The sequence below is a fragment of the Gopherus evgoodei genome, chromosome 7 (genome assembly GCF_007399415.2).
Source record: "Gopherus evgoodei ecotype Sinaloan lineage chromosome 7, rGopEvg1_v1.p, whole genome shotgun sequence".
Taxonomy (NCBI): domain Eukaryota; kingdom Metazoa; phylum Chordata; order Testudines; family Testudinidae; genus Gopherus; species Gopherus evgoodei.
The window spans coordinates 97,587,401-97,799,855 of record NC_044328.1 but is presented as its reverse complement, the minus strand read 5'-3'; the positions used below and the strand labels follow the sequence as shown (position 1 = coordinate 97,799,855).

The following is a 212,455-nucleotide window of genomic DNA, read 5'->3' as shown; positions in this document are numbered from 1 at the left end:
ATTGTGTCTGTGCAGAAAGATTTTGCAATTCATATAATAAATAATAATTAACTGTCAATCCTCATTGCTTCCTATTGGGGCCTGATCCTTGGGCATCACTCCATTTACTTCCCCTCAGCAAGGGGGAGAGAATGAGGGGTATGCACCCTGCTTATTCCTAACTCCAGTCACTCTGACCCAGTTTTCTACCTCCAATACACAAGAGAAGCCCTGTATGGAATACTAGCCTACTACTACAGCTGGCTAACAGAGTGACACATGTAACTTTGAGGATGGTGCCTGGAGGGAGTTGTTCAAGCTCCACTGACAGCCTGTGATGGGGAAAAGAACTCAAGCATCCAACTCAATGTCACAGATTATTGGCTGAGGGCCCCATACATCTGGGGCAGCCAGTGCCCATCAGAGCCCCAGGTCCTATCCAGGAGCCTGGGATCCTGATGAAATATGAGTGAACATCATCCCCTGTGAAACGCCCCCTGGAAACCTAGTAGGGAGACAGGTTGGACATTACCACAGCCTGGGCTAGCCTTCCAAATCCAGCCCCATGGGGACTGCTAGTGCCCAGCTAATCGGGCCCCATGCGCAGCCAGACACCCGGAAGCGCAGAGTGGTAAAGCTCAGCTCAGCTCTCCTACTCACCACCCCCACCCTCTTCTTCTCTAGCCTATTATTTGGTTAGTGAGCATTCGCGCCCCCAACACACCCCTTTAACCCTTCTTCAATTCTTATTGGGGGAGTAAAATGTCGATTAAAAAACTCAGTCCAATAGAAATGAAGGCCTAGAGAACGCGCGAGCGAACGCCCGGACCATGCGCATGCGGAGTTCACCATCCTGTATCTACCTTGGGGATCAGTTGCCCAGTTAGGGCCCTCAACTTGTGTGCGCATGCGCACCTCCAAGCTCCTCGGGGCTCGAAGAACCCGATTGAGAGGGAAGAATGGCGGAGATAAAACCTGATGCGCATGCGTGAACAAAATTCCGCGAAATCTGCTCACGCACACAGAGAAAATTTCTCATTGGGTCGGGGGGGGGAGGCGGGATAGTAGTGCGCATGCGTATAGAGGACACAATTAGTGCATGCGCAATGGTGCTTCAGCCCTCGGCAGTTTCTCAGTTGACCCAAGCACCTTAACTTCCGCTTCCTGGCTCTCTGTGTGTGTGTATTTGGGGTGGAGAAGGTGGTCAGCGCATGCGTGCTTCTCCTGCTGTTCCTGCTGCTCCCCGGGCTCCTCTTCCGGCCTCCCCAGTTTCTAGTTGGGTTGAGGTGCCGCGGCCGGGTGACCCCTCCGCTCGGGGCTACCGAACTGACCTCTGACCCCGGAAGTGAACAAGATCTTGGCCCCCCCCCCCCTTAGCATTCTCGGGCTGGCTTCTACCCTCGGGTTCCCCCGGCTGCCTGGGCCCTTCACTAGTGGGGTCCACTGCCCGTACCCCCCATCCCTGGGCCCCCCGACCCTCGGGTTCCCCCGGCTTCCTGGGCCCTTCACTAGTGGGGTCCCCTGTCCCCGTCCCCTCACCCTGGGCCCCCCGACCCTCGGGTTCCCCCAGCTGCCTGGGCACTTCACGTGTGGGGTTCCCCACTTCTGCTCCTTATCTAGGTTCCCGCTTTCTTGGGCTCCCCTGCCCCCCAACCCTCTTGCCGGGGTCCCCACTTGCTTGCCCCGTAGCCCAGCTCCCCTGCCCCCACTACACCAGCTACGCTCTCCACAGGGTTGCGCTTTCCCACCCGCGGTCCCCCCTCAGCACCGTGTGACCACTCCCTCCTGGGCCATTCACCTCACTGAGCCTCCCCTCTCCTGGGGTCCCCATCTGCTGGGCTGCTGTTCAGTGGCAACAAGGCAGGTGCCAGCCTGTTTGCCAGGGCACCCTCTCCTATGTCCCCAGTTGGTCCCATCTCTACTTAAGCTTGCAGTCCCCTCCACTGGAGAGTTAGCTCCCTGCCAGCCTACCTCCTTCCTCAGCCCCTCCACTGTTTAACTGTAATTTCCTTGTGACAGTGGAGACCACCCCTCTCCAGCAATCATAATGGCATGAACGAAGTGGGGGGTCGTGAATGCGGAGGGAGGGAGGAGGGCACCCCGGATGGCTAGTGAGACTTCACAGCAGTGGTAGCTGAGGTTCTCACGTGTGGGTGTGTGAGGTGCCCATCCCCGCTGGAGGAGTGCAGCCTAGTTTAACAGGGAGAGGGGGTGGGGTCTGTGTTTGGAGTCCCAGCCTGCGGATCATGGCCTTCAAGTTGCCTTGATGAAGGATATTACAGGTGCAAGCTTGGCAGTCACGTTCCCTGAGCAGGAGGAACGGGCGGAGGGGGAGGAGGAAGAGGCACCGCCGTGGCCATGGGCTCGCAGGTGCTGCAGATCCTGCGCCAGGGTGTCTGGGCCTCACTGACAGGTGGCTGGTTCTTCGATCCCCACCAGAGCACCTTCTCCAACTGCTTCCACCTCTATACCTGGATCTTCCTGCTCACGTTCCCTTTCCTGCTCTACATGGTGAGTCCACCTCAGGCCCCTCACTGCAGACTTGGAGTTAGGCACCTGACACTAGTGTCAGTTGTGCACATCACTCTTGATAACCTGGGGTGTGGGGTCCTGGCATTGATGTCCCAATTTGGGGTCCTGCGACACCTGCTCTTGCATTCATGCACTGGCGTGATTTAGCATATGTATTTCAGTAGGGTTTGGCACGCTGACCAGGGCCCCTGTTGTTCTGAGTGCTGAAAAGACACCCCTCACTGATGTTGCCCCCTGCCCCATTTGTGCACAGACAGGCTATGAGAGAAAATCTCTGCACTGAAGAGCTCCTAGTCTAAGTAGGCAAAGGATGGGAGGGGAAATTGAGGCACTTAGCAGTGAAGGATGTGGCCCAAGGTCATCCCACAGGTCAGTGGCAGAGCTGGGAGTAGAACTTGTATCTTTCTCACCCTGCCTCCCTGGCCCGACTTGCACTGAGCTGTTTGCTCTATAATGTAGGGGCTGATCCCCAGAGCTAACTCTCTCCTGGAGATGAGCGCCCACTGAACTTGACACAGAAATTAGCAGCAGCGTGGGGGACTCCTCAGTCCATTATTGTCACTGGCTGAGCCTTTGGTGGAGGGGATGATCAGCAAGTTGGGGTTCAGAGAGGGGTGATGGGTTTGTGTGTGAGGGGTTGAGTGGAGTGCAAGGTGACTGTGTTCAGTCTTGCCCTGCCTCGGTATCTCACTTTCTTCATCTGTAAAATGGGGAGACAATCTTACCTTTGCCTGTTGTTGTGAGCTCTCTGGGGCAGGGACCATCCGTCACTGCATCTGCACAGCTCCTAGCACAACAGAGCTGCAGCCTTCAGCTGGAGGAGGGGGATCTGTGCAGTGGTGAGGGGCTCTGGTCATGATTGCGGGGAGGGGTCCAAGCAGCACCCAGCACAATGGGGGGCCTCGGTCTCAGTGGGGAAAGGAGTCTGTACAGTGCCTGGAGCTATGGGGGGGCATAGTCTTGGTCAGGGGGTCCTTGCCCAATCTCTGCCTAGGACAGTTGAGTGGTCTGTGTGGCATGAGGGTGCCCCAATCTTGACAAAGAGCAGTAGAGGGGTCCAGGCACCTCCTGGTGTGACCAGGGTGCCCAATTTCAGTTGGAGGCTGGGGTGCTCTGAGCATACCTGGTGAGGAAGAGAAGGCTTGAGCTTGGAAGCAGTTTGTAAGCGCAACTGTAACACAAACAAATGTTGACAGGGCCTTGCTTGAGCTGCTGTTACAAGAGATGCCCGAGGCAGGGAAAACTGAGGGAACCAGAGCAGGCCTGATACCGGCCCTCCCAGTGCCATTCTCTGCCCTCTATCTGCACTGATTGAAATAGCCGAGCTGCGAAAAGGGCATTGGAAGCCCCTTTCACTCCTCTGACACAAGGCTGGGGTGGGGCAGGGTGGAGGGTATGTGGCAGATGCTGCAGGGGAATGTTTGTAACCAAAGAGAATGGGGATATTTTGTGAAACTTGCACAGTTTGTGTTGGGGACAAGATGCCCGGCCATGGCTGGTGCTCCTGGCACTGTGGTGTTATAGGTGGTAAATAAAAATCAGCTTCACTTGAGCCAGGATGCACAGTGTTGCACAGCAAGTAGGTGGGTAGTGCTGGGGATAGAACCCTGCTGTCACTCACTAGGCTGCACTGCCCTCCCAGCGCTGGCGATAAAACCCAGGAGTACTGTGCGTGAATGTCTCTTGGCAGCTGAAGACACTTAAACACTATCTCAACAAGCAGCTTAAACAGAGGTGATGGGAGAGAAAGTGACCCAAACACTGCTGCCCCGGAGCTCTGTTACCAGCTTCCCCAAGGGGCCAAGAGACTGGGTCTATAGAGCCCATGTATTACAACCAGAAGTGTTTCCCAGTGGTTGGGAGGCAGTATTCCTGGGTTCTATTTCTGCCTCTGGGAGTGGAGTGGGGTTTAGTGATTAAAGTAGGGCTGGTGATGGCTAGGGGGCCGGGTTCTTTCCCTGACTCTGAGAAGGGAGTGGGGTCTAATGGTTAGAGGGGAAGAGCAGGAGGACCTGGGAGGATTCCTGGGTTTAACCTGACAAGTCATTGTTTGTGCCTGAGTTTCTATGTAGCAGGCGAAGTAGGCTGAGGTCACTGATGGAGAGCACGGTGGCCCCCTAATGCCCTGATTGGTGCTAACCCCGTGCTGTCCTGTCTTTCTCTGCCAGGTGCTGCCACCCAGCATGCTGGTAGCTGGCATATATTGTGCAGTTATAGCTGTCTTCTTCACCACCATCAAGACCATCAATTTTCGGCTGCACACCATGTTCGACCAGGGCGAGATTGTGGAGAAGGGTGGCTCTGTGCTGACTGATGGGGCCAAGGCTGAGGAGGGTACTGCAGGGGATGACAGCAACCTGGCGAGGTGGGTCGCCAGCATCTGGGGTGCATGGAGGGGAGAGCAGTAAGGTCCAGGGCTGTTTGTAAGGGATTCTTCACCTCATGCTAAAATACAGCTGCCTCAGGTGGAGTGAGGGGGCTGTTTATACAGGGATCCTTTACCTGACATGGAGATTCAGCAGCTTCTCAGGTTGGCTCATTGGTCTTGCCTATGAGGGGGGATATCAGGTATTGGGGGCCTGTTGGTCTGATCTGGGGCAGCAGGTCTGTTCTCACTGCTCTCTGTACTTGCGTTAACTGCTCAACCATCAATGCATGTCCATGCAATGCTCCCTCCCTCTCTCTGCAGAGACCCGGGTGGGGGAGTCGAGATGACAGTGTTCCGGAAAGTCAGCTCCACGCCCCCAGTGAGATGCAGCTCCCAGCACTCAGTATTTGGTTTCAACCAAGTCATGGTGAGTACTGGGGCTATCCTCTGGGCTTCCTGTTGCCTTCCTGGCTGGGAGGTTCCCACTGGCGATCCCTCGTCCTAGGAGAGCTGGGTTTCTACCACCTTCCCCAGCCCAGGGAGTTGAGGCGTGTGTGTATGTGAGCGCTGGGCAAGGGCATATACAACCAGTCCCTCTGCCTCATCCCAGAGGTGGCTGCATGTGAGTGGTGGGTGTTGGGGGTGAGGAGGCCTCTCTGATTTATAAAGCACTTCTGCTCCTTGGGTAGCGGTGGGAGAGTTGTCTTTCCTCACCCCGGTGCAATCAGTGAGGCGCCTGGCCCTCCCACAGCCACTGCCACTCCCACATGCTTTTTGCAGCCTGAGCCTGGTGTTTGGGTCAGTTACGCTTGCATCACAGTTTGTGGTGGCTGCCCTGCAGCAGGGAGGCTAGAAAACTCCGTCCGTGCCCCGCAGGCCCCGTTGGTGCATCAGGAGGGCTGGGCATTGGGCTCTCTGCAGCGAAGGGCTCTCCTGGGCCTGCCTGGCTGCGGACATTGGCATGTAACCCCCTGACTGATTCCTCCTCATAGGAGCTGTTGCCCCACTTGGAGGACGCAGGAGCAGCGAGAGGTGAGTGGGTGGCAGGCTCCCCGCCCCCAGTAACCCAGCTGGCCCAGTGCAAATGTTTTGCCCGCCCACACCAGGGTCCCTGACCCTTTGGGGTGCCTGCCTCGTGCTGCAGCCATGGGAATTGCCCCTCTCCAGAGTGTTCCCTGATTGCCTCTTGCTGCTTAATATCCTACCTTGTCCCTCCTCTGGCAACCAGAACCACAGAGCTGGGGGTGGATATTCCATTGACTTCCCGGCCTTGGGGCCAGACTGCAGCTGGGGTCCCCTAGAGGGGAGAGGCCTTGTATCCTCTTCCCCATGCCCAGGCTGCCCCCTATCCTGGGGCTGGATCGGAGGCACCGCCCCCTAGAGGAGAAAGGCCCCATGTCACATTCCTTGAGCTACCTTGACCAAGTTTCCCAAAGAAACTCAGACTTGAAGGTACCCGGGGGGCACAGCTGGAACATCTATATATCAGAGCCGCTTTAAGGTGACTTGAGCCCCACTAATTGCTGGTTCCGTTGTGAATATTGAAGCCCCACCCCTGACCCCACTGCCTGCAAGGAGAGCCTGGCAGTGCCATAGGTGTCTTTAGCCGGTGGTGTAAGGTGCGGGGAAGGCAGCAGTGTAGGCGATTCGAGGTGGTGTGGAGTGCAAAGGGAGCAGGGAAGGCAGGTCTCCCCTTCGGATCAGCAGCCTCTGTACTCCAGTAATGCCTTCTTCCTTTTCCATTCGCCCTTCAGACATCAAGGAGCTAGTGCGGGAGCAGGGCAGCAATAACGTCATTGTCACTTCGGCGGACCGCGAGCTGCTCAAGTGTGGCTCCCAAGAGAACATCAGTAGGTGCCCTGCATGAGGGGTGAGGTGGGGCTGTACACCATGAGGGGAGCCCGGCTCCCAGGAGAACATCAGTAGGTGCCCTGCATGAGGGGTGAGGTGGGGCTGTACACCATGAGGGGAGCCCGGCTCCCAAGAGAACATCAGTAGGTGCCCTGCATGAGGGGTGAGGTGGGGCTGTACACCATGAGGGGAGCCCAGCTCCCACGAGAACATCAGTAGGTGCCCTGCCTGGGGGATGAGGTGGGGCTGTACACCATGAGGGGAGCCCGGCTCCCAGGAGAACATCAGTAGGTGCCCTGCCTGGGGGATGAGGTGGGGCTGTACGCCATGGGGGGAGCCCGGCTCCCAGGAGAACATCAGTAGGTGCCCTGCCTGGGGGATGAGGTGGGGCTGTACGCCATGAGGGGAGCCCGGCTCCCAGGAGAACATCAGGAGGTGCCCTGGGTGGGGGTGGGGCTGTACAGCCTGAGGGGAGGCTGGCTCCCAGGATTCCGGGGGACGAAATGGAACCAGGCATCTCAGCCTCCAGTGCAGTAAATAGCTTGTGAGCCGCATCCAGGAGGGACCTGGGACAGGGGCTGGAAAGGGTCTGCTGCTTGGAGTGCAGTGTCAGGATTCCTGGGGTCTGTCCCAGCTCTGGAAGGGGACTGGGTCTAGTGGGTTAGAGTAGGGGGTCTGGGTGTCAGGACTCCCAGCTCATTGGGTAAGCATGGTGCCCTCCCCGTGCCTCAGTTTCCCTGCTGTTTGTGTAACCCATGTCTCGTTCCCTTGCAGTTGGTGACTCGCAGCTGACTTCTCTCGCCCCAGGGTCCTGTGGTGAAGCCCCAATGCCCCCTCCCAAGGCAGAGCCCCATGCAGCTGGGAAGAAGCCACCCCCCTCACTGCCAGCTCAGACGTCCATCCAGAGCACAGACTCCTCCGATCAGTCCCCCCTGGGCATGGGATCCTTGTCAGGGGTGGAGCCAGCGGTGCCGGGGGCTGGGGCACCACATGCCAGCGAATCAGAGAGTGCGGGCGACACCCCCCTCAGCCCCCTGATCAAGAGCAGCTTGAGCGAGGAGCTGAGCCAGAGCTTCCTGAGCCTGGCGCTGCCTGAGCGCACCATCCTGCGCACCAGCAGCCGCAAGGAGAAGTGCCGCTCGGGCACTGACTACAGGCCCCTGGAGGGGCGGGGTGAGCCCACCGAGGAGCGCCCCCGCAAGGCTGGTTCCTCCGACAGCTGCTTCAGTGGCACCGACAAGGAGACACCCAGCACTCTCAGCAGCTACCGCAGTGAGAAGACCAACTCCACTCATCTGGACAGCCCCTCGCTGGGGCCAGCCCTGGACGCTGGGGTCCTGCCGGACGGCAGCGACACAGACGCGCAGTCGGACAGCGAGCTGCTGCGCTCGCCCGAGCAGGGCCTGCTGGGGGAGCTAAGCTTCGCCAGCCACATGGATGATACCCAGAACACCCTGGCCTCGCTGGAGACGGTGCGGGGTGACGGGGAGCCCTGGGAGGGTCCAGCTGAGCAGGTGGTGCGGCCCAAAGACCTGGCCCTGCTGCGCCCGGGGCACAAGCCAGGGCGCCGGCGCCCCTCCCGCAAGCACGGCGGGGGCAGCAGCAGCTTTGACAGTGGGTACCCGCGGGACTATGCCCCCGTGCGCGCCATCCTGGACAGCAAGGCCTACAGTGAGACGTTCTTCGAGGATGAGGACTCAAGCGATGGCAGCGACCTGAGCCGTGCCTCCAGCCTGCCCTCCCAGCACAACTACAGCTCCGACACCTCCTCCAGCACCTCCTGCTACTCCCCGGAGGCCGCGCCTCAGCGCCCACGGCGCACCCCCAAGGCCGAGCCAGCCCCCGAGGTCACTGAGCCTCCCAAGCACCCGCACTACGCCCAGCGCAGCGCTAGCACGGCCAGCGCCAAGACCCACGCCCGTGTGCTCAGCATGGATGGGGGCAGCGGGGACAGCAAGGCCGCTCCGGTGCTCACTGTCTCCAAGTCAGACCTAGAGGCCCGAACGGGGCAGCCGGAGCACTTTTCCCCGTGCCAGCTGGAGTTGGGGGGCAGCACCCGCAGCCAGTCGGCGAACCAGCCTGGTTGGAGGGGGGAGCTGCTGGAGGAGGGGGCCGTTGGGGGAGGTGAGCAGCCACAGAGGGCCCTGGCTTTGGCAGCCCTGGGAGTCAGGGTGGGGAGTGATGTGCCCCTTCCCCTCCCACACACATGCACACTGCCCCACCTCAGCCTTCAGCCCCAGGATCCTATGTGTGAGCCCACAACTGGCATGAAGACCCCCCAGCCCAGGGACAGAGTGGGATTTAGCCTTTGTGGCCTGTTCAGCCTCTAGCCATCCTGCTGAAGGGCTGGGGTTGGTGTGATGGGGACCCCCGGCCCATTAGGAACCAGGCTGAGACCTGGCACACTCGTCTCACAGATGGGGCTGACTTGTAATCGTTATTGACCTAGAGCTGGATCAGAGCCAGTGCCCCCTGGAAGAGGTCCCCATTGGGTGGGGTTCTCTCAGTCCGGGGTTCCTGACAGCTCTCTCTCTCCGTTGCAGCCGCCACAGGTGAGGAGGGGAACAAGCGAGATCGGGTGAGCAATGTCAAACGCACCCAGGCCATGAGGCGGCGGCACAACGCAGGCAGCAACCCCACACCCCCGTCCTCGGTGATGGGGTCCCCACCCAGGTGACACTTCTCCCCACATGAAATACTAACACACCAGTCCATGCAGACATTCGCTCAGTCCCACCCCAGACAGCCCAGAGTCTGCCAACAGCATAGCCAGGCCCCATGCCCCAGCCTGGCCTGAGCACCCTGATCTTGACCTATAGCCAGTGGTGAGCTGGAGCTGGTTCGCACTGGTTCACAAGAACTGGTTGTTTGATTTAGAAGCCGGTGTAGAACCGCTTGCTAAAGGTGTGGCCTGGCTTCCCCAGGGGGCAATTTAAAGGGCCCTGCACCCCGCTAGAGGCTAGGAGCTGGGATTTCTGTGATTAGCCGGTGTCAGGGTCTGGATCTCACAGGAGAGCAATTCAAAAGGGCTGGAGCCCTGGGGTAGGGCTGCGGGGCTCTGGCAGCTATTTAAAGCACCGGGGCGGTAGAAGCAGGGGAGCTCCAGCCCTTTAAATAGCCCCTGCAGCCCCCGCGCTATCCCAGGGCTCTGGAGGTTAAAGGGCCAGGGTTCCAGCTGCCTCTGCTGCCCCGGTCCTTTAAATAGCTGCCAGAGCCCTGCCGCTTCCCCAGGGCTCTGGCAGCTATTTAAAGGGCTGGGGTGGTAGAAGAAGGGGAGCCCTGGGCCCTTTAAATAGCCCCCGGAGCCCCAGCTGCTGCTGCTACCCCAGTGGGGGAGGAGAAACTTGTGGGTTCTGAGGGGGGCAGTTGGGGGCAGGTCATGGGTTGGGGTAAGATGTGTGTGGGGGGAGGGGAGGAGACAGGCACGTGAGGCTTGTACTGTACTCACCGTGCAGTTCCCTACTGGGTCTTCGGCGGTGGGAGTGGTGAGGTCTTCACTCACTCTGGATGAAGGACCTGCCGCCGAAATGCCCCTGAAAACCCTGAGCGAGTGAACACGCACGCATCCACCCACCTGCCACCAAAGTGCCGCTGAGGACCTGGTAGGGAACCCGTTCTTAGGATTTTGGGAGCTCATCACTGCTGTCCCAGCCCTGGGCTGCCCCCAACCCTGCCATTGCCACTCTGTCCTGACCCGCAACCCCCGGCTATCCTAGCCTTGCCCCTCCATCTTGCTAACACTACCTCCCACACTCTGCTCATGGCTGAACCTTGGCTGGTGCAGCCTGACACCTCGTCCCCCTCTCTCTGCAGCCTGCAAGACTTGCAGCGGGGCCGTGCCTCCTCCCACTCGCGGGCGCTCACACTGCCCTCAGCCCTGCAGTTTGCCAGCTCCCTGCTGCTCCCGCGTGGCGCCATCCACGAGGCCTGCAACTTCGATGACACCTCCGAGGGTGCCGTGCACTACTTCTATGACGAGAGTGGTGAGTGCAGGTGGGCAGGGGGATTGCCCCGCCTCTTCAGGGGCCTTGGGGCTTGCGGAGAGGTTACAAAGTATGGCAATCTAATAGTGCCACTGATTCCCCCTGCCCTGCCAGTGCCTCCAATCCCTGTCCACAGCCCCCTGCAACTGCAGCCCTGGCCTCCCCACATACAGCTCTGCGGTGCCCCTCAATCCTGACCTGCAGCCCCCTGCTATCTCACCTCTGGGTTCCTTCCCAGTTCTGCCCGTGCCCCCAATCCCTATCCAAGCCCCCTGCTATCCCAGCCCTGGGCTGCGGCTTTTATAAATATACTGCAGCGAGGGGGGGAACTGCCCATTCCCTTGGGCACCCCCCGCCTGAGTTAGAGTCAGGGGGCGTTCCCTTGCAGAGAGGGGCCTGTAATTTCCCAGGGCTCCCGTGGCTGACGTGACTGTAGCCAGGGACTGGTCCCATCGTGGGGCTATTTCTTCCAGCCCCATGACTGTGGGGTCTCCCCTCCTCACCTGCTATGTGTCCCCCAGTCTAGCTGACTCCCTGCCTCCCCCTGCAGGTGTGCGGCGCTCCTACACCTTTGGCCTGGCAGGAGGCGGCTACGAGAACCCGGTGGGGCAGCAGGTCAGTGTGGATCATGTGACCAACAGCGCCTGGTGAGTGACATCCCCTTCCCTTCCGCTTGTCCTGGCATATTGCTCCCTGTCCCCAGCACTAGGGAGTGCCCGGGGAGGAGCAGGGTTTGGGGGAAATCACTGACAGGGTCTGTGTTGCCCTCTGCTAAGCTGGGAGGGGCAGGTCAGCAGCCAGGAAACTCTGGGAGCTGCAGGGAGTGGGGCAGGGGCCCAGCAGGTGGCATTCTTACAGGCAGTTCTGGCCCCAGCATGGCCCGAAGGGATGCTGTGCTGCAGGGTTGGGGGAGCCAGCAGGGACACTCTCCCCTCACAGGCAGTGCTGGCCCTAGGGGGTGCCATGCTATGGGGTGAGAGGCCAGCAGAGGGCACTGCCCCTTCACAGGCAGTACTGGCCCCAGTGTCACCCTGGGGGGAGCTGTGCTACTCATTATGCAGTGGGGGAGCCATGAGTCCAGGATCTGGAGCTGTGGTGGGGAGGGAGCTGCTTCCTTCACTCTCTCTCCCCTCACGTGCCTGCCCCCTGCTGCCCTTTCAGGGACCGGCATTCGCACTCCTCTAGCTTCAACTCCACTGATGTGCCCGAGGGGATGCCCGCCCTATCACTGCTGCAGCCACGCCCCGTGGTGCTGCAGGGCATGCAGGTGCGCAGGGTACCCCTGGAAATCCCTGAGGTAAGGGGGGGGTCAGTGCCCTGGGAGTTGTGCTATGAAGGGGGCTCTATTAGCAGATGGGGGGAGGTTTTGGGGGGGAGATCTGATGCAGGGGGCTGAGTTTTGGGGCCTGGTCTCTGTGATGGAGCAGGGGCTCTGCGGTGGGGGGAACCCCATTCAGTGTGAGTGGGTTATCCATGAGAGGGGTGGGATCTCTGTTGGAAGGGGGCTCTTTGGGGGGGGTTGCTGCATGGGGTGTGGTTTGCTGGAGGGTTCTGTGCTGTCTGGAGGGGGCATCGTAGCTTGGCTTGGCTGTTGGTGGTCTATGGGCAGGCTGCCCGCACCCCACTGAGCCTGATCTCCCCACAGTTTGACCTGCTGGATCAGGAGTCCCTGCACGAGTCCCAGGAGAACACGCTGATGATCGAGGACAAGTCCAAACCGCGGCAGTACTACAAGTATTGGGTGCTGCCTGGGCACTGGATGCGGGTGCGCTACGACCGGCTGGCGCTGCTGGCACTTCTCGACCGGTCAGTTGCCCCCCTCACACCCCTGGGCCCGTCCAGCCTGATTACTGCCCCCTCACCTCCACAATCAGCTCCATGGGCCCATCCGCACACACCTACACACTGATCAGTCAATTTCCCCACCACACACACTGATCAGCCCCATAGGCCCATGCAGCTTGGTTTATCCCCTCACTGGAACCAGCCCCGTGAGCCCATCCAGCAGGCTGCCCAAGTTATGGCTGTAGAGACTGGGGCCCTGGCAGCACTGGGTATCTGGGGGAACCTGCTGGCAACTGCCCAGTGGCTGACGCTGTCTTGTGCTCTGGGCCCCCCAGGAACCGGCGGGTGATGGAGAACATCTTCGTGGTGTCTCTGGGGTCCTTAGTGGCCTTTCTGGGCTACCTGCTGCTGCTGCAGGGCTTCTTCCGCGACATCTGGGTCTTCCAGTTCTGCCTGGTCATCGCCAGCTGCCAGTACTCACTGCTCAAGGTGAGAGCCCGCCTGTGTGGCCATGCCCTCTGGGCATTGCACAGTTTTGCCTTTGCCCTGCAGTCCTCACCCGAAGTCCCTTGCTATCTCAGCCCTGGGCGCTCTCATGCTGCCCCAGCTCTGCTGGGATCGCTTAACCCTGACCTTCAGCCCTTCTGTGACCGTTCTTGGGGCACCCAGCATAGTGAGCCGCACTGGTACCCCAGCCTCCAGAGTGAGGGAGTCTTGCCTGTGCCTGTCTGCTGTCTGTGCCCAGACAGCCCCGGCCTTTCAGCCACTCACGCACTCTCCTCTGGTAGTGCCAGCACTCTCTTCCCTGGCAGGCTAACAACAGGGGCACCCCAGCCCTTTTGAATTGCTCCCCTGTGAGATCCTGCCCCTGACACCGGCTAATCACAGAAATCCCAGCTCCTCGCATCCAGCGGGGTGCAGGGCCCGTTTTACTTCCTAGCCCCACTCCAGTGAGTGCTTGCTGGGGAAACAGGCGTCACTAAGATCACCTTGATTCTGTTTTTCAGAGCGTCCAGCCTGATGCTGCTTCCCCCATGCATGTAAGTGAACTTCCTAGGGGTTTGCAGGGCCAGGAGGGGACATTCTCCCCTTGCAGTCAGTGCTGGCCCCCGTGCCCCAGTGCTGTGCTACAGGGAGCGGGATATTACAGCTCCGGGTGAACCGTTCCTCTCTAACCAGCTGTGCGCCCCACCCCAGAGGCAGCTGCATCTCAGCACCGAGCACTGGATCTCTGTATAAAGGGGCCATGGAGTCCTCAGTGTAGGTTGGTGCCCAGCGCTGCAGCCTCTGAGGCTCCTCGGAGCTGGGGATTTCTGGGAGTTGGGTGCGGGCCCCTTGGCCTGTGCAGTGCCCGGTCTGTCGGCTGTGGCTGGCTGCATGGGGGTTCCCTAGTGCCAGCTGGGAGCTAGGCTACCCCCCACCCCTGAGATGTGGGGAGGGCCAGCCCCTTGGCTGCCCCCATACCCCTCACCCCACACTATCTTGCAGGGGCACAACTGGATCATTGCCTACAGCCGGCCTGTCTACTTCTGCGTGGCCTGTGTGCTGATTTGGGTGCTGGACTTGTGTGCCTGGGCTGTGCCTGTCCCACCCATCACCTTCTATGGACTCACCCTCTTCTCAACAGACTTCTTCTATGGTGCCCGGGATGTCACCACTGGTGAGTGTGGGGCACCATCCCCCTGTGCTCTGCTGCAGCCCTCCCCAGCCGGGGGTAGGGGGCACCACCTCCCTGGGCCCCGCTGCAGCCCTCCTTCCCCTCACCTTCTCAGATGGTTGTAGGGGTTGCCACCTCCCTGTGCCCTGCTGCAGCCCTCCCCAGCCGGGGGTAGGCGGTGCCGCCTCCCCGTGCCCTGCTGCAGCCCCCCCAGCTGGGGGTAAGGGGCTCTGTGATTCTGCAGTCCCCCAGTGAGGAGTTAGGGGGTGCTATGCAGGTTTCTCTGTGGACCTCATTCACCAGTGGGAGGGGGGCTCTCTCTCTAGGTAGGAGTAGGGGCAGTCCTGCTCTGCAGTGGGAATTAGGGGTGGGAGATCACTGATTTAATGCCTCCTATTTGTGGTGTCCTTCACAGTCTTCACCCTTTGCTTCCCTGCCATCTTCCTCTTCGGGCTCCTGCCCCAGGTCAACACCTGCCTCATGTACCTGCTGGAGCAGGTGGATATGCACATCTTTGGCGGCACAGGTACTGCCCAGATGCCTGGGTTCTGTCCCAACTCCGCTGGGGGAATGGGATCTAGTAGTGAGAGCAGAGTGGGGCTGGGAGCCAGGACTCCTGGGTTCTGTCCCAGCTCTAGGAAGGGAGAGGGGTCTGGTGGGTTAGATTGGGGGGCTGGGAACCAGGACTCCTGGGTTCTCTAGCTTGGCTGATGTGTTGCTGTTGCTGCCCCGTGTGAGTGCCATTCTGGGTAGTAGGTGGTGCTGCAACCTTGGTGTGTGCACAGGGCCTGGACGGGGCAATTGGGGGATATTCCTGTTCGACACTGACCCTGCCCCCTTTCTATTTCCCAGCCGCCACCAGCCCCCTCACTGCCCTCTTCAGTCTCCTGCGCAGTCTCCTGGTCGCTGTCCTCCTCTATGGCTTCTGCCTTGGAGCTATTAAGGTACCTGGGTGTGTGGAGGAGGGGGACTCTAGGGGGCGCTGGCTCCGATCCAACCCTAGGATGGGGGACTGGCTGCCTCAGGGATGGGGTATGGCGCCTTTGCCCTCTAGGGGGCACCAGCTCCCATCTGGCCCTGTGGTGGTGGGACAGGGGTAGCAAATGGGGTATGAGGCCTTTCCCCTCTAGGCAGCCCTGATTTCAGTCCAACCCCAGGGTGGAGGACTGGCGGAAGTCCCAGACTCTGATTCTGTGTGGGCTGGGCTGTGGTTTAAGGCACAGTGCGATGTGTGAGTGCTGGGGGTTCTGATGCTGGGGGGGGCCTCCCTGCACTGGGACTCATGCTTTCTCCTCTCCAGGCCCCGTGGGGTGACCAGCACGTCCCGGTCCTCTTCTCTGTGTTCTGCGGCCTCCTGGTCGCCCTGTCCTACCACCTGAGTCGCCAGAGCAGCGACCCCACTGTGCTGTGGTGTGTATCCCAGGGCTGGGGGGGGGCCAGGCCAGGCCATCTTCCACTGCGGGGACTGGGAGCTAGAGCCCCTGGCTGCTATTCCAGCTTTGCTGGGGTAGAGTGGGGGCGGGGCTGGGAGTCAGGACTCGGGGTTCAAGCCCTAGTTCCAGGAGGACAAAGGTTTGTCCTCTGCCCATGGATGGCAAATCTGTCCTGGGGAGTGCAGCAGGGGGACACTCTGTCACAGGGATGCGAGGCTGGGCCCCTTGGAGAGGGGCTGAGGTGTCAGGGGCCCACTCTTGATGCTGCTTCTGTGAGGAGGGAACGAACTCCTATAACCGCCCTGCCTCCTAGGTCCCTGATCCGGACCAAGCTCTTCTCCGAGTTTGAGAACCGAAATGTGGAGAATGCACCAGCCGAGATCCAGGACCCGTTGCCTGAGAAACTGCGCAACTCCCTGGTGAGTGGGGGCAGGGTAGATGGCTGGGGTTATGGGGGGATGGGGCTGGATGGGGGAAGGGGGCACGGGGCTGAGGTTATGGGGGGATGGGACCGGATGGGGGGGGCATGGCTGGGATTACGGGCAGGGAGGGGTCAGGCATGGGGGGAGGGTGATGGAGGAGGATAGGGACCAGGTGCGGCGGAGGACATGTGACTGGGGTTACGAGGGGGAGGGGCCGGGTGCAAGGGCAAGGGGGCGTGTGGCTGGGTGTCAGGGGAGGGGGCACGTGGCTGAGGTTACGGGGGGAGGGGGCAGGATAGGGGCTGGATGGGTAGATATGGATATGTGGAGGCAGGGCACATGGCTGGGAAGATTGGGGCGGGGGTAGGGGATTGCAGCCTGCCCGGGCGGGATTGGGGAGAATGGAAGCAGCTGGTGCCTGGATTAATGTGGTCAGTGGGGGGCATGGATGGCTGAGGGGTTGCATAGGGGGAGGGAATTAGGATTAGGCATGGCTGGAGGTAGGTGGTGGGGGCCCATGGCTGGGCAGGGGTAGGCCCATGTGTGGCTCTGTGTGGAGGAGTGCATATGGCTGGTGGCTCCAGCCGCTCCCTCTGTCACACACACACACCCTCACCCCCCCCCCAGCGGGAGATCCTGCACTCGGACCTGGTGATGTGCGTGGTCATCGCGGTGCTCACCTTCGCCATCAGTGCCAGCACCGTCTTCATCGCCCTCAAGGTACCGCCTGGGTTGAGAGGGAGGGGCACCACCAGTGATGGGGCTTCTCAGGCTCATGGCGGCAGTGGGTGCCGGAGGGGCAGGTAGAGGGCATGGTAGCTTGGTGCAGTCAGAGACTAGACTGTGTCGGGGCCCCTTGTTGGTAGTCTATGGTGAAGTTAACAGCTGAGTAGGCAGAACGAGGAACCCAGGAGTCCTGGTGCCCAGTCTCCCACTGGTCTAACTCACTGTACTCCATTCCCCTGGCAGAGATGCTGACTCCCAGCATCTCCTGTCCTGACCCACCAAACCCCAGTGCCCTGGCAGCGCAGGGGTAGAACCCAGGAGTCCTGACCATCACGCCAGCCTACTCCTCTGAGTGGACCATAGAGGGAGCGGGGTTGCTGTGAGTGTGGTGGGTGGCAGCTGGGTAGGTGGAGCGGTAGGGGGTGTGTGTTTGGGAGAGGGAGGCTCTGGGGACTTCTGTGTGGGGTGGGCTGTTTGGGGGCACACAGGGGTCTCATCAGATGCCCTAATCCTGCTGGGCGCTCAGTCTGTTCTAGGTTATGTGCTGTATGCCCTGGCTGGGCTGGTCGGGCTGCTCACCCATTACCTGCTGCCCCAGCTCCGCAAGCAGCTGCCTTGGTTCTGCTTCTCGCTACCTGTGCTGAAGCCACGCGAGTACAGCCAGTTCGAAGTGCGCAGTAAGTGCTCCTGGGTGTGCCGAGCAGGAGGTGCTTTCCCCTCCCCATCAGCGCTGGCCCTGGTGCCCCAGGATGATGCTAGTGGGTGCTGTGCTGCAGGCAGCAGGGTAGAGGGGCTCCTGGCCCCAGTGTCCTAGTGCAGTGCTAGTAAGGTGACCTGTTCTTTCACATGACAGAAAACATCCCCCTGCAGGCGAGGGATCCCTCTATAAACTGCCCTGCGCCCCACCCCAGATGCAGCTGCATCTCAGCGCAGGCGAGGGATCCCTCTATAAACCACCCTGCACCCCACCCCAGAGGCAGCTGCATCTCAGCGAGGGATCCCTATACAAACAGCCCCGCACCCCACCTCAGTGCTGATCCCTATGCCACACCCCAGAGGTAGCTGCATCTCAGCATGAGCAAGGGATCCCTCCTGTTGGGAGTGGGGTTCATTTGGACTATCTGTGCATTAGAACCACGAGCTGTCCCTGTGCTGCTGCCTTCTGGTGGGTATGGGGAGTAACCGCGTGTGCCCCACAGGCGCAGCCCAGTTAATGTGGTTTGAGAAGCTGTATGCCTGGCTGCAGTGCGTGGAGAAGTACTTCATCTACCCGGCCGTGGTGCTCAACGCCCTGACGGTGGATGCCCACTCAGTCAGTGCCCCCCACCAGGAAAAGATCTGCATCTAGTAGGTACCTGCAGCCCCCTCTCGGGGCTCCACCCCCTGCGACACCGGCCAAGCCTCCCTGGCTACAGCTCCCCCCCATGCAGCTTCTCAGGGGATTCTTCTTTTCCCAAGGAGCAGATCCCTACAGGGTCCCTCTGCCTCCCACACTCCCTGGGGCTGAGTCGGCAACACACATCCCAACCCCACCTAGCTTCCCTTGCGAATGGGGGTGCTGTTCAGACGCAGCATGAAAAGCAATTGGGAGCGAGAACTGGATATAGCACAGGAAGGCGAGGCCTGGGACAGGAGTAATAAGCAGTGAGCTGGACAGGCCATCACAGAGGGAGAGTTTCTAATCTTCCCCTTTGCGCAGATAGGTTGGGAAGTAGAAACTCACAATAGAAAAGGGAGGGGGTCTGGAAACTGCTTCTTGGTTAGTTTTTAGCATTCTTCTCTGGTCTAGCTAACCGATCTAGGAAGGGGGCAGGGCTGAGGGTTGCATGCTCCAGTGCCCCCTCACATTCTCTCTCTTACCCCCAGCTGCCGCGCACTCCTCATCACCATGGCTGGCATGAAGCTGCTGCGCTGCTCCTTCTGCTGCCCGCCCCAGCAGTACGTGGCGCTAGGTTTCACCGTCCTCTTCTTCCACTTCGATTATCAGCGCTACTCGGAGGGCTTCCTCATCGACTACTTCGTCATGTCCATCCTCTTCAGCAAGGTGCCCATGCGCCCCTCGGCTTCACCGCCGCCCCAGGCCCCATGTACCTAGAGTGACTTTGCCCCCTGCTCTGCGTCATGGACCCACAATCCCCTGCTTCCCCTACTCAGCAATATTCTGCCTCCCACACTCCCTGGCACTCGCTCCTACTGGGGCTTCCGCTGATGCCGTGCAATAGGTACCAGAACTGCCCCGCCCAGCAGATCCTGCTGTCTGAGGATCCCTCAGCATTTGAGTCTCTCAGGGAGCCTGAGGATAGAACCCCGGCGTTCTGGCTCCCAGTCCCCCCACTCTAATCCACTACACCCCAGACCCTTTCCTCCCTAGGTGGGATAGAACCCAGTGGTCCTGGCTCCCTGTCGCTGAGCTGGGCTCTGTGTTGTGTGACATATTTCTCTCTCTCTCTCCCCCACTCCACCCCAGCTATGGGACCTGCTCTACAAGCTGCGCTTCGTGCTCACCTATATCGCCCCCTGGCAGATCACGTGGGGCTCGGCCTTCCATGCCTTTGCCCAGCCCTTCGCCGTGCCCCGTATCCTTGGGGAGCTGCCTGTGGGTCCCTCAAGCTGGGGGCAGGGCAAGGGTAGCATGAGAGTTGTTGGGAATGTGCATGGGCGAAACTACTGGGGGCAGGTGTGAGCTAAGGAGTATTGGGTGGAGGGGAATTACTCAGGGAGCTTATGGGCTAGTGAGGGAGTCTGAGGAGTGGGCTATGGGATAACAGGGTGCTAGTGGGATAATAGTGAGCAGTGGTTGGGCAGTGATGGGGTGTGGCACCAGGGCAGTTGAATGGTGGCTGGACAGGGTGCCATGGCTTTATGGTGGTTGGGCGGCGGTGGGACTGGGCACTGGGGAGGTTGGGTGGCGGTGGGACGGGGGGAGGTTGGGCAGGGCACCAAGGGGTTGGGCAGTGGTGAGATGGGGCACTTGGGAGGCTGGGTGGCAGTAGGGCAGTTGGGAGGTCGGCATGGCGGGGCAGTTGGGCAGGTCCCTGGGGCAGTTGGGCGGTGGCAGGATGGGGATGCCATGGCTTTGTGGCGGCTGGGCAGTGGCAGGACGAGGCTTGGCAGTAGGGAGGTCAGCATGGCAGTGCAGTGGTGGGACGCTGTAGCGGTTGTGCAGCGGAGGGGTGAGGCCCTGGGGTGGTTGGGCGGCGGCAGCAGCAGCATGGGGTGCCATGGCTCTGTGGCGGTTGGGCGACAGTGGGATGGGGCACTGCAGCTCCACAGGGGTTGTTGCCTTGACGCTCCCAGATTCAGCCATGCTGTTCGTACAGGCCGTGCTGTCGGCCTTGTTCTCCACCCCACTCAACCCATTGCTGGGCAGCGCTGTGTTCATCATGTCGTACGCCCGCCCCGTCAAGTTCTGGGAGCGTGACTACAAGTGAGTGAGAGACACCCTCTCCCTGCCAGCAGGGCCCCCTGCATCCCCACCACACACCCTCACTGCAGGGCCCCTCACATCCCCACCCCACCTAGCCAGCTTCCCTCCCCTTCATGCCCCCCCATTGGGTCAGCTGGCCCCTCCCCACTCACACACATGCTAGCCCAGTCTTCCCTGTCCAGGCTGGCCCCCTCCTGGCTTAACCAATAACGCAGGGGGCCACCGTGGGTGGGAAACCTGTGCAGGGGTCCAGTGGTGCACTGCTAACCTGGCTCTCCTCCTTCCCCAGCACAAAGAGGGTCGACCATTCCAACACCCGCTTGGCCACCCAGCTCGACCGCAACCCAGGTGCGTACCCAGTGTGCCCGCGGAGCCCCTAGGTCTGCCGTGTCCCCGGGGCCAAGGGGACTTGGCTCCCCAGCCCAGAAAGTGGTGACTGCAAAGGGAGAGCACACCCCACTGAACGCTCTGCTGCATCCTGCTCTCTGCAGCACGACACCTAGGACCAGCAGTGAGTGCAAGAGGAGAGCACGCCCTGCTGAGCCCTCTGCTCTGTGCAGTGCAGCTCCCCCTAGTGAAATACTGGGGCTTTGGGGCCAGCACTGACAGTGAAGGGAGAGCTCTGGCTACTGAGCCCCCCACTCCCTGCGGCACAGCGCCACCTAGTGCTGTGTTGGCTCAGCGCAGACTGCTGGGGGAGAGTGCCCCCCTGCAACACAGTGCCCCCTAGTGCTGTGTTGGGTCAGAACGGACTGTGAGGGGAGAGCGCCCTCTGCTGAGCCCCCACAGCCTCCGATCCCTTTTCTATGTCAGGCGCTGATGACAACAACCTGAACTCGATCTTCTACGAGCACCTGACGCGCTCCCTACAGCACACGCTGTGTGGGGACCTGCTGCTGGGCCGCTGGGGCAACTATGCCACTGGTGACTGCTTCATCCTGGCCTCGGACTACCTGAACGCGCTCGTGCACCTCATTGAGCTCGGCAACGGCCTCGTCACCTTCCAGCTGCGCGGCCTTGAGTTCCGGGGTGAGGACCAGGCCCTGGCTGAGCAGAGTGGGGAGCCTTGCAGTTCTGGCCTGGATAGGGCCCTTCTCGCAGACCCCATTAGCCCCTAGCCATCTAGTAACCTCACTCATACTTTCATAGCATGTGCCAGGCCGCCATCAGCCCACCCAGCCTGGTACCCCCCAATCCCCGCAGATCAGATCCATGGGCCCACCCAGCATGGTATCATGCCCACTCCCTGCCTCTGTGTCAGCCCAGCAGGCCCAACCAGTCCAGTGTCCTGTCTGCCTGTTCTCATCCCGTCCCGAGGTGGTGGGTTGACCTGAGGGAGTCCCTGGCAGCTCCGCTCATGCCCCACCCCCACAGGTACGTACTGCCAGCAGCGTGAGGTGGAGGCCATCACAGAGGGTGTGGAGGAGGACGAGGGTTGCTGCTGCTGTGAGCCGGGCCATGTGCCCCATATGCTGTCATTCAATGCGGCCTTTGGGCAGCGCTGGCTGGCCTGGGAGGTGGCGGCCACCAAGTATGTGCTGGAGGGGTACAGCATCAGCGACAACAATGCCGCCTCCATGCTACAGGTCTTCGACCTGCGCAAGATCCTCATCACGTACTACGTCAAGGTGAGGCGGGCCAGCGCTGGAGGTGGCGCCTGGGGCAGGGAATGGGGGTAGGGCCTTGAGGATGAGGCCAGGAACCCCAAGGCAGAGGGCAGATGGGGTGGGGGATGGGGCTTGGGGCCAGGAGGGTGCAGCTGAAGGGTGGAGGGGGTGGGAAAACCCATGGGAGTTGGGGGCAGGAACAGGTTAGAGAAGATGGGTTGAGGGCTCAGCAAGAAGGGCTAGAGGAGATGGGGTGGGAGGCAGGGAAAGCTGCAGTGCGGGGTGGGAGAGGCCAGGAAATGGGTCTTGGGGCCTTCCCTCTCTAGTGGGTGCTGGCCCTGATCCGTCTTCAGGGCAGGGGACTGGCTGGCTCATGGAAGTCAGTGCCGAAGTTTGTGCCCGGGGTGGCGCTCACTGTGTGCCTATGCTCTGGATGTCTAACTCTGTGTGCCCCGGCAGAGCATCATCTACTATGTGACATGCTCATCCAAGCTGGAGGAGTGGCTGGGAAACACAGTGATCCAGGAGGCACTGCGCCCCTGCATGACCCCCAGCTACGCCGACAGTGATCCCACCTTCAACCTGAACATCGATGAGGACTATGACCCCCGCATGGCTGGCGTCACCCTGTCCTCCTTCTGCAACGTCTACCTGGACTGGATCCAGTACTGTGCTGGCCGCAGGGACAAGGTGGGCACCTGGATGCCAGGGCCCGCACCCAAGAGCAAGGGGAGCTGAGAGCCAGAAGACCTGGGATCTGGCTCAGCTCTGGGTGGGGAGTGGGGTCTAGTGGGTTAGAGCAGGGGGGCTGGGAGCAAGGACTCCTGGGTTCTATCCCAGCTGGAGGCGGGGGTGGTCTGGGAGCCAGGATACCTCAGTTCTGTCCCCATGGGGCAAGTCCTACATAGGAAGTTGCGGGTCTGTTAGAAGCAGGGGGTGTTGCGTTCCATGGTGGGTGGGGTGTCTGTCCTCTCCTCCCTCCCCCTCACAGCTGCCTCTCTCTCCCTGCAGCCCATGGACAAGGAGTGGGACTCCCCATTGGTCACCCTCTGCTTTGGGCTGTGCATCCTGGGACGCCGAGCACTCGGCACTGCCTCCCATAGCCTGTCTGCCAGGTGAGACATCCTCCCTCATTGCCCCCGCCCACAGCATGTCTACCAGGCAAGAGAGCCCCTTCCATGCCAGCGAGGCCCACCCCCAGCCTGTCTGCCAGGCAAAATAATGGGAAAGCAGATATGGGGTTCGTTTAATAACAAATGGAAGGCAGGGAGTATAATTAATGCTAGTCAAGTAGGTCTTGTCAAAGAAACGTAGTTTTGTTCGGTGATGAGATGCTGTGCAGATGTAATAGACTATTGTACAGTCTTCTGATAACATATGAGCGCTGTGTGGTATCAGTAAAGCCCACGTTCAATGGCTGAATCTCTGGCTGACTGACAGTTCTCAGAAAGTCATCGCAGAGACTGCGCACCCAGTGCTGGTGGTTCTGTGGGGATCAGTTTGAGGCCACACACGAGTCAATGTTGTTCATCACTGATTCATAGCTTCCCAGGCCAGCCGGAACCATTGTGATGATTTGGTCTGACCATCTGTATCGCACAGGTCAGAGGACTTCCCAAAATACTTGCTAGAGCAGCGTTTTTAGAGGAAACATCCTGTTTGATTTTAAAAAAGGCCAGTGATGAAGAATCCACCATGACGCTGGGTAAATTGTTCCAGTGACCCTCACTGTTGAAAACGTATGCCTCATTTCCACTCTGACTGTGTCTAGCTTCAATGTCTGGCCACCCAATCGGGTCAGACATTTCTCCGCTAGATTGAAGAGCCTGTGATCAGTACTTGGTCTCCCTGTAGTTACCTACAGACTGTGATCAAGTCACCCTCCTCTTGGATCAGGAAATAAACATAAAATCACTGCTCATAAAATCTGTGCGTAGCACAAAGATGGGTGGAGTGATGACAGGGCAGCCCTGCAGAACTATCAGGATCACTTACTAAACTGGGCCTATTCAAACAAACGGTTTTAATACAGCCCAGTGCAGAGGTTTACACCCAGGGGCGAGGAGTGTAGGTCAAACCCTGCAGAATGGGGGACAGCATCCCGGCAGAGCCGTGAGGGACCCACAACTCAACACCGTGGCCAAAAGCGCCAGTGCAGCCCTTGTGTGGATGAACAGAGGAGTAGTGAGTAGGAGCAGGGAGGGGTTTTACTTCTGGCTACAGCATTAGTGAGAGTAGGTCTAGGGGGCTGCATCTTAAGTGAGAAGCTGGGGCCAGTACAGAGAAGAGCCACAGCAGTGGTTGGAGGACTGGAGAAAACCCCTGCGGGGAGAGAGTGGACGAGCCGGCTGTTTAGTTGATCAGACAGCCGATGGAGAGTTGACTTGATCACTGTATAAACATCCCCCTGGGTGAACCCGCAGGTGCCAGAGGGCTTTTAAGCTAGTGGAGGAAAAGCAGGACAAGAACCAGTGGCTGGAAGCCGACCAGATGCTCTCCATGAGAAACAAGACCCATGTTTGCCAGGGTGGGCGATTGAGCATTGGAACAAACACCTCAGGGCAGGGGTGGAGTCTCCATCTCCAGTGCAGGCAGCACAGGGTGTCTTGCCTGGGCTGTACAGCAGGGCAGACTAGGCGATCCAGTGGTCTCTTCTGGCCTGGCATGCCATGAATTTGTGAGACACCCCGCCCCACTAGCAGGACCCTCCTGCAGCCTGGCGACCAGATCCCCGACCCCCCACTGAGCCGTGCTATCCCCACAGCCTGGAGCCCTTCCTGTATGGCCTGCACGCCCTCTTCAAGGGCGACTTCCGCATCACCTCTCCCCGCGATGAGTGGGTCTTCGCCGACATGGACCTGCTGCACCGCGTGGTGGCACCCGGCATCCGCATGTCGCTCAAACTGCACCAGGTACCCCCCTGCCTGCAGGCCCCTCCCCTAGGGCAGATGGGCACTGGGTTCCCTTCCTCCATGCCTTAAGGGGTGTGCCCGGGGGAGGGGAGAAGGCTTGTCCTGTCACCTGCCTGCATGCTAGGGAATAGGGGGAGAGGGAAGGGCCTGGGGGTGGGGGTGGCTGGCTGCGGGAGAAGGGAGGATGAGGAGTGGGCTGGCCTGCTGGCAGGGAGAGGGTTGGACCACTGGGAAGGAGGGGAGGGGTAACCCTGTTAGCTTGTTGAGGGAGGGGAGATGATCCTGCCCTGTGCTGGAGAGGAAGGGTCTGGAGGTCAGAGAGTCGTGACCACCCCCCCCTTCCCACCCAGGACCATTTCACGTCACCAGATGAGTACGAGGACCTGGCTGTGCTGTATGATGCCATCACTACCAATGAGGAGAAGATGGTGATCTCGCACGAGGGTGACCCAGCCTGGCGCAGCGCCATCCTCGCCAACACACCTGCCCTGCTGGCGCTGCGCCATGTCATGGATGACGCCAGCGACGAGTACAAGATCATCATGCTCAACAAGCGCTACCTGAGCTTCCGCGTCATCAAGGTGAGACCCGCCCCCACCCCCTTCCCCTACCAGAACTGGGATGGAACCCAGGAGTCCTGGCTCCTAGTCTCCTGCTCTAACCACTGGACCCCACTCCCCTCGCAGAGCTGGGGCTAGAACCTGACCACCCTTCACCCCGTTTCCTCTCCTTGGCCAGGTGAACCGGGAGTGCGTGCGAGGGCTCTGGGCCGGGCAGCAGCAGGAGCTGGTGTTCCTGCGGAACCGCAACCCAGAGCGAGGCAGCATCCAGAACGCCAAGCAGGCTTTGCGCAACATGATCAACTCGTCATGTGACCAGCCCATCGGCTACCCCATCTACGTGTCGCCCCTCACCACCTCCTACGCTGGCAGCCATCCCCAGCTGCGCTCCCTCTGGGGTGGCCCCATCAGCCTGCACAACATCTCCACCTGGCTCATCAGCAGCTGGGAGAGGTGAGCACTCCAGAGCTCCTGCCTCGCTTTCCACAGCGCTCCCTGCTGGGAGAGGCCGGGGCTGGAGTAGTCATTAACTCGGTCCTGGGATAGGGGGTGTTATAAAATTGGATGGGTGGGGTTCTGTGGCCTGCCTTGTGCAGGAGGTCAGACTAGATGATCAGATTGGTCCCTTCTGACCTATGAGTCTATGAGCTCCCCCAACTAGTGCTCCTGTCCTGCTCCCTGCTGGGAGAGGCCAGGGCTGGAGTAGTCATGAGCTCCCCCCACTAGTGTTCCTGTCCTGCTCCCTGCAGCATACCCTGCTGGGAGAGGCCAGGTCTGGGGTAACCTGGAGCTCCCCCCACAGCAGCGCTCCTGCCCCGCTCCCTACAGTGTCCCCTGCTGGCTAGCCGGGATGCAGTGCTCTCCATGAACTGTTGCCCCTGTGCCTCATCATACAGGCTACAGAAGGGCTGTGGTGCTGGCTGCAACAGCGGTGGGAACATTGAGGACTCGGACTGTGGTGGAGGTTCCTCATCCATCAGCAACAACCCTGCCGGGCATGGGCAGCAGGGGAGCAGTGCCCCAGGTGGGCCAAGCATGGGCATGGCCACCCCGAGGGCTTCAAACCCCCAGGAGCCACCAGTCACCACTGCCCAGCCTCAGCCAGGTATGGAGACCACCAGCAGCAAACCTCCCTGCTCTGGAAGGGGTGGGGTGTAGGGGGTCTGGGAGTCCTGGGTTCCCTCCCCAGCTCAGCCGGGAGATGAGGGGAGTTTAATGGGTTAGAGCAGGTTTGGGGGAGTCCTAGGAGTTGGGACTCCTGGGTTCTGTTCCCCTCTCTGCCCTGACCCCTTGCCTAAGTGTCCTCTCCCTGCATAAGAGCCATCTGGTTGCAGGCACAGGTAGGGTCCATCTGTGCAGTGCTTGGGGATGTTTTGGAGGCCTGGTGGGATGAGCTGAGTGGTGCCAGGCTGTCTCGCAGTGGTGGGGGTGGGGCTAACTCGCTGAGGACTGGGAGCTGTAGCAGGGGGTTAGGGTGGGTGCCAGTGCCATGGGTGGGCTCAGGGTGCTGTATCTGGGCCATGCTAGCTCTAACCTTCCCATCTCCCCACAGGGTCAGAGCAGAGCCTTCCACTGGGCCAGAACTGGCTAGTGCGGCCGGTGCCAGGGAGCCAGGTGGAGAGCCGGCGCGAAGCCCCCCCTGCTGCCCCCTGGGTGCCCGCCCATCGCCTCTCCGGCAGCCAGCTCTCCTGCACCAGCTCGCTGGCCTCCATGGCCTCTCAAGTTGAGGGCGGAGGGCCAGGCCGGGGCCCCCTGCCGCTCCCGCTACCCCTACGGCCTGCGTTGGGCACCTCAGCCACCTTTGCCTACGAAGGGCTGTGTGGAAAGTGGAGCCTGCCTGGCCGCAAGGGGCTCAATGGGCTGGGGGGGAGCGAGGGAGATGCCTCCCCAGGGACCCCAGCCAGCACCGGCACCACCCAGGACACACCTCCCCGTGGGACGAGTGCCAGAGCACAGGTGAGAAATGGCCCCCCCACCCTGAACCTCAGGGAAACCCCAGCCCATGCCTGCCTCCAAGGGGAGACCCTGCCTCCCTCCTCCACACCATGTGGCCTGTGGGGGCTACCTTTCATTCCCCTCACTCCCACACCCAGGACACCATGGCTGGCTGCCCCCTCCCTTAGAGGCTGTGTCCCCTTCATATCAGACACAGCCGTTTCATTGTGTGTGGGAGGGATCAGCCCTGGACACGCTTTGGTGCTGCCCCCCCCCACCCCGTCCCATGCCACCAAGCAGGTGGCTCAGGCCAGCTCTGGCAGATCAGCTTAGTGCTAATGGAAAGCCCTTAAGCTGGCTTAGGGCACCCATGGGCCGCCTCCACCCCTGCGAGAAGCCGTTTGAAGGGCACCTGGGATTAGTTGCAGCTTGGATGTCCCCTGCCTCTGCCAACCTGTTCTGTCCTGCATAGGGGCCCCATCCCAATCAGCCCAGCCTGGCCCCAGCCTGGCCTGTCCCCCATCCCCTCCGTCTAGCCTGTAACTCATCTGTTTCTTTGCCCACAGCCCTCTGTGCCCCCGGACCCAGGCCCTCTTGCTGACACCATGGAGGTCAACTCCTCCCAGCAGTGCTCCCCACTGGCAGAGCCAGAGCAGCAGCCACCCGGCCCCGGTGCCCCACCACCAGAGTGGGGCCGGCAGCGGGAGAAGGAGAGCCCCGCCGCCCAGCCACTCCTGGAGCACCAGTACTGAGGGGGGGCAGTGGGAGCACCCATTGTCTTCCCCATCCCCTGCATTGATACCAATGGGCTGGTCCCACCACACAGTGCCCCCCTCTCGCCTTCAGGACCCTGGACAGCAATAAGGGGGCTAATGGCTCCTCCACCTGCCCCTGCCTCTCCCCACCGGACTCCAGAGAGGACCCTATGGACAACAGTACTATCTCCCCTGTAGTGGGGCAGGCAGGGGTCCCCTCCACCAGAGACTCAGCTGCTCCTCGGTCTCAGTACTGCTCCCCCAGTGCTGTATTTAAGGGGGGCTGGGACTCAAGCGAATAACACTATTTTTGATTTTTTTTTTTGATGGTTTATTTTTCTCTGATCCTGGATTTTTGGTTGATACAAAAAATTAAAAAATACAAAAAAAGGAAAATACCCCATGCCCCAGCCATGCAACCTCCCACCAAGTCTGTGTTGGTTAGGGGAGGGACCGGACTCCGGGGTTATAGCCTAGTGCTGGGTGCAGGGAGGGTAGAGCAGGTTTAGAGGGCTCCTGGGTTCTGTGCTGGGCTGGGGCTGGGGCTCTCATGGGTTACAGCAGGAGGGGCTGCATTAGAATGTGTAGGTTCCAATCTCACCTTCCACACCTCTGCTCAGATTCCCCCTCTGTCCAAAGGAGAAAACCCTTTATCCTGCCTGGGGTCCCTTTCCTTCAAGGTGCTCAATGATGAGGGGAAAGGTCCAGCCCCTGCCCTCCCCCAGGCTCTTGCCACGGAGTTACATCCTTCCAGGACTGGCCCCTCCTGGGGGAGTTGGAGGTGCCCCCACTGTCCAGCTGCACTTCTCTGGAGAAACGGGGCAGCCCCCTCCCCTTCTTCCACATCCAACCTGCCTCCCCACGGGGGAGCCAGCCCTGCTGAGGGCTGGGGCTTCCTGCCCTCCCCCATAATTAGTGAATCTCTGGGCCCAGGAAGCACATTGTTCTTAGTGGGGGGATGCTGCAAGGTTGGTTGTTGGGTGGGCCCAAGGGGGAAAGCACAAGCACCACAGGTCTCATGAAGGAGAGGTTCTCGCCTAGTGCCAGGGATGTGCCCCAAGGCTGGTTCCTGTGTGGGTCAAAGGAGCCTCTTGCAGGTGAGAATCCTGTACTGATCTGGGCCTCCCCAAAACCTGTTGTCCTACCTAGCAGAGGGCAGTTAGTGGCAGGAGTGTGAAGTGGGGGGAGGGGGCATGTGTCAAGGAATGAATGGGGTGCAGCTTGCCTGGCTGCATCCAGTGACTGGGTTATGCTGCACCCACCCTAAATATTCACTAAGCCAACTGCTTTCCCCCATCCTTTTTGTACATGGGGATCGCTCCACGTCAAGGGGTCTGCATGCCTGGTCATGGGTCCTGGCAGCAGGGCCCCTGGCCCTGTCCTGTGTCTGCTGTCCCCCATCCCTTCCCTCACCCCTAAGTGCTCGGAGAGTCTGGCCTGCTGGGTGCTCTGTCCATCCAGCCCTACTTGCAGGTTGATAGGTCAGTCTGTCTGCCCCTTGCCCGGCCAATCTCTTCCCTCTGTGCTCAGACTCCTGGTAGCGCACCGCATGGCTCTGTCTATCCGTCCTGCCCCCCCCACCCGCCTCTGTCCGTCCTTCCCAGCCACCCCCCGCGCCTCTGTCCTTCCCCGCCCCCCCGCCTGTCTGTCCTTCCTTCCCACCACCACCCCCGCGCCTGTCTGTCGTTCACCCCACTCCCCACCCCCCCGCCTGTCTATCAGTCTCTGCTCCTCCGTCCGCAGCAGCGGAGGCGGCGCTAGGACACCGCGGGGACGGGGAAGGGGGGGGTCCTGTCAGCTGGGAGGGGAGGGAGCGGCCGGTGCGGAGGCTGGGGGGAAACGCGGGACGCCGGACCCGGAGGTAGGAGCCCCCTGCGCCCCACCACCTCACCCGATACAGCGCCCCCGCCCATCCCAGCTCCCCCATCCTCTGCGCCCCTCCTAGCGCCCCGCTCCCCCGCCCATCCCAGCTCCCCCATGCTCTGCACCCCTCACAGCGCCCCCACCCACACAACTCCCCCGCTCCCTCACTCTGCACAGCACCCACCATCTAGCACCCCCGACCCCCATCCCCCTCACCCTACACACCGTCCCCTGCCTGTCCCAGCCAATGCCCGCTGCACCCCCAAACAGCATCCCTCATCCATCCTCCAGCGACCCCTGCTCCCCACCCCCTCACCTCTCCCCCGCCCATCCCAGCTCCCCCATCCTCTTCACCCCACACAGCGCCCCCACCCCCTCACCTCTCCCCCACCCATCCCAGCCAATGCCCCCCACACACCAGCCAGCACACCCGCTCCCCACCCCCCACAGTGCCCCAGCCCATCCCAGCAAGTGCCCCCACTCCCCACCCCTCTCACCCCACATGGCCCATCCTTCCCATCCCCCTGAACCCCACCCCATCCCCCTCACCCCACACAGCATCCTTCATCCGTCCATCCCCTTAATCCCACACAACACCCCCACTCCCCACCGCCATCCCCCTTACTTAATACAGTGTCCACACCCATCCCAGACATCTCCTTGTACCCAGTGCCCACCATTCCCCATCCCCCTCACCCTACACAGCACCCCCTGCCCATCCCATCCATCCCCCGCACTCCATATAGCATCCTCACCCATCCCATTCATCCCTCTGCTCCCCCACCCATCCCCTTCCCAGCACCCTGCACTCCCTGCTTCCCCACTCATCTATCTATCCTGTAGCCCTACCCAACGCAGTGCCCCTCTCCACAGCTGTACTTCCTAGTGCCCCCCAATGCACACCCCACCCCTCAAAAGGCACTAGGTTTCCACTTTGCAGGTGAAGGGCAGACCCCAGTGTGTGGGGGGTATTGGTGTCTCTGGACTGGGGAGATTTGCTCCCACAGGGGTAATGGAAGGATTTATGTGGGGCTGCCACCCATTTATCCCTGGTTTGTTTCCACTGAGGGGAGGGAGTACTCAGCTGGGCATCATCTGGGGCTATTTATAAAAGAATGGGATAACTAGAGGGCGGGAGTTCGGGAGAGCCATGGGGCAGAAGAGGCTGAGGGTTGCGGGGCTGGAGCTTGGCGGGCTGGAAGGGAACAGTGAGGCTCATTTCTCATCCTTTAAAAAATCTTTTATTAATATTTTAAAACTTCACTGACACCCACACAACACAGCCTCCAACACAATGCCACTCCTCCCCCAACGTCCATATAACACAACCCTACAACACACCACCACCCCATCCCACAATGCCCACACAACACCCCCCAACACACCACCATCCTCCTCCCCTAGAACCCACACAACACTGCCCCTCCCCCAACTCAACACCATCCCCTCCCCCAGTATCCGCACAACACAGCCCCCGACATGCTGCCCCCTCCCCCAATGCCCACACAATACAGCCCCTGATCCAGCGCTGCCCATGCTCCAATGCCTACACAACACAGCCCCCTGCCCCAACACAACACAGACTCTCTCCGCCTATGCCCATACAACACAACCCCCATCACAACGCAGCCCCCCTTCACCAAATGCCCACACAACTCCACTCCCCAAAACAAATAACCCCTCTGCCCCAATGCAATGCAGCCCCCCTCTCTTCACACAGCACCTGCACACCATCTGGCACCATGCTCAGCACACATGCAACCCTGTGCACAATCCACAATCCCTTGCCCAGCACCCAGGCACAGCCAGTTGGGAACCACAAGCAATGGGCAATTCTGACATTTTGGATTTTGTTTTTCTTTCCAAATCAAAACCAAAAAACCAGAATCTTGGGCAAAACAAATGTCCTGAAATGGTGATTTAGGGCCTCGGCCCTGCTTGGATTTGATTAAAAAGTTACCTCATTTTGATTTTCTCATTTTGGTCCATTTCATTTTAACTTGTCCAGCGTATTGAAATAGTAAATACAATACGTTCTACAGGGGATGAGCTATTTATATATATATTAATAATATTGGAGTTAAGATTGTAAGATAGTATGTCTCCAATATTGTATATCACCATACATATATTACAATATCTACAGCTATTTTAATATGACAAATGTCCCAGCAGTGCTAATATCTTGATATTTATAGTTCATAGATTTAGTATTTTCATAAAACATAAAAGTCTAAAGGGAACTAAACAAAACAATAAAAGTCAAAACCGACCATTTTTCCTTCATTGAAATGGGGATGTCAAAACATTTAGGTTTTTTCCCATGTAAAATTTTGTTGGAATTGGCAAGTTCCCGCAAAACATTTCACATTCAAAGAACACCTGTTAGTGCAGAACTCCAGCCAAAAATTCCAAGCACAACACATAACACAATACACACAACACAGCACAACACAACTCCCTCAGTCCAGGCCCGGCGTGACCCCATCTGCACAACACAACTCCCTCATTTGATGTTCAGTGAAATCCAATATACACAATGCAACACAACCCCTTCACTCAGTGCCCAGTGCGACCCAATACACACACAACAAAGCACAACGCAACCCCCTCACCCAGTGCCTCCTATGGCCTGATATACACACCACAGCCCCACTTGCACACCACACAGTGGACACTTCCCACCATAGCACACCCACAAAATGCAGCATAACTCAGACCCAGCCCAGTGCCACCCCTTCCAGCACATTCCCCATGCACCCCACTATCTCAACACAACACCATTGGCCCATGGCACGGCATCATATCCCAACACCCCTACTGCTGCAGCCCCCCAATCCCCCACCACTCCTGTATGGCCCACACTCACATAGCCCCCTCCAGCCTACTCCCTGTCGGGCAGAAGGCAGGCTAGATGGGCACTGGCAGGGCAGAGCTGGGGGTGGAATCCCTAGGGGATGGTCTTTTAAACAGGGGGCCCCAGTGTCTTCCCCCTGCCAATCTGAATTGCCAAGATCAGGAGATGGGAGGGAGCTGATGGGATAACTATAGGGTGGAGTAGGGAACTGGGTCAGCGGGGAGGGGTGGGGCACAAGGGAGCTTATAAAAGGATGAAGATAAACTTGTAAGAAAAATGGGAACTGATGAGGGAGTATTAATGTGGGGGGGTGGATTGTTCTGAGTAACACCAGGCCAGCTTTGCAGAACCAGAGGAGGTTGAGAGGAACAGAAGAAGCTGCGGGGGGGGGGGGGCACTACCGCTGGGATTCACACTCCCTCATCCCTCAGGGATCCAAGCCCTGGGACACCTGTCCAGCTCTGATCCAACTACCAGCACCCTTCCCCCTTTGTTCTGAGTGACTGGGAAATCCCTTGGGGATGCTGGAGCCCTGAGCAGGGAAGAGCTTCGGGGGGGAAGAGGGGGGCATTGGAGAGAGAGGGGCAGGGCAGCAGTGGGAATTTTAGATGCAGTTGGACACTCAATATCCTGCCATTAAGCAAATCTGAATAGAAATATACACAGCCCCCTAATTCTGCTAGTGTCCCACAGTCTGGACTTGCAGCCCCCTGCCACCCCAGCCCTGGCCCCCTCCACCCCAGCTCTGCTGGTGCCCCTCAGTCTTGACCCGCAGCTCCCTGTCATGTCAGCCCTGCCTCCCTCCACTGCCAGTTCTGCCAGTGCCCCTCAGTCCTGACCTACAGGCCCCTGCCATTCCAGCCTGCCCCCCTTCACTGCCAGCTCATGGGTTCAGTAGCAGCTCTGAGAGGGGAGGGGAAGGGAGTTGGGTCTAGGGGAGGCTGGGAGCAGGACTCCTGGGTTCTATCCCAGCTCTGGGTTGGACCTGGAGTGCAGTGGTGGGTGAGGGGAAGCCTGAGGGGAAGAAGGGAGAGGTGGGACCAAGGCACTGACGATCTGGGCAGTGAAGGGAGGAGGGGAAGAGGGAGGGCATATCTAAAGAGGCTTCATTGTCCTGGGGCTCCAAAGCGGGTCAAATTCCACCCCCTCTAGCTAGAAGATGGTCCAGATGCCGGCTGCAGGGGAGAGTGAAGGCCTAGGAGGGGGGATGGTTGAAGTAGGCAGGGTTCCCCTGGCACTGCAGCCATGCTGGAGCCCCCCCAAGCAGTGGAGCCCTCCAGGCCCTGGAGCTCGGGGTTCTGGGGCAGGGGAGCAGCCTGGTGAATGCCCAGCATCCCTCACACACGGGTTACCATTCAGTTCAATGGCTGCCAATGTCCCCTTGTCCCACCCCCAGCTCCGCCCCGCATGTCCCTGAAAGGCCCCTTTGAGGGCAGCAGCCTCGGGGTGACGCAGCCCAAATAGCATCCACCCCCACCACCCGGTGGGGGTGGGGAACCCATTCATGGCCAGGCGAGGACGTCTGCTTGCGTAAGCTCACTTGGGACCAGGGGAAGTAACCGGGGCAGCGTTGGGGGCTGGCTCAGCACGTCCTGGTACCAGTAAGAGGGATCCTCCCAATATTCTTAGAGCTCTGCTGGTGCCTCTCAATCCTGATCCACAACCCCTGCTATCCCAGCACTGGGCTCCCTTGCCCCTCCCCCGCAGTGCCGGTACTCCTGATCCACAGCCCCCCCTTATCTCCCTGTGGGCATGAGGCACCGATTTGTGGTTTCCACTTTGAACCGGCAGGGGAAAGAGCAAAAGACCAGTTGGTTGGGTTCTAGGCTGGGCTGTGTGAAGCAGGAAGCCCAGGGCTGGGAGTGAGGGGCTCTGGCAGAGGTGAGGGGCCCAGGGCTGGGCTAGCATGGGGGTGTGGGCTGGGAGCGAGAAGCACTGGCAGTGCTGTGGGGGAGCCCAGGGCTGGGCTAGCAGAGGGCTGTGGGTCAGGATTGCGGGGCACTGGTGGAGTGAGGGGCGGGTGGCATTATTATGCCTAGCTGCATGGCCAGGAAGCTGCTCACCGGTTTGGGGGTGGGGAGTCGGCAGGTCACACTCGGGGCCTGGCTCTTTCCTGAGGATGTTGGGGGGGGGGGAACGTGGCTCAGGCTCCTGGTTGCGCCATCACTTCCCGCACAGCAGGAAGCGAGTCAGAGCGTCCGCGCCACCCAGCTCATCTGGACCCTGAGGTACTGACCCCCCAGGTACCAAGCCCTTTGCCTGGCTTGGAGGGGGCTGGAGAGTCATAGGGGGGTGGGAGTGCCAGGAGGCTGATGCAGGTGGCTCCCAGGCTGATGTGGGTTCAGAGGTACAAGTTGTCGGGGAGTCCCTGGAGCAATGAAGCTGGTCTGGGGGGCAGGTGAGGGGGGTCCAGCTTAGGCTGACCGCGGAATTTTGGGGTGGGCTGTAGGAGGGAGGAAACAGCTGGTAGGAGGAAACAGTCAAAGGCAGCACAGGGATGGGGCGGTGTATCCAACCATCCTTCCTGGGGGGCTCCCCCGCAGAGAAAGTGTTTTCCCAGGGCAAAATAAGTGCAACGGGCAGCTCAAGCAACAGGTCCCAGCAGAGCTCTGTGTCCATGGCCATGCGGCTGTGGCCATGTGTCTCTCCCTCCCCCTCCCCATCTCCTCAGTTTAACCGGATGAATTGCTGTACTTCCTGCCATTGTAGCTTCCTGAGACCTGAAATCACACCCCGAAACTAAGCACCCTCAGCCCCCTGCCTGAGCATGGGGTCCCCTCCCCCACCGGGTCCCTTCCCCCCACATCCAAAGCAGAAGGGAGGTGATGGGAGCATCTCCCACCTGCACAGACACCCCAGCCCCAGGCCCATCACTGTCCCCAAGCTGTCCCCTCCCCCCAGACAGAGCGTGAACCCCGGTGTCCAGGAAAGGGTCCCAGCGAGCTGAAGCTCCACACCTTCCTGATTCCCCCTCTGCTGATACAATAGGATGCAGGATTCTGTTTCACTTCCTGTCCTAAATCCTTGGAACTGTCAATGTGCAGCTGTTAAACAAGGCCCTAGATACAAATGACTCTCAGCACCAGGCAAGGGAGCTCTGTACAAAGAGCCCCTGTGCCCCACCCCAGAGGTGGCTGCATCTCAGCAATGGGTGAGGGATCTCCCTTCCTCCCAAGGAAATATTGAATTCTTGCTCTCTGTTTCTCCAGGTCCCTGTGACAACCCTGGGCTCAGATATCCGTCCCCCCAGCCCAGGGAGCTGGGTGAGTTGCTCTTTCCCGTGTGTGAGCAGGGGGGTGGAGACACCTCACCCTTGTGGGGGGGAAGGGGGGCGGAGGGCACTGTTCCATGGGGATAATATGGGAGCCACTAGGCATTGCTGTCACCAGCCCCACATTTGGTCCCCAATGGACCCCAAGCAACCCCCACCCCCAGGCATTCAGCTGCTATTAATCCTTTCCCTGCCAAGCCTTCCCAATAGAGACCCAGGAATTCCACCCCACTCTCTGGGAAAAAAAACACTGGTTTGTCGCAAGTCCGACCTCCAAGCTGGCAGGGAGTGTAAATGGGGTGTGTGTGTGTCCAAGGTGGGGTGCGGCTTGGTGGTTACCCCAGCACAGTGATGGGGCACAATGGAGCTGCTGGCTGGGGGGAGGAGGCTCTACGCCAGGCGGGTCCTTTGTTAACGCTCCAGCAAGCAACTAGGTTAACAAGTATCAGAGGGGTAGCCATGTTAGTCTGTATCCACAAAAACACGAGGAGTCCATGGCACCTTCAAGACTAACAGGTTTATTTGGGCATAAGCTTTTGTGAGTAAAAAAACCACTTCATCGGATGCATGGAGTGAAAATACTCCATGCATCTGAAGAAGTGGGTTTTCCCCCACAAAAGCTTATGCCCAAATAAACCTGTTAATCTTTAAGGTGCCACCAGACTGCTCCTTGTTTTTTAGGTTAAAAAAACTTGTCTGCACCAGAGACTAGGAGGTGGGACCTTTCCCTCTAGGGGGCCTAGCTCTGATCCAGCCCCAGGGCAGGGGATGGGCTAGCTCAGGGGGCAAGGAATGAGGACACGAGGCCTTTCCCCTCTAGGGGATGTCAGCTCTGATCTGGTCCCAGGTTCATAGTGAACATCATTCCTGTCTGTGAGAAAGGCCCGGGGGGGTGGCGGGGCTGAACAGGCTCTGGGGACCATGCTTTCCTCTCCATCCCCATGACACGGGAAGCGCACATGGTGGGGGGCTGTGTGTTTGGAAGGGAGCCTGCAGGTGGGAGCCTGAAGAGGAAGAGGGTATAGGGGTCTGCGGGAAGGGGAGAAGGATGTGGGGGGGCGGGGGAGGGGACCTCTCCCTGCTATCTCCACACAAGGGGGGGATGGGAACTGGGACCTCTGAGACAGCACCTCCCCCAACCATGAGCATCACTGCAGACACCCACTTCCCCCATGCGTCCTCACCTCACAGACGTGGCTCGAGTGTATTGAGAGGGGGAGGTGGAGCTCAGTGGCTCATCTGACGCTTACAGAGCCAACCACAAATGAGGAAGTGGGGGCCATCCACGCACACCCCCCCCAGAACGTCTGGTCGCTTCAGTTCCAATATAGATCAGGTCACCAGCAAAATGAGCTTGACGGGTCTTAGCCTTGGCATTGTCTGGGCTGCAGGTTGGGAGTGAGGGGCACCAACAGAGCTTGGGAGGGGAGATAGCAGAGTTCTATGGGTCGCGAATGAGGGACACCAACAGAACTGTGGCAGAAGTTGATCTGCTGGCCCCCTTCCTTGTCTCTCTCTTCTGTTCTTTCCTTTCCCTGAATCCCTCCCCAGCCTGGTATGTCAGTGTCGAAGCAGCCAGCTCCCCGCCCCCAGAGTCCTGGGGAACCAGGGACCAAGGAGGGGCTGGGAATGGGGGAGCCAGGACAGGGGCTCTTCTGCAGATGTTTGGAACCCCAGTAGTAGGGGGGAGTCCATGTGGAAGGGACAGGTTTGGGGGAGTCAGTTCCAGGTAGGCAGGATCACAGTTAGCTGGGGGGCAAGTTCAATTCTGAGGTGCAGGATGATTATTTGTCTGCCAGCTGCTCTCTTTTCCCCTTCCCCCCACTATCTCTGTGGGGTCTGACCTCTCCCCCACCAATTCCACTCTGCTGGGCTCAGCAACTGCAGAAAAAGCAGAACTGTGAATGGGGGAGCACTGGGTGGGTGCAGGGAGTCGGGGTATGGTGTAGGGTGTGTGTGTGTAGAGGGGTGTCACTTCAGGGGTCAGGGCAGCAACTCTGTTTCTGCCCCTGGGGGCCATTGCCTCCACACTGGGAGCCTCAGCCTTTTGTGCCCAGCGTCATCCTCCCCCCCCTCCCCCCGGCAGGAGGAAGCTGCTACAGAAAAAGGTACTTGTGCAAGTTCCTGTTTTTTTGGCTCTTTCTGTTGGTAGCTGGGCCCCGTATCCCACTCCCAATGTGAGGGCCCTGTTGGCCCTGTCTGTCTCCCATCCGAGCCAGCCAAGCCCCAGTTCTGGGCCCAAATTGGGGGCAGTGCCCCTTGCTATCAGGCCAGTATCTAGGTGGTTTTGCCTCAGCTATCATATGTCGCAGAGTGTACCTGTGTCAGGCAGCTGCTTGTCCCTGACCCCCTCATTCAGCACTGAGACGTTCCCTCTACGCACACAGCTGCCCCATCTGAGCAAGGGCAGGAAGTTGTGGTTAGAGGAGAGCGTATGGGGAGATTTCCTGCAGCCCTGACCACGGAGCCCTGTCCTGTCTGCAGCTGCTGCTAATGCAGTATGCCCCCACCCACCAGTCACATCAACATCCCAGAATGCACCTGCCTCCCCATCGTTCCCATCAACCTTCCACAATGCACCTGCCCCACACAATGGTCACATCGATGTCTCAGAATGCACCTGCCCACTCAACAGTCACATCAACCTCCCAGAATGCACTTGCCTTCTCCTCCCCAGACTGCCCTGGGTATGCAGCAATAGCCCTGTGTCACCCCCTCCCCCCTGCCACTCACTGTGATGGGGCAAAGCTGCCTGACATCAGGGCTCCGTTGGGCCCAGCCTGCAGTCAGGGGCATCCCCAGGGGTCAGAGGGGAGAGGGCACAGAAGAGATTCTCACTGAGCGAGGATGACAGATTTGTGTCCCAGAACAGAACCCAGGAAGCAGAGAGAAAACGTGACCCAGACATTATTGAACCTGCCCAAGAAAGTGCCTAGCTGTTAGAAAGGGAAGCACAGGGGTTTCAGAGAGGAAATGTACTCTGGGTACCAGGTAAATAAACAGCCCAGAAAAGTACCCCAGTATTAGAAGGAACGTACCCAGGTATCAGAGAGGGAATGGCTCAGTGTTTGACAGATAAAATTGCTGTAGAAATATCCTCTCCTTAAGCCCCTGGCCCCATCATCTCTCTGGTGAGCAGTCCAGGTTGGCACCTGGTGTGTTTCAGGGCGGCCCCCATCGCACCAGGGGAAGGGTGTCCAACCAGTCGCCAGAAATGCTCCTGGTGTTTTGGGGCATCTGGGGAGATGGGACCCAGCAAAAGCTGCCTCAGTTCTGGGGGGACAGGGTCCAGCATTGCAGGCTGGGCCTCTCCCAATCTTAGACGTTCCCTCAACTCCTTTCGCAGGAAAGCGGCTCCCCACCCCATACCAGGATCTGGAATTGAGCAGGCTGCTTCACCAGGAGCTGAGAGCAGAGAACCCTGCCCAGAACCCAGGCTGCACCAAGGCCCACTCTTAACCCCCCAGCATGGCATGCCAGCTGGCCACACCCTATGGCTGGATTTGACGGCTTCCAGCACAGCAGCACCTCCCCAGCGGCTCCCCATGATGCTCTCATCCAATGAGATGACGGGACACACCGACTGATGGCCAGTGGCCATAAAGGAGAAAGCTGACTGGCAAGGGGTAGAGCACATAGTTGTCCTTCCCAGCCAACTGGATTGTTCCTTTGACTCTCGCTCTCCCAAGCCTGCGTGCATGTGATCAGCGGCCGCAGCTCTCCATCCACCAGGCCGTCTCATTCCCGTTTTCCGGGGGGGGGGCGTGCTGGTGGGGGGGGAGGACCATGCAGTCAGATGACCTCTTCGTCCGCAAAATCTGGCGCCACTCTGCCCGGCCCCCTCTGGCCTCCATCTCCTTCGACGCCAAGGGACTCCCGGCCCCCCTCCTGCGACCCCCCTGGAGTGAGGTGACCCAGGGGCTCTCCAGGGGGCATGGCACCCCCCCTGGCCTGGCCCTAAGGCCTGCCAGCCACATCATGCACCGCAGCAACAGTGACGTGACCCTTGGGGAGGGAGTGGCGGGAGATGGAACACCCCCCTCCTCGTCACTGGTGGAGAGTGGGGATTGCGGGCTGCACCGGGACTATGGCAGCCTGAGCTCCGTTGAGAAAGGCCTGGGGCCCCCCCGCACCCGCGCCCACAGCCACGAGGAGCCACGGGCGGGCAGCCCAGCCGCCCGGCGCTTCTGGGACCCCCTGGTGCTGCTGGGGCTCACGAGAGATGAGGTGTGGGAGGGGGACAGCCAGGGATGTGGGACCGCCATGCCAGAGCAGGACAAGGGAGAAGAGCCCCCCAAGTTTCCCCCACAGATGTGGGTGCGCCAGCTGGCCCACTATGATGTGCAAAGCATCCTCTTTGATCCAGGTGAGGCGACCTGGTGCCAGGGCAGTGCCGGGCGCCGGGTGCGTAACATCACCACAGGGGCCTCAGCCGCCTCAGCAGGGCCTACCCCGACCCCTGTCCCTGAGGAGCCTGACCCAGGTGATGGCAAGGACGGATCTCTAGTGCTCAGTTGCCCCCACTTCCGCAATGAGATTGGAGGTGAGGAGGAGGGGGGACTGGGTCGGCGCCAGGAAGCAGGAGGGGGCGCCGGGCAGCTGCCCAATGCGGCCGTGTCGGTACTGGAGGAGCCACGAGAGAGTTACCCCACCAGGGGCAGCCGGACCACCCACTACATTGAATATGCCGACCTGGGTGCCAGCTACTATCGCAAATACTTCTATGGCAAGGGTGAGCTGGGGCAGGAGGGTAGGACACAGGGGGCAGAGTGTATGGGGGGTACAGGGTGTGGGGAGGAAGGAACAAGGGGCACAAGACATAGGGAGCATGGAGCTGGGGGCAAGGGCCAGCTGCTATGAGTGCTGCTATGCAAGGGTGAGCTGGCAGCAAAATGGTCCTGGGGGAGCAAAGGCTGGGGAGGCAAGAGCCTGGCATTCAGGGATGGGTGGAGATGAAAGTGGGGGTCCATGGGTCTGGCATTCAGGGGGGTCAGGGAATGTATGGGGAGGTTTGGGGGCAGTCATGGCCATGCCCATCTCTAACAAACACCCATCCCCTGGCACAGAGCACCAGAACTTCTTCGGGGTGGATGAGCGCCTGGGAGCAGTGGCCGTGTCACTGCGGCGTGAAGAGAAGGAGAAGGAGGGTGCCAGCCTGCAGTACAACTACCGCCTCATCCTGCGCACCAGCGAGGTGGGCACCATCAGAGGGAGCTCACAGCCTGGGGGGAGCTTACAGCACAGGGCCACTGCCAGGAGGAGCAGGATACTGTGGGTAGGGCACTGCCCTGCAGGGCCAGCTTTAAGCTGATTCCCCTGATTCCCCAGAGTCAGGCCCTGCGCTTAAGAGGGCCCCAAGCACATGCCTGAGAGGGTCCTGCGCCTTAGGCATCTTTCTGATTTTTTAATTTTTTTTTACTCACCCGGCGGCAGGGGGGTCCGCTCCGGGGTTTTGGCGGCATTTTGGCAGCGGGGCGTCCTTAGGTGCCACGGAAGACCCGGAGCGGACCCCCCACTGCTGAAGTGCTGCCGAAGACCTGAACTGCAGCCGGATATTCGAATCGGGCCCCACCATTCATAAAGCCGGCCCTTCTGCCCTGGAGAGGTGGTGCTGTGGGGATAGTCCTGGTCAGGGGGCTATGCAGGGGTACAAAAATTCCCTGACTTTCTCCCCATCCCCCACGGCTTCTCCTCTTCACAGCTGCGGACCCTGCGTGGCTCAGTGCTGGAGGATGCGCTGCCCCCCACCGCCCGTCCCCCCGCTGCCCGTGGGCTGTCCCCCAAGAAGCTGCTGGAGCATGTGCTGCCCGACCTGAACCTGCAGGGGCTGCGCCTAGCATCCAACTCACCCAAGGTGCCCGAGACGCTGCTCAAGCTGGACGAGCAGGGGGTGAGTGTGTGAGTGACGGAGCGCCACAGGGATTCTGCCATGGGTCTGCCTACTATGGGGGGTACCACGGTAGAGGTGGTGAGGGAGCTGGGGGCAAGAAGGGAAGCCAGGCTCTGTGGGAGGGGAAGTTCAGGAAGAGTTAGATCAGGGTGGTTGGGGAATGGGAGGTCCTGACGGTTTGTTCTGAGGGAGTTGGATCAAGGTCTTCTGTCAGGGGCTTGGGGCAGGGGGCTTGAGCACTTTGAGGGGATCAGCTCAGGGGGGCCCATCGGGGGTCACTGTGTTCAGAGGTCTCGGCAGTTTGTGGGGTTGGCTCAATGATCCTATCAGAGATGCTACATTGAGGGTGAGATTGGGGCAGTTTAAGGGGTTGAGTTAGGGGTCCCATCAGGGGTTGCTGAGTCGGGGGCTCAGCGTATGTTGGGAGGTTGAGTTAGGAATCCCATAGGGGTTGCTGTGGGGGGGGGGTTGGGGTATTTTGGGGGTGTAGGGGTCCCACTGGGGTTGCTGTGTTGTGGGGTCAGGGTATTTTGGGGAGTTGAGTTAGGGGTCCCATTGAGGGTTTCTGTGTTAGTGGATTGAATTGGGGCAGTTTGAGGGGTTGAGATAGGGGTCCCATTAAGGGTTGCTGTGTTGGTGGGTGAGGTATTTTGGGGGGCTGAGTCAGGGGTCCCATTGGGGGTTGCTGTGTTGGGGGTTTGAATCAGGGCAGTTTGGGGATGTTGTATCAGCTGGTCCCATGTTCCCCTCACCGTGCCGCTCTGCAGGTGAGTTTCCAGCGCAAGGTGGGAGTTCTGTACTGCCGGGCTGGGCAGGGCTCCGAGGAGGAGATGTACAACAACGAGGGGGCCGGCCCCCCTTTCCAGGAGTTCCTGGAGCTGCTGGGCCAGCACATCCAGCTGCGCGGCTTCACCAAGTACCGGGCCCAGCTTGACACAAAGAGTGAGTGTGGGGAGGGGGCACCGGGGGTGGTAACTGTTAACAGATACATGTAGGGCTTCAAAGAAAGCTGGTCATGCTCGCAGCATGGGGGACTCTGTCTCAGGAAGGAACGACTCTGAAAAGGACTGGGGCGGGGGTGTGTGGAGGGGATAACCTGCTGAACAGGAGCTCCCAGTGCCATGCTGAGGCCAAAGGGCTAACATGATCCTTGGATGGATAAACAGGGGAATCTCTAGGAGTGGGAAGGTTCTGTTACCCCTGTATCTGGCACTGCTGCGCCCACCACTGGAGGTCTGTGGCCAGTGCAGGGGCCAGCACATCAGCATCACAAAGGATGTGGATAAATTGGAGAAAGGTCAGAGAAGAGCCCCAAGAATGATTGAGGGGTTGGAAAACCTGCCTTACACTGAGAGACTCCAGGACCTCAATCTCCTCAGCTTATCAAAGAGAAGTTGAACAGGTGACCTGGTCACTGTCCCTAGACACCTACACATGGAACAGAGCTGGGGTAAAGGAGGCTCTTCAGTCCAGCTGACAAAGGTTGAACACAACCCTGTCCCTGCAAGTTGAAGCTAGACCCATTCAGACTGGAACTAAGGCACAGTCTGTTAACAGTGGAGTCAGTAACTGCTGTTACAGCTTCCCCAGAGCTGTGGTGGATTCTCCACCCTTGGACGTTTTCCAGTCTCGATGGCTGTTTTTTTAGTTCATTTTCCAGTCTCAATGGCTGATCCACGCTAGTTCAAGCAGGAATTTTTTAGGGGGAGTCCAGTGTTATGCCAGAGGTCAGACTAGAAGAGCACAATTGTCTCCTCTGGCTTTAAACTCTGTGGAAGGGAGGGTGAGACACAGGATAGGGGGCAATCGAGGGGGAGGAGCAAGGAAACATTGGGTGGCAAGGCTAGACCTTGGGGGAGGGGAACCAGGGTGGGGTTGGGCTACTGGGAAAGGGGCCAGGAGGGCTGAGGGCTGAAAGGGGACTGGACTGCACTGGCAGCTGCCCCTGCCCTTTGGCACCAGTATACACATTGGGCAGCTGTCATAGCAGGTTGCCCTCTGCCAGCCCCCAGCCCCCACCATGAGGTGGGGAAGCTGGTCTTAAAGAGTCCCTCCCTCACTCCAGGGCAGAGGGACACATTGGCAGCAGGGGGTGGGGAGGCTCTGAAGGAGGGGGCTGCATTCTCCACTCGACCCAGTCAAGGGCTTTCCCTGCTACCTCCTGCTGAGTCCCTGTCTCTCCCGGCCCCAATAACGCCCCCACTCCCCATCCCACTGACATCTCCCATTCCGTGTCTCCCCCAGCTGATTCCACAGGCACCCACTCGCTGTACACCACATACCAGGATTATGAGATCATGTTCCACGTCTCCACTATGCTTCCCTACACACCCAACAACAGCCAGCAGGTGAGGGGTGGGGGCAAGGAACTGGGATGGGGCTGGCACAGGGGAGGGGGTGCTGGTGTTCACCAGGGGTCCAGAGGGAAGGATTTCTGGGAAGGAGGCATCCAGAGGGTGCAGGAAGAGAATCTGGGAGTGGTCAAGAGTCCAGGCAGCTCAGGAAAGGGGGGCAGGGTGACCTGGAAACGGGGGTGGTGTCCCATCCTGCTTTCCATCCCCACACCGATGCCCAGCTCAGATCCTACCCTTCCCGCAGTAACACCATCTCTCTGGTTGTAGTTGCTACGGAAGCGTCACATTGGCAACGACATTGTCACAATCATCTTCCAGGAGCCGGGCGCACAGCCCTTCACACCCCGCACCATCCGCTCACACTTCCAGCATGTTTTCATCATAGTGCGCGCACATGAGCCCTGCACCAAGCACACCACCTACAGGTGAGGGATGAGCACACTGCCAACAGGGAAGAGGGGACTGCGCACTGAGAGTGCCACCTACAGGGGAGGGGGGGAGCAAGTGCTGAGTGTGCCACCTACAGTGGAGAGGGGAAGCGTGTGCTGAGTGCGCTAAATACAGGGTGGTGCATGTACCAAGGTCTTTCCCTTCGTACCTGCCTCCTTCCATGCCATCATCCCTGTCGCTGGCTGAGCGCATGGCTGCCCCCAGCTTCCCTAGACCCAGACTCCCATCTTTCTCCCCAGTGTGGCAGTGAGCCGCACCAAGGACATCCCACTCTTTGGGCCTCCCATCCCAGCTGGGCACCGCTTCCCCCGGACACCTGCCTTCCGGGACTTCTTGCTGGCCAAGGCCATCAATGCAGAGAATGCGGCTGAGCGGTCAGGCAAATTCCACGCCATGGCTACCCGCACACGCCAGGAGTACCTGCAGGATCTGGCACGCAGCCATGCGACCACCACCAGCCTGGAGGCCTCCTCTTCCCGCCTACCCCTGCTCTCCCTGGGCGCCAAGAGAAAGGAGCGGGCCAAGGGGGCCAAGGCCTGGGAGCTGCAGAGTGCAGGGGCCCTGGTATGGAGCGTGCGGGCACGGGATGGAGACCGGGCTGCCCCCGAGCTGCCCTGCCTGCTGGGTATCTCCGCCGAGTTCCTGGTGCTCATCGAGGCCAAGGGCAAGCGAGTCATCTTCAACTGCTCCTGTCGTGACATGCTGGCCTGGACCTACTCTGACTGTGGCCTGGACCTCTACTACGGCTCCGGGGATTACATCTCTGTGCAGCTTCCTGACGGCCAAGGGGATGAGGTCAAGGACATTGTGAACCGGCTGCAGGTAGGGCCTGGGCTACTGGCAGGTGGGGGGTACTGCAGGGGAGCTCCCGGCTATTCCAGCCCTGGCCTCTGCCACAGGAGGTGCTGCAGGGAGTGGGGCAGGAGCGCTGGGAGGGGTGCTCTACAGGGGGCACAGCCAGTTCCCCCAATGCTCTCTCTCCCCCCAGCTGGTGACGCGAGGCTGTGAGACGCGGGAGCTCACCCTGCTGCGGAATGGGCTGGGCCAGCTGGGTTTCCAGGTGGACAGCGAGGGCTTCGTCACCGATGTCGAGCGCTTCACCTTTGCGGAGAAGGCTGGCCTGCAGCCTGGTGCCCGGCTGGTGCGTGTGTGTGAGAGGGCACTGCCCAGCCTCAGCCACACCCAGACTACTGAGCTTCTGCGCACTGCCAAGAAAGTCACCATCACCATGGTGCCTCCTGACGAGAATGGCAAGCCACGCAGGTGAGCACAGTGCAAGCCGGGGGCGCTGTGGATGGCATGGGTTCCTGGGGTGTTGAGAGGGGAAGGTCCCCAGCAAGGGGTGCCATGGGGCAGGAGCTCCCAGCAGGGTCACTCAGGGGTATGGGTTACAGGCAGGGATGCTCAGGCATATAGGCTGGGGGTCCCCAGCAGGGGACACTAGCAGGAGGGGGCAGGAGCTTGCAGGAGAAGCTGCTGTGGGGCACAGGGTGGGAGTGTTGATGGGGAGCTCTGGTGAAGGATGCAGGAGCATTGGCTGCAAGAGTCCCCAGCAGGGGGCATGGTGGGGTGTGGGTGGTATGGAGCAGGAATCCTTGGGGAGGGGCACTGTGGGGGGACAGTCGGGATAGGTGGCAGTGGCAGGAAACTGTGTGGGGCAGAGTAGAAGGTGTGATGGGGTAGAATTGGGGACCGTGCTGAGCACTGTGGGGCAGAGAGTAGGACTCAGTTGGGGGTGCTGTGTGGCAGCATGGAGGGGTCAGCAGGGACTGAATGGGGTGGAATCACTGTGGGGGCTGCTGTGGAGCAGGATGTGGGGGGCTCAGTGGGATGGGGGTCAGTGGATTCTGGGACCCTGCCCCATCATATCTCTCTGACAGGAGTTTCTCCGAGCTCTACGTGAAGTCCCTGCAGGAGAAGCGACGCAGTGATTCCCCAGCAAGGGAGCCCCCCCGGATGGCTGGGGGCCTGGGGCCGGAGGGGGAGCTGAGACCGGCCACCCTGCAGCTGCTGCGCTCACTTTCCCTGCAGGACGGGCCCCCCCATAGCCTGGCTGAGGAGCGCACCGAGTTCCTGCGCAGCCACAGCGAGGGCACTGCTCCCCCCAACCTGCCGTGAGTACTCCCACCTCCTGCGACCCCGTCTCCATCCCACCCCGGCCCCCCACTCCGCTGTGAGTGCCCCCACCTCCTGTGACACCATCTTCATCCCACCCCGGCCCCCCACTCCACTGTGAGTGCCCCCACCTCCTGTGACACCATCTTCATCCCACCCCGGCCCCCCACTCCGCTGTGAGTGCCCCCACCTCCTGTGACACCATCTTCATCCCACCCCGGCCCCCCACTCCGCTGTGAGTGCCCCCACCTCCTGTGACACCATCTTCATCCCACCCCGGCCCCCCACTCCGCTGTGAGTGCCCCCACCTCCTGTGACACCATCTTCATCCCACCCCGGCCCCCCACTCCGCTGTGAGTGCCCCCACCTCCTGTGACACCATCTTCATCCCACCCCGGCCCCCCACTCCGCTATGAGTGCCCCCACCTCCTGTGACACCATCTTCATCCCACCCCGGCCCCCCACTCCACTGTGAGTGCCCCCACCTCCTGCGACCCCGCCTACATCCCACCCCGACCCCCCACTCCACTGTGAGTGCCCCCACCTCTTGCGACCCTGTCTACATCCCACCCCGGCCCCCCACTCCGCTGTGAGTGCCCTCACCTCCTGCGACCCCATCTCCATCCCACCCCGGCCCCCCGCTCTGCTGTGAGTGCCCCCTCCTCCTGCGACCCCGTCTCCATCCCACCCCGGTCTCCCACTCTGCTGTGAGTGCCCCCACCTCCTGCTCCTCGTCTCCATCCCACCCCGGCTCCCCACTCTGCTGTGAGTACCCCCGCCTCCTGCGACCCCGCCTCCATCCCACCCCGGCCCCCCACTCTGCTGTGAGTGCCCCCACCTCCTGCGACCCTGTCTCCATCCCACCCTGGTCCCCCACTCTACTGTGAGTGCCCCAACCTCCCGTGATCCCATCTCCATCCTATCCTGACCCCCCACTCCACTGTGAGTGCCCCCACCTCCTACCACCCCGTCTACATCCCACCCCAGCCCCCCACTCCACTGTGAGTGCCCCCACCTCCTGCGACCCCCGTCTACATCCCACCCCGGCCCCCCACTCCGCTGTGAGTGCCCTCACCTCCTGCGACCCCGTCTCCATCCCACCCCGGCCCCCCGCTCTGCTGTGAGTACCCCCGCCTCCTGCGACCCCGCCTCCATCCCACCCCGGCCCCCCACTCTGCTGTGAGTGCCCCCACCTCCTGCGACCCTGTCTCCATCCCACCCTGGTCCCCCACTCTGCTGTAGTGCCCCAACCTCCCGTGATCCCATCTCCATCCTATCCTGACCCCCCACTCCGCTGTGAGTGCCCCCACCTCCTGCGACCCCATCTCCATCCTATCCTGGCGCCCCCCAACCCAAGTGCCCCACCTCCTGCGACCCCATCTCCATCCCACCCTGCCCCCCCAACCCACCGTGAGTGCCCCCTACCACCTGGGATCCCCGTCTCCATTCCACCTCAGCCCCCTACTCCACCATGAATGCCCCAACTTCCTGCAACCCTGCCTCCATACCACCCCCGGCCTCTCTGCCCTGCCATGAGTGACCCCCACCTCCTGGGACCCCCACCTCTATCCCACCTGACGCCCTGCCCCACCATAAGTGCCCCCTCCCATCCCATCCCTGAACCCGCCCACGCTACCTCCCCAACTCCCCAACCTGCCATGAGTACCTCCTGGGACCCCCTCCTCCATCCTACCCCCCCCGGTCTCCTGACCCACCATGAGTGCCCCCTGCATCCTCAGTTCCCCACCTTCACCCCACCCCCATTAGCCCCCAACCTGCTGTGAGTACTCCTGCAGCCTCCTAGGACTCCTTCCTCCCACCTGGATCCAAATGCCACCCAACGGACTGTTTGCCACCCCCCTCCTAGGCTCCCCACATCAGCTGTTATCCCCCTCTGCATTCCCCCCCTTTTTCTCAGCTGTGTTTACCACAGGCTAATGTTCCTCTGCCTCTGCAGGTCCCAGAGTAGGGAGATCCCCATGTTACCTGACCCCACACCTGACCTCATCCTGGCAGCCACGCCCAAGGGGCCCCCTGAGCGGGAAATGGTGAGTGTGTGTGTGTCCAGGCTACCCCCTACAGGATGCAATCAGGCCGCTCGGTTATGTGCGTGCTGGAGCTCTGGAGGTTTCTGGTGCACTAATGTCATTCTTGGCGTTCTGTGATGTGCACTGTTATTTGCAGCTATTTATTTGTGAAATAAATCTGTGAACCTGTTTAACAGCCCCTGTGCCCCACCCGAGAGGTGACTGCATCTCAGTACTGGGTGAGGGTTCCCTGTATAAACAGCCTCCACATCCCCCCCAGAGATGGCTGAATCTCCAGGCATCAATCACTGTCTTGTCTTGTCCCAGGACCATCCAGGAGACCCCACATCGTTGGAGCAGGCTCCCTCCGATCATGGGGTCATGGATAGCCAGGCTCCGCCCCCTAGTGAGACGGCCCCGCCCACCTCAGACATGAGTGACACCGAGAAATTCCTACCCCGGACGCTCTCATTGAGAAACTCCATCACCAAGAGTAAGACAAGCACACACATGCGCCCCTGGTTTGATCCTGTCCCGTTAGCATCGGGGAAGCTTTGCCTTTTCCAAGCGCAGGGTCCAGCTCCAAGTGCCAGCTGGGTGCTTTGTGCTGGAATTTTTCTCCAATTAGAAAAAAAAAAAAAAGCAGGGGGATGGGAAGGAAAAAACGGAACTAAAGTGTGGAGAGGGGCCCAAAGCGGATTTTCACACATCAACCCCTGTTTGTTTCCTTTGAGATTCCTTTGTCGAGAACTCACACTTGTAACAAAATCTCAAATCAAAGGGGGCTTGCAGGGAGGGGGACTCTCAGGTCAACAGATTTTCCCCAACTCTAATTAACTCTTGAGGATGTACATTAATGAATAGCTGGGGCTGAGCTGTGGGGCTAGAACCCACTGGAGGATAACAACCTTCTAGTACAGTGGGTCTCAAACTTTTGTCCTGGTGACCCCTTTCACACAGCAAGCCTCTGAGTGTGATGCCCCCTTATGAATTAAAACCACTTTTTTTATATTTAGCACCATTATAAATGCTGGAGGCAACATGAGGTTTGGGGTGGATGCTGACAGCTCGTGAACCCCCCTGTAATAACCTCACGACCCCCTGAGGGGTCCCAACCCCCAGTTTGAGAACCCCTGTTCTAGTACTTTAGCCCAAGCTGGGGGGCCTGGGCTCTGGGTCTGAAGGGCCTTCCTTTAGACAACTGCTGGGCTCCTTGCCCTCATTCATGCCATTCTTTCTCCTGCCCCGCCTGCCCCTGCCCTCTCCAGTTCTGTCAGAAGCCGGTGAGTCCCTGGAGGAGGAGTGGGACTCCATCTCCAACCTGGCTACCACCTGCAACAGCATCCTAGAGGCGCTCTCGAAGGAAGGTGAGCAACAGATTCCCAGGCTGCATCATGGGTGGGAGTGCCCAGCTTGCATACAAGGAGACAGGGGCTGGAGTCCGAGAGTTCCAGGTGGAGGACTTGGCTGTGGTCCGGAGCAAATCCCTAGGCAAAGAGCTTTGTTCATCGGGGCTAAAGCTGGGAAATTCCTAGGCAAAGAACCTGGTTAAAGTTGCCTGGGGCCAGGAGTAGCTGCAAACCCCCAGTCTGAGGAGGAGAATCTCACTCTGTTTCCCCTCTTTTCTGCAGCAGGGCAACACGTGCTGGAGAGCAGAGAGCCCCCTGGTGGGAGTGGCCAGAGGAACCCAGGCCAGCAGCCCTCCGAGGATGAGTAAGAAGCTAAACAGAGGGGTGGGAGGAATGATGGGGGGGTTCTCCTCCACCAGCCTCCATTTCACTGTGTCCCCCCTGCTCTCATCCTCCCTTTGCGTATTCCATGATGATAATCCAGTCATAGCTGGTGAAAACCGCAACAAACCATCTCTTGCTCAGCTCACAGCCCAGCGTTGTGGGCTCGTTTACCATGAAGCCACCAGGGTCATCTGGTGGCTGAATAGTGAACCCAAGTGGCTGTGCCACAACACTCCCCCAGTGGGAGGCTGACACATTCACTGGCTGTGCACCTTTTGGGTTCTCTCTGATAACCCTGGGGAGGAGAGGATACTGAGAGGGCTGGGCTGTGGGGAGATAAGGGGTATTTGCTTCCTCTGCCACATCTGACCTTAGCCTGACTGATGTATATCATCATCCTATGAATCTCTCCATCCCTCCATCCCCACACTTCTCCATCTCTCGCTCTTTCCTTCACTCGCCCAGAGGACATCAGTCCCGGTCACTGTCGGAGAAGGTCTCTCACTTGGAGTCCATGCTAAAGAAGCTGCAGGAGGACTTGCAGCAGGTGTGTTGGGGGGCGCACAAGGGAAGGAGAAAAGAGGTTGGGGAGAAGTGTGGAGGAAATGGGGGCGAAGGTGAGGAAAAGAGGGAGGGGAGCGGAGGGCGGTGGAGGCTGCAGGAAGGAAGACGGGGGCAAGGCACTGCAGGGGAGTTACGGGGCAGGTGTGGTGCAGGCATTAGAAGGAGGTGCCGTGAGAGGGCCAGACCAGATTGGGGCAGGGGCTGTGGTGTCGGAGGGTCAATGGCGAGGGAGTGGGAGGGACTGGGTTGGGAGTGGGGGTGTACTGCCTCTCCCCACTGACCCCACCCATGTTCTCCTAGGAGCAGGCAGCCAAGGCAGCACTACAGGCTGAGGTGCAGAGTCTGCGGCAGAACAACCAGCGGCTGCAGCAGGAGCAGGAGAGTGCGGCTGCCCGGCTCAGCCAGGTCACCCGCCTGCTGTGTGGTTCCCCCAGCCAGTCCCTCTAGGGGCCCAGGGCCCCCTCCAGGCTCCCCTGCCCAGTCATCCCCCCACTGCCTCTGTCTCCTCATTGACCCCACTTCCACTCCTCCCCTCTCTGGTCAACAGGAGGCACTGTTGTTACCTCCAGGAGGGACCACAATCTGAACTGCACTCTGGGGGGCCCACTGTCCGACTGGCCATGCACAGCGGATTCTGACTACCAATGTCCGCAGAATATGGCTTCTCATCTCTCAAGACTGTTACTGCCGGAGAGTCCAGCACAGACTCACCAGCCCAAAGGCCACTGCCAGGAGCAGGTCCTGATATCGGGGTACAGGCGACACCCCCAGTTCCAGCTGACTCAGCTCACACACAGATCTCAACTCTTTGGTAAATCTGACTGTAATGGGGTGGAGGTTGTAGCCTTGTCATCTGGAGGCAGGCACAGGAGGGAGGGCTGGTGTTGCTGAGCAGGAGTAAGAAGAAGGGACTTAATGGCACGTTTGACCTCGACCCCTTCAGAAAAAATCAATTTGCAATACCCTCCCACCCCATCCTGCTGCATCAATCCAGGCCTCAGGAAAATCCTGGCATGAGAGAGAGATGATGCTACTCTCACACTCATGCACACACTCATACAAATGCTCACACACATGCTCACACATGTGACTGCACACATTCATGCACATTTACACACACGTGACTGCATACACACACACATGACTGCACACACTCACACTTGCGCACACTCTCATACATGTGCTCGCCCAGGTGCACTCCTCACACCAGCTCAGAGTGCTCCCAGTCCCACATGCCCTCACACTGATCCATGCCCGTGCAGTCTTGTGCTTGGGCAGACCATGCTCACGCTGGTGCATGCTCACACTCACGTGCTCTCACTCAAGCTCCCATGTACTGACACATGCTCCCATGCAAACACACACTCTAAGACCTTCACCCGGGTCCCCAGATCCCCCAAAGCCCCACCCCCATCCAGCACTGACCCAGCCAGCGCGGGAACGTCTTGGCCTGAAGAGGGCACTGCCCTGCCTGGTAACTGTGAAGATACTGCAAGCTGTGAGTTAATTCCCCCCCCCCCGCACCCCAACCCAGCCCAACCCAGACCAGCCTCCCACATAGCAAGAAAGACATATGGGGACATTGCTTCTGGTCACCTGCTCCCACCCAGCAGTGCCCCTCCTCTGCACAAGCCTATCCTCCCCTATCTCCCCCCCACACTCCTTGGAGGCATAGCCATGGGTACAGGGCCCGGTTCCGCATTTGGTGCTTGGGGATATTTCTGGAGAGCGTCCCCTGTGACGTAGGGGGTTGTCATATCTCCTTTTGGGTTGTAAATATTTTAGTACCAAGCAGAACACAAGTGTTTGTTTCAGGTTTATTTGTTTGTATGTTAGTTTTTTACACTGAAAATGGCCCATCTTAGATCCAGAGAATCTGTGTCTGACATGAATGTACAAATCGCAGCGTGTCTGTCCCTCTGTGCAATAAAGAGCCGATACGCAGCTCCCAGGGTCCGACACCATCCTGCCTATTGTGTGAGCTCACTCAGCCCTGGACACGTATGAATGCTGGTTCCGGGGGCTGGGAATGGGACCGGGGGGGCGGGGAGGCATTTCCATAGAAGCAAAGAAATGTGGGACTGGGAGGGACCTCAAGAGGCCATCTAGTCCAGCGCCCTGCACTGAGGCAGGACCAGGTATACATAGACCATCCCTGACTGTTTGTCTAACTAACCTATCCTTATAATTTCCAGTGGCGTGGAGTCCGCAGACTCCTAAGCTGCTCCAGAGCTGAGCTATCCTTTGAGTTAGAAAGTTTTTCTAACCTAAATTTCCCTTGCTGCAAATGAAGTCAATGATTTCTTGTTGTGTCTTTGGTGGACACAGAGAACAACCAATCACTGTCCTCTTTAGAACAGCCCTTAACATATTTGAAGACTGTAAGCAGCTCTCCTGCAGTCTTCTTTTCTCAAGAGGAAACATACCCAGTTTTTTTTAACTTTTCCTCAAAGGCAGGTTCTCTAAACTGTTTGTCATTTTTCTTGCCCTGTTCTGGACTTTCACCAAGTGTTCAGCACACAGTTGGACACAGTACTCCTGCTGAGGCCTCACCGGTGCTGAGTTGAGCAGGACACTTATCTCCTGTGTTTTACTTATGACGCTCTTCTTAATATACCCAAGAATATTAGCCTTTTTCATCACTGTATCACATTGTTGGCTCATTTTCAAGTTGTGATCCACTGTGACCCCCAGATCCTGTTCAACAGTATTGCCACCTAGCCAGTTATTCACCGTTCTGTAGTTGCACATTTGATTTTTTCCTTCCTCAGTGCAGTCCTTTATACTTGTCTTTATTGAATTTCATCTTGTTGATTTCAGACCAATTCTCCAATTTGTCAAGCTCATTTTGAATTCTAATTTTGTCTTCCAAAGGGCTTGCAACCCTTCCCAGCTTGGTGTCATCCACACATTTTACAGCCATACTCTCCACTCCATTATCCAGGTCATTAATGAAAACATTGAGTAGTACCAGACACAGAACTGACCCCATGCGGGACCCCACTAGATTCATCCTCCCAGTCTGAAAGAAAACCATGGTATTCACCTTATAGCAATTTCATCTAGACCACATTTCCCTAGTCTTCTTATGAGAATCTCACATGGGACTGTCAAAAGCCTTAATAAAATGAAGATATATCACATCTACAACTTCCTCACTATACACTCTAGGCCAGTAACTCTATCAAAGAAGGAAATTTGGTTGCTTTGGCATGATTTATCTTGACAAACCCATGCTGGCTATTCCTTATAACCCTGTTATCCTCTAGTACTTACAAACCAATTATTTAATAATTTGTTCCAGTATCTTTCCAGGTATTGAAATTAGGCTGCCTGGTCTATAATCCCTGGGTCCTCTTTGTTCCCCTTTGTAGAAATAGATACTATGCCTGCCCTTCGCCAGTCCTTTGGGACCTCACCCATCCTCCATGAGCTCTCAAAGATAAATTAGTGATTCCAAGATTGCTTCAGCTAGTGCCTTAAGTATCTGAGAGTGAATTCCATAGGTCCTGCCAACTTGAATAGATGTACTTTAGCTAAATATTTAACCTGCTCTTCCTTATTTTGGCCTGCATTCCTTTCCCCTTTTTGTTAACATTAATTGTACTGAGTATCTGGTCACCATTAACCTTTTTAGTGAAGACTGAAGCAAAACAGAGAGTAAAGACCTCAACCTTTTTTATGTCATCTGTTATTAGCTCTCCTTCCCCACTAAGTAGTAGGCCTACACTCTGCATCTTCCTTTTGCTCCCAATGTGTTTCTAGAACCTTTTCTTATTACCTTTTATGTCTAAGGCCCTGCAAAAATTGCATTGCTTGGAGGTTGTTTTTTTAAATCACAACAGGGTTATGGGTGAGTGTGAATTTCATGCAATATGCACAGCTGCCCAAGTCCCTGCATCCCCACACTGCTGTATTTCTTCCAACAGCTGGGAGGCGGAAACAGTCATATACACTTCCACCTCCCCACTGAAGCCTCAGGTGCTCATGCAGGGTTCGCAAGCTGGTCCCATTCCAGAGAGGGACATGAAGGTGGCAGGTCAGTCCAACCCTGGGAGTAGTGAGGTGGTGGCCTGTGGGGATGTCTCACCTCATGATGCTGGCAATCTGGCCTGGGCCAGGGATGGGGGAGAGGGCCCTGCCCTGCTGGGAGAATCGGGGATGTGTGAGGTGCCATGTCCTGGTGTGGGGGATCAGGGTGAGACCAGGTTCTGCTGCTTGGAGCATGATCAGTTGTGTGAAGGGGGAGGTGTCTATTCCATCCCCCAGCACTGATCCCCGTGCCAGGGCAGGGCCCCCTCACACCAAGATCCCCCTGCCAGGGGAGGACCCCCTCACACCCCTGCTTCTGCTCCAAGTGGTAGATCCCAATCTCTCCTCGCCAGCTGGTGCTGCAGTGTCTCCCCCGGAGTCTGTCAGGGGCCACTATAGGTCAGGCCAGCCAGGGCTCCACATTGGCAGTGCCACCCCCACTCTCCCTGCCGGCTGACCAGACAGGAAACAACAGTGACAGCTTGGGCTGGAGCTGAGGATGGAGCGATCCAAGCCCCAATCCTTGCCCTTACTCCCTCACGAGCAGCCAAATTAGCCCAATACCATGATTTTTTTCAACAGCCCTGCTTCTGCCTCCCCACTTCTGGAAACACCACTATCTTGGACTAATTTCACTGTTTCTGTGAATGCCTGATTTACATAAGTCCTTATTTGTGTCCCTTGCTAGGAGTAACTCATTCTGTGCCTTAGCCTTTCTGCTTTTGTCCCTGCCTGCGGGAGCCAGTCTTTTGTGCTAATTCTTAGCAATTCACCCACGTTTCCACTTTTTGTCAGATTCCCTTTTGATTTGCAGGTCATTAAAGAGCTCCTGATGGAGACAGGTTGGCCTTTCCTTCGCATCAGACTAGTTTGCTGTTGTGCCTTTACCTTTGTCTCTCTGAGAAACTCCCAGCTCTCCTGAACTCCTGTTTCCCTTCAGTTTTCTTCCCCTGGGACCTTAGCTCCCAGTTCTGAGTTTGGTGAAGTTGGCTTTTTTGAAGCCTGTTGTCCTGATTCTGCTGCTCTGACTCCTTCCTTTCCTTAGAGTCATTAAATGGTATTTCAGGATCGCTTTCACCCAGATTTGCAAGTGATCCCTCCTACTGGTCACAATCCCGTCTCCAGGGGCTGGTTACTTCCACTTTCTGAAACAGACATTATCCCCAACAGTTCCAAGAATTTATTGGCCCATTTTGTGCTTTGCTGCATTACTTTTTCACCAGATGGCTGGGCGGCTGAAGTCTCCAATATCTACCCAGGTCTCATGTCTTGGATATTGCTGGTGTTTGTTCTAGAAATGCCTCATGGAACTCCTTCTCCTTTTTCATTAGTGGTCTATAGTAGACCCCTACTATGGGGGAACATGAACTTTTCGGAGCACACGAATCCATCTCTGAAGAGTCCTGAGGTTGGAGAGTGATGGGAGTCCAGACTCCTGGATTTCATTAATTTAGCCTGTGAGCTCTGTGAGGCTGGACTGTTTCTCATTGTGTGTTTGTGCAGCACCCGGCATGACAGGAGCCTGATATTGATTGGGATCTGTGCAGTACCCACCCTGAGGGGGGCCCTGATCTTGGTTGGGGTCTGCAGCACTGGCTCAACAGGGGCCCTTGATCTTGGTTGCGGGTCTGTGCAGTGCCCCTCACAAAAGGGTGCCCTTGATCTTGGGGCAGCACCTGGCATGATGGGGCCCCAATCTTGGTCAGGATCTGTGGAGACTCCTCTGGGGCATGTTCCCCATTGTGTGGTGCCCGTGCTGGGTTGGGGCGGGAGACAACTGGGAATTGGGGAGCAGAGTTTATTTATCTTTATTGCATTTATGACATGTCACAATGTCAGGAGCAGCAGGGTGTGGGTGGTTAGTGCCAGGCCAGCTGAGGAGACTGGAAGGGAGGGCTGGTTGCATACAGAAACATGACATTATTGGGCCCATCAGATCAGAACCACAACAGCATTGCGATATGTGTCCACAGATACCCACAGACGCTAGACAACCCTCCCACAAAGTGACACAAAACACACACACACCCCCGATACATAGTTCAGACAAACTCCTCCCATGCGGACACACCCACTGCCTCGTCCCCACAATAACCTCACCCCAAACTCTTCTGTTAATAGACATGCCCTCCCCCAGGCACAGACAGAGCTGCCTTCCTAAGCAGTGCCCACTCATACCATGGCTGCGTGTAGCTCTGCTCCTGTGCCACACTGAGCCTTGGGCTTGGGTGGTGCTGGCGTGCGCCTCTGCCTGTGGAGGGCCAGGGATCCATGCAGAACAGGGTAGTTGTTGCAAATCAAAAACCTTCCCCTCAGTGCTGGATCTTCAAGGCAAATGTCTCAGTTTTTCAGAAGAGCAAAGCCACAGGGGGTCTGTCTGCTCCAGATCCACCCAGTCCGTGAGCCTGTCCAGTGCACATCTGACACCAGTGCTCAGGATCCGGGGAAGGTGGGGCCTGGGCCAGCCTGACCTGAGCAGTTTTCTTCTTTGAAAACAGTTCTTTGTTGCTCTTAGATCTTCATGATAAAATCTCTGTTACACAATAAATAGGATTGAGGGGCGCTCCTAGAGTGTGTGTGTGGTGGTGGGGGGAATGAGGGCTGGGATAGCAGGGAGCTGTGGGTTGGGATTGAGGGGCCCTGACAGAGCTGGGGCTGGGGCTGGGGGGCACGGAGCCCAGGACTGGGATAGCAGGGGGCTGTTGGTCAGGATTGAGGGCATTGGTAGAGCTGGGGGTCGGGGTTGAGTGGCACCGACAGAGCTGCTGGGGGGGAGTCCAGAGCTTCACTGGGGGGGCTGATCAGACCTCTCTTGCCCCGGGAAAGGCTGGTGGAGACAACCACCCCCAGTGGACAGGGCTGGGAGCCAACAGCTAGGCCCAGAGCCCCCTCCTTTGGCAAGCAGAGGCGGATGGGGGGGCAGTTGCCATGGAGATGTTGACTCTGGCTCAGCCCTGGCCCTGCCCGGTGTAGCTGCAGGTGTCTGTGCAGGTCGCTGCAGCGCCTGAACTGCCTGGAGCAGTGGATGCAGCCGAAGTCCGCCCGGTGAGAGTCGGGCCCAGTGCCCGGCTCAGGGCTCTGGTTCTCCTTGGCTGCCCCCTGCCCGCGGGGTTTGTGCCAGCGCCGGTGGGAGGCCAGATTGGCCGGGCAGCCGAAGGCCTTGGGGCACTGAGGGCAGCGGTACTCCACGCGGGCCAGGCCGGAGCAACCATGCCGGGCCAGCGAGGGCGGGTCGCTGTAGGCCTGGCGGCACAGCTGGCACACAATGGCTCCCCGTCTCGAGGAGGAGGGGGAGGCTGCTGGCAGCAGGGGATTCTGGGGCAGGGGGCAGGATGCTGGAGTCCAGCTTGCACCAGGGGGGCTCCCCTGGGTGGGGGGTAGTGATATGGGGCAGCCTGGAGGCCAGGGTTTGGCACCAAGAGGCTCAGCTGAGGGGGCTCGGATCCGATAGGAGGCTGGGCCTGCCTTATGGGTTCTCTTCACCAGGAAACCACGGGGCATTGTGGGTGCTGGGGGCTCTTTTGACCTGTTTGGATCTTGGTGCCAGGTCTGGGGGCTCCCTCGGTCTGTAAGAACTTCACTGTTATCAGCCCTGGGGGCTCTCACGGCCGGCCTTGCCTTTGGTTCTGGGGGCTCCCTCAGCCCATCCACACCTCCGTGCCTATTCTGGGGGCCCGCTCGGCCTGTCCGCACCTCTCTGCTGGTTCCAGGGGCTCCCTCCACCCGTCTGCACCTCAGTGCCAGTTCTGGGGGCTCCCTCAGCCCGTCCGCACCTCGGTGCCAGTTCTGGGGGCTCCCTCAGCCCGTCCGCACCTCGGTGCCGGTTCTGGGGGCTCCCTCTGCCCGTCCGCACCTCGGTGCCGGTTCCGGGGGCTCCCTCGGCCCGTCCACACTTCAGTGCCGGTTCCGGGGGCTCCCTCAGCCCGTCCGCACCTCGGTGCCGGTTCTGGGGGCTCCCTCTGCCCGTCCGCACCTCAGTGCCGGTTCTGGGGGCTCCCTCAGCCCGTCCCCACCTCAGTCCCGGTTCTGGGGGCTCCCTCAGTCCGTCCGTACCTTGGTGCCGGTTCTGGGGGCTCCCTCTGCCCGTCCGCACCTCAGTCCCAGTTCTGGGGGCTCCCTCAGCCCGTCCGTAGCTCAGTGCCGGTTCTGGGGGCTCCCTCTGCCCGTCCACACCTCAGTGCCAGTTCTGGGGGCTCCCTCAGCCCGTCTGTACCTCGGTGCCAGTTCTGGGGGCTCCCTCCGCCCGTCTGCACCTCGGTGCCGGTTCTGGGGGCTCCCTCTGCCCGTCCGCACCTCAGTGCCGGTTCTGGGGGCTCCCTCAGCCCGTCCGTACCTCAGTGCCGGTTCTGGGGGCTCCCTCAGCCCGTCTGTACCTCGGTGCCGGTTCTGGGGGCTCCCTCTGCCCGTCCGCACCTCAGTGCCGGTTCTGGGGGCTCCCTCAGCCCGTCCGTACCTCAGTGCCGGTTCTGGGGGCTCCCTCAGCCCGTCTGCACCTCGGTGCCGGTTCTGGGGGCTCCCTCCACCCGTCCACACCTCAGTGCCGGTTCTGGGGGCTCCCTCAGCCCGTCTGCACCTCGGTGCCGGTTCTGGGGTCTCTGTCAACCCGTCTGCAGCTCGGTGCCAGTTCTGGGGGCTCTGTTGGCCCGTCCGCACCTTGGTGCCGGTTCTGGGGGCTCTGTCGGCCCGTCTGCACCTCAGTGCTGATTCTAGTGGCTCCCTCGGTCTGTCCACACCTCAGTGCTGGTTCTGGGGCTCCTTTGGCCTGTCCAGCCTTTGTGCCAGTTCTGGGGTCTCCCTCGGACTGACTGGACCTCAGCACTGTCCCCACTCCCTTCAGTCTGTGCGTCCTCTGTGCCCCATATGCCCCAGCCCTGTATATAAAGTCCCTGCCCCTATTGTGCAGCCCCACAGCTCCAGATGGTCGGGCTGGGGAAGCCAATGGCCGTGGGGCTGGCAGCAAGATTAGAGGGTCCCCAGGGAGTGGGGGGCAGTGGCAGATGGCAGGTGCCCCCACACGTGATCCCTGCCTGTGCCAGACACAAAAGGACCCCCTATTATAGGCACAACTCGTGCTGGATGGAGGTCCAATGAATCATCCCCCCGGAGAGAGAATTCACACTGGAGCTGGGCTGTGGGGCAGGAGCAGGGTGGGGGTGTGGAAGGGAGGAATTAACCCTTCACTGCACCCCTGAGATGCACAGGGGAAGGAAGGAGCTCTGGTTCCATTTCTAAAGGGGATCAGGCAGGCAGGCAGGTGTGTGTGGGGGTATATATCAAGGTTGTATCAAACCCAGATTCCACCTAGCCCCCACAGCCTGCAGGGCAGGATCGCACCTTAAGATTTATTTCCTCTGCGCACTCTGAGTGCAGAATCATCCCCCTACAGTCTCCCCCACACAACCAAACGGGGTGTAGGCTTCTCCCCTGCAGTCTAGTATCTATATGTTGTCATTTATTCATCCATACAGTCAGTCATATTAGTACTGTTTGTCATCATGTTTTACATTCATAATTTATTTTTAAATGTACACTGTATGAGCTCTTTGTTAGACTTCTGAATCATTTATGGTTTCTTAACATTAAATTTGTCTTTACTGACTTTTTAAAAATGCATTCTCTCTCCACTTTAATACGTGTCTTCCTGTAGTTTGTGTCTTCTTATTATGCACTTCCTTTTTGTTGGGTTAATTTCATGTTTATTTTTTCGCATATTTTGTACTGCTTTCCCTGTTGTAGTTAATGTTTCTTTTTTATTTAATTGACTGATTTTAAAATATATCTTATTGATTTTATTCTTGTATAGATCACATTTTATTAATTATCGTGATCATTGGATTAATTATTTTTGATATTTTTATTGATTATATTGTGCATTATATTTCATTACATTTTATCATTTATCTGATTTATTATTATATGGTTTTATAATTAATTAGTTATATTTTATTAGTAATGTTTTTCTTTCATTGATTATATTTATTGATCTATTTAATTGATATAATTATTTTATTGTATTAATTGTATAGCAATAATTATACTTTTATGTTATATATTTTATAATTATTATTAAAATAGTTTTATTGTTGGCTTGTCATTTAATGTATTTTATTATGTTTTAATGTTCTATTTTATTTGTGTTTATTATATTTTAATATAATTTTGTGAATATAATGTAATTATTAATTATAATTAATAAAATAGCTTTATTTTATGCTTAACTTGATTGCAAAATAGTATCAATGTATTTCATTAATTTTATAACTAGTAATTGAGACTATAATTATTTATTTTATTAATAGTGTTTTATGTATTATTTTACTGTTATAGTCATTCTTTAATTATATTTGTTTAAATTTTTTTATGTATGATTTGTAATACGTTAATAATTTAATCATTATTTTATTAACATCTTGATTAATTATTTAATTCTGTTCATTAACAATATTGTGTGGTTATATTATATACTTCATTACAATATTCTTTCAGTTCCTTGTTACTTCATATCTGGATTCTTGAGCACAACATTCCAGGGTGGGATCATTTCCTCATTCTTAGTTCATTATTGGTTCTCAATTATCCTATTAATCTTCACCTCTTGTTTCTGCACTGCCCTGTGAGAAATCCTCCCCCGTCCCTCAAAAAACATAGAATATCAGGGTTGGAAGGGACTTCAGGATGGCATCTAGTCCAATCCGCTGCTCAAAGCAGGACCAATCCCCAAATTGCTCCCTCAACAATTGAGCTCACAACCCTGGGTTTAGCAGGCCCAGGCTCAAACCAATGAGCTATCCCATACACCTTTTGCCTGGGGGACTCATTGCAACTAGATTTCCATTCAGCCTGATTACCAAAAAAAATAAATAAATAAAAAACCCAGAGGGGAGTGAATATAGCCATCATATCCAGAGTTAGATGAGGTAAAAAATAATCAGTGGTTCCATCTAGCCTGGTCCTGTGGCAGGCTTAAACCCCCCTCAGCTATGGGATAATTTGTCCCTAGGAAAAGGTTCCTCCAGTCCTGGGGGTTGGCTGAGATGTTAGCTACAGCAATACTGAACTATACCTGTTTCCACAGTTTTAGTTGGGGTCTAAGCTTCAGCAACATTGAGCCATGCCTCAGTTTCCTGGAGTCTGGTGGAACCTTTACCTGGGGCTAAATTATCCCAGAGCTGCCAGGTTTCTGAATCCAGCAGCCATGATACCAGGCTAGATGGGCCCATTGGTCTGATACACCCCAGGCCTGGTGTGAAGCATGTGTGAATGCTACCAGCTCGGCCACACTCTTTCTGTCTGCACCAGTGGCCTCTGCGTGTGACCAGAGGTCCCTGGTGTTGGGCAAAGGCCCTGGGGGCAGGGGAGGGGCATGGCTGCTCTAGGAGACAGAATGAGATCATTGCACCCATTCATTTTGCCCCTGGAGTGCTGGTCTTCCCGTTGAACGGCTGCCCAAAGAGACCAGCTGCTTTGCCAACGATTATTGCAAACGATCCCAGCTGGGTGTGTGTGTGTGTGTTGGTTTCAATTCTATACACACACACACTTCTAGTCCCTGGGGGTGAAGGGCAGCTTCATGCCCCACTGACCCCACTCCCCAATGCCAGCCACTTTCAATAGCCTAGCAAGACACATCCTCCTGTCACCCCCGCCTCGTGCAGCTGCTGGGAGCAGATCCTCCCTCTCCTCAGTCAGTCCTTCCCACCCCCTTTGGAGTGCTCAGGGGTTAACCCTTTGTATGCTGGAGTCTCTGAGATTTGCTGGATATTTTGTGCAGAAGAACCTTGCCCGTAATGGGGTAGGGGAGAAGGGTTTTGTGGTTGGGGTGCTGCATCAGCACACCTGAGTTCACATCCCATCTCTGCTGCAGGTGCCAGGCAGGATCATGGATGTGTCCCTGCCTCTCCCCTGCACCAGTTTCCCCCATCTGCAGGGTTGCCAACTCTGACTGAAGCTATTCCGGGAGACTTCCCCCGCCTCACCTCCATGATGTAATGTCATTAACTGTACCATAACTATTAAAATCTCCTGATTGCTTTCAATAGTTACCCGGAGATTGATGCCAGTTCCGGTAGGGCTGGCAACCCTACCCATCGGTACAATAGGGAATGATCCTGTCTTTATTGAATCTGACTGGGACTGGAGCTGTTCAGGTCAGGGTCTGCCTCACCCTGTGGGTCTGTGCAGCAGCTGGCAGGGAGATTGGGGCCCCCACTGCTGCAGAGACCCACAGGGAGAAACAGGCTCTGCCCTGTACAGCTCCCAGTCTGACTAAACACAGGATGGGAGGAGAAACTGAGGCACTGGAAGAGACTTGTCCAAGGTCAGCAGCAGAGCTAGGAGTAGACCCCGGGGATCCTGGCTCTCAACCGCCTGCTCTAACCACTAGACCGCCCCCCGGGTAGAGCCCAGTTCTGGCTCCCAGCCCCGCAACCTCCCCCTGGGGTGTTTCTCCGCGTTCAGGGCTCTCCCTGCCCACGGCGGAGGGAGTCCATTCTGCTGCAGGCTCCATTCTGGGGGCTTCCGCAGAGGCCTACGGAGCCGCCCCCGGGGGAGCCGAGCTGGACTCCCGCCCCAGGCCGGCGCCGGAAGGGTTAACACGCCCAGCTCAGCAGCACCAGGAACCGGCTGCACCTGCCTGGCCCGGGGCCTAGCCGGCTCCACCCGCGGCAGGTGTGGCCCGGCCAGGAAGCAGCCGCAGCCCGGCTGGCCCCATGGAGCTGCCCGCGGTGCCCCAGCGCTGGCGCTACTGGCTGCTGCTGGGCGCCTACGGGCTCTTCCTGCTGCTGGGCGCCGCCGTCTTCGTGGGCGTCGAGGCGCCGCAGGAGGCCGGGCTCCGGGAGGCGCTGCGGGGCGCCAGGGCCGGCTTCGTGCGCCAGCACCAGGGCTGCCTGGCGGAGCCCGGCCTGGAGCGGCTGCTGCAGCGGGTGCTGGACGCCGACAGCTACGGGGTCTCCGCGCTGGGCAACGTCTCGGACGACGAGAACTGGGACTTCAGCTCGGCGCTGTTCTTCGCCGCCAGCGTCCTCACCACCACGGGTAGGGGCGGGGGGCGCCGGCAGCGGGGGCCTGCGGGCTGGGAGGGAGGGGCACCGGCAGGGCTGGGGGATGGAGGGAGCCCAGGGGTGGGAGAACAGGGGCCTGCGGGCTGAGAGTGAGGGGCACTGGCAGGGCTGGGGGGTGATGGGAGCCCAGGGCTGGGAGAGCAGGGGCTGCGGGTTGGGAGTGAGGGGCACTGGCAGGGCTGGGGGGGTGAATGGAGCCCAGGGCTGGGGGGGTGAATGGAGCCCAGGGCCGGGAGAACAGGGGCCTGCGGGCTGAGAGTGAGGGGCCCCAGCAAGGCTGGGGGGTGAATGGAGCCCAGGGCTGTGGGGTGAAGGGAGCACAGGGCCGGGAGAACAGGGGCCTGCGGGCTGAGAGTGAGGGGCACTGGCAGGGCTGGGGGGTGATGGGAGCCCAGGGCTGGGAGAGCAGGGGCTGCGGGTTGGGAGTGAGCAGCACTAGCAGGGGTGGGGGTGAAGGGAGCCCAGGGGCGGGAGGGCGGGGAAGGGAGCTGCAGGTTAAGAGTGAGTGGCGCTGGCAGAGCTAGGGTGGGGTATGTGGGGTAGAGCTGGGATAGCAGTGAGCTATGGGTTGGGAGTGAGGGGCACCACCTCCACCTCCTCCCCCTCCCCACTGACTCTCTCCCCCCAGGCTATGGCCATACGGTGCCCCTGTCGGATGGGGGGAAAGTTTTCTGCATCTTCTACACCCTACTGGGGCTCCCAGTCACCCTGCTCCTGGCCACCTGTCTCCTGCAGCAACTCATGGGTCTGCTGAGCCACCGGCCCGTTCGGTATCTTCACACCCACTGGGGCATCTCTCCGGACCATGCAGCGCTGGGACACGCAGCTGCCATGGGACTGAGTGTACTGGGGCTTTTTATCCTGCTGCCAGCCCTCTGCTTCTGGGCCCTGGAGAATGGCTGGACCTTCCTGGAGTCCGTCTACTTCTGCTTCATCTCACTCAGCACCATTGGGCTTGGGGACTACGTGCCAGGTCGCGGCAGCCCCCCCTCGCTACGCCATCTCTACAAAATCAGCATCACCTGTGAGCCATTCTCCAGGCAGTCACTAGGGGAAACTTGTGCTGCTGGGAGTGGGGGAACTGGCTCAGCAGAGGGCCTATGTTGCAGGGATGGAGGTGGGTGGCCTCAGTAGGGGGTGCTGTGCTGCAGGGAGCAGGGTGGGGGCTCTGTAGGGGGCACTGGTGCAGGGAGGGGATAGGGCTCTATGGGGATGCTGTGCTGCAGAGGAAAGGGGAGAAATCCCATCTCAGTCCCTTGATCCTCATCTCTCCCCCACAGGTTACCTTCTCCTGGGGCTCCTGGCCATGCTGCTGGCCCTGGAGACCATCTATGAGCTGCGTGAAGTCCACAGCCTTGTCCGATTCTTCGCCCCCCCCACAGGCCCCTACCTCCCCCTCCAGTGAGGACGATGACCAGCTGGAGATCCTGAGCCATGACCAGCTGGGCCTGGCTACTATCTGCGGGGCCACCCCCTCTGGGAGCCAAGCAGACAGCAAGGCAGATGGGAGAGTGGCACCCCATGATAGCCCCTCTGGGTAACCCTCCACGGACAATGTCTGTGTCCCCCCCCACCTCCTTTCATGCATCACTAAATGAAGCTGTACAGAATAAACACTGCTCATGGGGATGTGGAGTGGGGGTGCCAAGCTGGTACCAGTACCATTGTTTTGTCCTGGGACAGGGAGAATATGGGCTGGATGAGCCCATTTCCATTGGTTTCATTGGGGCAGAGGGTGGCTGATCCCATGGGTTGGATCTGGGACGGCAGAGAGGGGAAACACTGGCATGGAAGAGCCCACAGGTGTGATCCTGAGTGGCCAGGGGAAATACTGGGCTGGGTGGGGATGGGAAGACACTTGGTAGCCTCAGAGTAAATAAGCCACCCTCCTGCTTCCTATCCCCCCACCCCCAGGAATTACTCAGGAGGGGGTAAGTCTTGGACCCTGTGCCTGTCCCTGAGCCAAGCCAATGCCAGCCTCACAGCCCAGGGGAGCAGCAAAGGCCACCAGGCATCTGGGCCCTATGGTCACTCCTACCACCTGGCCACAGCAAGGTGAGAATTCCCTTCCCAGAGGGGTACAGCTCTGGAAGGGAGGGGATCTCATGGGTTAGAGGAGGGGGCGCTGGAAGCCAGGACTCCTGGGTTCTAATCCAGATAGGTAAAAAGTTCCTAATGCCAGTTACAATGTTGTGGTGGTTTGTTGTTTTAATAACTGTTGCACTGCTGTGGGGGAAGCTCACAGTGCCCGAGTCCCTGGCTGGGGGCACTGCTGTGGGAGAAGGTTGCAGTGCAGCATTCACCTTTTCTTTTCTCAGGTAAGCACTCCCACATGCGGATCCCCTCACCAGACAGTACTGCTGGGCCTGGGCCATGGGGGGGTGCAGGGTGGGGCCCTGATGGTGGCTGGCATCCCCTTTTCCTGGGTATGGGAAAACCACCGTGCCTGGCTTGCCCTGTCTGCCTTGGATGGACTCGCCTCTTCAACACGTGGATCAATACCCTCTGGAACTGCTTCTTCCTTCTCCTCTATCCTGCTGGGCACAGTTGTGCTCCCCATCCAGCTGAGACCAGAGAGTCAGGAGGGAGGGCTGGCAGCCAGGACTCCTGGGTTCTTCCCAGCTCTGAAAGGGGAGTGGAGTCTAGTGGGTTAGAGCAGGGTGACTGGGAGCCAGGATACCTGAGTTCTGTCTCTAGCTCTGGGAGGGGTGTGTATGGGGGGGGGAATTAAACTGGTCTAAATGCTCACTGTAATTTCACTAACACGCTAATGGGGGCGGGGGAGAGTTAAATTAACCAAATCCCTGACAATTCCTTGGAAGGGACATGGGGGGAGGGGAATGAGAGGGGGAGAAGCTGAGGGTCCAGGGGGAGGGACAGTCAGTGCAGGGGGTGGGGGGAGGAGGAGAGGGCATCAGGTGAGGTGGAGGGAGGCAGATGGGAGGGGAGTGAGTAGGTGGGGAGGCAAGAGGCTGTGGTAGGTGAGGGCTGAGGGTAGAAAGCAGTGGGGAGTTCAGGAGGGGAAGCACTAGTGGATGAGGGTGCAGGAAGCTGTAGCATTCCAGCTGGTCTACCCCCAGCAGTCTTGTGGACTCCCTGGAGCCCTGTCCCTCCAGGTGCTGGTACAGGGCAGGGGTGCTGACTGCTGTGTGCTCTGGGTACCTGCATCTGCGGGCATTGCCCCAGCTGAGACCCTGCAATCCCACTGCCCTGCTGGGCATCAACCCTGCTGCCAACCTTCCTACTGTCCTGGATCAGCCTGGAGATGCCTATTGCTGGCATCTGGGTGAGACACCCCACTGCTGACCACGGCCCATTCCCATTGAGAGAGAACCCAGGAATCAGGTTCTCTGTAAGCATCATCCTGTCGGTCCAGGGCACTGGGTTACGCCCGGGGCTCTGGCTGTGGGGTGTCACTGAACAGCCTTGAAAACTGGAATAATAGAAATGGAGTGAAATGTGAAACTGCAAAGTGCAAGGCTGTCCACGTAGGTACTAGCAACAAGAGCTTTTCCTATAAGCTGGGGACATCTGAGTTGGAAGCAAGAGAGGAAGAGAAAGACCTGACTATGAGCTGCCAGGGTGATGGGGCCGTGGAAAATGCTAGTGCAGTCCTAGGATGCCTGAGGTGAGGTATTTAGAGTAGAGACAGGGAAGTGTTAGGACCATTGTACAAGGCCCTGGTGAGACCACATCTGGAATATTGTGTGCAGTTCTGGTCTCCCATGTGTAAGAGGTGAATTCAAATGGGCAGATGTGCAGAGAAGGGCTACTAGGATGGTCTGAGGAATAGAAAAGAGACTCAAGGAGCTTGGCTTGTTTAGTCTAACCCAGGGATCTCAAACTCAAATCACGGCGAGGGTACATTGGCCCCAGGGCTGCATCACTGACACCTTTTCATATAAAGGTACAACCCCCTCAGCCCTGTCCCCACTTCACCCCTTCCATAAGGCCCTGCCCCTGCCCCACCTCTTCCCCCATTCCAACCCCTTCCCCAAAGTCCCCACCCCAACTCCACCCTGCCCTGCCCCTATTCCAACCCCTTCCCCAAATCCCTGGCCCTGCCTCTTTCCCGCCTCCTCCCCTGAGCACATGGCTCCCCACTCCTCCCCCTCCCTCTTGGAAAGCGCTAAGAGCAGCCAAACGGCTGTTTGGTGGTGGGAAGCCCCTGGAAGTAGACAGAGGAGTGGGGATGCGGCACGGTAGGTGAGGGGAGCTTGGTCATCGCAGGAAAAAACTCCGGGGGTGGGGCATGGGAAGCTTGGTGGACACAGGAAGGGGCGGGGGTATGTAGAGGGCTTGGTGGGCTGCAGGAAATAACCCCCTGGGCTGTGTGTTTGAGACCCCTGGTCTAACCAGGTGAAGGCTAAGGGGGGATCTGATTGCTTGCTATAAACACATCAGAGGAGGGAGAGGAATAATTCAAGTGCCAATGTGGACCCAAGAACAAATGGCTATAAACTGGCCATCAACAAGTTTGGTTACTAATTAGTTGAAGGTTTCTAACCACCAGAGGAGTGAAGTTCTGGAACAGCCTTCTGTGATGTTATGAGTGTAATATATCTCATTGAAAGGTGACACAGGGCCAGAAAGAGTTGTTTAATTCACAGACTGACATGACCCATGGCCGAACTTTAAAGACTTGTTAGGAAGATATGTAAACTTATAGAGCTTTGAAATGCAAGCCTGCATTGTTAGAGATAGAAGGGTAGATGTTTGCTCAGGTCTCGTGATGTAAGCAAACAAGTCTTGTCCATTGATATAGCTTTGATTCAAAGATCAAAAAACGAATATCAATATTTAGGAAGACACTTGAGTTAAATAGTATTATTGTCTATAAGTCTCTTTGAAGGTTGTGGTAACTTGTATCTGAACTGTTTAATGGATAAATTACCCTGTGCTAATTGCCATGATGTTTGAGAGAAGGAAAGTTAAGCTTGTTTTCTCATGACAAATAGATGTTGGAAATGTATAAAAGCCCTGAGACATGATCCTCCTTCATCTCAGATCTGCTTTGGGTTTCAAGAAGGGAAAACCCTGAGCCACAAGGGTTGAGATCCCAAGTCACTGACTGGAGTCACCCTGAATATGGACATTGGACTATAACCTATGGACTATTTCTAAAAGGACTTTAGGCAACTAAAAGCTCATCTCTGCTATGTATCTGAACCTCAAGAATTGAATTCAAGTCTGGATGTAAATTCATCTTTTAACCAACACCCTCTCTCTTTTCTTTTGTAATAAATTTTAGTTTAGTTAATGAGATTTTACTATAAGCGTGTATTTTGGGTAAGATCTAAGTTATAATTGGACCTGGGTGTGTGGCTGACCCTTTGGGATTGGAAGAACCTTTTCTTTTATATGATGAGATAAGATGTTCAGTAATCATTATCATAACTAATGTGTGTGTCTGGATGGAGGCCTGAGGCTGGGAACTTTAAAGGAACTGCATTATTTGGACTTCTGAGTGACCAGTGAAGTACTATAGAAGTCGTTTTGTGCTGGCGTGGTAAATCTAAGTATTGGAATATCCACCAGCCTTTGGGGTTTGTCTGACCCATTTTGCTTACAGTTCACCCTAATTGAGTGACCTCAGCTGGCCCCCATGGGCAGCATTGTCACACCTTAAGTTCCAAGGGGAGCAGTGGAGGCAAAAAATCTAACTGGCTTCCAGACTGAGCTTGCTAAGTTTATGGAGGGGACGGTATGATGGGGCTGCCTACAATGGCATGTGACCGTCCAGGACTGATACTAGCAAATCTCTCCAAGGGCCAGTGACGGGCCACTAGTTGGGGAGGGCTCTGAGTTACTGCAGATAATTCTTTCCCAGGTGTCTGGCGAGTCTCGTCTGCATGCTCATGATCTAACTGATCGCCAGATTTGGGTCAGGAAGGAATTTTCCCATGGTCAGATAGTCCCTGGGTTTGTTTTTTGTTTGTTTTATAGCCTTCCTCTGCAGTATGGGTCACTTGCTGGTTTGAACTAGAGTAAATGGTGGATCCTCTGTAACTTGAAGTCAGTAACTTAGCCAGAGGTTAGGGGTGTTAGGGACTTTAACCCCGACGGCAAAGTTTGTTGTTTGACCGCGAGAGAGACAGGCAACACCAGCAAGGTTTGATTAAAAGCTTTTTATTGACAAGTGCACGCATTAATAGAGAGCAGCTTGTCTCCCGAGAGAACCAGCCCCCTTTTTACATCTTAGTATAAGCCTATATAGACAGTTTCGTCGCGTTATAAATTATTTACTGGAGCAACCCACCCCCTTTTTTAACAACTAGAAACTAGACACCTTTAGTATACATGCATGCCTAAAGTTAGAAATATAGGGGAGTTAAACAAAGAACAAAACCAGGGAGTGAAAACAAGGAGGCTGGGAAACTAGGGCTTTTAGCAGTTTTTCGAAGGAGCTTCCCGAACACAGCACATCTGGTACTATGCCAGGAATGCAGCTTCTCTTTTATTTCACTTTTTCCCAGCGCTTGTAAAACATGCTGCTGCTTTTCAGTGTTTTTCACTTAGGGATTACCTACAAACCTTTGTTAGCCTGACTTTGGTCAGGTTGGCATACCTGGTTTTGTTTGCTATATTTTTATTTAGGCCTAACAGGGGCAAATGATGGGGGTGGGTGGGGGAGATTCTGTGCCCTGCAATGTGCAGATCAGACTAGGTAATCATGCTGGTCCCTTCTGGTTTTAGCCTATGAGCCATGGCCTCTGCTCTGCCTCAGGTGAGCATCAGCCCTTCATCCAGCTCCATGGTATCTGGGCCTGTTCATTGCCCTCGGGGGTGGGAGGGGATTTAATGTCAACTCATCATCCCATTTGTCAGAGGCCAGAATCCCTTCCCCCCTCTCAAGCCCCACTTCCCTCACAGAGCTGGGATAGAGCCCAGGAGTCCTGGCTCCCAGCCCCTCTCTCCTTGCTCTATTAGATGCCACTGGGTTTCTTTCTTTCTTTGTTTTTAATGGTGAAGCAGACTTGACTGAATAGTCCATCACCACCAGCAATTATGATGCCTCAATACTCAGCAGTTTATACTCTCTTGCTTTGCCCTGTGCCCTTCAGATAATGTAAGGAGGCCTTGCTGCCACTGCCCCATTTCCCCACTATTTTTACTAAATAACAATGTAACTTTTGTTACCTTAAGACATTAGAATGCCGTTATCAAAGCCCTTCCATACTCATCACAGGTGGTGATTAGTTTCTTCTGCCCTATAGTGCGTACATAGTCCCTCCTTGTGTCTATTTATTCAAAAAAGATTTTGGTTTAAGCCACAGTGGCCAGTTAACATGATAAACAAAGTCACTTAATTGTCCTAGGTCAGGCCCTGAAGAAAGTCCTTATCCTCAACTGTAGGGCACAAATCAAAGAATCTTCTTCCTCTTCGTTCATTATTCCCAATTTTTTTACCATTCCTCTTTTACATTCTTCTGTACTAGACTTTTGAATTCCTGTTCACTCAAGGGCATTTCTATGGCAAGCCTTCCATTTCATACCACGTTTTTAGCTGCTTTCTCATGATCAGAACTTCTATTTTGTCAGTCCCAATTACAGCTGGGACGTGTCTACTTTTAGGCGGGTCTACACTGAAAATGCTGCAGTGCTTCAGTTAATGCAGTGCTTCAGCTACTACACTGACAGGAGATAGTCTCTCATCAGTAAAGTTAATCCACCTCCCCGAGAGGCAGTAGCTATGTGGCTGTGAGAAGCTCTTCTGCTGACATTGCGCTGTCTACACTGGGAGTATAAATGTGTCACTCCAGGGTGTGGATTTCTCACGCTCCTGAGCAATGTAGTTGTAGTGAAGTTTATAGTGTAGACTGACCAGAGCTTAGTCTGAATTCCAGTCATTCTTCTAAATTGCTTGAATGTTTCTGATGTCTTGGTATGTTTATCTGCCCACAACATGGACTTCAACTTATTCTTTGTTCGTTTTTAATAATGCTTTGTGGTACTTCCTTATTACTTTTATACTTGGGTAGATCTCTACTATGGATTGTCTTTTTTGCTTTTTTATAAGCTTTGTTCCATTCTTTAACCATCATTTTGCACACCTCATTCTACCATGGAAGGGAGGGGGAGGGTTTAGTTCTGGGATACTTACTTCAATATCTTATTTAATAGCAACAGCTACAGTAGCCATAATTCCTTTATTACATTGTCATTGAAATTCTCTGTCATCATCACTCTGACAATGAACATTCACAAAATCAGTAACTTACTTGTAAATAGTTCCCAGGTAGCTTTCTGAAAATACCAGGTGGATCATTTTTCATTACCTTCAACTCACCTTGTCCTTGAAAAATAGTAAGTGTAGGCAAACGATCACTCCCATTCCTTCTTCCTTACACATTTTCCAGTTGCATCTACCTGCAATATCTGCTGTTATAATTCCCAGGGCTAGGCAGGAAAAACTGTCATCTGCTGCCTTAAATCTAGTTGGGCCACCATTGGTCAAAACCACTAGATCATTTTCAACAATAAACTTTTCCAAGCATGCACCCCTGGTATCAGCTGTCTGTCTTCCCCACAAGTTATGACTATTTAGGTCACCGCATATAATACATGGTATTTTAGTATTCTTCACTATTCCTTGTCATTCCAAGCGTTCTGATTTCCTACATGGGTTAAAGATATTATACATTTTTCTTTAAGGATTTATTTTCTGCACTGGGATCTCAACATCATTGTATCTGAGGCTTACTACTTTCTCTGCTGCTATGTAGTGAAATCTTTCCCTTATGAAAGTACAAACACCTCTTCCTCTCCCTAGTTTTTGGTCTCGTCTAAAGGCAATATACCTTGGGATTTTAAAAGCAAGCTATTTAACCAACCACCTGAATACACTGGACATCTAGGTTAGTTTCATTTCCTGGCTATTTTCTTTTAATTCTTGACCCCGTGCTATCAAACTGTGCGCACTCCAACCAAAGATTGTGATCCCCAGATGAGTCACATTTCACCATGAACCTCAATCAAAATTGCAGGAATATGGTCCATTGACAAATTGCTAACACATCAGTAGTTTTCCATGGTCCTTGCTGTAATTTGATTTTTTTCTGACCCCCCCCCATGTATGATGTGCAGTTTCTCACTTTTATCGTAAATGCAGCAACCCTTTCTTTTTTCACAACTAGTAGATCATCACCTGTTCCTTGTGCAGTGTTTGTTCTATTTGTATAGAGGGAGGCTATGTCACAGTATCCCTGTCCTGTGCTGATTCTCTCTCCCTGCTCCACCTGATGTTTTCAGAGCCGCCTTACAGCTTCCACATGTTGTTAACAACTTTTGGCTTTTGTGTCTCCTTAGCTTGTTTTGCTGCACTACACCTTCTAGCTGCCAGACTGGGATTACCACAGCAGGACACGCAGCCTCTTCCATTTCTGTGCAACTGTCACAGCCATGCTGGCCCCTATGCTGACCATCCCTCGTTTTCCCTTGCCAAACATTTGCTACATGCTCACCCTATTGGCATATGTAACATCTTAGGGGCGGGGAGAATATATGGCTTGGTTCTCGAGATCTGAAACCCTAGTGTTATTTTCTCAGCTAGATGCCTGCCCTTAAATGTAATCAGCACTGCTGTTAATGCCTTGCTGTCTCTTCTGCTAATTTACTTGTATCGCCTCATTGGTCAGTCCTAATGGCACATCATTTGTCTCAGGGCTTGTCTACACTGGCAATTAACAGTGCTGCGACTTTCTCGCTCAGGGGTGTAAAAAACACCCCCCCCAGCGTAGCAAGTTGCAGCACTGTTAATTGCCAGTGTAAACCGTGCCCCAGCACTGGGAGCTATGCCTCACACATTGAGGTGGTTTTTTTTAGAGCGCTGGGAGAGCGTGACCACATAAGGCACGTTAAAGCATTGCCAATGTAGACTAGCCCTCAGTCAAATACCCTGGGACCTGGCAACTTACTTTAACTTTCCCAAGTGTTTTTTAACCAGCCTGCTCTTTGGTTTTACATTCAGCTAAAAGATCCCCCATCTTGTAACCTGGCTCCTACTATATCTCCTGTGCTTTCTTCAGCTTCTTTTACTGGGTTAATGTCACCTAATCATATTGCTTTGGCCAGGCTAGGGATCTTGTCATAACAACATTTTTGGTTTATTTCCTTCCTCAGCTTTGTTTTTTGCTGATATCATCAGCTGACTTTGCTTCTACTCCTAGTTTCCCTGCTTTGCATGCCTTCCCCTCTGTAAAAGGCATTCTTCAGCTTATGGGGGTGGGATAGGGTCAGAAAATCTTCCATCTCAGCCCTTCCCTTAGCCCAGCCTTTCTAGACCCACCCTTACTGGGTTCTGACACAAAGGGAGAAATGCCTGGGCTGCTGCAATTTGCTTGGGTCCCTGCCCTTCAGGAGTGTTTGAGGCGGGCTTAGCTGTGCCTCTGGTGATGATCCCTGTCTAAAAGCCTTTGTGACAGCAATAGGAAGCCATCTGTCAGTGATGCTCTCTGGGGTTGGTGCCGTAGGGCTGTTGTGGGCTGGTGGGTCTTTGAGATTGTTTTTGCTAAATAAGGTTTTTGCTGGATTTAGTATTTTTTATTGTAGAGGCTGCAGGTGTCTTCTGGGGAGAGTGACGGTGTATTCCTTCCCATCCCAATCTACGGTGGGGGTAGGGGGCTTTTCACCTCTGTCTCTCAATATGAAGAGAGGACTAGGCATCAGGACTCATGGGTTCTGTCCCTCACCCCTGTGTGCCCTTGAATAAACCACCTCTGTGCCTCAGTTTCCCTACCTGTAAAATGGGGACAATATGTTTGTTTCATTACTGCATGGGGGGGAGGGGAAGGTGTACTGCTCCAGGAATGCTGGTAAGTTCAATATGATATTCCAGCGTAAGTGTGTAACATTGTTTAGGCTAAAGGCTCCTGCTCGTCTGTTTCCAAGGTCAGACGGTGGAGCTGTTTGTCTCCGATGCAGGGAGGGACTGCAGGGCTGGGGGTGCCATTCTGAGCCCCAGCCGCACCCCGTGCGGGGCAGAGGCGGGCGGATCCCTGCAGCCATTCTACCCCCGGGTGACCCCTCGCGGCTGGGATCTGCCCTGCGGGCTGGCTCCATTAACCTTGCGCAGCGGGGGGGGTCCCAGCTCCTCTGGGCACAAGGGGGGAACGAAGCCAGGCAGTTCTGAGCCCCGGGCCGAAGGGGGAAGAGGCTGGACCAAAAGGGGGCGGTCCTTGCCGCCCCAGTGCCCCCCCTCTCCTGGGGGAGTGGATCATGCCAGCTCTGCTGGGGCCACGCGCTTACTCCGCACCAGGCTCCCCCCGGGCTTGTCCCCTGTGACGAACGCCAAACGGGCGAAGCGGCGCATGCGCCCTAAAAAAATCCGAGGCCCAGCGCGTGCGCTCTTAGCAACAGAGCCCCGCCCATCCGTAGAGCCGGACTGGGACTCAGCTCGTATTGGTCGGGGCGGCGGCCCATTGGGCGGGGTATAAGCCCGGATGCGGCCTACGCGCGGGCGAGCAGAGGTTGCTCCTGCCTCTGGAGCCAAAGACGAGGTGTGAGTAGCGCGCGCCAGCAGCGCCCCGCGCGGGGAGCGGAGCAGCGCAGCGCCTGTGAGCGGGGTCGGCGATGCAGCGCAGACTGGAGTCTGGGACCGGACGCTGGAGCAGCAGCGGGGCAGCTCGTGGGGGCGGGGGTTACTCTGGCCTTTCCTGCGTGAGACTCACTGAAAAGGGTGCTGGGGCTCAGTGAGTCCCCGAGGGGGAGGTGGCTGTTAGCCGGGGCGTTTCTGCACCCACAGCGGGGGTATCGGGCATCAAGCAGTGGGCACACACATGAGGTCCCAGTGGTCAGTTGCTGCTCCTGGGGAGAAAAGGTGTCAAGAACACAGTCTCGTTAGATGACTTAGTGCAGTGGTGCTCAACCAGGGGTGCAGGGCCTCCAAGCAGGGCCAGCATTAGACGTGCTGGGGCCCAGGGTGGAAAGCCGAAGCCCCACTGCCTGGGGCTGAAGCAGAAGCTACATTGTTCAGGCTTTGGCTTCAGCAGAGCCCTTGTGGCATTGGGGAGGGGGCAGGCAATTGCCCTTACAGCATGTTCTTGCTGCCTGGAAAAGAAAAAGGTTGGGGGGGTGGGGGCCGACTGTAAATTTGTCCCTGGGTTCACCTGTATGTTAACATCACTTTTCATAGTTATAAAACTAGATAAATAAATTACAATGATTTGTGCATGGGCATATTTTCTTGTTATTCCTGAAGTTAAATTGTCAGAGCCACCAACTTCTCTTTAAAGCTACCAGAAAATTTTTATACACACACCCACCCCCTTGAGGCAATTGGCCTGGTCTTAGTCCCCCTGCCCCCCAAAAAATCCATAGAGGCATCACAGCAAAGTTGACTTGGTGGCCAATAGACTGTAGTAAGAAGCATGACTATACCAGGAGTTCTCAGAGTGGGGGTCTGGACCCCTCATGGGGTTGCGAGGTTATTACATGGGGGGGGGGTTGCAAGCTGTCAACCTCCACCCCAAACCCTGCTTTGCTTCTAGCATTTATAATGGTGTTAAATATATAAAAAGTGTTTTTACTTCATAAGGGGGGGGTTGCACTCAGACTTGCTGTGTGGAAGGGGTCACCAGTAAAAAAAGGTTTGAGAGCCACTGGACTATACTGTGTATAGATCAGAGGATTTGCTACATCGATATCTATGTAGCAGGTCTCTGGAAATTTTGACTCCTTTTGAGTGCAGTTGTTATACACAACTCAGTTGCACCAGTGTATGAGTTGGCTTTCTTTCACATCTCTTTATTTCATATTTCAAACAATTACAAATTAGTGCAAATACCCAGGGAACAAGGAATTGAAACTTGCCATTACAATACATGGCTGGATGGCACTGTCAAGGCACTTCTGTTTTCTGCTCTCCCTAAACCCACATCAACTTTTTGTACCATGATAAAACCCCAACAACTTGGCTGTGAAATGGCAGCTGACAGGATGGGGAAGGGACACCCAGCTGAACAAAGTCTCTCACACACACAAAAATAAATAGTCCCACTCTGCTCCCAGTAGACTGTTTCCCTCTGCCATAGGGGACAGCCAGGTTCCCTGTGCTACCCTTGGCATTCATTGGAGAAGGCTGGGAAACTGCATCTGTCCTAAAGGGGGGCCAGACTGGAAGGGAAACCAGCAAAATGTACAAGGGGCAACACAGTGAGGCACTGAGGTAACAGCAGCAGCAGGCAAACATTTGAGCCCTTTAAGAGGCAGGCAGGCATCCTGGGTAGTATCCCAGCCACAGGACACTGACAAGGACTGTGGAGTGGCCATTTGCCTCTTAGCTGATGCGGCACTTATCTTTGCGGCTGTATTTGCGCCGTCGCAGTTCCAGGCCCCGCTGCAGCCTGGCATCTTCCTCCAAGGCTCTGTGAGGAGAAGGGTCGAAGGGGGAATGCAAGTTAAAACTTAGGGTACCACGCCTGACCTCAAACGCCTGATCTGAAAGTCATGCCCAGACTCACATTCTCTCCTTGATGTCCAGGTCTCGCACCAGCTCATCCCGCTGGTTCACGAGCGACACCAGTTCCTCCAATAGGAGCTGCTCCCGCCTCTGCTGGGCTTCTGTCTTGAGACAGTCTTCAGGGGTTAGAGAGACATGTCAGCTGAGAGCCCAGAGCAAGAGCCCCCCGCCCCTTCCACAGACTCCCAGTCCCCTTTGCTCTCGGGGGCCGAGCCCTCACCTTCAGTAGCTAACATGGCTCTCAACTCCCGGCTCAGTAACTCAAATCGTCTTTCCAGGTCCTGCTCTTCCATCCTGGGGGGAGGAGGAGGAGAAAATGTGTGGGGGGGGTGTCATTCCCAAGGTTACACATTCTCTCCTCTCCCCCGCATGGTTTGGATGATCACCAAAAGCCCAGCCACCACTCTCCCCCCAGGGTCACTCACAGCAGCTGCAGCTGGTCCTGGCGCCGGATCAGTGCATTCTTCTTATTGACCAGTGTGAACCACTCCTGGATCAGCTCCTCCTCCTGGGCCTGGTTTGTGCCTGTAATGGCGGGTGGGGGAGGAGTGAGGTGTGAGTGCACGGCAGGAACCAGCAAGTGACATTTGCACCTGTGTGGCAGTGCAGTAGTGAGTGTTGATGGTGGGAGGGTGAGCATGGCCCAGTGATGGGATGGAGTCATCCTTTGGTGCATTCCCCAACTTCTCTCCACCCGTTAATAGCCTGCTCCCTTCAAGCCCAGATGGAGGTGGCAGGGCAGCGACACAGATGATAGGACATCCATACAGCGCACATTCCCCCCCTCCCACCCCATGAGGGGCTCATCACCAAGGGGTCCTGAAAAGTTCCAGAAGCCGCCAGCAGGTGGTACTAAGAGGCCACAATGCTGGAAGGGGTGAGGGCACAGGACAGCACCTGATGATCACTAGTCCCAGCACCCGCAGGGCTGTTGTGTGTGTCCCGACACAGCACCTGACTCCATGAGGAAGCGCAGCTCCTTCTCCACCACGGCTGCCCGGGCATCAATCTGCTTCTGCTCATTCTCCAGCGCCTGCAGCTCGGCCACCACATACTGGCTGGTGTCTTGGAACCGCTGCCAGGGAGGCAGGAGGTCAGACCCAGCGTCTCCTCAAGGGGAAAGGCCCTGTGTCTCCGTCCCTTCCACCATCTCCCCCAGTTACCCATCCTTACCGGCACCTCCTCCTCTGTGGTGCTCGTTTCCTTGCTGGGATCCCGGGACGGCTCCTGGGTGGTAGTACTGGAGGAGGGGGCTATCTCTGTGGGGGAGAAGACAGAGAGATTGGGGTCATGAGAGGCAGTTAAACCCCATTCCCCAGCTCCCCCCTGGTGGTGGAGGCCCTGTTGTAATTATTGGGGTGTGAACAAGAGCTGCTGAGGGGCAAAGGTGCAGCGGGGAAACAGACACAACTACTCCGAGCAGAGGGCAGCTACTGTATGGTAATTGTGTCTGGCAAATGAGGAGTGTGAGCCCGGAAAGCAATGGGCCAATATTGGGGTGCTGGAAATCAGACCTAAGCGGTGGCCAAAACACAGAGGGGACTGGAGACCAGCTGGTTGGATGACAGTGGCCAGGAAGGAGAAGCAAGTTTCCCCACCATGGTTGCCACCCCTGTGGACTCCTGAGACTAGAGGAGGCAGCACCACACCACGGTGCCTCCTTCATCCTAATCCTGAGGGATGCCCGGGGCCAGAGAGAGGGACTCAGCTGATGTCACCATCTCTGCCAGCTCCAGCTGAATCCCAGCTGCTACCAGCAGATGTTTAGGGTTGCCCCAAACAGAGGGTCAAGTCCCGACCACCCTGGCTAGTAGCCATTGATGGACTCATTCTCCATGAACTACCTTGTTCGGTTTTTAATATGGATCTACTTTTGACCATCACAACATCCCACGGCAATGAGTTCCACAGGTTAATTGTGTGGTGTGTAAGAAAGTATTTCCTCTTGGCTGGATTAAAACTGTTGCCTATCAATTTCATCAGGTGACTCTATGTCTGTATTTAAGGAAGGGTAAATAAAACTTCTCAAGTCACTTTTCCCTCACCATGCATGATTGTCTAGACCTCTATCCTATCCTCCCTTAGGTGTCTCTTCTCCAAGCTGAACTGCCCTTATCTTTGTAGCCTCTCCTCATATGGAAGCTGTTCTGTCCCTTTGATCATCCTTCCAGCCCTCCAGTGGCACTCGATTGTTTTTGACACCAGAACCCGACACACTATTCAAGGTGTGGACGTACCATGGATTTGTATAGTGGCATTATGATATTTTCTATCCCTTTCCTAATGATTCCAAACAGCCCGTTAGCCTTTTCGGCCGTTGCTGTGTACTGAGCTAAAGTTTTCAGGGAACTCTTGACAGTGACTGCAAGATCTCTTTCTTGTGGGTAACAGCTAATTTAGAACCCCATTGTTAGACACGCATACTTGGGGTTATTTTTGTGTGTGCATTACCTTGCACTTATCAATGCTGAATTTCATCTGCCATTTTGTCGCCCACTCACCCCATTTTGTGGGACCCCACCCTGGTAACTCCCATCCCTTCTTTTTCTGTCTTTTCAATACAAGGTTAAAGGGATTTTTAATGGAGTATTTGCCCTGGAAATAAGCAGGCTGAGGTCTCCGAATTCCACACCCTTAGCCTGGGTTACCACTTTCATGTTGTGCAGTGAAAGGGATCTGCTAACACCTTGGACACTCTGGGCCTGCAGGGTGTCAAAATTAACACAACCATGCTGCTCCCCTTAAGGATCCATATTGCCCCTTTGCCCCCAAAACTGTTGCTGCTAAATAAGGCAGACCCTACAGAAAACCCAGGCTCACCTGGGGGCTGCTGAGTCCTGGCGGAAGCAGGGGGTCCTGCCTTGGGGGTCATCATGCCTTCATGGTCATCCTGGTAGAGAAAAGGGATAGGGAACATTACAATAATAAACCAGCTCCCATGAGACCCTACCATAACAAACCAGTCTATGCAGCCGCAAGAGAGTCTACAATAACAAATTGCACAGCACAACCCCAGTGCCCCCAAGAGACCCTACAATAACAAACCAGTATGCACAGCCCTAGTATTTACGAGACACCCTACAAAAACAAACCAATGCTCCCAGGAGAACCTACAATAACAAACTTGTGCATGCAGCCCCAAGAGACCCTATAATCATAAATTGCTAGAGTTGTACATGCTAATTGGTTACTGAAAGGACTCATGGGGCTGCATGTGCCAGGTTGCTATTAGAGTATCCCAGGAGGGAGGGTCTTTCATAAATACTAGGACTACGTATGCCAGGGGTCGGCAACCTTTCAGAAGTGCTGTGCCGAGTCTTCATTTATTCACTCAGATTTAAGGTTTTGCGTGCCAGTAATACATTTTAACATTTTTAGAAGGTCTCTTTCTATAAGTCTATAATATAGAACTAAACTATTGTTGTATGTAAAGTAAATAAGGTTTTAAAAATGTTTAAGAAGCTTCATTTAAAATTTATTTAAAATGCAGAGCCCCCCGGAACGGTGGCCAGGACCCGGGCAGTGTGAGTGCACTGAAAATCAGCATGCATGCCATAGGTTGCCTACCCCTGATGTATGCTGTTTATGAGCTACTTTGTAATAACGACCCAGTGCTCCTGGGAGACTGTACCATAACAAACGAGTGCATGCAGAGCCTACAACAACAATGCAGTGCCCTGGAGAAACCCTGCAATAACTGAGTCCCTTCCCATTCCCCACTCACCGTTCCTAGCCAATCAGACCTCCTCCGTGATGTTTCCCCTGGGGGGCCGCCCGCCTCCCCCTCATCCATAGACAGTGACTCGCTCTTGAGCCGCGAGCGCCGCTTCTTGAGCAGGTCTGCATCACGCACGTGGGAGAAGCCCGACTTGCTGCCATGGGAGCGTGGTGGGGCCACAGGGCCCTGGCTGCCTGTGGACAGCGAGCGCTGCAGGGATCGCTCGGCCTGGTCCGGCGCCTCCCCGTTCCGTACAGACTGACGCTTCAGCCGTGGAGGGGGCACCAGCTTCTCGTCACCATTGGCCGGCACCTTCCCAGCATCCTCTGGGGCAAGAGGCTCTGCCTCTGGTTTCTTGGCCGATGGGGACATTGCACCATTGACCAATGATTTCCCAGCATCCTTTGCGGCTTTGCTCCCTCCATCCTTTGGGGTAGGTGGCTCTGCCTCTGGACTTATAGCTGGCTTGGTAGTCACATCATTGATTAGCACCTTCCCAGCATCCTTTGTGACAGAGGGCTCCACCTCTGATTGCACAGTTGTTTGGGATATGGTGCCATTTACAGTCACTTTCCCAGCATCCTCTGCATCACCTATCTTGGCATCAGTCCCAGCATCCTTTGGGGCGGTGAGTTCTGCCTCCAGTTTCTTGGCCAATTCAGTTCCTCCTGTCACAGTTTTATTGGCTGCTGCCTTCCCATCATCCCTTGCAGCAGGGGCAGTGCTCCCAGGCTCTTCGGGCCCCCTGGTGGCACTTTGGAAGCGCTCGGCATAGAAGCGGGCAGGGTCAATGGAGAAGGCGGGGTCCGAGTCGAACTTGCCCACCTTGTAGGTGCTCTGGCTGCTGTGGTTGGCGATCTGCACTACGTTCAGCTCCTGGCCTGTGAAGAAGGCCCGGATCTGGCACAGGTAGGTCATGACAATGAGTTTGTCGGGCACCGTCAGGAACACCATGTCAGCCGGTTCCAGCACCCGCGAGATGCCCAGGGAGGCAAAGCCGTCATAGGCCTGGGGGGAGGGGACAAACCAGGGTATGTGACTAACCCCAATATTCAGCCCCCACCCTGAGTTAGGGATAGGACCCAGGAGTCCTGACGCCCCATGGTCATCCCTCCAGCCCCTATGTGCTCTGATCAGCAGGCCACATACACCACAGCCTATACTCCCATCATGTCCCCCCTCAAGTGCCTCTTTTCTAAAGTAAACATACACAACTCCTTCAGCCTTCACTCGTATGGCTTGCATTCCATCCCATGGTGGGGAGTTCCTAACCCTGGGGGAGGGAGTCTCCCCAGCCCAGAACAGCTCCTCCGTTCTCTTCAGGGGAGTGGACTCCTGTTCATAGGAAGAGCCAGGTAATAGTAACTGGGGATTTGATTATTAGAAATATAGATGGCTGGCTCTGTGATGACCAGGAGAACCACATTTGGCTGAATTCAAATCAGTGGGGCTGGATGCTATTCACCCCAGGGTACAGCAGGAATTAGCTGAAGAAATCTCGGCGCCACTGGCAATAATATTTGCAAACTCATGGATGAGAGAAGAGATCTTGGAAGGCAGGAGAAGGGCTAACGTAAAAAAGGGAAAATGAAGGAGCTGGGGAACTACAGACCATTCATTGATACCTGAGAGCTACTAGAGCAGTGTATAAAACATTCAATTTGCGAGTACCTGGACGATGAAGGGGTGATCACTAGCAACCAGCAAGGATTTACCAAGAACAAATCATGCCAAACCAGCTTCATTTCCTTCTTTGACAGGGTAACTGATTTGGTGGACGTGGGGGATGCAGTAGACATAATATACCTGGACTTCAACAAGGCTTTTGACATAGTCCCACAGGACATTTTGATAGATAAGCTGGAGAAATGTGGTCCCGGCGGAACTACCATTAAGTGGATACATAATTGGGTAAACAACTGCCAACAAAGAGTAACTATGAATGGAATGATGTCGGACTGGAGGGCGGTCTCAAGTGGGGTTCCACAGTTGCTCTTCTGGGCCCGGTATAGTTTAACATCTTTATTAATGACCAGGGATGTAGGAACAGAGAGCATACGGATCAGAGCTGCAAATGACAAAAACCGGGGGGGGGGGGAGGTTGCCAATACTTTGGAGGATAGAGCTAAGATTCAGAGGGATCTCAATAAATTGGACAACTGGGATATAGAGAACAAAATGAAATTCAATAAAGACAAATGAAAGATGCTTCATTTAGGGAAGAAAAAACAAATGCACAAATAAAGAATGGGGGATAACTGGCTTGGCAAAAGCACTGCTGAGAAGGATCTGGAAGTTGTGGTGGATCACAACCTCAATGCGAGTCAGCAATGCGATGCTGTTGCAAAAAAAGCAAATGCAATTTTAGGTTGCATTAACAGAGGCATAGCATGCAAGTCATGAGAGGTGATAGTACCTCTCTACTCAGCACTGGTTAGGCCTCAGCTGGAGTACTGTGTCCAGTTTTGGTCACCAATGTATAGAAAGGACGAGGAGAAAAGATCGAGAGGTGATCAACAAAGATAATCAAAGGGAATGCAAGCCATGCAAGTGAAGGCTGAAGGAACTGCGTATGTTTAGTTTAGAAAAGAGGAGATTGAGGTAGGATATGATGGCGGTCTTCAAATACTTGAAAGGCTGCCATAAAAAGATGGAGACAAGTTGTTCTCTCTTCCTATAGAGGGCAGGACAAGAGGCAAAGGGTTCAAACTACAGCATAGCAGATTTCAATTAAACCTCAGGAAAAACTTCCTAACTGTAAGAACAGTAGGACAATGGAACAGATGCCTCCGTAGGGTGTGGAAACTCCTTCGCTGGAGGTTTTCAAAAGGAGGCTGGATAGCCGTCTGTTGTGGATGGTTTAGACACAACAAGTCCTGCATCTTGGCAGGCGGTTAGACTAGATGACCCTGGGGTTCCCCTAATATTCTATGGTGAATTGGCTGCTAGGTGTGAAGGTTGCGGACCTCCTGAGACATCCAGTCAGACTCGTGCAGTGCTGGGGAGGAGCCAGTGGTCGTGGTACATGTAGGTACCAATGACATAGGGAAGGATAGGAGAGAAGTCTGGGAGGCCTAATTTAGGCGGCTAGATAAGAGATTAAAGTCCAGGACCTCCAAGGTAGCATTCTCTGAAATGCTTCCAGTACCACACACAGGGCCAGTTAGACAGGCAGAACTGCAGGGTCTCAATGCATGGATGAGACAATGGTGTAGGGAGGAGGGGTTTAGGTTTATACGGAACTGGGGAACCTTTTGGGAAAGGAGGAGCCTATACAGGAAGGATGGGCTCCACCTACACCAAAATGGAACCAGACTGTAGGCATGTAAAATTAAAAAGGTGGAAGAGGAGTTTTTAACTAAGGGCTGGGGGAAAGCCGACCAGTGTGGAGGAGTACAGGGTTCGGACAGACACATCCCTTAGAGGAGGATCTATTAATGGAGATTCTCTATGTCCTAGTAAGGAGGAGAGACTAGAAGTTGATAAAGTACAGGCAGGAACTGAAGAAAGTCAGTCAAAGGAAAGAGGATCCCATTCAGTTACATCACATGAAGGCAGACAACTGAATATTGACAAATTGTGTAAGTGCTTGTACACAAATGCTAGAAGTCTAAACATTAAGATGAGTGAACTGGAGTGCCTGGAACTAAATGAGGATACTGATACAATAGGCATCACAGAAACTTGGTGGAATGATGAAAATCAATGGGACACGGTAATACCAGGGTACAAAATATATAGGAACGACAGAGTAGGTTGTGCTGGTGTGGGAGTGGCACTATATGTGAAAGAAAGCATAGAATCAAATATAGGGAAAATCTTAAATGCACCAAACAGTCTATCCATAGAGATTCTATGGCAAATTCCATGCTTGAATAATAAGAGGATAGCACTCGGAATATACTGACCACCTGCCCAGGAAGTTGATGGTGACTGTGAAATGCTCAGGGAGATTAGAGAGGCTACAAAAACAGAAAACCCAATAATAATGGGGGATTTCAGCTGTCACCATATTGACTGGGAACATGTCACCTCAGGACGGGACGCAGAGATAAAATTTCTAGAGACCACTAATGACTGCTTCTTGGAGCAGCTAGTCCTGGAACCCACATGGGGAGAGGCAATTCCTTGATTTAGTCCTAAGTGGTGCACACGATCTAGTCCAAGAGGAGAATATAGCTGGACCACTTGGTAATAGTGACCATAATATATTCAAATTTAACATCCTTGGGGGGGAGTGGAATACAAAAGAAACCCACCACAGGTAGCATTTAATTTCAAAAGGGCTATGACACAAAAATTTGGCTAGTTAAATGGAAATTAAAAGGAACAGTCACAAGAGTGAAATGCCTACAAGCTGCATGGAGACTTTTTCAAAACACCATAATAGGGGCTCAAACAAAATGTATATCCCAAATTAAAAAAAAAAAAAGCAAGAGAACCAAAAAATGCCACCACAGCTAAACAACAGAGTAAAAGAGGTGGTTAGAGACAAAATACGTCTTTTAAAAAATGGAAGTCAAATCCTACTGAGGAAAATAGAAAGGAACCAATAACTTTTTTTTAAGTATATCAGAAGCAGGAAGCCTGGCAAATGATCAGTGGAGCCATTGGACAATCGAGGTGCTAAAGGGGCATGCGAGGCAGACAAGGCCAATGCAGAGAAGCTAAATGAATGCTTTCCATCAATCTTCACAGCAAAGGATGTGAGGAACATGGGCTAATCCCCCTCACCCCCAGCATTCTAGGCAGGCGGCATGCAGTCCCCCTCACCCCTCTGAGCGTGCAGCGGGTGGCACCCCCCGACCCCTGAATGCTGGGAAGTGTGCAAACCCCCCCTCAGCTCTCAAGCTGTAGGTGGGGAGGCCAGTGGAACATGCCTCCCCCAGCCCCCAAACGCCGGGTGGGTGATGCATGGTCCCCCAGTCCCCGAGTACAGAATGGGGGGCGCACAGCCCCCAGGCCCCAGCACCTGCAGCCAGCCTGAGCACAGGGCGTGCAAACCCAGTGCCGGCACACACACCCCTCCCCCAGCGCAGCCCCAGCCACCCCAAGTCCTGGCCACAGGCCAGCTGCAACCACCCTAGTTCCAAACCCAGCATGCTTCCCTGAAGATGAGCAGCCTGCCTGGGCTGGGGCCAAGGGAGACAGGCAAACAGGAGGGGGCCTTCCTGGTGGAGCATGGGCAGGGTCACACCGGGCTGTCTGAGGAGGAACATACATGCTGCCCATGGTGAGGAAGATCATCACAGTTGAGCTATTCTTTTTAAGTGACAAATCTGAGGAATTGTCCCAGATTGAGGTGTCAATAGAGGAGGTTTATGGAACAAACTGATAAATTAAACTGTAATAAGTCTGAAGGAATTCTAATATGAAATTGCAGAACTACTAACTGTGGTATGTAACCCATCACTTAAATCAACCTCTGTACCAGATGACTGGAGGATAGCTAATGTAACACTGATTTTTAAAAAAGGTTTCAGAGGTAATCCCAGCAATTACACGCCAGTAAGCCTAACACCAATACCAGGCAAATTGGTTGAAACTATAGTAAAGAACAGAATTATCAGACACATAGATGAACATATGATGCAGAAGAGTCAACACAACTTTTGTAAAGGGAAATCCTGCCTCACCAATCTACTAGAATTCTTTGAGGCAGGTCAACAAATGTGGTCAAGGGTGATCCAGTGGATATAGTGTACTTGGACTTTCAAAAAGCTTTTGGCAAGGTCCCTCACCAAAGGCTCTTAAACAAAATAAACTGCCACTGGATAAGAGGGAAGGTCCTCTCATGGCTTGGTAACTGGTTAAAAAACAAAGGGTATGAAGAGATGGTCAGTTTTCACAGTGGAGAGAGGTAAACAGTGGCTGTGACATTTTATACCTTGGGGGAGCATCCTGGAACCCCCATATTTCTCATTTTTACATAATCACGATCTTACATATAAAGCATGCCTTGTAAGGTATCGGGGAAAGGTTATGATCTGCTGAAAGTCATTTCTCTATCCATATATGTGAATAATTAATGTATATGAAGTCATGAAAATTGTGTTGTATGGTTGTCACTAAAACATGCTGTAAGTTGGGGACTCAGTCAGATACTAGCTCCCCAGAGGCAACAGCAAGGAAAGTAACCAACACCAGGGTGGCATGACAAACAACCCATCAACAACCATTGTCCAGCAAGGGAGCTACAAACAACCCATCAACAACCATTGTCCAGCAAGGGAGCTACAATTCTCCTGCATGAGGCCACAGCAGGGAATTGCTCAGCCTTGCTGGGAGACTCTGCAATGACCCCAGACATGCCTGGACTTGTGTTTTCCAAGCACATGGACTGAGGGTATAAAACCGAACATAGAAGGCCCATGCTGGGCCTTTCTCCTTCACCCATCTACACTGCAATCAACAAGGACACTGAAGACTCCAACTGAGGGGACTGGCCCAGATTTCAAGTGTGAAATCTGTGTACTATGAACTGCAATATCCAGTGGGGTGAAAAAAACTGCTTAATCTAGATGTTGCCCAGTCTAATAGGGTTGAGCGTTTAGACTGCGTGCTTATATTTTATTTCTTTTGGTAACTAACTCTGACTTTTTGCCTATTACTTAATATCACTTAAAATCTATCTTTTGTAGTCAATAAATTTGTTTTACTGTTTCTCTTTAGCAGTGACTTTGTATGAAGTGTTTGGTAAATCTGCTCAGGTTTGCAAAGGCTGGTGTGTATCCACTTTCCATTGATGAAGTGGTGAACCAGTTAATAAATCTGCATTGCTCATCTTGAGCAGTGCAAGACGGTATATTCCTGGGGTACAATTCTGGGAGCTGGGGTAGGGTGACCAGACAGCAAGTGTGAAAAATCGGGACAGGGGGCGGGGGGTAATAGGAGCCTATATAAGAAAAAGCCCTAAATATCGGGACTATCCCTATTAAATCAGGACATCTGGTCACCCTAAGCTGGGGGGATTTGGCTGGTGCCTTTCTCTGCGTTATTCATGAGTGGCTCTGGGAGCATTCACGCAATCTAGCTGGGTGTGGGGCTCCACATGCTGAGTGATAACAGCGCCTGAAGGGGTTTTCTGCTGGTCACTAGCAAGGCTTTGTGAGAGACAGACCAGGTTGGAGAGAGTTCAGCGGGCACAGCAGTCTCACAGTCCCAGGCTGCATCCCGGGGATCCCATCACAGTGGGGTCTCCCAAGGATCTGTTCAACATAGCCATAAATAATCTGGAAAAGGGGGTAAGCAGTGAGAGTGGCAAAGTTTGTAGACAATACAAAATTACTCAAGATAGTTAAGCCTAAAGCAGACTGTGAAGAGCTACTAAGGGATCTCACAAAACTGGGTGTCTGGCAAAATGGCAGATGAAATTCAATGTTGATAAATGCAAAATAACACACACTAGAAAACATGATCCCCACTATGCATACAAAATGATGGAGTCTAAATTAGCTGTTACCATTTAACACAGAGATCTTGGAGTCATTGTGGAGAGTTCTCTGAAAACATCTCTGACATCCGCAGCAGTCAAAAAAGCTAACGAATGTTGGGAATCATTAAGAAAGGGATAAATAATGAGACAGAAAATAGCACGATGCCTCTATATAATTCCATAGTATGCCCACACCTTGAATACTGCATGAAGTTCTCTTCACCCCATCTCAAAACAAAAAAATTAGAATTGGAAAAGGTAAAAAGAAAGGCAACAAAAATGATGAGGGGGCTGGAACAGCTTCTGTATGAGCAGAGATTAAAAAGATTGGGACTGTTCAGCTTTGAACGGAGATGGCTCTGCGGGATGTGATAGAGGACTATAAGATCATGACTGGTGTGGACAAAGTGAAAAAGGAAGTGTTATTTACCCCTTCGCATAACAGTTGGGAGGGGTACCAATGACATAGGTCATTCAATCAATAGACTGCACGTTTAAAAGAAACACAAGAAAGAACTTCTTCATGCAACACACAGTCATCCTGTGAAACACATTGCCAGGGGTGCTGTGAAAGCCAAAGGTATAACTGGACTCAAAAAGAATTTGATAAGCTGATGGAGCATAAGTTCCTCAATAGCTATTAGCCAAGATGGTCAGGGAGGTTACCCCATGCTCCTGGTGTTCCTAAGCCTCTGACAGCCAGAAGCTGGGACTGAACACAAGAGGGACTACTTGGTAAATTGCCCTGTTCTGTTCATTCCCTCTGAAGCATCTGGCACCAGTCACTGTTGGAAGACAGGCTACTGGGCTAGATGGACCATTGGGCTGAGTCAGTATCATGTTCTTACAGTTTCCTTCCCCACCATCTGCCAGGGTCCCCAACTTACCAGCTTGTTATTTTCTTTGATAGCGAGAGGGTCCAGGGTCTCATAATTGCTGGAGAGGGGGCAGACAGACATGACAAAGATAGATCCTGTTTAGTGAATGGGGTCTCTTGAGTCCCCACCCCACTCGCCTCTCAGGGACACGCCCCCCCTCCATACCGAGACATGGCCTCCCCCACAACACACACGTCTGCTGGTGCCCCTCAGTCTTGACCTGCAGCCCCCTGCTATCCCAGCCCCAACTCCCTGCACTGCCCCTCAGCCCCAGGACTCACATTTTCTCTGGGTGGAAGTGATGCAGGATGGCGCAGAATGCCAGCCCATTGCGCCAAGAGGTGGTGAAGTTAGTGACCCGGACACCCCGGTAGCCAGCCGTGACGTTCTGGCACCATTCCAGCAGTGACTGGCTGCAGCTGACAAGACCTGGGCTGGTTGCTGGAGGCTCCTCCTAGGAGATAAATAGGGGATGGGGTGGGATATGGGTCAGGGATGCGCTGGTTCACCCTACACCAGGCAAAGCACGCCCACACCAGCACTGGCCAGCCATACTGCCCTCCTGGCTCCCCCATTCTCCTGCCTGCATAACCCCAACACCACCACCTGTCACCAGGACCTCTCCCATGATTAGGGTTCCCCCACACCGACAGGCACCAAGCCACCCCCTTACCCCATGGCAGCCAGGAGTGAAGGGCTAGGGCTATATGGTACAAAGACCCGGCCAAGTCCTGGCTGTTGCACCCTCCCCTTCCTTCTGTTAGGCAAGGGTGTTCTCCTGGCGGGGCTTGGCCGAGGGCTCACTGGCAGCTGGGATCCAGCCACCCCAATGCAGCGCAGTGAGCAAGCCGGATGCAGGCAGGGGTCTGTGGGTCACAGAATAAGGTGGAGGGGGTTAGTCAGGGGTCTGTGGGCTCTGATGATCCATCTCCAGGTGTTATCCTCAGCCCCAATTAAAGGGGAGGAGGCAGTTAGCCCAAAATGAGTTTTATCCCCTCCACACATCCCAATTAAAGGCTTTATCCTTGTAGCAATGCTTTGGGTCTGTCTGTCCTTCCACAGCCCCCCCACCCCCTCAATCACACAGCCCTTAGGATTAGTTGGAAGCAAGGGCGGGCAGGCAGCCATGGCAGCTGGCAGGGCTGGGGGGCACAAGCATTCGCTGTCCCTACCTGGGGGGCCTCCTGCCCTACGCTATCCCGGGCAGCGCCGCAGGGCGGGGGAGATGGCTCCCGCCCGGACGCCTGGGTCCCCTCGTTGGATGATGGGCTGGCACTCCTCTCCCGGGAAGGGTGGGTGGGCGGGAGGCTCAAAGTGAAGCGGCACTGTGAGATGTAAGGCTCAGCGAAGGGGGATGGGGGGCCCAGAATGGGCGCATCCTGGGGAGGCATCAGTGCGAGGGCTGCAGCCTGTCTGCTGCTCCTTCCTGGGCCGATGCAGGTGGTCAGCTGGTCTGTGCAGAGCCCTGACTGCTTCTCCAGAGGGCGCCCTGCCCCACTGGCATCCTCCTTGCTGGGCAGGGAGCCCACAGCCCCACCACACTCTCTGGAACCCACTGCCTCCTCCGGCCCACCCCTCTCCAGCAGGGGCTCAGGTGTGCTGGGGGTGGCACCCCCGGACACTGTACCGTCGGCTCCCGGGCTCTCCATGGCGCCCTCCAGCTGGGCAGAAGCCTCCAGAGATGGGGCGTCCACTACTACTAACTGCGCCTCACCTCCGCATGGCCTGCCAGCTGCCTCTCTCCCTGCCTCCTCCAGCCTGCCCCTCTCCAGCCAGGCTGGGGCCTCCACAGGCAGGGGGGCTGTTACTGAGTGCACCGCACCGCCACCCGGCTCGCCAGCCGCCTCGCCCCCTGCCCCTTCCAGCCTGCCCCACTCTGGCCAAGCCGGGATTACCCTCCACAGTCCGTCTCCTGCTTCTGCCTTCATCACACTACTGGGCACCTCCCCAGCACCCTGTCCCACCACATCCTCCGACCGACACCTCCATGGCTTTGGGGGGGCCATCAGAGACGGTGCATCACCTGCCCCACCCTGCACAACAGCCCCCGCAGCGTCCTTCCAAGCTGCCCTTTCTGCTCCTGGCCTCTCTGGCTGGGATGCTGCTCTAGGTCTCTCTCCTGCTGCCCTGCGCTGCTCCAGCTGGGGGGGCGTCACTGCACGAGACAGGTCTGGTGCTGGGCTTGGCCAGAATCCTCGCCCAGAATCCTCCTGCCCCACCAGCTCTGTTCTGTGCCTCTCCAGCGAGGGCACAACTTCTGCTACGCTCTGAGCAGTGCCCCCACACGCCTTCCTGTTTGCCCTGCAGTTCTCCAGTTCCGTTGGCTCCTCCGGCCTGCCCTTCTCCAACTGGCCTGGGATCGCCTTCATCACCACTCTGGATGCCCCCTTGGCACCCTCTCCAACCACATTTTCTGACCGATACCTCCAAGGCTTGGGGGGGCCCACCAGAGAGGCTGCATCTCCTCCCCCCACACACACAACAGCTCCCCCAGCATCCTTCCCGGCTGCCACATCTGCTGTCAGCCTTTCCAGATGGGACGCCCCCCTGAGACCCTCTCCTGTCGCCCTGCCCTGTTCCTCTTTGAGGGGCACCACCACAGGAGCAACAGCACCCCCGACGCTTGGCCAACCATTAGCATCTGCTGCTGCCTTCTCTTCCTGCCTGCCCCATGGCACTGGGGGCAGCCCCACCACAGACGACACGGCCAGCAGTGCAGCAGCCGAGGGCACACCCGCCCCAAAGCCGCTCCTGGCCAGGCCGATGCCCTCCCCAGCAACAACAGCAGGTCCTGGTGCATCCTTATGAAGGTACATTATTACAGAGATGCCCGGAGACGCCGAACGGGCCCGCCTGTCCCTCCGGGGCCGGGGCAGCGGCTTCGGCCGGACTGGCAGTTCTGCTGACCTAGGCCGGGCTAGACGGACCCTGGCAGGCACCACTGGCACAGGCAGAGAGGTTGCAGGTCGAGGGCCCTGCTCTGACTTCGCTGTTTCCAATTTGAGCTGGGAGGGAGGCAGTTTGGCACCTTCCCATTGGCATCTCTGGATAGAGGGTACCTCGGGGGGTGGAGCTGTGGGCGCAGTGGGTTCTGGCAGGAGGGGTTTCTTACGCCGTGGGGCAGGGACAGGGCTCTCCGCCCGGGGCATCCAGATGTCACTGGGCCTGGAGGGAGGGACAAAGGAGACAGAAGGGGAGTTGGTCTCATCGTGAGGGCAGAGCTGTCTTCTGGGGGGATTTCTCATCCTCCAAACTTGACAATGAGCCCAATCTTCTCAGCATGGGGACTGAAAGGCCCAGGAACAGACACCAGGCATCCTGGCTCCCTGAACCCTTCTGCTCTAACCACCTTACCCCCCAGATCCAGGGATGGAACCCAGGAATCCTGGCGTCCAGCCCCACCACCCCCAACCCACTAGACCCCACTCTCTCTACACTCCACTTGGAATATTGAAAATGTCCGCTAAACACAGGAGTTCCTCAGCACAGATGAGCAGCTTTGGGATATTCCGAGCCAGCCCACCCCGCCATGGGGTCAGATCACAGCTAGCGCCCCCAGACGGGACATGCCCTATTTCACACCCCTCTGAGCCTGCCAGTCCCCCATCCTGGTGCTGGATCACAGCCAGCGCCCCCTAGAGGGACAGGCCCCATGTCCCATTCCTTGCCACACTACCCAAACTTCCTCCTCTGTTAATCTGCTCAGCTCAGTAGGGACAGCAGTTTCCTGCAGCGCCAGCTGCGTCCCTTCCCCCACCCCTCTAGAAGGGTCAGAGCTGGCAGCCCAGCCTGCAGCTCCCTTCCTGGGTAGGAGAAATGCGGCTTCCTCCTTCGGTGGGAACATGCTCTCTTCCCTGAGCAGGGGAGGGGAGGGGACTGGCAAACCTCCTGAAGGCAGAAGCAAAACCAACACTGGGTGGCTGGGTTTATCCATAAGCAGCTGGGCACTAACCTTTTTCCACCACAACGCCATCACCCACACCGCCCCTGCCTGCTACTTCCAATTACTGGACACCGCTTCCTCCCAGAGCCAGGACAGAACGCAGGCGTCCTGGCTCCCAGCCCCGTGCTCTAACCACTAGATTTCCACACCCTGCCCACAGCCAGGATAGAAGCCAGGGCTCCAGACTCACCTGCCCTTGGTGTCACTCCCTGATGCCGGCTGCTTCATCAAGGCTGCTGTTTTCTCCTCCTCTTCAGCCCTGGGGTTGCCATCATGTCGTCCCGTCTCCTGGGAAGGGTCTGTGCCTGGCTTGTGGGCCTGATCCGGGACTTGGGCCCCCATCTCCCCTTTAGCACCTGGTTCCACAGCCCCTGCAGCTCCCATTGGGTTCCCACCGGCTGCCATGTTCTGCCCAGCCCTCCCGGCCTGGCCTGCACCACTTACTGGGGGGGGGCCCATCAACTCTGGGGGAGGGGAGGGTGCTGCTCCCTGTAGGACCAGCTCCAGGGCTGGGTGAGGGGTGTCCCTCAGGGGGGCATCTGGGGTGTCGGCCACTCGGACGGGTTCCTCCTTGGCAGAGCCTGCAGGAGAGGAGAGAGGATCCCAGGAGTCAGAGACGGGGGGCAATGGAAGTGGGTGACAACTAGACAGAACTTCCCCATATCCCTGCCCTGAGGGAGTTGGTGGGAAGCTCTTAGACTCCCCCTCTCCTCAGGTCACTAGACTTCACTCCCTTCCCAGGGCTGGGCTAGAACCGAGGCATCCTGACTCCCAACCCGCCCCTGTTCTAACCACTAGACCCTGTGCCCCTCCCAGACAGAACCCAGGAGTCCTGCTGCCCAGCCCAGGGCCCTTGCACACACTGTTGACTTACCTGCCTCCCGGGGTGTCCCATGGGGAGTTGCTCTCCCAGCTGCTGCCCTGCTGGTCCCTGGAGCCGAGGGATTCTCCTCTTCCTCAGCAAGAGTGTTGAGCTCTCGTGACGTGTCTGGGTTGGGAGGGAGTGAGAGAATGTGGAAGGCAGCAAGGAGAGAAAGAGAGAGAGATGTAGCAGTTTGCTGCCTGCTCTGCACCCCACCTACCCCAAACCCCACTTGGCGGGATGGTCCTACCTGTGAAATAGCCCAGCAGTATGGTCTGAATGAAACCTACAGTGTGGGACACAGATAGACAGCCAAAAGTGGTGGGGACAGACAGACAGGAGAGAGAGAGAGAGAGAGAGAATGACCAACCCCAAGACAGCACAGCTGCCCCGGGGAGTGGGGACAGAACTGCCAGTCCCAGGGGACAGACGGGACCTCAGTCACTGCCCCCCAGCAAAGAGAAGCCTAGAGAGTGCCCCCTGCTGGAAGGCAAAGAGACACTAGAAGCTAGTATCAGGAGCAATAGTGGAGCCGAGGGAACCCTACCAAACAGCAACCAGGGCAAACCGCAATTACGAATGGACCAGGGTGGGAAAGCAGGGAGCTGTGGGACAGGTCTGTGGGGCCCCAGCAGAGCTGTAGGTGGGGGATCCCAGGGCTGGGACGGCAGGTGGCTGTGCGTCGGAAGTGAGGGGCACCAGCAGAGCTGTATCCGGGGGAGCCCAGGGCTGGCATAGCAGGTGGCTGGGGTCGGGAGTGAGGGGCAACAGCAGGGCCGATGGGGGGTGAGGGCTAAGGACAGGCTGGCTGGCCCCACCTGTTGGCGCTGTGCCCTGGCTGCTCCCATCCTCATGCTGCATCCTCCTGGCTGCCTCGTCGTCCTCATCGCTGTCGGCGAAGTCATCCAGGTTGCCGACATCGCTGGGTTTGACGCTCATGAGGCTGGCGAGGCTCTGCATGTCCTCATCCCTGAGGGGCAAGGCATGGCGTAAGGGGGGACCGTCTGTGGGGCCACAGGGCAGGGGGGTCACGGTAAGGAGGGACAGTGCAGCCCCATTTCCCTTCCCCGCTCCAGCCTGTGGTGACCCTTGAACCATTTACACCATCCCTCTGGAAACATGGGGCTCTCCTAAGCCACAGGCGAGGGCAGCCCCACCCCCACCTCTGTGGCCCTTACTGACAGGGGAGGGGACTATTTAAACGATGCACCAACTGTGGCCAGGTGGCCGGATGTCCTGCTATTACAAACTGCCAAGGTGGCCTCTCTAAACCAGCCACTTCCTCAACAGTGGTGCCAATGTGGCCGCCCAGAGAGACCCTCTAACCAAGATGGCTGCCCCCTGACACCCTCCTCGCCCACGCCAAGATGGCTGCCTGTGCCACCCTCTTCCCCTGCAGCCATGCCAAGATAGTCGCCCTCAGGCAGCCATCTACCTGCACCAGGATGGCCTCCAAGGGCACTCATCCTCAGCCAAGTCTTTTGCTCTTTGCCCAGCCCTTCTTTGGGCCAAGCCCCGCGCTGCCTCCCCGTCAGAGCAGCATGGAGAGGGAAGTGCAAGCCTGAGTCCCTCCATGCCCTTCCCCCTCCTCGCCAAAGGACACTGCTGCTCCCAGACAGGCCTGTTTCCGTAGGCCCCACGTTATTGACAGAACTCACGTGGCTTTGCCCTCACGCAGGAAGACGCAGGACAGCGTGAGCTGCAGCGTGGCAGCCACCACCTTGACCGAGCGCGGTTTCAGCTTCAGCTTCAGCTCAGCCTGGGCAGGCGTGGGGCGGGCAAAGCGCTGCAGGTTAACATCGGCCGAGGCCAGCACCTTCCGCTGCCCCTTGGACTCCTGGGAAGAGGGAGTGAGCACTGTGAGCTAAGGGAGAGGCCTGACTCCCAGCCTCCCTTACCCTAAAACCACTAGACCCCACTCCACTCCCACAGCTAGGGAGAGAACCCAGGAGTCCTGACTCCCAGGCCCTGCTCACTCTAACCACTAGACACCACTGCCATGTTACAGATGGGGATAGACCCCAGGAATCCTGATTTCCCACCTTTCCCTCTACACTGTCCCCTTTACAGACTCTGTGCTGTTAAATGGCTGCTGTGTTCCTCCTGTGACCTAGCAAGCTCTTGGTGCCAACTGGGAGAGGGGATGCCTGGGGCTACAGAGATCCCCTAGGTCTGGTGCATGCATAACAATTCACCAAAGGGTGGCAGATGAGGTTTCTAGTAAAAGCCAGTAGCCCACTGGTCGTCATAATCATTGCAAAATGTACATACAGATATTATTTCAGGAGCTGTGTATCTACAATAGCAATTATATTCTTACGGTCTGGGAATTGGGGCTGGTCACCGGAAGGTGACAAACAGCAGGAGGTAAGAGACGCTTCTCCCCTGCCTGCTCCTGTATGTGGCACATCCTGCATGGCAGATACCCTATAAGCATTACTGTCTACGCCTGAAGCTAATCAAAAGTTTGCTAAACTCTACAAGAAATATGCAGCCAGGGAAAGACAAGCAGCTGGGGGCATCCTCTTTCGAACAGAGGGGAACAGCCAGCCTGTCTGTTACACAGTGGGAGGAAGACTCTGGGGGAGCTACTCTTCATTAGACAGGAAAGTGACTTGCTAGGTAAGTCTAGGCTCCAGAGGGCGAGTTATGAGTTTACTGTTTGTTCCCAACACCATCATTTGCTATTTCTTGAGACTCTAGTCTTTGTTCATTAAACTGATGCCTGGTTTCACTAGGCGCATGGCTGAGTGCTGTGTTACACAGAGTGGTGATCTCAGCCGGGACGTCCTGTCCCCCCGGGAGCAGCGTATCAGCGAACACTGGGAGTGGCCAGTGGAGCAGGGCCTGGGCACTCAGAGAGATGTTTGCAGGGCTGGCGGCTAGAGTGGACCTGTTGCTAGCCTGCAGAGAGATAATGTCGGCCGGGGGGTGCTCATGCTGCCTGTGACCGGTGGAGTTGGGCCCCGACAGACACAGACAAGGGTCCCTCATGCTAAGGACAGGGAGTGGGGAGGTGTGTCTTAGCCCTGGAGCCCTGGGAAGCGTCACACCACCCCACAGGCAGCTGCACTTGGCAGCCCTGCATGGCTTTGCGATGGAAGATCCCATGTCCTGGCTGGCCGCAGTCATCCACCCCTGAGTTACCACGCTCTGGTTCTCCCTGGACGTACGTTCTCAATCACAAAGGTCCATTCCTTGTCTTCATACTCCTCCATGTGGGGGTCCTGTGGGGGGGGACGGGGCAGAAGGTGAGAGGGGCTTTGCACTGTTTGTTGCACTGGGGGATGGGGGGAGTTATATGTAAGGGTGCCAGTGTGGGTGTGTTGTCGGGATCATACGAAGGGAAGCCTGAGCGTATGCCAGCCCAGCGAGACTGCATGCAGCGGTGTGCGGATGGGTGTGTGACTGCAAGTGTGAGTGCCCGATGTGCACCCACAGGTATACAGAGGAGCGGACGGACACAGCAGTGCATGGGAGGCTGTGAGTTGGTGTGTAACTGCGAGCCAGGGAACACACCTCAGTGCTTTTGTGCAAACGGCGGCCCAACCACAGGAGAGCCGCACATCTGGGTAAGAGCCATTCGTGTGATGGTAAAAGTGCCTGTGCCGGAGTGCATAGGCCAGTGTAAGAATACAGGTCAGTGCAAAGGGGTGCATGAGCATGTGTGCACAACAGCGTGCTTCTGTGAGCGGCAGCTGCCATACCCGGTACAGCGTCACCATTATATCCACGTTCTCTGGCACCATCCACACAACCATCCCCCGGTACGGATTCTTGATCCCTGGCTGCCAACTGTGAGCCTGCAGAACACAAACAGCCAGATCAGAGCTCACGCCCCAAGGGGGAACAGCCACATGTTCCATTCCCTGCCTCCCAAGCCAGCTAGTCCCCCGACCACGGGGCTGCAGTAGAGCTGGCCCCCATACAGAGAGGGCATCCTGAATCCACCCACCTTGGAGCAGACACGTCGGTTCCTCCTGGTCCAAACCACAATCAGCTTGTCCGGTTGCCTGTGAGGTAAGACGGAGGGAACGAATGAACAAATTCGGAGGGGAGGGGAGGAAGACAAAATAAGCTCCCAAGGACCTTCTCCACAACACTTTCCATTGGGATCAGGGTAGCAGGTGACCCAGGTCCCAGCCCCACCATCTTCCCCTCACCACCTGTCCCATGGAAAAGCTTCCCCCCTCTCACCCCTCTGCCTGCCCCCAGAACTGCCCCCCTTTGTGCAGCTCCACTGACTCTCCTGCTCATTGCCTAGGCCCTGGAAGTAGGAGTCCATCTAACCCAATATCCCTCACTTCCCTCTCCCCAGATCTGACCAATGGCCCCATCCAGCTAGTAAACCCCCTGGTTTGACCAAAAGTCAGGACACCTGGGTTCTACCCCAGCTCTGGGAGGGGTGTGGGGGCTAGAGGTTGGAACACTGTTCCCAGTTTGGGCTGCCCACAGAGCAGCACATTGCAGAGCTGGGTGGGGAGAGTTTTTATCTTCCCTGCCTGGCTGCTGGGTGGGTGTGGTCCAGCCTGAACCCCCTGCTCGCCCCACATTGAGTGAGAGACACTGGGGCAGAAAGAGATAAGGATTGGAGGAAGGAGCCTGGAGAGAAAAACACACTGAGGCATTGGGGTCAGCAGTGAATGCAAGGGGCATGCACCCCCTGCTGCACAGCACCACACTGGGGCATTGGGGTCAGCCGTGACTGCCAGGGGAGAGCGCCCCCCACAGACTCCCCACCCTGCTCTCTGCTGCCCAGTCTCCCGAGTCCAGGTAGGAGCAGCCAGAACTAGCATGGTACAAACCAGTGAGTCACTCTGTAGCCCAGAGAAGCTGCGTTTGCCTGGACACGGCAGACGGGGTGCTTACTCAGGAGGCGTGGACGCCATGGTTCACTTCGCCAAGGAGTGTGGGGATCCCAGCCCAGCTCTCCCTGCAGGCTATTGTCTGGGCCAGAAGTCTGAGGCCTGTGTCATAGTCCTTGAAGGATGCCAGACACCCCGCTCCCTCACCCAATGCCTCTACTTCACCCCTTGACATCAGAGCTTCTGGCTCCGAGACATTTTGCTCTATATCTTTAACAGCCACGTGGGCCAGGCCCTAGGGTGTGGCTGGCTCTTGCTTGCACTCATACGCCCCAAATGCTGCAGACATTGTGAGGAATAGAGTCTAGGGGTTGGGGTGAGTGGGGGAGTTGGGCAGGCATCAGGAATCCTGGTGCTATCCACAGCTCTGGGAGGGGAGTGGTCTGGAGGGTTAGAGAAAGGGGTGCATAGGGAGGGACTGGGATTCAGGACTTCTGGGTTCCATTCCTGGCTGTGCCACAGATCCTTTGCACAACCTTGGGTGAGTCTGTGTGTGTCCCAGTTTGCTAACTCCCTAGCCGGGATACAGATAGGGCTGCAAAGTGGTGTAATTCATTACAGGCTGTAAAGGCTGGAATTCCTGGCTTGGAGGCACCAGGGAAGAGCTGAAGGCTTCTTGTTACAGCAAAGGGACGTTCTGGAAACTCTGCGTATGCAGCCTGGCCCTGGCTGACTGAGACACACTTCCAAAGTATGCTTGGATGTGAGGTTACCTCAACTCCTCTGCAGCCCCTGTGCACCAGTCTGAGAGGCACCCACCCGAGGGGAAGGGCACGGGGCTGTTTATCCAAGGATCCCACACACAAGGCTGAGATGCAACTGCCTCTGGGGTGGGGCGCAGGGGCTATTAAGGTGGGATGCTGCCAAGCTGTTGGGGAGGACACTGGCTGCCAGTGGGTTTATCACATTGTAGCACTGCTAACTGGACATGGCATTTGACTCACCAACTGTACAGGGAGTTTCTGGCCACAGGTCAGTGGCTGGCAGAGTGGGGGGTGTCACTGCTGCTCTAGCTGACTGTGAGCTAGGGGGGCAGGGAGGCAATGTCTGGGGGAAATTTCTGACCAGATGGGTGGGGTTAATGGCAGCTCACCCTGTTTATTTACACAGTCCATCGCCCAGTATCACCACTTACAATATGAAAAAAAGCTGGGAACATCCTGACAGCAGTTGGATACAAGTGAACAGGGCCCAGCCTCCCCTGCATCCACCACACAGCCCCAGGGCTCCCCCACACCAGTTCTGCCAGTGCCCCTCAGTCCTGACCTGCAGCCCCTTCCTATCCCAGCCCTGGGCTCCCAGAGGGGTTGGGCTGGCCTGCAGTGCTATGGCATCTACAGGTCAACTCCCCATCTGTCTGTGTCAGTCACAGCCTCCTTCCCCCACCCCGATGCTGTCACTGATTCCCAGGGTCCCCCCTCTCCTAGAATCTCAGCCAAGGCCCTTCACCTCCAACCCACAGACATCACTCTGCCACCCTCCCAAGGTCAGTGGGCAGCCCCAGAGCAGACCCATGGGCCCATCCAACCTGGCACCTTCACAACCACCCACCCAGGAGTTTCTAAACCTCCTGCTAGCCAGAATGTCTGAGCCCTGCCAGGACACCCAGGAGGCACCCCTCCCCCATCCTAGCACTGTCATAACATTGACCATTGCAGTGTATTCTTAGCTCTTGTAGGAGGTGGAAATATAAACACACTCATCTTGTAGCAAATCCTCAGTCCCAGCTCACAGCCATCCCCCTCAACTCAGCTGCAATCCAGCCCTGGCTTCCCCCACCTACAGCTCTGCCAGTGCCCCTCGCTCCCGACTCACAGCCCCCTGATAGCCCAGCCCTGGGCTCCCCCACCTACAGCTCTGCCAGTGCCCCTCGCTCCCAGCCCACAGCCCCCTGTTAGCCCAGCCCTGGGCTCCCCCACCTACAGCTCTGCCAGTGCCCCTCGCTCCCGGCCCACAGCCCCCTGCTATCCTAGCCCTGAGCTCCCCCACCTACAGCTCTGTCAGTGCCCCTCGTTCCCGGCCCACAGCCCCCTGTTAGCCCAGCCCTGGGCTACCCCACCTACAGCTCTGCCAGTGCCCCTCGCTTCTGGCCTACAGCCCTCTGCTAGCCCAGCCCTGGGCTCCCCCACCTGCAGCTCTGCCGGTGCCCCTCACTCCCGGCCCACAGCCCCATGCTATCCTAGCCCTGGGCTTCCCCTCACAGCTGCCAATGCTCCTCACTCTCAACCTGCAGCCCCCTGCAACTCCAGCCCTGAGCCCCTGGCCAGATGCATTGCTCTGAGACCTGGGCCAGTTTACAAGCACCTTCCTCCCTCTTGGGCTTGTGGCCAAGGGGCTAAATTTGGCTCTGTCAGGAGGGGATCAGAGATCAGAGCATCTGTGCAGGTGCTGAGCTAAATTGGTGTCTTGCTGGGAAACCTGATACCCCCCTAAGTTCTCCACAGGCCTGGACTGGGGGCAGCCAGAGCCCAGTGGGCAGGGAGATACCCACCAGGCTGGGGAGAGAGGAACTGGGGCTTTGGGCCCCATCCAGGGATCGTGGTGGGGGAAATCCCTGGCACATGGCAACAGGAGAAGTAGGAGAGGAAGCATGAGGGTGGGGCCGGAGAACAGGGAGGAGTCATGGGGGAAGAGGAGGGACAATGAGGACAGGGGAGGGGCATTTGGGAAAAGGGGGAGGAGCCCCTGAGGGAGAGAGATTGTGGGGAGGAACCACAGAGAGGGAGGAAGGAGCATTTGAGGGTGGGGACTTGAAGGGAAGGGGAGGAGCCTGGGGGACTCAGTTGGGACATTCTGCTCTGCAAGGGCCCCTAATCTAATCCCAAAGAGAGGCCTTTATCCTGCCCCGCCCCAAGAAGCCCACTCTTCCTACAGTCTCTCTGCCCCCCTCCCCTGCACTCCAGGCCCCCTCTCTCTCCTGTTTCTATTTTTAGCTGCTGTCACTAAATATTTATCATTTTTCCATGAATCCCTTTTAAGGTCATTTTAGTTTAAAAAAAATCCCATAAACTCTCTCCCCTGCTGGCTCCTCCCATTTTCATGGAGATAGTCTAGAGCTTGGGAGAGGGGAATCTTTCCACTTCTAGGTTCCCCCTAAACCACAGCGGATGTCTCCTGCTCTAGCCACCCTCTTCACCCGCTAAAACAGGAAATGAAGAGATCTCCATGTTCTAGAGCATGCTCTAGACTCCAACCATATCCCAATCCTAGATGAACCCCACCACCACCTGTCACTCCCCATGGTCCAGTGCACAGTCTAGATTCCTCCTGCCCCAGCCCCTTTTCCAAGCCTTGAGAGACACCCACCTTCTGCCCATCCCTGTGTTCTAGAGCATGTTCTCAATTCTTCTGCTTTGCCCCCCATCCTGGAGGGACACCCCTACTTCCTACTAGTCTCTGAGTCCTAGGTTGAGCTCTAGATTTCCCCTCCCACACAAGCCCTGCGTGGACTGAGGGACACCTCCACAGGTGGCATGGGGGGGTAGGGAAGACCCCTGGCTAGTTGGCCACCTGGGCCAGAGGGGGTCAGTCTGCATCAACCAAGTCCCACAGACTTTGCCCCCAACTCACCAAATCTACAATCACCCTTCCCAGCTCCACAAGAACCAGGCCTCCTCACATCTCTGTGCAGAGGCCAGCCCCAGGGTGCCCCCCTCTAACCCAGGAGCTGCTACGGGGCTGGTCTCACCAGGGGACGGGGGGAGATTTGGAAATGGAGAGCATTGGGGTAAAAGCAGAAACATGGGGTCAGAGTAGGAGGGGGGAGTCTCAACCACTATAAACTGGAGTGTGGGGACTGACCCCTTTCCACCCTTAACCTCCCCCAGATGCCCAAATTTTCTCACCATGACCGGGGAGGGGGATGTCCCGTCTTCCAGCCCAGCCTTGACAGCTTCCCCATGACAACAACCTGGGCTCCTCCCACTCAGTCACCCCTCCCAACAGTATTTTGGGGGCTCCCTTCCTATGGCTAAAATAGGGGGAAGAACATTCCCAGAGTGAACCAACTGACTCCCACCCCCCCAGTGTATAGCTGAACTGTCCCCCATTGGGGTCTTTCAGTTAAGAAAGAGTTAATTCCCCGCATCTACCCCCACCAGAGGTACCTGGCCCCCTCCATAATTAATTAATTCATGTTAATAAACAAAAAGAAGAGGCTGAGAAGAGCTTCCCTCACCCTGTGACAACCCCGTCCCCAAAAAAAATCCTCCCCTCCTCCTCCCATTCCTAATCTCCCCCTTAGATATACTGGGGTACCCCGAGCCAAACTCTGCCCCTTAGATATCCTGGGGTCCCCCATGCTCACCTCTTTCCCACTAGATATACTGAGGTCCCTGGTGCCCACCTCTGCCCTTAGGTATCCTGGGGTCCCCCCATGTGCACTTCTGCCCCATTAAATACCCTGGGGTCCCCGTGCCCACCTGTGCCCCACGCCAGGCTGGCTGCTAGCCGGTCTGTGTCTGCCCCAGGGTGGGGCTGGCCTCACTCACCATTTCTTGGTGCACTCCACCATCAGCTCCTGGTAACAGGCCACGAAGTGAAACTTGGATGCCCGTTTTCCCACGCGCTGGAGTCTCTTCCACGCGGAGCTCATCGCGGCTCGTGGGGGGGTCCCGCGGAGCAGCTCCCCGCCGAGCCGGGCCAGGCGCCTCTCAGGTCACAGCTGCCCCCGCGGCCCCGGCCGATGCCCCGCGACACCCATCGTCCCAGACCCCGAGGCTGCTGGAAAACGACACCCGAGCGGCGACGGCTTGGATGCAGGCACTGAGCCAACGTGGCTCCCCGAAAAATCACGGGTGGCTTGGCTTAGCCCCCCCCCGACACCCCGAGGGGGTGCTTGGCTCTCCTTCCGGACACCCCGATCCCTAGGGGGGCTGGGCTCTCCCCGGACACCCCGATCTCTGAGAGGCTGGGCTTCCTCCCGACACCTGAGGGGGGGCTGGGCTCCTCCCGGACACCCGATCCCTGGGGGGCTGGGCTCCCCCCAGACACCCTGATCTCTGGGAGGCTGGGCTGCCCCCCCCGGTCTTGGCTCCTCCCTACACCCCGATCCCGGGAGGGGGGTTCTTGGCTCTCCCCCTCAGTCCCGGACACCCCGATCCCGGAGGGCGCTTGGCTCTCACCCCCGGTGTCTCTCCGGTCCCGCTCTCTACCCTCGGGCCAGACGCCGGGCAGATCCGTTCCAACTCGGTTCCCGTGTCCGAGTCCGACGCGGAGAGAAGGGAAAACTCCGGCGAATGCGAACGAGGAGCCGAGGGAGCCGTGCCAGGCTGCCAGCGCCCGTCGGCCGGCAGTGTCTGCGCTTCCTGGATCCCGCACGCCCCTCCCCGGGACTCGGGGCGCCGGGGGTGAGCGCTGGGCCGGGCTGGGCTGGGCTGGGCCGGGCTCGCCCAGCTCAGGAAGTTTGCGCGGAGACGAAACAAGAAGCAGAAGGCGGCGAAAGGAGAAGCAGAGAAAGGCGCGAGCCCGGCTCCCCGCAAGCCAGGGGGCGGCAGGGGGGGCAGGACGGGGCTGGGGAAATGGGGCCGTTACTGGAGATGCGACCCACTAGGGTGGGCGCTTTAGCCCAGGCACGTCTGGGGTGATGGGGGGGTCTCTGACATTGGGGGTGAGGAGTCGGGGGTAGATGGGGAGAAGGACAGGGGGCTAAATTGAGGGGATGGGGAAAGTGGGGATAGTGAGGGGGGGACGGGAAGAGTGGGGGATTGATGGTGTGGGGGAGGTGCAAATGGAGGGCAGCCTGGGAGTAGACAGCAGCTGCCCCCCCCCCAACACCCAGGGATTCACAGTTGAGGGACACAGTTTTTGTAGGGTTAGGAGAAGGGGTAGATAGATCGGAGGTTGATTAAAAGGTTCCCAATGCACCCCTATGCCCCTTCTCTGGACCCCCCCTAAATCTGCCCCCACACACACCATTACTTCCTTGAGGAACTGGGTTATCTCAGTCCTCAGCAGGACAGGGGAGGTAACACAGTGTGGCAGGGGGAGAGGATCACAACTGGGGGTCACAACTAAGATCAGACTGGAGACAGACCCTCCCCCTCCCCATAACTTCCCCACCCCAACCACCCTGCCCCTCCCCCACTGAACTGCCCCCACCTCCCTGCTCACATAGCTGCCCACAGGCTCAGCGGGTATAAATACCCAGTAAGCTGAGCTGGGTCCTGGTGTTGGAGCCGCCTGTACTCTAGGGTGGAAAATTCACCACCCCAAATTTAGAAACAGCCTGCCAGGCCCAGAGAGCAGCCAGCTCCCCCCAGCCCTGGGCAGGGGCCTCCTGCCACATGCGGCCTCCTGCAAAAGTGCACATGCCAGCACAGGCATTGGCACAAGGATCCCTGCCTGACAGGATCACACACATGCAGGCCACATGCACATAGGCCTCCCTCATGCCTCCGCTATGACTACTCACGCACAGCCACAGGTGGGTGCACAAGCCTGTGGCCACACGTCTGCCTGTCACTTGGGTGTGTCACATGTGGCAGGGTGTTTGGACAGCCACCGGCGGTTGATGGTGAGCTCATGTGCCCTGTGTGCAACCACACGCATGTCACATGTTGCTGATCAGTGAGCCACAGTTCTGGACTCCTGCCATGCTCCAAACACAGGTCTGGATCTGGGATTAACCCTTTCCCCATCCCCCACCCACGGGTTGATGTGACCATTCAAAGTGGAGGGGGGGAGTGCCCCCATCAGCCCCTGTGTGCCCACTGCCCCATACAAAACCAGCTGCCTCTGAGTCAGTGGCTGAATCACCAGCCCCCATCTATTGTTAACTCAGCAGAATCTGCATCTGAACTAGGGTGTCACATTGTAGTCCTCACTCCTATCCCACAGCCCCCTGCTACCCCAGCCCTGGGCCTTCCCCACAGCCCTGCCAGCGCCCCTCAGTCCTGACCCACAGCCCTCTGCCAGCCCATTCTTGGGCCTTCCCCCAAGCCCTGCTGGTGCCCCTCCTGTCCAAGAGCCCTAGGGATGCACTCCCAAGCCCACCCAGGCCCTTTCCATTGTGGTTTCTCTTTAGGATGACCAGATGTCTCGATTTTAGGGGATTTTTCTTATATAGGCTCCTGTTACCCTCACCTCCTGTCCCAATTTTTAATAATAAATAATTATTAAAAATCAAGACAGGAGATGGGGGGTAATAGGAGCCTATCCTGTCCCGATTTTTCACACTTGCTCTCTGGTCATCCTATTTCTCTTTCCAAACACTGAGCAAGCCTGTCTCAGGGCTGGGCTTCTCTAGCCATGTCCACCCCATCTGGGAACGGAGGGTGAGAGGGTGGGTGGGCTGTCAGCTTGGGAAGAACTATCAGCCCCTTCCCAGTCTGCCTCTGTCCCCCATTCCAGTGTAGAGGGCACAAACCTGGGGGCTGACAGCAGAGCAGGGGTTGGCAGCTGTAGAACACGCTGGGGAATATTAGGGGGAACAGGAGAAAGGGCAGAGGAACAGACTGGTATTTGCCATGCACTGTGTGCCCCAAGAGCACTCAGCCATGGGAGTCCTGGAGCCTGCGGAGGCCTCTGGACTCATTTGGGGCAAACAAAATAAGCAAAATGGGAATAGAAACCCTGACCCCCCCCGCTGCGCTCCTAGAGCTGAGAATAGAACCCAGGAGCCTGGCTCCTAGCCCACCCACTAGATCCAAACTGCTCCCAGAACTGTAAAGTTGGTATAATTTAGACCACTCAGCTGGGAGAAGGGTTAGGATAGGATGTATTGTCCAGCCAGGCCCAGGCCCTGCTGTGAGGCCCGGGTCCCTCCCTGGAGTTGGATGGGGAGGGGCTAAGCATAACAGGCCCACAGAATTGCCCCTCCCCTCCCAGGCCTGCAGGGGGCTTCCTGCCAGAGCTGCTGGGTGAGAATAGGAGGAAGTGGGGCCAGCAAGGCCATTGTGTGTGGGGCTCCTGCGGACCAGAGCTGGACACAGTGTGGGACTGAGGGTTCAGGAACACCAGTGCCCCTGCGATTGGCCGAGGGGTGGGGAGTGGACACTAAAACTATCTGGGCTTGGAGGGATAGGACCCCCCCACACACATCCTCCTAATGGAGCCATGAGCCCTCTCCCTGGGGGCTGAAATTCAGACCATGGCCCCGCCTGCTGGCCATGAACCGTCCCTGGAAGAATTCTCTCAGCCAGTTTTTGCCCTGGCTCAGCCTCTTGGCTTAGTAGTTCCTAGCCCCGGCACCTCTGGACTTGGTCGTTCCTAGCCCTGGCAGCTCTGGGCTTGCCGTGTCAGTTATGAAGGTAAAAGGATTGCTTGAGTCCTGGCATCTCTTTCATTACAAATTAAGCAGTGCACAGAGCCCCCTAGGTTCAACACCCCTGCCCCTTCTGTTTCCAAGCAGGTGGGGCAGGAGCAACTGCTAGCTGTTTTTTTTGGAAAACACGGTGTCACCAACCCTGAACATTCAAACACCGCAAGATCAGCCCCCAAATCCCACTGTGACATGGAAAGATGAAACCATGGTTTGGAGTCTCTCTCCCCATGTTCGCCCCACACTGCTGGGCCCCTCCCCTTGGGCTGCTCGCCTTATGCCGCCCTCCTCCTCCACTGCCAGGACCCCTCAATGACCCCCCTTGCCCTGTGCTCCCCATGCCACCCTCCTTCCCAGCTGCTGGGCTCTGTCCTCCATCCCTCTCCCCTCCTGCAGTCACCAATGGGCCCAGCTGGCAAGTGGAATGGGGAGCAGGTAACTCTTGGTCATATCAGTTACTCTGTGGGGCCAGTGAGAATGGGGGGGACAAACTAGAATTCTAGTGGGTCCAATATAAACGCAGCAGTTATTTTCCCAAGTCCTGACTCTCACTCCTAGGTACTGGAATAATACACGGCCGAGTCCGTTTCTGAGGATTTATTTCACAGCTCTGGTGAGGTTCGAGCCCTGACACACTGTATATATTACATTTCACCTCTCCCACTTCAGGAGAGCTTGGGTTTCCCCCCTCTACGTGTCACGTTTTTAAATTTTATTTTTTTAAATATCTTAAAAGTGGTCATTTTTGGCTCAGGCTGAGGCACTAAAAACTGCTAACATGATCCTACCCGCCGCAATGCCGGAAAATGCACTGCCCCAGACTCTCCCCACATGGGGCGCTATAGGGAGTGGGGCAGATGTGCTGACTGTAGAGGGAACTCCCAGATACTGTAGCCCTGGCCTCTCCCAGCATGGGGCACTATAGGGAGTGGGGCAGGTGTGCTGGCTCCAGGAGGAGGATCAGGCTACTCCAGCCCTGGTGTCTCCCAGCAGAGGGCGCTGTAGGGAGCAGGGCAGGAGCCCTGGCTACAGGGGGAGGGCCAGGCTACTCCAGCCCTGGTCTCTCCCAGCAGAGGGTGCTGTAGGAAGGAGGGCAGGAGCCCTGGCTGCAGGGGGAGGGCCAGGCTACTCCAGCCCTGGCCTCTCCCAACAGGAGGTGCTGTAGGGAGCTCCCAGCTACACACGCTACTACGTCCAAACGTGGTGAGGCTGTGGTGGTTGCGGGGTTCAGATGGTGATGTGGAAGGAGTCCTGCAGCCACTGGTCACGGGAGTTCTGGGGCTGAGGCAGGCTGAGCCGGCCCAGCAGTGGGGTCTCCTTGCGCACGTCAGGGGCCGGCGGCTCCACCTCAAACTCATCATCCTCATCAGAGAAGCCATTCTCAGCAGCGTAGGAGCCCTCGGAGTGCAGGGAGGACGACATGTCCTGGAACAGCCCCTTGTACTCCTGGATCGACTCATACAGCGACCACAGCTGGCACAGCAAGGACATGTCCAGCTGGCGCAGGCCCACCTGGGGGGAGAGGGACCAGGAGGGTCTGTCATAGTTGTGTCTGTTCCCCCCATGGCTCCCTGGGACCCCTCATCCCAACCCGCAGCCCCACTGCTCAGCCAATGACTCAGTCCACACCTCAGCTGCCTGCTATTCCACCCCACCAACAGCGTGGCTGTCTCTGCTGCCCCCGCTGGGAGGAATGAGACCTGCGCTGTGTGTGTGTTCTCATACCTATAGACACTCAGAGTATGTGTGCACATATTTAATGTTTCAATGCCTGTACACACAGTTATCACCACACATACTTATTCTATGAACATAGTGCACATTCACAGCAGCATGGCAGTGTGGGTGTGCACACGATTTCATCTGTGTTTGTACAGTGCCTAGTGCAATGAGGGCCTGCTCCATGACGAGGGCTCCTAGATGCTACTGCTCTTCATCTTCTTCCTTCTTGCTACTTCCTTATTCGGGGTTGGTAACCTTTACAGCCTTCTTCTTCCAAACCCCATGATCAGACATCTGGCTGTTGTGCAAACTGATCTCTCTAAGTTCTGCTTATATCTGGTCCATGTCATAAGAACATAATGGTCATAAAGGGTCAGACCAATTGTCCATCTAGCCCAGTGTCCTGTCTTCCGACAATGGCTGGTGCCAGATGTTTCAGATGGAATGAACAGAACAGGGCAATTACACAGGGCTTGTCTACATCAGAAAGTTGCAGCGCTGGTGAGGGAGTTACAGCGCTGCAACTTTGAAGGTGTACACATCTGCAGGGCACCACCAGCGCTGCAACTCCCTGTTTGCAGCGCTGGCCGTACTCCCGTTTTGTCTCGGGTGTAGAGGATCCAGCGCTGGTGATCCAGCGCTGGTAATCCAATGTAGACACTTACCAGCGCTTTTCTTGACCTCCGTGGAAGGAGGAAGCCTCTGGTAATCAAGCTGGTCTCCTTTCCCGGTTTGCTCTCTCGTTCCCGGAACCCCGAGCAAGCAGGTCTCCTTCCCTGCGGTTTGCAGGGTGGTTCGGGGAACGCGAGAGCAAACCGCGGCGAAGCTGGTCTCCTTTCCCGGTTTGCTCTCTCGTTCCCGGAACCCCGAGCAAGCAGGTCTCCTTCCCTGCGGTTTGCTGGGTGGCTCCGGGAACGCGAGAGCAAACCGCGGCGAAGCTGGTCTCCTTTCCCGGTTTGCTCTCTCGTTCCCGGAACCCCGAGCAAGCAGGTCTCCTTCCCTGCGGTTTGCTGGGTGGCTCCGGGAACGCGAGAGCAAACCGCGGCGAAGCTGGTCTCCTTTCCCGGTTTGCTCTCTCGTTCCCAGAACCCCGAGCAAGCAGGTCTCCTTCCCTGCGGTTTGCTGGGTGGCTCCGGGAACGCGAGAGCAAACCGCGGCGAAGCTGGTCTCCTTTCCCGGTTTGCTCTCGCGTTCCCGGAACCCCGAGCAAGCAGGTCTCCTTCCCTGCGGTTTGCAGGGTGGTTCGGGGAACGCGAGAGCAAACCGCGGCGAAGCTGGTCTCCTTTCCCGGTTTGCTCTCGCGTTCCCGGAACCCCCCTTGAAGCCGCCCAACAGCGCTGCAGTGTGGCCACATCTAACACCACTTGCAGCGCTGGTTGCTGTAAGTGTGGCCACTCTGCAGCGCTGGCCCTATACAGCTGTACTAATACAGCTGTAACAACCAGCGCTGCAAAATTTTAGATGTAGACATGGCCAGAGTGATCCATCCCCTGTCATCCAGTCCCAGCTTCTGACTGCCAGAGTGAGGGGTTGCATCCCTGACCATCTTGGCTAATAGCCATTTTGATGGACCTGTCCTCCTTGAATGTATCTGATGTCACAAATCTTTGGCTTCCCCCTGGGTCATCTTCTATTCACAATCATTGCAAGGGCCATCCTACCAATATACCTCTGGGGTGCCCGCTGGACATGTCTATGCCAATGCAGCCTGGCCTCCCTCAACTTGTTGTCAATGGGGCAACCCCCATTAGGCCCCTCACAACCTCATTTCTACCTCATATTAATACTACTAATTACACAGAGATGTATAGATTTCAAGGCCAGAAGGGACCGTTAGATCATCTGTCCTGATCTCCTGTATAGCACAGGCCAGAGAATGTCCCCCATATGTACAGAACACACTTTATACCCAGCATGGACATTCACACAGAAACATGTGCATTTGTGACCAGACCCAACACAATGCTACATACACCGGTACACAAACATGCACCTGTGTGCACCCCCCACACGCTAGGTATTTACAATACACAATACACGCTCCCTACACCTATACACACAGAGATACCAACACAAAGTTACACATGCACATGGACACAAACACAACCAAAGACACTTTGACCGCGGTGCCAATCACATTCAGTCATGCCAACCCCAAACAGTTGAAAAATTGTAAGCCAGACACCCCCTGCCCCCGAATACATAACTGTGGGTCCTATTTCTTTGCCTGCTGCCTTGAAGCCTGGGGGTGGGGTGGGGGGACAGCTGTAGCTTGTGCCACATTCTCCAGCTTTTCCCTCAGAAAGGAGAGCTAGACACTAGCTAATGTTGTTTGTCAGGATGCAACCATGTCAGTTGATGTGTGTGTGTGTGTGATTTTACACCCATGCATGTCAGTTGGGGTGTGTATGTGTGATTTTACACCCATAGAGCTGTAGGACAATACCTAGTGAGGCTACAGTTATACTGGGATAGAGGTGCCTTAGCCTAGTTTTGTTTAGTCCCCTTCTCCATCAGGAATAGCTATTCTGGGATTAGCACCTTTATCCCATTATTGCTGCATCCACACTAGCAGGCACTGCTGTACTTTAGCCCAGAGCTTTTTGAGCAGGACAGCTTTGGGGTGTGGACAAGGGCTAATCAAGGAGAGCTGACAACTCTCCCACAATTCCCTGCCTGGGGCTTCAGAGCAACACCAAAAATGGCGAGACTTGCAGTGAGACATGGAGAAATCCCCCAGCCTGCCAAGGTCCCAAGCTCTGTGAGGCAAGTCTCCCCCTCCCCCAAACACGTATACACACTGCCTGCTGCTCCAGGGACCCAAGCTGGCCCACCCTGGCTAAGGGGAGCATCGGAGGCAGGGGGAATCTCGTGGGAGGGGAGAGAGGGGCTGTGCCACATGGGGGAGGCTGTGCTATGGGGGGCAGGGGCGCGGTTACCATCTCCTTGCGCAGCATGGCCAGCGCCGAGTCCAGATTGGCCGGTTTGCTCCGCAGCAGCTTCTCAGAGGCCGCCCGTGACTTGCTCAGGTCGTCCTGGATCCGTGTCTTCTTGCTGTACACTTTCTCGATCTCACGCCACGAGCCACCACTAGAGTTAAGGATCCCGCTGAGGCCCTTGGGAAGTGGGGGGAGACCTTCGATGGAGCATACATTGCCCCCCAGGCAGTCCTGGGGTGGCTGGAGACCGTTCATCGTGGACAGGAGATGGGGAAGGAAAGAAAGAAAGAAAGAGCTCCTAGAGAGATAAACCCAGCCAATGGCAGAGGCGTGTCTGGGGCACTTGGGGTTATACAGGAATCTCCCTTTCTGTCCCCTTCCAAAGCCTGACTCTTTGGGGTGCGGGACGGGGCTCTTTTACTAGGCTCTCAAACAATGTCTATGGGGGACAGACAGAACTGAGCTAACTATGCCCCAATAGGACCGTCCTGGATGCCAGCAGCCCCTGCCAGGGCTGTATGCCCTCGGGAATGTGGCTGTGCCCCTGCAGCTTTCTAACGGGCCGATTGCCCCTCTGTCAGCCAGCCCTGCAGCGCCCTGGCTAGTGCAGACCCAGGCTGATCTAGCAGCTCAGGGCGGAGGGGTTCATGCTGGCCTCACTCCCCCACCCTGGGGGCTAGGAAAAGGCCAGGCGGATCATTCCGAGCCCCTGCTCAACACCCGTGGCTAACCCAGGATCTCAGGGCAGCTCATCTTCAAGCCTCCTGCCCCTGCGGCGCAGGCGCCTCCCGCTGCCACCCGCGCTCCTCCGCTTCCCAGCTCGCTTTTTTCCTTTCTATTTTTCCATCTGGTGTCTCTTCCTGCTCCCTTTGTTCCGCGGGCTCCCGGCCCCGAACCCCCCCTCTGCGGAGCCGGGTGAGGGGGGGGTCGGAGTGGATGGAGGGAGAGAGACAGACTTCTCAGGCGGAGGAGTGCAGATGCTGGCCAGCCATACTCCCAACGGCCCGGGGAGGTCGAAATCCGGATCTCCACCCAGGTCCTGCAGCACTTCGATCAGAGACAGACGGACAGAGGGGGCGTGGCAGCCTGACAACAGCTGATGGGCTCCCTAATCCGTGCCCCCAAACCGGCTCTCCCTGCGCCGGTCTCCCTTTGTTTGCTCTGCCTGCCGCTACCACACCCCACCTGGTCCCTTCCAGGCCCCCCTTTCCAAAAGGGGGCAGGCTGCCGCGCGCTTAAAGGGGCAACAGCAGCTGGAGCACAAGGAGCCCCCTTCCTGAGGGCAAACAGGGCCCGGGCTCCTCCGAGGGCAGGGGCGACAGGACTATGCGATCAGATCCCCCCCCGCCTCCACCAATAGGCTCTTTCCAGGGCTGCGGTGGGGCCCATCGTCAGGGAAGACTCGCCCTGGGATACTAATCCTCTGGCCAGACGCCTGGGGGTGGGGTGGGGAAAGCTGCTTAGCTGGAGAAAAACAGCGGCCTCAGCTAGCAGCAGGGCTGGGGGGAGGGGGCAGATCGGACATGTCCCAACCCCAAAAGCCGATTCCTCCCCAGCTCAGACGCTTGGGCCCATCCAGTCTGCTACCCCACCCCCGGGCATCTAAGCTCTAACACCCCCCGCCCCCCACATCCAACTGACAGCCAGGACTCCTGGGTTCTATTCCTAACCCTGGAAGGGAGCCCTCCGGGGTGAGAGCAGGGGCAGTGATGGGGGTCAGAACTCCTGGGTTCTATCCCTGGCACTGGCACTGACATGCAGTGTGACTTTGGCCCTTCGTTTCTTGGTCCGTTTCCCAGGTCACATAGCAATATAAGCCTTCCTTTGGTTGTTTCAACTGTAACCTCTTGGGAAGCAGGATTGTCTCTCACTGTGTTTGTACAGTGCCCAGCCCAAAGGGGTGCACAATCTCAGCCTGGGCAGCACCCAGGCCAATGCCCCCCCATGGTGATCTGGGCAGCACCTGCCTGAAGGGGGCCCCCAACTCTCAATCAGAGCCTGGGTAGCACCTAGCCTGAAGCGCCTCCCCTGCTCTCAGTCAGGGTCTGGGCAGTGCTCAGCCACACCCGAGTGGCACTGTGACCCTGTGCACCAGGTGGCAACTGCTGGAGCAAAGCAGAGAGCCGAGTCCAGCTATGTATGGTATGGGAGCCACATGCGCCAACTTTCTCCAGCACCAGTGGGTGACTGTGCCCCACCCCTGCCCCGACTCCACACTTTCCCTGCCCTGGCTCTGCCCCCATTCCAACCCTATCCCCAAAGTCCCTAACCTAACTCTGCCCCCTTCCTACACCTATTGCAGTGATTCTCAAACTTTTGTACTGGTGACCCCTTTCACATAGCAAGCCTCTGAGTGTGCCCCCCCATATAAATTAAAAACACTTTTTAATATATTTAACACTATTATAAATGCTGGAGGCAAAGCAGGGTCTGCAGTGGAGGCTGACAGCTTGCAACCCACCACATAATAGCCTCATGACCCCTTGAGGGATCCCAACTCGCAGTTTGAGAACCCCTGCCCTATTAGATCCCTTCCCCAAATCCCCACCCCAGCCCCACCTCTTCCCCCAGTGCTGCCACGTTCCCCCTCCTCCCCTTTCCCTCCCCGCCCTGCAAAACATGTTTCATGGCACAAGTGCTGGGAGGGAGGGGGGAGAAGCAGGACGTGGCGGTGCGCTTCCGGAGGAGGCGGAGTGGAGAGCTGCCAGTGGGTGCTGAGCACCCACCAATTTTTTTCCTTGGGTGCTCCAGCCCCGGAGCACCCACAGAGCCTATAATGGGAGCCACCGTTGCAGAGCAGGGAGGCCACTCATCTGGCTTTGAACTGTGCAGTCCCCTTTTTGGGCGGCTTGTCCCCATCCAGTACTGAGATAACACTAGACATGGTTGTATTCGGTATCGGTTGGGGGATGCCTTTTGAACAGTGCACCACTCTGCCCCGACCTTGCATATGCAGTGTGTGAGAGGTCTGGCCGACGGGGTGAGGATCCCACATCATTCCGGGTATTCCGCAGGGCAAGCTCACTCTCCAACCCCCCCTCACACACACTGGGCAGGAACGAGGGTTGTAGAACTGGGGAGAGGGTGCATATATATAATGGGGAGTCACAAAACAATTCAGAAGGAAGCTGGTGGCTCACCTTAGTAACCAGTCTGGGAATCTGCACTAAGGAATCACAAAGAGCAGAGAAAACGCTCCTTGAACCGTGTGTTTCCATTTTACTGTGAAGTTGGGCTAGATATTTTCACAATCAGATCTTAGTCAATATCAATGTCCACATTTTAGGCCACAGGTCAAGGTGTATGGCCTGGGGGTTACACACTGGGCATGGCAATGGCCTGACCTGAAATCCCTTCAGCCTGGTACTGAGATGCAGCAGCCTCTGGGGTGGGAGCCGTTTATATAGGGGTCGCTTGCCTGGTGCTGAAAAGCGGCTGATTCTAGGGTGAGGCGGAAAGGATGTTTACACAGAAGTCCCTCTCCCAGTACTGAGGTGCAGCCGCCTCACTCATTGCTTAAAACCACCAACACGAAGCGAAGGAGGATTTCAGTGCAAGGAAGAATTCAGGGACTTGGGCGCGGATGCTGTGACTGTTGGTGAAACTCCAGTGGGCTATATAGTGATCACCGACAAAGGGGGGCGTGCCCCACCGAGGCCCCCTTCACTCCCCGCAGCAAAGCATCTCCTAGCACCATGCTAGGGCATTTGGACCAGTAGTGGCTACAGTTGGAGATGCCCCCTACTGAGCCCCCATAGCAACACCCTAGTGGTGAGTTGGGGCATTGGAGCCAGGTACTGTCTGTGCTGCAGTTAGGAATCCCCCACTCTTCTCCCCCAGCATCCAGCTGGCCATGAGTTCCATTGGGGGGTGGACAGGGCATGACAGGCAGAAAGCCCAGCACAGTGGGATCCTGGCTGCATAGCTGTTATCTCAATATCACAATAGGCCTGGCAGATGCCTGCTCCATGGCCCCTGCCACAGCTGCCTGGGTGAGACCAAGAGACAATGGAACAAAGGAGAACTGGGCTGGCCCCATCTGCTCCTCCTGCACCAGATCAGACCCATGGCTCACTCAGCATAGAATCCCCCCTCTCCAGGTCAGATCCAGCTGGGCATTTGATGCTTTGGGTCACCCCGACCCCAAATTATCAGATTGAGTCTTTCACAAGATTTCGGAGTTTTTATCGGAAACTACAGACAAAGAACAGGATCTCTGCCCAGCCGATAGGGGCTGGCGAAACAGAGTCTCTGGGGGGGTGTCCTCACCTCCTCTCGGCCTGGCTGTGCCAGGTGTAGTCAGTGTTCTGGGGCCTGGTCGCTGCCCCTGAGATGGCCGGGGTCGACATGGGCGACTCACTGTGGGGTCAGCTCCCTGAGGCATTTCAAGGACTCAGAGCAGGAGCGGATGAGGCTGCATAGTTGGAGGCTGAGCTCGATGGAGGCGCTGTGCTGGAGCTCCTGGCTGGCCCAGCCTAGCTTCTGGAGGATGGCATCCTCTGCTGCAGCCAGGGGGCTAGCAGGCTGGGCAAGCGTTGGGGCAGGCCGGGCCTGTGGTATAGCAGCCGCAGTGGCGGCAGCTCGGAGTCCCGAGGCCGCCCCCTCACAGTGTTCTGGGCGCGGCACATGGGGCTGCTGCTGGGCGGCTGGGAGGTACCCAAGAGGCACGGCCTCCTCGGAGGTGGAGGCCAGCTGGCGCTCACGGACCTGGGACAGGGCAGCCTGGGCGTTCAAGGCTGGAAAGAGAGAGAGGACAGATGGGGTCAGAGTTGCAGGTCCCAGAGCTGCCTCTGGGGTCAGCAGTGTGCAACACAGCGCGCAGCCACAGCCGAACTGAGGGAGGGCAGGAGATGAAGCACTGACTTGGGAGCCAGGCTGCCTGGGTTCTATTCCCAGCACTGTCACTGACCTTCAGCAAGTCCCTTCCCCTCTTGGTGCCTGTTTCTGCTCAGAGTGTGAGCTCTTTGGGGCAGGGACCTCCTGGATGCCATAGATTCTATGCAGTGCCCAGCACAGGATCAGAGCTGGTCCCCCTAGAGGGGAAAGGCTAAGTGGCCCCTGAGCCAGCCGATCCGCCCCATTATTCCCATGCCACTCGAACACCTCCCCGGCAGACAGCACAACGCTAGGAAGGGCCATACCCGGGTTGTCCTTGTCAATATCAGAGTTGAGCTCCTGGCAGGCCACGCAGTAAAGTTTCCTCTGCTTGTCTTGGAGCAAGATGGTCTGTAAGGGAGAGACAGCCTGGTGTGGGACTTCAGGGCAGAGCAATGCAAGAGGGGGCTGTCCCAGCACGGGGGAGGGGACAGTGACACCAGAGCTGTTCCCCATCTCTAACTCAAAGGCAGACTAGAACCACCCCAGGCCTCTGATGAGGGAAAAGGAGCAAAAGGAGGGGAAGGAAAGAGAGCAGGTGAGGCCAGGAATTGTCACCCAGAGGGCTGGGAGCCCTGTTGCAAGGGAGGGACTAGACTGCATGGCCCTGGGGTGGAGCAGCTTCCCCTACAGTCTATCCTGCTCTGGGGAGGGAACACAATGCAGTAGGGTGGGTGGGTGGAATAGTCCACATGGGAAGGGGAGGATCCCATGCTGTGGGGGTGGAGGGAACTCTCCCCCTTACCGCTGGGTGATGAAAGCTCCCACTCACACTGGGCACTGAGGTCCATTCAGCTCAGTATGCCTCTCTTTTCCCCCAGTCAGATCCATGGGCCCACTTAGCCTAGTATCCCACCCTTCCCACCTCCCAGATCAGACCAGTGGGCCCATCCAGACCAGTATCTCTCCCCACCCCCCATGGATCAGACCCACATGACAGGGCTGGCCCCAGCCTGCTCCCTACTGGATCCCAGCACACTCGGGCAGCAGCCCAGGCTAGAAGAGATGGAGCTGGCCTAGGACACTCCCTGCAGAGCTAGCAATGGATAGCTGGGGGCTCCCACAGTGTCCTCTACTGGCTTCCCATGCAGGCCACAGGTCGTACCCCACACTCTTCACAGCACTCCCCCAGCATGCGGTACCCCTTGAGCAGGTAGTCGCCCATCACTCTGCTGATCTTATCCTGCCTCTCCCTCCGTGCCTGGATCACCTTCAGCTCTGCCTCTGAAGGTGGCTCCCAATTCCCATCATCGTTGCCTGAGGGGGGAGATGGGAAGTTGGCAGAGCACAGCATCCTTACAAGCTATCAGAGCAGGGACCCCATACCTGACACTGAGATGCAGTCACCTTTGGGATGGGGCCCAGGAGATGTTTGTACAGGGATCTCTCACCCAGCATCATATCTTTCTGCAGTGATGCCAGTTGTGCCCACCTCGAAGGGACAGTGCCACTGCACCCATGAAAGGCTGAGCTAGGCTGAAACAGTTAAATAGGGTCTGTGTTGCCCCCTTCCCTCCACTGCCAGATGCCACCTGCTCGAGCACTACTTGGGGATCCAGCTCCCACCACAACCAGCCCCCTGACAGCACACTCCCTCCCCGCAGCCCCTGCTAGAGCTCCTATGTCCCAAGCACCCCAACCCCAACCCCATCCTCACCTCCTGTAGGGCTGCCCCTTCCTCTGCTTCCCCAGCCCCTACTCCCGCTCCCGCTCCCAGCCCAAGGCTCAGTTGCCCTTCCTGCTCCCCTCCCTAAATCCATCCCCAGCTCAGGGCACCCCCAAGGCATCCCCTCCCCCATCCCTGCCCAGGGGCGGGCAGCCCTTGCCCCATCCCCGGCCTCCTGCCCCGCCCCCAGGCGGTACCTGCCGCGTTCAGGGCCATGCTGCTCGCTCGGGACGCCCTTGCTGCAGCGCCACTTCCGTCCCAACCCCTCCCCCCCTGTCCGGAAGCGCCTCCACGTGGGGCACCAGGACTCAGTCCCGCGGCGGAAGTGACGTTGGGCGAAGCCAGGAACAGAGAGCGCTGGCCCGGCAGGAAGGCGCAGCTCTACGCTCCTGGGCACAGACCCCGCCTCCTACCCCCGCCGCGGGAAGTCGGGCTCTGAGGCGGCCTCGCCCTTCCCCTCTCCTCCCCCCCGCGGGAAATGCCAGCTCCAGGGACACCCCCACCCCGGGGCCTGCTGCCCTCACAGCCTTACCGGAGCCAGGACGCCTGGGTCCCATCCCCAGTACCCAGCCTGCGTCCCCGCCCCCCACCCCTCGGGTTCTCTGCGGCTGGGGCCAGTTCACTGCTCCCCCAAAACGGCACGTCCAGGGAGCAACCTCCCCGCTCCCGCGGCTCCCCTGGCACCAGGATGCAGGGACCGCCCACCCCTGCTCCCCGCCGGTGTTGGTATCAGCCAGTTTATAATCGCTGGTGTGACAAGCGGGGAGAGGAGCGCTCACTTCGCGATAACGAACTGAAACAAGACAAGGGACCGGAAGAAAAACAATTCTTTAATCGCCTCTACAACGATGCTAGGAGCCTGGGTAATAAACAAGAGAAACTTGGGCAATGAGTAATAATTTGCCCCAGTGGGTATTTCTGAAACCTGCTGAGATGATTTGCGTGATCGGAATGTTAAATATCACTGGACTTAACCTATTTAGGAAGGGTCAGGTGGATGTCAGGGGAGCAGCACTCTCAAAAATATGATCTGCTCCTGAGTCACTGACAACATGGAAGCAAGAGGCCATGAATGCCCACAGATCAGCATCCTAACTGATAAAGGACCAGGTGGGCCACTACTTGGCATCGTCTACAGACCACCATATTGCACCTCCACATTTAGCCATTTCACTGCTAACCCCCTACTTCCTGATCATTAACTATGTCAAACACTGGCCTGGTGTGAAACCTGGCAGGCTCTGCTCTGAATCTTTCACCACGATGAAAGCAGACCGTGTATTTAATGCTACCGATTGTTTCCTGCGTCCTAGCAAGTTTCTGGTAGATGGCAAAAGTTTTTCTCTCTCTCTCCCCTCCCCGCTTCTTTCTACCTTCCTCACTCTTGGGAGGGACGCTGCTAGGGCCTTTGTGAGTTCAAATGAATGCTAGGAGCTGATTTAGCTTGGAGACATGCTCCAAGAAGTCTAATACACGAGCCCAGTCTGACCTTCCGGGTCAGTTAGAGCTCTTCTGACCACCAATGTTGAGGGCTTTGTTGATAGTGTTTCTTCCAAACAGTTTAGTGAGGTATGAAGTAAGATTCCCTGGAGCTTTTTTAAATAGACACAAAATTTGTTACCATCTCATAGAGCAGCTGTTAATAAGGAGATGCTCCCAAAAATATCTCATCTACTTCTTTCTTGTTAACTCTTGGCTGTCTTGCTATCAAACTGGTTCCAGCACTGCATCTTCTGACACCTCAGTCCCTGGTAGCACCATATCTTTGTTACCACCGAAGAGCAGGTATCTCTCAGCATCCTCTGTGCAGAAGGCTGGGGGAAAGGAAGATAGCATGTCAGCAATGTCTTTATCCTCCTTGACTGCTCCCACAGCAGTTTAGGTAGTTCATAGGGAGAACCTCCAGCCATTGCTGTGGAGTCACTGTCATGCCTTCACAATGCTGCTTGGTAACAAATGTAATGAAGAAAACCAGCAAGGTTGGCAGTGTACTGAAGCAGGACTAGAAAATTCACCCACCTTGCCTGCCCCTTGCTTCCAAACACACAAGCTGGGCCTAGGATTTTCAAAGCCACCACTGGCATTTAAGCACCACATTCCCATTGTAAGGCCATTTTATGATAGTCTAGTTCCACCTGCATAGCACCTACCTAGTATCTCCTGCAGAGGTCCTTCCATTCAGGTCATCCCTTGGGCTGAGCCAGAGTGCTGCTTCTCAAGAGACAACCCATCTAGACTAAATACTCCAAGCAATGGAGAATCTTCTCTCCCCCTCTGCAGGTCAATTCATTTACTGGGGGAAGCCCCTTCCTGGGAAATACTTGCCCCTTACTGCCAGTGTTAATTTGTGTGGCATCAGCTCCCAGCCCTGGTGGGCATGTGTCTGGGAGATTCTCACACCCTTGACAGTCAGCAATCTCCCACTGAACGGACTGACAGACTGGGATCAAATCACCCGTTAGCCTTGGCATCACTAAGTTAAACTGGCTGAGCTTCTCAAGGCACGTTTCCCCACCCTTCAAACATCCTCATGGCTCTGTCCTGAGCCCTTTTCAATTTTTCTAATCCCTGGCCTGGATATGCTGTCCCATTGGCAGTCTCACCTATGCCATACAGAGAGGTAACACCACTCTCTCATGGGCATCCAAATCCCTTTGGCAGCTTTGAAACATCTACACAAAAGAGGAGATGGCCCTGCTCAAGAGCCAGGCTGGAGGTTGACACATATGGCTTGAGATTTCCAACCGTTCAACCAACAGACTGAGATTCTAGGAGGGCAGGGGGAGTTTGTGCTGGGTCTGCCTGCTCCATGGGATGGCTCAGAGCTAAGGAAAGCTGTTGTACTGAAATGTTCTGACGTGTTTTATTGGCACCCCAGACCATGGCAGTGCTGCAACACGAGATTTTGGGTTAGCTGTCTGCTACACTTCCCAGTGTTCCCACTGCGGGACAGGCCAGAAGCTGCTCATCCTGCTAAAGTTCAACCCCAAGCCCACCTTGCAAGATGCCTTTAGGAAACAGCAATGGCCTCTGCGCAGAGCTCCTCCAAACAGGGGGTAGATTTGATCATCCCCCAAGCCAGACTGGAAGAGCACAGCCAATGACTGTCATCTGTACCTTTGCAACATGCATCTTGAGGATTAGACTGAGAAGGAGAGTGGTTCTGGAGAGATCGTTCAGCGATAACGGAGCCCTTGATGAGCTAAGGATCACTCCCTAGAAGTGTTACAATGCAGAAATGAGGGGTTTCTTCCATCACCAGAGGAAGCTAGAGTGCTGGCAAGATACCAGAGAACTGGGCAAGACCCAGGAACCAGGGGTGGAAGCAGCACAGATTGGGTTAAAGGACAGAATAGAACAAGGGTGTACAGCCTAAGGCCAGAAGACACTACGGTGATCACCTGTCCGACCTGCCGCATAGCACAGAACCTCACCCGATTCCTGCATCCAGCCCAGCCATCAGTGTGTTTCTAAGCTAGCAGCCTTCTCTGGAGTAGCCACACGGGGGAAGGCAATGTTAGTAGCACCTCATCTGGAGGCATCTGGCTGGCTGGATTTTCTGGGAGCACCGTCCCCATCCTTGGGAATTCTTTGGGCTTTACTTGCGAGTGTCTCGTCTGAGCATGAACCAAGCTCAACCCTGGGAGAAGGGGAGGAAATGTGACCGGAAAGAAGATGAGTGCAGGGGAGTGAACTAGATGACCTTTCGAGGTCTCTTCCAGTCCTATGATTCTATGTGGGATGCTGCAAACACAAGGGCCCAGATCCAACTTCTAAGACCCTGATTCACAAGAGCCTCCCTCTGTACAGCTGGGCACATGTGGGAATGCCACTGCAGATAACAGGAGAGAAGGGACCATACCCATCCCCCAGCCTGCCTCCCTGTATCACATAGGCTGGAGGTTCACCTGCAGCCATTCCTGCGCCTAGCCTAGATCGGTGCTGGAGCCAGAGCACAACCTTTAGAGACATTTGGCCTGGATGTAGTGCCCCCAAGGGATGGGGCATTCCTCCCACCGTTCCAGAAGGCGCTGCCCTGCTGGGGAATCTCCCCATCCTGACAAACATTTGCCCTTCATTGCTAGTCTGAATTGACCCAGGGTGGCTCTTGCCTGCTGAATTTCACTTGGCCTTTGTGAGATTTGAGTCCTCCACTCTCTGAAGTATCCTCCAGGCAAAGCAGAGACCCTCATCCTGGACTCAGCGCCTTGGCACAGATGGGAGCTGGATTTGCAGATGGCTGGGATCACACCAGGGTTTGGCTGGTCTCACCTGCAGGTCACTGGCACCGTGTTTACACTGGGCCTAAAAACTGGCTTCTAAACCAATTTACATCAAACCAGGGCAATTTAAATAAGCCCAAATGGCTGTGCGGGAGCCAGTGTTGAGTTGCTGGATGCTTGATAGGCTGGGAGAGTTGGGCCAGGTGGCTACGAACCCTGTTGCAGCATAGTCTGATGTGTGATGCATTGTGGGTGCTAAGTGAGGTGGCCTGTAAAGCAACAGTAGGGTCTGCAACATTAAACAGGTTCCCATCTCTGTCCAGGACACCCGGCTACAAGGCTGAGTTCATAACTCCGTCCTGGACACCTGGCTTCAAGGCCAGGGGTGGGTTCCTGGCTCTGTCCGGGACACCTGGCTACAAGGCTGGATTCCCAACTCCATCCTGGATGCCTGGCTATGAGGCCAGAGGTGGGTTCCCAGTTCTGTACAGGGCAGGGTTCTGTGATGTTTAATAGGTTCTCACTCCATCCAAGTGATCTGGCTAGAGGCTGGCAATGATGGATTCTCCTGTGTAGCAGGTCTTGTGCTCCAAGCACCGCCACACTTTAAGGCTGTGCCTGCCCCTCCTCCACCTCCTTGCCGGCCCCATCATCCTGGGGGCCCTCCTCGCCTTCCTTAAGGGGCCAGCAGGGCTGCCAGCCATGCAGGTGGGTGCTCTGGTGCTTGATGAAGTTGGAGCCATGGCTGAAGCTCTTGCCGCAGTGCTGGCAGTGGTAGGGGCGCTCGCCTGTGTGGGTGCGGCGGTGCTGGGCCAGGTGGGCGGCACGGGAGAAGGCCTTGCCACAGTCAGGGCACTGGTAGGGACGCTCGCCCGTGTGCACGCGGTGGTGCTGCAGGAGGTCAGAGCTCAGCACGAAGCTGCGCCCGCAGTCAGTGCAGCGGTAGGGGCGCTCGCCTGTATGGATGCGCTGGTGGCGGATCAGGTTGGAGCTGAGGCTGAAGGCCTTGCCGCACTGCTGGCACCGGTAGGGGCGCTCGCCCCGGTGCGTGCGTTGGTGCTGCAGCAGGTTGGAGCCATGGCAGAAGCTCTTGCCGCACTGGACGCAGCGGTAGGGGCGCTCCCCGGTGTGGGTGCGCTGGTGCTGCACCAGGTGGGAGCTGCGGGAGAAGGCCTTGCCACAGTCGGTGCAGCGGAAAGGCTTCTCGCCTGTGTGGGTGCGGCGGTGCGTGGCCAGGTCGGAGCTGAGCCCGAAGCGTTTGCCACAGTCGGTGCAGAGGTAGGGGCGCTCGCCAGTGTGGGTGCGCTGGTGTCGTGCCAGGTGGGAGCTGCGGGAGAAGGCCTTGCCGCAGGCTGGGCACTTGTAGGGGCGCTCGCCGGTGTGGGTGCGCTGGTGCCGGATCAGGTAGGAGCTCTCGCTGAAGCTCTTGCCACAGTCGCCGCAGTGGAAGGGGCGTTCGCCAGTGTGGATGCGCTGGTGCTGTGCCAGATTGGAGCGGCGGCTGAAGGCCTTGCCGCAGGCCGGGCAGCAGTAGGGGCGCTCGCCAGTGTGCGTGCGCTGGTGCCGGTGCAAGTTGGAGCTCTGGTTGAAGCTCTTGCCACACTCGTTGCACTCGTACGGCTTCTCGTCGAGCCGCAGCAGCCGGCGGGCCAGCCCGGGGCTCAGCTCGTAGCTGCGCCCCCCCTCGATGTAGCGGCATGGCTTCACGCCCATCTGTGTCACTCGGTGCACAATGATGTCGCCAAACTCCTCCAGCCCCTGCTCCAGGTCAACAGAGTCATCTGGTGCCTGTGCCCCAATGTCCGGGCTCTGGTCAGCCATGTCCCATGGGGAGCCGGGCGAGACGTCACCCTTGGAGACCCCTGGCCATATCTTGTGGGATGGCACCATCTCAGGGCCTTCCTGGTTGGAATCCTCCTCCTCCGGGAGACAGGCAGCACTGTCATCTGCCAGAAGAGAGCATAATGCAGGTGAGCGTTGCTCTGGGTATGGGAAGAAGAGCTCTGGGGTACAAGGGAGGGCAACAGGGCACAGATAATGCATGGCCAGAGATCAGGGCCCTGTCGCACTAAGCACTGCACAGCCTGCCCCTGCCCAAGATCACAGGAGCTTGTCGAACTGTGTGCAGCAGAGGCACAGACACACCCAACTGACATCGGGGGCCTGTCATGTTGAGTGCTGCACAGACGCACAATGAGAGAAAGACCTTGGCCCAAAGAGCTCACAATCTAAATAGACAGAAGGGTGCGAGGAGAAACAGAAGCATCAGGAGGAAAAGGGAAACGCCCAAGGTCAAAGCTGGGGATAGAACCCAGGAGTCCTGGCTCCCATCCCAGTGCCTGCCTACTAGGCTCTATTCACTCTTTTTTTAAGCTCTACATTATGCTTCACTCACTGGCAGCTTCCAAATGGACTGACCCAGTCACTCACCTGCTCCAACCTCCATTTCCTCTGAGCCCTGGGGATCTGGGACACTGGTCTCCTCCCCTGGTTCCATCTGGGTCAGGGGCCGTTAGCCCTGTTTGGAGCAAGCAAAGGGGTGAGATGAGATCCCTTCGGGGATCATCTGCATGGACTGAGCCCCAGCTCCTTCTCCCCAGAAGGGGCATTGGGGAAACTCCCTGGAGATTTATTAGAGTGAGGAAAACACCTGCCGCCCCCTACTGGATATTAAGGGATTTGTGAGTCTATCACATGGCCTCTCTTAAATGCCCAGCTCCTGGAAGCAGGAGATTGAGTGAAAGTTGCAACTTTTGTTCTTAAAAGCTGAACCCCGTACAGATCATTTTTAGGATGCTCATGATTTCTAAGCCAGCCTCATGATTTTTTTAGTACTTGGTGGCATGGTGATGCTGTTTGTTCACTGGAAACAAACCATAAATCCACAATGCTAGGTGTTACACATACTCTTGCAAATCACTTTCAAAACACTAATGAAAAGCCAGCTCTCATACAATGCTTTTGACCCATGATCTCAAAGCTCTTTAAAAAGCAGGTCACTATTGTCCCCATTTTACAGAGGAGAAACTGGGACACAGAGAGGGGAAGGATAGCTCAAAGTCACCCAGCAAGTGAGCTGGGAATAAAACCCAGGAGTTTGGCTCCTAGCCCCTCCTCCATGGTAACTGACTAGACCCCCACTCCTCTCCCAGAGCTGGGCTAGAACTCAGGAGTCCTGGCTCCTAACCCCCACAACTCTAACCTACTAGACTTCACTCCCAAACTAGAGCAGGGATAGAAACCATAGAATAGAACATCAGGGTTGGAAGGGACATCAGGAGGTCATCTAGTCCAACTCCCTGCTCCAAGCAGGACCAATCCCCAGACTGATTTTTGCCCCAGATCCCTAAATGGCCCCCTCAACATTGCACTCACAACCCTGGGTTTAGCAGGCCAAGGCTCAAAGCACTAAGCTATCCCTCCCCCCCTAAACCAGGAGTCCTGGCTCCCAGCCCCTCATTCCTGCTCTACCCACCAGATCCCACTCCCTTCCCAGACACATGGATGGAACCCAGGAGTCCTAACTCTCAGTCTCTAATACTCTAACCTCCAAGGTCCCACTCCCCTTTCAGAGCTGGAGACAGAACCCAGGAATACCCATTGCTCCAGATACTCTAGTCCAGAAACCAGGCACTCTGAAAACACAAGGAAAGAAGCCTGGGGAGAAATCAGCCCAGACCACTCAGGCTCTTGGACACTGTGGTCAAAATCCCTGATAGAAAATCTCACTGAATGAGGGGAAATTGGGCCTCCAAACCTCTCTTGGTCCCTAGCACCCTGGAGCATCAGCTTTCAAGTGGTAGATGGCGAAATCATGGTGAGAAGTCGCTTCTACCCACCTTATAGTAGATTGTTGTCTTCCAGGACACCATGCCCCACCGTAAGTGGCTGCACTGTGGACACGGGTGTGTGTGGGTATGTGTATATGACAGAAAAGCTTTAGGAGGCTTTGATCATTGTCAGTGAGACAGAGGAGATTAATTTCAATACCCTTTTAGTGTTTGGGTTCTAGTCATAAGGGCAGACTGGTCCAGCCAGCAGGCCACTGGACTGGAACTCCTAGGTTCTTGCCTAGCTTGGGGAGAGGAGTGGGGTCTAGTGATTAGAACAGGGGAGAGACTAGGAGTCAGGACTCCTGGGTTCTATCTCAGCTCTGCCACTGATTTTGGGCAAGTCCCTTCCCCTCCCAATGCCCATTTTCCTTCCCACCTCTTGTCCATTTAAAATGATAGGCCCTGAGGCAAACTGAAAAACTGATCCTCCAGAACCTGCTGCATTACACACAGCAAGAGACAATCCCCGCCCCAAAGAGCTCACAGTAAATCTGTGCTTCTCGCAGCCCCCAGACAGGCTACAAAAGGCCAATCAGGGGTGCTGAGGCATTGCAAATGTTATTACAATCTCTCTCCCACCACCCTCCTTCCCCTACATACCTTGACCCTTCAAGGTCAAATATTTTCCATCAACCTCTCAAAATAAACACTGCATTATATATCTACAGTTAGCATTGTTGTTAGTGATAGATGATTTTACTATTAATTTGATATCAAAGCTGAGTGGGAAATCACAAAAAATGTTGATTTCAATTAAGGGGTGACTGACCTGGGAAGGCTGAGAAACACCGGTGTGTGTATATGAAAGGTAGGGTGGGAAACAAAGGCACCAAGAGGGGAAGGGACTTGACCAAAGTCAGTGGCAGAGCCAGGAATAGAAACCAGTTGTTCTGACTTTCAGTCACCCCCTTACCCCTAACCACTAGACCACACTCCCCTCCCTCAGCTGAGAAAGCAACCCAGGAATCCTGGCTCCCAACTCCTCTTGCTCTAACCACTAGACCCCATTCCTCTCCCAGAGCTGGGAATGGAGCTGCCCTCTCCACTGGCCTGTGGTGCCCTTCATTAGATCTTTTGGGGTGCCAGCCTCCCCTCCCTGCCCCATTTAATCAGTCCCTGTAAGTACCTGCTGTATGAGAAGACCTGTGCTCATGGGGGTGGTTTAGCCCAACTCTTGATTCACAGCAGGATCCCTCACCCAGCTGCGCACGCCATCTCTGTGACAATGACCCTGCATGATGCATAACATCCCAATAACTCCCTTTCCAGAGACCCCATAGCATTAAAATTGTCCTTGCACCCTCAGCACGACAGGAATTGACAAGGTGGGTGAGGCAATAGCTTTTATTGGACCAATTACTATTGGTGAGAGACATAAGCTTAAGGCCAGATCTGAAGAAGAGCTCTGTATAAGCTCGAAAGCTTGTCTCTTAGTTGGTTCAACAAAAGATTACCTCACGCACCCTGTCTCTCTAATATCCTGGGATCGACATAGCTACAACACTGCACATGGGAATTACCTTGACTATCCCCACAGGCCTGGGCGCACATACAACCAGCTCCCGAAGGACTTTACAGGCCGTACCTGCTTTCTTATTTGGAACATTGGAGGTAACTGTATACACATGGCACTCACTGAAATGCAGCTGCCTTAGGAATGGGGATTATTTATACAGGATCCCTCATCCGGAGAAGTGATGCAGTCACTGCTGGAGTGTGGCACAGGGGGGCATTTACATAAAATCCCTCATCCAAAGCTGAGATGCAGTCACCTCTGGAGTGAGGTGCACAGGCTGTTCATACAGGGATCTCTCGCCTGGCACTAAGATACAACTGCCTCTGGGATGGGGCAGTTCATACAGAACTCTCTCATCCAGTGCTGAGATACACACGTCAGTGGGGTAAGGCACGGGGGCTATTTATTCAGGTATCCGTCACCTGGTGCTAGGATGCAGTCTCCTCTGGGGTGGGGCACAGAGGTTGTTCACACACAGATCCCTCACCCTAGTCCTGAGATACAGTAAGACCTACCAGGTGTCGCCAGCCAAAGGCAGTGAGGCAGATGCCAGGCACTGGGGTAGGGCATAGATGCCCCAGCACAGTGTGTGTGTGCGTGTGTGTGCGGGGGGGGGGGGGGACTGGATCTATTCCGGGCCCTGTGATCTGCAGCCAGGACTGGACTGGCTCTTTTTCCCCAGCCCCTTTGGGCACTCACCTGGCTCTCCACAGGGCACGAGAGGAGGATGCAGGCAGTGGCTGGGGGGGTCCTGCAGCAACAGCAGAGGGCTAAGAAGGGAGATCGCAGCCTGGCCCCTTTGTGTGGTTTCCCCTGCAAGGCACCGTGGGAAATATCCAGGCTCTCGCAAGTCGCAAAGCACCCTGGGGAAGGTAGTTCCTATGCGGCGGGGACTACAGAAGTGATGGTTGTTGGCTAAAGGAAAGGTGGTTGCTATGGGTCGAGTCCTTTCCAGGAAGCAGTTGCTATGGGGTGGGGGAGAGGTGATTTCTATTGGAGGGAGTGCCTGCTGCAGGGATGGCAGTTTCTAGTGGTGGGGGAGGCACCTAGGGTGGTGTCTATGGTGGGAGGGGCTTGGGGCACAGCTCCAGAGAAGGTGGTTTCGGTGTTTTGGGGGCAGTACTTTCTATTGGGGGCAGCTCTGGGAGAGGTGGTTTCTATCGAGAGGCTTTGGGGACCCCTCAGGGTCAGCACCCTATGGCTGTGCCTAAAGCCTTGTCACTGCATCATGGCCCCATCCCCACTTGGCTTGTTGGTGGCAGAGATCCCTCAACACTTGGCCCAGCAGCCAGGGTGTCTGCAGGAATGGAGGAGCTGACCCCAGCTGCATCTGCCCCACAGACACCTCTTCTGGGGGTTGGTAATTAACACCCACCCTGAGATGCACAGAGCAGTTCCCCTTGCTCGGAGCAATTAGCTCAGTCTCCCTGTAGTCTCAACCAGAGTCACTGCATCAGTTACACTGCTCCAAGCAATCGGCTCAGGTTTTCTGCAGATGCAGACAGTATCATTGGATTGATTAGACCCAAAGCAATTCTCTCTCTCAGGTCATTGTCTTGGGATCTCTACAGGCTCAGGCCATGTCTAAACTAATGATCTTACAGCAGCACAGCTGTATCGATGCAGCTGTGCTGCCAAAATATCTCCCGTGTAGCTGCTCTATGCTGACAGAAGAGCTCTCCTGTCGACATAATTAAACAACCCCCACCAAGCAGCAGTAGCTATGTAAGTGCCAACATAGCACTGTCCACAGCGGCACTTCTGTCCGTGTAACTTATGTCATTCAAAGGGATTTTTTTCCCCACACCCAAGTGACATAAGTTACAGTGACAAAAGCACTAGTGTAGACATAGCCTCAGGCAAGCCTCATGGCATTGGTTACACCTGGGCTTTCCCCCTCTTGGAGTGACTGGATGAGGCTCACTGAAGACTCAAGCAGGCACTGCTGCATCAGATTACATGTTCAAACTTTTCTCCCCACCCACAAGGGCTGGAAACTTTTTATTTGAAATGGATAGAGCCCTGCAAATCCACAGATATCTGCCGATCATTTTTGCAGATTGGATGCGGATACAGATTTTCTATCCGCACAGGACTCCACAAATGGAAGTTGAGACTCTGGTATCGTCATCAATCCAGACACTGGTGCCAGAACCTGGGCATGGGCCTATACTGCCTTAATCCAGCCCAGTACTACTCCAAACAGCAGCACATTATGGATGATTTTGCACTGTCATCTGGGAACCAAATGCATTCAGTTCCCACACTCCTGCATCGGGCAGTACAAACTGGTTGGTAGCTTCTGCCTGGGATGACCTCTTGGCACCAGAGGGCAGCACAGTGGCCCCATAGGCATTGTGTGACACCACTAGGGGAAAAGTCCACCACGTCTGCAGTATGACACTGCCCTTTGTTGAACTTAGATGCAATTCAACCTAAACCAAGGTTGACCCTGGGCTGGTGCAACTCATACCTCAATCTGCACATGACTGTAGGTTATGTCTGGAAGGAGGGCGGGTGCAATCAACACTGACCCCTGGCTAACATGCTAGACATGACCGCAGGCTGTAACTCTCCCAGCTACCTGATAGCTCCTCAGCTTTCCTGCTGCAGAGCTAAGTTGTAAAGTGAGAAATTCCTGCTCTCCTATAAAGATCTGTGTCATCTCCAGTGCGCTGCCCCCAGGGAGCCCATCTCCATCCCTAACCCAGACTGTGGTGAGTGTGATAGCCAGAAGGATCTTCACATATTTAATGGAGTGGGAGGAAGCAAGATTTGAAAACACAGGAGGGACATGAGAGGCATCTCTGACCCAGGATAGGAAAGTCATGGGGGGGGGGGCATAGTGCCCTCCTGAAATTTAATCCCCTAGACGTATAGGATGGCTGGGGAAGTAACACTAAGCCCCCACTTGCACAAGTGAATGGTGCAGAGTCCATGTCTCTACCTCCAAGTGCCAGCACAAAATCTGAGCTCCACAACCTTCCTCTGCATGGGGAAGCCCTCCCGCATAATCTGACTCCTTTACGCTGCATCTCATTCCCATGGGTATTGCCACAATGGAGCAGACGTGTGGGCCTATCTAGCCTGGTATCTCCTCTCTGCCAGCTACTTCAGAAGGTGCATGAATCCCCAGAGGTAGCACTGGGATAACTGGTGACCTTCTGACCCTCTTAGCTAAGGGTCAGCTCAGGCTCTGAAACAGGCACGCTTAGAGCCATTCACAAGCTCTTCTTTATTCTTCATTGTTTAATTTTAGTTATTCCCAATACTCCTAGAAGCATCGATCCCTTTTTGGAGTCTAATCAGCTCTCGCCCTCAGTGACATCTTGTGGCAACAAGTTTCCCAGACTAAGTGTGCAGCGAGATTGTACAAAGAAGTATTTCCTTTTTCCCACTTTTCAGTTTCCCTACAACCCTTGTTCTTGTACCATGAAATGAGCTGAACAGCAGCTTCCACCTACCTTCTCCAGTGCATCGTCTTTCACCATGTCCTAGCCTGTCTCCTCTCTAAAGATGAGCAACCGCAGTCTTTTCAATCTCTCTTAAGAAGAGATTTCCCCCTCCATTCTTGTCCCCCATCTCTAAAGCCAGTTGGATTCATACAGTTTGAGGCCAGAAAGGACTAGATCCTCACATCTATAACACGCCAGAAAATCTCAGCCAGCGATTCCTGGATCAGGCACCTCCCTTCTACCTGAACTATAGCATATCCTTTAGAAAGGCATCCTCTCTTAAGGCTTACTGTGTGAAATGATCAGAACTAAACACAGAATTTCAGAAGTGGGCAGCCTCCTGCATTGGGAAGGATGGTCCAGTGGTTCCGGCAGCAGCTGGGATCTCAGACCTATGTTCAATTTGCTGCTCCACTGCAGACTCACCTTGGGAAAGTTGCATAAAGCTCGTTCTGCCTTAGTTTCTTCCACTGTAACATGGGGACAATAGCACTGCCCTGCCTGCCGGGGTGTAACAATAACTTCGTTAAAAGAGTGAAATGTGCAGACACTACGGTAAGAGGGGCCTATTAGTACCTAAAATAGACATACAAAGTGGTTTTATTAATATCTTTAGTATTATCCTCCACTCCATTCTTCCCTACCATTTCCCACAAATGCCTTATTTAACCTAATCTTCTTTCCCCACCCCTCTCTATGAGGCTATCACCCATTCCTCAGGCATTTGCAGCCTCCCATTATGGCTTGGCTCAGAGGCTAGGACACGCTTTGAAATATATATATAAAAATATGTTCTCACTAGCTGAGAGCTCTTTAGGGCAAGGACTGTCTCTCACTATGGCTGTTGGAGTCTCCCGGGGTTACTCTAGTACCATTCTATTTCCTCGAGCCAGCTCCTGCATGACTGGTTCGGGCCCCTGCATGGATTGAAGTGAAAAGCTTGGCCTCGAAGCATAAACCTCTACTGTTCAAGCTGAACAATGAGGTTGCAGCAGACACAAATGCTCTGGGCCTTGCTGGGGGTAGGAGATGAACTCATCGGGGGCTAAGTTTTTTTTCCTGAAAGAAAGAACAGCCAGGGCCCTCTGTTGGAAATTTTTATTTTGCTGGAAAAGCCGTGGTCAAAACTCCACAACAGATTCTAACAGATAAGCTTCTACGCAAGCACTAGCTGCTTTGGAAACACCTCAGCCACAGTCTAGTCTCAGAGGAGGTGGGTTTGAACTGGGATTCAGATCAACTCCCAAGACAACAACAGCAAATAAATAAAGAGGAGACTTGGGATTCTCCATCCACAATGCTGAGAAGAGAAAGGAAATAATGACATGAACTCTATGAGCCAGTTACCTGGAAGACAGTGAATCCCCACCCCAACCCATGCAGAACCTGAGCCCAAACAGGGCCAATGTGGAGTTAGGGGAAGAAAGGAACTATGCTTGCAAGCGTGGGGAAGTGCTCAAGGACTGAAAAGTTAAGAAAAAAGAGATACAGTGGGTCCACAACTTTACTGAAACACAAGAACCTCCATTAAAAATAAACACACTAAAGGCAGCCAATACCCGTCGCAGGCAGCGGGATGGTGGGGGAAGTAGGACAAACTTTCTCGTGTAATGGGAGCCCGAGGGTCCGCCCGAGAATATGCTACCTGAAAGAAAGCACAATACAGTTTCAAAGGCTTATGTCAGAAGTAGCCACGGTGGCAAAAAGCCCAGAGATCTCATGCCCACCCCAAGCCCTCGTATTGTCCACACGCAAAAGCCATGCTGGTTTAAAGTTAGCTTTAAACTGGTGCAAAGCCCTGGGTGGATGCTTCTATTCTGAAGTACTTTAAGCCATACCATAACCAAGTCCATAACCAATTTACACTGAAATGAAATAAGCCTGGTTTAAAGCCCACCCACTTATCTTTCTTGCACTGGTTTCTGTCAAACAGTTTAAAAATCATGCCTTAAGTGAAAATTGGTGCAACTTTCTAGTGTAAATAGTGCTAAATCTCCACGGGAGTTAGCTCAACTTCACCGTAAGGTAGCTCAAAAAACAAAGGAGCACCTTGCCTAACACGAGACATGAAGTGTGATCCAGTTGATAGGGAACTAGACTGAGAAGGAGACCAGTGCTCTCTTCTCCTCTCTGGGTGAGGAGTAGTGGCTGGAGCAAGGAAGCACCTACAGAACTCCTGTTTCTATTCCTGGCTCTGCCACACACCTGGGCCAAGTCTTTTCTCCTCTCTGCACCCCTGATCCCCCATCCAACCTATTTAGACTGCAAGCTCTTCAGGGCAGGGACTCTCTTTGTCTGTGGAGAACTAAGAACAGTGGGGCTTTGATCTTAATTGGGGCTTCTACATGCCACCATAACACTAGGCTGACTGGGACAAATTACTAACACTTTAGCTTTATAGACACCGACGAATCTCCACAACAGCCCCTGGGTGGTAAGATGACAATAGTAAAGTGACTCAGAGCTTGTTATGTAGGGACACTTTGGAAAGTGAAGATGAATTAACTAATGGTGTGAATTTTAAGTGGATTAAACTGCATTGAGTCCTTGTGTGGATGTTCTTGTTCAGAATTAAAATAGCCTTACTTTGGTTAGCTTAACTCACTTCCAAAGTTAATTAAACTAAACTGAACTGAGGTGACTGTAGTTCTGAATAAGACTGTCCACACAAGGATTTAATGCAGTTTAACTAACCCACTTTAAAAGCTAATTCACAATTTTCTCAACTGTCCCGTGTAGACAAACCCTTAGTTTGCTATAGCTTAACCCTCACTACAGCCAACTAAGGACACTTCAATTCTGAATGAGTGTGTCCACATAAGGGTTTGATGTGCTTTTACTTCACACCTTCAGTTAATTAGTTTTAATTCCCCAAAATGTTCCCCTGTAGACAAGACCTCAGAGTTAGAGACAAGATTAGAACTCGGGCCTGCCTGCCTCCCAATGCTGCACTTCTTTCTCTAGTCTAGACCATACTGCCGCTGCCACAGGTTTCACCCGCAGAAGTCAAAGGAGCTACGTCTGCTTCTGACGGTGCAGCACTTAGTGCAAACATTCAGCAGTGGGTACAAGTTAGCCCAAGATTACTCTGAAGTCCCTGGAGTTTCATTTTAATGCTAAGTGAAGTCCGTTCTGTGCTCTCTCTCTGGTTCCCATTCAGCAAAGCATGTGCTTACATCCATCTCCATTCAGCAAGGTACATGCTTAAGTTCCATTGACTCAAAGCATGAGCTCAGTTTTAAGCATGTGGTTTACTGTCTGGCTTAACTAGGGCCACTAGCTACTATCATGTATATTCTACTGACAACAGGAGCCAAATGGCATTTTGGGAGGCCCTTTGCTCTTTCAATGACTTGGCAGCCAGAGTGCTGAGTAGAAGGTTATCAAACAGAATGAAGGAGTTAAAGTTTTAGCTAATCACTGCTTTGGGGTTTCATTGCCTCTAAGTGTCACTCCCTCTACTGGCTACCAGAGTCTTGGACAATGCCCAGTTTTGCACATCAAACACATTCTGCACAGAGCTGGTGCATTAACAATCTGCGATTCACAGCCAAATTCCCACCATTCCACCTGTGGAATACTTTATGGGCTTTTACAAGACAGAGAGGTGAAGCTGGTATAAGAGCTCATGTCAGAGGCAAAATGTATTTGTGGATTCAGGCACTCCATTGGTTGAACACAGTTGTCCACATTAATGTGAGTTGTTTTGCTCTGCTGTACTCAAAGATTCCTTCAAGCTAAAACAACACAGCACGAACTATCTGCTCTGATCACGGCTAAAACCTGAGGGAACTGAATCAAAAGTATAATTTTAGAAGGCTCTTGATATTCCAGAGCAGCATGTGCATTCTAGCAGTCGCACAAACTTGACAGCCCGGGTATGATGATGATTTATAAATATAAAGCCAGACGGGAGGACCATTAGTATATGTGCTACCACTCCCGTATAACACAGGTGAGAGAATGTCACTCAGTTCCCCAACTTTGAGCCCAATACTTCGTGTTTGAGTAAAGCACTTTCCAGAAAGACAGCCAGCCTGGACTGGAGGCTTCATGAGATGGAAAATGCACCACTTCCCTTGGGAGTTTATTCCAATAGTTAATCAACCTCACTGTGTAAAATTTGTGCCTCATTTCTAATTTGAGTATATCTGGTTTTAACTCTCAGCCACTGGTTCTTGTTCTGACTGTCCCTGCTAGATGTAAAAGCCCATTAGTAGCCAGGATTTTCTCCACATGAAGACACTTATACACTGTAATCAAGTCACGTGTTGAGCAGGCCCTGGTTTGGGCAGACATAAGGGATGGGACTAGGATGACAGAAAAGGCAGCAGAAAGCTCCCAGAATTTTCTTTCCATTTGTGATTTCTGCCACTGCCCCCAAATTTAGGGGTAAAGAGTGAAGGTCAAAAGAAGCCAGGCGATGAAAGGGGCAAGGGAGACAGGAGAAGATAAGCAGGACTTGGGAAACAGACCCCTAAAACCTGCAATCCCAAGACAGGAGTTTGGAGCAGGGCAAAAGGTCAGGCCAGAGAGGCTGATTTATGAAGACATGGTCAGGATGGACAGCATAGCTATGCACCTGTGAGAAGAACCACCACCACCAGTGTGTCCATGGCATTGGAAGGGCCCTGGACAACACCGAGTGTCAGCAGAGTATCTGAAAGCTGTGGTGGCAATGGGGGCGAGAGATGGTTCAGAGTTACACAAAGGGGAATTAGTCAGGAGTAATAGGATGGAGTTAAAGGAAATAGCAGGCAAAAAAATGAGGGATAATATCCCAAGAGAAGCAGGAATCCAGGTGTTTGAGTTACTTGAAACTGGACAAGACATAAACCCTGAGAACACTCCTGAGTTACAGTTGGTGCCAGGGTGAACTTGCTTCCTGTTTTAAAGCTTTGCTTTGCAACCACAAGGCCTAACAACTTAAGTAAGCAGAGTCTCACACAATCACGACTGCTGGGGCTTTAACACCAACTATTGTGAGACTTGTGATACATTTGTGAGAGTCAGCAATACAGAGGTTCCTGCCCATGTGAAATGTACTTTTAAGATTAAAGCTGACAGACTTTTTAAAAATTGGAGTTTACCTCTGTTGCATTTCACTGAAACAATGAAAACAGACTGGTTAACTAGACTTTGTTTAGTCTGTATCTACTGGCTCTCAGAAGCTGCAAAGAAGGTAGGGAAAGATTTCTTTCATAAATCTTACTGGAATTTTAAAACAACAAACATCTCTACTGACCTTAGCATTTTATAGGTTTTTATGCCACAGGACCTCCTGTAGTCAGACCTAATCGGGCCTCCTGTACAACAGGCCAGAGAATTTCATCCTATCATGCCTGGATCATGTTCAACATATTGCAGTTGAGCTGAAGTGTGGCTTTTAGAAAAATCTATAACCGATTTAAAGATTTCAAGCAATGGAGAACTGCAAAGGCTTGTTTTAAAATTAAGAAGTGTTGGGGCCAAATCTGACTGACACTGTCGTTTCAAATGTTGTTCAGGGACAGAAAAAAGGGGGAAAAAGTGTCTATTTCCCCTAAGTGCTGTTTTATAAAGCCCTTAAACAGGAGGATTAAAATCTCTGCCAGTTTTAGAGTATGCTGAAAGGTTAGCAGCATTTCCACGGTAGAAATAAGTGTGCAAAATATAATTCTATCCTCTTCTCAAGAAAAAATTGCTGGGTGATTACAAGGCCTATAAAAACGGCACATGGACAACAATTCAAATCCAGCAAGGAGATATGGATCTTGTCAGCTTTTCAACAGGGGAAACAGTGACATATTCCTTACTGACCTAGAGCCATTCTAGTAAAAGACTGATAAATATAGCTTTACATCTGGGGTTGCTTTAAAGTCCAGATTTAGACCCTGCGCTAAAATACCAAAGCAAGGTTGACACTGACCCCATACCAACTGTCTGAGTGCATACTACCTATCTCAAATCATCTTCATTCAAAAACATGATGAATAAGTTAGGACAGGACAAAAGAGCTGGGGCCACTCAACACTGGTGATAGGGTTTATTCTAAAAGACTCCATGCCCGTTCCATGTGAATGCACAGTTTTTCTGGCTGCTTCACAATATAGGCAGTTCACTGAAGTGCAAGTACTCCATTAATGTGATAAAGGTGTCAGGCTTTTACAAGCAACACTAACAATATGCTTTCACTGGGCTAATGTTGGTAGATCACAGACAGATGCTGATGGAAACCCTGGTAAATCTTAACTGTGCATCAAGCCCAATTTATACTCCTGCAGCACATACGTCCTGCCACTCACAAAGCTCTCACCTCCGACTCAAAACGCAGAGTACCGCGCCCTGTCTGCGTATGACTCCCGCTCGAACCGCTGAACATCGTAGAGGGAAGCCCGAGCGACCGACGAGACTGGAGACAGCTGACAACGTTCGTAAGCGTATGCCTCTCCGATGGTGGTGGCCGCGGTTGCCGTGCGACGCAGGGGGCTTCTATCCCGGGTGTAATAGGTGGAGGACGCGGCTGCCGCAGCAGCAGTTGCAGCTGCAGCGACTGCTGCTGCTGCTCCCGGGGTTGGCAGCAGCGCTCTATCGTAAGGGTCTAGGGTAGCAGTGAGGCGATTGGCCATGGCTGTGGTGGCGGCCATGGCTGTGGTGGCGGCCATGGCTGTGGTTTGTACTTGGGAGTATTGCGCATACTGCGAATACTGGGCCATTGTTTGCTCTGCATAGGCGTCGTATGCAGATGCCGTAGCATAGGGCCTCACGCGATATCTTTTGTAGTAGTCGACCATTGCTCCATACCCATCATCGTAATACATGGTCTCCCCATAGCCCGCGGGGTAGGGAGTGCGCACCGCTCCGTACTGCTCATTATAGGTTTCGGTAAAGTCAGGCACTTGCCCCGTGCGATCTACCGGACACTCTTTAGACCAGTGCCCTTCTTTCCCGCACCGATAGCAGCCGCTCTTGTCTCCCATCCCAGGTATCGTCCGAAGCCGACTGGTGGACAACTGCACGCGCATCCGCTTGCCTTTAAGAAACAGACGCAAGAATGGTTGCTATAATAAACTGACGCCACATGGAAAACGGCAAGATTTGCAGTGTGCGAGAACCAAGTAACTCAACCATCTCGTTCCCTCAGCAGCCAATCAAAACCTAGCCTTTCCACAACCTTCTGCAGCACTCACAATGGGAAGGAATCCCGATTGGCCGAGGTTAATGGTTTTACAGTAAGAATCATACCATGAATAAAAAGCAAACTTCTCCTGAAAAGTAACATTTGAGTAGCATTAAGGCCTGTTTCAGGAAGGTACTTAGGCTCTGACCCAGGTAGCTTCTTGACAGATGTGAACCTTTAGCCCTGTGAGGCTATTCATGTGCTTAAAGTTACACATTTCCCTAGTTCCTATCTTGATCCGGACTCAAGTCTGCTCCAACACCAGACTATCAACTCCTTCCTCACACTGGTGAGCAGCTACATATATATCTAGGGACCGATACGGCCCCTGTAGGGTCTGAGCGCTTCACAAGCATTAGCATCTTTACATCACCACTGTAAGGTAGGGTGTGGTGTCATCACTGTATACGGACTGAGGCATAGGGTACATGAAGTGACTTTCCCAGGGTCACATGAGGAGTCTGTGGCTGAGTCAGGGACTGAACCCAAGGCTCCCAATTCTCAAGCCAGAGGCCTATTAGGCCGTCCTTGCTACGTTGGGGAAATCACTGGGTCTTCTCTCATGCGTAAGTGCTCCTCAAGGTGACTATGCAATTCATAACCTGGCTCTAGACAATTCTTTAATCCAGTCTCTGCCTTTTGAGATAGGGAGGTAACTATAGGGGATATCAGGCTTAAGAGTGGGTTTCCAGACCCTTAAGTTAGCTTTCACACACTCCGGAGAGTACTCCTTCCCTCGCCCCCATAGAGTTTACAAGGCCATGTGGCCTATTACAGTAACTCATGCTGCAGCTCACTCTCTCTAGGCCTGTATGCTACAGCTTTGGCTGTGCGGAACCTCAGTTCTATGCAATGCACTTTCAGTTAATCAAGCCAATTGTCGCTTGTACAGAGCTTTTCTTTTTGGAGAGGCTGCGCTCCTGAACCCTACCTAGCATCATCAGGGTCTGACAAGAGAAAACCTATGCAACAGAAAAAAACTGAACAATATACTATTATCTCTACACTCAACTGGCCTAGTTCAGCAGCCAGACCCCACAAGCACAAAACTCAGATGAGTCAGCAGCTGCGTTCTGCACTCAGGAGGTTGGGATTTTCAATATGCTCAGTTCCTAGCTAAAGAAGAAGGCAGCTGGGAGTCTAATTCCTCTGGGCTCCTTTGAAAATCCCAGTCAACATGGCTAAACAATTGGGCTCAAAGTCCAACTTCTCCAAGAGGTAATATCAGATAGAGGGGTGGAGCAAAAGCTGCCTGCTCAGCTCCCCCAAGGTGGATTGGAATAATGGTAGCCAAGGGCAGCATGCAGCACTGGGACCAGCAAGTTGTATCAGAAGAAATAAAACCCTCTGAAAGCGAACAAGGATAGGGTAATCATGATAACACTACTTGCAACACAGTCCCAATGACTTTATGGGAGACTGGATTCAGAGTACAGGATACACAAGGCAAAGAGCGTGACAGCAACTGGGGGAAGGTCAAGAACCGCAGTCTGGTATGGAGGAATGGATTCTGATCCAGGTACAGTCGTATGCCATCTAGCCTCCCACCTAGCTTACAGCTCAGATCAGTTATTTGAAGACAAAGCTACTCTTACAGGTTAACTGAACTAAGAATTAAAAGCCCTCTCCTCTACTGCTGAAGAACTCATCATAAGAGCTATATGTTCTCCTTTGAATTTTCAGTTGGGCTTTTTGTGCGGCAGTTAAATCTCAGTGTGGATTTCTGTCTGGATGGCCAGTCATATAACACCCAGAAAAAGCAGCATCTGGTCACCTTGTGGCCACTTAAACATTGAGGAATGTTTTTAAAAAAAAAAAAAAGATTTTCAAAAAGAAACATTTGACTAATTACCCTCCAGCAATTTTAAGAAGCTGAACTACCATCACAGTGACAAGGAGGCACTATGGGTCTAGTGGGCAGACTGGCAATAAGGAGATCTGAGCTCTGTTCCCAGCTCTTCTACTGACTGGCTGGGTGACCCCAGGCAAGTCCCTTCCTTCTTTTCCACCTTTTGGCTATTCAGGGCAGACACTGTGACTTGCAATGTTTGTACAATGTCTAGCAAAATATGGCCATGATCTGAATAGGGATCTCTATGTGCTACTGTAATACAAATAACTGTGGTGGTCTTTTGAATTTCTAAAGACAGAGTGTTGTAGGCTGAGCACAGCTGGCCATCTAGCAGGGAAAGTGGGTCATATCATGAAATCATGGCTGATGAAAAGCTATACATTTGGAGAAGACAATGTGAGAGTGTTACCAACACATCTCTGGCTCCTCAGAGACTGTTTTTGGGAAAGGCGACATCTATCTTCCTAATACCATGATGCCAAAATTAGCTTCTCGGATTAAGTGGATTTCTATCTGACAGAGAAAACAAGCATATTCTAATGCAGGGGTTGGCAACCCTTTCAGAAGTGGTGTGCCCAGTCTTCTTTTATTCACTCTTAATTTAAGGTTCTGTGTGCCAGTAATACATTTTAACGTTTTTAAAGGTCTCTTTCTATAAGTCTATAATATACAACTAAACTATTGTTGTATGTAAAGTAAATAAGGTTTTTTAAAATGTTTAAGAAGCTTCATTTAAAATGAAATTAAAATGCAGAGGTCCCGGACCGGTGGCCAGGACAAAGGCAGTGAGAGTGCCACTGAAAATCAGCTTGTGTGCCGCCTTCGGCACGTGTGCCATAGGTTGCCTACCCCTGTTCTAATGTATAGAGCAGAGCCATCGAACAGTACCCAGCACAACCCCAATTGGGACCTTGAGCACTATCACAATATGAAGTTAGTACTAATGGCATCTGTCCCACGAATCAAGGGGCCTGTGTATTGTTTAACAATATCTAAGTCTTCAGTGGAGCTTTCTGTTACTTCACCTCATTTGTAAGTAACAATATTCCTACTATTCAGAGGGAGAAAGCAGCACAGAAAGGAGAAGAGACTTGCCCCAGGTCATGCAGCTGAGCTGGGAATAGAACCCAGGTGTCCTGTTTCCCAGCACAGTGTCCTAGTACGGGACCACTCCAACAGCCCGAATGGATCTGCCCAAGAACGTGAATGAAAATGGTTCTGGTGGTCCAATATCCACATCAGTATACACTGGCTGCTAGATTCTGGTGCCTCTAGAAAAGAGGTTCTCGATCTGGGGATAGCCAACAGGTTTCAGGGTGTCACAGTCATACTGCCATCCCACATCACTGACTGGGAGGGGGGTTCTGATCTGGAAGAGGTTGAGAACTACTCCTCCATGACACTTGGAAAAAAACACTATAGTACCAACTGGACACCGACCACCTCTTTCAGGTAGCACGCTTAGTGCTAAGCTACAATACCTCTTACCAACAGACCAAGCCTCCAACATATTAAGCCTGAAAAGGTGGTAAGATTTACTGCTTAACTTCCTACAGGTGTACTTGCGGGGGTGGGGGGTGAAGAGAATCGTGTAAGTGAGGAATTCACACCCAAAAGTCTCTAACCGCTGCACCAGCAGACGCTAAATACAGACGTTCCAGGGGACACTTATGAAATTGCAGAGAGATTCAAACCTACCAAGCATAGATAAGTGCCCACCCTCTTCCTTTGCTCATGCAAGCAGGTGACAAAGTGGAATGCTGTTCTACCCAGTAGGCGCAAAAGGATTAACACGACTCCTGGAAGAGTGGAGGAGACAGGAGGGGTGTGTGTGTGTCACTTTGCTCTCTGGGTAGAACAATAAGAGTCATTAAAGAATTGGCTGAAACTGATCCAAATCAGGAGGGCCCAGCAAGACAATGATTCCCCAACAACTGAAGAACCATCACCTAACAGCGGGAAACCCCTGCAGGAGCAGCATGTGAACGGAGCTGGAGAACAAGATGCCAGGGAACTAGAATAAGGGCTGCCCTTTCGGAGGTCTAAAGGGCTGCCCTGCGGGGAGGGAGAGGAATGGAATCCATTGCAGCTTGGCTGGCTCATCATGGCATTGGCTTCGCCAGGATGGACTATAGCTTAACTTCTGCCTCACTTTGCTGATCCAAGACTTTTCAGATTCTGTAGCCAGATGACTACCAGATGGTTACTTTGTTTTAAAAAGGCTGCCTGTGTCGCTGTGAATACTCTCAGAAAGCACTGTGCCCTGAAGAGTTACAGTACAAACCTCCTGTAGGAGTCAGGATTGGCTGGATTCACTAAAAGGAGGCAGAGAGAGAGAGAGGGAGAGCAGGTTTGCAGTGCCAAAAGCCTGGTCTCAGTCATGGAAGCCACAGGCTTGCCCCTGTGGAACTCTGTGGGTCCTGGCACATTAAAGGGGTCACTCCCAGGAAACTGGTAACGGGGTGGCACAGATCAGACCCTGTGACTCCATGACAAAATGCAGTGGAGTTTTCTTCTAGTAAGTAGTGTTGAGAATCAGCACTATGGGCAATTCTACTTTATGTGTTTATTGCTCTTTCGGTATTGCTAGGCACAAGCAGAGTCTGGCTCAACCCAAATCATGAAATGGTTTAGAAAGAACCATGTAATTTTAAATCTAATACATTTTGGGTTCCTTTTACTAATCTTCTGGTTGGAGCCGTTAGGATTCAAATTGTGAAGCTTTTCTGTCACTAGGATGGCTACAATGGGATGGGGGACCCTGGTCTTGGAGGACACCCATAGGCTGGTAGGCTTGACAGCAGCAGGTATTCTTCTGCCTGAGCCTGCTGGCTTTGATGCGGAATGCTCCCCCTCCTACAAGAACATGATGGTTCTGTCCCCCACAGTCTGAACAATGGCACTTTGCCTGCTGACAGCCTGTGCTCATGGGTAGAAGCCCCTGAGCACTCCAATGGAGCTGCAGAAGATAGCCCTAGGTGAACAGCTGGCCAGGCCACCTGTGGGCTGCAGCACTAGAAAGAAGGGCCAATTGCTTTGTGAAGTTACTGGCAGCTTGTTAGGGAAGTAGGCAGCCAGCTAAAGACTTATAGCAGAAAAGAGGCAGGATACCACAGGCCACGTGGGGGAAGGAGGACAGCAAAGAAAAACTCTCTCATAGAAATAATAGAAATGTAGCACTCAAAAGGACCTTGACAGGTCATCTACTCCAGGCCCCTGCACTGAAGCAGGACTAAGTATCATCTGGACCATCCATGATAGGTGTGCCCCATATCTATTCTTAAAAACTCCCATTGATGGAAGTTCCACTATGTCCCTAGGTAATTTGTTCCAGTGCTTAACTACCCTGAAAATCAGGAAGTTTTTCCTAATGTCTACAAAGTAAATATCCCCTATTGCAATTAATAGCCATGGAAAGGCCTGAAGAAGCTGGAGATAGATGAGCTGAGGATATGTGCCTCAGACAGTCTCTTAAAACACCAGGAGGACTGTGTGAAGATACTTGGTTTTTCACTGACACAAAAGCCAAGCTATCTGATCATAGACAGAAGCAGCCATGCATGTACCAGGAAGGACCTGCAAATATCCCTTGACTCCATGGCACTTACTATGCCACAGGTGTCTCTTTCAGACCCATCTTCGATCAGCCCAATAAATCCAGAGCAAATTATGCACCAAAGACATTCTACTCTGAAGCAAGAAAGAGCAAGCACCATCCTTTGTCAAGTCACAATGAGGGACAGTGCAAAATCAAGAAAGGTTACATATTTTCTGAATAAATGCTATTCTTCCCACCACCACTCCCACTCCACAAATGCTACCCACTTACCAACCCCGCTCCAGAAAATATTTCCTTGAGGAGCTTCAAATTCTAATGAGAACTCACTGACATCATACCTGGCCCTGCGCAAAACAAGACCACCCTTTTGGAAAACTCACATTAAACTTGAAAATCCCCAAAAGCAGCTACTAGGGAGGTGGCATTGAGAAGATGCTTCTGCTTTTTGAAGGACTTTGCATTTATTTAAAAAACTCACTCATAAACCCTCCTCTAACTACTATTTTACCCAAATTAGAACAACATCAGGTAGCTCAAGCCAAGGACTCTGGCTGGGCTAAAAATGGCTTTACAAAACCCCAGAGGAAACATTTATACTACATTTTAGTGGAAAGTGTGTTTGGATTTGACCATCATAGATTAAGGCCTGAAGGGACCATTCTGACCACCAAGCCTGACCTCCTGCCTAACAGAGGCCACAGAACTTCACCCAGTCATCCCTGCATCCAGCCCAGAGGTTCTGTTTGAGCTCTAGCATTAACTTTTAGAAAGACATCAAGTCTTGATTTAAAGACTTAAAATTCAAGGTCCAAAAGTTTGCTCTTCCACCTCAAGAGCTTCTCCAGCATTAGAACTCAGAATCTCTGGTACGGTCCATAACAGCATAACTGTAGGCCAGTCATTCCTCTCAGAAGGGCCTGCTCCTGTCCCATTTAAGCCGATATTTTGGTCTTGATTTCAGTGATCAGGCCAGCATCTGTAGCACCAACATAGGCTAGTCCATGGGTTCTTGCAACAAGTTTTTTTGGTGGCCTCAGGTCACCAACTCTCACTGGTGCCCACACTGACCCTTTTTTCCCTAAAATACGTAATTAACTTTAGAAAAAGCAATTAAATATGCACAGATATACATTACAGTGATTTGAATGTGTATTTGTAGGTTTTTTTGGCAGACTCAACAACAAAAACAATGCTGCCTACCCCTTTGGCTGCCCCATTCAAGGCTTAATGGGTCCTGGGGCTTGCTGTGAAAAGTGATATTTGTTAATATCACAGCAAACTTAGTATCATTTTTCATAGCCTCCCAGGTAGCTAAGTGCTATTAACAAACATACAGGTATTACTTTTCAGATAGCTAGTAAATAAGCTGTGAAAAATGGTATTTACATGTTTGTTAGTATCACTTTTCTCGGCAAGCCCCAGGACCCAGTAAGCCCTGGATGGAGGGTGAGGGGGAAAGGGAGAGGCAGCAAGGACCAGTGGCGATGATGGGATGGATGTGGGGCTGGGGCCCCAAGGCTGTGGGGTGGGGAGAATGGATGAGAGGCCAGTAAGGCAGCAGAGTCCTCGGCGGGCGGGGGGGATGGATACAGGGTTCTGGGAGGCAGTAGGGGCCACGGGTGATGGAAGTGGATTATAAGCCCCACTGCTGAGAGTCCAGAGCCAGGACCTGGAGTCTTCTGCCATGCGGCCAGGGCTGGGGCTCAGTGCCCAAGGCCAGAACTCAGAACTGGGGGGACAGGAACTGAATGGCTGGAGCCAAGGATTGGAGCCTGCTGCCGTGCAGCCGGAGCTGTGGGTCAGTGCCCATGGTTAGTGCCTGCTGCCGCATGGCTAGAGCCCAGAGCTGGGAATGCATGGCTTGAGCCAGGAGTCAGCACTCGCTGCTGTGCAGCCAGGGGTCTGCAGCCGGGGCCATCTCCCACTACTGCGTGGCTTGAATCTGGAAATAGAGCTGTGGGTCAGCACCTGGTGACGTGCAGCTGGGGCAGGGGATCAGCACCAGAGGCTAGGGCTGCATGGCTGGAGCCCAGGGCCACCGCCTGCCACTGCACGGCCAGAACTGGGGTTGAGAGGACGACAGAAGCTCCACGTCTGGAGCCAGGAGCCAATGCCTGCTGCCACACAGCTGGAACCAGGGGCTGGAGGCTGAAGCCCCACAGCTGGCAGCATGGCCAGAGCCACGGGAGCGGGGGGCTTCAGTACCCGCTGCACTGCGGTTGGAGCCCAGGGCTGCATAGTCAGGGTCCTGAAGTTCCACCAGTGCAGCCTGCCACACAAACCTCTTCCCCCCCAAGGTGGGTCAAGAACTCACCTTGCTCCTGCAGCGTTGTGCACCACCTCTCTCCAGAAGCGGTGCAGGGCCAGGAACAACAAGGAGGGAGGAGGAGGTGCTGATGCTTTGCCCCCCCATCAGTAGCTTAGCTAGTGGCAGAGCAGAGCAGCCGCCACTCTCCCACTGAGCACAAGTGGTGCTTTTAAAATTTCTTGGTACCTTTTTAATTTTTACTCACCCGGCAGTGCTCTGAGTCTTCAGCAGCACTTCGGCTACAGGCCCTTCACCAGCTCCGAGTGTCTTCGGTGGCACTGAAGGGCCCGCCGTCAAAATGCCGCCGAAGACCCGCAGAGCAAGTGAAGGTCCCGCCACCGAGATGCTGCTGAAGACCCAGAGCGCTGCCCCCTCAGTAAAAAGTGCCATCAGGTGAGTAAAAGCGCCGCAGCAGGTGGCACCTTTTATTGGGATCACTCCCCCTGTTCCCTCCACCTTGCTACGCCACTGCCCCCCATTACCACCCAGGAGGCTGTCATGGCCACACAAAAAGCCCCTGGTGGCCACATTTGAGAAACGTTGGGCTAGTCTATTTTCATTGTCCAAAAGCAAACAGAATGAGTACTGGTAGTAAAGGGGATTCATGTGCCCAGCAATCCCATGGTTAGTAAGATACAAGGCATAAAGGGAGTAAAAACAACCTTGAAATGTGTTTTTTAACCCTATGGTTCCACATGGAGGTGCTGATTCCACCAGTAAGAGAAGCAGGACAATGGCGGAGCTTGTTTCCATATGTTGAGGCAGTTACATTTCACATATGCACACGTTTAATGTGAGGGAAAATGGACAACTCATGGGGAAAGGTGAGATTTTCTGGTAATAATTCAATTAGCAAGACTGGGGATCAAGAAAGACAATCCCCTCACCCCAAGCAATCACTTCCATCTTTCTCCTCTTGTCCTCAAAGATTAGATTTGGTCCTACTTCCCTGACAGCCCAATCTTCTTCAGCCCCACTGCACACATCTACAACTAAAACAGCTTTGCTGTAGCAATGCTGGAGCCAAGTTTCTCCAGTCACTGCCCTCAGAAGAGCTGAGTGAGGTAAAGTTCAGAGCCTACCAGGGAAAGCAAAGACCGACACACACATACAAACACACAAAGCCTCCCCTTTCAGGAGAGAAGGATCCTGCTCAGCATGTTTGGCACTTCCCGTTTCCCTGGAACAGCTACAAGGATGGTAGGGAAGGCAGGTTCAGCTACTCACTTCCTCCAAGTTCCAGTGCCAGCAACCAAGCTGAGGAAGGGAAGACCCATAGGGCACTGTACTATACTGACTTCAGTTGGGGCTGCTTTACAGGTTTATGATGGTGCACAGAAGAAACTCCCCATTCAAAACCCACAAAGCCACCCGCATTGTCCTCCTTAAGACTATCCTCTGCTGCGATGCCTAAAGACAGAAGAATGGTTAAGAGACTGCCATGCTGGGGCAGCTGCTGATTTCACTGTTACCCTGTGTTCTCCACATCTCAGTACTGTATCATCCTGCTATCTCTTGTCTTAGACTGTAAGCTTTTGGGGGCAGGGACTGTCTTGCTATGGATTTGCACAGCACCTAGCACAATGGGGCCAAAGCCTCCAAGAATGCTACAGCAATGCTCTGTAACTAAGCAGGAAACTTAAGGCCCCACATAATTGGACAATGCCACTTTATAAGATATATTAATTCCTCAGACAACACTGAGTCTGGCACTGCCACCTGCCCCAACATTTCCATCTTCTTTCAGCAATATGAGAAACACTAGACAGGAGGGAAACGGGGGGAGTGAGACTATCCCAGCACAGAGGATGGAAAAAGAGACTGGGTGTCTCCCATCTGCTCCCCGCACCTCATAGGAGTATCCTATCCTCCCCCCCTGTGGATTTCTCATCCCCTCCCCTGCCAACCACACAGGGAGCTGGTACTACAGTGAAATCTAGGACGAGCACCCTAAACATTCTACAAGATGTAAGCAACTCAGGGTAGACGAAACAAATGCAAAGTCCTCTGAGGAATAATGGAGACAGCTTAGTTGAACAATGCACAGACTCAAAGATGTCTTTTGTGCACTCTCTAATACAGAATCTGGCTCACACAGAATCTGGCTCACACAGTTACTTTGTAACACTTAACGTCAGGAGTGAGAGCTCACATCTGAGCAGACCCTCCCCATACCTTGGCGTCACACTCAAAGATACAGCCTCGACATCCTGCATTCCCACCTGACCTGCTCTTCTGGACAAAACCTGGCACTACCTAGTCCTAGCGAAAGCTGCACTTGCCCTGGTTCATGTTTCACCTTGGAACTCTGTGTTGTCTAGGCCCCTGATGGCCTCCACCGCATCCTCAGCCCGCTCCATGTGCACAAACGCATAGTCCTTCACTATGTCGCACTCGATCACTGGGCCATACTCTTCAAACTTGGCCCGCAGCTCCAGGTTAGTGCAGGTGGTGCTGATGTTGCCCACATGCAGCTTGGTGGAGGCCTTGCTCTTGTTCTTGCTGGCTTCCACGTTGATGCAGACACCATGCAGCTTGTGGTGATGCAGGTTACGGATGGCATCTTCGGCTGCTGTCTTGTCTTCAATGTGCACAAAGCCATAGTTTTTGATGATGTCACATTCCAGCACCTTCCCGTACTGCTCAAAGAGCGACCGGATCTCTTGCTCCGTTGCCTCCCGGGGCAGATTCCCAATGAAGAGTTTCACCATCTCAACAGAGCCTGTGGGTGGAATAGCTGAAGATGAGGCACTAGCACAAGTAAGAGTTTGACTTAGTTTCCAGTGTCCCTTGCCAAAACACATCAGCTGGGGATAAGGCCACACAGTGCTGAAAGACTTGTTTTTAAAGGTAACAAGATTTAATTTGTGGAACAGAAGCCTCCTGCTTTCAAATATCAGCTCTCAAGTTATATTGCCAGACTTAAGAGGGCCACTTTTTATTCAGCTAGTTATTCTTTAATTGTAACTAAAGACAAAGTAATCTGTAGTAATTGAGTTGAGCATTCCCAGGACTCTAGCTCAGTTCTGGGAGGGTAAGGGTCTAGTGGGTCAGGGGTCCAGTCATTAAAACGGGGGGTGGAAGGGAGGCTGGGTGTCAGGCCTCTTGAATTCTAGCCCAGCTCGGGGGCGGGCTGTCTAGTGGTTAAAATGGATGAAAGGGGGCTGGGAGCCAGGACTCCGGGGTTCCTTCCCAATTCTGGGAGTGGGTGGTCTAGTGAGTCGGGGCAGGCCTGGGCGCCAGGACCCCTGGCTTCTATCCCAGCTCTAGGGGGAGACAGAATCTAGTGGGTCGGCGGGGGGGAGGCTGGGGGCCAGGACCCCTGGGTTCTATCCCTGCCCAGTCCCGTTTGCAGGGGGCTGAGACCCGGGTCTCTCACCACCAACAGCTCTTCCTCGGGCCACAGTTTTGTCTCGATGACGATAACAAAATGGCGGTGCCTCGTACCCGCCCCGCCGTAGACCCCGTCTGCCCCCACCCCATTCTCTCAACGCCACGCTCCTATTGGTTTCCGCTCGCTATCAGCGAGCTGTTATTGGACAAGTAGAAGTTTACGTCACAACAATGCGTTGTGGGGACGACCGGCCGTCTGTATGGCGGGCATCCCAGCCAATGGCGTTCCGAGAGGGGTGGGTTCCGGTCACATGAGGGAGTACAGCCAATCAAGGCCGGCGGGGAAGGGCGGGCTCTCTTTGCGTCGCGCTCGCTCTGGGGTCTGGGCCGGTGGAGCTGCTGCGAGACTGGAAGATTTTGGTTGCGGTTGCCGACGGGGCACAGCGGTTTCGTGCTACCCACGCGCGGGCTCCGCTCTCTGCTCAGCCAGTGGCCCCTGCCCCCTTCCCGGGCGCCTCCTGCTCCTCTTTTCTGGGGGTGGGGGAGGTGCCCGCTGGCGGCATCAGTACCCCTAGGCGGTGTGTAGATGGGATCTCCCGACACGCCCAGCTCGCACCACACCCCTGCTGGGGGTAGGGCTCTTGCCTGAGGGGCTCCCTGGCAACCGGGCTGCGCTACCTGTGCTGTCACCAGCCCTTCTCCCGCCCTGGAGCATGGGGGTGGATCTCCTCGTTTCTCTCCCTTAGCTACGTTAGGGGTTGGGGGAACCTGGGGCCCGCGAGGCGTGGGGTGGCTCCTGCCCCCGGGGCCCGCGAGGCGTAGGAAAGATGTCGGAGACAGTGCTGCTGCTGCGACGGGTGCGGGAACGCAGCAGTGAGGGGGCCACGGGGGCCCGGAGGAAGCGGAGCAGGCGGCGCCGTTTCTACCCTGAGCACCGGGTGTACCGGGCCCGCAGCTCCTTCCTGGACCTCAGCGAGGAGCAGGTGTTGCGGCGCTATCGTCTGGACAAGGCAGCTATTGCGGGGCTCTGCAGCGAGCTGGGCTCTGACCTCGAGAGCTTGACAGGTCGCAGCCACGCCCTGCCGGTGGCTGTCAAGGTGACCTCAGCCCTCACCTTCCTGGCTTCAGGCTCCTTCCAGACGGCCACACGGGACACTACAGGCATCAGCCAGTCAGCCATGTCCAACTGCTTGGCCCAATTCCTGGAGGCACTGCAGCGCCGGGCTGCCCGCTACATTACCTTCCCAGTCCCAGTCCCCACGGCAGGGCATGCTGAGGGCCGCTTTCCTGGGGTGCTGGGCCTGCTAGGCAGCATGCATGTGGCGCTGCGGGCTCCCTCAGAAAATGAGCTTGCCTACCGCAATGCCCGCAACTACCACTCCATGAACATGCAGGTGGTGTGTGATTCTCATGGCACCATCATCAACGTGGTGGCCAAATACCCTGGCTCCTGCCCCAATGCCGCCGTGCTGGAGAACTCTGCCCTGGCTCGGCTGCTTGACGGAGCCCGGCTTGACGGGCTGTGGCTGCTGGGTGAGTCAGGACAGACAATGATGCTCTGGGGGGTGGGCAACCAGAGAGGTCTCTCCATTGTGAAGCAGCCCCCTGACCTTGTTCTGCAAACATAGTGATCCCTTGCGCCCAGCACCTGGTGAGATGATATCTGTATCTCAGCATGACTGACAATATGTAAGAAGGATGGTCCAGGGTATATGGTCCTGAGTTCAGTTCACCACTCTGCCAATTACCTGCTGTATGACCTTCAGCAAGTCACTTAATTCCACCCTGTGCCTATAAAAGGGACTTCTCTTCCTCACGGGGGTATGTGGGTAAAATGGTGAGGTGCTTGGACACTCCACTGGAAAGGTTCATCTAGAAAGATAAGAGCTGTAACTACTCCCAGTGTGAATACAGAGCAGACGTAGACCCTGGTAAGTACTTAGCACACAGATACCTTTCAGCCTATAAACAGTCCGTTGACGGCAGTGGGACTAGTTACATGTTTAAGAAAGTTTAGATCTTCATCTTCGCACAATGTGTGGTCTTTCACAGCGCATTATGGGGCTGGGGTGGGAGTGCTTTGGTTTCATTTCCCCCAAAGAATGGTGGGAGCTCAGCTTCCAAAGGCCTGGGGGAGTCTGTGCTAACATATTTCTTCTATCCTCCTTCTGTGCCTGCAGGAGACCGAAGTTACCCGCTGAAAACATGGCTCATGACTCCAATTTTATTCCCATGTAGTCCGGGAGAGGAGAAGTACAATGCCATGCACCAGGAGGCCCTCTCGGTGCTCAAGCAGACATGCACCCTCTTGAAAATGCGTTTCCGCTGCCTGGATAAATCAAGTGGCTCCTTGCAGTACACCCCCCAGAAAGTCTGCCAGATCTTCCTGGCCTGCTGTATACTGCACAACATTGCCCTGAGCCGCAGGATGCCCTTAGACCTGGCAGAGGGGGAGGAGCTGGTGGAGGGGTCGGATGCTGACCCAGAGCTTCCAGTGCAAACCCCCTTTGTTCAGATCTCCAGTGAGGCCCGGGCAGTGAGAGCGCGAATTGTGCAACGTTTCAGAGAGAGCCTGACCTAGAGCACCAGCTGCTTCTGAAACTGCTCTTGGTGGGGAAAAGGACCAGCATGCCAAGTTTTTCCCCTCAGCATCTGGTACAAACCATGCACTTCACCCTCTCTATAAGCAGCTGGAATGTATCTTATCCAGGAGCTGGTGGCATTCCCAACACTGACCTGTCCTAGGAAGAGGTGCCAGCAATTCCAGCTTCTGACACAGGATTTCACTGTGGGGACTGCATTTTGTTTAAAAAATTCTGTCTAGTTTTTTCCATAGAGTAGTGACTGAGGATGGTTCTATGGGCCTGGAAGAAGTTACCATCTTTATGCCCCAGAGCTGTTACTGGGTGTGGACTGGCCGTTTCTGAAGCCAAACGGTACTTGACTCACACACGTTGCTCTTTTAGTCTAGCTGCGGGTGAGATGAAAAAATTAGGCTGCCCACGGATTGCTGCTAGGCTGAAACTGGCAGCATGAAGTGAACTGAACCCCTACAATGAAAGGAGGGTAATGAATGGAAGTGGCCTTTATTGAGAGGCAGTGTTTCCACCTATCCTGAGCAAAGCTGGGGATTGGAATTCCCCAAATCTTCGTCCCTGCTCTATCCCTGAGGTGCTCATCAGCCTTGGCCAAGTTGCCTGTGTAGGTAGGGGTTCTAATAGTAGTGACTCCTCCAGCCAGGGATGTAGTGAGGACAGGTTAGTCTATGTTCTGAAAATGTCCAAGCCCCAGCTTGGAAAAGTGCATGCCTGCAGCCTACTGCATTGTAAATTAAGGATCCCCTTCTCAATATCACAGACCATCCTGCTCCTGCCTTGTAATTCTTGAGGGCCCTGGCTAATGCCTTCATTTCCAAGGTAGGGTGCTATATGCTGGCAGGAGGGAGGGGTTCTGGCTCTTAGATGGCACAGGCCTAACTTCACACACACTGCTCTATTGGATGCCCCCTGTGCTCTGGTTCATGAAGCTGGGAATCCAAGGGGGAAGTGTTGAGCAGTGGGTTGGGGACTGGGCTCAGGGCCTGGTGCACATGATTGAGAGAATGGTCTCTGAGTGGAGGCATGGTGGCCTGCTAGGGAGAGGCAGAGGCACAGGCATAACACTGGTCTTCAGCATTCTAAAGGTTAACTGTTCCTCACCCACTTTCCAGTGCTAAAGTACTGATTGCCAAGAGATCAGTATGCCCATAGGATTGCCCTGACACTGCCCATGCCATTCTAGGGCAGCTTGTGGATGAAGGGGGTGCAGGCAATGGGAGACAGCTAGAGCTGGGAGCGATTAGAGGGACACTGGAGAGCGCAGAAGACAGTTGTGGACACGTTAACGTTTCTCTGCCCCACTTAAGCTCTTCTGCTTTATTTCACCCCCGGGGAGCAGAAACCAGATGTACTGCCAGGCCCAAGTCATGATGACAACCAGAGTTCTCTCTCTCTCAAAATTGGCTACTTTGTTCTCCAGCTTAGCATGCAAAGCTCCTGCTCTATGCTATCCAGTCCCTGTTGCAGGTGATGCTCCCTGCAGCATAGAGGAGGAAATTATTTTTTGCGAGGGAAAAATAAAAAGTATTTTCTTATAGATGTTTGGGTTGTTCTTGTTAAAGGAGTGTCTGGAGGAGAGGGAGGGGAGGCCAGATCTTGCATTTTATGCCTGGCTCTGACAGTGAGTCACTGCACCTGCTTGCTTAATCTCTGCGTGCCCATTTGTAAAACTGACTGTCCTCAGAAGCTGGATGCTCCATCCATCCTGCTGTATAAATGCAAACTTACTTTCTTGGTGGAGTTTGCACCTAGGCACATCCCACCTGTCCATCTACACATACTATGCAGGCCTCATCCTTCCCTTCTGTATATATTATTTCCTCTGCCTGTCTCCATGTGGTTACTCTGTAGGAACATAAGAACAGCTACAATATATTAGATGAGTGAATCCCTCTAGCTAAGTATCCTGGCTCTAATAGTGATTAGTACAAAAGGAAGGGCCAAGAAATCCAAGGGGATAATCTGTCCTGCTGAGCCATTCTCTCCTGACCTCAAGAGTTAGTGGTTGATAAATGCCCCAATGCAGGATGGTTTGGATCCCTTCTGGAACTCGTGGAGATTCCCTTTAGCCATATACTGTCTAACCCCTTTATGAATGCTGCTAAGCTGTTCGCCTTGATGATGTCTTGTGGCATTGAGTTCCACTGGCTAGGGTGTAGGAATGGCCATTGGCTGGCCTGTATGGTGGCCCATGTGTGTACCTGCAGCTCAGCTGAGTGCCCAAGCAGTTGGATAGCCAGGCCAGCAGCTGGAGCTTGCAGCCTGATCTGTAAATGTGAGGTGCTCCTATCGGCAGCTATGAGAAATAGGCAGTTATTAAGTGCTACCCACAGGTTTCTCTGGCTGTGGAGAAGAGACCGCTCCTACAGCTTTCTCTGCACTGTGGGATGTAGAAGTGGTGTTTCCCTTATTAATGCCATATGAGAAGGCACCAAGGTGTCTCTGACACAAAGGAACACTGCAGCCTATCCCTGTCCTTGTGAAGCCAGGGTCCCATCCAGCTCATTTATCCAGTGGGAATCTTCTCCAGCAAAGTCAGCTGTGGATGCTGTGTGCTGATTCTCTGCTACAGTGGATGCCTCACTGGGGCAAGGCTGCATGGCCTAGTGGATAAAGCAGTGGACTGGGACTTGGGAGGTCACTGGCCTGCTGGGTAACACTGGGTAAATCACTGCCTGTTTTCCCTTCTGTAAAATAGGGATAATACTGATCTTTGCAAAGTGCATTGAGCTCTAAAGATGAATAGTACTGTGGGATTGCTGTCGTTAAAGCTGAAGGGATGGTCTCTTAAGTTCGACAAATTCATTTCTGGGGCTGTAATTTTCCAGGCTCAATCTGTCCCTACAGGTGACTTTAATAGTTTGCAGCTGATGTGGTTGTGCCATTTTGAATAGGGTATGGAGGGGTTAATAGATATTTTCCATAATAAAATATTCTTGCTCCTTATGTTGGAAAAGTCCCCTTCAGCTGACACTGGGCAGGTGACATGGGGTCTGGGAAGAACTCTCACTGCAGAGCATGATCTTGTGGCGGAGGACACTGGGTTAGAGTGACTTCCAAGTATTCAGGCAGTCTGGTTTTGGCTGCCTGTGAGGGTTGGTCTACACAGGGACACTCTGGAAAGCTGAATTAACTGAAGGAGTGAAGTTAAGGGCATTAAGCCCTGTAGATGCTCTCATTCAGAAGTGAAGTGGCCTTAGTTTGCTGTAGCTCAATTTTGCTTCAAAGCCGTGCTGAGCTGTGGTATCTGGGCTGACTCCCAACTCTTCTTTCTCCAAGGAATGTCCAGTTCCAATCCCCCGCCAGCACTGAGATGTGGGTGCCATTTTTATAGCTGTTTTAGATAGTCCCAGGCCTACTGGGTTAACTGATACGAATTCCAGAAATGCCCAGTTGGATCATACAGTTCAACTCCTTGAACTATGTAATGCAGACTGAAGAATCCCAACAAGCTCATTGCTTGTACCTAGCATTACACTGACCAAGATCCTCCTGCCCATTCTGGGCCTTTTAGAGAATGTTGGCCCTTCAGAGAATATAAACTCTCTAAGGTTGGGCTTTGCAAAACCTGACTCTGCTCCCATTATAGTCAGCGCGAAAATACCACTGATGTAAGTGGTAGCAGAGTTAGGCCAATGCTGAGTGTTTTGCACTCCATCTCTAGAGGGTTTATGGCCCAAAATAACTTGGTTTGTTTTCCCTCCCTGCATCATTCCTTCTCCCTATATGTCCCCTACTCCAATGAATCCTCTCTCTTCCCCCATCCCATTACCCATCTCTTCCTGCATGGTGTTCCATACTTCCTCACAATTTCTTCCCCACCTTCTCCTAATGGAGTGGTCTGTCTCCCCTCCCCTCTTCTGGCTGCTGCATTTCACCTTGGGTGCTCCAAACACTGGCATATGCCTCCCTGAGCCCAGCTTTGCTCCTTGGATTTTCTGCAAGGATAGGCGTGTGAGTGATGCTGCTCTAAGCTGTGTATGCTGACTCCAGAACAGATCCACCAGCCAGTAATGGATCCAGGGAATAATTTACTGCTCTGGCTTTGTAATGTATTTATTGCTCTTGTTTGGCACTTCCCTCACCCTCTTCTGATGATTCTCCATCACAGGGTGACTGTACAGAAGATCCTTACTTTTGCCTGGCAAGATCAGAGAACTGTCCCCATTGAGTCATTTACCCAGCTGATCCGTTTTCCTTCGCACGTTACTGGGATGTGGGAGAGAATCCTGCACTGCTGCCTACCTGAGCCAGTGGAGGTAGCTTCCAGAGCCTCGCCTCTCTCCCTGTTTCTTTTGCCAGGGCACCAGCACGACGTTCCTGCTGCAGCCAGTACAGCATCTCCACTTTGTCCCACCGCATCTTCTCCAAGTATGGGCGGCCCTTGAAAGTCACAGTGTCATGGAACCTCTCCTTGATCTGGTGCAGAATGATGTAGAGGTCGGTGTCGCACTGGGCGATCGCTGCATACAGGCGGCCTCTGGTCCTCGACTCCCAGGTGCGTGTGGCGAAAGACTCAAGGCTCCTTTCGAAGAAGCGGTTTGGGTCAGAGGCGGTTTGCTCAAACTTCTCCAGTTCTAACAGCAAGAGCTCCCGTTCCTGGATACTCTTTGCTGCTTTCTCCCAGGCTTTGAGCATAGCTGGGAGCTGAGCGTAAGACTGGTTGGAGCTGTACTTAATCGCCATATCAAGCCTCTCCCTATCGGGGAAATGAAGAACTTCCCAGAGTCTTTCCAGTTGCTTCTGCAGCAGTCTGAGGTCTCCAGGCTTACGGTCCTGGTCCTCAAAAGTCCCAAGCCCGCCAAGCATGATGGTGTTTGTGTTCCACATCCCAGGCATGTACTTCTCTCTCTTTGAGCGGACCTCTGCCACTTTCCGTTTTACCTCTCTCTGTGTTTCCTCCAGTTGTTTCTTTTGGGCTTCATCTATGAAAAGTGGCTCCTCCCCCTCATTGTACAAATGAAATATCACATGCAGGTAATCAGACTCCTTGGTGGAGACATATTTCAGGTAGTCATCGGCGTTAAGGGCGGATTTCCACCACTGATACCAAGTGGTTTTTTGTTCACGGGCAATCATGAGGGGCAAACTTGATTGCACTGGTGTAATGACTTTCTGGGTGCTGAACGGTCCAGCGGGCAGGAGCTTATTCAATTCTGTATTGATTACCTGCTCACTTTTCCTTTTGGTCAGTGTGGAGGAAGCCAAGCTGTTGGATAAGTCCACGTTCATAGCTGCAGGCTCTATCAAGGGTCCTTGGTCAAATCTCAGATACTCTGTGGGGATGATTTTTATCAGTTCCTTGTAAATTTCCCGGATCTCTTCCCCAGCTGAAAGGTTTGCATCCAAGTAACTCACTGTAGCAGTATCAATCTCTCCCAGAAGATCATTGTACAAGGGGCCGTATCTCTGAATAGCCACAGAGTCAACAAGTACTCTGTCGGACACTTGTAGGTCAGCTGCCTTTGCTACCATGCCATGGTGTATTTGAAGATTCACCGTGGCGGCTTGAGGGTGAGTGGGTGGTGCAAAAACTACCATATATCTCAGCTGTTGCTCAGCCATTTCCTCTTCCTGGAGGCATCTAAGTGTCTCCTGAAGCTGCTGGAGTTTGGTTACATTGGCTCTGCGTCGTGTCAGTGCTCCAATGATGGGAGGCAGTTCTGTGTCCTCACTCTCATCTCTTCTGCTACCACTTCTGAGGAGGGAGCCTTGAACTAGCTTGTGGAGGTCCTTGGCTATGGCCATGGACTCTTCAAGATTGCTGTCTGTTGCTGACTCAGCATAGCGACTGGGCACTATTGGTGTGAGGGGGCGAGGGGGAAGATGGATCCCAAGTTCATCTGAGAGGAGTTGCCCATCTCTCATATTGGGCAGTGAATGACTTTTTTTGGAAATGGAGCCAGCCTTATGCCTGACCCTCTTTGTGACATCCTGATCTTCTGAAGCAGGGGTACAGGAGCAGGGGGTTCTCACTGCTACACATGACAGGTTGGTAAAGCAGCTGTCAAAAGTCTCTACATTAGGGATCAAGTGATAGACTCTGCTTAAGTCCAATGGGGGTATCTCCTCAAGTTCTTCTATATCCTTTGCAATTTTCTGCCTGCATGTCTGCGTGTGGGGCCTGGTCAGTTTGATGAAGTGACTGATGGTGAGGCCAAGGCGACAGCCTATAGTGCTTCTGGCTGAGTGCCAGCCTCTCTGTGGTGGCGTTTTGCTTTGGCCGAGCTGGCCTGCTGTCAAGAAAAAGGTGGTTCTGCGGGGTCTTCAGCTCTGCAACTGAGATGTCGCTGGATGGCAGCCATGTTGAGGAGACTGGAGCAGTCCAGACGACCCCCGAGCGGGCTGCGAAGCGGGTGAGGTCTGGCATAGTCAGTGAAGACAGCCATGCCCCGGTGGAGCTCCATCAGGCAGAGATAGTGGAAGAAGAGGTGTTCAGAGACAAGTATGATATATGACACCAGATGCTGGTATAGGTCCTTGTTCTGCCAGCTGCTGAGGGCTGAGTTGGAGAGTGACTGACTGCATCCTCCCAGGCGACATTTTACTTCTGTCAGGATGATCTCCGTGAAGACCTGTCCCGCCTGGCTGGAGATGGGCAACGACTCCCTGCCCAAAGAAGGCGCTCTTCAATCAACTGGGTCAGAGCAGCTAGGGAAACTGGGATAAAGAATGCAGGCACCGGAGGCTTTGGGGAGCCAGATGGTAGCGTGTGGCTGGTCTCCGGGGTGCTGGGAGGCTCGGCAGAACTAGTCTCCTGTGTACCATGGAGCTGGGGGCTGGGTGGGGCCGGGGCTAGGGTGCGCGTGGGGACTCCTGGGGGCCCCTTTGAAGGAGGCTGGAAGAGGGAGAGCGGGGCCAGAATGCCCTGGTAGACCTGGTGCAGCGTCTGGGTCACTTCCTCCGTCTCCTCCAAGCCATAGAGATCCCAGGAGGAGCCAGCGCGGGACATGACGGACACGCCGCTCAGGGGGCCCAGAGAGGACTCTGCCCCCTCGGCCTCCCAGCAGCCCCTCGCTCGCGGCTCCAGGCCTGGGCTCACACAACCCCCCAGCCGCTGGCCCTAATCCCGGGGCTCAGCCGGCCCTTGCTCGTCACTTCCCGGCTCAGAGCGAGAGAGCGTCTCAGCAGAGTTTCCATGGTAACAGCGCCACCGGAATAGCTCGTGCCTTCCCCCCCCGAGCTGTGGTGGGGCTCGGCGGCCGCTAGGCGGCGTCCCAGCTTCCGCCAATCAGGCTGACAGCCGGAAGTGTCGTGACCGGCGCGTTTCCTGGAAACGAGTCCGGGCCGGGCGGACCGGAGCGCGCGATGGAGGCGACGCCGGGCCCGGGGAGGCAGGAGGGCCCCAGCTGCCGGGTAAGGAGACTCCGCAGGGGAAGCTGGGTTGTGTCTCTAGGAGGCAGTGTGCCGGGGCGAGGGGGGAGGGTTCTGTCCCGCCTCTGCTGCAATGTCGGGCAAGCTCCCGTCCCCGCTTGGTCCATGGTTTGCACTGCGAAGCTCTTCCGAGCTTAATCAAAGCGGGGCTGGGATCGTCCCACTGCCAGGAGCCCGGGGCACGCCCAGCAACGAGACTTGTGATAAGATCTGTCCTCAGAGTTGTCAGCGCTTGTAGGTGGGGGAACATAGTGCCCTGTGTGAGTCACGGGGGCATGCTGGGGGTGGGGGAGGTACATGTCTGGAGGGCTGTCCCCTGTGTATGTGCCTGGAGGAGAAGAAATTGTGTGCCGGGGTGGAGGGAATGAGAAACAGTCTCTTCTGGAGGACATGTGCCTCTGGGGCGAAGTCCCTTGTGTAAGGGGTAGCAAGGAGAGGGATGAATGGGGCAGAAGACAAATACCTTGTGGGTGGGCTGATGAACATGGGAGGGCAAAGTCACCTTATGTATGAGCATGTGTGGCACAATGCAGAATCCCTGCATGGGAGGGATTGAGAGAGGGGAAGTTGCTGGAGATGAGAAATCCAAACTGCCCAATGTTGGGAGAATTGTACAGCTGTAGAGTATGAGGTGGTTGGTTTAGACCCCTCTAGGTGGGGGCAATTCTAGAGAGGACAGGAAACCCCCTTCTGCTGGAATGAATATGCTGGATCAGACCAAACGGAATGAACAGAACAGGTAATCATCAAGTGATCTACCCCCTGCCACCTGTTCCCAGCTTCTAGCAAACAGAGGCTAGGGATACATCCCTGCCCATCCTGGCTAAGAGCCATTGATGGACCTCTTCTCCAGTAACTTACCTAGTTCTTTTTTGAACCATGTTCAAAAGAGGTGTTGTAGTTCTGGGCCAGGAGAGGGGTAGGACTGGTGGATGAAGACTGCCAAGGTGTGGAATTGGGTTGGTTTCCATGACAAACTCTGTCTCACATGCCTCCTAAAATCAACCAGCTGGAGTTCGCTGTGCAGATGAACTGCCAGGAATGCGTGGATGCTGTGCAGGCCTCTCTGCAAGGAGCAACAGGTGAGAGACACTCCAGCCCTCTCATTCCCATGACAGCTGCTGTGGGCTCCTGCTGTTTTCACCATGCCAGGGCTTTTCCTGCAGGGCTCCGAGTGCTGGACATTCGGCTGGACTCTCAGAGTGTGCTGGTGGAGACTAGCATGAGTGCTGGGAAGGTGAAGGGCCTGTTGGAGAGCACAGGCTGCCGGGCTGTGCTGAAGGGCATGGGGAGCAGTGAGCCACGTGAGTATGGAGTCCCTGGGTCATAGCCTGAAAGGAACAGGAGATAGCATGGGGTAGCGGCTAGGAGTCCCAGTCTATTGCTATGGGTTTTATTCCTGGCTCTGCTGCTGGGCAAATCCCTTCCCCTCTTGGCACCTGTGTTTGGCTCTTTAGGCTTTGAGCTGTGCAAAGCAGGGACTGCTTCACACTGTGTGTCTATGCTGCACCTGAAACCGGGGAAGGGCATGGGGTGTCTGGTACCTCAGGGGCCCCAATGTGAGATGAGTGCCTCTATATGATTTATCTTGTGTAAGGTAGTTTTATGACCCTCATCACTGTAGTATTTGGGTGCTTCACAGTCTTTACTGTATCTACCCTCACAGCTTCCCTGGGAGGCAGGGCAGTGCTATTATCGGGAAACTGAGACACAGAGAGGCTAAGGGACTTGCCCAGTGTCACACAGGGAAACTGGGGCAGAGCAAGGACTTGAACCTGGATCTCACAAGTCCTAGGCTAATGACCTAGCCCCTGGGCCATACCATAATATACAGAATGGTTCCCAGTTCCACTGTGCTGCATGGCCAATATCTTCCCCTTCCCTAAACAGCCTGTGCTGTATTTCATCCTCTCAACTCCTCCTCAGGGAGTTCTTGGACACTGGTGCTACTCTGCTTGCTATGCTGTCTGGGACATCTTAGTTGGGGAGGGGAATGCAGGTGGCAGTGACTGTCTGTGTCCACCTGACATTGCCCTCCCTTTTAGAGAACCTTGGTGCAGCTGTGGCCATGATGTCAGGCTCCAGCCTTGTCCAAGGGGTGGTGAGATTCCTGCAGGTCTCCCCAGAGAAGTGTCTCATTGAAGGGACCATTGATGGTCTGGAGCCAGGGTTGCATGGGCTGCACGTCCATGAATTTGGGGATGTCACAAACTCTTGTGACAGGTAAGAGACCTCTCCCCTGCAGGGAGGTGTTGCTGTCCAGTATAGCAGCCCGGGGTTTGCAAAGGTACTTATGGGAAATGGGTGCCTCCCAACTTAATGGCATTTAGTGTCAAGATTCCCATTTAACAGATGGGGAAACTGAAGCACTGAGAGACAAAGGGAGGGATCTTCCTAAGGTCAGTGGCAGGCCCTGTAATAGAACCCAGGGCTCCCAGCCCAGTGCCCTCTCTACTAGGCCCTCCGTTTTTCAGCAACAGTGTCAGCAGATGCACTCTTCACAAGTTTAATGAGATTGGCCTTTTCTTGAAGAGCCTCTCGGGGAGGCACGGAGACACAGCAAGAGGACACGAGCTGTGAGGGGATGAGGCTGTTTCCCAGTTCAGCTCCTTCCCCTTTGGCCAGTGCACATTCCAGCCCTGTGTTGAAATGTAGAGTGGAGCAGGTAACAGGCCAGATCTCTCTGGAGGCTGTGGTGTGAGGCCTCTGCACTAAGTCATACTGTCTTCCTTCTTTTCCCCTCAAACAGTTGTGGAGACCATTTCAACCCAGACGGGGAGCGTCATGGGGGCCCACAGGATGCACACAGGGTGAGTTCTGGTCATGTTCGTGCATTCTGCCCTCACTGTCAGTGCTGGCTTCAGTGCCCTTTGGTAACGCTAGCGGGCACTGCTGCAGGGAGAGGAGTGAGTGCCTCTGCGGGGGGTGCTCTCCTCTCTGTCAGTGCTCACCCCAGTGTGATGGAAGGGGAGGCTGTGCTGCATGGAGCTGGGGGCTCAGTAGGGCACTCTCCCCTGAGTCAGTTCTGTGGGTGACTAGGGGAGAGTGGGTGACTTGATGGGGGTGCTCTTCTTTGGCAGTCAGTGCTGAGGAGGCACGGGGGTTGACTCAATAGAAGGCAAGCCAGAATGAAACAGTCAATCACCTGTCCAGAGACAGCAAAGACTTCAAACATTGCAATTCTCCAAGAAAAGGCACCTTTCCCAGTCCTCAGGCTGCCACATTCCTGCCTCTGCTGCTCTTGGGGGCTTCTGAGCAATGGTCTCCATTTGCATGCCCACATTAGTTGGCTCTCACTTTGCCATATGGGGCCAGACACAGCCTAGCTTTGAAACAAACTAAACTGAAATACTTGTCCAACACAGCCTGATCACAGCCCACAGAGTCCTTATCCACCTCCTTGGAAAATAACAATTGTTTTCTTTGAAATTTTGAAAAACAAACATTTCCCCTCAAAATCTTTCCATGAAAATGTATACAATTTTTGTTTTCAAAAACTGTTTTCGGTTAAACATAAGGTTTTGGGGCCATTTCTTTGTCAAAATTCCAGAAATATTCACCCAAATACTGGTTTTGGTTGAAAAGCTAATTTTTTTTCAGCCAGAAAAGAATTTGAGTGAAGAAAATTCGCTCTGATCTTGCTGTGTTTTGTGGTTCAAGTCAAAGTTCCCAGGGTCTGACTTTGTGGGTGGATGCTCTGTTCCAGCATCTCGGAGACCTTGGCAATGTGCTGGCTGGCAGCGATGGAAGGGCAGACTTCCAGATGGAGGACACCCAGCTAAAGGTGAGGTCCCCTGATCTGCACAAGGGATCGCTGGGGAGACACCAGTGGGAGCTGTGTCAGATTAGGGCATGTTGAGGGTCCTACTATTCCTTTCAGAAAGGCATCACTACAGTGGATCAGAACAGCGAGCCCATCCAGCTGTCTCACAGCTGCTTTAGAGGAAGGGGCTCGCAACCCTCCATTAGGCTTTGATGGGATAACCTCACTCTAAGGAACATTCCTCCTGACCCCATTTGCTAGGGGAAGACTCTGTGTTGAAATGGAGGGATAACTCCTTTCCTAAGCTCTAGGTTCTCCTAATTATAACTCCGGACACTTGATAGAGATGAGGAGAATGTCGAATCCTATTAAACACTTTTGCTCTTAGGGATATCATAGGAACAGATGAACTGCCTGAATAGCTCAGACCCATGGGCCATGTCGCTCAGGATCTCTTCTTCCACAGGGCCCAGCACCAGGTGCTTCAGAGGAAGGCCTGCCTCCAGTAGCTGATGTGGGATATTCTGCCCCCAGCAGTAGGTCTCACCCTGGTCTCTAACAGTTAAACTAGTCAAAACCCTGAAGCAGTAGGTGTAATATCCCAGGTGGGAAGGAGGGAGCAGAAAGAGTATGTAGCAGCTTGGGGCTCCCTCTGCTTTCCCTTCCTCTAGTCAAAACCTTCCGTCAGCTGCTCTTCTGGGAACTGCAGGAGTGGGGTCTCATCTTCCCTCCAGACTCACCCCCTTCTGGCCGATGGGCCACCCATATGGTGCAGTGGGACAGGGAGCCGAGCTCCTGGGGAGGGGACAGAGGCTGAGATGGGAGCAGTCAAAGGGAAGGTAGGGTGCAGGGGTGAGCCATTATTCCCTGAGAGTTCCTTTAGAGCTGATTGCACTTTCCCAAGCTCTAGGATACAAGCCCCTCTCCAAGCTGTGCCTGGATGCACTGGTTCTCATCATGCAAAAGTCCCTTCTCAGGACTGTACTGGGCTCTGCCAGGGGAGCTGGGGATCCACACATGCAACAGGGATGGCCAAAGGCTGTGATCCTTCCTAGGTCTGGGACATCATCGGCCGCTCTCTGGTGGTGGATTCTGGTGAGGACGACCTTGGCCGTGGGGGTCACCCACTCTCTAAAGTCTGTGGGAACTCTGGTGAGAGGTGAGGAGCCAGGGGGAAGAAGTAGGTGCCAGGGGAGTAGCTCAAGGCAGCATCTTGCTGGCACAAATACTTGAGGGTCAAGCTGACAGACCGGGCAGCAGCATATAGGAATGGGATCAACTGTGAGCATGGGAGGAAAGACGGCTTAGCCTAAGGGAGCTACAGGAAGTTGAGGGGGGTCAGTGTCTCTTCCTCTCCTTATCCCTCCTGCGAAAGGGGCATGAGGCAATAGTGGGATCAGCAGCTATGGTCAAATGAGAGGTTAACGCCTCTTTATTGTACTCTTGCACTGTAACGAGTAAGATGTGTCTGGCCTTGCCTGACCTCTGACTGGGCAAATGGCCAGGTCATGGGACTGCCCATTCAGGCTGCAGTGGCTGGCGCCCCTGGCAGCACAGCATCTGCTAATGCTCCCTCCCTCCCTTCCAGGCTGGCCTGTGGGATCATTGCCCGATCTGCTGGGCTGTTCGAGAACCCCAAGCAAATCTGCACCTGCGATGGCGTGACGCTGTGGGAGGAGCGGGAGAAACCAGTGGCAGGGCCAGGCAGGAGGATGCTTGGCCAGCCTGCCTCTCACCTGTAGGATTATGACTTTCCTTTCTCCACATTGTGCCTACTGGTTGTTGCTCTATGCTGGGGCTCAGTGTGTTTCTAACATCAAAGGGGTGGCACTTTGAGCCTGCAGTTTGGGAGAACTGACGTGAGCTTTAGGGGGGGACTAGACTTCTCCACAGCATCCCTGTCTCATACCGCAGTCTCGTTCTTCTATTGCCAGGCTTTGAGCAGTTTCATGTCCTGATCCTTCCCCAGCTGGGTGCTGCTAAACTCGCTACAGACAATGTCTTCGTTTTATAGGGGACCTGTAAATAGACTCTGCAGTTTTTTGCTGCTTTGGGATTTGTAAAGGCAGTGAAAAAAGCATCTTAATATTTCCTCTCTTGCTTATTTGTTCCTTTTTAAACAGCACGTATATCAAGGGTGGTTTTGCTGGGGGAACTAGAAAGGGGGAGGCAGGGAGCTTGGCAGCTCTCTTGTGATTGCTTTTGCACTAAGTAGATGGGTTGGGGGATTGAATCTTTAATAATAAAATATTATCTAGTTCATATCTAGTACTCTGAATCAGCATATCACCAAGCACTTTACAAAGGGGTTTAGTATCATCTGCATTTTACATATGAGGAAACTGAGGCACGGGGGGCAGTGATTTGGTCAAGGTCACCTAGCAGGCTCGTGGCAGAGCTGGGTTTAGAACCCATGTTTCCCGAACCAGTGCTCTTTCTGCTAAGCTACATAAACAGATAGGACATTGTCATTAGTTGTTGGAGTTACATAAGTATCTACAGGAAACCTGCAAAAGTTTCTTTGAGCTCAGGATCAAAGTTCCTTGCTGCTTTACTTTCCCGACTGGTTTGGGAAATCTGTCTGGCAGTAGCCAAGGCTGCAAGTGCTGTGGATTGCATGCATTGCAGAAGAGGAAGTGCTGAGCTACCTATGCCTGACAGATGTTTCTAGATAACTCCAGCCTGAGCATAGGCAGCCAGAGAGGAGGGCCTGGGTTAGGCTGCAGCCTGTTTTCCATTTAAAATCAACTGTGGAGGCTGAGATGACTTTGAGTATCTTTCCTGTGCACTGAATCTGTCATTAAATATTTTCGTGCTTGCACCCTGCTGTCTTGCTGCCCAAGGTGATCAGCTGCATTGTGGTGGTGCCCAGTCCTCTCTCTGACGTCTACTGTGCAAGATGCTGTATAAATTCTCTGGGATAGGATCCAGGAGGGGGTGGCAGGTGCCCTGGAGGTGGGGGATTCGGGAAACGGGGCTCCCTAATCTCCCAGCAGGAGAGTGGGGGAGACCCCCTCCCCCTCCCAGCTGGGGCGAGAGGGTTGGGGATGGAGTAGGTCTTGTGACAGAAGAAGAACATGGTGGGGTCACTGGGTGTGGACGGAGCCTGCCTATCACGGTGCCTTAGCCTGAGGGCGAGACCGAGCACTCAGCACGTGCGTAGCGGGTGCACCATTTTGTTTACTGGCCAGTTAACAACGCAAGGTCAGGCTCTGCGCATGTGCCCGGAGGCCCGGGTAGGTGTATTCGTCACTACGCAAGGGAAGGGACACGCCGGAAATACGCAGGCGCGCTAGGGCTGGTGGCGTGGACTGTGACGGATGTAAAACAAAGGTTACAGACGGTTGGGCCTCGAGTGCGCAGGCGCAACGACGTTGCTAGGAGAAGAGCGGAGGCGCGGATGGAGAGGCAGGAGTGCGCAAGACAACAGCAGCACGCAGGCGCGGCATTAGCCGAGGGTCGCTCTTCGCAGGCGCAGTTGCTTGTAGGTGGTGGCAGTTAGCGCGCTGCGCAGGCGTGTTGGCGGCGGGGTGGTGCTTTCCTCTTTCCTTCCCCTCTGAGCGTTCGGAAGGTCTGAGGTCCTGCCGCCATTTTGTCAGCGTCCCGGTGCCAGCTCGGCCGCGGCCATGCGTCCCGGAGTGAAGCTGTTCGTGGGGAACGTGCCTGAGGAGGCCACGGCCGAGGAGCTGGGCGAGCTGTTCACGGGCGCGGTGGGCCCGGTGCTCGGCGTGGCCCTCATGAAGCAGTTCGCTTTCGTGCACCTGCGGGATGAGGCGGCCGCTGTCCGCGCCATCGCCCAGCTCAACGGGCACCAGCTGCACGGCCGCCGCATCGTGGTGGAGCCATCCCGCCCGCGGCCCACCAACACCTGCAAGATCTTCGTGGGTAACGTTTCGGCGGCCTGCACCAGCGGAGAGCTGCGGGCGCTCTTCCAGCAGTACGGGCCCGTAGTGGAGTGCGACGTGGTGAAAGGTACCGACCCCCCGGGCTCCCTAACATCCCCCTCCCCGGTACCGGCCCGTGGTGGAGTGTGGTGTGAAAGGTATCAACCCCGGGACAGGGACCCCCGCCCCCCCACCCCGGATACCAGCTTATGGTGGAGTGTAACGTGGTCAAAAGGAGCGACTCCAAGGTTCCCTGCCCATGGTGGAGTGCGACATGGACTCCTCCCACCCATAGTCCTGGCTGGTAGTGGATGCGACGTGGTCAGAGCCCGACCCCTGGGATATCACTCTTCCCGGGACAGGGACTTCACACACCTGCTACCAGCCCATGGTGGAGTGCGACACGGTGAAAGGTACCGACCCCTGGGTTCTCTGACCCAGCCCTGGTACCTGCCTGTGGTGGAGTACAACGTAGTCAAAGTTAGTGACCCCCAGGATCCTCAAGCCCCCCACCCCTGGTACTAGCCTGAGGTGAGGCAATGTGGTCAAAGGAACCAACCCCTGAGATTTCCCGCCTCCCCCCAGTCCCTAGAGATTCTACTCTCTCAGTACTGGCTCATGGTGGAGTGCGATGTGGTGGAAAATACTGACCTCCAGGTTCCATGGCCACCTGGTGCCGACCTGTGGTGAAAGGTTCCCTCTGCTGGGTTCCCCAGTCGCCCCCACCCCAACTTTGGTACTATCCCATGGTGGAATGCAACATGGTAAAAGGTACCAACCCCTGGGCTCATTTTCCCTCCTCCCTCACAGACCCATGGTGGAGTGTGATGTGGTCGGGTGGTTTCCGGCACTCCCCACCCTCAGTACAGGCCTGAGATGGAATGTGATGGGGCACAGATGCCAACTCTCTCTTCCCCCATGGGGTAGGAATCCCTTCAACCAACCTCTCCCTGGGGCTGGAATCCCCTCTCACCAACCTCCTTTCCCAGCAGTATGGGCCCATGAGTCATGATTAAGGCTACGATTTAATCATGGGTATTTTTAGTAAAAGTCATTGACAGAAACAAAAAAATCATGATTTATACCATTAATACCCCGACTGAATCTTAGGTGTGGGGGAAAGCCCGTGGCACCAGCTGTAGAGGGGGAGCTACTGGGGATAGGGAGCCTTGGGGGCCAGCGGCTGCTCCAGCACCCTGGGACTGATGCTGAGAGCTGCCAATCTGTGGCTGCTCCTGCTGCCCTGGCACCGTCAACCGAGCGGCTGGCTCTGGGGCCGTCTAAGCGGCTGAGTGCTGCAGAAAGTTACGGAATCCATGACTTCCGCCAAACACGGAGCCCTAATCATGATGGAGTGTGTGATGAGATCCCTGGAGTGCAGCCTGGGACTGTGGGACCGCTGTGCCCCCTGAACTTTCCAGCCTGGGCTGTCTCTCACAATACCTTGCTAGTGACCAGCAGTAAACCCCTCCAAGCACTGTTATCATTCAGCACAACTGCATGTGGTGCCACACACCCACCTAGATTGCATGAATGCTCCCAGAGCCACTCATGAATCACACAGGGAAAGGCACTAACCCAATCTTCCCAGCCTTGCATCCCAGACACTGCTCAAGATGAGTAATGCAGATTTATTAATTGGTTCACCACTTCATCAATGGAAAGTGGATATACATCAGCCTTTGCAAAACCTGAGCAAATTTGCCACACGCTTCATACAAACTCACTGCTAAAGAGAAACAGTAAAACAAATTTATTGACAACAAAAGATTTTAAGTGACTGAGTGTTACGCACAAAGTCAGAGTTAATTACCAAAAGTACATAAAATATAAGCACACAATCTAAAATCTCAACCCTGTTAGACTGGGTAACATCTAGATCAGGGGTCTCAAACTCAAATGACCACAAGGGCCACCTGAGGAATAGTACATTGGCCTGAGGGCTGCATTACTGACCCTGCCCTTGGCCCTGCCCTCACTCCACCCCTTCCATGAGGCCCTGTCCCTGTCCCACCCCTTCCCTGCCCCTATTCCAACTCCTTCCCCAAAATCCTCTCCCTGACCCCAGGAGGTGCAGGTGGGGTGAGTTGGGGGCTCAGGGCAGGGAGTCGGTGCGGCAAGGGGCTCAGGGAAGTGTGTTGGGGTGCGGCAGGAGGTCGGGGCAGGGGGTTCAACTGCAGGAGGGGTGTGGCATGAGGCTCAGGGAAATGGGTTGGAGTGTGGCAGGGGGTCAGGTGTAGGGTGCAGTAGGGGGCTCAGGGCAGGGGGTTCGACTGCAGGAGGGGCTTCGGGGGGGGCGGGCGGGCTCTGACCTGGTGCAAACTGGGGTCAGGGCAGTCTCCCTGCCTGCCCTGCCCCTGTTCTGCTCCGGGAAGCGGTTGGAATGTGGGGGAAAAGAGGAGCAGGGGTGTGTGTGTTGCTGTTGCTTCAGGCACTGCCCCCAGCATCTCCCATTGACAGGGAATGGGGAACCGCAGCCAGTGGGAGCTGCTGGCTGCTGGGTTGGAGCAGCTCTAGGTAAACGCTGGGGGGAGGGCGGAGGGGCCATGAGGAGCTCATGGGCCACAGAAAATAACCTGGCGGGCTGCATATTTGAGACCCCAATCTAGATTTAAGCAGTTTTTTTCACTGAACTGGATTTGGAGTTCATAGTACACAGATTTCACACTTGAAATCTGGGTCAGTCTCCTCAGTTGGAGTCTTCAGAGTGTCCTTGTTGCTTGCAATGTAGGTGGGTGAAGGAGAAAGGCCCAGCATGGGGCCACTATGTTCTGTTTTATTCCCTCAGTCCCATGTGCTTGTGGATCACAAATCCAGGCATGTCTGGGGGCATTGCTGTCTCCAGCCAGGATTGAGCAATTCCCCTGGTATGGCCTCATGCAGGTGAGTCATTGAATTATAGCTCCTTTGCTTGGACAATGGTTGTTGATGTAACGTTTGGTTACTTGCCTTGCTGTTGCCCCTGGGGAGCTATTATCTGACTGATTCCCCAATTGACAGCATGTTTTAGTGACAACCATACAACACAATTCTCATAACTTCATATACATTAATGATATACATATATGCATAGAGAAATGACTTTCAGCAGATAACCTTTCCCAGATACCTTATAAGGCATGCTTTATATGTAAGATCACGGTTATATCAAAATGAGGAATATGGGGGTTACAGGACGCTCCATCAAGATATAGAACGTCAGAGTGTAACAGCTGAAGATATCAATCCTCTCAATGGAGCAGGGCCCACACCACACAACTAAGTCTAATATCTTGCTTCACCCTAGCAATTTCAGCCTGTGGTGAAGTGCCACATCATTAAAGATACTGACCACTTGATTATGGGCAGACACTTCCTCCCTCTCTTTCCTTTTCTTCCCAGCAATATGGGCCTGTAGTGGAGTGCCAACATCCTCATGAGGTGGAGACCCCCACCAATATCAATCCAGCAGTATGCATCTGTGAAGTGAGATGTTACCATATGTACCAATTCCCCACATTTTTCTTGGGACATATACTACCCCTAACTCCTCCCTGCAGCAGTGGGGGACTGTGTGGCCTCTTTAGCAAAGCATATAACATCAAAAGTACCAGTCTTCCCATGGAGCAGGTATTGCCCCCAATCTCTCTGTCCTGCAGTAGTGGGGAGTGGCAGAGGCTTTTTCAGCAACCTGGGCCTGAGGTATAGAAATTGCCCCCTATCTGGGGGCAGACACCCCTTCTAATCCTTCATGAAGCAAACAATGCCCCCCAAATTCCCTGTCTTTGCACCAGCAGGGAGTTACTGGAGTTCTTTTGGCAGTATGAGTCTTTAATGTGACCTAAAAGGTGCCGACTGCATCAATCCTCACTCTCCATGGGGCAGATACTCCCCATAACCCCGTGCCCCCCATACATACACCAGAGATGAAGGGGTTGTTCCAGGTATTGTGGCAGAGTGCAACATCAGCAAAGGTACTGACTGCTCCCAACCCCCCTTTCACGGAGCATTTACTTTCTTCCACCAGCAGGTGGGTAAACATCCACTCTAAACTTCCTGGGGCAGCTACTTACTTAATCCATATTCTTCTGCCACAGCAAGGAGCTGTGTGAGGCCTCTTCCAGGAGTATGGATGCATGGAAGAGTACACTGACAAAGGTATTCACCACCCCATCCCACCTCACCCCTTCAAGGAGCACGTCCCCCTCTCAATTCAACCCCTATACCTGCTGGAGATGTGAGGTCTCTTCAGTTGGTACAGGCGGGTGATGAAGTGTGACATCAAAGGTGTCAACAGCATCTAACATTCTCCCAGTCCTTCTCTGTGACAGTGTGGTCTTTGCAGGTGAGTGGAGGTGCTCTTCCAAGGGGAGAAGAATGCAGAAATAGGGCACAACCATTGCAGCAGCCAGAAGGTTGAGGGGAAGAGTAAAGGAGCAGAGATCTCATACAACCTGGTCACTGTCAGGAGAATCAGAGGGAGACATGGATAGAGGAAGGATAGCAACCAGAAGAGGAAATACGGGGTCATATTTTGGATGGTGGAGCCATCAGGCAGAGTTCAAGAGACAGTGGAAAGAACCCCAGCAGCTTCCTTTTATATCAGTCTGACCAATATGTTTCATCCTCTGGCCCTTTGAAGTCTGGTAACATTTTCGAGTGAACGTGGGAGTGTATGGGCAGGAGAGATTAATGGGGTAAATTGGACAAGACAAATATAGTCTGAGGATTTAGGTTGCAGGGCAAGAGAGAAGGTCTAATAAAGCAGGAGAGATGAGTGAATAGGATTCACAATTATTGTTCTAGCTTCACTGGAATTTGGCAGACTTTATAATCATTAGAGTCAACTGTTTGACTACTATCTGATGAATGCTGCTGAAATTCATTGAACAATATATCTTAAATTATCAGCTACTCCATCAGCTCCAGTAACGCAATTATTACATAAAATGATGATTTAAGTTCTGGAGCTAAACAATTACCGTTGCTTTCTATTGAAATATTATGGTAGCACAGGCATTTATCTCTAGCTATTAGACTTAGATGTAGAGTTAGTACCTGTCAGGTACATTTCTCTAAGCCTTAGATAGTGTCCTCAAAGGTGGATAAATTCTCATACGTGCACCCTGAACCATCAGGCAGTTCATGAGCCTATTGTCAAATACATCATTTCAGAGTTGCCAACACCTCTCTACTTGTCCTGGAATACCAGTGATATGGGCCAGTGACTGGGTGAGGTACTGTTGAAGGCAACCACCCTACTTCTCTCCTGCATAAAAATGCCCTTTTATATCCTGCGCCATTTTCTAATGTCCCGGAGCCGCCGTCATGTGTGATACTTATAGGGGAACATTTAATGGACATACTACCATCACCCCTTTCCCTTATGTAGGAGCTGTACATTGAGTGAGATACATTAGCTATGGTATCTCAGGGCCAGTAACCAATTTGGCACTCTTTTCAGCTTCATGCCACCTTTGAATGCCTCATTCCTCTAATTACTTGTATAATCAGAGGTAATTTCTCTGCTCTCTAGGACACAGTCATGGAGCAGGGGTTGGTATTCCTTTCCGTTGCATCTGCAGAGCTGTTTCGAGTGATATGAACCTGCCACCAAATGCAACGTGTAACCATTTCTCCTTTACTAGTGTAAATACCCCTTCCAGGCCAAGCCTCTGTGCCCATGCAGATGTTGTTAAAAACAATACCATAACAGCCAATCAGCTACAGTTCTGTTGGAGCCCATATACACCTGTATCATCCCAGAACTTCTAGGGGACTGCACAACTTTGAAGAGCTGGCCAAAGCCCATAATCCAGGGTAATGAAAGGTAACAGGCTTCCTTGCCTCAAGGGCTTGGGAGCAGTTCCATCCCCAGAGCCTAGCAGGGGGAATAGCAGTAGCTTTCTGTGTTAGTGCTCTCTCTTCCCCCTTTCCTCTTATTTCCTTTTAGCTATCTTTCTCTTTTGGTGCTATATTATTTTCCTTTACCACCTTTTTACTGCCTTTTTGTTTGTCTATTTGCAAAGAGCTCCATGCAGCCTCCCTTTCCTCTAAAGGTACACTTCATGGCACAGGAAATATCCCTTAATCTTGGTCGACCCCTTGCCCTTTCTCATAGGGGGTTAACTTTCTCTTGCTTTCAGCATGGTGTTTTGGGAGAAAATAATTTTCCTAATCCAAATATTATGGCTAAAAAGGGCCCCCTCTCCCACAGCAAATACCCCTAACTTTTCATCCGCTATATTCAAATATTGTGTGGCAGACTTCCCAGCTTCCTGGCTCAACCAAATGAGCCCAGTGTACTCAGAGTCCTGTCTGCACATGAGCTGTGTGTTTCTTCTGAATGTTATAAAGTTCTTCATCCAGGGCACTGAATGAAAGGCGGCATTTCCTGGACCTAATATTAAATACAACATGCTCTCCCCATACTGTGTGCTGCCTGTTGCTGCAGTTGGGCTACCGTTCTCTCCTCGGGGCCCAGCTCAGCTTTGCAGTGCCTGAGTGTGCCATGGACTCATTTCAGAGTTTGGTGGCGTGGAACAATAGCATCTCTAATTGCATAATTATTTCCCCTTTCTACTGAGGTAAATAAGGCCTCTTACACATGGTCCCAAGAAAAAACTGCCAAGTGTCACCTGTTATATGGGCTAGATTTGAGTGACCTAGACTCGCGGTTGATTGTGATCTGATTAACTGTAACCAACAGAACATGTGTGTACTAGTGCCACTGGAGGCATGGTCTATTAACTTTTTCTTCACCGTAAATAACAATCCCTTCCCTGTGCCATGCCTTGCACAGCCTGATTTGAGGATGGAGAAAGATCTCAATTTTGGTGTTGCAGCTGCAGTTTTTCCCTTCAAAGGATCTTGCCAGCCTTTCTGCCCAAAGCTTTGGCCTAGGGCTTGATGTTTTGGGCTCAGGCCTGGGCCCAAGTCCCCCATTTAGCATGAGAACCCTTCGCTATGGCCCTCTGCATTTTTGTACTGATTTGCTAATACTGTTGCTGAGTGTCTTATCCTCAAAGGTTGTATAGCAAAGTTGCTGCTTTTTCCTCTACCAGTCATCACTTGACCTGACCAATTCAAGAGTATTCAGCCTGCCTTCTGTCATGCAATTTATATAATTTATGCCACGTGCCAAATGTTCACCATATAGGAACTGACCAGCACAGATGCTTCCATATGCTTTGTTCATTGAGCAATAGGGAGCCCTTTCTCCAGGGTTCTAATGTGCTCAGAAAGTACTGAGCTTTGGGATCTGTTTTAATTCAGGAAGAGAATGAAAGAACCAAACCATAAATAGTGGTGATGGCTCTTCTGTAATTACTGGAGAAAGTGAATTCTGAGTGATTCACCTGAATTGCTTTAATGCCCTTATTTTCACTTGCAGGTGGTTGATAAAAGTCCAGTATGGTGTAATCTGCACAGCCAACTCAAGTGTGTTAAGATGCTTGCTGACTTCTCAAGAGACTTTGAGAGATTTATTTTTCAATATTTTTAGCTGCCTAGGTCTGAGCAAGTCATGATTCCTATAGCACTACTCTATTTGGACTAGATTACCAAGGGATGTGGGAAATTCTTCATCAGTTGGAGTCTCTCTGTTGAAATTGTAAAAAGAACAGGAGTACTTGTGGCACCTTGGAGACTAACAAATTTATTTCAGCATGAGCTTTCGTGAGCTTTAGCTCACTTCTTTGGATGCATAGAATGGAACACACAGACAGGAGATATTTATACAAACAGAGAACATGAAAAGGTGGAAGTATGCATTATTAATGATCACTTCAAAAGTTTTTTTTCTCCTGCTGATGACAGCTCATCTCAATTGATTAGACTCTTCCTGTTAGTATGATTATAATGGTCCCTTCTGGCCTTAAAATCTACAAATTTAATCTGTGAATCTGTTTTCATAGACCTGATCATCACACATGAACAACAGATTGTTATGCCCACTTACTGAAAGATTGCACCATAACAGTATTGCTGAAACTACTTTTCTAGTGCAGAGTCCTTGGGACCACCTACTTCTATAGGCAGAAATCAGCTGCAGCATTACTGGTGTCCAAAAAATACCAGCTTCTCACCATTCACCAAACATGAAGGGCAGTAACAAGGGCAGGCAAGAGCTCCATAACTCCTTGAAGTATATAAGGCCTTGCTGAACTCAGGGGAAATCCCAAGGTTTCATTTGGCCCTGCTGGTAATAGCAGAAGGATGGTTGTGGGTACTTTTAAGAGAGCCTGTGAGGTATTGGTGCAGCTGATGTGTTTCGACACTGCAGATATTGTTGTCTATACAATCGGATGTTTTTCTAGCACAACAGTTTGGATCACTGGAAGCCAGCCTTGCTGGTAGGGACCCATTGGGCCAAGTGAGCCTTTGGGAAGGAGGGATGGGGTTGTGGGTACAGCATGGCCCCAACTCCTTCATTTCCAGATTAAATTTGGTATTTCCATTCTGTTTTGTTGGTTGAGAAAGACAGCCTATTTGTGAAGTAGGACAGCAGAAGCCATGTTTAAACACTAAGAATCCTTACCATGGCACTTATGAGTTCCCAAGCCTACAGAACCCCTGGAGAGGTGCTCACCAGGGACAGTGCAGCTTCCCATGTTGCTGGTCCCAAGTCAGCCCTTGCATACTGGGATTCAGTACACTGGAAAAGTCTCCAAAAAAATGATCTTGTGAGCTGTGCTCAGCCTGCTGAGAATGTCTAGTCCATGAGTAGCCAGTTACTTTCTCCTCCTTGTTCATTATAAAAGGCTGGAGACTCTCCAGAGGCAAATAAATTGAAATGACTTGCCACGGCCCTCAATATAGGAGTGGAGGAATAGCACAGCCTGGATTCTGGATTGTAGCAGGGAAGTTGAGCAATGGGGTTTGTGTGGGCTGATTTTCATCCCGTGAGCCATTAATTCGCACGGTGTCCTCTGCGTGTAGGGGTTGGCTCTATGTCCTCTAGAATACAGGGATCTAAATTATGAAATATTGGATTAGGTATTTGCTTTGTGTTCAGTAAAATTCTAGTTTCTTGTAAGTGTATTTTTTCTAAACTGTTTTAGAATTACTGCTGTTGGAACATTCCCTAGCTCCTGAGGTGTCATAAATGTCACTTAAAGTGTTTTGCTGGTATAGATTGGAATTATGCTTATAAGAAGATATCAGTCTAGATTTCGGTGTGTAAGATAGTTATCTGAGCCTCTGTAGCTTTGAATTTGCTATACAGACACCCCCCCGACTTACCCAATCGTTCTGTTCCAGAAAGCCTGATATACAATTTGAGTTACATAAGTCGGAAATGTATACCCGTACATTATGCAAAAAATTCCACAACTCGAAAATCCTATTTCTATTTTATGGAACTTTATCCATAGGTGCGAATTTGTGTAGGTCGGGTCTTGCATAACCCTGAGAGAGTCTGTAGCTATTATATTCAACCTGAGGTCCTGCCACAGACTATTTTATTTATTATTATTTTAGAAAAAACTAAGGGTAACCATACTGTTTCTGTAAGTGAGAGGTGATGATACCAAATTATTAATGTATGTAGACTTTAAAATAACTCCTCCCTGTACTGCAAGTGAAAATGTCAGTGGATTTGGTTTTCTAGTATGATGCAGTGCAGAAAATGTGCCTTTTTAAATAAAAAATAAGTTGAGAAACTAGAGGTAAATCTTCCTGAAATACTAAATTTTTCGATGTAATTGTAAAGCTTACCCCATACTAAGTTTCAGGATTATTAAAGTCAGAATAGTCAAGTGGCTGCTACTTTTTTGGCTTTTTAAAATATAAAAGGCGCCCAGTCTCGGTTGTAGATGTTCAGACACACTTGATTTTCACATATATTTAAATTGATTGTTCACTCCACTGACTAAATATATTTTATTAAAGATCCTTTCATAGATATTAAATACAGTCCTCTTAACCCTGTTTAAGTTTGTATTCTGCAGTGTAATACCTTCGACAGACTAGCGGGTTCCAAAGTAGATTAGTTTGGATGTTTTTGCAAGATTAGCATGAGCTGCTGGAAGAATCTCTAGTTTGGCTAGTATTAGTTTCCTTCCTGAAATTTCAAGAAAACTGTATTGGTTACATGTTCTTTAATGGTACAGAATGAACCAAATTCAACTCTTGTATGACTCCATAAACTTCAATTTGGCTCAGCGTGTTCAGGACTGAATGAGACAATATTGCAGAACTTAAGATTTTGGGAACTATTTGAAGGTATTTGTAAACAAACCTACTGAGCACATGGGTTTCTGTCTGTACCATGATTAGATACTGGTGGTTTTTTTTCTACATTTTTTTAGAATAGACTGCAGTTTTCATAATGTCGCAGCTATGATAAATTGGGGTAAATTAGTTGCTAGCCCGCAGTTTATTGGGAAGGCTACAATACAGACTCTCTTTATACTCAAACTGCATTTAAGTAATAGCAGAGAGATGCGCGCATCTGTTAAGTATTCAATCCTGTAATAAAATGTCTTGTCTTCTTCACTGATAACCCTCTGTCTACTTTATCAGACTATGCATTTGTTCACATGGAGAAAGAAGCAGATGCAAAAGTTGCCATCGAAAATCTTAACGGAAAGGAAGTGAAAGGAAGAAGAGTCAATGTGGAACTCTCTACTAATGTTCAGAAAAAGGGGGCAGGACAAAATGCCCAGGCAGGCACCAGTACTGACAAGAGCAAGAGAGCAAGTGTGGACTTTAGAGAGAAATATCAACCCAAGATCGACGGTTATGAGCAGCTTAGGCCTACAGACTCTACATATCCATCAGTCTCTGCAGGATACGCTGCATCCTCTCTCTATGATTATCAGCAGCGCTTCGGTGGTACCAACCCTTCAAGCAAATACAACTCCTTTGACACTCAGACAAGACAAGCATCTCCCTCATATTTTGGAAGGGACAGAAGCCCAATTCGACGATCACCAACAAGAATCGGCTTTGCCACTGTGTCGCTACCCATGACAGCACAACCAGCATCCTACAGAGCTCAGCCATCAACTTCACTGGGTGCAACCTACAGAGCCCAGCCCTCTGCATCTCTCGGAATGTCTTACAGACCCCAGCCAACAACGGGACAGGCAGCATCTTACAGGGCCCAGCCCTCGACCTCACTTGGAAATACTTACAGAACCCAGTCCTCTGTTTCACTAGGAGCTTCTAATACCCAGCCTGCAGCCTCATCACTGAATTCCTACAGCGCCCAGGCTGCTGCTTACAATACCCAGGCTGCAGCTTCCCAGTTAGCCTCTTATGGGGTCCAGTCCACAGCAACACTAGCATCATCCTATGGAGCTCAGCCTTCAGCCTCGCATGCAGCCTCTTATGGTACTCAGCCTGTGGCTGGTTACTCAGCCTCCTATGGAGCTCAGCCAACAGCCACACATGCAGCCTCTGCCTATGCAGCTCAGCCTGCGACTGGTCACACAGCCACTTATGGAGCACAGCCTGTGGCCACACACGCAGCCGCCTATGGAGCCCAGCCTGCAGCCAGCCACTTGGCTTCTTATGGAGCCCAGCCTGTGGACAGCCACTCCACTTCTTATGGAGCCCAGCCTGCAGCTACTCTCTCAGCCTCATATGGTGCTCAGCCTGTGGCTGGCCATTCAGCCTCGTATGGCGCCCAGCCTGCAACTGCTCTCGCAGCCTCGTATGGCGCCCAGCCTGTGGCCGGCCATTCAGCCTCGTATGGCGCCCAGCCTGTGGCCGGCCATTCAGCCTCGTATGGTGCCCAGCCTACAGCTGTGCTCTCAGCAACCTATGGCGCCCAGCCTGCATCCGCTCTGGCTGCATCTTATAGCAATCAGTCTGCAGCAGCTTCCTACAAATCACAGTTCTCTGCTCCACTGACCACACCCTATAGAACACAGTCTTCAAACTCAATGTCAGCTTCATATACAGCACAGCAGCCCTCCTCCGTTCCCTTGGCAGTCACTTTCAGAGCTCAGTCTGTGACTGCCTATGATGGACCAACCCAGCTTGGACAACAAGCAACCCCGTATTTGGGACTGTCCCAGTCTGCTGCTGCTGCTGCCGCCATCGCACCACCATATGAACGCACCCGTCTGTCTCCTCCACGGAGTGCTGGCTATGATGATCCTTTCAAAAAATCATCTGCTTTGGCTAAAAGGTATGCTGCTAAGCCAGTGATAATACTTTGCACATAAATAGAGCCTCTCATCCAAGGATCTCGATGTGCTGTCCAAGGGACTAGAGGCAGTCAGACTCAATACAAGTCTATTGGTCTTCGCCTTTATAAACTTGGTTCTGCTTCACCAAAAGGTGGAAATTCCCCTGCTAATACATTACACTAACTTACTGTTCTGGAAGCATTGACAGGGTGGGAGGTGAAACTTGATGCATTATTAAAATGACAAAATGGCTTCCCACTCTGGCAGTAATACAGATCCTTACCTAGTCTACCCCCTTACAATTTCTTTGCTTCTGGTGCGTCTGGCTAGGGTGAAGGGTGGGATAACATGCTGGCGTACCCCTCTTACTGGTCTGCAGATTCTACTGGATATTTATTTAGTGTTTTCTTACAGTTTTGTGTGAAAGTTGCAAGATTGGCAGCCCTGGGGCCTGGAAATTTCTTCTACCTAGGGCATGTATACCCCAGACAATGGCATTGCAGATTTCTTGCACTCTACCACAGACAGTGTGCCTTATCCCTCACTTGGAACAACAACTCTTAGGGCTAAGATGGGGAGTTCAGTTTCTCTCACAAGTTGGCACCTCTACTTAGACTGCGAATGAAAGACTCAAACTACTGTCGGTTGTGGTGGTGCCGTGTTGTAGGTGCCTGTTCTCTAGAAACTGGACTGAGACCACCGTTACTGACCTGGACTGGATTTTAACCAGTGTCCTCAACCCCACAAGTCATCAGACCAGTCCTCCCTATTTTCAGTGCTTAATAAGTAAATGGGCTGCATTTTTTAAGAGAAATGGCAGGCGTATCCAGCTCTTGCTTTCCCATGTGCTATTTACTTGTCTAAGAGTTGGGGGAAATTTAACATGTATATTTGAGGTATCCACTGAAGGAGGTAAAAGACAGTTAAGGAACTGTTCTGAAAAGAACTAATTAACTCACAAGTTCCTCTGGTTTGCCTTAGTGAGACATGTACTAATAGTGTTGCTCTGCGGGTACTGTCTTCTTTGGAGAGATTCTGATCTCTCATTAGGGTCTCCCCAATATATACTGCTTAACCAGGGCGCTGTTAGGCCATTATCACAGACCCTTTCGTTTTATTCATTAAATGTCTCTTTTCTTGACCAGGTACAGTTCTGACCGCCGTTTATCTGACCTCTCAGATTACCGTCGTTTAGCAGACTCGCCACTTGTGTACCGTCATTCGCCGACAAAGTCCCCGCTGGATTATCGCCGTCTTCCAGAAGTGCATTCCGACTATGCCCGTTATTCGGGTGCCTATGGCGATTATATGCATACTGCTCGGCTACATTCTAATTACCAGCGCCGCCTGTAGTGGGGTTGGGGTTCCTGTTCCAGATGGGGGCAGTATAATTGATTACATGTTCCCAACACGCTTTCTTAGCATAAAGCCAATCTGCGTCTTTACTAGGCTGGCTTCCTCATTCAGTTCTCTGCAGATTCTGAGTTACTAAATTTCCTTCCCTCCCATGCTATCTCAGGTGTCATTACAGCCTGCCATTTTGGCTCTGTTCCTTCATGTCACTTGATTAAAGAATTATTTGAGGCGATAGTATGAGGCGTCTCTGAGACATGCTACTACATCCAACACAAATAGCATTCTCCTGGTCTTTACTTTGGGGGATTTTATTTTCAGCTGCCTTTTTTGTTGCGTTTTTAGAATGATCTGAATTTTTTATCTCAAGAAGAACCTGTGCTGCAACCCCAGGAACGATGTAGACGACTGCTGCACACTGTGTCTTTGAAAGTCGAAGACTCGAGTTCCTTCGTGCTCCAGTAGGGCTAAGAATGCCATAGCATATCTGGAATCGGTTTTTGTTTGCGACTCCTGATGCTAATGTCTCCATTAATAAGACATAAGCTACTCCTGCAGGATTCCTAATAAATGCAATTCACAATGACTGTTGCTCAGTATTGTTTTTATAACCCGAGCAATTGCTTTCTCTGAATAGAAGAGCATATGCTCTTTTATGTAACATGAAAATCCTTTTTCTTTTTACACCGGTGTTAAGTTTGCAGTAGATGTGATGTTCGAATCTATACATCTGAAATGAGTTAGTTTTTGTATTGACTGTAAATAAAATGTGGGCTATTTACAGTTTAGAAAGTTGTCTGGTGTATTTTTTTTCAGTTTAATTGGTTTCAGGGGTAATGTCCCATGTTCTTCCTTTTGTCCTAAAGGTAAATCAAAGGACTTTAATGAGTGCATACATACAGCACCACTGCAAGGCAGCCAGATCTAGGGAAGAAATGTGATAGCCAACTGGTGCACAACAGTAAAGAGAGCTGGAGTATTGTCCGAGAGCAGGCCAGATCTCTGTTCTTAAGATGTTCTGTAAGATTTATTGTTGGATCATAGGTGTACCCCTTAACAGACATGTCGGAGGTCCCGGGGAGCTTATAGTTTAAACAGAAAATGTGCTTGGGAGAAGAGCAGTGGGTGACTTCATTTCCTAAAGTGGGTCACCTATCTCCTCTTAATTCCCATTCCAAAGTACCTTTCCCCAGGAGACTGCTTGGTACCAGATTCATCTACCTCTGCAGCGTGGAGCTCTCCATCAGCTCTTCTGGGCATTTAAACCTACAATTTAAAGGTATTAGGTGTTCGCCATCTACATGATGCCAGAATTGAACTTCCAGTCCCTGCCCTGAATTTGTTACAGCATAAATTAGATCAACATGGAGCCTGAAACTGATAAAGGACAGGCATAGAGAAGGAAAGGACAAGGGCTAAGGAAATGTCTTGCCTTGAAAGAATGTTCTGAAACTTCTAAGTAAGGCAGAGTAGCTAGGAAGAAGCAAGTGGCCTACATGTTTAAGGGCAGACTAAAGGAATGATTTCTGAAGGACTGAAAATGGGGAACAGGAAAAGGATGTGTCTCTGGATGAAGACTAGTGTGGAATCAGAGGTGAGGTTAGCAAAAGAGGGGAGAAGAGGTGAACTGTGAGGGCAAGGATCAAGGAGGAGACCCACTTTCAAGTGGATTGGGGTGGGAGTGGATTTGATGAATGTTAGAAAAGATCGGACAAGAATGGTTGTGGCATGCTGGACTTTAGGGCATGTTACATCTGCAAGGATTAAGGATATTCAAAATCCCAGCTTGCTTCCTGGACTCTTCCTGATGTTCCATCTGGCTGCACCTACCACATAACATCATTGTCATCCACTGGGGTAGAACCTGCTCGCTCCCTTGTGATGGCGACACCAGTGGGTTTTTTTATTAGTAGCAATAATGTTGCTGCTCTTTCTAGGAGCTCTTTGAAGTGGAGTGATTTTGATGGACATCTTCGTCACAGGCCAGCCAAAGCGATGACTCATTAATTTCCTCCTTTAGGATGCGAGGCATTTTAATTCTTACTCTAGATTGTGTTCTCTATTGGTGAGGGCTTCTTTCCCGCTATAGGTGTCTCCTGCGTGGTAGTCGGGGCCGGCTCCAGGTTTTCTGCCGCCCTAAGCGGGGGGAGGGGGAGCTGCGGCAATGCAATCGCGCTACTGCTGAAGACCTGAATGTATTGCCCTAATAGTGGCCAGAGTGCCACCCCTTGGTATTGGCCACCCCAAGCACCTGCTTCTTTAGCTGGTTCCTGGAGCCGGCCCTGGTGGTAGTGAATAGTTTACCTTTGTATTTACTCAGTCCCGTCCTAAACCAAGAGGACTGATAATGTGACTTCTCATCAAGCTTCCTTTGTGTAGTCCATGCGGTGTAGCCATCTCGCCAGACTGAGATTCTCTCTCCAAATTGACAAATGCAGGAGCTATCTCAACTTTTTTCTAGAAGATACATATTTTTGTACGTTTGTCATTTATATCTGATTTTGAAATTGATGTGGTATGCAGTTGCCTTGCCTATTGGGTGGTTGTTTAGATTTTGCTTCGCTTACTATATCCACAAATATTTAGCCTTCCAATATGTTGAGTGAACCTGTTTAACTTCTTAAAATGCACTTAAAAATAAATGCAGACAGGTAAATGATTAAACTTGAGTAGGAAAACAGTTTCAGTTGGAAACTTAGATTATGGTTCAATGATTTTGTACTTAGAAAATTTTGAAGTTCTGTAGTTATTGGAATTGAAAATATAGCTGTGGGTGTGAACTTTTTGCAATTTTTTTAGTTTTTAGGTAACATTCTCTGCTCCATCTCAAATATCCAGTCCCTAGTACACTTGCTGTTGTGTAGCTGTTGAACATCTGGGTTGGATGTGGAAATTTAAGTTAAACATGTTCTAGATTAGAAGAATTTTTTTAACTTTAGGTAATTCAGCTTTGTCACTCATGCATGTAGAAAATGGTTTCTGTCCTTTGGGCAGAATTTAGTTAGGTTATGTACATACCTCTGTTCTGAATCTCACTCAACTTGTGTTTAAATGCTTTTTTATCAAGCCAAAAATCTTTCTCAACAGTTTTATAATCACTTACTATATGAGTAAGTAGCTTTGTACTGATTGTAACTGATTTTTGTGTTTTTATGTAACTAGTAACACATGGTTGATTTTTGATCTTATATGCCAAAGTTTGAGGGTCTTTTCATTGCTAATGTTTATTAAAATGTCTAGAATGTTTTTTGTATTCTTCTGTTTGCCTTTGAATTGTGAAATTCAGTAGAAGCTCATTTTATTTAAAAAAAAAACTATCTTGTGTTCTAATCCTAGTTTTTTGGGAGGTGGGATGGGAGGGTTAAATTTTAATTCTATTAAATGATGGGGGGAGGGGATTGGCAAGAGGCTGGATGTGAAAATTAAGGTGACAAATTCAAACTGGAGAGTGTGGAAAAAATACTATCTTTTACCAATTAGCAGTTCCACAGACTATGTCTACATTTAAAATGCTACAACAGCACAGCTGTGCCACTGTAGCGCCTCAATATAGACACTCACTAAATCAACAAGAGGTAATCTGGTGCTGTAGTTAATCCACCGCCCTGAGAAGTGGTAGCAAGATCAACAGAAGAATTCATCCTTTGACCTAGAGCTGTCTGCACTGGGTGTTAGGTTGGCATAGCTACATCTCTAAGGGACAGTGGACTTTTTTCACACCCCTGAGAGATGTAGCTATGCCAATGTTAAGTTTTCAGCATAGACCAACCCTAATTGTCCCAAGGCAGCATTAAGAGCAAGAGTTTGAGGCTTTAAAAAGGGATTTGACACTTATGGCAATAACAGCCATTTAAAAAATGAAATTAAACATTTGAGGGATATAAGCTAACCTGCTTCAATTGGGACACAAACAAATCTTTAATATTAGGACTCAGGAGGAAACTCCTCCAGGGGAAGCTTCCTCTTATCTCCAAGGGCTTGCTTGTCTACACTTAAAATGCTGCAGCTGCACTGCTGTAGCAAAGATGCTATCTATGCCAATGGGAGAGCTCCCATCACTGTAGCTGTATCAACAGAAGCCCTCCCATTGACATAGCGCTATTTACACTGGGAGTTAGGTCTGTGTGGATTTTCCATGCCCCTGAGCAACATAATTATTCCAGCATAAATTGCTTGTGCAGACAGACCGAGGGCTGGACTACAGGTAGAAACAAGGCAGTTTATGTTGACCTAACTATGGAAGTGTTTACACTTAAATTTTGCACCAGCTGACATAACTGCCAGGCAGTGCCAACTCCACGAGCAGCATAGAGTCAAGGTCAACGCAGTTAGGTCGACACAGCGTAGCTACTGCGTTGCTTATGTCAACTGTTAATAGCTTTCAGGAGCTGTCCCACAATGCCCCACACTGACAAGTACAATCGATACAAATGCATCCTCACCAGAAGCATGCCACCGACACAACGAGCAAAGTGTAGACATGCACAACTGATAAAACTACTGTGGCAGCTGTATGCCGATGTAAGTTAGGTTGACTTAATTATGTAGCGTAGTCATGGCCCAAGTCTGCTTTGGTTTGCAGAGAGAAGCTAGCGCTATCCAAAGAACTTGTAAGAGCGCAAGCTTCACAGCAGAAGTTTAGGGAAGCAAAATAAACACATGAAATTGAAACTGATTGAGTGTGTAAATAACTGGCAACACTACATGTTGGTTGTATTGAAAATGATACACCTCAAAGATAGACTTTTTTCACAAAGTGGTGAGTTCTAGGTTTATATCTCACAGCTTAAAGGAATCTCAAGTATCCTTGCTAAATATCTTTGCCTTTGTCACTGATTCATGGTAATTGTACTTTTACCCTTAACTCCCAAGAAGATGGGACCCAGACCTTTCTCTCTCTGGATCTGCTCACTACTGTCTGAAATAACTCCCTCTCCTTGAGAGCTAAGCTCATCGTAACTGGCATAGACAAAACACATTGCTAACTTAGTACCATGAACTCTGCCTGACATGGCTCTGTGAAGACCCAAGCTGAGCTGAGAAGTGTATTCAGGTTTCAGAAACCCTTGTGCATTTGCACATTTTGCAGTAAGAGACCAAAGATTTTCCATTAAATGAAGGTAAGAGTATTTAGTGCACATTATCAAGTACATGCAAATGTAACTTCTTAGCAACTAGCTTTGGCAATACAAAGGTTTGTTACTGTCTGTGCTGGCCTTGGGACTAAACCAACAGTGGCCTGCTACTGCATTTTCATAGTTCCTCCCAGCCCATGGACCAACAGAAACTACCTTATAAACATGCTATTGTCACTGCACCCTATGTATGAATTTTAATTCCATCAGCATCCTTTTAAATGGTCTCCAAAGGGGAAGAATGTATTTCTGTTCAGAAGTCTTACTGGTGAAATTATTTACAAACTGTCTAGGAAATTACTAGAAAAGTACTAGGGTCTTGATTACTCATTGGAATGTGGCCCTTTTGTGCAGAAATGTCACTTGTACTTTATGTACACCTTATCCTGTTTGAATATAGGATGCATTTTCTGTAAAAGGTTAAACTCTTCCTTTAAATCTTCTCCTCCAGTGAGATTTGTGGAGATGAATATGTAACCAATTTGAAGGTTTTATCAATACTTGATTCAGCATTTAAAAAAGCTAATACACCTGATAACCAAATCTATATGTGCTTCTAGGTGGCAGTAGTTGTCTGTCTATAGTAGATGTATTAATGACACACTACAGCAAGTGCTATAACTGAAAGAAGTAAAGCTGCAATGTAATTCTAAACCACTACCCTGCTGGCACTTTTTCATTATTTTGCAATGTCACAAAGGTAGTTTCTTACATTCAAGGAGAGGAAAGAAGAAAAACAGGTTGTCAGTTTTTCAGCTAGAGAAGGAAAGTTCCATACTGCTGTACGCCATGGAATACTGCCATGCAGGGTCAAAGGCAACCACTCTCTGCCAAAAATCACCACTGTCCCTCCACCTGAGCTGATGGCTATCTCTTAAGTGACTGAATTAAAATATTTTTAAAAAATTAACTATTTTCCCACTATAATTATCCTGCCTGCAGACAGTATATGGAGTAGAATTCAGTTCAATTTCATGGAAATCCAGCTAGAAGAAAGTTAAGGAAAATAGTTTTAAGAACACCCCATGCACTAAGTACACCTAAGAATGGCCATACTGGGTCAAACCATAGGTCTGTCTAGCTTAGTATCCTGTTTTCCAACAGTGATTGCCAATGCAGGTACTTCAGAAGGAATGAACAGAACAGGTAATCATCAAGTGATCCATTGCCTGTTACCCATTCCCAGCTTTTGGCAAACTGAGGCTAGGGACACCATCCCCGGCCATCCTGATTAATAGCCATTGATGGACTCCCTCCATGAACTTAGCTACCAAATACACTTGTTCGTAAGCCAAATATTTTTGGTAAAGTGATGCATCAAAGAGCGGGGGTTGGCTTAAAAATGGGTCTACATCAAAATTTGATGATTTAAAACTCTGTGGAATCATTGAATTGAGTATCTAATACATTGTCATTTTGCTTACCTGTAGTGTCTGCAGGCATGGAGCCCTTCAGCTCCTTGTGGCCACGGCTCACCCTTCCCAGCCAATGGGAGCTATGAGAAGTGGCATGTCCCGCCGCTCCCATTGGCTGGCAACAGCAAACCACAGCCAAAGGGAGCCGAGGGGCTCATCCCTGCAGATGCTCCAAATAAACAAAATGTCCCAACCTGCCTGTGGCTTACCCTGATGCAGGGAACCAAAGTTTGACAATCCCTGAAATATAGGGTTGTCTTATGAAAGGGTCATACAGTTTTTGCTATTTTTACCTAACCATCTTGGGGGGTCGGCTTATAAATGAACGGGCTAATGAATGAGTATATATTCTTTTTTGAACCCTGTTATAGTCTTGGCCTTCACAACATCCTCTGGCAAAGAAGGATGGGTTATCTGTGTGTTGTGTGAAGAAATACTTCCTTTTGTTTGTTTTAAGCTTGCTGCCTATTAATTTCATTTGGTGACCCCTAGTTCTTGTGTTATAAGGAGTAAATAACACTTTCTTTCTCCACACCAGTCATGATTTTATAGACCTCTATGATATTCCCCCTTTAGTCGTCTCTTTTCCAAGCTGAAAAGTCCTAGTCATTAATCTCGAATCATACAGAAGCTGTTCCATACCCCTAATCATTTTTGTTGCCCTTTTCTGTATTTTTTCCAATGCCAGCATATCTTTTTTTGAGATGGGGTGACCAGGTCTGCATCCAGTATTCAAGATGTGGGCATACTATGGATTTATATAATGGTAATATATTTTCTATTTTCTTATATATCCATTTCCTAATGATTCCCAACATTCTTGTTAGTTTTTTTTGACTGACACTGCACATCAAGTGGATGTTTTCAGAGAACTATCCACAGTGACTCCATGATCTCTTTCTTGAGTGGCAACTGCTAATTTAGACCGCAACATTTTATATTCCAAGTAGTAGTACAGGTACCTAGCACTCCTTCCTCTCTAAGCACAAACCAAAACTTGGCTTACTGGCAACCGAACTGTCATAGATGTGCCACAAACTATAAACAAATTGAACTACATGTGCAACTCCAAATTTTACCCTATTTAGCATTGAGCCAGGTAGCATTAAATGGCTTGCTACTAGTTGATACCTTTATGCTAGTATTGTGCCAGTTAAGCAGCAGTCACTTCCACTCACTACCATTTGGCTAAATCTATTCCAATAAAGCTCATAAGTACACAAGAAAAATCAGAAAGTAACAAGTGATCAATCAGGCTACCCAGCCTGAGTCCAGCTAAGGGAGCAAAAAGGCTACCCTTCAGGAAACAGGAGGGCAATAGAACATAAATGGTGGTAGGCAATGTGCAAGAATGAAATTAGGACTATGAATCTGAGCAAATAACTAAAGAGTGTTTTTGTTGTTTAAGACAATTGATAGCTGAAGCTGGAAACCTGTGGGGATTTAGGCATGAAGTGGCCGAGCTGCTAGGAAAAATGTATAATGCAGGGGCGGCCAAACTTACTGACCCTTCGAGGCACATATGACAATCTTCAGAAGTTCAAGAGCCAGGGCGGGAGGCACTTGCTGGGCAGGGCTTCAGCTCCACTCCTGCTGAATCCCCAAGACCCCCGTCCCTGCTGGGCAGAAGTCCCTACCCTGCTGCAAGGCAGAGGTCCTGAGCTCCTCTCCCCTCCCCACAAACTCTGGTAGGTGGAGAATGGGGGTGGGGTGTGTGTGTGTCTCTATGAACTTCACTTTGACTGTAAAGAGCTGTATTCGGCTCACAAGCCAGTTTGGCCACCCCTGGTATAATGCTTTATTAAAATCTTTTTTTTTGGACTGGAGAATATTAAATAGTGTACCTGTGTTTGGAAAAAAAGGCTCTAGGGAGTTACTAATCAGTCAGTCTCATTTCTATCTAGTAAATTAGTTGAAAGGATAACTTACTAAAATACCTAGATCATATTAAGATAGACTCCAACCAACAAAGCTTCTCCAAAGAAAAATTGTCTCATTCAGCTAAAAAAAAATTTGAATATCAGTAAGACAGTACTTGAAAGAGAAATGGGTGCTATACTTTGTTTTCAAAAGGCTGTTGACAAATACCCTCCCTGGAAACTAGTGCTAATATGAGATGTGAAGTACCATCCTGAATCAAAAACTGTCTTAGAGTAGAAATGAATGGTAGTGTGGCCAGAGGTTGACAGTGCTGTGATCTGAGGTTCTGTATTAAGATGGGTGGTGGTAATATATTTATAAATGATTGGGACCAGGAAGTGAGAAGCCACATGGCAAAATTTACATATGCCACAATGTTTTTAGGTCAGAAAAGACTCTGAGGAATTGCAGAGGGCCCTAACCATGCTAAGGGAGAGGGCAACATGATGCAAAGTAATGCATGTTAGGAGGGGATTCTTTAAACTATTTATATACCTTACTGGATTGTAAATTAACTGTATCCACTCTAGGGAAAGCCCAGGGCATCTGAAACTGTGAACACTGAAGACCACTGGTGAATGAACAGCAGCAGTCAAATAAGTAAACAAAATGTAGGATGCATAAGGAATGTGACCGAACATTTATGAATGGGTCATCCTCATCTAGACTAGAGGGGTGGTATTGGTTTTCATCTCATCTCCAGAGAGAGAGCAGAATTAGACAGGATTCAGAGACAGGGAAGGAGACTGATTAAGACTGGGAAAAATACATATGAAGAGAGACTAAAAAGATTGTGACTGTTTAGTGAGACATGATAAAATTATATAAATAAATGACAGGCACAGAAAAGAGATCAGAAATTTCTATATTAATAACATCAGGACAAGAGGAAAATCAAAATTGAAAGGTAGCAAATTCAAAGCTGATAAAAGGAAATACTTTTTCACACACACACTGCATCCCTTAGCCAGTGGAACTTGTTGCTGAGAGCGGAGCAGCGTTCAGTAAGAGACTCAATGTTTATGTGGGCTGATGTTCTCATCCTTTCAGCTATGGAGATCTGTCTATCAGGAACGTGTGTCAGCATATCCTTCCTAGCTGGAAAGCATGCCCAAGTCAGTCAGCAGATGGAGCACAACCTGCAGGACCCAGGTTGAGTGGGTAGATGGACAGATGTGTTGGGTGCATCCTAAACCCTCAGGGTGTGTGACGTGACTTGTCCCCAAACACTGGCTCCTGTCTGGTGGGTGAGGAGTGGGACAGAAGCAAAAAACCCTCTCCCTGAGAGGTGTGAAGAGTATAGTAGGTGGATGGGGCAATGAAAGTGCTTACGGCAAAGATAACTGTCCAGACTCTCAACGTGACTGAGGTGCAGGGGGAAACTGAGATATTAGGACAGCATATACAGACTCCATTCACATCCTCCCCCCTGGCTGGGGCTTGGTGGTACAGAACAACTCCAAGAGACAGACCCAGGCTGAGAAAGCAAATCTTAGCATATGTGCAACATGCCTCAGGTGGCAGGTGACCAGGATTCATCACCAAATTTGGTCTGCTGGCTGGATCATTAACTGGCCTGGGCTTGGTACTGATGGGAAGTGCAATGTGAATATTAATCCATGCCCCTTGGAAAGCACTGATGTAACTGCCCACCTGAATATTTTTGTTGGCCTTGCAGTTTGGCTTCACCAGGGTCAAATACTCCAGCCTTCCTGCACACTTTTAGATGGCAGAGGGAGCTTAGCGTACATGGGTGTAGTCTGCGCCACAGCTCCAAACCTGGGATACAGCTACCATTCCCCATTCAGCAGAAATCCCCCCTGCACCATTAGCTCCTAGTCCTCCAACAGAGGGATTCCCCCCTCCTCCGTGCACCTGTATGGCCCATTTAGCACAGAGAACTGTCCATAACTTCCCAGTGTACTTTAATTTCCCATGCCAATAACAAGAGCATTAGGGTTATAATCCCATTCCCAAAGCAGGCCTTGGATTGAAAACCAGAGTGCTTCTGAAAAGGAAGGGGGGGGGGAATGGTGGGTTCCTGAGAGAACTTTTCACCCTGCAACCCCCTAGTGGGAAGATGAGGTATCAACAGTCCTTCTGCTATCACTGGTCTCCTGGACCTTGGAGGGGATTAATACCTAGCTCAACCTTAATACTCCTCAGGATTGAGTTTCCCTCCATCACACTGTAAACCTCCCACCACTGTGGTTCAACCCAAGGGGAAGTTAATTACAAGCCCCACCAGCTGCACAGGAAGCAATGAGGCCTGTAAGGGCCATGCTCTGATTGGCTGCCTATAATAGAGCAATTATGTTAAAGCCTGATCCTTTGGGGGAAAGGAAAGCATGTAGGTGTGGGACCCTGCACTTCAGTCATTTACACCAGTGCAAAGTCCTAGCACATCACAGCAGCAGCATTCTGCACCCTGCTGGTACTGGTGTCAGAGACCACACAGCCCCCTCTTTCTCCAAAGAGCAGATGGTAGGAATCCAGCTGCCTCCATGTTGCATTCAATTGAGAAAGGGATTTTCACACCAAGGCTGGCTGCTTATTTTTTGTGTCTAAATGAGAGCTGCGTGCTTTAGAAAAAAAACCCTGCCTGCCAGTCACTATCAACACCTGAAAATCTGCCTCCCAGTATTTAAACACATTAACAAAAGGAGATCCAAGCAAGGTGAAAGAAGTGCATCTTTTCCAAGACAGCTGCCTGGTGGGAGTGAAGGCATATTTAGGCCTGAGAGAAGCCTGCCATGGATTTTAAATGTCTGGTCTGATAACATTTAACAGCAGAAGTAGAACTGTGTATGTGTAAGAAATTGTAAAATAATAATGTTTGGAAGAAGAAAAGCTAAGTAACTAAAAAGCTAGAAAAGGTTGGTTTGAACTAACACTAAACTTATACTGCCAGGGAAGGGAGTTAGGCTCTCATTTCCATGTTAACACAGATGTATAAGAAAAAATAAAAACTTATTTGTGTAATAGAGGGAAGTTGAAACTGTACTGTCCACTGCTGAAGGCGATTATGATGAAATCAACCTGATGATCTTCCCACTTGTAACTGATCACTACCTGCTGAGTGTTTTGCCTTAATAAAGATTTTAGCTCCATCTGCTGAGTAAATGAATCTCAATCCACCACCACCCAGCCTAGCAATCATGAGAGGACATTAATACTTGAGCTAAAAACAGCCTCTCTGTTGGCTCAAAATCACCAGACTATGCACAAGAAACCACACACTTGCCTGTAAAGGGTTAGCAATGAGCTTACATCAAGTCTGCTCCTTTGTCAGCCATGCAGATTTTCAATGAGTGTATCTGCTCTAGGTGCAAGCTTCTGCCACAACAGGAAAAGGCAGAATGGATCACACTTGGGGTTCATCTACTCCAGTATCTTGTCTCCAAGAGCAGCCAACACCAGATAGTTCAAGGAAAGGAAATCTGCAGTAGGCAGTGATGGGATAACTGCCTCCCTGTAGCTAGAAATTGGCTTGTGTCCTCATTGCTTCCAAAACACCTGCTTATTTTTAATGTCTTTTCTAACTCTGGTTATTCTCATTAACTATGCAAGTGTCTGATATCCTGAATCCTGCAGAGCTTATGGCCTCAATGATGTCATGTGGGAATGAGTTACACAGGCTAGTTCTACATTATCCTGTGGCTTGCTAGTAGTGAACTGTGGTGGAATTCTGTCCCCCATCACTTAAATCTGCAAATAGAAATTGTACATATCTTTTTAAAAGCTATGCTTTAGCTCAACCCTCAGCAATTGGGCTTGATGTAGAAATCACTAGGTGTGGTTCTCTGGGTTGTGAAATGCCAGTCAAATTAGATGATCAGAGTGGCCACCTCTAGTATGAACATTCATGAACAGAGCAGGAGCCTGCAGGAGCAAAACCAACCCAACTGTCACTCACTTGTCAGTTTCTTAGCCCAAAGGCTGACTTGTATTTAGAGTACCCTGAACACAATATTGAGGGGCTCCTCCCGCTCCAGCTATTTGACAGTAACCCACATCTGTAACTCAATGTTTCACAGGGAGGAGGAGGGCTACTGTCTACTGAGCAACCCTGTACCTCAAGGTGTGTGTTTTATGCAAGGGTGGAGTCTTTCTTGAAAGCAAGCAGCATTATTAATAAAACTCATTGCAAGAGCAGCTAGAGGCTAATCAGCTCAGTCTCACCATGTAGGCACTGTGTAAACAATTCTGTATTGTAGGAGCAGCTAGGGACCCCCGGATAGCAACCACTGTATAAACACACAACCTAAAAAGAGGCCCTGCAGTAAAAGACCTATAAAGAGACATGGCAAACAGAAGGCGGCATGATAAGCAACAGTCACAGCATCACACTTGCCTAGTGTTGAACTTCTTGTAGATTGCTCAGCAGAGGAGAGCTTTAAGGAAGGGCTGTGAAAGATGATATAGGTGTTGAATGTTTACAGAAAATACACAAAGAGCTTAGATCCACACATCAACAGTATTTGAGGATCCACACCTTATTTTTGTTGCCCTAATGTAGCCAGATTGATCACCAGCAGCATAAGAAGGCAGTTTTTGGTATGTGTTAGTTGGAGGATAAGGGGATGATGGCTTTACAGATTAGGACAGGGAACTTTTCCCCATAGGAAAAGGGCAGCATAGGACAATGGACAAAAGTGGTGGTGTGAGAGAGGGTATTTAAAACAGGAGTGCAGGAGTGTAGAAAATGGCCTCAGCTGGTCAGATGGGAGCTGTTGAGGCTTACACTATTTCTGTTTTCCTACTCATTTATTCACTAGACTAGATTAGGTAGCTAGATTTGAGGATGACAGGGGTGGAAGCAGCAGGAAACCCCCACCCCCAGGAAGAGAACCAGCTACAATGGCCCACTCAGCAGGCCACAAGGAAGCAAGATTTAGTAGTAGGATGGCTATGAGGCAGCTTTGGATAAGTTCAAAAAGCTAACAAAGTACAAGGGGAGCAGTGGTTGGGAATCACAATGCCCTGGGGGGGAAAAATATCTTCCTCATTCTAATCCTACACCAGCTCAATTGCTGTTTCTTCACTGAGCAGACAAGGCCCTTGTATGTCACCTTCAGACTTCAGAAGTTAACAGGCAAGGTACCTGACTGAGACGGCAACTGCTGTGAGTGTACCTCCACGTACTCATCTGGGAATGCACATCAGAAACACTTCTTGTATCTACACTATTCATGCAGGATCTCACACGCATTTACCCAGCTCAGGAGCTTTTCCTCTTTTGCAACTAGATCATAAGCTACCACAAGCACCTCCTCACCCTGCTTTCCTTGCAGACTACAGATCTGATTATAGAGTGGTGGTATAAGACAGTCAGAGTAGACTAAACTAGATGGAAATAGATTTGTTCGGGCACCTCCAACTCTGAACTTGGCTCATGCCCTTCAAGTTTATCAAGGGACACAGAGCAGCTTCTCTCTTCAGAGGGATTTGACAGAGCTGACAGCAGTAGGGTTGCTGCTGCAGAGATCTACTTACCTCCTTCTATCTTTTTCAAACTGCAACTTCTTCACAAGAGGAAACTGCTGAGAAGCCGTGAGATCAGTGTGTGGCTCTTTCCCCATGCAACATGGACCCTATACAACCCTGACGAGGAAGTTCCACATCAAAGCAGCATGAATAAGGCTGTAAATCCTGCAACAGTTGAGAAATTCCTTCCTACTGTTGCCTCTCAAAGGGTATACCTTAGTCCTAGACAATGCTCAGAGGTGAACTGGAAAGGACTAGTGCATAATGCAATGGCTGAGGAAATTGCCAATTCAGCTATAAATTTTTCCTAGTGTTACTGAGTCCCTACTCCTGCCCAGGGGGACCAGACAGCAAGTGTGAAAAATCGGGATGGGAGTGGGGGGTAATAGGCACCTATATAAGACGAAGGCCCCCAAAATCGGGACTGTCCTTATAAAAATCAGGACATCTGGTCACCCTACTCCTGCCCCTTGTCTTGTCTATTTAGATTGTAATCTTTGTGATAGCTATGTGTATTTACAGTGCCTACCACAATGGAACCTTCACTGTCCTTTGAAGTTCCAGGCACTACTATAATAGCGGCTTAAGTATTTGGTCTTGAACTGTTTCATTCCATAAAATCACTCCCACAAGCTTAGACCAGTACACCATGCATGGTTCTGGTTTACACAAGACACAAGTATACTCTCATCTGTTACAAGTGTTTATTTTGCTGGAAAAAGAGAGGCGGTCAAATGATGCTAAACTTCAGAGAGAAGGAGAGTTACAGGTTATATTCCAAAAATAATATTGGGGCAGAAGAGACGACTCCAGACTGCAGGCTAGAATTAAGGGGAGCAGAATTCGCAATACTACGTTAAGATATAATATTTCATAGTTAACTAAGACTGGTTATTCACCTTTAAAAAAAAAAACCAAACACACTATTAAACAGGCAGGCTATAAACTGAACTGCAAGAGGAAGACAGTAATCCCAAGCACGTCTCCAAAAAAAGAGAAAACTGGCACTGCAACTACTCTAGCTCAAAAGCTGGGCTTAGATTGGGTAAAGGGTATTAGGTCCCAGAGAACAGCAAAGAATAATGGCTCTAGGGTCATGGAAAAATAAAAGGCCAAAAAATTATTTAAAGCAATTTCTGAAAAATAGAAAAGGAAGTTAAGAAGTTACTATTCACTACACTTTGAAGAGAGACAAATGTCCATTAAGAGTAAATGCATTAGCCGTGATCAGTATGCTTTGAAGCCCAGTACAGTTTGACACGTACGATATAGATTTCACGTGCAACAGGAACCCGACGTCCAGCCGCACATATCCTACCTGAAAGATAAAAAGCACAATTCATTCAAAGGCCTAAAGACAGATTTCTGCCCTCAAATACACTCAGGCCACCTTGAGTCTCCTGTACAAAGAAGAGGTGCATTTCCTAGAAAAGAAGTCAACCTATCTGTTCCTGAAAGCCACAAAAATCAACATGAGAAATCTTTAATGGTTATAGCATTAATGAGGTTCCTGTTTCCAAGCTCTGTGTTAACTGGGTCCAAAACCAAAGACATAAAATTGGGCTTCATGTTTACTTCTTGGTCTTGGCTGTGATTTGGTCAAACAAGTTCAGGCTTTTGCTTTTACCGCGAAGAGCTGCTTGTTTATAGAATTCATTGCATTTAGAGAGAAAACCACTTTGTGTGTAATTATACTCCATTTATTGCCTCTGACAGAGGCAACTGTATGGAAACTGACCTCCAAACTCTGGAAAAAAAACTACGATTATATTTGTACAGGAATGGGTCCTTAATGACCAATAACTGAGTTTTGAAAAAAGTTACTCCAGAGCATGTGCAGGCAGCCCTCCCACACTGGAATCCATTTCAAGTTCTTTCAGTTAATAGATTAATTGTCTAGTTTTTAGACAGCCTTCCTAATCTGACCAGTACAGCATAACTCTGAGTCCGCAGGCAGATCTAGTGCTTCTGCTGATGCACATCATTTTTCCAAGCAGCAAAACAAAATTAACTAAACCGATTCTGTTCATAGCTGCTGTTCAGAATTCCTTAGGCAGAGCTAGGAAGCCAACAACCAAGTCAGTTTCACTTTATAGCTGCTTGGCAAAGCAAACACCACAGCAGGGGCTGAAGCAGCAGAATTCTCATCCTGGCCCTTCTCTACTAACAGCCAGCTGGTGTGGCGAGAAGAGAAAGTTCCTTTTCCCAGTAGTTAGAGGGCAAGGGAGTGCCAAGCCAACTGGACCTCTAATAGCCAGAGCCTGATACCGAAGACCTAATGTTCACATGGGGCCCAGGATGGACATCCTGATTAAAATCTCTGTGCCCACCCCCGCTACTGGGGTGATAAGAAGTGCATGGAGGGTTTCCATCAGTACATTGACCTGGTCCTTTACAACAGGCCTGCTCCACCTACTTCTAGGTGGCAGGGAAGATTTTTCCAAGGACAGAGAGTAGTTCTGCTTCTTAGAATGTGCCTAAACAAAGTTTTATAGGAGGCATCTGCTGTGTTGTAGCTACTGGTGTGAGTGAGCCAATTAAACAATCTCTGTACTTTAATACAGTTAAGTGTGGCATTCAAGTTATGGCATTAACAAAACCCTGTTCAAATATCTTCTCTGGAATGCAGTAACATCAAGATCTCTAGCCCATTTAGAAGCTCATCTTCTTGCTGTGGATCTAAGTTTCCAGAACATGGACTAAAAATAGCTTCCCAGGTTGAGGTTGTTCTTGCTCACAATTCAAAGATAGCTTGAATTAAACAAGAGAGAATTAAGAAATCAGATAGCTCAGTGTCCAGAAGATTTTGTGTGAAGTCTTCAAAAGCACTAAAGTGACACAGGAACCCAAGTCAACAGGGGTTAGGCACTTTTGAAAATTTTACCTTTTGGCCTTTAAACAATGGCCAAGAAATTTTGTTTTAAACACCCCATTTACTTTACACAAGGTTTATTTTAATAAAGTTTAAAGTGCCCAAGGACCCTACTTGCAGAAACTGCTTCCTGAACACAGACTCTCAGCAGCTGACTTTAGGGATTAAGGGTAAAGTGTTCCAAAGTGCCTAAATGATTTGGAAGCCTAAATCCCAACAGACATGGTGTCTTGTATTCAGCTTGGTGTCTTCTTGCACTGAAATTGAAACCTATTACAAGATTCATTGCAACCCTATATGAACCTAACAGCTAATGCACTTTTGAGAGAGGATGCAGAATGGCCTACTCAGTGGGGAAAATCAGTAGATAACTCTCCAATGCACTACAACAAAAGCAACCCCCGGAAATGCACTGCCTCAGCCTCTTTTGCTGTAATCAAACAAGTCATTGAAGAACAAAATGCTACTATTTGGGCTAAACTCAGCTCAGAGTACAATGCTGTTATTTGAGTCAGAAACTTCTGATCTCTCTCATTACTTTTACATTTGAATCCTGGCCACATGCAAGAGGAGCCTCAGCAGATTCCCAGGTCCTTCCCGCTAGGAAGCTGAGCAAAGAATCCAACCCTATAAAGTGAAGTCCCTCCCACAACTACAGACTGGTAGGAGAACTGGACAGATCATACAGATCAGCTACACCAGGTGTGTAAGAGGGGGCTCAAATTTAAGCTGAGAATTCTAATCCTCCATCATCATCTGTCAAATCCTCTGGCCCCTCCTAGGTCGCCTAGTATCACTGGAGGCCATGCCACAAGCTTCCAACTGTTTAAACTGAGACAAGTTAAAGCAGTTGTGGGTGAATTCTCCTGTTCCTTGGGAGCAGGCATTATGGTAAACAGGATGCTCGTTGGCAGGAACAAACAAGACAGTGACCATTATCCTCAATGCAAGACATTCTCCTGACTCTCAGGCAACTTGCAAGCTCCAAATATTATTTTGTGAACTGTATTTGTGGTAGTTCAGACCAGTAAGACAGCGCCCCTGCCCTGAAGGCCTTAACTCCCTGATTCACCTCTGCTCCTGAAGTCCCAAGAGGAGCAAACAAGTGCCAGTAATTTCTTTCATCTTTGACTCGTTCAGCGCATGTGCCCTCCCCCTTCCTAAATTAGACTACTATAGCTCCCTCTCTGTGGGAGCTCCCACAAGGCCACTGGGACAATTCATCTAGTACAGAAGAGACTGCTCAGAGGAAACTACACCCACCGTTCACACAATAGTTTAAGTCATTTCACCTGGAAATTCGTGCTCACTGCAAGTTACAATGCCCTAGATATTCTGGGTCCTAAATAGCTTCCCACATCACCACATCCCAGTACATGAGTGTGAAGGAACACTGCCAAGGGGGTGGGGGGGCCAGAGCGCTCAACAACCCTCATAATAAATCTGAGCTTATTCTTATAGTCACAACTGTAATCATGCTCTGGCCTTTAACTGCAGGAATTGACAATCAATCCCCTGGCTGTATCCCCATAATTTCATTTCTGGTCTTGTACTTGTACAGTAGCAGCATAGATAACATAAAACATGCCCTATTTGGGGGAAACGTTCCAAGCCCTGCATGTACACCTGTTTCAGTTATATGCACAATGTACTGGATACTCTGGTGACAGATACCTCAGAAAAACATGCATTATTTCTGGACTTGACTCAGTTTACATTTCATTTTTACATCCTAGCTTTGGAAAATGTCTACTTCCAAGTAAAAGGCCTGAAGTATGATTGATTTAAAGTCCTAACAAGGGTCAAAGCTTTGCCAAATGCCTGACAAGTGAAATTCAGAGTTTAATAGGTGTAAGGCACTTTTTGCTATCATCCAGCGATACAGGGCCAAACGTGCCCCTGTAGCACCAGGTATGTTAGGTACTTAGAACCTAGGAAGAGGATCCCCATGTCCTCAAAGTATCAGGATAAAAACCTATGAACTAGACCGGAAAGTGCTCTCACCTCCAACTCAAAACGCAGAGTACCGCGCCCTGTCTGCATACGACTCCCGCCCGAACCGCTGAACATCGTAGAGGGAGGCCCGAGCGACCGACGAGACTGGAGACAGCTGACAACGTTCATAACCGTATGCCTCTCCGACGGTGGTGGCTGCGGTTGCCGTGCGGCGCAGGGGGCTTCTATCCCGGGTGTAATAGGTGGAGGATGCGGCTGCTGCAGCGGCAGTTGCAGCTGCAGCTACTGCCGCTGCTGCTGCTCCCGGGGTTGGCAGCAGCGCTCTATCGTAAGGGTCTAGGGTAGCAGTGAGGCGATTGGCCATGGCTGTAGTGGCGGCCATGGCTGTGGTGGCGGCCATGGCTGTGGTTTGTACTTGGGAGTATTGCGCATACTGCGAATACTGGGCCATTGTTTGCTCTGCATAGGCGTCGTATGCAGATGCCGTAGCATAGGGCCTCACGCGATATCTTTTGTAGTAGTCGACCATTGCTCCATACCCATCATCGTAATACATAGTCTCCCCATAGCCCGCGGGGTAGGGAGTGCGCACCGCTCCATACTGCTCATTATAGGTTTCGGTAAAGTCAGGCACTTGCCCCGTGCGATCTACCGGACACTCTTTAGACCAGTGCCCTTCTTTCCCGCACCGATAGCAGCCGCTCTTGTCTCCCATCCCGGGCGCGGTCCTGAGCCGACTGGTGGACAACTGCACGTGCATCCGCTTGCCTTTAAGAAACAGACGCAAGAATGGTTGCTATAATAAACTGATGCCACATGGAAAACTACAAGATTTGTAACAAAACAAAGCATATTAAATCTTGATTTAAAATGTATCAAGACAAGCTGATCGATTCACCCCCTCAATACATCTAACCAGATAGCTACAATTATTGAGCATTCTGCCCATGAGTCAAACCAACAATTTTACCCGTCAGCTTTTATGGGATACTGGCTCCTCACTGTCTACTAAGATTTACCCACGTGAAGTGGTGCGGAGCCCCAAGAATAGACAGAACTCCCAAGATCTCCAGTGATTGTATCTGTCTTGGAATGGTTATTGATGGAACTCTGGAAGGAAACATCCTGACAAATCCCAAGATGACTTTTTAGAAGATATGCATATAATGATTGTCAGAGCAGACCAAGAACACCACAGCATGAACTACCATACTTAGCAAGCAGGTTCAAGTTCAAGAAAGTTACATACATTGGCAGCCCAAGTACAATTCAAAATGGTCTAGACTCCCAGGCCTGGTGAAGGTTGGGCATTACCAGAGACGTACAATAAGCTCACACCACAACAATCTTATGGCAGGCGATTTGCAGAGCAGCTAAACGAAAAGGAACCACGTGCCCACCATCCAGGCCACAGGGGAGACCAGGAGATGTTAACTGGCAAAAAGGGCATGGAGATGGCTCCTACCAATGTCCAAAGAGATCTTTAACCTCTTTTTTAAAACAAAGCCTGAAGCATCTGATGGGAAAAAGTAGCAGGATGGATATAGAAGTCCTGGGCTATTGGACAAAGCATTGTAGAACTACTGCATGTGCTGGTGGTTTTCCATTGCTTATGGTCAGTTTTGTGGAAAAACATTTTCCTCTGACACTGAAGTCAGTGGGGGCTGCTCTGAATGTCAGGCCACTTATTTAGATGCCTTTACAGCAATCTTGATATGCAAGTTTAGACTGCCAGGTTTGAAAGCACTACCCAAATTGTGTAAGGCAATCTTTCCATGCAAGTTAGCTATAAGCCTCTGGATCATTAACAGTTTTGTAAGAGCAATTTGCTCTTCCACCTCAAATGAAAAAGCTACACATGAAATTTCTCACACTGCAAGCACTTTGGCTGCATGTTTAGTCTGCGAACCTAACTCCTTGTTCTGTTTTCAATATCAGTGATTTCTGCAGAACTCAGTGCTAGATTTTTCTTTGGCAGTTTTTTTTTGCCAAGATGGCTCTGCTGACTGCATACAGCAAGTGAGCTTCTCCTTGCAGAGGAGGCAATCTATTCTATTTAGATTCTTATACCATGCACCTTAGAACAGCAAGAATGCTGTAGTTGCATGCTAGATGTAGATGATGTACTACAAAGAAAGTGCATTTGCCAGTTAGCCCAAAGCAAAGTAGCATTTCAGACCAGAAACTGTCTACTTGTCACTCAAAGTTTTGACTGTAGGACAAGAGACTGAATATAGACACTACAAAGGAGTTCTTGGTGTGAAACAGCCAATACTTCAAGGAGCATAATGTAGGGATCCTTGTAGTTTTGGTATTAAGTTCAGATTTAAGTATAGCACTTTTGCCAGCTAATCTGAAAAATATTTAGTTGTTTTAATTACTGAGTTACTTGCTACTTTCAGTGTATTAAAGCTATTTATTGATCACCATTCCTGTGCTTTGCAATGTATAAAAGCAGAGGTGAGAGGATCCCTCCAACTGGGTGACACCGAAGGAGCTTCTGCACATGAAGCTGGAAAAGAAAAAAGCATTGTAACCACAACATGCAACCTCTATGTCCGACATAGTATCAAGTCCTCAGCAGCATTCAGAGAGTCAAAGCCCAGATTATATTCTACATCAAGAGCCACCATTTCAGTTAGATGTTACAGAACATAAATCACAACAGAATCCAGTAATCCTGTAGCCAGAAGGTCCATAAACAGTCCCAGTTTAACTGCACAAGTTTATGGGTGATCTCTTGCCAACCTGACTTACCTTAAATTACAGAGATATAGCCAGTGTTTACAGTAGCAAAGCAACTTACCACTACGGCACTTACCTGACAGAGAAGGACACCATTGCATTCACCCTCTATGGTGCTTCACATCAAGTGTTTGAGATGGATACCAAACAGGTAGGAAAGTGCTGTAGGCTCAGGGCTGGAAAGCCTGATATAGGATACCTGACCATAGCAACCTACCAAATAAACTCTGCAGTAAGAGTTGAGCAGCCCTTTTTATATTCCATTTTATCATGAAGGATGGACTAGATTAACCCAAAGGCACTTTCCATGCTACTCCAATGTAGATCAGATAGACTTGTCACACAGAATCCTTAAAAGATTGTATATTCGCCACAGCAGTCTGCCAAGACATCGCATGGCCAGAAATACCTCTACACAGTTCCAGTTAAAAATAGCTATTCTTAGCTGTCAGGAGCTTGAGGCCACTATTTGGGTGTACATTTGACTGAAATGAGCATGCCCTCTTGTTCTCAAGCATTTCTTTGAACAAGTCTCATCTGGCCCTTCTGCCTCAAACATCTTTCGCAGAAGAGAGATATGGTGGTCTGCCAGGATGCATATCTGTGAAGATGGTCTGGGTGCAACATGGCCAACTTCCCCATGTTATAGATCAGTGGTCCCCAACCTTTTTTGTCTGGGAAGTGCCAGACGATGAGCCACAGAGGACTGTGGTGGCGAACGAGCATCTGTCGAAATGCCGCCAAGCGGCAACATGAATAGGTTTCGCCACCGAAATGCCAGCGACAAGCAGCTTCATCCAGAGGCGTCGCTGCCGAAATGCCAGCGGCATTGCCTCTGGATGACGCTGCTTGTCGGTGGCATTTCGGCGGATGCTGGTCCACTGGCCAGTACGCGGGCGCACTTAGACGCCCCGGAAGTTGCCATGGTGCCCATGGGCACTGCGTTATAGATCAAGTGTACCATTTTCAAAAGTGCCCATGTCACTTTTGAAAATAGGTCTTAAGAAGTTAAGTGACTTGTTTTTTAAAATGTTACCCCTAATGGTGCTTGTGTTTTCAGAAGCAAGTAATAAAGTCGCACTCAGAAAAAAAAAAAAACACAAGAACGTCATCTTTTATATATTCTAGATTTCCCACACACACTATAGTGTAGTGTACCATACTGGCAGCCCTGAAAGCTGAAGTAACTTATCTATAAAATAGGTCTGGCACTACCAGTGCCTGCATAATGTGCCAGCATCCCCACCCAGACCACATGTCTCAATCCTGACCTGGAGGGCCACGTGAGGCGGGTTCATCCTCCATGGCCAGTTCAATCTTTGGACTTTCAGTGTGTTTATGAAGGTGCACACCTGTTCAACAGGAACGGGGCTAGGACCCACCTGCTTATTTCATGGGAATCATGGAAGTGCTACACGTAGGCTTGGAAGAATTTGATATTTAATCAGAAAACATCTATTTCACTGTACATACACTAACCAGTAGAAAAAATATTTCCATCGATAATTAAAATTTGCAGATAGGCAACATAAGAAATTGCTGCTTGAGAACTTAAGAGTTTGATTGAAGGATATTTACTTTGTATATTTTGATGTGATGTTGACACTGTGTTTTAGCTATTATAAATCTTTAATGTTTTGAATCTCAATGTCTACTGTCATTAAATAACTATTGTCTGACCCTCCCTCCCCTAATTTCACACAACTGTGAACATTTAAAGCATTTTTTAAAATTTTTGTTGATTTAAAATAGTCAATACTATCCAACAAAATATTATACAGGTCTGTTGCATCTTACGCGTATTTAACATGCGCAATTTCAGCTTTACACGGTCGGCAAAAACAAAAAAGAAAAACAATTTTAATACTGTACCTATAGTACAGGCGATTCCGCCGGCCATTACACTCAATGTAATTTTGACTAAGCACGTAACGCGAAAATCGCATAACGTGCTGACTGCGGAACGTAACCCCAACATAAGATGAGACAGATCTATAAACATAAAATTCTGCCAAGCCTAGCTTTGGGGTGCTAGCAGCTTTTGGTCACTGAGCCTGGGATAGAAGAATTAGTGGCAAGGTGCAAAACACCCTTTGTTTCATAGTCTGAAGAATATAACCAGTTGAGAGAATTCTATTTCTGCTTGTCACTAGAAAATGGAAACCAAATGTCAGCCTACATACGGTACAGAGAAGTTTATTAGTAGAAACATGAAACAAGCACTCATGCATTAATAGCAGCACTGCCACAAGCTTCAAATGGCTAATCGCCCTAAGATCCCATTAATTTCTATGTAGGCCGTATGGGTATGTGCAATGCAGCGTTTTAGACCCAAGACAGTCAGGCCTCCAGGCACACACCCTTTCTTTTACAGAGCTGCCTAAAGACACACCTGGCTGCCGCTTCTAAGAGAAGACAAATATTCTGTTCTAAACAGAAAAGCAGCTGTTTCTTTACTAGAAATTATGCCTACAAACCCTTAACAGATTAACTTTGGGGATGAGGTGTTGAAAGATGCAGCATCACTTTCAATTGTTGTACCAGACAAGCCCGTTAGCGGAGATAGAGTTTCACAGCCCAACTCCCAAGACTAGATAGGGTGTATCCATTGTAGGACCCAAAGCTCTGTGCACAGGTGTAACATGACAGTCTACAAATCCACTTGCTTTCCACATTGCACTAACAGATGGCTTTTGTAGTGCTGGAGCAGAGACAGCTCATGCAACCAAACATTGAGAATGGCAAAAATTGACAACTGTTTTGTTGCCACTGCTCAGTGTCGATAAATGGAAAGTATTCCCTGCTATGCGCATTGATCTGAACACTTACTAAGTTCCTAAATTAACTGAAATCAACTCTGTAAGAGATCTGGGCACCACTCTGGCCAAGTCAATGGAAACCTCTGTGCAGTGTGCAGTAGCAAAGTGCTACGGTATATAAGGGATGGGATGGAGAATCCTGAAGATATAATGCCATTCTATAAATCACTGGGACACCTCCACCTAGAGTACTGTGTTCTATTTTGGTCACCCCTGTTCCATAAAGTATGAATCAGAAACAGATGAGGGCAAAGACAGGTGATGAGAATTATGAGCCTGAAAAAATTCTCATATGAAGAGATTAAATGAGTGGGGCTGTTTATCTGATAATGTGATAGAAATACACAAAACAACACATAGGATAGAGGCAGTAGGTTGGGCGCTATTTACCTTCTCATCATACAAAAACATGGGGATATTCCACAACACTGATAGGAGCAATTTTAAAACAGGTCAAAGGAAACATTATTTCCACACAGAGCACAATTCACATATGGAACTCACTACCTCAAGGTATCACCAAGATCAAAAATTAAGCAGGATTCAAAGAGTATTGACCATTTACAGGGATAAAGATAGCCAGAACAAGAACAGTAAGTGTTATAAAAAAAAAAAAAATGTAAGTTTGGAAGAGATTTAAATTCTCCTGCTTCAGGGAAAGAGCTAACCTGTGCTGGGGTCTAGTTATCCCATCAATGCTATTACAGGGTCCTCTGAAACTTCTGCTGAAGCAGTTGGTATTGGCTGGTGTCAGAGACAGGATACCAGACTAGAAAGACCACATCTCTGATCCATTTTGGTAATTCCCATGCTCCACAGCTCAAGAGTTCCAACAGAACAAGTCAATATCAATTCATCCCCTACCATGACCTCCCATTTTTTAGTTGACTAAGTCAATTTGTCTCAGGCTAAGTTTGTAGGTAGAGTCTTCAAGATATCTCTCAGCCTTTTTACAATGCTTAAGGCAGCCAGGGAGATTTTAAGTAGGCTTGGTAAGTCAGTCAGCTGACTGGTCAAATAAGGTCAATTGATCGCCTATTCAGTCAAATACTGTCAAATACTACAGCAAGATTGCCATGGCCTTCCATTCTGACTGCATCATGGTGCCATTCTTTCATTTTTAGACCCTCTACTCCTGAGGGATTCTGCACCAAAAAAAATTATGCGCACAATATTTCAAAATTCTGCAAAATTTTTTGTCAATAAATAAATGTATCTCCAGTACGGCAGCGGGAAGCATAGGCCACTCACTGGCTGCACTGAGGTGGGATCACCCTGAAGCCCCCACCTCCTGCGGTACAGGGACTCGGCGGTGAGGCTGCACCTGACCTGATACAGTGCAATTGCTGGGCCTGCCTCAGGAACACCCTGGGGCTCTGCCCCTCTGTGCCAGGTGCACTAGATGTGGGTAGGCAGGCTCAGCCCAGCAGGACCTAAGTATGGAGGAGCTTAGTGTGGGGGGGAACCAGATGTGGGATAATCTGGGTGCAGCAGCTCAGTGGGAGATCTGAAAGCACAGGGGTTCATTGGGGGGCTCCGGGTGCAGGGGCAATGGGACTCTGCAAGGGATCCAGGTGAAGGTGACTGGGGTTCAGCAGGGAGGTATGGGTGTGGGGAGATGGGGGAGCTCCAAATGCCAGGGGAGCAGGGCTTGATGGGGTGGGGGTCAAGGTGCAACTACTTGGGGATCAGTGGGCTGGGGGGCTCATCAGAGGGATCCAGGTGTAGGGGGTTAGGGCTTGTCAGGGTGAGGGTTCGATGGGCCTGCTTAACGATGGAGCCCCAGCAGTGGCCAAAGGGATGCTGGTCTCCTGCTCCCCCTGCAATTCCCCTCCCCTCACTCTCACATTCCACTCCTGTTCTTTCCCCACTGCCTCTTCCCCCACCCTCCCCTCATTCCCCCACTCCCTTATCCACCCCATCGTGGGCACTCACTGTTGCACAGAAAACAGGAAGGCTCCTAGCACACAGAAGGGGAGCACAACTGGCACTAGGATCCAGGAAGCAGCGTTCAGCTGCAGAGTCAGGGGAGCCAAGACTGCCTCCTTCAGATGAGTAGCTCTGTGTATGCAGAAATGAGGGGGGAGGCACCAGATTGTAACCCCATGTGCCCCCCCCATGCTGCATCTCTGTTTCAAGGGGAGCAATCCCCCCCAAAAACCTGCATTCTTCCACCCCCACCCCCTCAGCACTTCCCTGTTTTCTGCAGGGAAGCACAGGAATTCTGCGGGGCAGGAATACAAGGGAATGAGGGGGCACATTTTCGGAGGGCGGTGGGGAGCAGGATCGGTCATGCAGAATCCTCCCAGGAGTAACTTTCATTTCACTTTTTTTCACATTCTTCTGAGTCAAAGTAACTCAGTTAAGTAACTTTTTTTTGTAATTAGGCTAACTGTCTAAGGTTAAACCTATTGGAGACTAACGACTTACTCTTATTTGTTCCTGTTCTAATACACTGGTGGTTTAAAAAAAAAAAAGACAATTTTTACAGACCAGTCTAATGTCTAACACTGGTCTTAACCTTATAAAGGTCAGGAATGCAAGTCTGATCTTCTTTAGTTCTGCAGGACTACTGGGAAATCTCAGAGCTCTAACAATTTAAAGGAGAAATTAATAAAGGCTTCCTTATTCAAAAAGGTTGACTGATAACTGAAGTTCATTAGGAGTTAACAGAGAAAGACAAAGTTATTGTCTAACTAAAATCCCTTCTCCTCTTGATAACCTCAGCTTTCACTCTTCACTTTTGTGAGGTCATCACTGTCTCATGATTAGAGAACTAGACTCACACCATAAACAAAACCCAAATTTCTGGTGTAGGAAAAAAAAGATCAGGAGTTTTAATTTAATCTGTTCAGACCAACTTTATGCATCATAAAAAAAAGCAGAGAAGTCCATTTCCTCCCTCCACCCCTCCTTGTAGGTCACCTTTAAAATATTTTGGAAGGAAAGATCTCTTGTTTAACACCTTTTAATAATTGCACAAGGCTTTAAATACTCCTTAAAGATGAGGGACCAACATGTCTGGTCTCACGCAAGCTCCTGCCACATTTCTGCCATGCCCTGCAATCTCAACCCTGCTATTCAAGTCCCGGGCTTCCGCAAACACACAGTTCTGCCCATGAAACTCAGTCATGACCCACAGTGCCCCCTGCAATTCCAGTCCTGGTCTCCCCACAGCTATGTCAATACCCTTCAATCTCCTGTAACACTTTTTCAACCATAGCTGCAGCCACAGGACTATTAAATGTATGACAACAGTTCTCCAGAGAAGCAGCACTGAATTACCTAGTTCATTAACCAGACATAGGTAACTGAAAGTATCTCTCAAATCCAATGAAAGCACTTTTTTAACTTGAACAAAAACCATGATTTATCCAATTCCTAAACAACTCCCCAAGAACTCTGCATTTCTTGTTGTGTTAAGCATCTACACTGAAAAACTCATCCAGACAACATGATCAGTCTGAACGCTACCCAGGTACTTCATTATTCATTCAGCACAATTAGGGCCCCATGACCAACAGATTTCCACCTGACCTGCTCTTCTGGACAGAACCTGGCGCTACCTAGTCCTAGCGAAGGCTGCACTTGCCCTGGTTCATGTTTCACCTTGGAACTCTGTGTTGTCTAGGCCCCTGATGGCCTCCACAGCATCCTCAGCCCGCTCCATGTGCACAAAGGCATAGTCCTTCACTATGTCGCACTCGATCACTGGGCCATACTCTTCAAACTTGGCCCGCAGCTCCAGGTTAGTGCAGGTGGTGCTGATGTTGCCCACATGCAGCTTGGTGGAGGCCTTGCTCTTGTTCTTGCTGGCTTCCACGTTGATGCAGACACCATGCAGCTTGTGGTGATGCAGGTTACGGATGGCATCTTCAGCCGCTGTCTTGTCTTCAATGTGCACAAAGCCATAGTTTTTGATGATGTCACATTCCAGCACCTTCCCGTATTGCTCAAAGAGCGACCGGATCTCTTGCTCTGTTGCCTCCCGGGGCAGATTCCCAATGAAGAGTTTCACCATCTTGGCAGAGCCTGGTGGAAGAGGAAAGTGGTTTAAGGAGAAGCACTCATTCAAGTGCAATGCTCTTTCACATCTCTGTATTTATATGGCCCTCTTCACCACAGTATTGCCCCCATTTTATAGATGCAGGAGCTGAGGCACAGGGTAGATTAAATGACTTGCCCAGCAAGGAGTATAGCTGATCTGGGAATTGAACCCAGGTCTCCGGAGTTCCAATCCAGTATCCCATCCACTAGACTAGGGATAGGCAACCTATGGCACCTGTGACAAAGGCGGCACGCAAGCTGATTTTCAGTGGCACTCACACTGCCCAGGTTCCAGCCACCAGTCCGGGGGAATCTGCATTTTTATTTAAATGAAGCTTCTTAAACATTTTAAAAACCTTATTTACTTTACATACAACAATAGTTTAATTATATATCATAGGCTTATAGAAAGAGACCTTATAAAAAACATTAAAATGTGTTACTGGCACACAAAACCTTAAACTAGAGTGAATAAATGAAGACTCAGCACACCACTTCTGAAAGGTTGCCAACCCGTGCACTAGACTATCCTTCCTATATAAGCTTTACCAATACTCTTCAGTGATAGGGTCCTATCCACGTAGTCTATTGACATGAAAGCTAAGTACAATCAGGGGAGATGACCTATGTCCCATTAAAATTGTTCTTGACAATAAAGTAGGGAATATGGTACCTGTGACTTTGAATGGGGTTCTAGGCACTTTGCTGTTGGAGATGCACCTTTTGTAGGAAAGACAGAATTAAGGCCTGGACCAGCATAATTCACTAAGATCCCATGGTACATTTTGTATAAACAAAGATGGTAACTGCAGTCTCCAGGTCAAATCCTAACTCAGATAATTGCACTCTGCTTCCTAAATCCTCTCCTTGCACATTCAATAAACTTTTGTTGTTTGCTAAAGGGACGAGCACAGTTTGGACATAATGCCTCTATTTCAAGGGCCTTACAATTTTATCCACACTGGACAGGAGTGAAAGTATGGTATGGGCTTCCTGCACTGCTCTGGTGATTTAGCTGCTGGAGAGACGGTGCAATATTTTGATTCTGGAGATGCTCACAGGGGACATCTGAGTTAAGAGAAATATGCACGTGCAAACACCCTTGTCTCAGGGCTGCGGCATCTTACATGCATTTTAAGTACAAACACCTGCTCTGCCATCAACACCTTAAACCACTTCCTTCCGCATCCCCAGACCCTGAGCTACCTGATCATCTACATCCATGCCACCTCCAACCCTATCCCACATTCCCTTCTTGCCCTGTATGTCTATACATAAAGCCAGGGCCCTCACCACATCTTCTGCCCTGACCCCCCACGTACAGCACAGTCCAAAGCCTTCACTGGTGCCCCATATATTCCCGTTTCCCATATACCCCCCCAAATACACACTACCAATGGTCCTCATATTCCTCAGTTGCCCTCCAACTCCCACCTCTGTAACCCCCCTTGCACAGGCAGCTCAAAGGCCTCACAGCATCCATTCCCCATCCCCGGTTCCTCCCCCATACACATCCAAAGCCCCCACTGGGACCTCTCCCGCCCCATACCCCCGCCGCTCATACTGAGCCCCATCCTAGAACCCCTCGTCCAAATAGTGCCCCGCGCTCTATAACCCTCCACCTCCAATCCGGGCCCTCGCAGAGGCCCCTGCCCACTGGTCCCCATCCCCCACGCACAGAGCAGCAGGGTGGGTAAGCCCCACCCCACCCATAGCCGCATCCCGTCCCCCAGCCCCGCAGAGCCCCCGCCCCAACCCACCGACACGGCCTGGGCCCCCGGCCTCCCACAGACTCCGCCACATCCCCCTTTCCTCGTGCGCCCGCAAAGCAGGGCCCCAGCACGGCAACACGCCGGCCCCGAACCAAGACCAACCTCGCCAGCGACCGCGCCTCCTCCCCCGGCGAACCACACAAAATGTCGGCTACAGCAGCGCGAGCGCAGTCCCACCCACTCCCTCACCCCGCCGTTTTCTCATTGGCCAGACGAGTGCACCGCGCATCTACTGGGCAGCACTGCGTGTCAATCAAGTGGAGAGCCATGCAGAGCTCAAGAATCTGGGATGGGGCTCCAGGGTAGGGGGAGGAGATTCACCAATCGCGATCGAGCGTTCCCAGGGTGAACCCATCCCCCCACTTCGCCACAGCCAATCACACCGCCGGAGAGGTGGATTGCACCATTGTTATTTTAGGGAAGGGGGATAAATTATAACATTGTTCCATTGTGCCTCTGCATGGAAGGGGCGGCGGAATGTGGAGCTGTTCTGCTTTGGGGAGGGACAGCTGTTATGTTGGAATGTCCTATTTGTGGATCTGCATGGTGAGGAACGGTGATAATTAATGGTCCATTGCGGCTCTTTATGGGGGAGCAGTGATAATGGATTGTTCCATTGTGCTTCTCCACGAGGGAGCGGTGATCGTGGATTGTTCCATTGTGCCAGTCCGAGGGGGGTACAGATTATTCCAATGCCGCTCTTTATAGGGGGAGCAGTGATAGTTGTTCCATTGTGCCTGGCCATGGGAGAGAAGGGACGGTTGTTCCATTGCGGCTCTGGATGGAGGTGGTGAGGCAGAAGTGCATTGGGCTGGAACCAAAATACGGGATCAAGCCCTCTTACCCTCCGCTGTCCTGCACTACAGTTCCAGTGCGGGGGGGGGGCGCAGCACACACAGGGCTTTCCCACCCCTCCTCCCTCCCTTCCCGTGGGTCGCCCCCAGCTTCAGGGAGGTATCGAGGTGGGGAGGGGTCGATTCTTACTGGCAAAGGTGGATTTGTCCCCCCCTGTAAAATTCCATCCTAATTCTGGAACACACACACCCCGCCCCTGCACAGCAGGAAAGGCTCTACCGCACTTCCACACACCCGGCTGACAAGGAGTGTGAAGGCTCATAAAGCTTTTTGAAGCTCAGCCTCTGTTGCTACTACATAACTGACTGATCCCCATGTCTTACCCTCCATCGTTT

At 53.0% G+C, this 212,455-nt stretch overlaps 12 protein-coding genes across 42 annotated transcripts; 6 read left to right on the top strand and 6 right to left on the bottom strand.

The window, feature by feature from the left end:
- The first annotated feature begins 1,129 nt into the window (after window positions 1–1,129).
- PCNX3 (pecanex 3) lies at window positions 1,130–28,264 on the top strand. Of its 2 annotated transcripts, XM_030569098.1 has the most exons (35): window positions 1,130–2,490; window positions 4,680–4,876; window positions 5,201–5,306; window positions 5,872–5,911; window positions 6,634–6,729; window positions 7,505–8,854; window positions 9,274–9,403; window positions 10,544–10,713; window positions 11,264–11,360; window positions 11,875–12,010; window positions 12,359–12,519; window positions 12,834–12,987; window positions 13,506–13,538; window positions 13,987–14,158; window positions 14,571–14,681; window positions 15,008–15,099; window positions 15,456–15,565; window positions 15,902–16,007; window positions 16,638–16,730; window positions 17,263–17,413; window positions 17,936–18,083; window positions 18,603–18,780; window positions 19,204–19,312; window positions 20,034–20,163; window positions 20,453–20,511; window positions 20,977–21,192; window positions 21,538–21,791; window positions 22,230–22,460; window positions 22,782–22,885; window positions 24,535–24,682; window positions 25,033–25,263; window positions 25,421–25,695; window positions 26,139–26,347; window positions 26,795–27,198; window positions 27,744–28,264. In XM_030569098.1, exons 1-35 carry the CDS (start codon window positions 2,338–2,340, stop codon window positions 27,927–27,929), a joined length of 6,540 nt encoding a protein of 2,179 aa, XP_030424958.1. In that variant the 5' UTR covers window positions 1,130–2,337; the 3' UTR covers window positions 27,930–28,264. The 2 variants fall into 2 exon arrangements, with proteins under 2 accessions (XP_030424958.1, XP_030424959.1); XM_030569099.1 differs by lacking the exon at window positions 4,680–4,876 and having other exon boundaries at window positions 2,403–2,490.
- Window positions 28,265–29,745: 1,481 nt separating this feature from the next.
- SIPA1 (signal-induced proliferation-associated 1) lies at window positions 29,746–53,010 on the top strand. Of its 9 annotated transcripts, XM_030570280.1 has the most exons (18): window positions 34,770–34,880; window positions 35,862–35,915; window positions 39,270–40,655; window positions 40,990–41,117; window positions 41,625–41,813; window positions 42,581–42,755; window positions 44,058–44,161; window positions 44,435–44,592; window positions 44,857–45,439; window positions 45,606–45,880; window positions 46,498–46,731; window positions 48,690–48,780; window positions 49,087–49,252; window positions 50,028–50,126; window positions 50,391–50,472; window positions 50,958–51,039; window positions 51,357–51,461; window positions 51,604–53,010. In XM_030570280.1, exons 3-18 carry the CDS (start codon window positions 39,710–39,712, stop codon window positions 51,640–51,642), a joined length of 3,456 nt encoding a protein of 1,151 aa, XP_030426140.1. In that variant the 5' UTR covers window positions 34,770–34,880; window positions 35,862–35,915; window positions 39,270–39,709; the 3' UTR covers window positions 51,643–53,010. The 9 variants fall into 9 exon arrangements, with proteins under 9 accessions (XP_030426134.1, XP_030426139.1, XP_030426136.1 ...); XM_030570274.1 differs by lacking the exon at window positions 34,770–34,880 and adding an exon at window positions 29,746–29,793 and having other exon boundaries at window positions 51,357–53,010; XM_030570276.1 differs by lacking the exon at window positions 34,770–34,880 and adding an exon at window positions 34,513–34,533 and having other exon boundaries at window positions 51,357–53,010.
- Window positions 53,011–63,796: 10,786 nt separating this feature from the next.
- KCNK7 (potassium two pore domain channel subfamily K member 7) lies at window positions 63,797–66,810 on the top strand. The gene is given in 4 exon segments (XM_030569505.1): window positions 63,797–64,121; window positions 64,776–65,171; window positions 65,428–65,519; window positions 65,521–66,810. Coding segments are annotated over 4 exon segments (981 nt in total). The 3' UTR covers window positions 65,689–66,810.
- A 10,056-nt stretch (window positions 66,811–76,866) lies between these two features.
- Window positions 76,867–104,647, bottom strand: EHBP1L1 (EH domain binding protein 1 like 1). 7 transcript variants are annotated; one of them, XM_030568700.1, is made up of 21 exons: window positions 104,431–104,647; window positions 103,798–104,029; window positions 98,398–98,455; window positions 98,150–98,245; window positions 97,616–97,669; window positions 96,101–96,279; window positions 95,261–95,412; window positions 94,693–94,728; window positions 94,455–94,568; window positions 93,771–94,161; window positions 90,810–92,802; window positions 89,919–90,091; window positions 89,647–89,695; window positions 81,331–82,332; window positions 80,427–80,496; window positions 78,780–78,865; window positions 78,561–78,681; window positions 78,032–78,131; window positions 77,827–77,900; window positions 77,608–77,722; window positions 76,867–77,511 (listed from the first exon to the last, which is right to left on the bottom strand). In XM_030568700.1, exons 2-21 carry the CDS (start codon window positions 103,899–103,901, stop codon window positions 77,424–77,426), a joined length of 5,055 nt encoding a protein of 1,684 aa, XP_030424560.1. In that variant the 5' UTR covers window positions 103,902–104,029; window positions 104,431–104,647; the 3' UTR covers window positions 76,867–77,423. The 7 variants fall into 7 exon arrangements, with proteins under 7 accessions (XP_030424560.1, XP_030424561.1, XP_030424564.1 ...); XM_030568701.1 differs by having other exon boundaries at window positions 103,798–104,026; XM_030568704.1 differs by having other exon boundaries at window positions 92,460–92,802; window positions 104,431–104,639.
- Window positions 104,648–108,149: 3,502 nt separating this feature from the next.
- Window positions 108,150–113,636, bottom strand: FAM89B (family with sequence similarity 89 member B). Its single transcript, XM_030570682.1, has 2 exons — window positions 112,229–113,636; window positions 108,150–109,079 (listed from the first exon to the last, which is right to left on the bottom strand). Exons 1-2 carry the CDS (start codon window positions 112,481–112,483, stop codon window positions 108,795–108,797), a joined length of 540 nt encoding a protein of 179 aa, XP_030426542.1. The 5' UTR covers window positions 112,484–113,636; the 3' UTR covers window positions 108,150–108,794.
- Window positions 113,637–116,396: 2,760 nt separating this feature from the next.
- Window positions 116,397–120,605, bottom strand: ZNRD2 (zinc ribbon domain containing 2). Its single transcript, XM_030570478.1, has 6 exons — window positions 120,542–120,605; window positions 119,549–119,562; window positions 118,967–119,126; window positions 118,209–118,360; window positions 117,370–117,454; window positions 116,397–116,964 (listed from the first exon to the last, which is right to left on the bottom strand). Exons 1-6 carry the CDS (start codon window positions 120,603–120,605, stop codon window positions 116,585–116,587), a joined length of 855 nt encoding a protein of 284 aa, XP_030426338.1. The 3' UTR covers window positions 116,397–116,584.
- LOC115655326 (RNA-binding protein 4B-like) lies at window positions 119,582–150,125 on the bottom strand. 7 transcript variants are annotated; one of them, XM_030570655.1, is made up of 4 exons: window positions 129,041–129,932; window positions 127,952–128,056; window positions 125,423–125,510; window positions 119,582–124,938 (listed from the first exon to the last, which is right to left on the bottom strand). In XM_030570655.1, exons 3-4 carry the CDS (start codon window positions 125,487–125,489, stop codon window positions 123,599–123,601), a joined length of 1,407 nt encoding a protein of 468 aa, XP_030426515.1. In that variant the 5' UTR covers window positions 125,490–125,510; window positions 127,952–128,056; window positions 129,041–129,932; the 3' UTR covers window positions 119,582–123,598. The 7 variants fall into 7 exon arrangements, with proteins under 7 accessions (XP_030426515.1, XP_030426513.1, XP_030426517.1 ...); XM_030570660.1 differs by lacking the exons at window positions 127,952–128,056; window positions 129,041–129,932 and adding exons at window positions 148,974–149,396; window positions 150,054–150,125 and having other exon boundaries at window positions 124,854–124,938; XM_030570658.1 differs by lacking the exons at window positions 119,582–124,938; window positions 125,423–125,510; window positions 127,952–128,056; window positions 129,041–129,932 and adding exons at window positions 133,354–133,441; window positions 138,092–138,808; window positions 148,974–149,396; window positions 150,054–150,125.
- Window positions 150,126–150,359: 234 nt separating this feature from the next.
- On the top strand, window positions 150,360–156,803 carry LOC115655328 (putative nuclease HARBI1). Of its 2 annotated transcripts, XR_004001367.1 has the most exons (3): window positions 150,360–151,540; window positions 152,188–152,943; window positions 156,716–156,803. XR_004001367.1 is itself a non-coding variant. In XM_030570667.1 (2 exons), the coding sequence occupies exons 1-2, from the start codon at window positions 150,835–150,837 to the stop codon at window positions 152,586–152,588; spliced, it is 1,107 nt and encodes a 368-aa protein (XP_030426527.1). In that variant the 5' UTR covers window positions 150,360–150,834; the 3' UTR covers window positions 152,589–154,141. The 2 variants fall into 2 exon arrangements, 1 of the variants encoding a protein (XP_030426527.1); XM_030570667.1 differs by lacking the exon at window positions 156,716–156,803 and having other exon boundaries at window positions 152,188–154,141.
- Window positions 156,788–159,582, bottom strand: CCDC87 (coiled-coil domain containing 87). Its single transcript, XM_030570647.1, is given in 4 exon segments — window positions 156,788–158,821; window positions 158,823–158,884; window positions 158,886–159,226; window positions 159,229–159,582. Coding segments are annotated over 4 exon segments (2,742 nt in total). The 5' UTR covers window positions 159,557–159,582; the 3' UTR covers window positions 156,788–156,810.
- A 238-nt stretch (window positions 159,583–159,820) lies between these two features.
- Window positions 159,821–166,562, top strand: CCS (copper chaperone for superoxide dismutase). The gene is made up of 8 exons (XM_030570668.1): window positions 159,821–159,960; window positions 160,988–161,060; window positions 161,145–161,282; window positions 162,024–162,201; window positions 162,728–162,788; window positions 163,685–163,762; window positions 164,797–164,900; window positions 165,330–166,562. The coding sequence occupies exons 1-8, from the start codon at window positions 159,913–159,915 to the stop codon at window positions 165,481–165,483; spliced, it is 834 nt and encodes a 277-aa protein (XP_030426528.1). The 5' UTR covers window positions 159,821–159,912; the 3' UTR covers window positions 165,484–166,562.
- An 88-nt stretch (window positions 166,563–166,650) lies between these two features.
- On the top strand, window positions 166,651–184,350 carry LOC115655325 (RNA-binding protein 14-like). 5 transcript variants are annotated; one of them, XM_030570648.1, is made up of 3 exons: window positions 166,651–167,713; window positions 178,129–179,743; window positions 180,890–184,350. In XM_030570648.1, exons 1-3 carry the CDS (start codon window positions 167,368–167,370, stop codon window positions 181,095–181,097), a joined length of 2,169 nt encoding a protein of 722 aa, XP_030426508.1. In that variant the 5' UTR covers window positions 166,651–167,367; the 3' UTR covers window positions 181,098–184,350. The 5 variants fall into 5 exon arrangements, with proteins under 5 accessions (XP_030426508.1, XP_030426512.1, XP_030426510.1 ...); XM_030570649.1 differs by lacking the exon at window positions 166,651–167,713 and adding an exon at window positions 171,077–171,762; XM_030570652.1 differs by lacking the exon at window positions 178,129–179,743 and having other exon boundaries at window positions 181,443–184,350.
- Window positions 175,836–211,444, bottom strand: LOC115655327 (RNA-binding protein 4B-like). 5 transcript variants are annotated; one of them, XM_030570661.1, is made up of 4 exons: window positions 211,368–211,444; window positions 209,056–209,478; window positions 199,931–200,650; window positions 196,286–196,372 (listed from the first exon to the last, which is right to left on the bottom strand). In XM_030570661.1, the coding sequence occupies exons 2-3, from the start codon at window positions 209,465–209,467 to the stop codon at window positions 199,938–199,940; spliced, it is 1,125 nt and encodes a 374-aa protein (XP_030426521.1). In that variant the 5' UTR covers window positions 209,468–209,478; window positions 211,368–211,444; the 3' UTR covers window positions 196,286–196,372; window positions 199,931–199,937. The 5 variants fall into 5 exon arrangements, with proteins under 5 accessions (XP_030426525.1, XP_030426523.1, XP_030426521.1 ...); XM_030570662.1 differs by lacking the exon at window positions 211,368–211,444 and adding an exon at window positions 210,167–210,885; XM_030570665.1 differs by lacking the exons at window positions 196,286–196,372; window positions 199,931–200,650 and adding an exon at window positions 175,836–176,577.
- Window positions 211,445–212,455: the final 1,011 nt, after the last annotated feature.

What these genes read in the sequence shown, in the direction of transcription:
- LOC115655327 (XM_030570661.1), bottom strand. Translation starts at nt 209,467, where the DNA reads ATGGTGAAACTCTTCATTGGGAATCTGCCCCGGGAGGCAACAGAGCAA. An exon ending in AGACAACACAGAGTTCCAAG is followed by an intron (nt 200,651 to 209,055) that starts GTGAAACATGAA and finishes TGTTTCTTAAAG; the next exon opens with GCAAGCGGATGCACGTGCAG.
- SIPA1 (XM_030570274.1), top strand. Translation starts at nt 39,710, where the DNA reads ATGCAGTCAGATGACCTCTTCGTCCGCAAAATCTGGCGCCACTCTGCC. An exon ending in ACATTGTGAACCGGCTGCAG is followed by an intron (nt 45,440 to 45,605) that starts GTAGGGCCTGGG and finishes CTCTCCCCCCAG; the next exon opens with CTGGTGACGCGAGGCTGTGA. An exon ending in GGCCCCCTGAGCGGGAAATG is followed by an intron (nt 48,781 to 49,086) that starts GTGAGTGTGTGT and finishes GTCTTGTCCCAG; the next exon opens with GACCATCCAGGAGACCCCAC.
- ZNRD2 (XM_030570478.1), bottom strand. Translation starts at nt 120,605, where the DNA reads ATGCTATCTTCCTTTCCCCCAGCCTTCTGCACAGAGGATGCTGAGAGA. An exon ending in AGTGCTGTGAAGAGTGTGGG is followed by an intron (nt 117,455 to 118,208) that starts GTACGACCTGTG and finishes TCTCCCTTACAG; the next exon opens with ACCATCTTGCTCCAAGACAA. An exon ending in TATTGACAAGGACAACCCGG is followed by an intron (nt 116,965 to 117,369) that starts GTATGGCCCTTC and finishes CTCTCTTTCCAG; the next exon opens with CCTTGAACGCCCAGGCTGCC.
- CCS (XM_030570668.1), top strand. Translation starts at nt 159,913, where the DNA reads ATGGAGGCGACGCCGGGCCCGGGGAGGCAGGAGGGCCCCAGCTGCCGG. An exon ending in CATGGGGAGCAGTGAGCCAC is followed by an intron (nt 161,283 to 162,023) that starts GTGAGTATGGAG and finishes CCTCCCTTTTAG; the next exon opens with AGAACCTTGGTGCAGCTGTG. An exon ending in TGTGGGAACTCTGGTGAGAG is followed by an intron (nt 164,901 to 165,329) that starts GTGAGGAGCCAG and finishes CCTCCCTTCCAG; the next exon opens with GCTGGCCTGTGGGATCATTG.
- LOC115655325 (XM_030570648.1), top strand. Translation starts at nt 167,368, where the DNA reads ATGCGTCCCGGAGTGAAGCTGTTCGTGGGGAACGTGCCTGAGGAGGCC. An exon ending in GGAGTGCGACGTGGTGAAAG is followed by an intron (nt 167,714 to 178,128) that starts GTACCGACCCCC and finishes CTACTTTATCAG; the next exon opens with ACTATGCATTTGTTCACATG. An exon ending in TCATCTGCTTTGGCTAAAAG is followed by an intron (nt 179,744 to 180,889) that starts GTATGCTGCTAA and finishes TTTCTTGACCAG; the next exon opens with GTACAGTTCTGACCGCCGTT.
- LOC115655328 (XM_030570667.1), top strand. Translation starts at nt 150,835, where the DNA reads ATGTCGGAGACAGTGCTGCTGCTGCGACGGGTGCGGGAACGCAGCAGT. An exon ending in TGACGGGCTGTGGCTGCTGG is followed by an intron (nt 151,541 to 152,187) that starts GTGAGTCAGGAC and finishes CTGTGCCTGCAG; the next exon opens with GAGACCGAAGTTACCCGCTG.
- LOC115655326 (XM_030570653.1), bottom strand. Translation starts at nt 149,385, where the DNA reads ATGGTGAAACTCTTCATTGGGAATCTGCCCCGGGAGGCAACGGAGCAA. An exon ending in AGACAACACAGAGTTCCAAG is followed by an intron (nt 124,939 to 148,973) that starts GTGAAACATGAA and finishes CTCTTCTGGCAG; the next exon opens with ATGACAGTGCTGCCTGTCTC.
- PCNX3 (XM_030569098.1), top strand. Translation starts at nt 2,338, where the DNA reads ATGGGCTCGCAGGTGCTGCAGATCCTGCGCCAGGGTGTCTGGGCCTCA. An exon ending in GGAGGGGGCCGTTGGGGGAG is followed by an intron (nt 8,855 to 9,273) that starts GTGAGCAGCCAC and finishes TCTCCGTTGCAG; the next exon opens with CCGCCACAGGTGAGGAGGGG. An exon ending in GCACATCTTTGGCGGCACAG is followed by an intron (nt 14,682 to 15,007) that starts GTACTGCCCAGA and finishes TCTATTTCCCAG; the next exon opens with CCGCCACCAGCCCCCTCACT.
- EHBP1L1 (XM_030568700.1), bottom strand. Translation starts at nt 103,901, where the DNA reads ATGAGCTCCGCGTGGAAGAGACTCCAGCGCGTGGGAAAACGGGCATCC. An exon ending in TAATGGTGACGCTGTACCGG is followed by an intron (nt 97,670 to 98,149) that starts GTATGGCAGCTG and finishes CCCCCCCCACAG; the next exon opens with GACCCCCACATGGAGGAGTA. An exon ending in CAGGACTCAGCAGCCCCCAG is followed by an intron (nt 78,866 to 80,426) that starts GTGAGCCTGGGT and finishes TCTCCCCCACAG; the next exon opens with AGATAGCCCCCTCCTCCAGT.
- FAM89B (XM_030570682.1), bottom strand. Translation starts at nt 112,483, where the DNA reads ATGAACGGTCTCCAGCCACCCCAGGACTGCCTGGGGGGCAATGTATGC. An exon ending in CCATGCTGCGCAAGGAGATG is followed by an intron (nt 109,080 to 112,228) that starts GTAACCGCGCCC and finishes CTCTCCCCCCAG; the next exon opens with GTGGGCCTGCGCCAGCTGGA.